Below are 288,358 nucleotides of genomic sequence, written 5' to 3' on the forward strand. Positions count from 1 at the left end.
AACTTCCTACCACCTTGCAGCACTTGAGTGGCACACCCAAGACTTGATTCCCACCTGCCTGCCTCCCAGGTCCTTATTCTAACCCTCCCACTAAGTCCAACTCACTTTGTATTTTGATACCTGGACTGGGGTCTGTACTCAGGATCTTTAGCTTAAAATGTCCCTTCTTCCTCTTTCTGTGAAGAGGAAGAAGTGTCCTTCTTGCAGTTCCAGCTTTTCCTTGTAGACCCAGCTCCCTTCTTCAATGAGTCACTTTTTCTTCTGCAACTTCAAATGTATTCTAACTAGCCGGTAATTCCAGCTACCTGGGAGGCTGAGGCAGGAGGATCACAAGCTTGAGGAAAGCCTGGGCCACTTAGTGAAATCCTGTCTCAAAATCAATATTAAATGGCTGAAGATGGAGTTCAGGGTTAAAGAGATTCCCTAGCATATGCAAGGTCCTGGGTTCAATCCCCAATAGAGCAAAAGCAAACTTCAAATGTATTCTGATTTAAAGAGGCTCGCCTTGGAAGATGGTTGTCCATGCAGCTTGGTGATCTCTTTCCAAGCAAGAACTCTGATCTATTCATTTTTAAAATCAGCATCTAAGTCGGGAGTATTGATTGGTATCCAGTAGATCTTTCTTGGAATCTAGTGATGAAGTCATTATTAGCAAGGAAATAACCACAAGGGGGCAGCACTACAGCTCTCCTAAGGGGTTGCCCTCATGGTTCCCTCTGGGAGACAGGTGTGGCAGGCTGGTCACCTTTTTTTGGCTGAAACAACTATCCTAAAGGGACAGATGAACCAAGGTAGAATAATAGAAATATGTTTAGTAAAAATAAATAAATAAGCAACAATGTGAAGCATAGGAGGAAAATTAAAAGAAAGTTATAGAAAGAACAATTTGGGGGAAACTTGAAGTTCTAAACAAGTTTGGAAAACAGGAAATATTTTCCTGCTGCATATTATTTATTCTTCTTTATAAAACGTTTACATCTTTAGTTTTCAAAGCATAATTTTATTAGACAGCCAAGAAACACATAACATTTTATAATATAATATGTTATATATAAATAGCTGTGTTATTAAGGAAAATGTACATTTATGTCTATTAAGAGGGTTAAAAATAATTCATGCTATTTTCTACTACTCTCTCCCCAAATTGGTTGCCTGTTTTCCTCCTTCATCCCCCTAACTGATGTTTATGGGTTTAAAATGTTCAGGTCTAGAATTATGGGTCAGGGCCTTGAATTGTAGCTCAGTGGTACAGCACTTGCCTCCCATGTGTGAGGCACTGGGTTCTATCCTCAGCACCACATAAATAAACAAAATAAAGGTTTTGTTTATTTTGTTTATAATCTTAAGGAAAGGAAAACAAGCTAAAAGTCCATCTACAGCTAAAAAATTTAAAAACAAAAAAAGAATTATGGTTCATTTTTTTTACTCATTTATTGTTGTTTTGTCATGACTCCCTCTAGTTAAAAATAAATAGAAGGCCATAGAATTTCAAGCTATTATATTTTCCTTTAGCTATTGAAGTTCAGAGGAAATTCACAGATAAACCTGGAGAGAGATGGAGCAGGGCTGAATGGACGATGATGGAGAAGGGCCATAGAACATAGGGTAGAGGCATCATGGACCTACACTCAAGGGTCTCACCTATATCAAGGCTCAGACAAGAAGATTTCAGAGGTGATTTGATTTTTGTGGAGGAAGACGTGTTAATGGACTTTTTGGAGGGATTGGATTACCTTCACAAGCCAAGAGAGGGACTTCAGTTAGATTTCATGTAGGGCTTTGCATGTGTCCTGAAGTTTGATTGACACAGAGGGTGGCTATGTGACTCTCACCTGGAAAATTCCAAGACTGGAGAGGTGTGTCTCCTGCTGCCTCAGACTTGAGAGTGAAGGGCAGCTTGCTGCTGCTCTGGGCTCAGTCTTCATTCCTGGAGACTGTGGGAGCCAAGCTTTTCTGCATGTCCCAGGGACTTTGTGTGGGCCATTTATGAGAGAAAGGGGGATTGAGACCCTCTTCAGTACCTGCCTAGAGAGGTAGCTGGATGTGCAAAGAGAAGCTGCAGGCACACTCCTGGCTTTCTAAGGGGCTGGGAAAGGAGTAGGCAAAAGCCCCCATGGGAGATGAACACATGAGGTCTGGTGTTACAGCCATCAAGTCTCCAGAGATGCAGGGTTTCTGGAAAATCTAAAACAGCTCCTAAGAAGAGAGAGTCATTTTAAGTCATTTAGTTGGCCCAGAAAACACAAAGCCATCTTATCACAGGCTCCCTCAGGTAAGAACTTCTGTACTCACCTTTCCTCCTGGCCTCCCTTCTGCAGCCCCGTAGAACAGACACAGTATTCAGGAGGTTGGAAGGAGGTGATTGAGCAAGAAATAAGAGAACAGCCATGACCTTCCTTTCATCCCTGCTGGAGTGGAGAGGGAAAATATCTTACCTTTGAATGAAGACCCAAGTATAGATTATTCTGTGACCTAGATTTATAATTTCTAAATTGCCACTGTGTTTTGCAACTTGAAATGACCCTATGTCTTTGCAATTAGCTACGAGTGTCCAGATTATTCTTGAGAATCCCCAAGCTTTCATTCTGAGACACTAAGTTGACTGAGCAAATTTAAAAGGAGTCATGAGAGAGAAGCTTTTTATTGCTTTGCAATAAAATCCCTCAGCTGTGCTTGGTCTACATACTAAATTTGTTTGATACATGACAGACTGAAGGGAAACAGTAACATTTTAGCAGCACTCTTGGCTAGTGGGATTATAAGTGATGAGATTATTTTTAAATTTATGGTTGTTTCAGTCAGCCTTCTGTTGCTGTGACAAAGTACCTGAAGTCAATCAGTTTAAAGGAGAAAAGGTTTATTTTGATTGACAATTTCAGAGGTTTAAGTCCATGGTTGCTTGGCCCCATTGCTTTTGGTACTGTGGTGAAGCAGAAAATCATGATGGAAGCACATGGAAGCAGAGGAGTTCTGATTCACTTCATGGTAGCAGAAAGCAAAGTTAGAGAGACAGGGAAAGGGCCAGGGCCAGTTACCCATTTCCAGGGCATGTCCCAGCGACCTAACTTCCATGAGGCCCCACTCCTAAAGGTTCTACCACCTCCCAATAGTACCACAGATCAAGGACCAAGCCTTCAATACAGGGGCTTTTGGGGGACATTTAAGATGCAAATCATAACACTGGGGTTTCTATATCTTCTGCCGTGAACATGTTTTAATTTTATAATCTTAAGGAAAGGAAAACAAACAGCATTCTTTGACAGTGGAATGATGACATTGAAATTACAGGTAAGAGTAATACCAGCTAAAGTTCTGAAGAGACGTTCTACTTGCCTGGGATGGAGGTGGGACAGGTGGAGAACATGGCTCTGATGGTGAGGAAGAAGAGGGAGAGCCTGGTGGGGTGTCAGCCTCGCTTCCTTTCTCCCCAGTCACTGCTGCTCCACTGGCTCTTATGATTTCTCACCTTCCTACTCGGTGTTCTGGACAGATCTCGATAACCCTCTGCATCATCACGTTTCTAGCAGGACTTTAGGGGACTGGAGTTTCAGAGGAAGCATTGACGGTGTCATCTGAAGATTCTCTCCCCGGCTTTTACTTCCCTGCCTGGGGCTTCAACGAGAAGTTCTTCCATCCAAGAATTTCAGTCCAAATCAGGTGGGTGCTCTCCCAGAGCAGGATTTCTCAACCTTGGCATCATTGGTATTTAGGGCCAAATAACTCTTTATGCTAGAGGATGGTCAGCCATACCCCTAGCTGATCCCCACTAAATGCCATTAGCCCCCCACACTCCTTATCCCTGCCATGATGACGAAAAAACCCTTTAGACATAGACAAATGTCCCTTAGATGGTCACATCAACCAGGTGACTCGCGTACTCAAAAGAATAGAGCCTCCAATTTAGGGCTTCTTGTGAAGATTTGATAAATGTGTCCACTACTGGTTCAGGCTTCCCCTGAGGGCAGTGGGTCACTGTTCTGGATGGAATGTTTATATCCCCCACTCCCAGATTCATATGTGGAAGCCTTCACCCCTCATGCAACGGGAAATGGAAACAGGCTTTTATGGAGGAGATTAAGGTTAAAGGAGGCCATTAGGTCATGATAGGATCATGACCTTAGAAGGCAAGGAAGAGACACCACAGCATATGCCCTCTCTCTTTTGCACACAGAGGAAAGACTGTTAAGGACATAGGGAGATTGTGGCTGTCTTCAAGCCAGCACAAGAGGCCTCACCCGAAACCCACCCTACGGGTCTTGATCTTAGCTGCCCAGCCTCCAAGAACTACAAGAAAATCAGTATCTGTTGTTCATCTCCCCAGCCCTGTTCCTTGTTCCAGCAGCCCAAACTCCTTCTGGGAGAGGCAGCCGCCTGTGGCCCCTGAAAACAACAAGTACTCTTGCTTCAGGGGATATTTGTCAGGCCTGTTGGATGGAGGGTGTCCCCCAGAACCAGAAGGCAGGGCTGGTATTGAAAATAACAATGATTAATTATTGAGATTTACAATGCACACTTCAGGTGGCTAGCCTCCAGAACCCTCTGCCCACAGAGCTGGGCCTCCCAAATGGCCATGGTCATCAACTTCCTTCCTCTCTTTCAGGGAAACCTCCATAATAATGTTCAACAAATGAAATATTTTGTTATTTGATTCTTAAAAAACTAAGCACTACCTGGCATGCGCGGGGCGCTGGGTTCAATCCTCAGCACCACATACAAATAAAATAAAGATGTTGTGTCCACCGAAAACTGAAAAATAAATATTAAAAAATTCTCTCTCCCTCTCTTCTCTCTCCTCTCTCTCTCTCTCTCTCTGTCTCTCTCTTAAAAAAAAAACAACAAAAAAAAAACACTAAGCACTAAACTCTTCTTTTTTTGGGGGGGGGGGAGTTCCGAAGTTTTATGTTGCAATATCTTTTAAAAATAAGCCCTATTTCTTAATGAACACCTTGTCAATTGGGGGTTCTGTAGGTTGTTATGGTTTGAACCTGGAATGTCCCCCACAGTTTCATGTGATGAAGGCTTTGTCCCCAGTGCAGCAATGTTCATTGATGAGAATTTGGGGAAGTGATTGGATTTTGATGGCTCTGACCTCATCAAAGGATCCATCTATTGGTAGATGAATCATTTGAATGGACTGTTGGGAGATGGTGTAACTAAAGGAGGTGGGGCCTGGTTGTAGGAAGTGGGTCACTGGGGGCATGCCCTTGGGGACTATAGCTTGTCCTGGGCTCCTTTTCCCCTCTCTCTGCTTCCTGGTCACCATCAGCTGAGCAGCTTTCCTCTGCCACCTCTTCCACCATGATGTTCTGTCTCACCTCTGATTCAGAAAAATGAGCCAAATGACCAAGAACTGGAACCATCAGCTAAAATAAACTTTTCCTCCTTTAGGTTGTTTATGTCAGGTATTTGGTTACAGCAATGAAAAGCTGAATAATATAGAGGTGTTTGAGTTTTCATTCTGAGAATGGATTCCTGTTGCATTCTATGGCAGGATAATACAGTGTGACCACTCAGGCTTCTCTCCACTCTTCTGTCATTACTCTATCCAGTTGCCATCTTACCCAGCCTGGAACATACCAATGGAAACTGCCCGATTGTCCTGCCTGCCCACAGGCTCATCCCTCCAGGTTATTTAGCGTGGGACAGTTCCAATGGCCTTTCTAAAACTCCTGTCTGGTCCTGTTAACTTCTTAAACTCACCAGGGACCTCTCATTGTTCTTAGATTAAAATTCAAGCTCCTCAGAAAAAGAAAATAGGCACAAGACATCACATATTATATGATGCTTTTTTATGAAATACCTGGAAAAAGGTAAAATGGGGAGATAGAAAGTAGATTGGTGGTTGCTTGGGGCAAACAAGGGGAGGTGGGGGATTAAGATTAAATGTGCATGAAGGATCATGGTGGAGTAATAAAAATGTTTGTGATGGTTTACACAACTTAGTAATTTAGTAATTTTACTCAGAACATTTGATAAAGTTTATGAGATGGGATATTTTTTAACTCAAGCACCTTAACTTCACTTACCAGATGCTCCATGGCAGTTGCTCACCACCCATCTCAAGCCCCATCTTGCCCAGCTCTCTGCACCCTGTACCTGCAATAATGGCCCCGATTTAGATCCTTGAAGGTACCATGTTCTTCCCCCTCCCTTCAGCAACACCTTCAAACACCTGCTGTGTTCCTCTCTCAGAGCATTCCCCCTCCCCTCCCTCAGCCTTAACTTACTACCCCAAACCTGCCTGACACCCTTCAGAGCTCAGTTTTCTCTGGGATGGAGTCTCTTACCCACCTAGATAAGGTTAGGACCCTGTTCTTGAGCTTCCTCTTTGATGCCATTCACCACACTTTGCTGTAATTATCTATCTTCCTTGTCAGACTATGAGGTCATATATCATTTGTCACAGTGATATTCCAAGGGCTCAGCATGGTTGCTGGCACACTGGAGGAGTTTAGAAATACAAATTGCATGAATAAATACAGGAATGAGATGCAGAGGCCAAAGGACCAGGCAGCTCTTCCAAGAGCACATAGATTTATTCAGAACCCATTTTGCTCAGCTCAAGGCACATGTTCATCTACCCCAGAAGTGGCAGGAGGAGGCAGAGAGGTATGTAGAAATAGGACTGGCCAGAGCAGGAACATGGCAGAGAGGTCACAGGTCTGATGACCGGAGGTTCAAGAAGCGATATGTAAAGGGAGGGGGAGTTACTTAAGTTCCTTGATCTTCTTCTTCATTTAACCTGTGAAAAGATTTTATAATTTATAAAGGCTCTCCTAGCTCAAGTGCTCTCTATTTCCAGGCTTCCCACTAGATGATGCTTTTCACGGTCAGAATTGCTGAGTGTGCATGTTATTCATGGGGACTCCTGGGCCCCACATATGATCAATCCAAGGCCTCTGGAGTGGGCCTTAGAAATCTTCTGATAACATGCTCTTGGTGATTTTTTTAAGAGGGTGGAGACTGTGTCTACTTTGTTCAGTCATGTATCCCCCAAACCTAGCCAAATTTGGGAATGAGGGGATCAGAGTATTTCTCAAAGGATGAATGAACAAATGAATGATGAATTCTATTGGTAAAGAAATACATATTTCTGACTCTTAACAAGGCAGAGGGGCAGAGGGATTCGGCCTCCCTGGGGCCTTGAGTTGCTTCCTTCCCCCTTCTCTGCCAGATTCCCCACTTGTAAGATAGGACTGGTGGTCTAAGTGAACCCTGCAACTTCTGCCTGCCTTCATAATCAACACCACTAGGGGTCTGTGCTTTCTGTTTTCCCTGTCCATGCCTCCTCAAGATAGGGAAGAGAATTAAGATAAAAGTCAATCACAATCCAGAAATTTGTTGTCAGTTTTAATAGGAGGGGTGGAGTGAAACAATTTAGAGAAACGTATAAAAAGACCTTTTACTTTTTTGCTGGAACATGATATGGTTTGTGCATAGCACATACATATTAAAAAATAGAAGCATCACATTTCACAAGCACATGACTGAACAGCTTCTGGGTTTTCCTATCCGCTGTACCCAAGTTTAAGGACAGCTTTGCACCGGGACCCAGCCTGAGGTACTTAACGATGTACAGAAAGAGAAAAACCACATCAAAACACAGCTGTTTGGGGCTGGAATTTCAGTAGTTCAATGAGGTATACAAGAATGGTTCTATGTTGGCTATCCATATGCTGCACTAGATTCAGGATCCAACTGGGGCATACTCACGTCCTTCTCCAGCTCTGGGAAGAGGAATCGTCCACTCAGGTGTAAGCACATAGTATTTGTATATGTCCTTTGGGCCTTGTCCTGAACCTCCCTATCTTTGGGGCCTTTGGGGGCAGTGACAAAGGGGTGGCTGGTTCCTGTAGGTAAGAGGAAGGAGCAACTACCACAGACCCACTGGGCAGACTGAGAGTGGCAAGTGGCAGAGAAAACCTTCTCAGTGACAGCTGGCCCAGAGTCTTTGGGGAAAAGCAGAGGGATAGAAAGATGTAGGAGTTTTCTAGTTTGTGTCCACATAAAAAGTAGAAGAGAATAAAGGGAAGAGGGGACATTTGGTGTTTTGGGGGCCAACAACTCATGTGGTAGCTACATTTGCCCCAGTGACTGTGGCACAATGCAGCAAAGGCCATGAATATCAGACACTGGGAGAAAGAGAAATGACAGCTCATAAGCTCTTCCATGTCCTCCTTCCCTCAGGACTTACATAGAGCGAGCACTTGAAGGATCTGAGGTCTTAGCATAGAAAAGGGCCCAAAGCCTGCAAGGAAAGAGAATTACAAAATGTTCAGGATAGTACTCGGGAAAGGAGAGAATTTCAAGCCTGGATTGTTGGTGTGGGGAGAAGACTATATGTCTAAAAAGGAGAAATGTTTTTATCCTGAATCAGATAATAAGAGAAAATGTTCTTTGTCTTTGTTAAGCCATTAGAATATCCCTGACCAAGGACTTGAATATATGTGTGAGTGTGTGTGTGTGTGTGTGTGTGTGTTGGAGGTATTGTGGGACATGGTGGTAGAGGGGAAAGCTGTGGAAGATAATGATAAGGTATTAATTTCAAAATCATATGCGGTTTTTCAAGGGAGTTCCAAAAATGTTTAGAAAGTGGAAAAAAGAAAAGATATTAAAAGGCTTTGAATGATTACACAGACCTAATCAACAACTTCAACATTTAGAATTTTCTGGTTTCCTAGGAGGTCCATCCATTGCCCTGGAGAGGATGGAGATTTTATAAGGGTCCTGTGACTCCCTACTTGCTTCGGAGCTAACCTTCTCCTAGCTGAGAAGTCCATCTTCAAGTGTATGTAGATATGCTCTTCTCTTCATTATCATTTGCTCTTGGAGAGGGTATAAGTCAGCCTCTTGGCTCATGGAACCCAAAGTTTGCATGGAGCTGCCAGAGAAGGTTCAGAATAGAAGAGCGTCCAATTAGCTACAAAACTCTATAAACCAGGTCCATTTGCTCAGGATTTGGGGGAGGGATGACCCAAATCATTCTTAGAACATCCTCAGTGAGAAAGTTGGGCTCACTCTATTCCCCTGCCTATGGTAACATCTGCCACAGTCTTTTGAATCCAATGGGGCTGACAGCTGAGTCTGGGACTCAGTGGACATTTGACCAGGTACAAACCAACTCTCCACACTTTGTGCACAGTAGCAGGGGAAAAGGGATTGAAATGCCCCTTTGATATCTTTTCATCAATTTTTGTGGGTGGGACTTTTCTTAAGCCTAAGTCCCTTATAAGTAAAAGAGAAAGCCCTTAAGTGAATTATTTTGCATGAGAAAAATCTAAAAGCATCAACCATACATCTGTACATTCAGAGATAATATTCAAAATACTTAAAAACTAGTATGATGCACGTCATACTGGTTACCAGTTGGACCGGATGCCCAGCTTCTCATAATTGGTGTCAGTCACAGAAAATCAGTGTGCTGGTATGACTACATAGTGGCTGGACCTATATTTCATGGCCTCTCCTCACACCTAGCATGGAAAATGGGTATAGACATGCATCCAGCCATCCTCCATTCCCAGTTCCATCAGGAATACAGATGCACCTTAGGTCCTTAGTGCCTTCATTTCTGATGTGCTCTGTTAAAGAGACTGATTACACTGGACAAGATCTCTTAAAAAGTAACCAACTTGGTCTCCTGCCTCCAAGCAGACCTGCGTTTCAAAATTATGACAGTCAAGATGGACTAATTTCCTCTCCCTTCCACTCGATCCAAGATCCAGCTCCTTCTAGTTTCTATCCAAGGCTTGGTTACATGCACACATGCTGCTTAGCCGCTACTGTCTGTTAATCTTAGCTCACCTTGCCATGGCCTTTACCACTTTACCCAGTACACGTCCACCCTGATCCTTTCAGAGTAGAGGAGGCAGCCAGCACAGTGTCTCTCCCTGGGATTGCCAACCTCCATCTTCAACTCAGAATCCCTCGCCCTGATCTATCTATAGATGCACGCATCTACGAATAGAGAGGTATGTTGAAGATGAAGGTATTTGCAACAGATGAGGGATTGTCTTGCAGGCCGGGGCCCCTGAGAGTAGCAAAGGGTGTCAGGTCATTTTGTAACTCGATGGTTCACATATGCCGAAAATATTTGCACTCTGATACGGCTCTCTCTGGTTTCAGATTTAGGAACATTCCAATGGTTCAGGAATCTGAAGGCTCCAGGCAGACCACATTTATAGTCACTCGGGGAACCTCTGCTTTAAATACTCTCAAAGGACAGGAGGCAAGAAGGCATGGTACAGCGAGGAGCCACTTCAGCTTGGCTGCTTGATCTCCTAGGATTAGCACTCCTCTTCTACTGTAGGGAGTCAGGGGGCAAACTCTGGAGGTCATGGGGCCCATTCTATTGCATCCAGGGTGCTGCGTGTATGCGAGATGAGGACGACTGAGAAGGAAGTGAGAGTATCAGATGAGAACTTGGGTGAGTTTCCTGGACATGGTTGGAGAGGAATTATCATCTGTAGTCCAAAGCCTCTCTACTTCCTTCATGCCCTATTTTGCATCCCCTTCCTTGCCAAAGAGGTTGCCATTATTAGGATCCTTGTCATCTGAGGTTAAAATAAGACCTGGTTCAAAGTGAGGAAAAGTCACGGGCAGGCAGCCTGGCCCTTACTTGTTCTTGGAGCACACACAGCATGAAGTCCTCCAGGCAGAACAGCTCTCCACAGAACACCCAGTTCCTCCTGATGCCTCCAGTGGACCTTGTTCAATTGCCCTGGGCACTGCTCTGACATTTTCTTCCAACAAGGTGACCCCCTTCTACCCCGTTGCTTTGATGATGCATCCCAGTTTCCCTAGAACCCCCACAGGCATGAAGCTCGGGGCATCTGATCACTCTTTTCCTAGTTGGCATTGAAAGTTTACACCCTCTTGTCCTGCCCTCTTTGCACTCAGAGGACAGCTGCTCCCATCCACCAGTGTCGTCTGTGCAGTCAGCGGCCTCTGAATGAAAAGATGATTGGAAAGAGGCAGAATGGGGGCAGATCAATCCTTCTGGCTTGACAGGTGACATTCTTGCAGGCAGATTCCTGCAGCGATGAGGCCAGGGGAAAGAAACTCGATGCTTTGAAATACTTTTGCTTTGAGACTATATACAGAGATGTATGGATATACATTGACACACACATACTCCCACCCTGGCCCTTTCCTGTGCACATGGTCACATTCCACAATTGTCATCTATACCTTCTCTTCTCAGGTGAGGTCAAAGCACAGGCTTCATCTCTAGTCTAAGATGCTGGTGGCAACACCTCACTTGGGTGAGTTAAGTGCCATGGGATCAAGTAGCCAAGGAAACAAACCCAGATCTCCCCAGGCACAAGATAAGCCTGATTCAGAAGTCATGGGGAACAAGAGGGAATCATTCACTTGTGCAAAATTCCAATAGAATAGATATATAGCTGTCAACCTATGAGCCCCTGTTCATGGGTCCTTATATCCTGGGAAGAAAGTGAGTGACAGTCATGATTGGAGACACCTTGCTGCCCCGCTTTACACGTCCATATTTGCTCAGGGCGATGTAGGTCCCTCGGTACAAATCTGACTCATATGCGTTGTAGTTGTTGGGCAGGAGGGTTTCTCTGAACTTGCATTCCTCTTGGAAGCTGGGCTGTGGAAGAAATGCACACACAGCAGAGATTCAATAACACATGAGGAGTGCTGCGAATGGCAGCTGAGTCTTGTTGAGTAGTCCCCTGCACCAGTGTGCCCTCCCTTCCCTTTGTAAGACAAGCACCACAGGTCTCAGCCCTCGTGGGAGAACAGAACCTGGGAAGTCTGAACAGGAGAAACTTCAGAGCTCCATGGCTCCCCTTCATGAAGAGGAAGCTAGGGCAGACATGGGTGATCTGTCTGTGGGGTGAGATGCTGCTGAAGCTCTATCAGTCAGGTCTCCTGACTTCTAGGCCAGGACACTTTCTACTCGTCCTTAGATGATAATGCATTCCATTCAGAGAAAGGACCAGAGAAGGCCATAGGAAGCTGCTTTCTCAAGCCCATTGTGAGAGACAGTCTAGTGGAGTAGGATTGAGACCCAGGGTTTTATTTAATGACTTTTCTACTTCCTAGTTGTGTGAGCTCCAGAAGTTTCCTCCCCTCTCAGCCTCAGTCCGTTTTGTGCAAACTGTGTGTGGAGGGAGCTGGTGAGGATGGGGAGTGGAAGGGCAGGGAGAGAGGATGATCTCTTAAGTCCTTCCTAGTACTGTTCTTTCTTCCCATTCATGGTCACTCCACTCCCAAGTTGTTATTTCACAGACAGGCCCATTCTTGATTTTTTATTTTGAACTTGGGAGATGTCTGGTGCCTCTTAGACATTTATTGTTCCCCAGGGCCATGAAGGAAAGGAGACAGTAAGGGATAGAAATTTTTACCTGAAAAAGAACCTGGTTCCCAGTGAGGTAGGTGGTTCCAAGGAGTCTGGGGCCAACAATAAATGGCTCCCTTCAAGGCTAATTTGGTAGAGGTTTGTGTGTGAACCATCAGTTCAGAAGATGAATTTTGAACTTCCTTCCCAATAAATCACCCAAGCCACTCATTCTTCCTAGAAAAAGGGCTTTTTCCTCTCCACTTTCCTGAGTCTCTGATCTGGGGGAGTCCATAGGGATTTCTGTGCTCTTCAGGGGTCTAGAGAGCAAGGTGGGAGCCAGGAGACTTCGAATCTAGACTTTAAAATGAATACAGAATGAAACTGAAAGAAATAGGTAGAGTATAATTTCTCCTCCTTCCTGATGACTGAAGTCATTTGATGTTAGAAACCACCCACTCAATAGCCAATCAGTGGTGCCAGAGGAATCCTCTGACCTTCTCTATAGAAACCCTACTATTAGCATCCTGGCCTCCCTGTTATGAGGGGTGGTAAGGAGCCCGTTCACCAGCATCCCAGACTCTAGAACCCTTTGGGGTTGACCTCCCTGACAGCATATAAACACCATTGGATCGCTATTTTTCTGAATGTTTTTCTTTTCCAATAGATTCCAAGATTCCTGGGTCAAGGACTGGGTCTGCTTTGGGATATGATGCTGAATTGAAGGTTTAATAAGAGAAACACTGAAACACCAGAGGTACTTTCAGGGTGGTAGGAGAGTGAGCCAGGGGCCAGAGGGCCAATGGGAACATTGTGACCAACCTCCCCCATTACATACCCTCACCCTCCCTTGCTCTTATTTACTGTTTACAAAGCCATTTTACATATGTTAATATGCTTGAGATAAACATGAAAGCCTTCCCTAAGCTCATGCATATCCTACCAGGAGATGGGGTTTCTCTTACTATTAGTGCTCAGTACATATTTATGGAATAAGTCCAGGAAGGAAATGCCCACAAGCACAGAATGAACTCATCAAAGTAGATCAAGAGCATATTTGCATCAAAGCTTTGCGCTTCCACTCATGATGATCACCTCTTATTAGTTATGTGAACCTGGACAGATTATTTATCTTCCTAAGCCTTAATTCTATCATCTGCAAAGTGGCACAGTGAGGATAATTATGCCATAGAATTGGAGTGAGCATCAACAGAATCATGCATGGGAAGTCCTGGGTCTAATGCCTGGCCTGTACTCTGACTGAATCACCAATTACTTTACCATAAAACCCTTAAAAAGGATTTTTTGTTGTTGTTATTTTTCCACTTTGAGTCACTAATCCCATAAGATTTGCTGTGGGTTAGTGGACAGTTTACCTTTTAAGCTCTGCAGTTTCTGACTAAGTGACTGGGAGGTGTGAGCTAGCAGGGACAAGCACAGAGGCAGGATGAGGAGGAAGTGATGCCAGCCCAAGTATCTCGATGACCATCAGGAGGCTCTGAATGGTGGATTCTCCACCTGAGCATGGGGTGTAGAGTCAGCCACAGGACTCAAGATCACTGATGAGCAAAGCTTGGGAGATGAAGTACTAGAAGTCGAATTCAGGATTGGTTGTGAAATTTAAATGGGAAATAAATTCCACTAATTAAAAGGTCTAGTGCAGCTCAACAAAAAAACAGTCCAGCAGTCAATCAAACATATAAAAATGAATCTAATACAAATATAAAATAAAAGCATCATTCAAATCACTGGAGAATACATGATGTTGTAATAACTGGATAATATACTACTACTATTACTACTACTACTAATAATAATAATACAGTTTGAACTATATCAAAATAAATTCCAAGCTGGGCATGGTGGCACATGCCTGTAACCCCATCAGCTCACAAGGCTGAGGGAGGAGGATCATGAGTTCAAAGCCAGCCTCAGCAATTTAGCAAGGTGCTAAGCAATTCAGTGAGACCCTGTCTCTATATAAAATACAAATTATGGCTGGGGATGTGGCTCAGTGGTCCAGTGCCCCTGAGTTCAAGTCCCAGTCCCCCCAAAAATGAAAAAAATAAACAAAATTCCAAAGCAGCAAAATTTAAACATAAAAAAGACAATCATTAAACTCTAGAAAAAAAATTTGTTAAATTTTTAATTATATGTGTGTGTATGGGGGGGGCAGGTTCTGGGGATTGAACCCAGGGCCTCACATAGGCTAGGTAAACATTCTAGCTGAGCTACACTTCCCACTTTAAAAAAAAATTATTTTGAGACAGGGTCTCTCTGTGTTGCCCAGGTTGGCTTTGAATTTGTGATCTTGTGGCCCTCCTGCCTCAGTCTCTCAAGTAGGTAGGATTACATGTGTGCACCATCATGCCAGGCCAAAAATATTTTTAACAATCTTAGAAAGATTCTGGAAATGAACATTTATAAAAAACAAAACTCTCAGAAAAGGAGATACATTAGCATTTGAGCATAAGTGCCTAGCTAAGTGCAGTGGCACATGCCTATAATCCCAGTGGCTTGGGAGGCTGAAGCAGGAGGATCTCAAGTTCAAAGTCAGCCTCAGCAACTTAGTGAGGCCCTCCCTAAGCAACTCAGCAAGATCCTGTCTCTAAATAGAATAAAAAATAGCGCTGGGGATGTGGGCTCAGTGGTTGAGTGCCCACCAATCACCAGATCAATCCCCAGTACCCCCCCAAAAAAAGAAAATATGTCTAATAAGAGAAATGTATATCATAATCAAGAGATCATATTTTCAATGATCAGATTGTAAGAGAACAGTGTTTGATACTATTCTGCAGTTGGTGAGCATAGAGAAACAAGGAAAGGTGTGTACATTGTTATATTGTCCATAAAAGCAACTTGACAATATCTACCCCCAAAATGGAGATAGCAAATGATCAGCAATTCCAATTTTAGGAATTTATCATATTGTCATGTGCTTCCATGTGCCCCCAAAGTTACTGCTGCATCATTTTTCACAATAGAAGACCCAAAACAACATACGTATCAATTAAGAGGGGCATGGTTGAACCACTTAGGGTGGATCCATGCCATGTAATACCATTCATGAAAAAATAAGAACCCTCTTGGTGCACTGATACAAAGTGGTCTTCAAAACATACTGCTAAGTGAAGAGTCAAGGTCTGAAAGAGTGTGCAAAGCACGTTCCTGTTCATGTGAGCTTTACAACATGATGTCTATGTGTGGTCCATGAGGATCTGGTAACAGTGGCTGCCTCTGAAGAGACACTCCTGGGCAGAGAGACCTGGGCAGTGGAAGATTCTTTGGCAGATTTATTTCCCCTTAAACCATGCTCATGTGTCATCTGTGCAAATGAGAAAATTGTTTAAAGTGGGAAAATAATTCAGGGTAGAAGATGGACCAGGAAACGTTTTTTATCAGAAGCAGGTGGTCTGTCCTGGTGGTGTCCTGGCCCTCTCCACCCACCTGCCTTCCCCTCTGTTCTAACTTTACATGTCCCTGGAGAGGAACCCGCCCAGTCAGTTTCCAGGAGAATTTATTTCTGATCTGGATGGTGGTTAAGGGGGAGGTTGTGTGTGCTGTTTGCAGACTGGAAAGGAGGAAATCAAATCTTAGGGCAGAGGGAGTGGGGCAGAGGAAGAGGGAGGTGTCAAATGATTCCCTCAAGAAACACAGGATAGTGCTCACATCCCACTGTCTAGAATGTATCCAAGAGCCAGCCTGTCCTAAGACTCTGTGTCTCCTAAAGTGTGAGACACAGTGCATGACTGTGTGCACATGCATAAGTGTGCATGACTGCGGTGGTATACACAGCTAGCCCTACGTGAACATAGATTCTGCATCCCAAAATTCAATCAACTGAGGATTGAAAATATTTGTAAAAAAGATTGCCTCTGTATTGGATGTGTACAGTCTTTTTTCCTTATCATTCTTCCCTAACAATATAGCATGACAGCTATTTATGTAGCATTTACATTATATTTGGTACTAAAAGTAATTTAGAGATGATTTAAAATATCCAAGAGGATGTGAATAGGTTATGGGCCATTATATAAAGACTTGAACAGAATTGGATAAACATGGATACCAGGAACCAATTTCCTAAGGATACCAAGAGATAATGTGTTATACTTAATTCTCTGCTCAACATATTTTTTTTCCCCAGTGCTGTGGACAGAACCCAGGCCTTACACATCCTAGACAAGCACTCTACCACTGAGCTGCATCTAGCCCAGATCAATAGATTTTGACTATTCAACCCCTCCCCCAATACACACCTCTTTGGAAGATCACTACTTTAATTTTTATTCCATTCTTTCTCTCTAGGCCATCTCATACCCTTAGCTTCCTCCAAAACTCTGTACAAACCTAAAGAGCAACAGAGAACTAGGTGAAGTTTCTTTCTTGAGTCCTCTGCTTTCTCCCTGCTGGCTCCTGTCACACCCGCCCTCCAGGGGGTCCAGGTGGCTAGGAAGTCTATGGCACCCGGTGGAGGCAATGCATTTTCCCTGGAGTCTGCTGGAGCCGCATGCTTCAGGTTAATGGGATTTTCCCCAAGGACCAGAGCAGTGCTCAAGACCCAGCCTCTTAATTCATCTCCATCATATCCCAGAGCTTAAGGTTCTCATGGCTCAGGAATGTTGGCTCCTCAGCTCTGGTGAGAAAAGCACTTGGGCCAAGTGAATGCCGTGTTAATAAAAGCAGCTACCGTATATTATTACTTGAACAAATGAAAATAATTCCAGCAGATCACATTTCCTGGGCCTGCCGGGCTCAAGCACCAATGTGACAATGTCTTAAATTCCACATAAGTTTCTAGTCAGACCCATGTGGAACCGAACTTCATGTTAAAAAAAAAAAAAAAGGAAAAGAAATGCATTCATCTTTTACAGTGGAGAAGGGCCCTCTGAGAAGCAGCAGGAGCATGTCTCTGGGTGTTTCAGGTAAGTTGCCTCAGGCAGAAATGCCCTGAAAAGTCTGAGGAGGACAAGATAACCATGCTCTTGTCTTTGGTCAGAGCTACATAACTCCAGTCTTTAAAGATCCTTATCCTCTGCCTGCTGTGTGAGAGGGGAAGAGGCACAGGGATGGGGTGGAGTGGAAGGAGTTGGGAGATGAGGGGAAAAAAAAAAAAAAAAAAAGAAAAAGAAAACCATGTCCTAAGCTGCTTTCCTTTTGTTGTTCTTGATTGCTTCTTCCCCTATTCTTAGTTGAACGTCTTCCAACTCTCAAGATGCTAGCATTTTCTAACCCCTTTTCCTAACATAAAATTGTGAAGGAAAATTGCACTGTCAATTTAGATATGCTGGAAAGTGTTTTCATGAGATCTACCTTTCTTCTCATTCCTGTGGAGCCTTCAAAGCAGTTGGTGTTCTGTCTGCAGGGCTCAGGTCCCTTATTACCACAAAGTCTCGCTTTGTCTTAGGACCATCTCTCGGGCACATCCACTTGGTGGGTGTCCATTGTCATCCCCTCAGGAACCCCATCTTCTACTAGGTGGGAGTGGCAGCTAACAGAAAGAAGGGAGGACTTGGTCCCCATCCCCCAACACAATGCCCCAGGTAATCAGCATGGAGTCTTCTGAGGAAATCTATTTGTGCTTTGCACTTGTCAAACTATTATTAATTAGAAGGGTGTAAAGGCTTTTAGGATTATTAAAACTAAAACTCCTTAACAGCATAACTGAATTACTAGTATCTTCTTGTTAATATGTATTTTTCTTAACAAGTGTCAACAGAACCACCATCAGCTGAAGTTCCTTGCGTTTTTTTTTTTTTTTTTAAGTTTTATTTTATTTTGAGACAAGATCTAAGTCCTAATTGCAATCCTCCTGCCTCAGCCTCCTGAGTTGCTGGGATAACAGGCGACACCGCGCTCAGCTGAGTTTCTTAATTTTAAAAGAAAACAAGAAAGTTGGTGTTCACTGATTTCAGCCTCAGTCTACACCTGAGAGATAGCAGAAGTCTAGGCCCAGAGAGGATCATGGACTTTGCGGGAAATAAGACAATTAGCTAGAAACTGGAACTGCCAAATGCGCTTGCGCGGAACTCATTGTCCGCGGAGCGCTAAGGCGGTGCACATAGGATCCTGGGTGTGAGACCCGGGACACATGTCCCCATCTGCAAAATGACCATGCAGATTGAAAGCACCTCTCAGGGGGCGTTGTGAGATAATGCTTCACAGAAGCCCTCTGCAGCGTGCCTGTCAAACAGTAGGCGCTCAATGCAGGGTAGCTATTTATATTGTTTCGGAAGGGAGGCAAACTACCCTCAGGCTCTGCACCACTCTCTCTGAGAAGCAGACACATGGGAGGCCTTGGCCCTCATTCTCTGACCATGAGTTGCCACCTGGTCCAGTCACCAGCACCCCTCACCTCGTGAGGTTTCCCTTCCCCCCAAGAGAAATTCCATTTAGAGGCAGTAGCAGCTGAGCCACCCCAGCGAGGAGGCAGCGCAGGGGGCTTAAAGGGAGATAGTGTGAATGAAATCATCACTCAGCGGGAGTCTTCCTGGCTCCAGGGATCAGTTGGCAATTGTTTTTTTAGATTGTGATAATGGCCCCTGAAGGGCAGAAGAGGGAACCGGTTTAGGGTTGTTCAAGAGCATCTGGTCTCCAGCCACACAGGTGCCCAGCATCAGGTGCCCAGGCTTGGGCACAGCTGTCCAGCCCTTCTGACCCTGGGGTCCAGGGAGGAGAATCTCCCACCTAGGAGAAGATGCTCTTTGGTCAAATGCTGCTGGGGGTGGCAGAGTGAGAAAGGCGAGACTTCTGGACTCTGCTGGGTTAGTTCATCAACCCTTGACCCCAACTGTAGTCATTTGCCTGATGGGTTGGAGTATCCCACAGTTCAAAGAGATGTCTGCTTACCATTTGCCACTCTGAATGCTTTTACCCCTTTGAGGCGTTTTCTCTGCTAAACCTTATATTCCTAGCCTTTCCCAGCTTTTCCTACCAAGACCAAAAGGTTTACAGTGGAAAGTGCAATAAATTTACCCTAGATTTGTGCTCCTCCCCCCTCTCCACAATGGACTTCCTTTCTGGATAAGGAGAAAGCAATACTAGTTTTACTATTAAGGGTGGTGAGACTAAAAGTTTACGTAATTTGTGCTTCCTTCCAGATTTCCTGTTAAAATCCCAGACTTGTGAGGTAGACAAAGGGGAATGAAGGGAAGAGGGGAGGATGGGATAGGGAAAGACAGTGGAATGAGTCTGATCTAACATTCCTAGTACACATGTGAGTATACCACAGTGAATCTCACCATCATGTACATCCACAAGACACTAATTAAAAAGAATGCTATAATAGCAGAAAGATCAGTAGAGTAGAGGGAAGGGAACTGGGGGTGGGAGGAAGGGAGGGGAGGGGATAAAATTAGAACAAATTATAATTATGTCAACATATGATTATACTTTTATAATCATGTCAAAATGAATTCCATTGTCATGTATAACAATAAAGAACTAATAAGAAATTTAAACAAACAAATAAATAAAATCCCCTGCATAGTCAACAATCCAAATTTCCAGCTCTCCAATTCAGTGGGAATCTGGGCAATATTCAGGCTGGTTAGAAGGTGCTTTTGGGGAGGATTCACCCCATGGAAGGGGTGCCTGCTTCCCTAAAGTCTCTGGTTGTTCCCAGGCTGCTTCCTCTCCTCCCTTTCACTTTTCCAGAGAGTGATAAAGAGGTAAAGAAGGTGTTGGAGAATTCTAAGGCACAGGCTGTTTCATTTCAGGTGCCCTCCAAGTCTCAGGGCTAGTATAACACTGGTGATTCCCTGTCCTCCAGAAGCCCTGTAGCCTGGTGGTCCCTAAGCCTGCCTATGCTCAAAAACACCTGAGAAATTAAAAAACAAACAAACAAAAACAGATTTGCAGCCCTCATCTCAGCCCTGCTGAATAATAATCTATGAAGGAGGTCCCTGCAAGGTGACGCACACTATCCACAGAATCAGGAGGAGACCCTGCTTTTCATCCACGCCATGTGTGTCCATATACCATCCCAGACTGTGAGAGGTTAGTTAACACTAAAGGTTATGAACAGAGGCCATCTGGTCAACCTGCTCCAGTATTTAAAAGGCCTCTTTTGCAGGGATAGCCCCCTATAATCCAGCCCCAGCCCCAGATCTGTATGTTCACTTCCTGATCTTCAGTTTGTCCTCCAAGGGGCAGTAAAACAGCCCTCCATACACTCCCCATAAATAACTCTGGTATTACTTGAAGATTGCTCTGAGGTCTTCCTTTTTAGCTTCCTTTCTGCTGTCAAAAGAACTCAGTTTTGACAACTTCAACAGGATGTTTAAACCCATATTTTAGAATAGGCCAAATCATGGGCTGAAAGTCCCAGGTGGGTTGGAGAGCAGAAATTTTGATTAATGTGCTACATGTTGGCTACTGTGCTGAAATGCCAGCATGTACCCTGCCAGAGACCATCTATGGTGGCAGAGAGAGGGGTGGGACCAGTGCCTGCCAAAGGGGTGCCACAGAGGGGATCCTTCTCTAGTTTGCAGGATCAAAGACCAGAGGACATCAAACCTTGGAATAAAATTTCATCACAGTGCTGAAGATGGGAAACGGCCTCCATCTCCATGCTTCCTGTGGCAGTCTAGCTGGGATGTCATAGGGCAGCATACGCAGGCTGAACTCTCATCTACAGGCCTGCTTCTCTAGACCTCTCTGGTTCAGGGAATCAGACCTGCCCATGAGCCTGGATGGCAGCTGAATACCAGAGTGCAGACTTCTGTGACCCAAGAACTCCCTGTGCTATGGTTTCTTTAAAAGCAAAGGCCCTGGCAAATGGATCAGAAAAATCATAGTCTAATGCAGACATCAATTAATTCTGAAGTTAACAAAGCAGGAGATTCTAGGAGCCCTCACTTGCAAGGGCTGCTTTCATAGCCCCTTCTTTTCTCATTTTGGATAAAGATTCACTTCATTTTGGATTAAGATAAAGATTCACTCTGCTGTATTTGTATTATTTCCTTCAATTGTGTGTCAGGCCTTATGCAACCTGGAGTTTCCCCTGGCCTGATGAACTCACCGTTGTGTACAATCTTCCTTTACTGTTCATGGCAACGAAGAGTGCACTTTTCACTCCAAAGAGACTCACCACACCTCGCTCCACTGTGGAAATTTCCAGCAGGCCTGACAAGGAAATGGGGGTTATATTACCTAAGGCTCATACAAATCAGAGTGGGGACTCAAGCCCCCACCAGGGCATCCAGTCCGTCCACCTCCTCCTAGATAGCCAGACCCTCTATGACCTCTGTACTTGATCTCTCTAATTTTAGGAGATCCCATTGCTAGATTCATCATGTCCAGCCACTATCCTCTGAAACATCAGTTCTGCAAGAAAAGCTTCTACATCAGTGACCACTGATTAGCTTTGAATCTGGACTTTCACTGAATCAATCCCTCCAGATCCTTGGCTTGGGTAAAGCCATGAGTTCTGATTATTATTATTATGATGATTATTTAATATAGGCTCACATGTTTTAACAAATCTCAACCCATCCTATCCAGCAAACATTGCAGCTACACAGAAGCTATTGGCTTGCATGGATCCTGCAGTCCCCATCCTGTCTCAGCTGGGAGACTATTCATGCATAACATGTCAACTTGTAGTATAAGGACCCAGGGATAAAGGGAGCAGGTTGAAGTAAAGGGAAGAATGTGCTTCAGCTGGGGATTTTGCAAACCATATGCCTTTCCTTCTCAGAGAGGGAAACTGAATAAAAATAAATTCATGTCTAATTTGGTCCAAGAATCCTTAGTCTCCCCACTGCTGCCCCATGGTTTTCTAAGCTGATGGTCCCTAGGGGTCTTACAAGGCCTCAGATGGGCCAGTAATGCTGAAGTAATTAGTGCCACAGGGACTGCATAGGATGATGGCAAAGGCCACCAAGATGCTCAGATCTCAGCATATTGAGTTTGCACCCAGGTAGGGTCCAACCAAGTCATCTAAGCAGTGCATAACATTTCTCCCCCTTTATAGTAGGGCTCCATCCACCAGAGCAAGACCCCTTCATATCTTAGTTCTGCTAGAGCCCAAATCCCCAAATGTCCCATCTGGCTGCAGTAGTCACTCACTGTAGGGGTTCTCCTCGTGGGTTCCACTGATTCTGCCGTCGGGGGACACCTGGAGGTGAAAGCCGATGCCCACGTTGCAGTAGAGTCTTCGCTGCCGCTTGATTCCCACCAAATAGCCGCTTTCCCAGTTCACCCCGGCGATCTCTCCAGCAAGCCCAGCTCGAGACCTGGATAGCAGGGTGCCCCAGCCTCTCGAGTCCAGCAGCGTACTGTTGGCGCGGGTGCCTGCAGGCGAGGGCACCACCATGCCCACTAGGACGCCTAGGAAGACGAGAGCCTGCAGCGTGCCCTGAAGACGTCCTGCTCCCCGGGACATAGTGATGAACAGCCTCTGTCCCAGGGCCATCCACCTTGCCTCTCAGGCACGTGGTCAGAATTAATGGCCCTAAAAATACCGCCCTTCTTGTTTTTCTCCCCTCAGCATGGCGGCAGGGGCTTATTTTTGGAAGGCAGATGAGGGCTGCTGACATGAAACCAAAGCCTGCTTCGGGCACTCGGGTTGAGAGCAGAGGGACCCAGGCTGAGCCGCGGCCGGTAGGGACCATGGCTTAGGGACGCTCTCTAGCTTGCCGCTTGCTCCGTCCCGAGGTGATACAATTTGATTTGACCTATCTTTATAGTTCAGCAGCCCGGCCCTCCCCTCCACCCATCATCCCCCTGACGTCAGCTGGCCTAGCTCACTTATCCAGGACTGTAACATTAACCTGCTCCTGAGCCTGGCTGCCTCCCCAGACCCCCATCACCCTCTCCATTCCCCAGGGATTCTGGGAGCCACTGTCATTCCAACTATGAGGCAGGAATGAAGTTAGCAGGGAGCATCTCTGGGGGAGCGGGGAGCTGGCTGGGAGCCCAGGGGAAGAGGGAGGCAGAAGCCACCCAGGACCCATATTGGGCAGCAGTTCTTGGCCTGGCAGTGCTGGCTTCCTTATTTAGAGGGCAAAGGGTAAAGACAGGGATGGGGAAAGGCTTGGTGGCGGGCCATGACAGTTGCCTACAAGTTACTCTCAAGACTTCTTCATGGAAAGAGCTCATGGTAGAGGAGGGTGCTGAAAGGCCAAACCTTTACAGCAAGGGATTGAGGAGGGAGAGAGGGTTTGGCCCCTGCTCACCACCATGGCTGTGGCATTCACTCCGGGTGGAAATTGTGTCTGGCCCTTGCCTAGCCCTCTGTCTGTTCTCCTCATCCCTGGTGGCTGATGGATACTATTCCCATTTTGCAGATGAGAAAGCAAAGGCTTATAGATGTGAAGTGGCTTGCCTGGGTTACCAGAGTCACCAAGTGGCAGAGTCAGAGCTTATCAAGTGTACCTGAGTTCCAAGCCTATCCATGATTTTGCTTGTAAATAGAAGCAGGATTTCCAGGCTTACCCCCTGAGTTTATTTTGCTATATGTACACCAAGAACACATCATGGAATTTTTTCAGTAGCACAAAATGATTCATCTGTTAAATAAATAAATACTTACCAAGTATCTCTGATGTGCATGGGAATTTCTGCATTTGCAGCTAATTTTGGCTAAGCTGGTATTACAACTAGTAAAAATATTTCTGCTAAGAAGTTATTCTCACACTCAATTTTCTCTTCTCCTTCTCCTTCTTCTTTTTGGTACTGGGGCTTGAACTCAGGGGCACCTGACCACTGAGTCATATCCCCAGGCCCTTTTTTGTATTTTATTTAGAGACACTGTTTCACTGAGTTGTTTAGTGCCTCACTTTTGCTGAGGCTGACTTTGAACTCAGGATCCTCCTGCCTCAGCTTCCTGAGCCGCTGGGATTACAGGCATGCGCAACTGTACCCAGCCTCATAGTATTTTTAAGTGTATTGCCTGTTTAATTGAAGTAAAGAAAATCTTTTAAAAAGCCTACAAAACCCCTCACAAATTGCTATGTAAATTTAAGGATAAACTGCATCCCTGAAAATAAAATAAATGAACAAGGGTCATGTGGGGAATGAACTCAAGTTTAAAATCTAGGTTTCTTGTCTTTCAATCCAGGTCTTCATCTATCAGTGGAACATCAGCTCTGATTCTAAAGGAATTGGAAGGGGTGTGTATTGAGGAGGAAGTAGAGGTGGCAGTTTTAGTAGGGATGGGTTTGAACATCCTGGGCAGGTACAAGCTGGTGTCAGGTTCCGCACTGGGCAGGAAGGGGCTGGTGATTACCTTGGCTACACTCCACACCCACACTTCAGTTTGCAGGCAGCTTGGAAAAGCTCCCAGGGTGGGTTCTACTGCTTGCGAACTCTTCTGAGACATGACCACCTCCCTTCTAATTCTAAACCTCCTGCTCTGGCCTAGACCCAGCCTCTGGTCTGTGGCTTCTGCTTGCTGTGTGCCCCTCTAGCTGACTGATTTGGACTGATGCATTTCTGTTGATCTGCCTGCAGCTTTGATTTTGTCCTACATGTCCTCTCTCAGATCCCTTGAAGACTAAATATCTTTTGTCTTTTTTATTCTCTGCTGATAAACTGAAGTGGGAGTGATGTATGTTATTACTGAAGTAGGAGGGACAACATGTACTATTGTCCTCACCATGGGGCCCCCCAGCTTCCCAACCATCTTTCCACTCCCCATCCTCCATTGCTTAATGTCCAACCTTATCATCACCAGCACCATTTCCCACAAGAAGGAAAAATCAGTGCCTGGTGGGCATGGAGTCAGTCTACTGTACAGGACTGAACTGAAAAAAACTTTTTTTTTTTTTTGTTTTGAAGGAGGTTTTAGAAGCATCCTCTGCAGAGTTGGAGGGTCATGAATAAGCCAAAGACAAAACTATCAACAAAAATAATTTCACTTTGGATTTTCAACTTGATTTCATACATTTACATTTTCATAGGTATGACAGCAGCAGGGACACATTTTTTGCTGATGTTTAATTTGAAATCTTGGGTCAACTATGCTTGTTGTTCTGACTTGGGAAGGGACAGCCTAGAAGCATGTTGGATGGTAAGGAGGATGCTACAGTTTGAATCCTGAATGTCTCCCCACCTATGTGTTGAAGGCTTGGTCTCCAAACTGTAGTGCTATCTTGAAGTGGTAGAACCTTTAAGAGGTGGGACTTAATGGAAGGAAATTAGGTCCTTGGGAATGTGCTCTGAAGGGATATGGGCATGTCATTCTCTTCACTTTCCAGCTGCCACATGGTCAAAAGACCTCCTTCATCACATACATGTTCCCACTATGATATACTGTGCTACCACAGGCCCAAAGCAAACAGAGTCAAGTCACCATCCTAAAACTTCTGAAACTGTGAGCTAAACTAAATATTTCCTTTTTAAAAGTTGGTGTGGTCCTAGCGATTTTGTCACAGTAACAGAAAGACTAAGAGAGAAGTTAGTTTTATTCAGGAATTAACACTTACCATAGATGACTAGAGAAGTACTAGTTGGCAAAGGTTAGAATCTCTGTGGAGTATTTTATTGAAACCCATCCATTTTGGGCCTACCCAAAGAGAGATTGAACTATAACAGGGTCCATGCTGCATACCAATAAAGTTGGTAAATCTCTTTAGATTCACCTCATCCCAGATTCCTGTCTGTGCAGAGGTTGTTTCTGGCTGATGTGCTATATAAAGCATGGGTTTCATAATGGGGACACCTGGATTTGAATCTCAACTATACTACTCATTAGCTGTGTGACCTTGGGAGAGTTGTGAACCTCTCTGAAGATTTTTTTTCCCCATCTTCAAAATGAGATCATTACTTCATAGGGTTGTTATAGTGATTAACAATAATATATGCAAAGGTCATTGCATAGTACAATATTACTCTTCCCCAGACAGTTCTCTGAAACTCATTGAAAATCTCTCATGCAATTAAGGAAGGACAACTCTAAGTGAGAAGGACCATCTCTCATCTCCAGGGGTGGGAGAGATACACGGGCTTCCAGTTCCTAACTGCCATTCACCAGAGCATATGTTGTGATGGTTGTTAACATATGCAGAAGCTGGCAGCCCAGATTCCTAAAATATTCTGAAAACCAGTAATAGCCTTGGTGTCGTCCACTGTTAAATATAAAACTTAAGTAATTCATTCTATTAAAAAGCCTGAGTCTTATTTTTATCGGGTGATGTGATGAGGCCCCATTCTAAATGTGCCTCCTGTGCCTATCTCTATAGCAACCCCACTGTGCTCATATATCCATATATTTTCCTGAAGGCTAATTAAGTTGACAACTGCTAGGGCTTCTTGGTTTACCAGATTTGCACTTGACCCTTCTCTTGGGGCTTAGGGACCCCTATGGATGTGAAGTGATAAAGAAAAGAGTAACAGGTGGAGGAGGCCTCTCCTGGACCCCTCTTTCAAATAGTTGCTCAATAGCCTTTGGGGGTTGTCAATCACTCTTGTTGGATGAGCCAAGACTTAGTAGAGGTGAGTGAGAAAAAATGTTAATGTGTCTTCTTCCACAACAGGGTCCTTTTCCCTGAGTGGGGCACCACAAAATTTAGATGGATCAAATTTGGCAGCTTAGCTACACTTACCTTTCATATCAGTTGCATGGTGGAACTGCCTCTGTCACAAACAGGTGGGTTGCCCTCTATGGCTCTTGTTTATTACATAATAAAGATCAAACCCCCCCAGGAATGACCAGGAGGGAGATCTCATGCAACTCAGAAGAGCCGGACAGGATATGTAGATAGCTTCCATCTACTTCTCACATTTGATTTTTGAAAAAGTAACATTTGTCTTTTTTTTTGTAGATAAATTGGAAAATACAAAAGAGAACAGTGGTTTGTGTTTAGTATCTTTGTGTCTTTTGTCTTAAAGTCTGTCTATACTTTGGTACAAGGACCTTGATACCACCCTTCTTCTTTTCTCCTGTCTTGTTTAGATAAGTACCTCGGCACCTGGTACAGGTGGCTCACAGGACTTAAGAGCTTGAGATGGGCATGCATAGAGGAAGGGTCTAGGAAGGATCCTTACCTTAGATCTGATAAAATTTGAGCACTTAGGGCTCATGAAGGAGGGAGCCCCTGGTGCCCAGCTTTGTGATCTGGCTGTCTATATATTTGCAGTCCTGGGGAGGCAGCCATCTCATGAAGAAGCCCTGAGGTATAAGGGAGAATTCAAGAGAAAAAAGTTTCATCCAGATCTGAGGTCTCCAGGTTGAGTTTCTGCAGGGAAGAATTGACTATGAACTTGCCAACTGTTCCATGTAAAACCTGCACTCTACTTTCCTAGTAGACTTCACGTCCTCCCAGGCACTGCCCCTGGGAGTAAAAGCCCATTTAAAGTTATAATCCAAATTTCCCTGCTTCTTACCTCTCTACCAACTCATGTGGAATTTCATCCCAATATACATCATTCCCAAGATATTTCTGGAATTCCAGAGAATACCTCTTGGGACCATTGCAGGGCATCTACATGGACCACCTTGTCCCCCAGCCCTTCACCTCCTGCTGGGCCGTCAGTGGGTGTGATCTTTCTTACCACAGCTCAAACCTAAGCTGAAGGACCCAAAGCTCCTCTGTGTTCTTTTTCAAAGCAAACGAACATACTTTTGGCCCCTTCTTTATGTTATACCTGTGATAGGTTTACTCATTTTAATTTTATTTTCAGATTTCCTGCCTAGCAGAGAACTCAACCTGGTTATGGGCTGAGCTTAACAGGTTGGGTTCCCTTTTCTTTCAGGATACATTCTTTCTCAGGAGATTCCTCAATCCTCAAACAGTCTTCCATGGGGACAGCCCATCTGCTGAATCCCAGGGGAAGTTCAGATTGGAGATCCTGCTCCACTCCCTGCAAGAGGAAGGGAGCCCCCGATGCCCAGCTTTGTGATCTGGCTGCCCACATATTTGCAATCTTTGGGGAGCCAGCCATCTCCTCCACTCCACCCAGAAATTATCTGGATTCATGGGCTACACAGTCTATCCTTTCGCACCCCCACATCTTGCCATGTGTCTCAGTGTGACTTCCCTGATAGTCCCTTCCTTTTCTGACCTTCTCTTTCTGTTCTCCTCTCTTGATCCCCTCCTGTCCTTAATTCCCCAGCCATATATTCACGCTAGAGGGTTCACCAACTGCCAAGGAGGTAGCACCTCAGCTTGGCTCACCATGGCCACAACTCTCAGCTGAATTTGCAAAGGGGCAGAGGAGTCAGATAACTTTTTGGAGCTTTAGAACGCAAGGGACTTTGGCTCTGCTCAGAGTTTTGCGGTTTCTCAGGTTTGACTTTCATGATCATCATCTAATAATACCTACTGCGTGCTGAGGCGGGCATGCCCCCTGCCAGCCGCCATGCAGAGTTATGTAAAGACTCGGCCCTCAGTGGCAGGTTCCCCAGTGTAGCACTAAAAGGCCACTATGTCCTGACCTCTCCAGCTCCATCGCCTGCCTCTCCCTCTCTGGGAATTTTTGCTTCTGCAATTTCAAATGGCTAGTTGCTCTCAGTCATGCTCTGTGCCTCATGTCTTTGCTCAAACTGTCCGATCTTTGTGTGGCAGATTGCTTCCCATCTTGAAAGACAGCTTGGATGTCACCTCTGGAAGCAATCCCTGAAAACCTTCGCCCTGTCTCTAAGCTAGACTGGGTGCCCTGATTCCCCTTCCCCTCACCCCATCTCATAAATGTTTTGCATATATCTCTATCATTGCCCTTTTCTGATTTATAGTAATCAAAGGTGCTCACTTTGATATTGAAATCCTTCAGCCAGCAATGACATTCTCCTTATCTGGCCATGTTCAGATCTGAGAACCATGTCTGCCACACAGTAAAGCCTATGAAATGTTTGAGTAAGTGTTGATGAAGTAAAGACTTTGAATTCATGGATTTCATTAGATGAAGAAACAAGGGTCAAGCCCTCTGTGGAGAGGTGATTGGAACCTTGGTGGGGTGGGGCATATTAATTTGACAGAAGCACTTATCTATTTATTTATTTTCTATACTAGGGACAAATCCAGGGGCCCTCTATACTGAGTTACATTCCCAGCCCTTAATTTTTTTTTTTTTAATTTTGAGACAAGATCTTGCCAAATTACCCAGGCTGACCTCAAACTTGTGAACTTCCTGCCTCAGCCTCCGTAGTAGTTGGAATTATAGGTGTGTGCAGCCATGCCTGGATATGAACTTTTTTTTTCTAGTTGTAGATGGGCAAAATGCCTTTATTTTGTTTATTTTTATAAACATTTAAAAAATTTTAGTTGTAATTGGACACAATACTTTTATTTTATTTATTTATTTTTATGTGGTGCTGAGGATCAAACTCAGCACCTCACATGTGCTAGGCAAGCACTCTACTGCTGAGTCACAACCCTAGCCCTTATTTGTTCACTTATATGTGGTGCTAAGGATGGAACCCAGTGCCTTACACATGTTAGACAAGCACTCTGCCACTGAGTTACAGTCCCAGCCTCTGTACTTTCAATATTAGGATTAGCATTAAAATTAATTGCATTGAAGATTTCTGCAGTGATAGAGCAACTTGTACTGAACTTCTGTTTCCATAATAAACAACATCCTGTTTCACCTAAGGCAGGAAAATTGAGAAGCAGAAAGTTCACATTTCAAAAGGAGCTGGAGGCATAGGCTCACCCAAAGACCTAATCATAGGACTATAGAAGGCTTTCCCTGCCCGAAAGCCTCACTACTATACTACTAAAGGCCTAGTTACTATTGTTCCTTTTACCCAGTATATCATGTCTAATCTCAACAAAAAATTAAAAAGCATGCTAAAAGGCAAAAGAAACAAAGCTTGAAGACACTTAAACAAGCATTGTAATCAGAGACAGATACAATAGGAATGTTGAAATGATCAGATAAGGATTTTTTAAAAATATGATTAATAGTAAAAGTTGACATCATTGAAGAACAGATGGATAACATCACAGAGAGATGAACATTCTAATACAGAATAAAAAACATGCTAGACATCAGAAACATTGTAACAGAAATAAATAATACTTTTGATGAGCTCATTAATAGAATGAATGTCTCTGAGGAAAGAATCTTTGAGCTTGAGGATAAGACAATTGAAATTCTCTGAATTTAAAAGTAAAGAGATTGTGGGTCTGGTGACACTCATCTGTAATCCCAGAGGCTTGGAGGCTGAGGCAGGAAGACCATGAGTTCAAAGCCAGCCTCAGCAACTGAGGTCCTAAGCAACTCAGAGAAACCCTGTCTCTAAATAAAATATAAAAAAGGGCTGGGGACATGGCTCAGCTGTCAAGTGCCCCTGAGTTCAATCCCCAGCAGCCCTCCCACCCCCCCAAAAAAAGTAGAGATAAATATTGGAAAAAGAAAACCTTAACAAAAGAGAATATATAAGAAGTTTAGACCAACCACAGAAGATATAACATGCATAGTGAGAATACTGATGGAGAAGAAAGAGGAAAGAGTTAAAGCAATACTTACATCAATAATGGCTGAGAATTTCTCCAATTAATGTCAGGTACCAAACCACAGATACAGGAAACTCAGAGGACATCAAGCAGGATAAGTGCCAAAGATGCAGGCAATTATATTCAAACTTCAGAAAAATCAAAGACAAAGAAAATTCTTGAAAAAAGGCCAGAAGGAGAAACTACCTTACTTAGAGAGGAGCTTAATTCCTACCTTACCTATATAGGAATTATATCCAACTTACCCTCAGAAACTAAGCAAGCAAAAGGAGAGTAGAGTTAAATATTTAAAGTGTTGAGAGAAAAATATAACCTAGAATTCTGTGCCCTGAGAAGTGATCCTTCAAAAGTGAAGGAAAGAAAGACTTTCTCAAACAAAAATTGAGGAAATTTGTTGCCAGTAAACTTGACTGGAAAGAAATGTTAAAATAAATTCTTCAGAGAGAATGAAAAATGATGTAGGTCAGAAATTTGGATCCACATAAAGAAAGGCAGAATATCAAAGAAGGAATAAATGAAGGTAAAATAAATATTTTTTATTTTCTTGTTCTTATTGATTTACCAGATAATAGTTCGTTCACAATAGTAACAGCAACATATATATTTTATTCTACATAATTAAATTATTTATAATGTGCTTATGTATGCTTTCTTATAAATAAAATAATAAGCAATGATACCAAAAAATGGGAGAGGGAAATGAGGACTATTTGCTAGTATAAGATACTTGCATTGTAAAGTGGTAGAGTATTATTTAAAAGTGGACTAGGATTAGTTGTCAATATATACTGCAAACTCTGGGGCAACCATAAAAAAAATTGAAGAAGAAAAATGGATAGGTAAATATTCTAAGAAAGAAGAGAAATAGGCTCATAAAAATACCCAATTTAAACTATAGATGGCAAAAAAGAACAGAAACAAAGGAAAAGGGTGATGAATGGAAAAATAGTTTAAATGGAGATATTAATCCAATTGTATCACTAATTATTTTAAACAACAATGGTATAAATATACTAACTAAAAGACACATTGCCAAAGTGGATCCAAATGTAAGACCCAACTATGTGTCATTTATTAGAAATTCACTTTGAATAAAAAAACCCATCTAGCTGGGCATGGTGGTACACACTTTTAATCCCAGTAGCTCTGGAAGCTGAGGCAGGAGGATTGCAAGTTCAATGCCAGCCTCAGCAAATTAGCAAGAACCTAAGTAACTTAGCAAGACCCTGTTTCAAAATAAAAAATAAGAAAGGCTGGGAGGTGTAGCTCAGTGGTTTAATGTCCCTGGCTTTAATCCTTGGTACAAAAAACAAACAAACAAACAAACAACAACAACAACAAAAAACCCATATAGGTTAAAAGTCCAGGAATAAAGGAAAATATACCATGTTAACACTAATCAAAATAATATAAATCAGTGCTCCAAGAAGGCATACACATCCTTAATAAATGAATCCACTATTTGTAGTTGGAGACTTCAGCACCCCTCTAATGAGAAATAGATAGATCCTACAGCAGGCAGAAAAATCATTAAGGGTATGGTGGAATCCACCATCAATCAATTAGATTAATTAACATCTATAGACAATGTCATCCAAAAACAGTAGTTCATATATTCTTCTCAATCTTACATGGAACATTCACTAAAATAAACTACATTCTGGACCATAAAACAACTTAATATTTTAAAGAATAGAAATTATACAATGACTGTTCTCAGACTATAATGGAATTACACTAGAGTCTAATGACAGAAATAAAGATGTAAAAAATCATCCAAATACTTGGGGACTAAATAACCCATTTCTAAATAAAACGTGTGTCAAAGGAAACATTTCAAGAGAAATTTGAACTAACTGAAAATGAAAATAAAATGTTTCAAAATTTGTGGGAGGCCTCAAAAGCAGCTTAAAGGGAAGTTTATAGTATGGAATGCATATATTAGAAAGAGAAAAAGATCCAAAATCAATAATCTAAGAACCCTCCTTAAGAAACTAGGAAAAGAAGAGCAAATTAAACCCAAGCAAGCAAGTAAGCAGAAGAAAAGAAATTTAAAAAATTAAAGCAGGAATAAATGAAATTGAAAACAAGATATCAATAAAGATAATCAATGAAACCAAAGATGGATATTTTGAAAAAATTGATAAAATATATAACCTCTTGTCAGGGTAAGTAAGAATTATAGAGAGGACACACATTATGAATAATAGAAATGAAAGAGGGCACATTACTACAGGTTCCAAGGATATAAAAATGATAATAAGGGAATACAATGAATAACTCTATGTCCACAAATTTGACAACCTAGATTAAATCGATCAAGCCCTGACAGATTCAATCTTCCAAAACTCATGCAAGAAAAAATGCAATTTACCAGATAAAGGTGTCTGGTAAATTCTGTGAAACTAAGAAAAAATTATACCAATTTACTACAGTCTCTTCCAGAAAATAGAACCAGAGAAAATAGTTTCTTATTCATTCTATGAGGCCAGGATTACTTACTTTAATACCAAAACCAAAGAAAGATGTTACAGAAAACTATAGATCAGTATCTCTCAGGAAAATAGATGCAAAAATTCTTAGTAAAATATTAACAAAGCCAAATACAACAGGGTATAAAAATTCATCTGATATATAAAAATCTGTTTCAGAATTTAACAAACACAAAAACCAGCCTGGCATTGTAGCATATGCCTACAACCCCAGAAACTTGGGAGGCTGAGGCAGGAGTATCACAAGTTCAAGGCCAGCCTCAGCAATTTATTGAGACTCTGTCTCAAAATAAAAAGGGCTGAGGATGTGGTTCAGTAGTTAAGCAACTCTGGGTTCAATTTCTGGTACCAATAAAAAAATCCCAATTAATGTAATCTATCACATCAAGAAAGCAGATGATGTGCTGCCTCAGGTTGAACCCAGAGCAATGCAGTCAGCTGACCACAGACTGAGACTTTTGAAATCCTGAATCCCAAATAAACTCTTCCTCTTCTAAGTTGTTCTTTTTGACTAAAATAAGTGATAATTATAATATCAGTGAATTTTCATCAGTTGCAGTAAATGTACTTCTCTGGTGCAGGATGTAGATAGTGGGGAGGCTGCATTGGTGTGGGGGATAAGCAGTATATAGGAACTTTGTACTTTTCAGTTGGTTTTGATGTGAACCTAAAATTAAAATTTTTAGCTGGGAGTGGTGGCACATACCTGAAATCCAGTGACTTCGGAGGCTGAGGCAGGAGAATCACAAGTTTGAGGTCATCCTAGGTGATTTAATGAGATCCTGTTTCAAAACTTAAAAAAAAAAAAAAAGGATTGGGATGTATCTCAGTGATTATGTTAGCTTTTTGAATCCTTTGCATTTCCCTATATATCTTAGATTGTCCTTTTCTTGGGGGGGATTTGGAGTGGAACAGCTGAAATTTTCATAGGAATTATGAATTCATTTGGGGGAGAATAATGTTGAGTCTTATAATTAATGAACAAGAATATTGTATTAGTCATAGTTCTCTAGAGAAACAAAACCAATAGAGGGGAGCTGGGGTTGTAGCTCAGTGGTAGAGCACTTGCCTAGCATGTGTAAGGCACTGGGTTCAGTTCTCAGCACCACATATAAATAAATAAATAAACAAACAAACAGATAAATAAATAAATGCCCATTGACAACTTAAAAAATATTTTTAAAAAACTATAAAGGGCGTGGGCAGCGGGAGAAATTATGGAGACAGGCAGTTGGATGGTGTCTGGAGAACCTCGCATGCCAGGCAAGTGCGCCACCACTTGAGCCACATCCCCAGCCCCAATTATTTTCAAGGGCACATGGAACATTTACCAAACTAGATCATGGCTTCACTGGCTTCAATTATATCAAACATTTAATGAAGAAATACCATCGAGGGCTGGGGTCATGGCTCAGTTGTAGAGTGCTTGCTTAGCATGTGTGAGGCACTGGGTTGGATCCTCAGCACCACATAAATAAAATAAAGTTATTTTGTCCATCTACAATTAAAAATATTTATTAAAAAAGAAATACTATCTATCCTGTACAAACTTGTTGTTTTAGTCAGCTTTTTTCACTGAGGTGACTAAAAGACCTACCAGAACAATTGTAGAGGAAGAAAAGTTTATTTGGGGGCTCATGATTTCAGAGGTCTCAGTTCATAGACAGCTAGCTCCATTCCTCAGGGCTGGAGGAATCAATCAGAACATCATGGCAGAAGAGAGTAGATTAGGGAAGCAGCTCACTTGATGATCAGGAAGCAGAGAGAGACTACACTGCCAGATACAAAATATATACCCCAAAGCCACACCCTCAATGCCCACCTCCTCCACTACACCCTACCTGCCTCAGTTACCATTCAGTTATTAATTCAATGATTGGGTTAAGGCTCTCATAACCCAATCATTTCTCCTCTAAAACTCCTTGTATTGTCTCACACATGAGATTTTGGAGGATACCTCATAACCAAATAATAACAAAACCCTTCAGGAAATTGATGGAGAGGAACCACTCTCAGTTTGTTCTATGTGGCCAGCATTATCATTTATTGAAACCAGAGAAAGACATTAGAATTTTAAAAATAACGACATCAATAACTGAAATTATAGATCAATATTCCTCATAATCATAGATGTAATCATTCTTAACAATATTTTAGCAACTTAATTACAATAATATAAAAGAAGCATAATGCATCATGATTGTGGGAGTCTTCCTAGCAATGCAGTCTGAGTTTAACAGTCAAAAACCAATCAATAAAACCATTAAACATTATTCTGGAAGTTTCTGTGAGGGCATTTTGAGATGGGATTAACATTTAAATGGGTAAACTTTGAGTAAAGTTCCCATCTCCATAACATGGGTGGGCCTCAATCAGTTGAAGGCCAGTCTGTCCTGAGCAAGATGGAATTCTGCAGCAAACAGGCTTCATATTTGAATGATAACATTTGTTCCTTTCTGAGTTCCCATTCTGACAGCTATTAGACAGCAGCAGTAGCTCTTTTCTGGGTCTCCAGACACCCTCTAGATGTTGGAATTGCCAGTCTCCATAATTTCTCCCGCTGCCCACACCCTTTATAGTTTTTTTTTCTGTTTTTTTTTTAATTAATTTTTATTGTAGGTTGTTCAAAACATTACATAGTTCTTGATATATCATATTTCACACATTGATTCAAGTGGAATATGAACTCCCATTTTTACCCCATATACAGATTGCAAAATCACATCAGTTGCACAACCATTGATTTACATATTGCCATTCTGGTGTCTGTTGTATTCTGCTGCCTTTCCTATCCTCTCCTTTATAGTTTTTTAAAAATATTTTTTAAGTTGTCAATGGGTATTTATTTATTTATTTATTTATACGTGGTGCTGAGAACTGAACCCAGTGCCTTACACATGCTGGGCAAGTGCTCTACCACTGAGCTACAACCCAAGCTCCCCTCTATTGGTTTTGTTTCTCTAGAGAACTATGACTAATACAATATTCTTGTTCATTAATTATAAGACTCAATATTATTCTCCCCCAAATGAATTCATAATTCCTATGAAAATTTCAGCTGTTCCACTCCAAATCCCCCCCAAGAAAAGGACAATCTAAGATATATAGGGAAATGCAAAGGATTCAAAAAGCTAACATAATCTTGAAAAGATTAAAATCAGATGACATCTAATTTCAAAACTTACATCTTAATTGTAGTAGCTTTGTAGCAAGTTTTAAAATCCTTTGCATAAGGACAGACATACAGATCAATAAAACAGAATTGAAAGTCCAAAAATAAAGTCATATATTTATGGCCAATTGATTTTAGACAAAGGAACCAAAGAAATTCAATAAGGGAAAAGACAGTCTTTGCAACAAATGGTTTTAAGATGCGTGGAAGTCCACCTGCAAGCATTTGGATTTAGTCCCTTAATTCACACCATGCACCAAAATTAACTTTAAAATGTTGATAAATTGGACTTCATCACAAGTAAAACTTCTGTGTTTCAAAAGATATCATTAAGAAAGTAAAAGGAGTCACAGATTAGGAGAAAATGTTTGCAAATCATATAGTTAATGAAGGATTTATATTTAGAATATATAAAGAATTCTTACAACTCAATAATAAAAATTCCCAATTATAAAATTTGGACAAAAGACTTTATCAGATGTTTTACCAAAGGAGATATATGAATGACTAAAAAGGAAATGGAAGATGCTCAAAATCACTAGTTGTTAGAGAAATGAGAATTAAAACTACAGTGAGGTGCCCATTCACACCCATTAAGATGGCTCTTATAAGACAGTCACAAGATTTTGTGAGATTATGGAAAAATTGGAACTCTCTTATACTGCTGGCGGGAATGTAAAATGCTACAGCCTTGAAAAATACTTTAGTTTTTTAATGGTTTCTTTAAAATGTTAAAGATAAATTTACCATATGTCCCAGAAATATCACTCCTATATCTACCTAATAGAAATTAAGATAAATGTCCACACAAACACTTGTGTCTGAGGTGTTCATAGCAGCATCAGTGAGAGTGACCTAAAAGTAGAAATAATAATATGTCCATTAACTGGTAAATGGGTAAACAGAACATTGAATATTATGATAGAATATTATTTGGCAATAAACTGTTACAAAGTACGGATACATCTTTTATTATGAAAATAGTTCAAAAATATTATGCTAAAGGAAAGAAGCCATATCACTTCCCAAAATCATGTTATATGATTCTATTTACATAAAATATCCCTAAAAGACAAATCAATGGAGACAGAAAGTAGATAAGGGTTAGCTGATGACTTGAGGTAAGAAGGGGCAGTTACTGCAAATGGTTATGAAGAATCTTTTGGAGATGATAAAATGTTTTAAAATTGAACCCAGGGCTTCCCAAGTGCTAGGTAGCGCTCTACCACTGAGCCACAACCCCAGCTCTAGCTAAGACTCTTAAGTGAAATAAGTACTACTGTTTAAGCAATTTTAAGTTGAGTGTTCAACCAAATGCATTCTTTTTTTGTTTGTTTGTTCATTTGTTTTTTTGTGAGTACTGAGGACTGAAGGGTGCTTTACCACTGAGTTATACCTACCCAACCCTTTTTATTTTTTATTTTGAGACAGGGTCTTGCTAAATTGCTAAGGGTCTCACTAAATTGCTCTGGTTGCCCTTGAATTTGGGATCCTCCTGCCTCAACCTCCTGAGTTACTGGGATTTAGGCATATGGCCACTGTGCTCAGCCAGCCAAAATTTTTCTAACACATTTCTCAGGCCATACTAATATAGTTTTGAAACAAGAATTACATATTTTAACACTCTTTATCATCAGAGTGATAAGCAGCTATCCTCTGAGCCACACCTTTACCTCTTTTTATTATTAAGGCAGTAGGCGGCCAGCTTTATACTATGGCTACCCCATCCCCCATTCAGATTCAGGGCTGGAGTTTGTGACCAGTAGAATTTGGTGAAAATGATGATGTATGACTTCCAAGGGAAGTTCATGGAGGGTGCTGAAACTTCTACCTTGCTCTTGTGGATTACTTCTCTGGAGGAAGCCAGCAGCCATGTTATGGAGACAATGAAGCAGCTTGTACAGATGCCCACGTGGAGAGGCACCAGTAGCCACCAACAACTTATTAGTTAGGTGACACAGATCCTCCAGGTCCAAGCCAGGACTTCTGACCAAGTCATTCTTTCTGACCCACAGCTATTAGAGATAAAAAAAAAACATTTATTTTTGTTTTAAGTCACTGAGTTTTGGCTTAATTTGTTAAACGAAATAGAAAACTAATATAGGTAGCAGTTCTTTTTTTGCATTAGGACAAAAATTTTACTCATTTAGTTCTTGATCACAACTACTTTTCTTCTGAATAATCAAGATCCCTCTTGAGGTGTCCAAATTCATGCTTGAGTTACCCAAACAGGATTCTTATTCCTTGTGAACTGGGGCCGTAAACCCAGATGTTCCAAGTTGTCCTTAGTCTGAAAATAACTATACTCCTTCTTCATCTCCTTCTTCTCTTTATTCTCCATCCTTTATTTTGCACTTACTCAAAAAGTCTCAAGATTTTTCAAAACTAGGTCCTCATTATATTACACCACTTATAGTAGGGGTCAGTAAACTCTGGCCTGCCAGCCAAATCCAACTTTCTAATTTTGTAAATAAAGTCTTATTGGAACATAGTCAAGTCTGTTTGTTTACAAATTGTCTACATCTGCTTTTGCTATATAATGGCAGGGTTGAGTGGCAGTAATAGAAACAATAGGGATCACAAAACTTAAGTATGGCCCTATTTGGCCCTTTATAGAAACAGTTTGTAATCCCAGACTTAGGGTTCCTAATATTCCATGTGAAGCCCTAGATATATCCATGTGGCCTTATTCACCTTTAGAATCTAGGGAGTCTGTTATTTCAAGTTCTTATCTCCTGGCCTATGAGAACCATCAGTACATCACAGTACAACTCACTTCATTTTTTTTTTCTGATTTGTTCACACTGAAGTTTTAAAATCACATCTGAAGTTGTAGGATGGGGAACATAGTTTTTTATTTTTTCTTTCTTTCTTTTTTCTTTCCTTCATTTCTTCAAAAACAAAACAATAACAACAACAGAAGGTTGGTGAAATGAAAAAACCATTTAAATTCATTACTTGTGAGTTGCAAAAGAGATGGGAACGTTTTGGTTCTGGAAGCAGATACACATACACACTCATGTTTACAACACAAAACCAGAGCTAGGCAAGTTTGGCATGGAGATGTCACCCCCTGACACATAATCACAGAGTACTTCTCAGCTCTGGCCCTTCAAAGAGGAAGAGGAACAAGGGTAATTCCAGCTATTACAGGTTCTTGGGCACCAAATGAAACACTCTGCTGCAAATTGTATATAATTAGTGAGGAAGAATTTTATTTCTCTGTGGTTAAGAATGGGGCTTTTCCTTCCTCTTGTCTAGGAGGAAAAGAACTGGTTTAGATCAGTCTGGGGGAGTTTCATTTGGCTGAGATGACCAGAAGTCTCTCTATATCCTAACAAAGCCCTTGTCCTATAATCAGGATCTGTGTAATGGAAATTCTATGTCTTTTTTCTTATAATAAAATCTCCAGTTTCCCTACCACACAACTTTTGTCCTTAAGACCATGCGCATCAACTACAAGATGGTAGAAGTTTTCAGATGGTTGGTAATGATGAATACAGAATACAAACTCCTGTTCATTCTACAGCATTTTCACAACTCTACCCACATAGTCTCGGCCCTCTGGGAGTTTGTAATTTTTTAGGGGAGATCAATTATTTATAGAAAAATGCAGAATTAGGAGGGTCTGGACCCCAAAGAAGCACAGAGTGGGAGGGATCACCAGATATTGTGTGTGTGTATATATATATATATATACACACACATATATATATATATTTTTTTTAATATTTCATTTTATTTTTTTAGTTTTCTGTGGACACAACATCTTTGTTTTTTTTTTTTAATTAATTTTTATTGTAGGTTGTTCAAAACATAGTTCTTGATATATCATATTTCACACTTTGATTCAAGTGGGATATGAACTCCCATTTTTACCCCGTAACATCTTTGTTTGTATGTGGTGCTGAGGATCAAACCCCGGCCACATGCATGCCAGGCGAGCACGCTACCGCTTGAGCCACATCCCCAGCCCTATATATTTTTTGTGTGTGTGTGCCAAAGCAAGTTGGACAAGTTCTTTCTAAGTTATACTTTTGGAAATGACAACCCTAAGAGTGATTGGTGGTGTCCTACTGGGAGGTGACAATAGTAGTTGGAGATTGAAGTGTTCCTGCTAGTCCAGTCTCTATGCCATATGTTTTTCAACACATTTTCTTAGTTCTGCACTGGGTGCGATACTAAGAATAGAGTAATAGACCCACTTTCACCAGGGACAGAGTCTTCTGAAATGGAGACAAGAATTTCACACACAAAACAATGAGAAAACCAGACAGAAGAAAATAGATTTCAAAACTGTTGGAACAGAGAACAGGGAGTTCCTAAGTGGAGGAAGAGAGAAACTTGGTCTGGAGGTCAGAGAAGACAGAGTTGAGGTGTGGGGAATAGCATGGAAAGAGAGAAGGGGCAGGGCTAGTATAGCAGTCCCCACACCCCCTTTCACCCCAACCAAGACTGAAACCCATTTATTCCATCTGTTAGTTTTCCATTTCAGTGATGGAGAAAATCGACCATGCCTTAGGAAATCAACTTGAAGGAGGAAAAGATTTATTTTGGCTTACAGTTTCAGAGGTTTTAGCATGTGATCTGCTGGCTCCATCGCTTTTAACCCTGTGACAAAGCAGAACATAATGGCAGGGAGCACACAGTGGGAGAAAACCTGCTCAGTTTACCACAGCCAGGAAGGAGAGAGGGGGAGAGAAGAGACAAAAAGAGAGAGAAAGACAGAGAGAAAGGAATTGGGGACAAGATATTGCCTTCCAGGGCATGCCCCCTGGTACCTACTTCCTCCAACTAAGCTCCTCCTAAGTTTATACTACTTCCCAATTGGCCACTGAATTATGGATCCATCAATAAATTATTCCACTTATGAGGTTAGAGTCCTCATGATCCAATCAGCCTCCAAAGGCTCTGCCTCTAAACACTACTGTCTTTGGGGACCAAGCCTCCAAGATGGGAACTTCTGTAGGACATTTCAGATCCAAATCATAATACCATCCCTCCTGACCTAGTTCTCATCACCTCACTACCCTCTGTCTTTCCTTTACGCTTTTTTCCCATTTAGCATCTAATGCCAATTTTTTATATTTCATTCTGAGTTTATCATCTATCTCTATTAGTTGATCCCTCTCACATAATTCTATTAATTTGTCATTATATTTCTATCTCTATAATGTTTTCAGTATGTGATCTAATTCTCAATCTCTTTTTACTATCTCTCTCTCCATCTGTCTGCCAATTTCCTAAAATCTATTTTGATCCCTATTTATCATCATTTATGTTTTTACTTCCCTTTTTATATCTACTCTTTTCTTCTTTTATGTCCAAATGATATTTACCTTAAATTTTCTCTATTTGCAGATGACATGTTCTTATATAGGAAAACCTTAACAATTCTATAAAAAAATTATTAGAACAAATGAATTCAGTAAAGTTGTAGGGTACAAAATCAATAACAAAAATCAGTAGCATTTCTATATACTCATTATGAACTATCCAATAAAAGTAATAAAGAAAATAATCCCACTAATAATAGCATAAAAATTAAATATTTAGGAATAAATTTATCCAAATAATTGAAAGATCTGAACACTAAAAACTATAAAACATTGAAAAGAACCTGAAGAACACAAATAAATGGAAGATATCCTGTGTTTATGAATTGTAAGAATATCATTAAAATGTTTGCACTACACAAAGTGATCTACAGATCCAACAATTTCAATCCAATCCCTATTGAATTCCAATGGCACTTTCTACAGATAAAAAAGAATTCTAAATTCACTTGGAACTATAGAAATCCTAAATAGCCAAAGCCATTTTGAGCAAAAAGAACAAAGCTGGAGGTATCATAATTCTTGATCACAAAGTCTAATAATATAAAGTCATAGTAATGAAAACAGCATGGTATTAACATTTACATGTGCAAATGCACACACATACACACACACACACACGTAGACATAAAAACCAATGGAATACAATAGCCCAGAAATAAATCCACTTGTCTATTATGAATTGTTCTTCAACAGAGGTGCTATGAACATACAACAGGGAAAGGGCAGTCTTTTTAATAAACGGAGTTGTGAAAACAGGATTTTCATATGTGAAAGAATGAAATTGGACCCTTACCCCACCTAATATTCAAACATCAACTGAAAACAGATTAGAGACTTACATAAATGTAAGACCTGAAAGTAAAAATAATAGAAGAAAGCAAGGCAAAGTTTTTTGTTTTTTTTTTTTTTGTGATGGTGGTGGTGAACTTCTAAAATTGGTTCAGGCAAAGATTTGTTTGGCTATGACCCCACAGCAAAAATGACAAAAGCAAATATAGACAAATGTGATCATATCAAATTATAAAGCTTATGTATAGCATAGGAAACATCCTACAGAGTGAAGATGCAACCTAAAGAACAAGAGAACATATATGGAAACTATCTATCTGACAAGGGTAGGTTAATAACCCTGAAACATAAGGAACTCAACTCCATAGCAAGAAAACAAATAAACTGATTTAAAAATGGGCCAAGTAACTGAAGAGACATTTCTCAAAAAAAGACATACAAATGATCAACAAGTATATTTTAAAATGCTCAACATCATTAATAATTAGAGAAATGCAAATTAAAAACCACAATGAGATGTTACCTCACACCTTTTAAAATGGCTATTATTAAATAAGGTGACTGATTCATATTTGGGTAGGGAGAAGGAGCATGGGAGGAATTGACGAAGTCTAGATAGGGCAGAGTGGGGGGAGGGAAAGGAATGGGGCAGGGGGTTAGCAATGTTGGAGGAATGTGATGGACATCATTATCCAAAGTACATGTGTGAAGACATGAATTGATGTGAACATACTTTATATACAGAGTATGAGAAATTGTTCTATATGTGTAATAAGAATTGTGATGCATTCCACTGTCATGTATTTAAAAAATAAAACCAATAAAAATAAATAATAAAAAAATAAAATGGTTATTATCAGAAAGACAAATAAAAACAAGTGCTGGTGAAGATGCAGAGAAAAGACAACCCTTGCACGTAGTGGGTGGAAATGTTAATTATTAAAGCCATATGGAAAATAAGATGGAGGTTCCTAAAAAAAAAAATAGAACTATCATATGACAAACAATTCTGTTTCTGGGTATAGATCCAAATAATATCAGTATTGTGAAGAGATCTACACTATTAAGTTCATTGTAGCATTTTTCACAATAGCTGAAATATGGAATCAACCTAAGTGTCCATCTATGATACATGGATATAAAAATATGATATGGATATACACATATATGCATATATACACACACATACACTGAGATGTGTGTGTGTGTGTGTGTGTATGTATCTAAGAAAGAAGATATTCCTGTATTTTGTGTGTGAGTCTGGAAGGCATCATAAAAGTGAAATAAACTAGAAAGACAAATACTGCAAGATCCCATTTATATATGTAATCTAAAAACATGTTGCATTCATAGAAACGGCAAAATGGTGGTTTTCAGGGTCTAAAGGTGAAGGAAGGATTAGGGAGATGCTGAAGAAAGGAGACAAATTTCGAGTTAGAAGTAATAAGATCAGGAGATCTGATGATTATAATTAATAAAAATGCATTTTGGGGCTTGGGATGTAGCTCAATGGTAGAGCTCATACCTAGCATGCACAAGTCCGTGGCACAGTTTAAAAAAAAAAAAAAGAAAGCATTGTATACTTGAAATTTGCTTAGAAAGTAGATTTTAAATGTTCTCATCACAAAAAAAGGAGAATATGTGAAGTAACAGATAAGTAAATTAGCTTGATTTAGTCTTTCCATATGTATGCATATATCAAACCATCATGTTGTACACCATAAATGTACAAAATTTTGTCAATAAAAACAATTTTTAAAGTTTTTCATCCTTAATATTCCCCCTGTTATTCTACTTTTTCTTCTTCATTCCTCCTTATACATTTTCTCACCCTTATTTCCATCCAATAATTGTCCTGCTTTTTAGAATGACACTCTAACACCCCAATTTAATGAATTATTTTCCCCTCTCTAATTAATAATAATAATAAGCAAGCATTTATATAGCCCTTTTGTGATGGCAGTGTTGTTTGTTTTGTTTTTTTTTTTCTACACATGCTCATTAATTTAATCCTTGGAACAACACTAGGAGATAGCTGATTCTCATTATTACCATTTGGAGAAAACTCAGGTACAGACAGGTTAAGTAACATGCCCAAGGACCTACAGCTAAGAAATAGTAGAGTCAAGGCTCAATTATAGGCAATCAGGAGCCAGAATCCATCTACTAACCATTAATGTTCAGTGACCTCTCAAGAAACACTTAATAGTTCAACTTCTTTAAATGTAACATTATGCCCTATTTTGCCCAGCTGGAGGTTTAATGTAATTGCATTATTATCGGGGCTCCTCACCCCCTAGGACAGGGCAAAACTCTCCAGGTTTCATTCTTAGGACAGCCTCTTCTGAGCTTCAGTCCACTTAGAATTAATATGTGCACTCTCCAATGCCTGCGTTTGTTTGGGACTATAAGAAGAATTTTCTGCCTTATGTGGATGCAAAAGTTCTATTTAAGGTTTAGAGGCTAGAGTTCTGGGGTCTAGGTTCAAGCTTCTGAGGGGTAGCATGCTATCACTCCTTCTGAGGTCTCTGCTACTCTCCAAATCAGAAAGTACTGGTTCTTCAAAGTGTGGGCAAGTCTCCCTCTGCCCGGTCATCTGTTCTCTCAGCTTCAGTTCCTACTGCTCCCACATCATCCCTTTTCTCCTATCCCCCATTATAATTCCAGTGTTTAGTTCAGAATTCCTAAAACAGAAGTCAGGACTGTCCACAGGTGACTTGGTTTTAGCCAAGCTTCCAGTCCTGCTTAGGCTAGAGAACACAAATATCTGGCCATGTTCTCCGAATGGGGGAGGGAAAATCAAGGAGAAAACATACAGATTATTATCTCAATAAGTTATTCCACTATAAATTCCACTGTCGTGGATGGAGGGGAAGATGATAGAAAGCAGATGGCACTGTAACCCATTTTGGTCCAGGTCTTCAAGCCTCTGAGATGGTTAGCTTGCCTCCATGTCCAATTCTTTGTCCTCATAATCATTCCAGTTCTTGTCACTTAAGGTAATCTGCTTGAAATACAACTTTATAATATGAATTCCCTGGTCAGCAATATTCAGAAGTATGTTATTTGTGCTGGAGTTAAATTGTGGTGATGGTTACATAAGTTTGTGGATATATTAAAAACCATTGAATTCTTTAAAATTAGAAGTTTTATTTTTGTGAATTATAGCTCAACTTGAAAAAAAGAAAAAAGATATTATCATCCTTCCTCTTGGAGTTAAATTCTGGATCCTCAAGGTCTTCCATAGTATGATCTTTCGTTATCTTTCCAGCCTATCTCCCACTACTCAGCTCTCCACCCTTCACACCTCCAGTCATGTCATCTTATAACTGAAATTTTTTTCTCCTTCCATTCATCTCTGTCCCATACTTGCCTCGAGGCAGTTCAAGCCTCCTGCTCTATGAAAACTCTAGCCTTTATCAGCTTCATCAGACTCTAAACCCTTTTTGCATTTATAATATTCCTAATTTGGTATAACTTGAGTAGACACAGTCCCTTGAATGAAAGGACCCTCTTTTTAATCTATGTAACTCAGCATCCTGTACAGTGCCTGGCTCTGAATAGACCCTTAAATAAGAGAAAGAGTATCTGAATAAATTACAATTTATGGGGCTGGGGATGTGGCTCAAGTGGTGGCACGCTCGCCTGGCATGCGTGCGGCCCGGGTTCGATTCTCAGCACCACATACCAACAGGGATGTTGTGTCCGCCGAGAACTAAAAAATAAATATTAAAAAAAAATTCCCTCTCTCTCTCTCTCCTTCCTCGCTCACTCTCTCTTTAAAAAATAAAATAAAATAAATAAATTACAATTTTATTAACCTCTAAATAGTTCACATGTGCCTGTCTTGCTTTTTTCAACTAGATTGTAATGTCCTGAGGGAAGGGTCTAGGGCTTCAACTGAGGTTCAGCACTAGATCAGAAAAGGATGCATAGCTGATCCTTCAGCTGCTTGATTACCTAATGGCTTGGCCAAGAAATTTGTCCCTTGTACCCTTCATTGGTGATGGGCTGGAAAGGGAAGATGCCAAACAGGAGGGAGAGTCCCCAGGATGCTCGGCTGAATGGTGGTTGCTCCACCCTTAACCACAGCGGTTCAGTGTCCACCACTTTTGGCATTCACAACAGCATTTGGAAAAAGATATAGCAATTTCCCCCTTGGGGCTTATTTTTAAAGTTGGTGGCTGAGAGTGCTTGCCGGAAGTGGGGTCAGAGCTGAGCTGAGCTCTGTTGCTTGGTGGGTGAGATGGGTGCTACCCAAGAAGAGACACAGCAATTGGCCCTTAATTTGGACCTCTACTTCCTTGGGAGAAGAAGCCAGAGTGAAGGAAAGGGATGGGTCACTCAAAAACAGATCACAGCTTCTGCTAGACAGTAGGGATTAAAGTATGACTATGACAATTTCTGCCCTCCAAAAGCTTACAAATGGGGGTGGGGGCGTGGAGAGACAGACAAGTCAAATAGGTAAATACATTAGTGTGGTAAGGACAACATTGATGATAGACCAGTAGGGAGCACAGGGAAAAAGCTCTTGAAGACTCAGCATCCAAACTGAGACCTGGTCACGAATTGAAGGTAGCCAGATAAAATGAGGCAGGCACTGTAGAGTAGATAGTGCAGTAAGTACTCAAGAGATGAGGAAAGAGGCCATGTTCGTATGTTTGTAGTTAGGTCAGTTGTCTAAAGCACAGGTCACCAAATAATAAACTTTGAATTAAATCTAGCCAGCCACCTACTTTTGTAATTAAAGTTTTATTTGAACACAGTTCCACCTATCCATTTTCAACGTTGTCTACAGCTGTTTTTACACTAAGCTGCAGAACTGGGCAGTAGCAATGAGAACATTGGGACCTCAAAGCCTGAAATATTTCCTACGCTGATGTACTGAATATAGTTTGGGAAGAGAGGTTGGAGAATGACAAGAAATAAGGCCAGGGAACTAAGCAGGAGATAGATTAGAAAAGACTTTGTAAAAAGCTCACTTCATTTTAGAAGCAATAAAGGAATAATTGACATGTTTAAAGTAGGAACACAACATAAAATTTTTGTTAATTAAGGTGAGATTAAGAAAGGAGAAGAGGCAAAACTGGAGTTGGAAAGACCAATTGGGAGAAAGGTATATAAGCAAGAAATTAGGGCCTTGATTAGGAAGCAGTAGCAGAAGGGAAAGAAATAGATGTAAAAGATACTGAGGAGGATTTGATGAATGTTGAGGTAATGGAGTACGTGAGAGGGATGCTCATTTGAATTTTTCTAAGCTGAAGAAGCAGCAATAGTGACCTAATAGTCCTTCAGTACTGACTTCTTTAATTTCCTTGAGTACACTAGAGTCTCTTCATTCCTGCAGAATATTTCCATTGAGTATACAATTCTGGTTGACAGTCTTTAGTATTTTTAAAATGTTGTTTTTTTCTCTGGCTTCCATGGTTTCTGATGAGAAACCTGTGCTCATTCAAATTGGTGTTCTCCTATAAGCAATTCATTGGTTTTCTCTTGCTGTGCTTGAGATTTTTTCTTTGTCTTTAGCTTTCAACAATTTGATATGATGTTTATAGGTGTATCTGTCACTAAGTTTGTCTTGTTTAGGATCTGCTAAACTTAACTCTATAGGTTTATATCATTCACTAAATTTGTGAAGTTTTCAACTAGTAATACTTCAAAAGGATTTTAGCACCATGTTTTCTGTCCTTTTAGGTCTCTAAGTGACATGAATTTAGATTTTTTTGGTATTGTCCCACAGAAACCTGAGGCTTAAATCATTTTTCCCCCCAACCTTTTTTCTCTCTGCTGTTCAGCATGGAAAATTTCTATAGATCCATCTTCAAGTTCATTGACCACTGACTCTTTTACCATTTTAATTCTGCTTCTGATCTTATGGAGTGAGTTTTTAAAATTTTTTTTTATTTCAGGAATTCTGTTTTTTAGCTCTAATATTTTCATTAGGTCCTTTTTATCCATATTTATTTTTACTCATTTCAAATGTATTTGTACTTAAATAAATATTTTTGTAGTATCTGTTTTAAATCCTTGATTGTATAATTCCAACATCTCTGTCGTCTGAGAATTGGCATCTATTGGGTTTTTTTTTTTTTTTTGAGTTGAGATTTTTCTGGTTCTTTGTATGCAAGTGTTATGGTTTAGATATGAGGTGTCCGCCTAAAGCTCATATGTGAGACAAAACAAGAAGGTTTAGAGGGGAAATGATTGGGTTATGAGAGCCTTAACCCAGTCAGTGAATTAATCTTCTGATAGGGATTGATTGAGTGGTAATCTAAAGCAAGTAGGGTGTGGCTGGAGGAGGTGGATTATTGGGGGTGTGCCTTTGGGGTATATATGTTGTCCTTGTTGAGTTTCTCTCTCTCTCTCTCTGCTTCCTGGTGTGATGTCTTGAGACCCTTCCTCCACCACACCCTTCCACCATGATGTTCTACCTCACTTTGGCCCCTGAGGAATGGAGATGGTCATCTATGGACTGAGATCTCTGAAACTGTGAGCCCCCAAATAAACTTTTCCTCCATAATTGTTCTTATCAGGTCTTTTAGTCACAGCAGCAAAAAAGCTGACTAACACAGCATTAGATTATATCTAGGACACTTTTACTATTATGTTATCAGACTTCAGTAGTTTTGTTTCAATCCTATGGAGAATATTGATCTTTTTCTACTAATAGGCAATCAACTTAGTTTATGTCAGGCCACACATGCAGATCACCCTTTGGGGGATTATTGTTTCAATGTTAGTTCCATTTTCAAAGACTTGCAGTGCTACATGAATTGTTCTCACCTAAGTGCCACTCAGTGGAGTAGGCAGTCTAGGTGATGGTCTGTCCCATAGTTTAATTCTCAAAGTCTTTGGCAGGGTTTAGGATCAGACCACCCTGGCACACTTCTGGGGTGAGCACAGGAGTTCATAAACAACTTTAGGGGACAGCTTTCAAGATTTCCCCTGCTGATTCCTCTTGCCACTTTCCTTGGGTCTCTATTTTAGTTTTCTTGCCAAAAATATGGATCTTCAGCTTCTCCCACTCATTCATGTACATCCTATGGCTGTTATTGGTTTCGGTTTTGTTTATTGTTTTTGTTTTATTTTGTTTCCTCAGCCTGGGAAAGCATCTTTCTCTGCTAGTTGGCTAGTTACTACCAATTTTTCAGGTCTTAGATTAAATGTCATTCCTCCTAAATATTTTATTTTTATATCAGTTATATTCACTTGTTATTTTCCAATAGGACCCATCATAATTTACAACCACTTACTATCTTTTTGTTGATTTAATATATATCTCTCCTACTAAACAGAGGATGGGATCATATCTGTCAATGCTTTTAGTATCTGCTGCATTCATCATCACACAGTGTTTCTAGCATGGCACACAACAGATACTCAATGAATATTAATTTAATTCATAATATTATTCCTTCCTTCATCCATACATTTATTCATCCATGCCCTGTTTTAACCTCCCCCACCAAAATATGAATATTTTAGTACTCAACTATAATGTCATTCTCAAGAATCAAATTCAATCTTATCTTTTTGTAATATATTTATATTTTGTAAAACATTCTCACATGTTTTCCTTGTGTGATTCTATGAAGTAGAACATTAATCATTCTATGAAAAGAACATTAATCATACTTTATAGAAAAGTAAACTAAGATTCAAACAGTTAAATAATTTGTCCAAGGTCATAGTTAATGAGTCGATGGGTAGGAATCAAGAGACTCTTCAGCTGGGTAAAAATATGTTCGATTGACAGTTATTCTCCCTCAGCACTGACCTTTTTCTGTGTCTGTTGAGAAGAAATTGTTGCTTTTGAGACACCTATAGTCTTTGGAACTGTCATTCAAATCTCTTTCTTTGATCTAATAAAGAATTTTAGAGACTTTAAAGAATTTTTTGCTTTAGATTTTTTGTAGTTTTATCATAAAGGATCTATGTGTAGCTTTACTTTTCCTTTCCTGCTCAGATCTCAACTTACCTCCTTTATTTGAAGATTCATGTTCATTGGTTCCAGAAAATTTTTAGCTATAATGTCTTATTGTTTTCTCCCTGTTTCTCCCTGTTTCTATATCCAGGTAAAATGGGAGCTACTTCACAATACACAAAAGTGAATACCAGATGGATTAAGTCTAAATAATAATAAAAAAAGCATTAAAACTCTTAGGAGAAAACAGATGAGTATATAGTTATAGCTATGATCCTGAGAGTAAGAAAGGATATCTGAAATGAGATACAAAAAGTTAAAACTATAAAGGAAAAGAGTAATAAATTATATTACATTAAAATCTCAAACCTCTGTAAAAAATAAAATATAAGAAAAAGTGAAAAGATGGACTTAGAGGATAGTTCAGTGATAGTTTGTCTTGCATATGTGAGACCCTGGGTTTGATCCCCACCACAATATAGACAAAAAACAAAAACAAAAACAAAAACAAATGAAACACCCTAATTTAAAAAAAGAAAAATAAGCCATAAACTGTGAAAAAAATTGCAAGAAAAACTAGTAAAACTTTAATATTCAGAATACAGAAAAAAATCTGCACAACCCATATGAAACAGAAACAACTTAAGGAAAAAAAAATGGACCAAGAATTTAAACAGGATGCTCACAAATAAGGAAATCTAAATGGCCTATAAACAAATGTTATGCTAGCTGGGTGTGGTGGTGCACACCTGTTCTCCCACTTTGTTCTTTGATAAGTGTCAAAAGGCTGGAGCAGGAGGATCACAAGTTCAAAGCCAGCCTCAGTAACTTAGTGAGGCCTTAAGCAACAAGAACCTGTCTCAAAAAAAAAAAAAAAAAAAAAAAAAAAAAAGGGCTGGGTTCAGACAATACTGGAAAAAAAAAAAAGAACAAAACTACACATAAGCTGCTTGACATCACCAAAACCCAGGGAAATACAAAGCAATAATGATATACTGTAGAAGGGAAGTCTGGTATAACCACTTTGGGGCTACATTTAGAACATATCTATTAAATTTGAAGATGTCCATATTTCACATCCAGAAAACCAAGTCATACGCTCTAGAGAAGTTTGAACAAATATGCACAGTAATACATGTATAAGAATGTGGCTATTGCAGCATGGGACCAAATGATACAAAGGTGGAAGCCACCTCATTGTCAATAAATAGAATGGATAAATAAACAATTTGGGCTATATGCATATAATACAGAGTATTAAAAAATAACATGCTACAACCAAGATTAATAAAATTGCTATAAGTCTATCAGTATGGTTAAATCCCCAAAGCATGGTATTGGATTTTATAAAAGGAAGTTATTGAATGATATATAGAAAATATTTTTTTGATATAATACTTTATATATTTCATAGTTACACTATATAGATATGCATTAAAACTATGAATAAACCCATAAAACGAATAACAACAACATCAAGATAATGATTACTGGGCTGGGGATGTGGCTCAAGCGGTAGCGCGCTCGCCTGCCATGCGTGCGGCCCGGGTTCGATTCTCAGCACCACATACAAACAAAGATGTTGTGTCCGCCAAAAACTAAAAAATAAATATTAAAATATTAAAAAAAAAAAAGATAATGATTACTGCTAAGGAGAGAAAGACAGACACATGGATGGCATAAATATTCTCAATTCTTTTCTCTATCCTGTGCTCTTTGCAAAGTGACTCATGTAAGCACCTCTCATCAAAATGTGAAGTCTATTACCCTAACTCTTGATTCTTGGATGGTTTTCATATTTGCTTTAATCAACAGAATGTGGTAAAAATGATGTTAATTCTCTCTTTTTCAAACTGACTACCATTATGTGAAAAATTATGGGCTAGCATCCTGGGGGATAAGGCCCAGTGAAGGAAAGTCCAATTGTCCCAGCTGAGGTCATCTATTCCAGCCTGCAGCCAGCCAATGCTCAAACTTATGAGAGGATCTAGCCAAGATCACCAGAACTGCTTACCTGACCTTCAGCTGGCTGAAGACTCATGAATAATCCCAGGTGAAGAATTGTTGAGGTGACCCATAGAATCATGAAGAATGAAGGCTTATTTTCTCAGCCACTAAGTTTTAGAGTGGTTTGTTATTTGAAAAGCTCATACAAGGAAGAATAATAGATCTGGAGAGCATCAAAAGTAGAGCACTTCAACCTATAACTGTGATGTTTTATGTGTTAAAAATAAGAGACCCCTAAAGCAAATATGGCAAAATGTTAACAAATACAGGTAGCAAATATATGGATATGTATTACATATATAATTATCCTAACTTTTCTGTATATTTGAAATATTTCACAATAAAAGAAAATTCAGATAGGATAGAAAACGGGCTACACTAGTCATGACAGATGATTTTTTAAAAAGCAAAGAAAAGTATTGTCTCATTGCCCTACCCTGCTCGCCATCACCATGCACACAAAGTAGACTAAGTAGACTAGTCATTTCTGCATCCTAATCCTCTCCTCTCATCCAGGACATTTTCTCTATTTCTTCCTAGCATTTAATCTCTTGCTTCAGTTGGTCACCTGTAAGATAGGAAACATCTGATCAGCTCACTGACAAGAGAGTCATAAGAGGTGATACCAGGGAAGCACTATAGGGGCAATTGTAGGAGACCTTAAATCTTATAACTACTTCATACTATTGTTATGTCTAAAATCTAGGCTCACCTGACAAAAATGTTAGTCCTTCCTGTCCCACTCAAATATAAAGTTAGTCACCTACCCTGTGACTTCCTCCTGACATTCTTAACCTGCCTAGTCCTTTGTATTTGAAGCTGTTTCCATTACTGGCACAGGTGGCATTCTTTCTGACTGCCAGGAGGATTTGTGCTTGACCCACTGAGAGTGACAAGGGCTCTTAGAGGATACCCACTCAATGTCAGAGAAAGGCAGGGTTAAGCAGGCTGCTCTCAATGGACTTCGCATCTCTTTTGTTCTCACACATTTCTGGTGTGTCTATTTTGACTTCTATAGCACTTTGTTTATGCTTTATTCTGCACAGATTGTCTACTCTTAGTATATGTTGGCTGGTATTGTGAGTTACCATGTGTTCTCTTACCAATTCAATTAGGCCATAAACTCCTTGAGGACATGATGTTTTCAGTGACTTAGTATCCCTACTATCTACTGAGAGGAAGGAAGAAAAGGAGAAAGGTCAGACAGGAAGGAAGAAAGGAAGGAAGGGGAGACAGGAAGGAATGAAGTAAGAAGGATAATAGCAGCAAATATTTATAGAATGACTATATGCCAGGTAGTGTGTACTTTCTTATTTAATCCTTCCAACTACCCAGTGAGGTAGATCCTATTATTAATTTTTCCTAGCTTACGAATCAAAAAACATGCTTAGGAGGGTTAGGTAATATGCCTGATGTAACAAGTCACAGTGAATAAATTGGAGAGCCAGCATGTAAACCAGGCTTGTTGAATTCTAGGGACTATGCTCCTGACTGTTGCTGCTATATTATTGCTTAGAGGTAAGACATTTGAGCACAGATGAGCTGACAATAGGAAGCCAGGATTCAACACAAAGAAAGAAAAAAAGGAAAGAAAACTAGAAAGCAGGGAAGAAAGAGGGAGGGAGGGAGAGACCCACTACCACATTTCCTTCCTGTTAGCATCACACCTAACCTGTGACAGACAGCACAGTTTCTGTTTCATTCCTAATCATCTCCAGAAAGGATCTACTTGCTTTTTTGGGTAATGTGTTCCAGGTTCCAGTCTCCATGTGCTAAAGATATCCACAGACAGTTCTTACGCTCTCCTGCCTGTGAGAGAAGACACATACAGATGATTCTCATTTTTAATAGTAGTTATGTTCTAAAAAGTTGCTTTGAACACTGAATTAGTGAATTCTAAACTTCTGGGACAATACAGAGAGTTAGATTTCTACAATCCTCTGGCTGTATTTTCATTAGCTGGTGATCACATAACCTTATGCATGTTTCAAGACACCTTGTTTAATATATATTTTGATTCATTAACATTAAACTCTTGACTGACATCATTATATTGATATCCAGATGACATGTATTTCCTTCATAATGTACATCAGACCCTTGTTGCACTTAGGAACAGTAAGATAGCACTTCAGCACTATGCTGGGGGGCGGGGCACTTTACATAGACAATACCAACAAAAAGTACAAAAATGCAAAAAACATGGCACTAAATAGACCATAGAAAGAACATTTGTTTAACATTATGAGAGCTGAAGCAAGATGGCATAAGTGTCACTTTTCCCCATATGAACTGGGAAAGTGTGTATTGAACAACTTAAATTTTCTGCCACTGTATGAATATTCACTAATGATCCTGAAAATACTGTCCAAGGCCCTGCATTTCATTCCACTGATAATTTACAACACATATCTGACTTGGATTTGATGAAAATATTGCTTTTGTAAATGCCTCTATTAAGTGGAGTTAAAAATAGATTGTAGAAAGCAGGTGAATTAGAAAATGTGGAATCTGTGATATAATGAGAATTGACTGTGTGGCAAGAAGTTCAGTCAAGTCTTAATTTTGATGTATCAGGAACCATTACCCTGTGAGAAAACAGGAAAAATGGATCTTCAGTGTGTTGTAATAATCTTCATTGTTTATAGTTGAATAGGATGTCACAAGCACATGTTGGTCCTGCAGGGAATCTCAAAATTCATTCATTCATTCCCTAGTTTTAGGTGAGTTTTTATCTTGATCATTAGATTGTCAGCATCACAGATGCTGCCTGACAAGTCTTCTTGCTTTACAAGTCCCATGGCTTTTGCATAACCCTCTAGAGGCCAACTCTTACTTAAGCATTGTGTTCTTCTACTTGGAAGATTCTATTTACATTTGCTATTGTTGAATGTTATCCTTAGGGTGAACCAGTTACTCATATTGTCTTTATCTCTGCCTTTGGGTTGTAATAAACTCTCATGCACATACTTCTGTCTAAAGTTGTGATTCCCAACTTGGGGTTCTTGGAATTAGTGGTGCTTTAAGAGGTCATTGAGTTTTTAAACAATCTTTCAAAAAATACATGTCCCTTGGTTGAAGTCCCACAGGTCAGAATCAATTGTCAAGCTTTTGTTTCCATTTTTGCAAATCTGCATGGAATTATACAATAATTCTATGTGATAACACTACGTATCACTTGCCAATCAGCTTACTCCACAGACTTGTCTTTAATTAACAAAGGCCAGATTGCTCAAATAATTTAAATTGCTTGCTAAGTTTTCAAAAAACTTCAGAGAAATATGGGGAAGCTAATAAAAGATTTCTGGGTGGCAAAAGGACAAAAACACCACTAGTTTAAATGGTTCTGAAGACATGGTACTTTTTGTACAGATTGTAAAATAGTTTATTATTTCAAATTTAGGATAATTATTTTTACACTGCTGTTAGTCCTGTTGAGCAAGGCAGTCCTATTTTATCTCAATGAGAAAATGAAGTCACAAAAAAACCAACTATTTTCAACAAGAAACTGACACATATCTAGTCTCTAAGCTTTGTCCATTCTTTCTACACAGCTCTGTAGATTCTCTTTAGGGTCTCTAAAATAGGAATGTGTCTGTGAATTCATCTTTCCTTAGTGAAACATTTTTTCTTCTTATGAGAATTTGCCAGGCTCCAACTGATATGACATAAATAATGGCATGTGCTGTGTCAAGAGATCTGCCAGTTCACAGGCAAGTAATTTCTTTTCGTTGAAATTCTTTTTCATGCACGTCTCCAATTTTGGTCACACATGTTGGTGCCATACTTCCAGATCGATGGTGAGGTTATAGTCTAACTTGGTCTGGTGCTTTGACAGAAGACACAGAGGAGGAAAGAAAAGAACAGTACAGAATGGGGGCCAGTGAATACTTTTAAGGCCTTGAGGACCACATTGTCATCTGTCTTGGGAACAAGCAACTGTTTATACAAATGGAAAACTATGCTCATTGAGATACTTGTGCCTGCCCCGCCCCCCACCCCTCAAAGACGCTTGAGGTCAGCTTCTCTCAATATACTGCCCATTGGTCACAGTTCTTATCCGTACCTATACCTAGAATGCTTGAAAGCTTTTTCTATTCTCAGCCTGCTAAGGTTCCTTCTTCAGATCTATCGATCGATGGTAAATGTCTTTCAAAGACCATGTGCTAAATGTCTGGCTTGTGGTGCTATAATAGGGAGGTGGTAGAATCCTCAGAAGGTGGGTCCTAGAAGGAAGTAAGTCACTGGGGACATGCCCTTGAAGGATATATTGGGACTCCAGACCATTCATGTCTGCTTTCTTCCAACTATGAGGTGAAGAGGACTGTTTGACCACACATTCTTACCATGATGTCCTGTGCTGCCACAAGCAACAAGGCCAACAACCATGGACTTAGATCTCTATATCCATGAGCCAAAATAAATCTTTCCTATTGTTGATTATTTCAGGTATTCTGTCATAGTGACAGAAAGAGGACTAGCACATCTTCACACAGTGCCTGAAACTACTTCCCTTTAAGAAGCCCTTCAGAACACTTAGATCATAATCTTACCCTTCTTAGCCTAAATACAAAATTCTAGCCTTAATTACTGTCTAATTAAATCCCCACAATTTAAATGCATATACTTAAATTATTTATTTATTTATTTATTTATTTATTTATTTATTTATTTATTTATTGTGGTGCTGAGGATCAAACCTAGTGCTTCACACATGCTAGGGAAGTGCTCTACCACTGAGCCACAACCACAGCCCCTGGTATTTTAAATTATATATTTGCTAATAGCTTGGTATTTCCATCAGTAGTATGTAATACCATAGGCATGATTTTCCCTAGCTTACTGCTTATGTATCTTATAATACAGTTCCAATTGAAAAATGGACTTAGAAAAAAATATCTTGATTTTATTAATAAAACAGTACTTTTAAACCTTCTTCAGTTGAAAGCCCCAGTTTAAAAGTAACTTAATAAAATATCCCAGAGGTGACAGAGTTGGTTAGTAACATTTACCAAATTTCCATGATTGAATCTTTCCTCCTGTACCTGGAAGTAACCTTCAAGCTGTTGGTTGTACCCTTAGATGACAGAATTCTGTGGAAAGATTATTAAGGTCTATTTTTCAATGTCTTTTATTGATCCCACTATAACCACTTCCATTTCAATTTAAGAACTAAAGTCTCTGACATTCATCTATTCACTCCTAGTTATAATGCTTCTTTTTCTTATATTCAAGATATAACACTTTCTGAGGACATCAAAGACCCTCCATTTCATTCGATTGGTCAGTTGCAACATTCACACAACTTGGGATGAAAACTATTGCTTTTGTAAATGTCTGCATGCTTTTGTTTAATGTAGTTATGGCAAAAATGTTATAGATGAGATAAATGACTCACAGTGTGGGAGAAAGACAATGGAAGAGGAGGGGATACAGTAAGACAGAAATGGGGACACTGTTATCTGCAAAGAAAATAAGGGATAGAGGAATGGGTAAGAAAGCTGAGAAATGTAGGAGGAAGAATAGAAAAATAAAAATGATCCTCATTTTCTGATTGTCACATCATTGTCACAATGTTGCTGAGCACTAAAATCGCACCAGGTGCTGGTTTGGACTAACTTTACATCAGGCTGGCAAAAAAGAACACTATTTTCTCAGCCCATGAAATGTTATTTATAGACAAGGGCAAGGTCACAGAGGGAAGATGAGACAGAAGTAAAGAATTCAAAGCCTTTTTTGACTCTTAACTTATACAAGCTTAGAAAGAGTAGATTAAAAGCAAGGCTTTGAAGGAAGAAACTTAAAAGAATAAGCACATATTTCTCATGTATTTGTATTTCTATAGAAAGATTTTCACAAGAAACCCATACTTGTAATGCATATTTCAGTGCTTTTTAATTTCGATTTGGCAAATAAAGTAATTATGGCTTGTACCTGGTAAGTAATTCAAGCCTTTTGGGAAAGTCAAAAGTGACCACAAAAATGTACTCAAGAGATTCCTATAGCAAATGTGTGATAAAAAGGAAGTATTAACTTACTAACATTCACTTTAGGACATAAAAGTAGAAAAAGGGAGATATTCTTTTATAAAAAGACTTTAAGAATGAATGTTTCATTTAGGGGCTGATCACTAGTTTGTTCAGTATAGAAATTTTTGGAATGTTTCACAGACATATATCATGATTTCACTTGTGGCTTAGGTTGCAGGTTCTCTTTCTGGACATCTTTTGCTTGACAGGATTCCAGCATAGCTCAAGTTCCTGGAGAGTTTAACAATCCGGTTCTGCCAGTGTGTCCATCTATAAGGGTTTAGTGCTTGGATGTCAGAGTGAGTGTTGATGAGACTCGGAAGATCTGGGGGAGCATGTTACTAAGTTGATAAAACATTTCTTCAGAAATACTCTGTAAAAGGTAAAAAAAAAAAAAAAGTTTGTGCTTGTTAAAGCATGGATAATTTAAATCTTTAGAAGTATTTTAAAATATGATCTTTTTCTAGAAACGGACTGCAAAACAGAAAAATTATCTTTCCTGACTGATTTAACTATATGGACTGGGCTGGTTTTCTGACTGTTCTCTGAGAACCTGTGTTGTTTCTATCAAATAATAAGTCTGATCACCAGAAACCCCCTATGTAACACCAATATAATCCATAATAAAATGCCACTAATTTTGGTAAGTTCTATTCAGAATCATTCATTCTCCGCTCATGCCCTTTTTTACAAACCCTTCATAGTCTGTATAACATAAATGTGGAAAAAAAACAGAGGACAGATAAGTCAAGTTTGGTTTTAGGGGTAAATAAAAGATCTCTTGAGTGGTAGAGGTTGACATCTTTGACAATAAGTGCCTTTATGGCATCCAAACTCTTCTCCCCTAAAAAAATTGGAAACTGTTAGCATTTTATTATATTTAGGAGTTTAAGGCCACATATCATATGTGTGAGGAATATTATAAAATAGATTAAACTGGAGTGAAATCTATTCAGATAACATACCTGTGGCACTAGAAATTGTACAGTCCTAGAAATTCCTCCATCCCATGAAGCCATTTCCATCATAAAACCTAAAATAGAACAACAGTCTTTGCTGTGTTATGAGTTTTGGCCTTCCAGTCTCCCAGTCACTTGTTGAGATAAACTGATTTTCACTGTATGGTTCCTGTCTTGACTTTGTAGGTAGACACTTGCCTATGGGAAATGCTAAGCCTAAAAGATGAACTTCTGCTATCCCTAATTCTCCATGCCAGAGAGGTTTAACACAGTTTTGTTAACACACTTGGACTTATTTTTTCTCAAGTCCTAGTTGGCCTCCATACAAGGAAGCTAAAACAGACTATTAAAGGTTAAACATATGGCTCTATTTTTTTTTTAAGGCAGTAGAGAACAAGTTAGAATTGAAGCAAAAATGTAAATAACATCCAAATGTCCTTGTATTCCAGGAGATTTTTTTTTTTTTGTGACTGGAAAAAGATAAATTACAAGTCTCTTAAGAAATATTTGATTAACTACATAACAAAGTCATCAAACAACAGAGGTAACTTTCATATCCTTTCTTCTGGGTTGCTCTGCTTTCAACATTTGGGAGGACATATGGTTGGTTGTTAAATGTGAGGTTCTGCTCACCTTTGACACACTTAAACACAAGTTCTGCTCTCCTTAAGCACCAGGGTATAGTCATTTCCTAAAAACAGAAACAAAACAAATCATTTGCTTTTAACAGAAGTTTGTAAAATAAAAAATACAGTCAGATCCTTATTTGTTTATAATGTTGAATGTCCATATTGTGAATAAATTCAGACAATTATTTGCTAATCCCAACTGGATTTCTTTTATTTTTTAGGAATAGAGCTTCTAGTCGTTAGACAATACTTGAGAAAGGCAAATTAATTTAAAAAGCCTAGCAAACATGATTTATAAAATGCGTAGATCCTTAACATATTCATGATAATTTTTTTTAAAATTTTTTTTCAGGTGTTGTTAGACCTTTATTTATTTATACATGGTGCTGAGAATCGAACCCAGTGCCTCACACATGCCAGGCAAGTGTGCTACCACTGAGCCACAGCCCCTATTCATGATAATTTTAAAGATAACTATGATGCAGAAATTCCACAACTACTGTCAATGTCTGCATGAATAATTATTATTGATCAAATGAATAATTATTATTAAATTGTATATTTACATAAGCAATAAAATTAAAACATTTTTATTATATAACATTATATTATTGCAAAAATAATGGAATAAACAAAGAGTGTATCCCAGCTACCTAATGAACCAAATCCATTCATTTTCTATTTTGCTTTCTAATTGCTGTCCAAATGCACATCTGAATCCCAGGTCTACAACTAATACATTTTACAATTTTTCACCATGGACTCAGTGAGCATGCCATTTTAAATTCTATTTCTTTTTACCAGAATTATTTTCTCATGTTGCAAGTCTTCATAACTACAAAACAAGTTTATTATTTAATTATGGTGATTCTAAAACTTTTTGGGTTTCAGGATCTTTAACACTCTGAAAAATACTAACTCCAATATGCCTTTGTTTATGTGGATTATTCATTGCATTAGAAATTAAAACTGATAAATATAAAAATATTTATTTAGTTTAAAAATAACAATGATAAGTCCATTTAATGTTAGCATAAATAACATTTTTAATGGAAAACCATTATATTTTCCAAAACAAAAAAAGATTTAGTGAAAAAAGTAGTAACGTATTCTTTAGACACAATGACCAACTATTTCATGATCCAAGTCTCATAATTCCTATGCCTCAAGGCTTTATGTATCAGTTTTTATGTTTCGTTGTTTCTGCTGATTCTCACTCATAGTGTCTTATTTTCCTTAAGAGCCTACTTATGTTAAACATTTTATTCAAGAATTATACGTAGAAATAAATACTAAAATATAACCAAGTATTAGCATTACTTTAAAACATTACTCTAAAATATAATGTTTTGAAATACCATAGTAATAATCAGAATCAAGGAATTAACTATTATTCATTTAGTTTTAATGACATATTCATTATATATATGAAACATATACATATATATATATACACACACATATAAAGCATTACTGACAGTAACTTATCTTATAATTTACTATTAGCTTTTTGACACCTTTGAATTATTTCAATAATTACTTGATTAGGATTGGGGTTGTAGCCCAGTGTTAAAGCGCTCGCCTCAAATGTGGAAGGCACTGGGTTTGATACTCAGCACCACATAAAAATAAAGGTATCATGTCTATCTACAATTAAAAATTTTAAAAAAATTACTTGATTAAGGCTAAGTCAAAGTACCACTACTCATATGAAGACAGTTAATGTGAATTTTAAACACAGAGCTTTGAAAACCAACATATAAAATTGATATTATCCAAATGCAGAAACTCAGGACAATATAGTGATGAAAGATTGCAGCACAAATTAGAAAAGGGATGGTAGATTGAGAAGAAAATAACCAAGTCCTCATTTGTCCAAAGATCATCCAATTTTATCCATTAATAACATGCTTTCTTGTTTTCTATATTTATGTGATTAATAGCATGGTCTATAACAAATATCTATGAGATAAATAAAGAACTTCACACTCTTGAAATGATATGAATTAACTACAAAGTTTTATAAACACTATTTGGAGAACATGACAAAATACAATAATGGCAAGACACTAGAGTAGCTTTGAAGTGACAGATATATTATAAAATCAATTTAATTTTCAGATGACATATGCCTTCATATGTGCTTTACTTTAATTTAATGCTGATTAGCAGTGTTAGGAATCTGAAGAAAATGCTATATGGCAGCATGTACATGCATGTGAAAACACATTCATTCACTTGAGTTGTTTTCAAATATTTCATATGCCTACAGAGACTCTACCCCAAGCTTAAGGTAGATGTTTGACTGTTTTTTTATCCTTTTTGTCTCTGATTAAAATCAGCATCTAAAAACAATGGCTTTGGATATCTGGAAAAGGCTAAATGGTAAGCTTTAGAAGACAATAAGATCAAGACAGGGCATGAATTATTGGATGTCATCATAGGATGTGGCCAGCAGTTTTATAAGGAGCTCACTTTTTGAAACAAAGCTTAGCATATATTGCACAGTAGGTACGATATGGAACCTGATGGATCAGCTAATGGCACATGAAGTTTTTGTTCATGAACTCTAGGTAATGGCAAAGTGACTAAATCTTGGTGACATGTCTGAGAGAATGCACTGTGAAAAAAATCTACTGAAGAAGCTGGGTGGGTAATGTGAAATACTTTAGAGTTTGGAACTAGGGCAGAAATTTGGTCCCAACAGTTATACTTTAGATGGTATGTGGAAATTGCACATAGAATAAATTTTAAATCTGTGAAACAAATTAAAATCTCAGTTTTAACTGAGACAATACCTTCTATCTATCTGAGGTTAATGGCCATATGTTGATTCTCAACTTGAATCCTTGGTTTAGGGTAAGGCTGAACTGTGGAGTTAGTATGTATTTTAAGGTCTTCATTGTACATCTTGGGAAATCAGATATAAGAATTACTTTCTGAGTTTATTCTAATGGGAAAGATTCCAGGATTTTTCTTTCCTTCTCAGGAATATGCTTATGAGGTACCTGAAACACTTGTATTAATCAGCTTCATAGCCATTATCAAAAGGTGAAAGTCTGGCTTTATTTTTTATTTTCTACATTAAAAAAACACCAGTGTAGGTATACTCCACTTTAGAAAACAATTTTGCTATTTTTATCAAAGAAAAACACATAGATTGCCTGAGAGTTAATAATTCCATAATTCCACCTTAAATGCCATTCCCAAGAGAAGTGTCAAAACATATGTACTAGATAGAATGTTTATAACAGTATCAGTCACAACAACCAAAATCTAGAAATTACCCAAATGTTCATAAATATTAGAAGGGCTAATAATTTTGGCCTAGTCACACACTGGAATAATATATAACATCAAAAAAGAGTAGGGGATAGGAAAGGTAGCAGAATACAACAATCACTAAAATGCCATTATGTAAAAAGGTGAGTGTGTAATCGATGTGATTCTGCAATATGTATTTGGGGTAAAAATGGGAGTTCATAATCCAATTGAGTCAAATGTATGAAAGATGGTTTATCATGAGCTTTGTAATGTTTTGAACAACCAATAAAAAAAAAGAACAATCCATAATCATACATAATAATCTGGATATCTCATAAACATAATATTGAATGAAAGAAGTCAGATATAAGATAAACCACAAAACAACTAACTCATCCATAATTTTTGAGGTGAAAATAGTGGTTGTCCTGTAGAGGGAGTGTTTTAAGTAATTTTAAGTAACTGTAAGGGAACATGAGGGTGGTTTCTGGGTTCTGGTAATGTTCTGGGTATATGCTTGCTCAGTTTGTGAAAATTTGAGGCGAGCACTTATGTATTATAAGTATTCCAATAAAAACAAACAAAATCTTCATTGACAAAAAATTAACAAAACTAAAATCCTTAAACCCCAAATTATTTCACAATTTATTAGTATACCCAAAATAGCCAGGAACTCAGGATTTCTGACTTGTAGACTCATTCCACATCTGTTAGGTTACATTGATCTTAATACGACAGTATTTTCTGATTACAAATACTTATAGAGATGAAACTGGTTTGTTCTTCTTCTTTTTAAACTGCAAGTAATTTTTATTGCCACTTTATAAATCATAGGACATGGACTATTTCAGACCTTATCATTACCTTGCACACACTAATATATAGTAACTGGGTGTCTAGCGGCTAATTTTGGGAAATAGCACCTGAAAATGCTTTGGGATCCTTGTACAAAAGCTAAAGTACATATTACTCCTATATCTTGTGAAGTGTTGTCTGAGTTTATAGGATAAACTTCTTGACCTTGAATGGATATTTAAATACAACAAATGAGAAGATCATGGCTCAATATACTTTTGTGAATTAAATTGGACACTTTGGAAACAAACTTAATGTTCTGCAGCTGGCTGTCCCAATTTAAAACATGTAACTTTTGTGACATTGTGGGAGAGGGCATGCTAGCAGTATCAAATGTCGGGAAGTAAATCTGAACTTAGTGACTTTTGGAAACACTGTTTTTGAGGTTGTTTCCCACCTACATACAACCATTTTTATAAACTGGTTAACCAGGAGTCCAGCTGCAGGAATATTTGGATGTTTCCTTGTGGCAGAAATTCATCATAAAGTTTGTTATTCCCCAAAGACTCTTTTATAGATGGGCTTGTTAGTGATGACAATTTAACAATAGCTAAAAAATCATGATGGAAGTAAAACTTTATAAAGCTACAGTGAAAACAGAAAAACATGTTTGTCCATCTCTCCTGATGCCATATTAGGTATGAGTGAGGCTACGGAAGTGGAATGAGAAGTGAGGAAGTCTACTGCAGCCTCCACAGGATGGTGCCAGTATCCTTTTCACCAAAAAAAAAAAAAAAAAAAAAAAAAGTATATTGTGAAGATCTACCAGACTAGACTATAAATGGGAAATAATTCAAAACATCCTGTCCTAGATGGAACCGGTTATCTTTAAATTATATTAAATTACAGCAGTTAATATAGAATTTAAAATGAAGTAAATTCATGAATGTAATATAATGAGTCTAAGTGGGACCTTAAACTAAAATGTAAAAAATTACATCTTTTATACTATCTTCTAAAATATAGCATTTCCACATTATTTACTTACTAGTAACATTCAGCAATCAAGATCAAATTTCCTTCTTGAAATTCACAGTCTGCACTTAGTAGTCATCAATTTTGCTTTTAAAAAATCTCTTCTTAAAATAAGCAAGCACAGAATTGCTGATATGAGCCTTTATCACCAGGTTGACAGCTAGCTTTCCTAGGACTCATAGCATCCTTTGGGCTTGAGGTTCCTTTCTTCCTCCAGACAATCTAAAGTTAAATTTTAGTCTTCGCATTATTTTTAACTTAGCCCTCTAACTATTTTTTTTTTTTTAATGTGGGTAAAGGAAGAAGGCAGAAGAGAAACAGAATGAGAATTTTTAAAACAGAAAGAGATTTTTAAAATTAAAAATGTCTCCCAGTGCAGTGGTGCACACCTTTAATCTGAGCTTGAGAGACTGAGGCAGGGGGACTACAAGTTCATCCTGGAAGAAATGTTAAACTGAGGCTGACTTCTTCCTGTCATCTAGCATCTCTTTCCATTACTTTTTAATGTCTTCTCAGAGAGTTCAAACTCAATGTAATTCTGGCATAAGCCAAACATTAATATGGAAGTAAATCTACTGCTAATTAAGACAAAAATGGAGGAGAAAGAGGAAATGAAGTAGGGGAAGAAAAGGAGAATAGGAAAATGTTATAATTTTCTGAACATAAATGGTGAAGTATTATTTACTGTTTTATATGTCAGTCAATTCTATTAACCTGATAGAAAATGTAAAGGTCTATTAGTTAAAAAAAAGGGGGGAGGGGGCTTTTAAAATGTAGATTATTAAATAATATGAATATGTATCATATTCATTGAAAAGATTTTTCTATCTGCTTACCTCTGACATATCATGAACCAGCAACAGAGGAATGCTTATTGTTGTGATGTCATGGGTGCAGCAAACCTTGAGTATATTTCTAAGTCCCATAATGGCAGGATCACGAGCAGTGATATTTCCTGATTTCACATTGTCATCCACACAAAGATGGAAAGCAACATGAATTTCTGAGAGATTAGAATGTCGTGTTATGTAAAATTCCCCTGTGAACAACAGATATAATCATGATTTTCAAATACATAAATCACATTCATCAATGGGCATTATAAATAATTGCAATGAGCAGTCAATATGTTGAGTTAGTTTGGATCAGGAATCTATGTGGGGCTCATGAAACTCCTTAATTCTTTTCTTTTTAGCAATGAAATTCTTTTATTTACACATATTATCATATATTATTTTTAAGAGACTATAGCTTATAGTCTATGACTATAGGATTTTGTCCACCTCATTTAATATTCTGTTTCTAGTACATAGATGGTCCTCAGTAAGTACTTGTTGAGTGAATCAATGAATGTTTCAGACTACATGCCGGAGCAGTAACATCTCTGCTCTCTACAATCATTTCTTTTCCTATGTAGCCACAATAGCAAAACAAAACAACAACAACAGAAGAAAACCTCATCAGCTTTTATTTTCTATGCATTCTGTCATTATAAAAAAATAAAATATAAAACATAAAAATGAGTTTTTACAAATGTATGTACCTGGAAGTCCTGATATGTCCTTCAAGGAAAGATTTGATCATGTCTATCCTTTTACATTAACCCTTGACCTCACAAATTTCACTTGTGCTTGTATTAAAGTAATTATCCAAGGGTTTTACTTTTAAAGATATAGTATATTTATATTTAAAAGTACTTAATATACTTTGGCATTATGTTCAATATTACTAGTTACTAGCATATATAAGCTGTACTCATAGATGTCTTTCATAGTCCTCAGGCAAAGGTCTTTTTCTTTTTCTTTTAACTTGAACAAGATATTAGAACAAGAAAAAAGAAATTAAAGAAGGGAATTTTAGAGACACCAAAATAAAATGGACAAAGAGAAAGTAAAAAGGAAATTGGTGAGGAATAAAGTAGTTATGATTTCCCAGAAAGGCACTGAAAGACATGGTCTGCTTATCAGAAATCTGGTGGACTATATGAGACAATATTGTTCTGGGCCCAATGAAGTGTGTAACCTCCTTAACTCTTACTATGAATTCAGATGATGGAAGTTACAGCATTAAATATGGGCTGTGGTCCAGCAGTGAGGTAGGATGACTTAGTGGACAAGTCAGGTGCTCCTAATCCCCAATCTGGCACTGCTTTATTCGACCTTAAATGACTTCCCTCTTGGTCTCATTTTACCCATTAATAAAATGGAGGCCAGTCCTAAAGCTGGCAATACTAACCAAATGAATATAATATAGGGGAAAAAACACTAGATTGGATGTTAAGGAGATTTGTTTTTAAGGACTTTTTGGGTGAGTGATCTTGGGAAAATCAATTCAATTTATTGATTATCATAAATCCTGTGTATGAAATATGAAAAGTAATGCCTTGCTGCTTTCCTTACAAGGTTGTTGTGAGAATTAATGATTTAAAATATAAAGACTTAGATCTTGATAAAGTAAGTAAGTTACTACTGACTTACAAATATATAAATACAACTGCTTTCCCTCACAATTTAAAAATCTTAAATGACTTGTGATTTAGCTCTTTTTTTTTTTTCCATCTGAAAATATCTTGGTTGTGTAGTCATCCTTTACCTCAATGGAAACTCCAGTGCTCCAGTGCTATTAGGACATCTAACTCAATAATTTAGTAGGATATTTTTTACATATATATATATATATATATATATATATATAAATTAATAATAATTCGGAGGATATACCATAAATCTGAGTTATCCTTTTCTAAATCAGACTTATGGTATATCCTCTTAATTTGGCAATAATATACCAATAAAGAATTGAGTTTAAAAAGTTAGAGATACTGATACCTCTGAACTAGTAATAAAATTGATAATATTTTAAGAAAACCAGAGAATATGAATGATTTAAATTATTATCTATGAGAAGGAATATGATAAATCTTCATGGGTTTTTTTCACCTGGAGAGAAGACTGGTTTCCTGTTCCATGAAGTGGAAGAAGCAGAATGTGGTGATTCTAACATTATCTATAGAGGTAGGATATCTGAAAGTGGAAGGAAACTCAGAGACTGATAACCACAAACTGACTGGACCTGACAAGATGAATACACAAAATGGGTATATTTCCTTAAAATAAATGTAATGTGACCCACATGTCAAAGATCTGGGGAAGGAAATGTAGGAAATGTAATACTACCTTAAAGAAGAATAGAATACTATCGTGAGATGGCTATTTCTGAAACTGTAAAATTTATCACTTAGTTTAAAAGACTTTTTGCTTATGAAGTACACAAATAGGACTTCTTTATTACACCCTGTCTTAAAAATGCCATTAAGCATATCAGAGTGAACTCAATCAGAAAGAGGAGGAGAGACTGAATTCCTGTTGTTAAAAAACAAAATTCAAGAACAACAAAGGAAACAAAAGAAGTGAAAAGCAGGAAAAGGTAAGGGGAAACGGAAATAAGATTCTACAGATGACCCATGTTCTCTCTACTAGCTCAACTATTTATATTTCTATGTATTATTATTTATACTTAACAGCAAAAATAATCTATTGGTTTATTTCTTAAGAAACAAAGACACAACATATAAATTTAAAATAGCAAATAATAATAAAATTATGGAACTTCTTGAACAATTTTTCTTGTACAAATTAAAAGTCATTACTAGTATAAAAAAGATTTACATTGGATAACATCTGAGAAAGTATGTAATATAGATAAAATAACATTTTAAAGTGATATACTGGAAAATGCTTTATAATGTATACCATGAGAACTTATTCTTCAGATCTATAATTTTAATGTATATGATTATAAGAAAATAGTAATTTAACACAAAATTATACTTACCAGGTAAAATATTTAAATAATTTCTCTCAGTATTTTTATTCTTATCATCACTTCCTCCATTTTGGTTTCCAGAATCTATTCATAAGATGATGCAACATGAGAGAACATAATAACATAGGAAACATGTTACCACCACTATTTTCACAAGCACAATAACAACAAAAATTTACTAAGCATCTCTATGTGCCAGGCATTCTATTACAAGTTTTACATGGATGGCCTCATTTAATTCTTACAAAATCCTTATAATCAGAAACCCTAAGATGGTGGTAAGATTACTATTTTCATTTCTTTCCTTTTGGTGCTGAGGATTGAACTCAGAGTCTTGTGAGTGCTAAGCATCTACCATTGTATTGAACTCCCGGATCAATCTTTATTCTATACCTGAGGAAATAGGCTTAGATTAAGTTAAGTACCTTAATCAAATATGCATAGATAAGAGGTAAAATTGGATCTTAACCCCTGCCATACTCATATCCTAAATCCTATAGTCTTAACCACATCAGACTTTCCAAAAGTTTATTTTTCATTTGGAAGGTTCAAGGCACTAGGTTAACTACACATAAAATAACTTCATTAGATAGCTGTGGAGTGGCCATCTGTATTTTTAGAACATGAGTCACTGTTGTTGGTATAACTTGTTCAGGACTACAAATAAATGGCTTGTAGCACCAGGAATCACTTTTACTCAGCCCATTCCTGAAATTTATTTTTATTTGACACTACACACAATTAACTTAAAAGAAATATGTGAGACTCTATTTCAAACAGAACTTCTTTTTTCAGACATTTAGTAGGTTTTTTGAAAGCCTGATACCAACAAAACTCCTATTAGGTAAATATGAAAACACTTCATACTCCAATCCCCTTTTCCTGTTTTAATGGGTAATATTTTGTTTAGTAATACTGAGAAGACGGCTATTTTTATTTTTTAAAATGCATATAAAATGTACATAAAAGAATTTTACCTATCATGGACTGTAGAATTATAAGGTTGATAATATATAATAACTACAGTAAGAAAAACAATGGAATGCCTTAGAATAAACAAGTATTTGTGTTATCAGGATGTAAACTTTTTTTTTCAATACTTTTTAAAATTGAGTTAAAAAAAATAAATGACAGCGGAATGCATTACAATTCTTATTACATGTATACAGCACAATTTTTCATATCTCTGGTTGTATATAAAGTATGTTGACACCAATTCGTGTCTTTATACATGTTCTTTGGATAATGATGTCTGTTGCATTCCACCACAGGATATAGGTAGGCATGGTCAGAAGAGTCAGAGGAAGTATTTTCACAAAGCTCTTCTATAACATGCAGGTTCCTTTAAGAAAGTTGTCTTTTATAAACCTACTTGCTTCACTGACTCACTTAAACCACAAAGTAGTTGCTTGAACAAGAACAAAATAATACCATGATATACATGCACTGCCTTAACCATAGGTGGTTTAAAAACTTCCTGTCATTTACTGCATATTTTCTATCTCTCATACTTAGAATCTTCCTCCTTTTCCCATACCTATCATGATCTCAATCTTTATGTTTTTAGTTTTACTAAGAATAATATTAAAATGTTTCCGATCACATCATTTCTGATTTGAATGAGACGGAGGAAGAAGATGACAGAAGAACCAGAAGACATTTTCTGAAAGGTCCTGTTTTAGGATACACTTCTATACTGACTTCCTAATATTTAGCCTGGCTTTGACACATAAAACACATATTGCTACAGCAAAGCCACAGTTACCATTAGTGGGAATATAAACTGATAGAGTTGCTATGGGGATTGCCAATGCTGTAAAAATTATGATTATATGTGCACTTTAACTCAAAAATTTTTCTTTAGGTATCTATTCTATAGATGTGCTTACTGCTTATACACATCATAATGATTCATATGCACAGTTATTTGTGCATTACTACTTACAATTTAAAAAGTAGGAATAAATGAAATGTCTACCAATAAGGGACTGGTTAATAATAGGATATCCTGCAATGGAATACTATGAAATAGCAAAAAGACATGAGAATAATCTTTATGGACTAATATGAATGAGCTCCAAAATTATTTAATACAAAAAGCAAATAACAGAATAGTGTGCATATAAAGCTACCATTTGTGTAAAAGAGGAAATTATTTAAATTATATAAAGCACACATACATGTGCTTATATATACATAAACATTAAGTCTGTATGTTACAAATAAGCTAGCCCTGGCTGCTTCTGGAGAGGGAAACTGGATGGCCGGGGGACAGAGTTAGGAAGACTTTCACTGCTCGCTCTCTCGCACAGTTTGAAATGTGAATCTTGTGAATGTTTATCTATTTAAAAAATGACTAAAACACTGCATAAGTATATTGAATAGATAAGGAAACTATAGTGAATGCAGATCAAGTTAAGACTAGATGCCCTATTCTAGCTTTAGGAGAAAAGAAGGAATTCCACATTTATAGGAAAGAAACAAAGACACCAAGCAAAGATATAATATACCTCTCTGCTTACTACAAAAATGCAAAATGTATGTACTTTAAGTATTGTAAGGGTTTCTTTTAAACACTTGAGGGACAAAAAAAAAAAAAAAATAACCAAAGTATCAGCAGGAGATTTAAAGGTTTGAGCAACCCCAACTTTAAAACTTACCATATTTTATTTCCTGAGCACCAATAATGAATTTTTATAAGAGATAATAAAATGTTGTACATGCAATAGAGTCAGAATGGAGTATGTGTTATAATTTTATGTGTGTGATATCATATGAAATGTCAGAGAAATAAGATAAACACACCTTACAAGTATTTTGAAATGACTATTATGTTAATATTCAGCTCCTAACAAAACAAACTTATGGCACCAATTTGTAAAAAAACTACTTTTTAAATTTTAATATTTCAATCAAAGAACAGCTGAACTGCTTTAATACCACTATATGAATTAATTCTTTGTAACTTAAGAGTTTTTTCCTTTAAGTATAACTATAGTACTGAAATTTAAAAAATGGTTTTCACTAAAGAAAATCATTTTTAAAAAAGAGAAAACTAAGAACAGAATTCAAACTTTTGAAGATCTTAAATTTGTTCTTAATTTTCTTCCTCCAACTTCTACCAATATCATTTTCTATATGATTTTACTGATAACCCCTGTGCCATTACAGTGACAAGGGACAAAGCACACTATGATCACTACTATCCAAAGTATATGTATGAAGACAGACACACACACACACACACACACACACACACACACACACACACACACACACAGTGAGTTCTAAAGATTTGAGTTCTACTGACCATGTGCTTCTTTCAACTTGCTCCTGCGCTGTGTTCTAGCATAAAGTGCCACCTGCTGGACAACTTCCAGTTGCTCTTCAATTCGGGGAAAATGGAAGTCGGTGCACTCTTGGCAAACTGTGGCAAAATCTAAAGGACCCCAAACATTGACAAACTTCTAAATGTGAACTATTAAATATTTAATATTTACTTATAGACAATTAGATCTAAGAAAAATAGAAAATAAAATTGCTGAGTATGATTTTTTGTAATTTCTTATTATAACCATAAAGTTATGGTATAGCAACTTTGTTTTAATCAGAAACTTAACCTCTCAGTCAAAAGAGTAAACAATTAGTAGATAAAGAAATTTTAATATAATTGCAAGTCTTCTTTAAATAACAGATACGTTGATCACAATCTACTCCAAAATGCTACAAAAATACAAGCAGGTTCTTCCATTTATGAACAATAAATTCTATTCAAGCCTCTTCCAAAAACAACTGTAAAATTCCATATATTTTATATATTCAAAAGTTTAGAAATAATTATAGAAGTGAGGTATACTACTAGGAAGAATTTCACATAGTACATTTAAGAGGTAGAATATTAAAAAGAGAAAGAAATGGATGAACTAAATTCCCTAAATATCTGCTTCTAAATTGAAAAATACATTTGTATCTTGATTATTATTCTTGTTTTACCCTGAAATAAGAATTCTAAAAGAGTATCATATACAGTAATAGAACTGTAAGAAAGAATAAATGTCAGGAGGCATTCCACCAGTGCTGGGTATGAAACAAATCTAAAATAGTTATGACTAGTTATGTTTATTGTTTGGTCTATTTGATTGTTGGGATTATTAAAAAGATACAGTTTTTCCAAAATTCCTTTCTTTATAAGAATTGTATTTAATGAAATAAATATGAAAATAATGTCAACTTACCTCTCTTAATACCACTATATGAATTAATTCGATTATCTACTAGTAAAACCAGACCACAGAGAGATGTAGAATAAAGTGACAGTGCTGTTTGGAGCCGATGGAGTTTCACACCACTTCGATGGTTTCTTTTATGCTTACAGAAGTCCAGCATGTCTGCTCTCAACAATCTCAAATTATGCATGGTCTTCAACTGGGCTCCTGGGGGTAGGCAACAGTCTCAGAAAGAAACTTAAATAACTACAGAAATTTAGTATAACAGGATGCAAATCTCTATGGCAAAAATAAGTCTTTGCTACAAATAATGATTAAAAATGGGCTTTGCAACTTCTCATTTTAATAACTACTGTAATTTAATCTATCTGAAAAAAATGTCTAGACTAAAACAAAAATCCTACAGCCAACAAACTACAGGCTTTCTTAGAGCAGGATACGATTTGGAATTGAAGATAGCATAGGTACACTAAGGATTTTTCTTTTAGAGTATAAGTAAAATTCAGAAGTATTAATAAATAATAACTGCAACGAATTTAAAATACTTACCTAAGTGAATAGTAAAACTTTCTTCTAACTTTCTCTGTTCCTCATAAATCCTTCCAACTGCTTCCACAGATTCTCTGAATTGATTTGGCTGAACTTTAATTTCCTCACTGAAATTAATAAAATTATTGATTTTCTTTCTTTAGGTATTTGTAAAAACTTTTCTTGAACTTTATGAGAAAAAAAGTGAACTGCTGAAAGTAGTGCTTAATTATTTCTCAACCATCTTTAACCAATGATGACAAGTAAGACTCTAAGAACTAACTGGTTCCAAAATTTCCACTTGTTCTTTCATTTCCTCACAGTAAGTAATTTAGAAAATTCTTATCAATCATTAAAATATCAACTGAACATATTACCACTTAAAATTTCTTAAGTGATTAGCTTATTAACATTCAAATCACATTATGCCTATTTTAAAATCCATGATATAACTTATACCAAGGTTAACTGTAGGCAAAATTAGAAAACAGGTGAAAGCTGGTTACAGTGGTGCACACCTGTAACCCCAGCTACTTTGGGAGACTGAGGCAGGAGGATCACAGGTTTGAGGTCAGCCTGGGAAACTTAGGGAGATCCTGTCTCAAAATAAAATACAAAGGGCTGGGGATGTAGCTCAGTGGTAGTGCCCTGGGTTTAATATTCAGTACTGCTGAAAAAAAAAAAAGGTGTTGGGAGGGGCAATGAAACATTGTGATGGCAATAAAAATTATAACACAGATAAGTAATAAAAAAGATGAAGCTTATTTTAATGTATCTGCATCCTCTATTTTTTAAATCATTTCCTGCCTTTTTTTAACCTCCAACATTTTATTCCCACAAAATGCTCTCTTTAGTCTGCTGTGTTCTTTATATTTCCTGAAAAGGTTTCCAAAAAGAAGTTAAACTTGTATAACTATTCAATTCAAATTTCAAGGGTAAATTATACATGAGTCATCTGCTCTACCGACTAAAATTTGGGGTTAATCCAAACTGCCTCATTAATCTTACTGACTGATTTCATTAATAAATACAGTAAAAACTAAGAAATAAATTTATATTAATAAATATTCCCATCTTAGAAGGTAGAAAGTCATAAGAAAATATTATCCCCACTGTAATATCAACAAAAAGTCAGATAATTTATGAAGCTTATCAGAGATTGGAAGTAACAACACATCCAAGAAAACTTAATTCCAAAATGTGACATGCCCCTCCAATGAGAGATGGGATACAGTTTCATCTTTGTCAGGACATGGTTGGAATAGGTTGCTGTCATACAAGGAAGTAAACAGAAATCAATAAAATTTTATAGCTTCTTAAAAGCCAACATGTTGATTTGTAATAGTTAGGAGCCACAGGCTTATGTATTTGCAAAAATTTTCCATCAAGTGCTTCCACAAAAAGACTTGCAGCAGGAGATAAGAGAACACTCCTGGGGGTAGAGTCAGAGTCATTAGAACATCCCATATCTAAGGCTGAAATATATATAATTTGCTCAAGACTAGAACTGGACAAAGATAACAGAATTGGACAACAAATGGACAAAGTGACTGCCCCTGTCCCCGAATTATGAGCCCAGTGCCAAGTAACAAGCAAAAACAATACATTGCTGAGAGGAAGAGCAATGGTACAGAGAAGGACTCCATTCTGTGGCACAGGCATGCAGACTGAGGATGGATCAGAATCACAGAAAAAATCTTCTAGAACCCCAACTTCCAATCCAAGCATAAAATAGCTTTAGACTATTACTATAGAAAAAGAAGCCCTTTGGGTATTAAAGGTACTGAGACACAATAAAACCCAAAATCTGTTCAACTGCTGATAAGATCTGTACAACCTTCATATTCATGGCCTGTTCATTTCTAAATGTAATACTATTTGCCTAGGTCTTACCCACATATCTAGCATTCAGAAAAAAAGGAAAAGGAAGAGAGAGTTAAGAAGAGGAGGAAGAAGATGTTGAAGAGGAGGAGGTGGACTAGCAGGAGGAGGAAAGACACCCTGAAAAGCAAGGGGGAAAAGAAACTCCCTGTCAAGAAATAAAGCAATCAACAGAAACAAATTTAGAGATAACACAGATATTGAGTTTAAAAGAAAGAGATTTTCAAATACCTATGATTAATTTGTTAAAAGATCTAGTGGAAGAAGTAGATGAAATATAAGGACAGACAGGGTATTTTAGCAAAAAAGAGAAAACTTGAAAATACTTGAAATAACATATTTGATTATCACAGATAACTCATTTTATAATTCCATCATTACTCTGAAAACAACATCAAATGAAGATATTATAATAAAAAACTATAGACCAATATACATACATACAGATACATATATACTGGTGGATATATGTCATACATGTATATAACATATATAATGAAATAATGTATCATGACCTATATGTAAATCCTAAATCTACAAAACTGCTAGAAGAAAACATAGGAAAAAATCTTTGTGATCTTGGATTAGGCAAAAATATCTTAGATAAGACAAATTACTTAAAAACTGATAAATTGGCAGAGTACAAAAGATTCTGATACTGCCATGTGGCTTGAGGTCACTATACATTTGTCGAAATGCATTGAATATACAACAGGAATGTTCATTGTTTACAAATGTAAATGATGAACTTTGGTTGATTATGATATGTCAAAATAGGTTCTCAATTACAACAAGCACACCACTCTTCTGGGGAATATTGACATGAAGAAAGATACATATATGTGGATTGGGGATAAATCTCTGTGCCTTCCTCTTAATTTTGTTGTTCCTTAGTATTACCCTGAAAAACTAAAGTGTTTAATTTAAAATAAAAGTGATAAACTGCACTGATAAACTGTAAAATGAAAAACGTTGGCTGAGGAAATGGCTCAGAAGCAGAGTGCTTGCTTAGCATGCAAAAGGCTCTAGATTTGATCCCCAGCACTGCAAAAAAGATAAATAAATAAAAAATGTAAATTTTTTTTAAATGTGCTCAAGAAAATGAAAAAAAGACAAGCCATAGAATAGGAGAGAATATTTATAAAATATCTGTTTGAAGATAGACTTGTATCCAGAATATTTAAAGAACTCTTAGACTCAATAAGAAAACAAAAAGGAGATTGAAAAAATGTTCAACAACATTAGCCACCAGGAATATGCAAGTAAAATTATAATGAGATACAACTACTAGAATGGTGAATAGTAATTCCAAGTATTGACAAATATGTGGAGTATCTAGAATGCTCATTCATTAGTGGGAGAAATGCACAACCACACAAACACTTTGGAAAACAGTCTGGCAGTTGTTTATGAAGATAAACAAACACCATATGACCTAGAAATCACACTCCTAGATAGTTATGTAAGGGAAATAAAAACATATGTCTATACAAAGACCTGTACATGACTGGTTTTAGTGGCTTTATTTTATAATTGCCCCAACCTATGCCCTAAATGTCTACCACAGAGTAAATACATAAATAAATGAACAGAAGACTAAAAGATAATAAAAAGTAAAGAACTGGTTGTGGTTCAGAGGTAGAATGCTCACCTTGAATGTGTGAGGCACTGGGTTCGATCCTCAGCACCACATAAAAATAAAATAAAAGTATTTGTCTATATACAATTAAAAATATTTTTTTAAAAGGAAAGAAACACTAATACCCAGAACGACATAAATGAATCCCCAAAATACTATGCCAAATGAAAGAAGCAAGGTAAAAATGGCTACATACAGTTTGATTCCATTTATATGACATGCTGGAAAAAAAAAAAACCTATAAGGGCAGAAATCTAACAGGTTGACAGGGGCTGGGATGAGGAAAGGGGGTTGTCAATGAAGGTGTAAAAGAAAAATGAAGGTGCAAAAGCAACAGTTAGAGGCTAATACACAATGAAATTGATCCTATGCATTGAATTTCAGAAACTACAGTAGCTAAGTAAGGGATAACTTGTAGCAAGGGGCTTTTTTGGCTTCCTTAAATCAGTTGCTTTCAACTTCTTTGTCTATAATATACTGTATAGGTTTTATATTTTAGCTCAATATATACATTCATTTACATAAAGTTTCATGCATATGCACTCTGGCATTTTTTCCTTTCTCAACTCTATTCTAGTCTATTTAATTGTTGTTTTTAAAAGGTTGGTTGGAGAGTGAGGATCTAGGATTGTTCCTAGAAGACTGCAACCAAGAGTTTGGGAAAAACAATAAAGCAAATGAGAGTATAACATAGTTTTAGTACGTAAGAAGTGATATAGGGACCAGGGAAGAGTTCATTGATAATCTATCCATCTGTCAATTTATACATTCCATAAATATTTACTGAGCATGTCCTATGTGCTAGTGCCAAAAAGCTAAATACTTGGCAAGGGGTTGGTATATAGTGGTTTAACAAACAGTCAAACAAAACAGACATAATTCTTGCTTTCAAGCCAAGTGTTTTAGTTAGTTCCTGTTACCAAAGTACCTGACAAGAACAACTTACAGGAGGAAGTTAGTTTGGGGCTCAGGGTTTCAGAGGTCTGAGTCCATACATAGTCAACTCCATTGCTCTAGGTCCAAGTAAGGCAACATATCATGGGGGAAAGGCACACTGAAGGAAAGCTGCTCAGCTCATAGTAGTGTCAGGAAGTAGACTGGGGAAGAAGGGGGCCACAGGGAAGATGCACCCTTCCAGGGCACATACCCAATGACATACCTCTTCTAGCCATGCCCCACATTCCTAGAATTTCCATCCAGACAGTCCATTCAAATTAGGATAGACTAATTAGTCTCAGATCTCACAATCCAATCATTTTACTTCTGAATATTCCTGCATTAACAGGAGCTTTCAGGTGACACTCATTACCAAACCATAACAGCAAAACTAGTGGGAGACTGACATCACATAAATAAAATGCTATTTTTAAATGTTTACAACATATACTAGCATGTTCTGTAAATAGGTTTATTGTATTTTTCTTAATGTATTTCTAGCTTAATGTACTTTAGGATTTCAAAGAATAAAGAAATTTTCAAAAATACGTACATACAACTAGTAAGTAATTTAGGCATGGTTAAGTTCTAGGGCAATACGTGATACAGTTTATTTAGGCCACATGAGACATACAAGATATAAATTATGAAAAACCCCCCTAACATCTCTGTACCTTGTACGTGCTTCTATTTCTGCACATCTTAATCTACATGGTGTTGTTTAATTTACAGGTCAGTCTCTCTTTTTAGAATATAAGTGAAACATAGGCAAGCTAATTGCACTGAGCAAAACCAATTTAAAAAAAATAAAAGATAGTAGTATTTAGGTATACACAATTAAAAGGTTTAGAAGGCTAAAGTTCTAGAGGTGAAATCACTATTTTAGACCAATTAGTTACCACTCACCTGGCTCCAAAATAATCTACATTTAGTGTCTATATAAAAGATGGAGAATAACAGCATAAAATTATCTTGAATGTGGTTAACTTAAAATATATACAAGTAACAAGGCTCAACTTTATAGTAAATATAAACTATTACTAACAATAGACTTTTATATGAATAAGAACAACACATGACTAATACCTGAGTGAACTGTTGTTGGGGTTTTTTAGATCTTGATGAAGTTTTATTACCCATTCCTGATATTCTTGCTTTTGGATGGCCGTTGATTGTTTTAATTCATTTGACCATTTATTTTCTAAGTCCTAAAAGAGAAAATGTGCCAACTGGTTAATTTTTTTATGTAAAAAATAAATAGGGGGCAGGGGATAAGCAAGGATGGTGGAATGTGATGGCCATCATTATCCAAAGTACATGTATGAATACAAGAATTGGGTGTTAATATACTTTATATACAAACAGAGATATGAAAAATTGTGGTATATATTTGTAATAAGAATTGTAATACAAAAAAAGAATGGGAAGTTATACTCCATGTATGTATAATATTTCAAAATGCATTCTATTTTTATGTATAACTAAAAAGAACAAATAAAAAATTTAAAAAAATAAAATTGCTATACTACAGTGACTAAATAAATAAATAAAAAGTAAGCTGGGCACAGTGATGCATGCCTGTAATCCTAGTGGCTTGTGAAGCTAAGGCAGGAGGATCATGAATTCAAAGCTGGCTATAGAAATTTAGCGAAGTGAAGTCAGCCAATCCCAAAAAACCAAATGCCCAATGTTTTCTTTGATATAAGGAGGCTGATCCATAGTGGGATAGGGAGCAGGAGCATGGGAGGAATAGACAAACTCTAGATAGGGCAAGGGGTTGGAGGGGAAGGGAGGGAGAATGGGATTAGAAATGATGGTGGAATGTGATGATCCTTATTATTCAAAGTACATGTATGAAGACATGAATTGGTGTGAATATACTTTGTATACAACCAGAGATATGAAAAATTGTGCTCTATATGTGTAATATGAATTGTAATGTATTCCACTGTCATATATAAATAAAAAAAAGAAAAAAAAAGAATTTGTGGAAAAACCTTAACAAAGTAGAACACTGTCGGAAGCCATTCTCACACGTGACTGGGTGACTCCCGGTTAGGGTCTGAGGCGCTCTGGCTGTGTCGGAGCTTTCCCGGCCCTCTCCAGATGAGAGAACCTGTCCGTGTGGGGGTGTAACTGACCACTGACCCCGGAGGCCCAATCACTGACCCTGACCTTGGAGTGCGGCCCCCCCTTCAACCTTCATTGGATGGAATTATCCCCTGAATTTCTTGCTCCCCAATAAAAGGCTACTCCCTGGGGTGCTCTCTCTCTCTCTCTCCTGCTAGCCCTGAGTAATCCTTGCTGCCCTGCCGGGCGGTTAGAGGAGGGAACCAGAGAGGGGAGCCGTCTCGGACCTGGTCATAGAAAAAGGTAACTGAGTCTGTGTGTTTATTTCGATCTCGCTAGCTAACTTTTATGCCAAGAACCTCATTAATGAAACCATTGCGCTGGCCGCATGGTAGAATTGGCGCCCACGAGGGGGGCATTCTAGATTAGCTAGATTGAGTGGAAGAGCGTGCTATAAAGATAAAGAAAAAAGTAAAAGATAAAGGAAGTGGTGACAATTTGGGTCACAAAAGGAAGTGGTGACAATTTGGGTCACAAAAGTACCTTAAGATATTGAAGGAAAGAGACGTTAAATTAATTAAAATAAAAATTTCAACTTCTACCTATAAGGAAATGTAACTATTTTAGACAGTATAATTAATCAGAAAGGAAAACAGATAAAGAAAGCTCAGTTATTACAATTCTTAGAGATTGTAGGTAAATATTGTCCTTGGTTTTGTGAACAAGAATCTCCAAATTTACTTACTTGGGAGAAATTAGGAAGAAAGTTACAAAAGGTCTGTCTTTCAAATGAATTACCTGGAGGCATAGATAATATTCAGAGAACCTGGACAGCTTTGGAAGTTTGTCTTTTTAAATATACGGGCCAGAATTCGTGGCCCCCTGAGGACCTGCTAAAAGACATTCAATGGGCCATCAAGTCTATTCAAATGGAAAATCCGCCTGAGGCTAAGTTAATTCCTTTTCCCTTAAGCCACTTAAAAACAAAGGCGCTAGGAGCCAGGCCCAAAGTTAAAAATGTAAATTTACACTTGCAAAATCAGGCTACTCCGCAGGGAGAGTATGGAGAGCAATATCAGAAAGGAGATACCTCCGAGGTCCTAGAGAGTCCTCCAGAGGAGGTAAACGATCTTCCTGGAGAGGAAAATGTGGAAGAGGTTCCTAGAGGGGCTCAGAGTTCTTCTCAGCCACGTGACTTAAAAGCCCAATTTCAAAATGGCGATAACACAGAACCTTTACCAGCTAATCTATGGGGAAGAGATATTTTTACCAAAATGGGATTATTATTAGTTACTCCTAACTCTATGAGATCAGTTGAGGAAGTTAGTCAGAGGTATTTTCCTGGAGATGATAAGGAGACCCTTCAGGAAGAGTATCTGTTTACACACCAGTCTCCACGACAAAGATTAGTAAATGCTCCAAGCCAAAATTTTTATTAGGGGCCCTGAGTACTTCCCCGATCCCTAAGACAGCTGAAAAAATCACTTGGCTCACAGAGGAGCCTATATGGATTTCTCAGTGGCCCATCTCAGGGGAAAAGCTTAAAATAATTCATAGGTTAGTTGAGGAACAACTTCAGGCTGGTCATATAGAGCCAACGCTTAGTCCTTGGAACACACCTATTTTTGTTATTAAGAAAAAGTCAGGAAATTGGAGATTGCTACAGGATTTAAGGGCAATAAATCATGCAATTCAGCCTATGGGATCCTTACAGCTAGGACTTCCCTCTCCCACAGCCATTCCTTTAGATTATAGCTTGATGATAATAGATTTAAAAGACTGTTTTTTCTCTATAAGGTTACATCCTGGAGATTGTGAGAGATTTGCTTTCACTGTCCCAACAATTAATTTTAAGGAACCTGTTAAAAGATATTGCTGGAAAGTACTTCCACAGGGAATGCGTAATAGTCCTACTCTGTGCCAAAAATACGTAGACCAGGCGATAGATCCCATAAGAAGTAGCTTTCCTGATGCATATATTATTCATTTTATGGATGATATATTATTGGCTCATGCTAATCCGGAGGTACTTTCAGAAATTTTTACTCAGTTAGAGACTTCGCTTACAGCAGTGGGTTTATGCATAGCTCCTCAAAAAATTCAAAAAGTGTCTCCTTTTCAATATCTAGGTCAGATAATTCAAGGACATACAATCCGTCCTCAAAATCTTCAGATAAGAATTAAGAAGTTACATACCCTTAATGATTTTCAAAAGCTATTAGGAGATATTAATTGGCTGAGGCCATTCTTAAAACTAACTACTTCTGAGTTAAGTCCTTTATTTCAGATATTACAAGGAAATCCTTCTCCAACCTCTCCACGTCAGCTAACTTTAGAGGCTAAAACAGCTTTAAGGAAAGTTGAAAATGCAATTAAAAAAACACAGCTTACTAGAGTTGATCCTAAGGAAATGGTGTATTTATTAATATTTCCAACTGAGCATACACCAACAGGAGCTATATGGCAAAAATTAGGAGTTATTGAGTGGATTTATTTATCCCACTCCCCTCAAAAAACATTAATTCCTTTTCATGATTCTACAGCTCAATTAGTAATTAAGGGTAGAACTAGGATTTTACAATTAATTGGATCTGAACCTGATATCATAATTATTCCATTTTCTGTTCAACAGATTAATTGGCTTTTTCAAACTTGTAGCTCATGGCAAATAGCTTTTGCTGATTTTCCTGGCCAGATAGATAGTCACTATCCTCGTGATTATACAATTTGCATCATTAACGTCACTTATTTTTCCAAAGATTGTACGTGCCCATCCTATAGATGAAGCCTTATCAGTGTTCACTGATGGATCAAGTTCAGGTAAAACAGGTTTTCATAGTCGTGTTCACACAGAGGTAATACAAACTTCTTATACTTCTGCCCAAAGAGCAGAGCTTCAAGCTCTGATTTGTGCCTTAACTTACTTTACAAATGAACCTATTAATATTTATTCTGACAGCTTATATGCAGTTGGAGTTACTAAAAATATTGAAACTTCAGTTATTGGGTATACTTCATCACAAGAGTTATTTAAATTATTTCATAATTTACAAAAGGCAGTGCTAATGCGAAAATATCCATGTTTCATAGGACATATACAAGCTCATACTAATCTTCCAGGACCTTTAGCCTCAGGTAATAACAAAATTGACAGACTCGTAGCTTTTTGTCAACAGATGTCTTCATATGACTGTGCACTAGCTTCCCATTCCTTGCATCATCAAAATGCTTCTAACTTACGTAAAAAATTTAATATTACTAGAGAACAAGCTCGTCAGATTGTAAGCCAATGCCCTAAGTGTGTTATTCACACTCCATCTCTGCCATCAGGGGTAAATCCCCGTGGATTAAAACCAAATCAAATCTGGCAAATGGACTTAACTCATATTCCTCAATTTGGTAAGCAGTGTTATGTGCATGTCATAGTGGACACTTATTCTAGATTTATTTTTGCCACAGCACGTACTAAGAAAAATTCTCAAAATGTAATTTCTCATTGCCTAGCAGCTTTTTCTGTTTTAGGATGCCCTATGCAGATTAAAACAGATAATGCTCCAGCTTATGTGAGCTCTTCTTTTCAACAATTTTGTCAAGAGTTTAAAATTAATCATAAAACAGAAATTCCTTATAACCCCCAAGGTCAAGCCATTGTAAAACGAGCTCATTTATCTATTAAACTTCAATTACAAAAATTAAAAAGGGGGGATAGGCTTATGACTCCCCAAAATAGCCTTAATCATGCTATTTTTGTTCTAAATTTTTTAAACTGACGCAGAAGGTCACACTGCTGCTGAGAGACAAATGTCTCCCTCAGTAACAGGCCCTTTAGGCAGAATTTTGTGGAAAGATTTACAAACCGGTCAGTGGAAGGGCCCAGACCCGGTGCTTATATGGGGCAGAGGGCATGCTTGTATTTTCCCAGAAAATTCTTCTCGTCCTATTTGGGTGCCTGAACGTACTATCAGACATGGAAGAGATAGAACCCAGATTCAAGTGACTGAGGATCAACCCAGAGGAGCCCCCATCCAGAAGGAGGAGATATCGGAAAAGGATGAAGAAAGACCAGATTGACCCAGCCAAAAAGCTGATTTCATGGAAAGACGTAAAGAAGCTAACAACCCAGGCTTCCCGAATACTTCGAGACCTGGGAGAAAACAGGACCCCAATGATGATGGTAGCAACAGTAATTGCCCTACTGGGCTGTCAGGTAAAGGGGGATCAAGTAGACACTGGACATATTTCCCAGATCCACCCCTGGTACACCCAGCTGTGTGGACTGGAGAATCTATTCCAGTATTTACTAATGACTCATTCATGATGGGAGGATTTACAGATACTCATATTACTCCCAATCATGTGACTAGATTTAATTATTCTGGCTATAGTGCCCAATTACCCTTGTGTTGGTCCCACGATAAACATGCTGGCTGTCTGAAAGTATCATTCGAAGAAAAGACAGCAATTGGTAGACCTAGACTGACAAATAATTCTATTTATGGAGATTTAAAACCTAATACTAGATCAGTAATTAAGATGGGACTTTCCCATAATAAGCCAGTCATTTCTGCAAAACCTCCACAGATACACCACTGTCCAAATAGTTCTACAATTGAGATTGGCACCTTTCCTAAATGGATGGATTGTATAAATCCCTTTCCTGTACAACATAAGGTGTCTAAAAATAGTGGGTATATTTTAGACTGGTCTCCAAAAATTGATAAGAGACAATTACGAAGAAATTCTGCTATGACACCTGCAGGATTTGTTAGTAATATTTTGACTTATAGTAAAGGTGGTGTTCAAAAGGATATTTGGCGTTTAATTGCTGCCTCAGAATTCTTACATTTTACAGACAAACCCTTACCAAGATTTATTGGCAAGAACTGTAAAGAGGGATCTTGCTATGGCTTACGAGCTTGTGTCCAATCTCCTTATGTTTTAATTATTGGAAATGTAAAAGTTAAATGGATAGATGACAGATACATTGTTACTTGTAAAAAATGTAACCTAACCAATTGTATTACTAGGTATAATGGAGGAAAAGGAGTGCTGATACTTCATCAGCCCTCTTTTGTTTTATTACCTGCTAATATTTCAGAGCCATGGTATGCTGATGCTGGTTTACAAGTCTTACAGCAAATTCATGCCCAGCTGGCAAGACCTAAACGTGCTATTGGAGTTATAATTGTTGGTGTTTTGGCGCTAGTCTCTTTTATTGCATCAACTGTCTCTGCGTCTCTGACATTGTCTCAGAATATTCAGCATGCAAAATTTCTTAATAATTTAGCTCAAAATACTTCCAAGGCTCTGCGTAATCAAGTAAATATTGATGAAAAGATTGAAACTAAATTAAACGCCTTAGAGGCAACTGTTATTGACATAGGTAATAAACTTTCAGCCTTAAAATTTAAAGAAAGGCTTAAATGCCATGCTAATTATAAGTATGTGTGTGTTACAGCTGCCAAGTACAATGCTTCTCTCTGGGATTGGGAGAAGGTTAAAAACCATTTGTTAGGTATTTGGCAAAATAGTAATAATAGCTTGGATATTCTGGAACTTCATCACCATATCCAAGATATTCAAAATAATAGAGCTGATTTTTCAGATCCTTCTTCTTTGGCTAACCAAATATTAAAGGAGTTAAATGGATTCAACCCTGGAAATATTCTTAAACACTCGGCCTGGTACATTATTGGATTATTCTCTTTGCTGCTAATTCTTTATTGCGTTGTAATTGTAGGATGGAGAGTCTTCAGAACAAGAATGCAGAAACTCCAGAGAGTGAACCGCCGCCTCATTTTTGCAAAAAGAAAGGGGGAATATGTCGGAAGCCATTCTCACACGTGACTGGGTGACTCCCGGTTAGGGTCTGAGGCGCTCTGGCTGTGTCGGAGCTTTCCCGGCCCTCTCCTGATGAGAGAACCTGTCCGTGTGGGGGTGTAACTGACCACTGACCCCGGAGGCCCAATCACTGACCCTGACCTTGGAGTGCGGCCCCCCCTTCAACCTTCATTGGATGGAATTATCCCCTGAATTTCTTGCTCCCCAATAAAAGGCTACTCCCTGGGGTGCTCTCTCTCTCTCTCTCCTGCTAGCCCTGAGTAATCCTTGCTGCCCTGCCGGGCGGTTAGTGGAGGGAACCAGAGAGGGGAGCCGTCTTGGACCTGGTCATAGAAAAAGGTAACTGAGTCTGTGTGTTTATTTCGATCTCGCTAGCTAACTTTTATGCCAAGAACCTCATTAATGAAACCATTGCGCTGGCCGCATGGTAGAGAACATGAATAAGAAAATTGCCTTTCTGTGTTAATAAAATAATTCAACTCTTAAAAAAATAAAATGTTAAAAAAAAAGAAATTTAGTGAGGCACTAAGCAATTCAGCAAAACCCTGTCTCTAAATAAAATATAAAAAAGGGCTGGAAATGTGATTAAATGGTTAAGTTCCTCTGGGTTCAATCCCTGGAAGGAAGGAAGGAAGGAAGGAAAAAAAATACAACTACATATCTAAAAGCTCTTATATTTCACTCACCTGCTGGGATTCAAAATGCTGAGCAGCCAGTGAATTTACATCCTGATCTGTCAGTGATTTTCCCAATTCCTGCATTACTTTTTCCATTTCAATACCTTGTCTAAAACATAAATTAGCAAATCAGGTAAGTATATTCATCAAATTTCAAGACCACTCCTGATTCACAAAGTGAAAATAAAACTTTTATTTTATAGGATTATGTCCAAGAATGGGAATTATAATACCTGAAAGTGCCCTGAATGCTTGGAAATCCTCAAAGAAATAGTATGCAATTCTAGCTTAAATAGATTTTCTTTTTATTTGTTTATGAACTAAAATGACTTCAAGTTCTGAAAGTTTGCCTATATTATATCCAGAAACTGCCAATTAGGTTCTAAGAGTCAAACTGTTAAGTCACAAAATTACCTTTAAAAAGGCATGTAATGTAGTTATCTAATGATAATTTAAGAATGTAGAAATTAAGATTGATTTTTCTTAGAGGAAAAGTTAATCAATGGTTTAAGTAAACTGATTTAATTTAAATAAACTGTGATAAATTACATTCAACCATATTATATATTTATATAAAAATATGTATTTCTATCTATACCTTCTAGAATTTAATGTCACTCAATATTATCATTAGATTATTAGGTTTAATATTGGTGACCCTACTATGTTTTTAATAATTATTATAGATGAGGTAAAGATCATGCTTGCAAGTGAGATTTTTATTTAAAAACAGAAATAACTGCTAAATGGTTTATAAACACAAACTGATAGGTTTTACATTAATATTTTACCACTACACATGTTCCCTCTAGTGGATAAAATATATCACTACTATTTTTTTTTTAAGTTGAAAGACGTATCTAGAATTTGGTTTGCTGAAAGAAAAAAAAAAGCAAATTTCTTGTAAGAAAAAAAGTTAAGAATTATTCAACAAATAAAATGTCATGAATATTTATTTCATCCTAAGTGTGTTCAAACTTCAAGTAGCTAATAATGTAGTAAATGATACAAATATATATCTATATTCTATGATAAAAACCAAAGGAAATTTTATTGTATTTCAGATAAAATACTAAATATAGATTGGTTTAGTATATCAGATGTGACAACTCGGCGACCTGCACATTATTTGAAAGGCATTTAAGAAAAAAACTCCTTAAAATTCTAATGAGGTTATACTGAGAAAAGATCTTTTAAATATTGAAAGTGCATTAAAATTAAAGGACAAATAAGAAAACATGTCACTTCTGCTCATGAACAGGATAATAAATGACTTAAGTACCAAAATTCTGGGTGAGCCTCCATAGCCTCCATAATGAACTTCAATTTGCCTTAAGTCATACTGTTCACCTTTGCAATAAATATTACTGTTCTAGCAGAAGATAACTTATTTTTCTTTGTCAAGCTAACAGTTTGGACATATGAAAATAAACTACAAAATTGCTTTTAAAATAGATGCATCCCAAAATGGGATGGGGAGGAAGAGCATGAGAAGAAGACTACCACTAAATAGGGAAAAGAGGTGGGAGGGAAAAAGAGGGAGAAGGGGAGTTGCACGGAAGATAGAGATTGAAAGCCTAGATTCATATTCTGATATATTATGTGGAAGTTATGATCTCTTAAGCCATTAATCACATGATGATCATCATCCATAGCTTCTAAATGACTTCTCTATGGGCTAAAATTTTCTATCACAATATGAAAAATCCCAAGGATCCTGGGTACCAGACAGAGATTATACAGGGAGGACAGGAGAAAGCAAGAACAAATCTAGACTTATATGCAGGAAATGCACAAAGTGATCGTAACATAAGACACTTCTTGTTAAAAAGTTATTATTAAATTGTAGTATAAAGGTGTATTAAGAATTGTAATGCAAAAAATTATGAATGTAATGCACTCCACTATTGTCATGTATGTAAGAAGTAATAAAAAATAAAATAAAATAGATGCATCTAAATATTATTTATATGTTTAAAATAAAAGTAAAAGGCAAAGCCCCACCAAAAAGTCTCTTCAAAGGACAGTCAAACAATAAAATAAAACAAATTCCTGCTTAAAAAACTTCCATTATAGAAAAAGTATAAAGTTTTGATAAAGGAAAATAATTAGTAGGTTAATTCAGCTTCCCAAAATGTGAAGAATCATGTGGGGTAGGAATAGTCTTCTGATTTAGATTATAAGAATAATTATAAACTGTGGATGGCCAGATACAGAGTTTTCTGGGACGTGTGGTGAGTAGGCAGCAAAGTGTGTTGCAATTTAGGGTAATTTACCAGCTGAAAGAAAGTACTAGTAATAGGTAGCCAAGACAGAGTTTGCCAATATTTAGTTATCCCCTGAGGTCCAGGGGAGATTAGTTCCAGATACCAAAATGTTCAAGACCCTTATATATATAAAATGGTGTAGTATTTGTACGTAAGCTATGTACATCCTCCAGTATACTTTAAATTATCTCTAGAAAACTTGTACCTACTATAAAGTAAGGCTATGCAAATAGTTGTCATACTCAATTGTTTATAGAATCATGACAAAATATAAAAGACTGTTCATGTTCAGTATGGGTGCAATTTTTTCCTCTGAATATTTTTGATCAACTGTTGGCTGAAACCATAGACACAGAGGGCCAACTAAAATATGTAGAATGAGTGCTGTCTCAGAAAACCTGAGATCTAAGAACCATTTCAAAATGAACTGAAGGTTATATTGTTTGAAGGCCTTAGTAGAAAAATTCAAACATGAATGTCACATGGACATCAACAATGGGATTGATATTTGATAATTTTTATATGTTCAAAAATTTAGTTCTAGATGGGTACAGTGGCACATACCTATAATCCCAGGGACTTGGGAGACTGAGGCAGGAGGATAAAGTTTAAGGGTAACTTTAGCAACTGTGAGAGGCCCTAAGCAACTTAGCTAAACCTTGTCTCAAGATAAAAAATACAAAAAACTGTGGATGTAGCTCAGTGGTAAATCACCCCTGGATTTAATACCCACTACCAAAAAATATATTCACAAATTTTATTGGCTACATAATAAGAAACTAGAAAAAAATAAAATTTTTGTCTTCCCCAGGGACAAAGCTTCAACTGCTTACCGGACAGCAACTACCCATACTGCAGCTATACCATCTAGAAAGGAATAAACTGCCTTGACCTAGCTAGTCAACAAACTGAAACCCATAAAGGAGTACAAATATCTCAAAATATCATGTTGTTCTCAAAAAAGAGATCATTCTAATATTTTATGGTATAGGAAAATAAATAGTTCACAGAAACAGAACTGCCATAAAAACTTACAAATCTATGCAAGAAAATAAAATTGCCAATCTGGAATCCAGAAGAGAGTATCCCCTGTGATCAATATTAAATCCATTTGCCTAATATGTTTTTTGCATTTCAAATGTTCTTACTTATGATAACCTTCAAAATAAAAGATTATTCTATTCCTCATTTTAATGCTTTTTAGTGGGAAGCTAATGGGAAACAGAAGCAAATCAGCACATAATTTTAAATTTACTTCTTCGGGATTAATTATTATATCAGTCACAAAAAATAAATGTGATTTTTGTCCTAACATGCTTTCATAACCAAAGACATTTTACCTCAGTAACATTAAAAATTTATCCAATGTCTGAAATAAATGTTTTAAGGTAATGCTATTAGTCTGCTAAATTAAAATGATTATCTAGGAAGAGTGTGTCCTGACTCATATCACAATATATAGAATTATGAGGAGGTAGTCTGGAAAGCCATGATTTAAAATTAATAATACTAGCAGGTTTATACTCACTCTGAAGAAACAGTGGTCCATAAAGGCATCATTTCCTACTGTATTAAGTATCCCTACAGAATGGATTCAAGTCTGACTAAAATTTCTTTGAATAACGTGAGAATTATTTTTTTCTTCTTAATGTAAATAAGATTATAAAGTGAACTAAAAGACCATGCACTTAGATCAGGGCAATGAAGAGAAAGTTCTGACTAGGATACAAGGTACAGTGATTACTAGCTTTGGAGTTAAAGATTCCTTGGTTTAAAATTCTATCCTGTCCTTGGACAAGTTACTTACTGCATTTAAGCCAAGATTTTTCTCATCTTTAACAATAGGGTTGAGGTAAAGATAAAGGTAAAGACAGGGCACAGTGCTCAGAGTAAAGCAAGCCTTCACTAGCGAGCCTTCAATCTATTCCTCTTGTTGCAAATAAGAATATATAATGCCAGCACATTTTATTTATATAAATCACTTGAGAAGTTCTCTAAGTCTATAAGGATAGTCCCAATTGAAATTACACATTTAAATATACAAGAAAATTGATTTCTAATATTAAAGCATTTTTCTACTTTATCCTTTAATTTTATAAAATATGAAAACAAGTTGTTCTGTAGGTCATCATATATGACATTATAATATTCAATTATGATAATGCAAGAAATGTGAAATACCTTTCTCTTAATTTTTTCAGCTCCACATCTCTTTCACCAATCAGTTCTGAGATACTAACAAAGTAATTATGTTCCAGATTTAGAAGAGTTTCAGAAGCAGGAGAATGTATTAGATCATGATATACATCTGCAAAATCTTCATCCCAGCTGGGCTCTTCAGGTCTTGCATGCTCTAATGTACTCTAAAGATGATAAACAGACATTCCTCAATCATGACTCAGAATTTTTATTTAACACAGTTCTACAAAGTATGTATATTACAGCTCCATTTTTGTATATCAGACAAGAACAGAAAGACCCTCTATTTATATATGTGTAGATATATAAATAGACTGAGAACAGAAAGAACATGGAGAAATTTAAACTAAGTTGAGCTATCTGGGAACAGAAATGAGGCACTAAAAGGGAGGAAGGTACACAAGTTTCCAAAATTGTATGCTATAATCCCATTTCTATGAAATCACAAACACATACACACACACACACACATACACACACACACACACATCAAAGAGATGACCAACAAAATGATAATAGTGACTATTTCAGGACAGTGGGACTTTTGGTGACCTTTATTTTATTTTTTATGATATAATAATTTTCATGTACTAATCATATAGTGAGAAAAGCTTTTTATTATTAAAAAATGTGCTCTACAGGGCTGGGATTGTGGCTCAGTGGTAGAGCACTTGTCTCACACAGGTGAGACCCTTAGTTTGATTCTCAGCTCCACATATAAATAAATGAATAAAATAAAGGTCCATCAACAACTAAAAAAATTTTTTTAAAATGTGCTCTACAAAGTATTTACAGGTTGTATATTTAGAAAATGAAGTTACCTATGTAGTCAGCTGTGATACATTAACCTTTAGTAACCTTCAATACCTAATTCACCCATGCCTATGTAAAGATAAAGGTCTTGTTTTGATCTTTTCATTTATGTTCATTTTAAAAACAGTAATATGCTTTCTTTTATATACTTAAAATGATGCCCATCACAAAAAGACAGTCACCTCAATACATGCAAGACACAATGCAGAAGCTTATAGGTTGAGAAGTACCTTGTCAAATACCATACAATTTAATGGCAAAGTAAGAATAAAACAGTTTGGTGTTTTTTCCATCATTGATCTGTGCAAACAGATATCTGTTTTTAAAAAATCAAAATTCTTCCCTTTTCTTATCAATGAATATACTAAAACTGAAATGTAAGATGACTGAGAATCATAACTTAACTTAAAGCAAATGAATAGATCATAGAAATAGGTATAGAAATAGGTATCTTGAACTTTGCCAATTAATGGGTAAACTTTATCCTTTGTTCTCATTCACTTATCCCTCAGACAAAGGCCTCAGCAGACAGGAGGAGTTCAAGAGGATTAGCTGAACCTAGAACTCAGATTTCATCTCCTCTATGCCTCTTTCCACCAGGCTCTGATCTAGGAATTATAACCAGCCCATGTGACTCATCCTCTGGTCAAAATTCACTTCAGGCTCAGGCTGAAACTGTACAGGAAGGAGCCAGTGCAAGATCATTGGGATCTGACTGGCCACACATAACACCAGATATTTGGTGATTCTATTAACCCAGTCATCTAACTACAAAAAACTGCAATACCTATTTTAAACCCGGCCTAGCACAAGCCTGAATCAGAAGTTGCCTACACATGAAACACTACACAGTCTTTCCTTGATCTAATTTATGGCCTTCCCTCAAGAGAGGTGATACCAGGAATTGGAATGTGATTGCTGAGAGGAATGAAGCACTGAGTACCTGCAGAAAGAAAACTATTCACTGCCAATCTCAACCTCCACCCTCAGGCACAAAACCTGGCTTCTTTGAGGTTTACACCATTCAGCACTGATTAACTTTCTTGGTCATTATTATAAAAACAATCCACCTGTCTCTTATTAATTTACTCTTATTAATTTAAAGCTTTGGCACTAAGTTCATAGTCTTCCTCTCTGTCTCAAATCCTGTATCAACCTGGCCCACTTGGATGTCCTTATGGACAACCTACTCAATGTTCCATCTTCTTATACCCTGAACTCTTATCTTTCTTAAGTTCTCCACTCCACCTCAGCCACCCTTCAGTAACTGCTTTAGTTTGAATCTTGAGCATCCTCCAAAAGCCCACATGTTAAAGGCTTGACTCAAGGTGGTGCTATGGGAAGGGGGTGGAACTTTTAATAGGTGGGCCCTAATGGGAGGTCCTGGGGTCATTTGGAGTATTCTTGAAGGGGACTGTGGAATACCTATCTCTTCCTCTTCCTTTTCTATTTTGCCTCTTCCTTTTCTTCCTTGCCATGAGGTGAGGAGATTTGCTCTACCATATTCTCTTGCCTTGGTATGCTGCTTCATCACAGGCCCAAAGCAATGGGGCCAACAATCTTGGACTGGAACCTCTAAAACTGTGAGCACAAACTTTTTCTCTTCATAAGTTGATTATCTCAGAAATTTGTTAATAGTAATGGAAAGCTGACTAACATAGTCTTCTCATCAATAATAGATTAACTTTAAAAATTCAAACACTCAAGTCTCTGATTATATGCTCTGACCAAGATTTTTCACTCAATTATTCCCAAGTAATTGAATATTAAACCTCATCAGGACCTTTACTCCATAAACTCTCCTACCAGCTCATTTTATCAGTCATCAGTTCTCATTTAGATTCTCTTCATTCTCTATATAGCTTACATTCTGTGCTCAGCATTTAACCACTGTCTTACCAATATCCTCAACTCTCTTCATTGATATTGTCTTTCTTACCCATCTAATAAAACCCTAATCTTCTTCTTCTCTCTGCATGCAACAAGGCTTAGAAAGCCACAGCAGAAAAATCATGAAACTCCAAAGTTCATGTTGGCAAACAGACTACTCTAACTTGCCCTTCAATTATTCTTGACAATTCCACCATTCCTTGGAGAAATCTGTCTCAAAAACCCAATTCTCTCATTACTCCCTACCTCATCTAAACAAATGATCTGTCTTTTCTATTTCTCAGATAAAGTTGAAGCAGTCAGAAGAGACTATCATCAACTTCCTATTACAATTAGTAAAATTTTCGGAATTTATATCTTTCCTGCTTCACATCTGCATTAATGAAAGATATATATTTCTTCTCAGTTAAGGTTAATTCTCCATTTGAGTTCTGGATTCTATTTTCTAGACTTCAACTCTACCATCTTAAAAACAAAACAAAAACAACAAACCTCTGACTCTGTATTCCCATTTAGCAAGTGCCTCAAACAGCCAAACTTCTAGAGCTATTGATTCCTATTCTTCCTTCTTTCTACTTCCTTATTCTTAAAGTCACTGAAATCTAGTTCCTGCTCTCACCAATTCACTGAAATGACCTTTCCATTGACAAGATTACTTGATAAATCTAATGTTATATTTGAGTCTTTTCTTTACATCATATTCAGTGGCATCTTGGCTTTTTATCATAGTTTAACTGATAGTGGTTTCTTTCTAAGTAAATAAAATAATGACGTGTTTGGCATCTTAGACTTTATGAAATGGTGTATGTTAATTAAATAGAAAAGCAATGGCATTATATAGCTACACAACAACAATAAAGTAAGAAGACAAAAGTAAATCAAAGTGAACCACTACTGTTTTAGAGTCAGATGAAAGCCAAGATATACAGTTAATTAACCCACTTGAATCAAATGTATGAAATATGATATGTCAAGAGCTATGTAATGTTTTGAACAACAAATAATAAAAATTAAAAAAAAGGAAAAAAATTTAGAATTTCAGATAAAGAGTAAATCATTTTTCAGTATAAATATGCTCCATGTAATATTTGGGATAGTTATACTAAAATTATTCATTGATCTGAAATTCTGTCTTCAATAGGTATTTCATATCTTTAATTACTAAACCTGGTGACCCCACATTGGCTGGATATGGAAAAGTAGCTTCTATTTTACAAAAGTATTCTACAAAACATATTTTTTTATGTGCTCATACTGATAAATGAAGGAGCACAAAAGCAGCAACATATACTGAATATTATTGGTATTCAGATAAAAAAGGATTCCACAAACTGTTTAAGTATTATGTTAGCAATTTAAAAATTCTCACTGAATCCCAGAATATCCTTGAAATATACAATTTGACTTATTTTCTTACCTCAGCATATGCTTTGGCCCATGTATTTGCCAGCTGATGTAGATCTACTTCACCTGATTTCACAGCCTCCAAGCATGCTTCAGCATCTCTATCATAATCCCTGAGGGATTCTTCCTCTATAAAGCAGCTCAGAGCTTCTTTTAAGTCTGAAAGAGGAACAATAAATGCCATCATCAGCAAAATCCATATACAGAAAGGGAATATTTTACTTGGCCAAGCATTCCAGTGCAAAATTTTTATTTTATCAAACATGCTTAATATCATCTTCAATTAAAATAAAATCAGTAGTAGAGTGCTTGTATCACAAGCACAAGGCCCTGGTTCAATCCCCAGCATAGAAAAAAAAATTAGTTTAGGGAATTATTTCACAACAATTTTTTTATTATATTCTGTCCTCAAAAACTCAACTCTCTCATTACTCCTTACCTCATCTAAACAAATGATGTGTGTGGCATCTTAGACTTTGTTGCAGAAAAGTCAAAATTCTTAGTTTTTCTGTATCCTTGATACTAACTAAATAATGTTAATTTCTTTTTTTTAAAGCGAGAGAGGAGAGAGAGAGAGAATTTTTAAATATTTATTTTTTTAATTTTCGGCGGACACAACATCTTTATTTGTACGTGGTGCTGAGGATCGAACCCAGCGCCGTGCGCATGACAGACGAGCACGCTAACACTTGAGCCACATCGCCAGCCCTAAATAATGTTAATTTCTTAAACCAATAATTCAGTTTGAAGCAGAACAGGTATATGCATATAAAGAAAGATCCACAGATTTTGAGAGTCTAAAGTCACTGTATATAAGTGAAAAACAGTTTCTTATATCAGTTTAAAGAGTATATTAGAGCTTTTGAATCTGCAAAAAGAAACTGATTATATTAAAACCAGTTTAATGCAGATACGCTAAGGTTTCAATTTGAGAAACACTATTGAGGGACTGCCATAATGGAAAGAGTAGTGGAATAGGAGTTAGAACACATGGATTCTGGCCTTGGTTTTGTCACTATGTTGGTGACTTTAGACCAGGATACACAATCTTGAATCCCTCAGAGGACTAGCTGAAACCAACTGCTTCAGGGCTACCCCTAGAGTTTCTGATTCAGCAGGAATAGCATAGAGCCAAGATTTTACATTTGTAACAAGTTCCCAGGTTGTTGCTGATTAGGTACCACACTTTGAGAATTACTGCCTGAGGTAAATTATTTATTTATTTATTTATTCATGTTGTTTCTTTATTTATATGATATGATTGTGCTAGAAAGTTTCTAGGTTGCCTTATAATTCTAGCATTCTGTGATTCAATATATTTTTAATTTGAAAATTTTTCTTAGTCTGTGAAATAGAAAAGAGAGACCTTTTTAAATGGCTTAATACAGATCACTTTATGAAACAAATTTAGGTAAAAGATTAGAACTTCTGTTCCATGGAATCTTAATAATTGATTATCAGATTATTAAAAGGCCAACCAATTTACCAATATAATTCTATAATCATAATATTGTAATTAATGATGGATGAAATACCATATGAATCAACTCAACTAAATTTAAATGTGAAAGTTTTCATTAAGACCTCTTTTCATGATGTAATTTTTTAATTAAATTTCTTTATAACAGTTACACAGGTAATAGGGGAAACACTTAATAAAGCAAAGATGTGAGGAATCTTTTATTCTTGGAAGCAGTTAATTCATATTTTATTTCCATTGCTTCTTAGGTTTATGCTTTCTAGCATGAAACTTCTAATGAGAGAGTCCATAAGAAAATAATTAAGTGGCATTACTTTAAAAAAATCAGTCCTTACCATTTTCTATAAAGCATGGCAAGCTGTGAAGTAGCATCAGACGTCCATGCAAATGACTGGCATCTTCCTGAACAGGAAATTTGAGGGGTACTCTCAATTCTAAGCACTCAGTTCCTATTTTGAATTTATACACAAACTCCCTTTCTTTGTTGCAGAATCTTTCTAGGTTTTTCTTCATATTCTTTGACAGGCTCTCTGTAGAATAACAACAAAAAAGCAACAAGTTATATTATAAAACCATAATGTTTCATTATTGCTGTAGCACTTCTAAATATATTCCATCACTCAAAAGTTTTTATTTGTGTGACTCTGAGCCAACTATTCCAGTTTTTTTTCAAGTGTTTATCCCTGCCCATTTTTTGTTTTCATGATGAAAATGAAGTTCTTCCTCTATTTTTTAAAATGAAAACAGTTTCTTTTAAACTTCATAAAGGAAAAAATTATACTTATACATTGTATTTTTAGACAGGGTTCTCAATACTAGGTAAAGGATTCTTAGGAAGGGATACCTAGATGTGTAGATGAAGAGCTAGTAAACAGTTGGTGAAAACAAAGTGAAACAGATCAGGGACCAAGTAGTGATCCAGGTGACCTTAGAGGTTGTAATTTTTGAGATCTGATAGGAGAAAGGGATAAGAAAGTATTAGATCTCCATGTGGCAAGTCTATTGCTCTCTTGATAATATTCAAACCCTTTATTTCAGTTTACACCTCTAGACTCTTCTCTAGGATGCACCTACACCCTTACTCATCAATAAGCCAATTTGCAAATTTGTTTTCCTATCATTCTGAACTTCTGTTAATATCAAATTTCTCTTTCCACTCCTAAGCTTTCTGAATTAAGTTTTCCTGAGGGTAGTCTCACTAGTTTAAATTTTCTTGGATAATAACTACTCATTCTTTGGGTCGTAGTTCAGCTAGCCCCCAGAAGCCTAAACCAACTCCCCCAAAGTATACTGGGTCCCTATTACAAGCTCTCATACTACTAGTCTGTACTTATCTGAATCATGCTATTTTCTTATTCTCACTAGAATAGTTTACTTCAAGTGAGAGAAAATGTATTCCATGTACCAGGTAGAATGCTGGGAACATAATAGCAAGGCTAACAATTGTTAAATTATATGGTATTTTTATTATATGGTGCTCTCTGCAAAAATAAAGAAGACAACAAATAGTTACTCGTATTGTGCTTTAAAAAGAGGTCACCTGCTTGAAAGTAGAACGATTACTAGGGACTAGGAAGGATGCAAGGGACAAGGTGGGGGTAAGGGTGAAAGAAGGATGGCTGGATATGATCAACACATGCTATATGCATGTCTGGAAAACACTATGATTCCATTAATATGCACAATTAGCATGTTAATAAAAGAGTCACTTGACATTTAAAAATAATTCAAAGGACTTTTTTGGTGTTTGTGTGTGGGTGTGCTGATGACTTGAATTATCCAGCCTATATTTTCAAATCTGTATGAAGGGTGTATATAAAAATTTCAGTCTATTTCATCCTAATGCAAAGAAAGAGGATACTGGGCTGGGGGTACAGCTCAGTGGTAGGGTGCTTGCCTAGAATGTGCAAGGTCCTGGATTTGATTCCAGCACTGCCAGAAAAGGAAAAGAGAGAGAGAGGGAGGGAGGAAAGGGGGGGGGGAGAGAGAACAAAAACCTATGTTTACTCATGGAATTGAATGACTAATATTCATTAAGTGTAAATTAATGTAAATTTGTACAACAGTTTTAGAAAACTGGCAATAATTACCAAAACTACAAAAAGGTCTGTTCTATGATGCAGAAATTCCATTCCTAAGAATATATTCAAATACACACACATACACACATGCATGCACATGCACATATATTCACTAAAAGACATCCAGAAGACTTTGTGTATGGTATCATCATCTCTGGATAATTGATGGTTTCCTTGCCACCAATGGACCACCCCTTCTCACTCTTCTACATTTTAGGCTCCCTTCACTTAAACTTCCCACTACATCTTTCCAAAACTTTTTAGCATGGCATTCAAGGACCTTCATAATCTAAACTCTATTTACATCTCCAACTTCACCTCTACTGTGAGTATCCTGAAGGTCGTATCTTATCTATAGTTGAATGATAGCTCCTAACATGACATACAGACCTTTCACCAATATTTGCATTAAGAAAGTGGTACGGTAATAAGAGAATTCCCCCTTTGATTTTGTCACTCAAATGGTTCAAATTCTGGTTGTGCAATTTAATTGCTACCTGAACAATTGGGGATAGTGCCATTTAACAGTGAGTCATAAGGATTAATCAAAAATAAATAGGAGGGCTGGAGTTGTGGCTCAGAAGTACAGGCCTCTCCTAGCACGTGAGAGGCCCTGGGTTCGAACCACAGCACCATATAAAATAAATAAAATAAAGGTATTGTGTCCAACTACAACTAAAAAATAAATATTTTTTTGAAAAATAAATATGAAACATCTGACAAACATAAGATGATCAATAAAAGGAAGCCAGAAATAAAATATCCAAGAATATATCAACATAGAAATCATATGCTACTGAGAAGACACGATAAAATCAGAGGCAGTAAATGTGTTAACATCGTAGCAAGGAATTGAACGTTGCAGAAATACGAGTTATACGGTCTAATCAGTTGTTAAATTATATGGTATTTTTATTTATTCCGTAATAAAATTATCAGCTCTGGTTTCAATCGGTTCAACATCTTAGATATGTTTCAATACACTAATAATTTAGTTCCATTTCCTTCCACTTTTTTTTTTTTAAATAATAGATTTGCTTCAGTTTTACTGTCTGTGAAATCAAACATGGGATGGGAAAAGGACTGGACTGAACTCACAGAACCAACAGCGGAGGCTCTGGGGCTCACATTAGGGAAAGGGCGGGGAACTGCGGGGCCAAGAAGCTCCAGCCGAGCGACAGGACCAACCCCTTCATTAGGAGATTTCAATTTTAAGTGGTTTCCTTAAGTGGTTCAGAGCTCACCTCGCTTGGTCCCGAAGCAGCCAGCACCCTGGAAGCTGTCAAGGAGCCGGGGCACCGGGATTATCAGCTGACTTGCCGGCTTGTTTTTACCGCCAGCAGATCCCTCACGGCAGATTCACCCACCTTTTCCTGTTTTCTGTCACTTCATAGAAAACTATTTGATTAAGATAACACCTTCTCAAGTATATATTAATCTCATAATTTAAAAAGCGCAACATGGTGTGTTTCTAAGCAGTTATTAAGTATTTCAGAGACGAAGCTATAACCTCTGTCGTGACGAAAGCGCAGCGAAAGAGCACAAACTGAGTTCTGGCCGACCGGATGCGGAAAGGCGTACCTTGAGACCCGCGTCAGCAAGCCAGCTCTTGAAGCGCAGGCTCCGCCGCAGGCTGGCTGCTCATGATTGGAGGACCCGGAGGCAGCGGAGGCGGAGAGCGCGATGTCCGGTTTTTGGGCGGGAATTGAAACCGCCACTGCTACCAGCTGAAACTTGAGCGCTGCAATTTTCCAGCCTTGACCGCGAACATGGTGCGGCCTGTTAGGTAAGTAGTTCGTTGGATTCGGCAGTAGTAGGGATAAAGAGCAGGAGAACACCGTAGGCAACTTGTATGCAGGATTGAGGGAAAAGAGCGTTTAAGACAGACAACTGTGGGAGGGGTGGGATGAACAGTTACCGGGAAACATTCCAGTCAGCAATGAGAGACACCCGTCGCTAAGAGGTGTCCCAGGTTCTTAGCTCTCACCCACTCCTTACTTTGCTTCTCAGCTGTTGCCGTTTCTTTTACCTCGACTCCATTCAAGTAAGATCTTGTTGTATGTTGCATTTAAACGACGTTTTGCACTTCAGCGAGCACGTACTTATTTGTCGTTTTCGTTTGTTCACCGCTAATCCTTTGGTATAGAAAAAGAAGGCATTCCTGTTTATGGATTTAAAGCTTCTAGACATAAAAGCCGATTTTCTTGAGTCACTCAGCTAGAAAATCGCAGGACAATACTCACCCTAGATCCTTTACTTTCCATTAATACCACCAGAAATTATTCCTCAACTTAATCACAGTTGAATATCATCGTAAGCCTAGGATAAGTCATTCATATAGTACAGTCATCGAATATATTTATTTCTGTACTATATTAAGTACTGGAGGTTACATTCTAGTATAAGGTGAGTATAGGGTCCCCAAAATAAACATGACAATGTCATACAGTAGAAAGGAAACCCTTAACTGTAAGGAAGGAAGGATGGACTTTTCTGATGTATGTCCGGAGATATGAATTATGAGAAGTTAGCCAGGCAAAAATATGGGGCAATCCAGGTAGCCGGAATAAGAGTCAAGGCCATCAGCTTGACCGTATTAAGGGATAGATTGAAGCTGTAGCATTAGCAAGCAGTGGGGAGAATTGTTGGGGATTAGGTCAGACAAGTAGGGCCAAAGAGGGGCTGGGGATGTGGCTCAAGCGGTGGCGCGCTCGCCTGGCATGCGTGCGGCCCAGGTTCGATCCTCAGCACCACATACAAACAAAGATGTTGTGTCTGCCGAAAACTGAAAAATAAATATTAAAAAAAAATTCTCTCTCTCTTTCTCTCTCTCTCTCTCTCTCTTTAAAAAAAAAAGTAGGGCCAAAGAAGGTAGGGCCTTTTAGGCCATCTAAAGGAATTTGGATTTTATTCTAAGTACAATGGGAAACCAATGGTAGAGTTTAAATATGGGAGAGAAATCTAATTTTGCTTTTATAAAGGTCACAAGTGGAGATTGAATGGGGGATGGTGCTATAATGGAAACAGGAAAATCACTCTATTATATCATTGGGTAGTGGTTTGGAGTAGGATGTTATTAGGGGACATGGAATAGATCAGATGAATTTGGGATAGATATAGATATATTAGAACTATAGAAGTGGATGTGGAAATAAGAGAAAAAGGGAATCAAGAATGACTAATATTTTTGATCTGAACTACTAAATGGACAATCTTGCATTAACTGAGATGAGGAAATCATCAGGAAGGCAGGGAAGAAGCGTCACAAGAAAGCAAGGGAGCTAAAATGCCAAACTCCCTTATGTTCTGACTAAAGAAAATTTAAAGTCAGACACCAAAAGTCATGCAAGAGCAATTTACTATAAGTGAAAGTAAAGTCAAAGCAAAGTGAGACTAAAGCAGTGAACACGACACACACATACAAACACACACACAGAGGATATGATGGCATCTCCAAATTTGTCGTTTGATGTTTACCAGGAGAACTGGGGACCTACACTCTTTGCCAAACAGGTGTTCAACTCCTCCTTCACTTTGGGCAAGGGAGTATTTGATTTTAGTCTGTCCTCTTTGTAACTGTCATGGTGTCCATCCTATTTAGGGGCTTCATTTACAAGTCAATCCCATGTTCATGTGGGCCCTGGGTTCATAGCTGGTAAGCAGTTAACCTTAGTGCCCTGTGCTGCTAAAGGAATCCTCCTTCCCAGACAGATGGAGACACCTATACCCATAATTTCTAGCTTTACATCAACCTTTGTGGATCCTGTCAAAAGTTAGTCCCATTGATCCTTTTCTTTTGAGGTGTTTTCCAAATAGCTCCCTTGCTTCTGTTTATTTTCTATAGATTAACTGCCACCACTTGATTTTTCATCTGCTCTGGTGATAGTTTAAAGAAAACCCTAAAGTAATTTAAAGAACACTTGTGATCTTACCTTGCTTTTCACCACTCATTGCTAGCTACTTGCAAACATTGGGAAAGGAACTGGGGAGTCAAGATTTCTGTTTTCAACATGTTAAATTTGAAATGGATTTTAAACATCCAAGTAGTGAAGATGTAATCAGTTTGTTAGGAATAGCTCTAAGGATAGACTGCAAACCTCTGTAGGGTCTCTAAAACCTTCTCAGGAGGTCCATGAGGTCAGTACTGTTTTGATAATAATATTTACTATTATTATTTACTTTTTTCACTCCTTTGTCATTTGTACTACAGTGATGATTTGGCACAAATCAATGCAGTGGCACCAGACTTTTAGAAGTCATTGCATTCTTAACTGCTGTGTACTCAGTGAAAAACAAAATCCAAGTTTCACTTAAAAATGTGCTTGAAATAAGACATATTATATTTATTATAGCTCAACCCTTGGGTGTACTTCTCTTTTTAATAGTCTTTTGGTTTTATTTTACTATTTTTCAACCTCAGAATTTCTTTTTTATTGGTTGTTCAAAATATTACAAAGCTCTTGACATATCATATTTCATATATTAGATTCAAGTGGATTATGAACTCCCATTTTTACCCCAAATACAGATTGCAGAATCACATCGGCTACAGATCCACATTTTTACATAATGCCCTATTAGTAACTGTTGTATTCTGCTACCTTTCCTATCCTCTACTATCCTCCCTCCCCTCCCCTCCCCTCCCCTCCCTTCTTCTCTCTCTACCCCATCTACTGTAATTCATTTCCCTCCTTGTTTATTTTCCCCTTCCCCTCACAACTTCTTATATGTAATTTTGTATAACATTGAGGGTCTCCCTCCATTTCCATGCAATTTCCCTTTTCTCTCCCTTTCCCTCCCACCTCATGTCTCTGTTTAATGTTAATCTTTTCTTCCTGCTCTTTCTCCCTGCTCTGTTCTTAGTTGCTCTCATTATATCAAAGAAGACATTTGGTATTTGTTTTTTAGGGATTGGCTAGCTTCACTAAGCATAATCTGCTCTAGTGCCATCCATTTCCCTGCAAATTCCATGATTTTGTCATTTTTTAGTGCTGTGTAATACTCCATGGTGTATAAATGCCACTTTTTTTTTTTTTTTATCCATTCATCTATTGAAGGGCATCTGGGTTGGTTCCACAGTCTAGCAATTGTGAATTGTGCTGCTATGAACATCGATGTGGCAGTATCTCTGTAGTACGCTCTTTTAAGGTCTTCAGGGAATAGTCCGAGAAGGGCAATAGCTGGGTCAAATGGTGGTTCCATTCCCAGCTTTCCCAGGAATCTCCATACTGCTTTCCAAAGTGGCCGCACCAGTTTGCAGTCCCACCAGCAATGTACAAGAGTACCCTTTTCCCCACATCCTCGCCAGCACTTGTTGTTGTTTGACTTCAGAAAGGCTGCCAATCTTACTGGAGTGGGATGGTATCTTAGGGTGGTTTTGATTTGCATTTCTCTGACTGCTAGAGATGGTGAGCATTTTTTCATTGAACTTGTTGATTGATTGTATGTCCTCCTCTGAGAAGTGTCTGTTCAGGTCCTTGGCCCATTTGTTGATTGGGTTATTTGTTATCTTATTGTCTAATTTTTTGAGTTCTTTGTATATTCTGAATATTAGGGTTCTATCTGAAGTGTGAAGAGTAAATATTTGTTCCCATGATGTAGGCTCCCTATTTACCTCTCTTATTGTTTCTCTTGCTGAGAAAAAACTTTTCAGTTTAAGTAAGTCCCATTTGTTGATTCTTGTTATTAACTCTTGTGCTATGGGTGTCCTATTAAGGAATTTGGAGCCTGACCCCACAGTATGTAGATCGTAGCCAACTTTTTCTTCTATCAGACGCAGTGTCTCTGATTTGATATCTAGCTCCTTGATCCACTTTGAGTTAACTTTTGTGCATGGCGAAAGGAGGGGATTCAGTTTCATTTTGTTGCATATGGATTTCCAGTTTTCCCAACACCATTTGTTGAAGATGCTATCCTTCCTCCATTGCATGCTTTTAGCTCCTTTATCAAATATAAGATAGTTGTAGCTTTGTGGATTAGTCTCTGTGTCCTCTATTCTGTACCATTGGTCCACCCGCCTGTTTTGGTACCAGTACCATGCTGTTTTTGTTACTATTGCTCTGTAATATAGTTTGAAATGTGGTATCGCTATACCGCCTGATTCACACTTCCTGCTTAGAATTGCTTTTGCTATTCTGGGTCTTTTATTTTTCCATATGAATTTCATGATTGCTTTATCTATTTCTACAAGAAATGCCTTTGGGATTTTGATTGGCATTGCATTAAACCTATAGAGAACTTTTGGTAATATCGCCATTTTGATGATGTTAGTTCTGCCTATCCATGAACAGGGTATATTTTTCCATCTTCTAAGATCTTGCTTCTACTTCTCTTTTTAAGGTTCTGTAGTTTTCATTGTATAAATCTTTCACCTCTTTTGTTAGGTTGATTCCCAAGTATTTTATTTTTTTTTTTGAGGATATTGTGAATGGAGTGTTTTTCCTCATTTCCGTTTCAGAAGTTTTGTCGCTGATATACACAAATGCCTTTGATTTATGCGTGTTGATTTTATATCCTGCCACTTTGCTGAATTCATTTATTAGTTCTAGTAGTTTTTGTAGACCCTTTTGGGTCTTCTAGGTATAAAATCATGTCATCCGCAAACAGTGATAATTTAAGTTCTTCTTTTCCTATTTTTATGCCTTTAATTTCTTTCGTCTGTCTAATTGCTCTGGCCAGTGTTTTGAGAACTATATTGAATAGAAGTGGTGATAGAGGGCATCCCTGTCTTGTTCCAGATTTTAGAGGGAATGCCTTCAATTTTTCTCCATTCAGAATGATGCTAGCCTGAGGCTTAGCATAGATAGCTTTTACAATGTCGAGGAAAGTTCCTGTTATCCCTAGTTTTTCTAATGTTTTGAACATAAAGGGATGCTGTACTTTGTCGAATGCTTTTTCTGCGTCTATCGAGATGATCATATGGTTCTTATCTTTAAGCCTATTTATGTGGTGAATAACATTTATTGATTTCCGTATATTGAACCATCCTTGCATCCCAGGGATGAATCCTACTTGATCATGGTGCACAATTTTTTTGATGTGCCTTTGTATCCGATTCGCCAGAATTTTATTGAGGATTTTTGCATCTAGGTTCATCAGAGATATTGGTCTGTAGTTTTCTTTCTTTGAGGGGTCTTTGTCTGGTTTCGGAATCAGGGTGATGTTGGCCTCATAGAATGAATTTGGCAGAGCTCCGTCTTTTTCTATTTCCTGAAATAACTTGAAAAGTATTGGTATTAATTCTTCTTTAAAGGTTTTGTAAAACTCCGCTGTATACCCATCCGGTCCTGGGCTTTTCTTGGTTGGTAGTCTTTTGATTGCTTCTTCTATTTCATCCATTGAAATTGGTCTGTTTAAATTGTGTGTATCCTCCTGACCCTCAGAATTTCTAAAGAGCTTTCCATAATTTTATCAGCTCTCAAATTCTTTAACTCTGAAGGAGAGTAACATAAGTATTCTTCTTTTTAATATTGTATGTGAGGATATGGGAAGTATACATAAAGTACTTTACCTACTGAAGAATATTGGTTTTCTGAAGGAATAGCACTTGTGGGATTATAAGATGAACTAACCTTTTTTTATTCCTCTTTTTATTTTAAAGAAAACCAATTGGTTAACTAGATTTCCACACTTGGGCATTTGGCAGAAGACAAAGATTTGGAGACATTTCAGTTAGTACAAAGAGGAGGAAAGAAGGAAGTGACTTTTTTCCACTTTGAATATAATTTTCTTCTAATGCTTTCTGAAGTAGTTAAAGATTCATTTCAGATCACAGGAACAAAGTCACCATTTTTGTAAGAGTCCCTTGCATAAAAAATATTATGAGATATTTTATAAAGAATGACTTTTGGTGTTGTTTATAGTGTAATAAGGAAGATGTAATGCACATGAAAAACAATAAAACACCTACAAAAGGAATTTATAAATGCCCAGTAACAACTAAACAGTATATAAATTGTAACTGTTAATTACATAGATTGTCTTTATTTTGTGAGCTATGTAGATTAATTTCTATATCAGGTATAGTTTTAACTATATCAGCTAAGTCCCTACTTTAAAGTGCAAATCATGTTTTAGTTAAGAATTTAAAAAAATATAAACACAGTTTCCTTTATTCAAGACTATTAATAGCCTTTGTGAGTGAAGGTAAGAAATTAATATTTGTATTAATGAAAAATTTCTGTCTTGGCCATAGACATAAGAAACCAGTCAATTACTCACAGTTTGAGGACTCTGATAGTGATGGTAAGTAGAATTTCTTATTTTTGCTTAAAAGATTTGGACATTTATTTCATCAGTATTATATAATACATATAGCTCAAATATTAAATATTCCCCAATTGTCTTATGAGGTAGGTCTGAAAAAAATAAGGCCTTTAAGAAAGGTTAGGCTTGAACTCTGCTGTATTTATTATATGTTTACTTGTCCCTGCCTTAAGAGAACTTTGATTCAAAAGTTTGAGAAACATTAGAGTATAGTATACTTTGAAGTAGGCTTTGCCCCTCTTTTTCTTTTCATGGTGCTTGGTCTCAAACATAGGACCTCACAGATGCCAGGTAGGTGCTATACCACTGAGCTGTATCCCAAGTCTAGAAATAGATTTTATATTTCTTTCCCAAACCATCCAAGTTTTCTGTAAATATTTTAGTAATTCCAAGGTTTGATGGGAACTGTTTGGCTTTGGGCATAGCCTTCAGTGCTTACAACTTGAGAAAAAAATAGTATAGAATATAACTTTGAGATTTTTGTTACAGTCATTGGTCAGCAGATATTTATAAATTGCCAGTCGTGTTCTGCATACTGGGTGGGGTGGAGGTACCAAAAGTTGTAAATTACTGTATTCCTATGTAGGGAAGCATAAACAAGACAGCATATGTTAATAATTGCTAAAGTATGTGATTAAGACTGCATGGACCCTGAAGGTACACATACATGTGTTTAAAAGCCACAGTAGCAGTTTTATAAGTGTCAAGAGAAGAACAACAGTTCTGAGGTGTGACTGGACAGAAAAATCTGAGAAACAATATTGGATTGGAAAAGAACATTCCTTTTGTAGGAATTATGAAGTTACTTTGGTAGGCTCATAGGAAGCTTATTATGGTAATGGAAAGAAAACTAAACAAAACAAAAAACTGCTACTTCTAGAAAAATTCTCTTCCCTTGTGATACTTCTTACTTTCCTTAGCTTGGTTAATGTACTAGGAATAGGTAATGTGTCTTTGGAAAAATATTTGCCTACCTTGTGAAGTTTCATTAAAAATCATTAATAACCCCAAGCTACTTGGAAAACTGAGATGGGGGATCACAAGTTTGAGTCCAGCCTGGACAACTTAGTGAGTCCTTGTCTCAAAATTAAATAAAAAAGCCTGAGGATATAACTTAGCATTGTGGTAGACTTCTTTCCTATTATGTGCAACGACCTGGGTTTAATCCTTAGTATGACATAAAAATACATTTCCACTTTTCAATGTAATAAAAGTTTACAGTTTTTCTAATGGTCTTACAGGTTTTTAATTAATAATTTTTTCCTTGAAACCCTTTGCAATTTATTTATTTTTTAGTGAACTGGTTTTTTATAGATTAATATTTTAAAAAATAAAGGCCACCTAAACAATAGGAGTTGGGTGAGAATAAAGACAAACAATATCAATGAAGATTTTTTAAAAATTTTTATACCTTTATTTTATTCATTTATTTTTATGTGGTGTTGAGGATCGAACCCAAGGCCTTGCATGTGCTAGGTGAGTGTTCTACCACTGAGCTACAACCCTAGCCCCACCAATGAAGATTTTTAAACTATAGAAATTAAATAACTTGCTTACCTATAAAACTTGAATTCCAACTAAAAAATAATTTTATTTCTTTTCTTTTTCATTTACACATAAATAGATGATTTTGTTTCTGCAACTATACCTTTAAACAAGAAATCCAGAACAACATCAAATGAGTCAAAACAAGATAAACCAAAACCTATGAAGAATCCCCAGAAAGAAAACATTCAACTACAAGACAAGACCCCTAAAAAAAGGTGAGAGGTAAGACAGAAAATATATGACATTAGATGTGTTTATTTAAGAGACACAGTTTCAAATTCTCAGTTTAAATTAGAATTTGAGCAGAGTTATAGATCTTCTTTAGTGACTGTCAGAGGATAGGGACATTAAAGACTATTAAACTCTCTTCTTATTTTAAAAAGGAATTCATAAACATGTGTCCTGTTAAATATTGAGACAATAATAATTATGGACCTGTGCCTGCGTCTGGAGTCCTCAGATCTTACAAGACTACTTTTTAAAAAGTTACACTTTTACAAAAAGTTGAAAAATTTTTAAACCATGTATTTTTCTGCAGATAAATGATACTTTTCCTTTCCTGTGACTTGTCCAACAGTGAAGAGATCTTATAATTCCTAGACTAAATCTGGAATTCCATTAATTGGTATCAAGAGGGAAGGGAGAGTGCTGGAAAGAAGTTCTGAGAGACCCAAAACTTGTCATATGGGGAGGAGATGGGGCAAAGAGAACTATTAACTGGTACTGAGGATATTTTACTGCTAGAAGTTTCTCTATGAAAAGTTAGTTAGCATAGACAAATTCATCCCATGTCACGATCTACATTTTTCATTCATTATTCGTTTTTGAGTTTCTCGTATATTAAACATAGTGAAACAATAGCCCATAGATGGGAGAGAATATTTGCAAATGTATAACTTAGAGACACTTGCATCCAAAGTACATTAAGAACTCAAACTCAATAGTAAAAAAGCCAGTAACCCAATTAAAATGTGCAAAAATTTGAATAAGCATTTCTCTAAGGAAGATACACAAATAACCAATAAACACATAAAAAGATGCTTAACATCATTAACTGTCAGGGAAATACAAATGAAAACCATAGTATGATACTACTTCATACCCTCTAAATAACACTATTATTCGTAATAGCCAATAAATAGAAGCAATCCAAATGACTATCAATTACTTAGTGGAGAAATAGGACATATCTAGACAATGTGTTATTTGGCCATAAAAATAAATAAACTATTGATATATGCTGCAACATGAATGAACCTTGAAAACATTATGAATGAAAAAAAAAACAGACACAAAAGATCACATATTATATGATTCCATTTATATAAAATGCCTAGAATAAGTAAATACATGGAAATAAAGTAGATTTGAGGTTGCCAGCGACTAGGGGAGGGATAAGTGGATATGGGGTTTCTTTTTCAGGTTCTGAAACTATTCTAAAATTAGGTAGTGATGATGGTTTCACAACTTTGATTATACTAAAATTTGCTGAATTGGATACTTTAGGAGGGTGAATTTTATGGTATGTGAATTATGTCTCAATAATATTTATTGTAAAAATAATAATCCTTCAAGGTAAACTTTAGTACTTCTTTCTTTTTATAATCTTTCCTCATCTGTCTCTGATTTTTCTTCCTCTTGTGCTTCATAGCACTTTTGACCAACTTGAATAGGAGACTTACTGCTTTATATGAGATAATAAGTTGTATGTCTTCTGTCCCCACCTTTCTCATTACCATTACAGACTCTTGAGGGTACTTTTAGTATTCTCGGTAATGCAGTGTCTATTTAAGTCTAGATTGGGAGGAACATATGTAAAAACAATTTTTTTTTTAAATATAAGAACTGTAATGTCTATTAAAGGGGTGTGGATGAGGTCAAGGAAGCTATCTAAGTGGAAGTGACCTTGAAACTAAGTCTGTCTTAGGTTGCGCAGGTGCTTCCTGGATAGAGCTTATGTTAAAGAGAGACATTACAATTATAAGGAACAGTAAGTTCAAAGGCACACAATGTTCCTTCAAACCTGTTAGGATATATATATGTATGTATGTATGTATATATATATATATATATATATATGTATATATATATATATATATATATATATATGTATATATATATATATATATAGTTATACTTAGGTTATATATGTTATATTATGTAACAAACAGGTTTGAAGGAACTCTGTGTGTGTGTGTTTATGCATAAAACATTTTAGAAGTCTTATCTTCCAAGGTCAATTGATGATGGTTATTACTTAAAAACATTTTTGTTAGGTTAGGAGCTCTTAAATAGTAATGTAAGAAAATCTCAAACTTTGCTCTTTTGTTGAGATTGATACTTTTAGAAACTCTTTATTTGCTTGTCTATTTCAGGATGACCTTAGATGACAAGCTCTTCCAGAGAGGCTTAGAAGTGGCTCTAGCTTTGTCAGTGAAGGAACTTGCAACAGTCCCCAATGATGTACAGAAGTCTCAAAATAAAAGTAACTTTGTTTTTTGTATATTTATTATTAAAAGCTTATTGTTTTAATAATCATTACTTGGGGTGGGCCTTCATAGTTGAAAGAATAAAATTTGAATACTTTGAACTATAGATAGAACAAAATACAGAGGGTATAATTAGATTCATTTCTTGATTCAGCAGTGTCAATTTCATACAAATGTATACATCTCTGCCTAGAACCCAAGGTAAGATTGGAGACATACACTATGAACCTGGAAGGTCAATTACAACTTGATATACAATGAAAATTTAATTTCTTGATCAAACGACCTATATACTTCTAGTAGTCTACCCCTCTTTCTCCCAACCCAAATTAGTTAAACATGACCTAATCATGGTAATTTTTATTATTGCCAAAGGTTTAAAGGTACTAATTTGGTTTGCGGGTTCCATAGATTTAAGAGAATGACTTCTGAATCTCTCTGTGGGTTTTCTTCATTGATTTTTTTTTTTTCCTGGTAATATTGACATTCTAGAGAGATGGAAAAGATACTTGAATTCCTAAAATGCTTTTTGGGTTAAATTGTTTTGGATTAAATTCTTTTATTTAGGGGGATAAGTGAAGTGTTTTTTAAATCAGTATTGCCTCTTATTTAAACAAAGCAGTTTGATTAGGGAGATTTTTAGGAATTAGAAATCAAAAAACTTCAAAAGAGAATTGTTATGTATTATATCTAAAATGGAGAAAATGAAATTTATCTCTTAAAAGACATTATAGAATGCGGTAGGAGTTTCTTACAATTACCACTTCCATTGAATGATACAATTTTTAGCATTGGGATTTAAAAGTACCTGTTATGACTTAAAAGCCTCTTAAAATGTTTCATTTAAAGGTTATTGTAATGATTGGAGAGAATGAAAGTTAGTAAAAGCGTGTCTTTGCCTACACAGAAGTGATAGTTAATATTTATTGACTATTTCCTATGTGTTGTGCAACATAAATTTACATCTAATCTCCCATACTAATCCTATGATACACAATTTTTATCTTCCTGTTATCGATGAGGAAATTAAGTCTAAGGATAAGCCCATTAATGAGCCTGAATTTGAACCTAAGTCTTTTTGATTTCAGAGCCCAAACTCCTAACTATATGCTAGCCTCTCCAAGTAAAATCATTGTGCTAGTTTGGGTTTCAGATCATTTATCAGTATCTAGATGCTATTACATTTTAGCACTAATCTTCCTGTAGATATCAGTTTATTAAGATGCATCTGAATTTTTTCTTATTCCTAATATTTAGGCATTGAAAAACACGGCAACAGTGAAATAGAAATAATGAATAAATCTCATATATCTAATTGTAGTGTAACCAGTGATTATTTAGGTAAGTTTTTGATGGTACATTTTTTTCATCCGCAATGCTATTTTTCTAACGTTTATTTAAATTCCTGAAACTGTGACTAGAATCAGATCTTTAAATGGTCAAGACTCTCTTATCTCTTGATTTTTGTTTCTCTAAGTTTTAGTCTTGTCCTCTTAACTACTACATACCCACTTTCTTCTCTGTTGGAGTGTCATGACTACCCATAGCTTTTAGTCCTCAGCAGTTGACCACTGAAGATAGGGACTGTATCTTCTCAGTTCCATTTTGAAAATTCTTGGGGAAAGACTATTGAATTCATCTTTAAAACTGGAGTCTGTTGCCAGTGTACTGATGTGCTGTGAGTGACCCATCTTGGATGATGTAGTCTATTACTAGGAACAGGGGAGGGATGAACCTGAGCAAGTAAGACGGTTGTCAAGTCTACTTTGCTGTTCTTGAAATATTAGCTACAACAAAGTTTTCCATTGATGTTTATGCCTCTCCTGAAGATTTGGACAAGATCACAGAGGAAGATGATGCTCGTGATATTCAAGGGAAAAGAAAAGCAGCATCTAAAGCTGTGGCTCAGCAGAGGAAGATGCTTTTGGAAGGCAGTGATGGTGATAGTGCTGATGACACTGAGCCAGACATTGCAACTGGTAAGTTACACTTTGCTTCAAAATTAACTCTTCTGAAATTCAGTAAAAGTTCTTGGAGGCCATTAATGTGTGCAGAACACTGTGCTAAATATTTAGGGTATGCAAACTTGAGGAACAAATAGGACAGCTAAATGCAGTTGTGGCATTTTGGGGAAAAGCTTTGGATAAGAGATCATCTTTTAGCCATGCCTTGAAAAATGAGGATCTTTTAGACCAACTAAAGGGATAAAATTGTATTTCTGAATAATGAAAAAGCATGCAGAATGGAGTAGACAAGTGTACATACCAGAGTTTAGGCAGTGCTTTTTTTCTAGAACCACTACCGTACTTTCCATATTACATCACTGGCTTATATTATCTCATGCAGTACAGGAAAGAGCATGTGGGAAATGAGGGTTAATAAGATTGTTGTAGTATAGTCTCTTCTCTATTCCAGAATGTTGAAGCATATGTAATTAAGTGAAGGTATTTTGTTACTTTCATTAATGTCATGATTTTGAAAAACTAGCTTTTATACTCTACCCTTCTTTTTAAAAATTATTGAGAATTGGATGGAAGTGGTGGTGCGTGCTGAGGCAGGAAGATTGTAAGTTTGAGGCAGCCTCAGTAACTTAGCAAGAACCTCTCTCCAAATAAATAATAAAAAGGGTTGAGACTGTGGCTCATCCCCTAGTCCAATCCCTAGGATCAAACAAAAAGTTAGTGAGTTAAACTAGTAAAATCTGAAGTAAAAATTCCTGATGGAAAATTATAGTGATAATGGTAATAGATAACAGTTGTGTTTGATATATGTCAGAAGTTGTTGTCATAAAATTGGCACAATGTCCCCATTTTCAAGAAGAGGAATCTGTAGCGCTGTAAAGTTAGTAACCTGTCTGAGTCAGACGACATGTATAAGGGGTTGGGGGAAAAGGATTCCAAGCCGCCTGTTTCTCAGTTTCAACACTGCAGTGTTCTGCTGCTGGAAATAGTAGAGCACAGCGGTGCCCAGGAATCTGATGCAAAAGCTGCAAATAAAGTGGATTCACCAGAAGCTTCATTTTTTTTAGAACAAAGTATATATAATTTTCTGTTATATATTTTACATATATAATCTTCTGTTTTAGGTGATGATTCTGAGGAGGATTCTGATTTTGATGAGAGTGAAGATAATGATGAAGACTTTACTGTGAGAAAAAGTAAAGTTAAAGAAATTAAAAAGAAAGAAGTGAAGGTAAAATCCCCAGTAGAAAAGAAAGAGAAGAAATCTAAATCCAAATGTAATACTTTGGGTAAGCTTGGTCCCAAATACTTAATTTTATAAAGGAATGTATTGGGTTTGATTGCTGCAAATTTCTTGTCTTTGCCTTTGCTCACCTTAATATTTTATTTTTAGTTAAAATATAAAAGAAAGCAGCGTAAGAGGAGGTGGGAGAAAAGCAGATGATGATTCTGAGTCCCCCCTAACTGTGCTAGCACTAAATATGTATTTTCATGCTTTAGTACAGCCACCTGCTGTGAACTCCATCATCACCTGTATCTTATGATGAGAAGACTGAGGATCAGAGGTTAAATATTCTTTGAAAGTCTTTTTTTTTTAGAGAGAGAGAATTTTTTAATATTTATTTTTCAGTTTTCGGTGGACACAACATCTTTATTTTATTTTATATGGTGCTGAGGATCGAACCCAGTGCCTCGTGCATGCCAGGCGAGCGGGCTACCGCTTGAGCCACATCCCCAGCCCCTCTTTGAAAGTCTTACATCTAATAAGTGAGGGGCTGGAATTTGAATGTAGTTTGTCAGTTCAGAAGTTGAACTCATCTCCTAGATCACATTTTCTCTGGGCAATTAAGCGGGGCAGCTTGAATGGTTCTAATTTCTTGCTTTTGTGCTTGGCCTACTCTTCTATTTGAGAGATCTTTGTCCAGATGTTTAGGGCACTTTTGATTTTTGTTTTCCCAAAACAAATCCACTTAGAAACCATTTTTATAGTGAAACTTGGAATTTGTGATGACTTGAACATGGAATACCTGTTTCTTGTGTTAAAAAAGTTAGGATGTTTTTTAATTCATCATGTTATAATAATTATTGTAAAAGATAACATTCTTTAAGTAAATTTGTTTTATTATTGCTATCAACTTTTCTGCCTTAGTTTTTGTATGCATATCTATATTTATTATTTGAAACTACAGTTTCTACTGGTCAGACTTTAGGAGTTGCTCTCACATTAAATAGCATGGTGCTAAGTACTTACTAAGAATTAAATAAAAATTAAATACCAGTTGAGTCATATTCTTCCCTCTGTTCTATTTTGAATTAGTAACCTTTAGATTAGAATGTTTTTTAAATTGACAAATTCATCTGGTTTCCACATGTTAAAATTTAAATGTAGGAGCTTTTAGAGATAAAACTGTTAGTTTCCTAATACTGTTATAACAGATTACCCCAAACTTCCTTGCTTCAAACAACACAGTAATTATTTTACAGTTCAGAAGTCCAAAGTGTTCCTCAGAGGGCTAGAATCAAGCTGTCAGCAGGACTGTGTTCCTTTGTGGAACTCTAGGGGAGAATATACCTTTTGCCTTTTCCAGCTTCTGGAGGGTCTGTGATCCTTGGCTTGTAGCTCTGTTCCATCTGGACTTTCTCACATCATGTCAATCTAATGTTGACTCTCTTAAGGACCCTAGTGATTACACTGTCCAGATTCAAGATAATATCCTCCACGGGTCCTAACTTAATCACATGTGTACATAAGGTAGCATATTCACATGTTCTGGAACTTAGAATATAGTCATCTTTGAGGGGCCATTATTTTGTGTACTACTAGCTATAGTAAGAAAAAATGATTAGGTATTTGTGCTTTTTCACCAACCCACACTAAAAACTAAAATTTCAGTTTTCCTTGGGATTTACCATTTAAAGTCTTTTCTGTATATCTTGTAGCAAGTTACTTTGCAAGGGACATTAGTATATAATGTTGAAAATAAATTGTATTTGTTAAGTAAGAATGAGGAAAAGTGGATTATATTTCTAGTCCTATTAATGCATTGCTTAATTTTTGAGAAATTTTTATTGATTTTTTAAAAAAATGAATGACAGCGGAATGCATTACAATTCTTATGACATATATACAGCACAATTTTTCATATCTCTGGTTTTATATAAAGTATATTGACACCAATTTGTACTTTGGATAATGATGTCTATCACATTCCACCATCCTTGCTAATCCCCTGCCCCCTCCTTTTCCTTCCCACCCCTCTGCCCTATCTAGAATTCATATATTCCTCCCATGCTCCCCCTCCCTATCCCACTATGAGTCAGCCTCCTTAAAATCAGAGAAAACATTGGGCATTTGTTTTTTTGGGATTGGCTAACTTCACTTAGCATTATCTTCTCCAATGCCATCCATTTACTGCAAATGCCATGATTTTATTCTCTTTTGTTGCTGAGTAAAATTCCATTTTGTATATATGCCACATTATTTTTTATCCAATTATCTATTGAAGGGCATCTAGGTTGGTTCCACAGTTTAGCTATTGTGAATTGTGCTGCTATAAACATTGATGTGGCTATGTCCTATAGTATGCTGTTTTTAAGTCTTTTGCGTATAGACCGAGGAGAGGGATAGCTAGGTCAAATGGTGGTTCCATTCCCAGATTTCCATACTGCTTTCCATTAATGGCTGCGCCAATTTGCAGTCCCACCAGCAATGTATGAGTGTGCCTTTCTCCCCACATCCTCGCCAACACTTATTGTTGTTTGTCTTCATAATAGCTGCCATTCTGACTGGAGTGAGATGATATCTTAAGAGTATTTTGATTTGCATTTCTCTAATTGCTAGAGATGATGAACATTTTTTCATATATTTGAACATATTCATATATTCTCTTCTGAGAAGTGCCTGTTCAGGTCCTTGGCCCATTTGTAGATTGGGTTATTTGGTTTTTTTGGTGCTTAGCTTTTTGAGTTCTTTATATTTGCTAGAGATTAGTGCTTTATCTGATGTGTGAGGGGTAAAAATTTGCTCCCAGGATGTAGGCTCTCTGTTCACCTCAGATTGTTTCTTTTGCTGAGAAAAAACTTTTTAGTTTGATTCCATCCCATTTATTGATTCTTGGTTTTAATTCTTGTGCTATAGGAGTCTTATTAAGGAAGTTGGGACCTAATCCCACATGATGAAGATTAGGGCCTATTTTTTCTTCTATTAGACGCAGAGTCTCTGGTTTAATTCCTAGCTCCTTGATCCACTTTGAGTTGAGTTTTGTGCATGGTGAGAGTAGGGGTTTAATTTCATTTTGTTGCATATGGATTTCCAGCACCATTTGTTGAAGATGCTATCTTTTCTCCAATACATGTTTTTGGCACCTTTGTCTAACATAAGTTAGCCACTAGCTACATGTAGGGTTATATTATATTTAAGTTAATTAAAATTAAATAACATTTGAAAGCCAATTTCTCAGTTTTGCTAGCCACATTTCAAGTATTCAAAAATAGTATGTGGCTAGCAGTTATCATCTCTGATAACACAAAATATAGAAAATTTCTACCATAGAAACTTATGCTGGACAGTCAGGGGTTATGGATGTAACATTGGGAAGAATATGTAGTGAATGTGTTCATATTTGTATACATTTAGAAACCCCTTAGGTATCTTAAAGCAAGCATTGTCTCAAAGTGAGATTCTGTTCTACTTCTCTTTTTTTCCTCCTCCCTCACCTCCCACCCCAGCAAAAAGAACACAAACCTGCTCCCATTCTTACATTCATTCTCAAAGTAAACAATGGCCTCAAAGCCGTTCCCCATGAAAGGAATTTGCAAGTTATAGATTATTCTTCATCTCCATCACCACCTCCCCACATCTAATTACTAAAACATGTTTAATTGCTACTATCCCCTCCCTTCTCCACCTTAGCTCAGGCTCTCATCACTTCTGGATTACCATAATAGCTTGTTGAGTGGTCTATTTGCCTTACATTACCACCAGGAAGATGCTTTCAAAATGCAAGTTACTCCTCAGAAAATTTAATACATGATTGTGGACCAATCAGACTCCTTTATATGGCTTGTAAAGCTCTTCATAAGTGATTGTACCTTGATTGTGTCTCTCACCTTTCCTATTCTTAAGATTCCTGCTCCAGACATACTGAACCAGTACTGGTCCTGGAACTTGTTATACTTTACAGCTTTGCATTATGCTGTACTCCCTCTGCCTAGAAAATTTCCCTCAATTCATCTTTACCCTTTAGCCTTTAGTTCAGCCCAGCCTCATCCCCCTCCTGTGACTTCTAAACACATACCAGGTTGTAAGTTCCCTTCCTACTGGGCATTCTTCTAGAGAGTGACATGTTCCTTTGCACACTGCATTAGACACAGCTCTTTCCTGTCTTTCCTAGGCCAGTGACAGAACCACAAATTCCTTGGGAGTAGGATTCATGAGTTATATAAACTTTTTGTAATCCTAGAGCCTATTGACTCCCTGACACAAACTGATGAGACACTATTATATAATGGTTACAAGAATGAACTTCTGGTTCAAACCTGGTTTCTAATCCCAATTCAGCATGTAGTAGGTGTCAAACTACAAGCAAATTGCTTAACCTCTGTTTCCTTTTCTGTATTATAGTTGCTGTAAAAACTGAAGGGTAGTGTGTATGAGACCACATTGCCTGGCATAAAAATTTTCTTAGAAGATGCCAGTCCTAGCCAGGAGTGGTGGCTCACACCTGGCATCCCAGCAACTCGGGAAGCTGAAACAGGAAGATTGCAAATTTGAGTTCAGTCTCAGCAATTCATCGAGGCCCTAAGCAAGTTAACTAGACTATCTCAAAATAAAAAAGGCAAAGGCTGGGGATGTGGCTCAGTAGTAAAGTGCCTCTGAGTTTAATCCCCCGTACCAAAAAAAAAAAAAGAAGGCAATCTTGAAGCTTTCAGTAAAAATTTCTTGACTTGTTTTTCGAATTTGATATTGCCTTTTTAATTTTATATGGTTATGAAACTTATAATTTTTATGCATACATGCTAGACTTGAACTATCTTCCCATATGACAAGCTTCTTTGTGTGTATTTTTCAAATAAGTGACTTCAGTAGACTCTGCTGGAGCTGCTATCAAATCAGAATCTCAGACTTCACCCAAGGAGGCTTATCATTCTTTGGAGGTCACTAGGAAACCATTGCAAATACACAGTCCTTCAGCTGAAGTCAAGAGACCGAAGTGGGTCCCACCAGGTATGGTATATTTGCAATCAAGGGCAAGGGGTTTAGAAAATTGCCAGTGGTAGATTCTTTTCTCCCTAGTTCTAAATGTTATATGTGAGCTTTTTCCCATATTACTGTATAGTCTTCAAAACCATTGTTTTTAATTACTGCATTTTTATATCTATTAGGCATCCAGGTCATATATGATTTTTTTTTCATTGTTATAAATAAGTTTGCCATAAGCACAGACATTCTTATTGTAGAAATCTGGCACATCCCTGATTATTTTCTTAGGGTAAAAGTTCCACTAGTAGAATTATAGGGTCAGCAAGTGTAAACATTTGAGATTCCTGATATTTATATTTCTGATAACAAAAGTCTTTTGTGCTCAGTACCTGCTGACCTCTGCATTCTTATCAAAGCTTTGGGGTTTGTAAATGGGAATTCCAGCATTTAACAAATGCCTTAGTAAACTCAGCCTCTGGCTCTTACAAATTTGACTTCTCTTTGTTTTCTTTTGCTATCCAGCCAAATCTTACTGATCCTTTAAGAATTTCCTGGACCTAGCTGGGTGTGGTGGTGCACACCTGTGATCCCAGTGGCTCTTGAGGCTGAGGCAGGAGGATCACAAGTTCAAAGCCAGTCTCAGCAAAAGTGAGGTGCTAAGCAACTCAGTGAGATCTGGTCTCTAAGTAAAATACAAAACAGGGCTGGGGATGTGACTCAGTGGTTGAGTGCCCCTGAGTTCAGTCCCCAGTACAAAAAAAAAAAAAAGAATTCCCTGGACTGGACTTCAACTTCATCTAGGTGGAAAATATTGCTGTGGCCCAACCAGTCCTGTGTCCACTTTCATCCAATTACATGAACCTTCTACTTTAGTCAAATTGATCCATTTTCTATCCCTTAAACACATTGTATGTATTCTTCTACTGAGGTCTCTATCATATTCCTGTCCCCTCTCCCTTTTCGAGTCCTTCCAAACCTACTCAAGGTTCACATCTTTTGAATGATCTTTTTTGATTGGCCCATGCTGGTCTCTTTCTGAATGATGGCTAGGTATTAACATACAGAGTTAGGGCTCAACTATGAGGCTGCATGATTACTTGGTTTACCTGAGACTTCATTTTATTATCAGAATTATCAAGAACTAATATAATTTTTAAAGTTCTTTCTGGTTAAGATTTTCAATGAGGACTTCAAAGTTTTTAGAGAAGGAAAGGTGGGAAAGTTAGTTACTGAAATAATGATACCATATCATTCAAAAAGTAATACTAAATATATTTTTTTTTCTGTAAATAATTAGTGATTCCTCAATGGAAGAAATTTTTTTAATGGTATGACTATATAAATTAAAAAGTAGCATGATCAAAAAAATTAAAAGGAGATAGTGAAATGATGGGTAAAGAGTTAATATCATATAGCACACAGTGCTGACAGATTGAGTATGTGATAGGGCAGACAAATGATAATGGGTGAACAGGACCCCTTGGACTTGAGAGCTTCTGCCCCTCTTGAAGGAAGCAGAGCTACTCAGCTCCATCAGATTGTTTTTATGCAGGGAGATAGGTTGGTACATACAGATCTGATATTTTCAAGAGAAGCCAGAAATTCAGATTTTAATATGAAATCTCCTCATTTTTAAATATGACCTTTTAAAAAACCATTTAGACCAAAAAGCATTTTTTTTTTTTTTTTTTGTACTGAGATTGAACCCAGGGGTGCTCAACCACTGAGCCACATCCTCAGCTCTTTTTGTTTTATTTAGAGACAGGGTCTCACTGAGTTGCTAAGTACCTCACTAGATTGCTAAAGCTGGCTTTGAACTCTTCAATCCTCCTGGCTCAGTCTCCCTGAAATAGCGTATCTGAAAGCTAGATTTGGCCCTAGGTTGCCAATTTGTTGCCTGTCTTATTCAATTTGAGAAAACCATCTAGAACCCAAAGGAAAAATGAGACAGGTATATAAAAATCCCAGTTCTTCCAAGAAATACAACAATGAAAAAATGAAGAGTTTTACTCATTAGTAATTAAAGAAGATCTATTTACGATTTTAAAACTTGTTTAATACTTGAAAAATAGATTCTTTTCAAGTAGTACTTATAAAAATTGTAAACTTTAAAAATACATGAGTTTTTTTTCATTACTTTAGAAATTATAGTTGTTTCTATTTCTTTATGCCTTTACAACCGAATTATTTTTCATTTCAGTTTTGGTGGTTTCAGTTTTGGTTCATTACCTTGCCTTCTGAGGATAATTGAAAATGGGCAATACATTGAATTTCTCTTATCCGAGGTGCTTGGACCAGATTGTTTCAGATTTTGAAGTTTTTCAAAGTTTGGATTTTCACATTAGGGGTGCTCTCCCTATACTCTATTCTTTTTGTCATTTAGTACTTGCCATTATTTTGAATGTTTATTTTATTGCTTGATAGACCGTGGAAAGCAGAACAATGCTTAATTATTTTTTTATTTTGTTTTGTTTTAAGAATTAATCTTTGTTAAGAGATTTCTGACATGATTTGTGTTACATCTTGTGTTTTCTTTTAGCTGCATCCGGAAGTAGCAGCAACAGCAACAGTCCAATGACTGGAGTTTCCATTAGGTCCCCAAATCAGAGTCTCCGCCTTGGCTTATCCAGATTAGCAAGAGTTAAGCCTTTGCATCCGAATGCCACTAGTAGCCGAGTGTGGTAGCAAAGAAATGTTTGATAGAATACAGTTTAAAAGTGTGTTTATATTTGACTTGTGTTTAAGATTAAGGAGGGTATTGTAATATAGAAGAATCCTTTAACATGTCACATAAATGATCTTTATCTGTTTTGTGATTATGTGCTCTAAAGAGCTCTTCAAGACTTCAAAAAGAGGTTTGTTCATAAGAAATACCTTCTCATGTCATTCCTTCTGAAGAGCTGTTCTGTTTTCTTATGTATCGTAAGTCATTGTCTTTTTTAGTGGTTGTCAGTTTAATGTGGAGGAAGTGTATATCATGCGCTGTACTTTTCTAGTCACATGATGTTCCTTTGTGACACTTAAACTATTCAGAGTATATCTGACAAAGGGAAACATTCGCATTTCTTTCAAGAGATAGTTTGAAATCTTATAAGCTACTTACTTTATATTATCAGTTTTACTGCAAGGATGTTTGGTATTTTAACCAAATCTTATTAATAGTAAGAATAAAGAATCATTTTACATATTACAATGGATACTGTACTATGGCATATGACTCCTACTTGGAATTTGATGATTATTGTATAGCAAATATAATGACATTTTATGAACTCTTCATTGTCAAAACCTTAAATAAAAGTGAAAAAGTTTTGAAGTGCTCTTTTCTTGATACCATTGCATTTATCGGTCTCTAATTATCTACATTTCTTAATAAAATAAAATAAAAATAAGCTCTGTTGAAAACACAAAAAAGGGGAAGCTGTTTCTTAATCACTTTATATGAAGCTAGTACTTTAAGGAGTAGCTGTCAAGTTCTTAATCATCCCTATTTTGATATTAGAGCTTTTCAGGAACTTAGGTTTGAGTTTATTGTGAATAAAAATGGTGATGATGCGGGCTGGGGTTGCAGCTCAGTGGCAGAATGCTTTCCTAGCATATGTGAGGCACTGGGTTCAATTCTCAGCACCACATACAAATAAATAAATGAAATAAAGGTCCATAGACAACTAAAAATAATTTTTAAGAATAGTAATGATTATATTTTATGGTGAGAATTTCAACCTACTCCTGTTCACTGTTTAATAATAATTTTCAATCATGTTAAACATTAAAAAAGTGTGTAATACCTATCAGTTCACATGGAACTTTCTATATTAACATGAAAAGAAGTAATTTTGAATTTATGATTAAAGTGAGCATTCGCCCTGTTGTACATTTTTTCTTACCTAGTATATTTTTTTTTTACTATCTATACCACCTCACCTATCCTATCCCACTTTTTAAACATTATTTTCCAGTTAACATAATATTGAGTTATTCTATAGTGCATGCACTTCAACAGTAAACATTAAGGGCCTGCTCTGGTTTAGGTATTGATATCATTGATTACTCATCGCCCCTAGCTTGAGATCTACTTTGTTTTGTTATTCATATTAATAGTTTCTATTTGAAATTTACCCTAAAGTATGTGAAAACACTTGCCTGGCTGAAAACACTACTAACCTTTAGTTGCCAAATCCAATGTACATTTTTTCTCACCTTGTCTTATATACACTATTTAACACACCCCAATCAAAATATTTTATGCCATTAGTTCATGTGACACCTTTCTTTTGTCATTTTCTCCCCACCTCCCGCTTACTCTTCATTATTTTGTAGCTTTCTAATCCTTTGTGTCACCTATACCGTCTCTCACCACACTTCACCACACTATCATGTTCTGTGCAATTCCACTACACCCTCCCCGCTCTTCAAGTTTAGATGTTTTCAGACTCCAGTGATCACTACTTGTGACAGTGACTTCCAAATTACGATCATTATTCTACATCTTGATCTTGACACCAGACCTGCTGCTTGATGTTTGGAAACTGGCCGTGAGTCAATCTGGATCCATCCCTCAACAACTTCCTTTCTGTAGAATTTTCTGTTGATACATGACACCACTATCAAGGCTGTCTAAGGTGTAATCCTGGGATTCAGTCTTATATTTTGCATCTGGCTACCAAGCTTTATTTCATTTTCTAAATTTCTTGAAACTGCTTTTCCATTTGCTCTTACCCTGAAATAAAATCACTTATTAATTCTAAGCAGCATCCTTGCCTTGATTTTTTTTGGGGGGCTGGGGGTGGACACTGAGGATACATCCCCAGCCCCCACCCTACCCTTTTTATTTTAAAATTTAATACAGGGTCTAAGTTGCTTAGGGGGTCTGGCCATGTGGCTGAGGCTGAGGCCTCGAACTCTAGATCCCCCTGCTGTGGTCTCCAGAGTCGCTGGGATTACAGCGTGCCCCATCGCACTCAGCATCTTGATTCTCAATCTACTTTCCCTAACTTCCATAATGTGACTGGGGAATTTCCTAAAATCTGAACATGCACCTTTCTGCTTTACAGTCCTCACACTCCTTAGCCCACCTAATTCCAAGCCACTGGAATATGACTGGTTGCCATCTGCCTTTTCAATCTTGTTTCATTTGCCCCTGTATACCTTTGACCCTGCCTCACAAAACTGAGTGCTGGTACCCAGAACCAAGCTTCCACATGGGTTTGGACCTTCAGACTTGTGGGGACTTACTTGCCTTCTTTACAGGGCTATATAATATTTGTTCTTAAAGCTCAAGTTCAACTTAGCTTTCATTTGCATGTCTATTTTCTCCATGCACCAGACATTGTACTCCAGCATAAACTTCTGTCATTCAACTATAACTTTCCTTTTCATGCGTTCCTAAAACCTGGTGTAGACTAAATGCTCAAGAAAGTGTTCATTTGATGAGTACATAGAACTTTTGCTATGTACTTCCACATGCTTTTTTTGAAGAAGGCGAGGAAAGGGTTACTTTCACGTGTCTGGTGTGCTTAACCTACTTTAATCTCTCTACCCTGGATTTTGTTCAAATGTTGCCTGGTCCGTTAAAAAAAAAAAAAAAAAAAAACTGGGGCAAAAGAAGGGGAGGAGGGGAAAGATGTGTTCTTTAGGTTGATGTAAAAGGTGATTTGGGACTGGACCAGAGAGCCTAAGCTCATTCAGCTGGAGTCACAAAAAGGGCAGATGTCGTTCCTATAGCGACGGAAGGAGGGTGTGGTCCTCCCCTTCACTCTGCAGGCCACTCACCCGATCCTCTGCAGCCCCCAGGGCAGTCTGCGCCAGCCGGATGCAGCTCCTCCCACCTCTTACCCTCACCCGGACCAAGAAAGGGCCGAGGAGGCAGAAAGGCGCGAGCCTGAGCCCCCTAGGGTCGGCTAAGTCTTTCCAGGGAAGAAGATCCGCGGCGGGAGCGGGTGGACGAAAGGTGTACCGAATGCAAAAAAGTAGACCGGCAAGTGTGGTCCGAGGAGACAGTGGGGCGGGTGTGGGTGTGCGGAGAAGGAAAATGCCTTTTTAGACCTTGCTCGCGGCAGCCTTGTCCTCAGGACGCTACTTCTGTATATTTTGCTGTTAACAGAACTTTGCAACACCAACTCCAGCGGAGTGCGGGAAAGGGAGCGGGAGATTCTAGGGAATTTATAAGACCTACCCTGAAACTGCTTCCAACACTCACCCCAACAACTAGGCATTGAAATTTTCTTCCTCTTCACGGCAGTTTCGCTCGGAAGTAATTAGGAGTCTGCAACCACACGACTTGCATTGATGAGGCTGTGGCTGGCATTAGCATATTCCAGCCCGCCCCTTATTCCTGGTCGCCCCTGTGCTCAGCTGGAGCTCAACCCCTTGACACTAGAGTGTGTTATTGTACTCTAGAGTGTGTTATTCATACATCTGAAGCAAGCTTTGCTTCTGAGTGGTGCTTGCTTCGGCTCTTAGGAGGTCCCCAATATTAGCAAGTTTTTCCTTTAAAAAGATGATGAACTATGCAAACAGAATTTCAAAGTCTAGTTATTTTGTGACATTTGCTATGTTTGAAATATCCACAAGCCCGTCAGGGCTTGAGAAACTGACCCCTCTAACATGTTTTAAATAACTGCCAGCATCATTAATCATAATTCAAATTTCACTGTTCAGCTTATATTGATATAGAAAAATTCAAACCGCCTGAGAAACAACTAATATAAATGTCTTTTGTCTTGTTTGAATGATTTCATCACCTGTATGTGGTAGGTGTGTAAATCTAGGGGTTCTAAGAAATTCTTCAAATACGGATGATACCTAATTGGTTCAGAGATTTAAACCTTCTCTGCTTTAGTCCTTATTCATGGGGGAAAAGCTAAACCTGAAGGGGATCTCTAGCAGTGCCAGCCACTGAACTTGACCCTCTCCAACTCCATGTTGCTGTCTACAACTTGGCTAGAATGCATGCTTCTCAAACTTGTGGAGGACCAGGAGCTGAAAGTTGTGGCTTTAGGTGACTCCAACCCCCATGTGAGTGTGGCATGACAGCTACATTAATAAAAATACAACAACCACATCAAGGGATGTAATGGTTTCCCTTCCTGATTTAGTAATGACTAGAACACACATTAGGCTCCAGAAAACTGTAGCCACTTTAAGAGATCATAAAAAACTAGAAAATAGAGGGGGAACAATCACAATGCAGGCTCTGTCAGGCTTAGATCATGCTCTATCATAGGAAAAGGCATTTAAGACAACCCCCTACAATGCCAGGAGATGGGTAAAGTGCACAGGAGAGTAAAAAATAATAATAATAATAATAATAATAATAATAATAATAATAATATTTTTCTATTTAAGGTTTGAACACTTGAGAACTCTTGAGTAGGAAGGAAGGCAGATTTGTTCTTTGTTGCTTCACAGAGAATAGCAAAGGATCAGTAGAAGATATTTTGCTCAATATCAATTATTCTTCCCACAGATTTTTATTGAGCCAACCATATGTAAATTAACAGCTAAATGTGAAATGAGTTTCCTGGAAAAACAGTGGGCTGTGTCTGAGGAATGTTCCAGTACAGACACATGATTGTCAAGGAAACCATAGAGAGGATTCCTGCCCAGGCAGGAAAAATGAACAGGATGGTTTTTAAAGTCTGTTACACCTCTTAAGAGTCTGGGGTCACTGAACCATGAAGAATTTCAAGGACAATGCAGAGGGGCAGAAGTGAGTGACACTTAAATACATTAAACACATTGTTTCCATTTCAAAGAGATGCAAAGGGGCGGGGTCACTCCTACCCCTTCACTGCCACAATTTATTTTTCTTTTTTTTCCCAGTTTTTGGGAGTAGTCAGGTTTTTTAAAATTATAATTATTGGCAAATATTGTACAAATTGAAGGATTCACTGCAATATTTCCATGCCTATATACATGCTGCATTATTTATGTCCAGCCGCCCTTCTTCCATTCAAGCCCCCCTCCCTTACCCCTTCCTTTTAGCACCCTTCCCAGTACCTAAAAGTCCCTCTTAATTCCTCAGTGTTCCCACTCCCTGTTGTCCTTCCCCATCTCTAGTGACCACTATTCTGTTCTGTACTTCTACAAGGCTGAATTTTTGGTCTCCTTAAATGAATGAGAACATGTGGTATTTATCTTTTCAGTGTCTGGGTTATTTCACTCCAAAATAATGTTACCCAGATGCATCCATTTTTACTACAAATAACAGGAATTTCATTTGTGTGTGTGTGTGTGTGTGGCTGAGTAGTAATCCAATATGTAAATATACCATATTTTCTTTATCCATTCATCTGCTAAGGGCATATTTTGGCTATTGTGAATGGTGCTGCAACAAACATGGGGGTGAAAGTATCTTTGGTACCAAGATTTCAACTCCTCTGGGTATATGCCCAGTCGTGGCATTGCTGGGTCCTATGGTAATTTTATTTTTAGTTTTTTGAAGCATCTTTTATTGTGTTCCACAATGACTGTATTAATTTACATTCCCATAAGCACACTGCCACATTTTTTTGCCCCAGGGAATAAAGATTAAGCCACTAACAATGGCTATGGAAATACTGAAATCATAAATCATAACAGGTAAATCTCAGAAGACATTTTCTTTGTGGACATTGAAATACTCTACACACAGATAATACATATGTATAAGATGCTGTGCAATGTTGCTTGTATCCTTGTTTGTGGGGCAGTCTTGCTCTACAGACTCCCAAATCCTTGAAAACAGGATTCTGTTTTCTTTATCTTTAATTCCCCACGCTTAACATAGTTGCTGACCCACAGTTGATGCTCTGAACATTTTTGATGAATTATCTAAACTATTTCAAATTTCTATTCTTCCAGAAAATTGGCACTAAGAATTTTCAATGGACAAGCCACTGATCTCGCTTGTTCCTATGAGGAATTGAAGTAAATAAAAACAAGCTCATCATCCATGCCCCCAAGAGGCACACAATGGAGATGAGATAAAAAACAAATATACATCTAAGATAATTAAGTAGTAACATTAAAACTATTGATCAGGTGACAAAATGAGAAAAAAAAAATACTGTTGAATTCCAGAAGAAAGAGAGTGGTGTGGAGAGGTAGGGAAATTCCAATCTACATATAAGAAAATAACAAATTTTTTTGATTCATTTTTTTTAGATCATTTCTCAAAAGAACATTCACTCCAAGCCAGGTGCTGTGGCGCAAGCCTATAATCCCAGTGGTTTGGGAGGCAGGAGAACCATGAGTTCAAAGCCAGCCTCAGCAATTTAGTGAGGCCCTAAGCAATTCAGTGAGACCCTGTCTCTAAATAAATACAACAGGGGCTGGGGATGTGGCTCAGTGGTTAGGTGCCCCTGGGTTCAATACCTGGCTCCAAAAAAAAAAGGAACATTGTTTACTCTAGCTCTGAACTAAATAAGTTTGTTTTCTTCAATCCTTCATGCAACAAGATACAAACAAATATAGACATTTTAATTCTTTTTCTTCATCATTTGCCATATATTTTGAGGATTTAAAAAGTGGCATTTTCAAAGTTTTGAGTAGGGAGCAAGTGTTATTTTTGGAAGTCAGATTGAATGCATAGAAAGGCACAAAATAGTCTGTGATAACTACAGAATCATGAAAGGGAGGGAAATAATGGGATAAGTCATAAAAGTGTGTGTCAGGAAGGGGCAAAATTGTGACGTATGCAGTCAAGGGGAGAAATAAAAAAATGTCCATGCATTTCTGCCCCTTTCAATACTTTATTCACACAAATTACTCAATACAGTTTCACTCTATAGGTTCTTAATCAAGAAAACGACAATCCTTAATGCTAGACTCTGCAATAGACATAATCAATTCACAGCAAACGATTCTAGATTAATTGACTCACAGCACACAATTCTAGATGAATTCTAAGCACTGCAAAACACATTTAATCATGATAGGCTAATGACAGACATTTCCTCTGCAGGCTAAGTTCAAAAGTCTTAAGCCTTAGGCTTTATGTCCAGCAGATGCACACTCACTCAGACCACAGTGATCAGGTCTGGAACCAAGGAAGGCTTTTCCTGGCGTGGAGTGGACAACCGGTTGAGGAGTGGGGAGGAGGGAGAAGTTTCGGCTCTCACCAAGGTCCAGATGAGGCGGTAGAGTTTGAGAGCAGTGAGGATCACACAGAGGATCAGGAAACGATGACAAGTGATGGGATGTCCGATTCTCATCAGGCTCTCCAGCTCAAGTGCATCCTTGTTTCGGCTGGCTGAATCCCTGTTCATTTGCTCTATCTTTTATACTAAATTTTGAGGCTTTTAATCCCCCTTTCAATCCTTATCAGCTACCACCGGATTTCTCAGTGACATCATTTACCTTGGGGTCAGAAACATCTAGTCTGGTGGTCTCCACCCTGATCTTCTCGCCTTTTCCTTTATCAGGGGAGGACAGCCTGCCAGGGACTTCACTCTGTTTAATCAGGGTGAGGGGAAGAAACTTGTTTGTGACCATACTGGAGGGCTCTGTGGGTGTGCCTAGTGAGACTGCAGGTTTCAAACTGGAGTTTTTAAAATGGAGTTGCTGAAGTTTAGGACTAAGGCCATCCTAACTGTGTGTGTGTGTGTGTGTGTGTGAGAGAGAGAGAGAGAGAGAGAGAGAGAGAGAATCTGACAGTGTTTTTATATAATTAGAATTTTAGGAGATTATCTGGTTCATCTGGTCATCTTGTTTCCTTGTTTTAGACAAGGAAAGTGAAAATCTAGAGAAGACATAGGGCTCATTCAGAATCATGGCAGCATCAAGGCTAGACTCCAAGTCACCACGTTGTCTTTAGGGCTTTCTTCTCTTTATGTATAGAGCTGCCACAGCTGGACAGAGAAAAGAGCTTCAGTTGTTTGGAAAGATGAACATTTACTTCCACAGTCTCCATTCCCCTGGGAAGCAGATGAAGGGAAGACTGATGAAGAGCCTTAGCAATGAAAAAGTGTTGTATTCGTTTTTCTCCAGTATTGGGACTTTACGAATCCTATGTCCAGTTGAAGGTGAAAATTGACCTGTTCAGTCTCCCAAATTATCCCCAAGATCATACTTGTTCTCTGTCCTTTCCATCACTGCTTTGGCTGAGGCCCTCATCATTTCTCACCTATGCACCCCAAATGGCTAACTGAGCTCCTTGGAATCATGTTCCGTGCTATTGTCAGAGAGATGTTTCCAAAACACAAATCTGATCTTGTCAGCTCAGATTTAGCACAATCACATAGCCCTCAAGATTTTAACTTGGACTATATGATTCGTATGACACTATATGACAATCTAACCCTCCTTTCTGACCCTCTGCCAGCGATGTCTGATTCCTGTGATTGCAGTTTCTAGAAATTCCACATTTTATTCTCTGTGCAGTCTAATCCATCTTACCTTGGCTCTGTGCCCATCCTGCTCATCCTTCAAGAACAGGCTGCTTTTCTCAGATGTGAGGGTTAACCCAACTCTCCCAGCAGGGTCAGCCAGAATCTCAAAGTGTGCTCCATGCACTCTTTAGATATGTCTGTTAGTGTGTTGATCACATGCTCTGTAACGGTCTGCTTCCATGGGTCTCCTCTCCTGGAGAGCAAATTCTCCTTTAGAGCACAGTCTGTATCTGGTGGAATTGACTCAACAAACGTTTGCAGAAAGAGAGGAAGGAAGGAAGGGAAGGAAGAAGTCAAACTGATCATCAGTAGAGAAGAGACTAACACTTTTTTGTTTACTTTTCAAAGATTTATTTTCGTGTGTGTGTGTGTGTGTGTGTGTGTGTGAAAATAAATGTTCCCCTAGCCAGGTATGGTGACACCAGCCTTGGGAGGCTGAAGTGGGAGTACCACTTGGGCCTAGAAGTTCAAGGCCAGCCTGGGCAACATGACAAGATCCTATATCTTAAAAAAACAAAAAAAACTTGATTTTCTTACCTTCCCCAGTCCTACTCCTCAGAAGTAATTTTTTTTATAGTTCCTTTCTTCCAAATCCTTCATTATACCTGTATAAAAAGGTATGCAAACATCTTTTAAAAAATAAATATAGAATCATATTATATACGTTCTCTTACTGGTTTTGCTCAATATGTTACAAGCATACATAAAGATCAACCACTTTTTTTGAGATCCAATCATAGCCATTTTTTTTTCAGGTTTCTTTTCTTTATTTTTAAAAATATTCAATCCTAGGTATATACAGATTTAAAAGACAAGATATGAATTCAAAATTTCCTTAGTAATATTCACTCATACTCACAGTTCCTTAGAGGTGATTCTTTTCCCCAACATTGAGTTGCTAGTGATTACTAACTGGTTATAGATTAAATAAACAATATCAAATAAACCTATCATATTCCTTGAGTCTCACTTTTCCTTAAGCCTATGCCATATCATTTTTTTTGAGAGAGAGAGAGAATTTTAATATTTATTTTTTAGTTTTCGGTGGAAACAATTGTTTGTATGTGGTGCCGAGGATCGAACCCAGGCCGCACTCATGCCAGGCAAGCGCGCTACCGCTTGAGCCACATCCCCAGCCCTGCCATATCATTTTGATTAATGTTTACTTTAAGATAGCTATAAAGTGATTCTTCTATTTTTATTTTTAAAAGTTTTTTTTGTATTTTTAATTATTTTTTTAATTATAATGACAGTAGGATGTATTTTGACATATCATACCTCCATGGAGTGTAACTTCCCATTCTTGTGGTTGAACATGATGTGGAGTTTCACTGGTCATGTGTTCATATATGAACAGAGGAAAGTTAAGTCTGATTCATTCTACTGTCTTTCCTATTCCCGTCTCCTACCCTTCCCTTCATTCCCCTTTGTCTATTCTTCCCTTCCCTTCTTCCTTATCGTGTGTTAGCATTACTTATCAGCGAGAACATTGTGCCTTTGGTTTTGGGGGGCTGGCTTATTTGATCTACCTCATTTTAAAAATTGATTGCATCACATCCCATAAAATATATGTGTGCCATATTTTAAATTTCCCATCATTTAGAGAAAGTTCTAATTTTTAAATATTTATGCTGCAATAAATATACTGATTTGTCTTTAGTCTTTGAATAGTTTCAAAATGGTGATGCCACCATGCTGATTATAGTGTCTGCAAGAGCTTCCCAGTGTGGAGTGAGTGATGTGCAGAAGCTGGGATGACGTTTGCATTGGTCCCTGTTCTGCCCCTATTTCTTATATATTTTATTCCCTTAGCTCTTGATAGAGTTAGAGACTGTAAAGGGACTTCCAAGGGACACAGAGTGGAGATTCCACAATGTTTTGCTAATGTATAAGTGTCCCAGGAAACTTCGAAGGCTCACCATCCAGTTATATGAATCACTACTCTAATTAGATTCCATGGTATTATACAAATTTTTCTATCTGTTTCTTTCTGTGACATTTTTATTGGTGCCTTATAGTTTTACATAATGATGGGATCTGTTGTACATATTTATACATGCACACACTATAACTCTATAATTTGGCCAATATCACTCCCCTAGCACTTCCCCCATCCTGCCCCCATCTCCAAGTCTTTCCATCTTGCAGTCAGTTAATTAGTCATAGAATTGTGCTCTGAATGAAGAAGGTACAAAATGGCTGAATAAGATCCAGAAAAAAAGTTTCTACCAACCTTCCCCCTTTCTTTTTCTGTAGGCATTAATCTAACCCAGTAGCCCACTAGTCTATGCATATTGTAGGGGGGAATATTGTATTGGTGGCAATAGAATGGAGTTTCTTTTGCAGTTAACTAGGGGAAATGGTGTTTGTTGGGGGCTTAAATTGCTAACCACGTGCTTTACTCCTCCTCCTTCCCTCTGCCCTCCAAACCCTATCAGACCACTAGAAGGGAGGCAAGAGGAAAAGCAGAGAGTCCAGTCCGCCCTTGCTTTTGTGTCTGCCCCCTTCTTTCCTTCAGGCCCACCCTTCTTTCTTCTCTCTGGAGTGTGTGGACCATTACTTATATTTTATTCCTACTGCCAATTAATTTTTTCTGCTCTCCTTCCTGCAAGACTCAGATGGAGGATAAAAAGCCAAGGAAACCGAGTTTGACTTCCTTCCCAATTTTGAAAGCAAAAAAGAAGCAAAATTTCACCTCTGTGAAGGTAAGGATTCATGAATTTCAACTAGTGACAAGAAATATCATTGTGAAATCTTGGGACCTGGCAGTTGTTATGCCCAAGCACCTTTGAGGATAGTATAAGGGGAAGATATGAAGGCCCCAGCTGATTGGAGGAGTCCTGGGTGGGCTTGGAGGGAAAAGCAGTCAGACAGGGAAGATTTCATCTAACAGGCAGCTTGCATTTGGGAGCCTCTGGATTAGTGATTTATCCACAGTACCTTTTATTCTCTTCCTCATACCTGCAACCATACCAGCAATGTCCTGCAATAATTCTGAACAAGTATTCAAGAACATTTCCAGAAAATGTGTTTCCCCTAACACAGAGACCATCTCTTTTTACTCTGCCTCAACTAACTGAAGGCAGAGCACTGAAGGTAAGATCCTATGATGTAGTGAGAGTGATTATGGTCTATGAGATCAACATCTGTATTATATGTATTTTTTAATCTCACTCAGTCTGAATTCCTCAGGGTATTAAAAATCTCCTTTTGTCTAGGATCTTTGTTCAGAATGTTTTGCAGCAAACTTTAGCCCAAAGCGTCCAGCCTGCATTACTAACTGGGCCTCCGTCAGCCTTCAGCTGCCTACTGGGGCCTTCCCTAGATCCTCTCACAGATCACAGACCATCTCCTTGAAATTATAACCCCAGGTCACTTTCTCCAGGTAGTGTTCCTGATTTAGTCATAGCTTTCTGTGCCTCAGAATTACAACTCCCAAGAATGGACCAATGCCAAGCCTATCATTCTACACCCCACCTCTGCCTTTACCACATGCAATAGTAAGAGTTTATTTTGCAATTTGTACGTACAAATATTATTAGTATCTAAAACATATTTCTTTTGATGAAAATTACCTTAAAGTATTTGACACGGTAAATCTAAAGCAAAACATGATAATATAACAAATACAACATTCTATTAAATTTTAGAGTTTTACAACCTCAGAATGAAGAGGTCATGATTTTACTTTAGCAAAATCTTCATGAGTTTTGCAACTTGCGGTTTTTCTTTTTTCATTTTCTTCTTCTTTTGTCTTAAAATCTGCTTGAACTCATTTATTGAGTGGTCAAATGACTCTCACTGAACTCTTAGAGACAGGTGCTTTTATTCTAATTTTGCAGGTAGGGAAACTGAGCAAGGTTAACTAGATCACTAAGTCTAGGGGACAGAATTCAAATCCATATATGTACCCACTCTATTCTGTGCCTCTGATGAGTAGTATCAACTCTGATAAATGTTGTTCTAAAAAGTTCTTTATGCATTTAAGTTAATTTTAAGAAAAGGAAATTTTCTGTAGCTATATGACAGGAATAAAAAAATAAAAATACCACATGCACATCAACTCATTTATGTTGTATTTTACAATAACTATCAGCAAGTTCATAGTATCTTTTTTTTTCCTTTTTGGTACTAGGGATTGAACCCAGGAGGGCTCAACCACTGAACCACACCACCATCCCTTTATTTAATTATGAGACAAATTCTCACTAAATTGCTTAGGGCCTCACTAAATAAATTGCTGAGGCTGGCTTTTAACTTGTGATCTTCCTGCCCCAGCCTCCTAAACCACTGGGATTACAGGCATATGCCACCATGCCCAGCTCACAGTATCATTTTAAACTAGTATTTAAACTTGTAACTATGGTCTTTACATTGCTAAATATTCTGGTGGGATTTAAATAATTACCTTTTCACCATCAATTGGCATTCCCCAACGGATTTGTTATCCCTTTTTATTTAATAGGATTGAGTAAGGAAGTACAAACACATCAATAACTGTCCTCTGCATGTGAAATTTTAAGTTTCAGTGGACATAATGACATTAATTGGTGGATAAAAGTGAATCATATGAATTATAATCCCTTCATTTACGATAACACTGGAAATGAAGGGCTGTGAATCTTAGCATATCAATTGCCCCAACCACGTGTTTAAAAAGCATTTTGAATATTTAAGCACATTAACCATAATTTCCATTTTCAGTGTTTAATAGTATATATTATAAACAAAAATTATATTAATAATCAAATATTTAATTATTATTATTTTTTGCTATGCTAGGGGTTGAACCCAGGACCTTGTTCTGGGTGAGTACTGTACACTGAGCTACATCCCAGATTAAAATATTTTAAATATGTAACTTGGTAATAATTTAGCCAAGGGATTTTTAAAAAAATTTGATTTCATTTGTCCTGAAGACAATGGTGCAGTCCTCCATCTAGTTATAAAGGATTCGTTTCACAGTGCCCCATTGATTTGACTGAAATGTGTAACATGGACCACTAGAGAGCCATCTTCCCTTTGGCTTCAGCACTGGTAGAGATTTTCCATCTTTTCTGCTTAGCTGATGAGGATCAAAGAACTCTCACAGTGGTCCTCAATGCACTTTAGGATATGCTCTGTGTTATAGTTTATCCTAACTTCTGGGAGAAGCAGCAGATACTCCCTCTGGACCTCGGGCATCTCAGCTAGTAAGCTGGAGGACACTGACTTTCCTGCTTCTCTCTTCAAAGACAACAACATTGGCTTGCAGATGATTTCTGGGATTTGAGGAGCTGTCAGGACTCCAAATATCAGGTTGGGTCATGCCAGGAGGAGAACCTGGGAAAAGGCCATGGGGAAGAGAGTGCTGTTAATTTAGGAGATGACTCTTCAGCATCCCTGACAATTAAATAGGTGCAACAAAGTACATCCAGAAATGTGCGAAAGACACAATTTCTCTTTTCTGCATTGTGAGTGCAGGTACCTACTAAAGTATCTACTTTATTTCTTATTTTTCTTAAATCCTTTAAATCATTCAATTGCTGCCTTCACTTCTTTACACAGGCTTTCCTTGCCTACCCTTTTCAGTTACATGTTTATTGCTTGTCTCACCCTCCACAATAGGACTGCCCAACATGGTAGCCACTGGCCATATGAGGCTATGGAGCCCTTGGTGTGTGGCGGGTCCAGATGGAGATGTTCTGTGAATGTGAAATATACAGCAGATCTTAAAGACTTGGATGAGTGTAAAATAACTTATTAAGTGTTATTTAAGAATTGGGTGAATTTTATAACATATCAATTAATACCTTAAGGAATTTGTAAAAATAATTTTGGATCAATTCATATTAAACTAGTATCCTGAATATGTTAAGTAAAATATATTGTTAATTGCACCTGTCTCTTTTTACTTTTTAACGTGGCTATTAGAAAAGTTGTGTTAGGTAGCCTGCATTATATTTATAGTGGAACACATGCTGTAAAAGGGACATTCCCTAACAGCAAAGGTATCCTTAGACTGGATCAGTACCGAATCCCCATAACTAGGATAGTACTGGCACAGACTAGCACTTGAAGTGTCCTTGTGGAATAAAACCCAGGAGTGTTTATTTATTTGCCCCTTTAAATACTTAGTGTCTACTTGTTTCAGACACTGTTTTAGGTGTTGGAGATACAGTCAAAAAGAAAACAGGTTAACAAATTATTATGGGGCTTAAAATTGAGATTCTTCGTAGGAAGGCCAGATATTTTGGTGAAAATGTTGAGAATGGTAATGACTAGCTCTCATTTTCCTTTGTGGTTAGGGTTGCAGTTGACAGTGTTTTTTTCCACCTTGGTTATATATTTAGAATCTCCCAATCAATTAAAGACTACTGAAATCAGAATTTCTAGGGATTATAGACATTTGTTAGTTATTTTCTATCATGTGTGGACAGATGTTCATTTTAATTCTAGCTGTGAGATCTCGATTAGGTCATTAAGTCTCTGACCATTTGTGAAACTGGAGTAATTAGTCTTACATTCCCCGACTGCAGTGGTATTAATGAGGTAAGAGAACATGAACTCTCTGGCTGGCAGATTTTAGAATATGCTTTCACTTTTCCTTCTCTCTCCATTTAACAGAACAGGGTTTTATGAGACAGGCTCCTAACTGAGTCTCACACAGTAGAAGAAGGTATCTGAGGGTCCTTCCCTCTGTCTCATTTCTGTCTCTTATCAGCAGTCCTTTTACAAAAAGCAGAACCAAAATGAAACAAAGAAACCCAGTCCAACCATTTGGTATTACTAAGGAAAGAATGGAAATTACACTCAAAACTGAAGAGAGAAAAGAACATGTTCCAGTTGCCAGACATGTTTAGGTCTCTTTTTTTTTTGGGGGGGGGGGCACACTAGCACACTATTATCTATGGTAATGAATTCACCTTTCATTGCAAATGAAAGGTTCAGACTAGAAGAACTTGTAATGCTCATAAACTAAATCGTCAAACCATTCAAACTATAACCACATACAACCAATCTAGAGTTGGCAGCTCAATGAAAGTTAGGCATGTACTATTATGTAATGTAATTTGGAATGGATTTGGAGCCTTGAAGGAGCACAATTATGCAGTTTCTTTCCATTCTCTCCCAGGGTCCCACTTTTCCTCCTGAGATCTACGCGGTAAGTACCAGTTTCTTTGTTTTGCATTCCCATTGCTGCTCTAATTTGGAGAGAGAAGAGAACAAATATTGGAGATTGCATTACTTATTGTGGAAAGGATGCTTAAGTGAGCGGCTTAGGAGGGAGTTTCTGACTGATAAAATGAATCAGAAAAAATAGCTACTTTTCACTCTAGAGTCCGTGAAAAATGGAGTATCTGTCCAACATGGGTGTTTAAGGAGATACTAGAAGAAAATCCCCACTCTACCCATATGGGTTTAGTTTTGTATATTTGCTCCTTTCAAAAATCTTGAGGTAGTTATCACCCCCGTTTTACAGAGAAAAGCAAGACCTCAAAGTCATCCTGGTAATAAAACCTGAAATCAGGATTCAGGTTTTCTTTTGTAATTAATGAATGCTTTTAAAAAATTGCTTCTCATTATAATATATATAAAAGGACATTTAAGAAATATATGTAAGTTATAAAGAATAATAATACCATGGACACCCTTGTGTGTGCCCAACATGGAGTTGAAGAAGTCCCCTGAATGTTCTTCCCCATTGAATCTCATCCTGATCCCTCTGAGCTAACCTCTATCTTGAATTTTACAGCTATTATTCTGTTGCTTTCCTGTGTATATTTCCAAGCCTTGCACAGCATATGTTGGTTAATTTTGCATGTTCTCATTTTTGATATACAGGAGTCATACTGTTAAGTGTTCTGCTATGTGATTTTCATGCTCAGTCCTACACCAGCCTACCTGCCACTGCATGTGGCTGTCCTTGGATTTTCCAGGGCTCTATTGAGATGGATCATTACCTGTGCTTTGAATCTCAGATATTGTGAATAAATATCACCTTTGTTCTTGGGAACCTGATTATCTATTAGTTTAACTGCTCTGCCCTATTGCTTGGGCATGCTTATCTCATCAGTCATTGGACATTCTGTTTCTTCTTGTGTTTCTATTATTATAAATAATTTTGCCATGAATGTTCTTGTGCATGTCTGCTAGTGCAAATGGGTAGCCATTTCTGGGTATTTACCTAGGCAGGGACTTGCTAGGTAATGAATATGTGAATGCTTGACTTTACCAGGTAATGCCAAACTGTTTTCCAAAGCATTGGCACCAGTGCACTTTGTCACCAGCAGGGTACACAAGTTTCAGTTGTCCCACATCCATTTTATCACTCTTCACTATGTGACTTTTTATCTTGCCAATTTTGTAGGTAAGTAACAATTTTTTATTGTATCTTTACTTGCATTTGGATGATTGTTATTAACGAGACTAAACCCCCTTTCATATATTCACAGGCCATTTATATTTCCTCTTCTTTAAACTCCCTGTTTTTGTCTTTATTGTGTAAATATCTTTCTATGGTGTTGTCTTTTTCCTATTAATCTGTAGAATATTTAATATATTCTCTCTATTAATCCTTACCAATATCATATGCTGCAAATACCTTCATCTGGTTTATTAGCTTGTCTGTTTTTATGTTCTTAATTTTTTAGAGTAGTTTTGGATTTATAGAAAAATTGAATAGAAGAGAGGAGAGTTCCCAAACACTTCATCACCTTCCACATTTCATCTTATTATTAATATTTTGCATTACTGGAAAGTTGTTACAACTTATCAACCTATATTGATGCATTATTAACTAATAATGATTGTTATGGTTTGGATGTGAGGTGTTCCCCAGAACTCACCTGTGATACAATGCAAGAAGGCTCAAAGGAGAAAAGATTGGGTTGTGAGATTCTTCACCCAATCAGTGATTTAATCTGCTGATAGGGATTAACTGGGTGGTAACTGAAGTGGTAGGGTGTGGCTAAAGGAGGCCAGGAATGAGGGTGTGGCCTTGGGTATGTATTTGTACCTGGAAGTGGAGTCTGTGCTTCTTGATCACCTTGATGTGAGCTGCTTCCCTCTGCCACACACTCCACCATGATGTTCAGCCTCACCTCAAGCCCAGAGAAATGGAGCCAGCCTTCTATGGACTAAGACTTCTGAAATCATGAGCCCTCAAATAAATTCTTCCTCCTCTATAATTGTGCTGGTCGGGTCCTTTAGTCACAGCCGTTAAAAAGCTGACTAAAACGATGATTTACTTTTGGTTGCATCCTTTGTGTTGCACATTCTATGGGTTTTGAAAAATATATATTATTAGGTACAAACCATCACAGCATGATACGGGATAATTTTACTGACCTAAAAATACCACATTCTCCACCTGGTCAATCTTGACCCCACCTACCACCAAAATCCTAGCAATCTCTCGTTTTGCTAACTCTATGATTTTGCCTTTTCCAGAGTATTCTGTAGTTGAAATCATACAGTACTGCACCTTTTCAGATTGGCTTCTTTCATTTGGCAATATGTCAGGAAGGCTCCTCAATGTCTTTTTTTTTTCCACGTTAATTTTTTTATTAGTTGTTCAAAACATTACAAAGCTCTTGACATATCATATTTCATACATTTGATTCAAGTGGATTATAAACTCCCAATTTTACCCCATATACAGATTGCAGAATCACATTGGTTACACATCCACTTTTTTACATACTGCCAAACTAGTGTATGTTGTATTCTTCTGCCCTTCCTATCCTCTACTATGCCCCCTCCCCTCCCCTCTCCTCCCATCTTCTCTCTCTACCCCATCTGCTGTAATTCATTTCTCTCTCTTATTTTTTTCCCTTTCCCCTCACTTCCTCTTATATGTAATTTTGTATAACAATGAGGGTCTCCTTCCATTTCCATGCAATTTCCCTTCTCTCTCCCTTTCCCTTCCCCCTCTCGTTCCTATTTAATGGTGATCTTCTTCTCATGATCTTCCTCCCTGTTCTGTTCTTTGTTGCCCTCCTTATATCAAAGAAGACATTTGGCATTTGTTTTTTAGGGATTGGCTAGCTTCATTTAGCATAATCTACTCTAATGCTATCCATTTCCCTGCAAATGCCATGATTTTGTCATTTTTTAGTACTGAGTAATACTCCATTGTGTATAAATGCCACATTTTTTTTTTTTATCCATTCATCTATTGAAGGGCATCTAGGTTGGTTCTACAGTCTAGCTATTGTGAATTGTGCTGCTATGAACATCGATGTAACTGTATCCCTATAATATGCTCTTGTAAGGTCTTTGGGGAATAGACCGAGAAGGGGGATAGCTGAGTCAAATGGTGGTTCCATTCCCAGCTTTCCGAGGTATCTCCATACTGCTTTCCAAATTGGCCGCACCAATTTGCAGTCTCACCAGCAATGTACAAATGTACCCTTTCCCCCACATTCTCGACAGCACTTGTTATTGTTTGACTTCATAATGGCTGCCAATCTTACTGGAGTGAGATGGTATCTTAGGGTGGTTTTGATTTGCATTTCTCTGACTGCTAGGGATGGTGAGCATTTTTTCGCATTCTTGTTAATTGATTGTATGTCCTCCTCTGAGAAGTATCTGTTCAGGTCCTTTGCCCATTTGTTGATTGGGTTGTTTGTTTTCTTATTGTTTAATTTTTTGAGTTCTTTGTATACTCTGGATATTAGGGCTCTATCTGAAGTATGAGGAGTAAAAATTTGTTCCCAGAATGTAGGCTCCCTATTTACCTCTCTTATTGTTTCTCTTGCTGAGAAAAAACTTTTTAGTTTGAGTAAGTCCCATTTGTTGATTCTTGTTTTTAACTCTGTGCTATGGGTGTCCTATTAAGGAATTTGGAGCCCGACCCCACAATATGTAGATTAGAGGTTCGATAGTTCATTTCCTTTTTTCAGTGAATAATACAGCATTGCATTGGTATACCTGTTTATCCATTTACCTGTTAAAGAACATTATGGTTGCTTCCTATTTAGGGGGAAGTTATGAATAAAGTCGCTATGAACATTCAAGTGCAGGTTTTTATGTGAACAAGTTTTCAATTCATTTGGGCAAATATCAAGGAGCATGGTTGCTGGATCACCGTACTAAGATATATTTGGCTTTGTAAGAAACTGTCAGACTGTCTTCCAAAATGACTGTACCATTTTTCCATCCCATCATCAGTGAATGAGAATTGCTCTTACACCTTCTTGCCAGCATTTGGTATTGTCAATGTTTTGGATTTTCAATATTGTTGTAGTTTGATTCTGAAATGTACTCCAGTGCCATCTGCATCCAGCACAGCCGGCTAACTCAAGGTCACTCAGGGGAAATTCCCAAGGCATTAGAAATAAAACACAGACACACAATTTGCCTTTAAACCAAGCTCCAAGACGGGAGAACGAGGAACTACAGGAGAGGCAAGGCGAGAGAGCAAGCACACGTTTATTAGAGAAACCTAAATTCTTAGGAAATCCTATCCAATGAAAGTCAAGGGGGGCAGGGTTACAAGGACAGGTGAGGTGATTGGTTCCCTGGATATGTGGAGAGACACGCCCCTGCACGAAGACAGTCTCTAGAACCCTAGAAGACCCAGGGTAACCAGCAGCGTGACCTCCACCGGATGCCACACCGCTCAGCAGGGGAGTCAGACCTAGTCATGTGCTAGATTGGTCTCCCACACCCCAGAAGTTTGCGTGTTGAAGGCTTGGTCCCTAACTGGTGGCGCAGCTGGGAGGTGGTGGAGACTTGGGGAGGTGGAGCCTAGATGGAGGAGGTGGATCACTGGGGCTTATCCTAGACCAGTGTATCTTGTCCCAGTCCCCATCCCCCCCGCCCCTTTCCTGGCTGCTAAGAAGTAAGTGGCTTTGCTCTGCTACATCCTCCCCACCAGCCATGATATTCTACTTTATCACAGGCCCAGAAACAATGGAGTTGCTCAAAGAAGCTGTGAGCTAGGGGCACTTTGAGCAGAAAAAATAACACCTGCATAGGATGGAATAAATCTCAATGAAATGGAAACAGCCTCAGAAATCGTCCTCTTTTTTTTTTTTTTTTTTTTTGCCAGAGAGAGAGAGAGAGAGAGAGAGAGAATTTTTTAATATTTATTTTTTAGTTTTTGGTGGACACAACATCTTTATTTATGTTTTTTTTTTTTTTTAAATTTTATGTGATGCTGGGGATGGAACCCAGCGACCCACACATGCTAGGCAAGCGCACTACCGCCTGAGCCACATCCCCAGCCCCAGAAATCATCTTCTTTAACCTGCCTGCATGATGCACAAATCTACTTTATATTATAGGAAATTTAGTGTCTAATTTGTAGAAAAATGCTTCTTTCTAAGTGTTTCTGTTGTATTCTATATTCAGGTACTACTGGAATAAAAGCATGAACTTATTTTGAGACTTTTGGAGTGGAAGTAGTTTACAATCTCTTGTCCCCATGTTTCATGGTAGAATACAAAAGAGATCAGAAAAGATCACTGGATGGCAGTATGACACAGTAAAAAGACACTTGAGGGCTTAGGCCGTACATAGACTTAAGTTTGCTACCATTAGTTGTGTAATCTTGGACAAGTCATTTGGTTGACTTTAGCCTCTCTTTCTCCATCTGTAAAATGAGGTCATCATATTATATATTCCAAAAGTTTGCTACCAGAATCATGGTTTTTCAAGTTCCATTAGTGGACTCCTGAATCATCAGGTTGCACTAAGTGCATTCGAAAATGACTCCTGGTTTCTGGATTTCCAGGCTTGTCTCATGCCCATAACTCAAGGATAGCCAGGGTCTCCTCCTTCCATCCCCACCAGGGTCAGAGGCTGGTAGGTGGGCCTCCACAGAGGATATGGCATCAGTGAGATAAGAATCTGGTCCTCCCAAGTGGCAAGTCATGTTCACTGTGCTAATGGGTCTCCAGAGTCCAGCCTTGGCTGAGAGTATAATGAGGAGGCAGCTCCTTCCTGTCTAGGCATCCTGGGCTTCCTTGTGCACCACAAAGGGGCTTTAAGGGTAGACTCTTGGCTAGAAGTAGCAGAGAGGGAGAAACTGTGATTTGCCGAAGGTCTGTGTTGGTAGTAACAGTTAAATCCCTTGGCTGGAGATTTTCTTCTTCCAGCTCTTTGCAAGGTCTGCTGGGCTAATCCTCTAACCTGTTTGCTCTGTAGAGAATCCCTAAAGGTTTTCTCTCCTGAACACCCGGCTCTCTCTGTTGATACATTTGTTTTAAACAATACATTTGAATACATTTGTTCTGACCTCTAGGAAAGGATTACAGAGGCTGTAAGGAGGAAGCTGTGAGTTGATATCACCGAACTTGAGCTTCACCTGTCCATCTAGCCACAACCAGGTACTAGGGATTTTTTTTTTTCTTTCTTTTAAATGAAGAGGAGGAAGAAACAAGGAGGAGCCAACTGAAAAAATAACCAGAAAAATAGCTTGTGAGGTTCGACTGAGGCTGGATTCTTCTATGGAGGTGTGCCTTTCTGAAAAGGCTGGGTGGTCTAGGGACAGGGGACCAGAGTGGCCTGATGCCTGCTAAGTATTCCTCTGCTTTCTCCCCCGAACTTTGCAGATGAGGACATCCAGGTCTCTGTCTAAGGTAATAAGATGAGGCAGTGAATCTTGAAATTCTGCTCTAACTAGCCCTAAATGGGGGACCAGATCTGGTCATATTTAGCTTTCAAAGTGAAGAGGCAGGTTGTACCCTGGAGCATGTGCATGTTGGGGTCCGGCCTACTGCAATGAGAATGCAAATCAGGGAAGGGGGAAAGCAGAATGCCCAGGCAGAGGACATGGATGTGGGACAGGCAGTTGGAGATTCCACCCTTCTGTGTTCCTCTTTCCTTCACCCTGATGTAGAGGTTACATGATCAGGTCAGTGTGACCCATAATGGGAATGTGCTCCTGCCTGGCTGGGTTCATGAACCATCTCTTTACTTCCCCAGCACCTAAAATATCATCCTTGAGTAGAGATTCATTTATTTGGACAGATAATTCCTTTTCCTGGCATTCTTTTTGAAAACTTAGTGGCATTTGAGATGGGATTATTGTGTGTGAATTAAGCAATTAGGAAGCTTTCCTTCTGAAAATAAGTGCCAGGGTGCAGGAGAGCTCTAGTGGGAATGAAAGCCACTAGGAGAGCGAATGAAGCCACACTGGGAAACAGTGGGTGACCAACCCAGAGAGAGTGGAAGTCAAAGCTCTGTTGACTCCTAGACTCCTTGGAGTTGTCTCAAGTCTTTCAGGACAAATACTAGGATGTCCGGCTCCTCCTCTTCTTTCTTTCCTTCTCCCCTTCTTTCTTTCCTTCAGGAAATATTTAAGTGCCTACAAGCATGAGATACTGTGTTAGGCTTTGAGATCCTAAGCTGAGACCCAGGTCTTTTAGTAAAGAGTCCAGCAGAAGAAGAGCTCAAGTGTGGCTAAATTCACCAAGTGAATGAAGGTGGCATGAAGTGGAGGAAGCTCTACTCCATTCCCAGTAGAAATGGAGCAGGCGCAAACGTGTTGAGATGTGAAACAGCATGACGTTTGGAAACTGCAGAAAGGGTAGGGCGAGGTCATGACAAGGGATGAGGCTGGGAGTATTTTGTTTCAGGATTCTGCACCCTGAGAAGTCACAGGGAAATGCAGGTGAGGTAGTAACGTGGCCAATGCTCACATTTATTCCTAAGGCCACTCTGGCAGCTGCATAGAGGAAGGGCAGGAAAGGAGACCATGGAAATAGGGCACTGGTGGATACTAAGTCTCAAAGTGGTATCTTTATTCTCACACGATTATTCTATTCATAGCAAGAGAATCATAAGTGATAATTACAAGTTTGATAGAACATTCTCACGCTTGTTCCTGCAAGGGAGAGGCTCATGATTATTGCAGTCAGCTTATGTTGATTAATGTGGATTTGCTGTGGAGGCCCTTCCCTGTGATATCTTACAAAGAGGCAGTCTACAGCAGACCCTGCTCCCCAAGCAAGGAAAATGACACATAAAAATCCTACCCCGACAGGCACCGTGGTGCATGCCTGAAATCCCAGAGGCTGGGAAGGCTGAGATAGGAGGATTGCAAGTTCAAAGCCATTCTCAGCAATGTCTAGGTGCTAAAGTGACTCAGTGAGATCTTCTCTCTAAATAAAATACAAAATAGGGCTGGGATGTGGCTCAGTGGTTGAATGCCCTTGAATTCAATCACTGATACCAAAAAAAAAAAAAAAAAAAAAAAAAAAAAGACCCTACCCCCGTTGTGAGATGCTCAGCAAATCCAAATTGGTCTGAGGTGAGGCCTCAGCTCAATCCTGGCTTTTGTCATGATGGTATGGATACTTACACACAAGGTGACACCTGGGGGACCCCCATGTGAGCCATCCAGAGGGACTGACTGCTTTTGATGTTCCAGGATTGGCACATCATGTAGGGCCTAATGTTCATTGCCATAGAATCTTGTGGGAGGAGATAAAAATAATTCATAAAAAGAATGGCAGCTATTAAGAATACAAACAACAATAAGTGTTGGTGAGGATGTGGGGGAAAAGGTACACTCATACATTGCTGGTGGGACTGCAGATTGATTCAGCCATTATGGAAAGCAGTATGGAGATTTCTTGGAAAATTAGGAATGGAACCACCATTTGACCTTGCTATCCCTCTCCTCGGCCTACACCCAAAGGACTTAAAACAGCATATTACAGGGACACAGCCTGTAATGTTTATAGCAGAACAATTCACAATACCTAAACTGTGGAACCAACCTAGATGCCCTTCAATAGACGAATGGATAAAATGTGGCATATATACACACTGGAATTTAACTCAGCAATAAAAAGAATAAAATCATGGCATTTGTAGGTAAATGGATGGAGTTAGAGAAGATAATGCTGAGTGAAGTTAACCAATCCCCAAAAACCAAATACTGAATGTTTTCTCTGATATAAGGAGGCTGATTCATAGTGGAGTAGGGAGGGGGAACATGGGAGGATTAGACAAACTCTAGATAGGGCAGAGGGGTGGGAGGACAAGGGAGTGGGCATGGGGTTAGAAATGATGGTGGAATGTGATGGATATTATCCAAAGTACATGTATGAAGACACAAATTGGTGTGAACATACTTTGTGTACAACCAGAGAAATGAAAAATTGTGATCTATATGTGTAATAAGAATTGTAATGCAATCTACTGTCATATATAAATTAAAAAAATTAAAAAATAATTAGAAAGGCTACATAAACATCAATGGCATAACAGAAAACAAAGGGGATTCCATTAGAATGTGCTTCCCAAATCTGGCTGCATAGAACTCACTTGGGGAGCCTCTGGTCTCCACCACTATTGGGTCAGGTCCTTGTAATTTCTGTGCTTAACCTAGTGACTGACTGGCACATGGGCAAGCTCAGTGAGTATGTTGAGAATGAATGCATCCCCAAGGTCCATCCTAACCCTGCGATTCCATGCATCCTTCTGGCTCAGAGAGATAGAAGGGAGGTGTTTGCTGGAAAAATCCTTGAGGTAGGAAGAAGGATTCTTGATCACAGGAGCTGGTAACTAGATCAGTTTGGCAACTTTGCAGCTATTTTACATAAATGACAGGTGAGGGGTGGGGGTGGGGGAGCTGGTTTCAATTTCCCACCTTTCTCTTAATTAGCTTTTAAATTGAACGCAGCTTCTATTTGAGAAAGGTGAGCTGGCTTTTATAAAGCAGCAGATAGAATCTGCCACCTGCCACGGTTTAAGGTTTTGTCTGAGAAAACAAAATAAGTGTGAGAACCTAAGTGCCTGGCCTAGTGAGAACTAGCCAGCTAGCTCAGAAAACAGACAGGAGAGAGGCGAGGAGGGGCCCTGGGTCAGGACAAGAAACTCTAGGCTCGGATCAGCCCCTTACTTGCATTTTTGTGTGGTGTCCAGTCCCTGTGGGTCCATGACCTGGCTATGGGAAGCACAGATAGAGACAACAGAGGAGCCCTCAAATTTAAATGAGGGCCTCTAGTGGGGAGAATCTTAACAACCCCAGCCAGCATCTCCTGTTCTATCCTCCCAGGTTCTCCCAGCCCAGGTCCTCTCTGTCCTCTTCTATAATCTAATCCACTCTATCTAGGCTCTCAGTTGCCCTGAGTACCTCCTGCCCCATCATTGATTTGAACCTTTGATGATTACCTGTTGTTTGTTTTTATTTTTATTTTTCGGTACTGGGGATTGAACTCAGAGGAGTTTTATCACTGAGCCACATGACCCAGTCATTTTTTTTTTTTATCTTTTATTTTGAAACACGGTCTTGCTGTATTGCTGGGGTTGGCCTCGAACTTGGGATCCTCCTGCCTCAGCCTCCAGAGTCCTGTGCCACCATATTTGGCCCTTTTGTTTTTAAATAATAGGATTTTTAAATTATAAAAGCAGTGCATATTTATATAAAAGGTTTGGGAAATCAAGGAGCTTTATAGTTGACTTCTGGCTGTTTTGGAAACTTCTAAGAACAGCAATGCACACACAGAAGTGGAAAGGGCTCTATTAGCTCCCTAGTGCCCTTTCTTATTTCCCAGAATCCAGCCACAGTTCATGGGCTGCATTGGAAGCCCCAACTTTGCCATGTGCCCCTGTGAATAAAGTCTTTTTTACACAGGAGAGTTCAAATGTAGATACAGAGACTATTAAAGAGACTCCTGTTGCATTGACTTAGAAATCAGTGCAGGACCAAAGGACAATGACACCAAAATTCACTGTCTGAAAGAAAGGTGGCATTTTGCTATGAATATGGGAGATCACACCCTCTTCCTCCTGCCATGGTAGAATGTAGTGTTGTGATGGGACACTGTGTGTCTCTTGGAGAAACTGCAGGAAACAGAGTCACCAAGCTCATAATCTTGCACAACAACATATTGTTATCTGAGTATGGGAGATGGGGTGCAGAGATGTAGAAGCCACCCATCCTGGGGGTGGCTTGGTTAGACCTGGGGCAGCTGGAACCCCTGGCTGTGAATTGCCTCCTGTCTTGACCCTCGTTGCTGTACAAGTATTAAATTATTTTCTGTATGTGTCATGATGTGACAAAGGTTGGGAAGCACAGCTCTGTTCAATAGATTGCAGTTTCGGTTCTACGAGAGGAAAGATAAAGTTTGTGTTGGCAAGCTTTCTGTTATTATGACAAAACACCTGAGATAATCATATAAGGAGGAAAAGATTGATTTTGGCCTCAGAATTTTAGAGGATTTCAGCCCATGGTAGCTTGTCCCTCTTGCTTTGGGCCTGTGGCAAGGCAGAACATCATAGTGGGGAGCATGTGTTAGAACAAAGCTTCTCGTCTCATGGCAGCTGGAAGGAACATTAAAGAGAGAAACAGAAGGAGGCCAGGTTCTGAAAGGTTCCATCTCCCAGGATGCCTTAGGCTAGAGACTAAACCTTCAACACATGGGCCTTTGGAGGACACTGAAAATCCAAACCGAAGAGAGCTCTTAAGACACACGTCCGGAAGTCACTTGAATAAATCTTACAAACTGATAGGACTTTGTAGATTACATCTTGCCCAGCCTCCCATTCCATGCACATTTTGCACAGATGATCTTCAGGTGGATTCCACCTGATGGGAAAGTCAATGCTTCAGAGAGACTCCTACCTTTTATGTGCAACTCTAAATTTTATAAAATTCTTCATTTTATTGAACCAGACATTTCTCCAATTATAGTTCATTATAACATGATGGTAGTATTGATTTGACTTTTCTGATCCATACATTTCCATTTACTTCCCTGTAATTCCCACACTTTGACCTGATTCTGTCCTTTGAACCACGTAGAAGGAATTTGTACTATATCATAAGTGGCAGCCCTTCTGACATTGCCCTTCCTATAGGAGTTTTGTTTTAATAAAAGACTAATTTTTAGAATAGTCTTAGACTTACCAAAAAAAAAAGAGAGAGAGAGATACAAAAGTTTCCACACACTACTCCCCACCATGTACCCAGTTTCCTTTATTATCTATATCTCATAGTGCATTTGTTATAAATAATGAACCAATATTGATATGTTATCATTAGCCAAACTCTATATTTCATGCAGGTTTCCTTAATTTTTACCAATGTCCTTTGTCTGTTCCAGGATCCCGTATTACATTTAGTTGACATGTCTCTTTCGTCTCCTCTTGGCTCTGACATTTTCTTAAACTTTTCTTGACAGGGCTTTATCCCAAGCCACCTGGACTTGTGCACACACATGCACACATATACATAAATATTTCTACATGTAGCCATCTGTATCTATATTAACTTAAACATGAGCTACATCTCCAATTATGGTCCATTATAACATGATGGTAATATTGATTAGACTTTTCTGATCCATAAATTTCCATTCCAACAAAGAGAAACCTGGTTTCTACCATCTGCCTTTGACTTTTTGTGGGGATGCGCACCAGGGATTGAACTCAGGGGCCCTCAGCCACTGAGCCACATCCCCAGCTCTGTTTTATATTTTATTTAGAGACAGAGTCTCACTGAGTTGCTTGGTGCCTTGATATTGCTGAGGCTGGCTTTAAACTCGAGATTCTCTTGCCTCAGCCTGAGATTACAGGCATTTGCCACCGTGCCCAGCTGCTGTCTACTTCTTAATTGTCCATTTCCAATATATGTATATGACAGTTACCATAATGTTAATCTATGAGAATTTCTCTTTTGTTTTATTCTTTTGTCAAGTTAAGCATCATAGCTCCTTTAGCCATCTTGTTCAACCTCCATATATTTCATGGGAAATGAGCACAGATCACTTTCGGCATTTTGCAAATGAGGAAAATTGAACTCTATCACTCTTAACACATTCGAGGCACTAGTTGAAAGTGTTGTGCACACATTAAGTCATTCTTCCTCACAACAACCTTATGAGCTTGTTAATGATAATATCCTCCAGTAATAGAAGTTAATGACTCGCCCAAATTCAAATAATTAATGAGCTGTGGAACTGGATTCAAAATGAAAGAGTGTGACTTCCAAGTTCATGCCCTTGAGTATTGTCATGCCACACAGCTGCTGAAGGAATCTTTCTGAAGGACGGCTTTGCTTTGCACATACCGTACAAGCCTTCAGTGGTTCATATTTGCCCATAGGATAAGACCAAGTTTCTTAGCCTAGCTTTCAATGCTTCTGCAACCCACAGCCAACCCTGTGCTCCAGCTTATCCTTTCTGAGCAGTGGAGACCCTGGAGCATGCCTGGATACTGTTGCTTCACCTAATGAGCATGTTGTCTTCCCTTCCTCTCAGTCCAAACCAAACCCCATGCATTCCAGAAGCCCCTTTCCCCTCCTCCTGGGCTCATTGCATTTATGGTGGTATCTTCCTTTTTTTTTTTTTTTTTATCGACACTTGACACTCACTGATGTCCTTTGTCTGATATTTAGTCTGGGCTGGGCTGTATTTTGTTGATGTACTTTCCATTCATCTGTTGGTCTCTTCATTGCATCCTCAATGCCAGCTTGTTGTTACTGCTGATACCTCTGAGTTTTAATATTCATAAACCTATTTAATGAGAAGTTGGATTCACAATTGCAATATTTCCTCAGATATCATCACAGTCTATTCATAGATAACCACATCTGCATGTAGTGCACATTAGCAAATTAACCAATGTGGTCTGAGACCATGGCCCGTGCTCTGTGAACTCTTCTCTCCCTCAGATTACCTTCATATTCCAGGAGGTCAAGACGGAATATTCTAAATGCCCCCATCAGTACCGCTCTGTGGAGGACTCAGCTGTGCTAAAGGACAATAAATGTGTTGTACCTCAGTTGCCAAATGTAAAAGGGTATGGCCCCCTGTATCTCAGCTTTAGATGTGCTTCCTTCAGGTCTCTAGGGAAAGTCTGGAAGAAAGAGAATTCTAAGTTTTGTTTCAAAGAACAGAATTTGTTTTCAAGCTGAAGGCTGTTTGCTAAACTTTACTTATTTCAGTGCTGCCTTCATAATTTTTTGCCATATCTCATGCTCCCTTTTATTTTTTTACTTAAATTTTGATTTCATCCTAAGTAATAACAACTGCAAAATCACATGCTTAAAGTGCTTCTTATAGTTTTTCAAATGGATAGCAAAATAAATGCATAGCCATTAGGTGATGGTCTATTTGCATCCTGCACAGAATTATGTCACCTACCCCTGTGGTGTGCTTACTACCTTGTAAAAAAAATTGTTCTAAGATTGTGGTCTTTTCCTCTCCACCCCTTTCTAGATGTGAAGCCTTTCTGATGAGAGCACTGGTGTTCCGGCTGGGCACCTGTATCCTGGCAGGTTCCACTAAGGCATCTTTGGGCATTTTGAGTTCTGGGCAAGACTAAAAGCATTTTCTTTCCTAAAGAGCAAGATAACATTAGCTCCACTTCTATTCCTTAGCATCTACCAGGATGCTGGTTAAGACTGTGTTGGAAGAAAGCATATATTGATTTTTTAAGGTGTAAAAATCATAAGACAAGTGGATCCATCATTAGCACTTCTGGAAAGATTATTTGTGGGTAGTAATTCATTTCATGCATTGAGTACTTCTTTGCGCCTCTTTGAACTCTTCCTAGCTTGGGATCAGGAAAGCTGGCTTCAAGTATATCTTGCTTATTGTAAGGAAATGAAATAAAGGTCCAGGTGGCTTGGGATGAAGCCCTGTCAAGCCTTACTACACTTTTCTTCTACTTGACTCAGGTTGAAAATAAGCCTTTGGCTCAAGTCCAGAAGCCACCCTCCAAGATCAAGAACCTCAAAATGACCCGACTTTTGCATAAGGTAGGAAGTCCTTGGTTAGTGACTTTAGGAAAGGACGAGGGCAGTGGATGGAAGAAATAGCTTTTTACAGGCACTTTTGGCCAACTCAGCATAACAATGAGAGCCCTCTATCCATAAGACCATGCTTCTCTCCACACAGTTTTAAACATGGCTATTTGTTGATAGTTAGATTATCTCTTTCCCAATCAGTTAATCAATCAATGTAGGAGGGCAGTGATCCAAGTGAGAAGGTCAAGTCTATAAAGTAGCGGTAGAGGAAATGGGAGTTTTTGTTGCATCAAGAAAGATTTGCATTGTATAGCAGAAAGGCCTTCCCCATGTTTGGAAGGTAAAATATTGGAATGAGAATAATAATGGCTATCACTTATGGAATACTCTACATAGTTTCACAAAAGCTATGAGGTAGATCCCATTTTTGAGAGTGATGAAATAATTAAGGCTGAGAGAAAGAATCAATGTGACCCATTCAGTGTCTACAGCTAGAGAGTGGTGGAATGGGAGAATCAACCTCGGATCCTGTCTGCTAGATTACTCTGCTCCCTGGAATCTTCTTTTTTTTTCCCTCCAAGAATCTGGGTTTAGGCTCATCCTTGTTGTGGGGAGGAGTCTAGAAGAAATGACCTCTGGATAATTTTCTTATCTGAGGTTTCTATACTTTATCCAATTTCTCCTTCTATAGGGTACAAACACCAACATTACTTCACTCCCTTTTATGGATACCAAGGAGAAGAAGAATGTGATCAACCTCCCACACATCAGCAACAAAATTCTGCTGAAGCCAGGTGTGCTGTCCCGGGTGAGTACAGGGCAGTGGACATGCTCCTGAGCAGACAGGTGAAAGACCTAGCTTCAGTTCAGAACCGCATCTAGAAAAGTCCAGGAAGGTGGGGGAAAGGAGTAGCAGCTAAAGAGTTGGGTTCAAGTCCTTTTCTCACTCTTTATACTGAATATGAACTTGGGTAAATATGCCTTTTACTTTCTCTTACCTACAAAGTGGGCCTTTATGGAGTCGTCAGGGGTGATTCATTGAGGTAAGGAAAAATGAAGTTATGGTGTATAAATGATAGAAGAAAACAAAATCTTGTTTTCCTTTCATGTCATCTACCATTTTTGTACAAGGACCCAATAAGATACTATGTAGGAAAGTCGTAAGAGGTGTTATATAAATTCAAATTTACATGTCCTTAAGCAAGTTACTTTATCTAGTTAGGAACTGGCCTCCTCAAGAGCAATGATAAAAACTGTTCTCATCTCTTTCTACAGTGACACACCCCTGGGGTTGTCAACTGTATGCTCTAATGTGCATGTCTCCTGGGGCATGAGATGAGAATTAGATACTTCCTTTGGGAGAAAGGTGGAGAAAACCTACTGTCTCTTAACTACTGTTTTCTCCCTGGGAAGGTAGGACAAATCCTGTCTGGATGTAAGTGTTTGGGGGCATACAAATAGTTTACATCCCCCAGAAGAAGTTGAAGTAGTTCTTTATTACCAATTTCTTTCCTTGGACAGGAAATTCAAACGCACAGTCGTAAGCTGGCCTCTGAGTACAAGGCTTTAGAAGCACCTTTCCAACCTAGCATGAAGACTCATGAACACAAGGTAGAAGAGAAACCACCAAAGAAGCACAAGGTGCCTCTGACGGCAGCAGGTATGACACTGGTGGGGTGGGCAGTAGCAGCATAGGTGGTGGTTGGGGGGGTCACTATTAAGAGCTGAGCTGACCTGGAGAGGGCTTAGCTGCCATATGTTGGAGTAGTCAACTAAGGCTACAAATCAAAATGAAAGAATTTAAGCCTTTACCCTCTTACTGAAACAGTATAAACAAGAGGCTGGGTAAGAGGAAGTACCAGCATCACACTGTTCTATTACCTACCTTGGAACTATTCCAGGTAAGCGTCAGATGCATTAGTGCAGACAGAGGGCACTGTCTCACTGCCTGGGGAGCCCCAACAAAAGACTTCTGTCATTTTATGGACTTAGGAACAGAGGAAAGTGAGTAGGGAGGAGCTAGGAGTGGACAAGTCCAGAATACTGAAAGTAAAGTGTCCTGAAAGTTCTGCCTTTCTCTTGACAAGGGGGTCTTGGCAGAGGTGCTTGAGGCAGGCCTCAGCTGGGTCTCCAATAGAGGGCTCTGAGTGGGGGCTTCTGGGTTAGACAGGCTCATATGCCTTAGAGAGTCAGGTGCCTCCCAGGAGAATTTGATCCTCAGCTGCAGCTCTGGTCAGAGACTACAAGCTCGGGCTATGGACCAAGTCTGGTGTGGGAAGACAGCCGCCCCTGTGGAGCCTTCCAGATTAAGCCGGGTAATTGTCTATCGTGAGGTCTGAAAGATCACACACAGTGTTCTGGCAGGAGCTAGCTACACTCCTCACGAGGTTCAGAGATTTCATGACCTCTTAGGATTCAAAGGTAGAGAACCAAAGTCTACTTAGCACTTACATATGCCAACACTGTCCACTGCTCACAGCTCTTCTGCCACAGTGCTGAAGTTGAAATTGTTGTCCTTCTTAAATGATCTCAGGAGTGACCCTCCTGTCAGGAGATGATTTCAGTTCTGAGTTCATTCTGCCTTTACAGAGATGGTATCTGCCTCTTTCTATCTTGGGTCCTGATTCTGTCCTTTGGGCAAGGAACATACCTTATTTAGCTTTGACATGACTGCTCTTCGGGTATATGAAGACAGTGGTCTTGTGCTCTATGTCTTTTTTTCTTTCTTTCTCCTCACAGTTCAACTTTTCAGCAGTTTGTCAAATAACATGGTGCCTCCCTGGTCCTGGCTTCCTGTCTCTGAGTATTCTTCATTTTATTCAAGCGTGAATCTCACTCCCTACCTCGTCCCCCTTGCCCTAACACAAATGCTCATGTGATCTGTCTCATGTAGCTTAGAGAGGCACTAACAAGCATTCCCTCTGTGGTTTGAGGTATTAGCTGGCTCCCCTGCAGGCCGGAGTGGGAGTAACCACAACACTTTTTTCTTTTTTCTTTTTTTTTTTAGTTTTTTGATTTTATTTTTTTTAAATACACGATAGAGAAATGCATTACATATAGAGCACAATGTTTCATATCTTTGTATATAGAGTATGTTCATGTCAATTCATTCTTTTATACATGTACTTTTTTGCATTACAATTCTTATATACCACAATTTTTTATATCTGTTTATATATAAATTATTTTAACACCCAATTTGAGTCTTCATACATGTACTTTGGATAATGATATCCATCATGTTCCACCACCTTGCTAATCCCCTGCCCTCTCCCTTTCCCTCCCACCCCTCTCCCCTATCTAGAATTCATCTAATCCTCCCATGCTCCCCCTCCTTACCCGACTATGAGTCAGCCTCCTTATATCAGAGAAAACATTCAGCATTTGTTTTTTGGGGATTGGCCAACTTCATTTAGCATTATCTTCTCCAGCGCCATCCATTTACTTACAAATGCCATGATTTTATTCTCTTTTAATGCTGAGTAAAATTCCATTGTGTATATATGCCACATTTTTTTTTATCCATTCATCCACTGAAGAGCATCTAGGTTGACTCCACAGTTTAACTATTGTGAATTGTGCTGCTATAAACATTGATGTTGCTGTGTTCCTATAGTATGCAGTTTTTTTTAAAAAAAAGGTACACTCATACATTGCTGGCAGGACTGCAAATTGGTACAGCCAATTTAGAAAGCAGTATGGAGATTCCTTGGAAATCTGGGACTAGAACCACTGTTAGTTTGACCCAGCTATCCTTCTCCTTGGACTATACCACTGGACTTTTAAAGTTGCTTTTATGTCACCTGCCTGGTCCAGAAAACTTGTAGTTTTCAAACCTTCTCAAAATAAACTATTTGTCTGACCTGATTCCACATGAACTTGGACAAATATCACCTTAATGGTACACTATTGTTGTTATGGGCTTTACTTCTGGACTTATTATTTTAAATATTTATAATAATAATGATAATAATAATAATTCCTATTTTGCAGCAACCCATAGCTCTTGGGGCACTAAATGCTCTTTTCCCTTATGTTTGTGTTGTCATATTAAATTTTTTTGAAATAGTTCCAAAACCTTGGCATTTATCCTTGTTATATTTCCTCGTGGGAATATTCTCCATGCATGATCTTTAAGAAACCACTTATTTGAGGAAAAGGCTCTGAACTAGAAAAGACATCACATCATCTGCACTTTTGGTAAATACCCTTGTTGCCTCAACTTAACTAATAATCATCCTGTTTTTTCACATAGAAGCCCTAAAGAATTTTAAGAGTAAGCTGTCTCCTTATGAGCAAAATGAAATCCTGGGCTACACAGAGCTATGGTTCCTGGGGCTTGATGCTGAGAAACTCAATGTGGCTCCAGAGAAATTCAGCAAGACAAGTTTTGATGATGAACATGGCTCCTATCTGAAGGTGATGAGGGAGGAGGTCATGGTGACCTCAGGTGGCTTGGGTGCAATAGAGAGTATGGAAAGGAAAGCAAAAGGGGATATTTTATAATGTTTTGTGTTGAGATGACAGGAACTAGACATTCCAACAGATGCTAATAGGTGCTAAACCAAATAAACACCTTGTTTAAACATGAAATTTAGTATTCAAAATCTGCTAACAGAATGGTGATTTTCTTCGAGGGTATTTGGGATAACTCAGGTTCATCCTGAGTGAACTCTCACAGGCTATTCTCTTGCACCGTCCTGGACCCCTTGGAAAAGATCAGACTGGAGTAAGATGCACTTGCCCCTCAGTCTCCCTTTTTGTCTCCTCCACACAAGCCCATTCATGGCTCCTTTTGTGTTTTATAGCAGATGTCATTCCCTCCACAGATAAGAATAGTTTTGTCACTGTAGTGTCCCTCATGCACAGTGCTTTACTTCATTCCGTTTTTCAAAAATTGATTGCGAAGACTCCTCCTTTTCTGACTGTACCTCTGGGGATCCCAGGGTAATGCCTCTTTCTAGCCTGAGGATGAAATCTGGACAGTGACCCCCTCTTCTGAGGATGCCTGCATGAGTGACACTTAGTCTACCAGGCTGTGAGCTGTCTACACTTTCCTACTTCTGGAAATTTCATCACAACTTGGTTTTAGGATATGAATCTTTGAGGGATTCATAGAAGAGATAAATTTTCTTAACATCATGTTTCTCAAGTTTGACTATGCACACAAATCACTTTGGGTTCCTGTTCAAGTGCCGATTTGTGTTTAGCGGTCTCGGGTGGGACCTGAGATTTTATATTTCTGAAAAGCATCTTGGTGAAGCCTATACCACAGGTCCTTAGGTAACACTTTTAAGAAGCAAGGATGTGATTTTATCACTCACTCTTCATCTAGAACCCTGGTTTTTAACAATTTTGGGTCAAGGATCCTTTTGAGTATCCTCATCCCAGAAACATTAAGCTGTGCATGTGCAATGCTTTGGGGGGCATTAATGGGTCCTTGGTTAAGAATCTTCAATATAAACATTTTCTCCACATTCAACCACATGTCCACAACCTCTCACTCCTTGCTCCTTCCTTTGCTTTGCCCTACCTGAGTCTAGAGTCTCTAAGAAATTACCTAGGGTGTCAGTACTACCTTTATGGGAATTCACTGGAACTCAGTTCTTCAGTCTCAAATCTTAGAGAAGTATGATTTTCATGGGGAGAGAGGGATAATGTGCATTCTCTGTAAGCTCCAATTTTTATTCCTATTTTATTCCAGCAATACACAAATATATAATTCCTAAACAAATGAAAACCACATTCTCACAACAAATGTTACTTGTAAAATTATTTACTGAGCACCTGTCATAAGCTTGGCATCTATTAGACTCTGAAAATACAAAGGGAACTATCATGAGTCAAGTAAGCACAACCAAAGTCCAAGTTGACATGTAAGCCAATGAGGCAACCAAACTGATGAAGAAGATAAATGTAAATGCTTGAAAAATATATGCCAAATTTGTGCAGATTCTGTCCCATTTTCATGAAAGATCTTTAGTCTAGACTAACCCTCTCTGATGTATCAGTAAAAAGTTTTACATGCTCAAATTTATGGTGTTGATTCTTCTTTGTGAATAATCCTTTATCCTCAAACACACAGCCACAAACCAACCTGAAAACTTGTACACGCTTATCCCTCACCTCTTTCAAATTCATGTGTAATTGTAGAAAGCTGAGATCAAGAGCCTGATGACCTTAGAAATCATCTTATCCAGATTCTCATCTTCATCTTCACAGATGAGGTCACTGTAGCTCAGAGTACATAAGTGACTTATTTGAAGCCACCTAGCTCAAGTCTTTAATGGAAAATTTCCTGTGGTTTTAACTAAACACCTGGTTTCTTGCACAAGGATAGTCATGGGTGATTCTGGCTCTTAGAAAATATTACTCTCACCAAGAAAGGCTGTATTAACTTCAGAAGGGGACTAAATATGAGTAAGTCTAAGAGAGGAACAAATCTGGTCAGGAAGTAACAGAACAGGCATAAAGCCTTCTCTGATTGATAGAGGCACATCAAGGGTCAGAGATAGAACTCCCCCAAAAGGGAGCTGATGTTGAACTTGAAGAATCATGAAATGTCCGAAATAGAAAGGACTTTCAGTTTTGCCAAGCCCCCTTACTTTTTAGGTCCTAAGAAAGACATGCAGGAAACCAAAGGGTTGGGAGTAGCAACCAACATTTCCAAAGACTAACTAATGTTCTTTTCACTGCTTGACATGGATGGAGCCTGTGGAACTAACTGCCCCTGGCACCACATGGGTGGTCTTGGATCCAGGAGATCACCTAACCACTACAGTAACAGAGAGAAGGGTGGGAGTTCAGAACCACTCCCCTCCAAGGAGTGGCCCATGATCTAGGGATGGGGATCCAAGGGCCCTAGGGTCTGGCTCTTTTCCTCACCTCTGGCCCGGCTTCTGCAGGTCCTGCATGACCACATTGCCTACCGCTACGAGGTTCTGGAGATGATTGGAAAAGGGTCCTTTGGACAGGTGGCCAAGTGCTTGGATCACAAAAACAATGAGTTGGTGGCCCTGAAAATCATCAGGAACAAAAAGAGGTGTGGCTCCATGGATGACATAGGCCATAGAAGATGGATTGCCTGGCTTCTAGCTGCTTCAGGACTCCAAACCTTTCTGCCTCTGCCTCTTCCTCTTATATTTCTCTTTATTCTCCCTTTCCTATTTCTCTCTCTTCATGTCTGAGTCCATGAAGGGGCAAAGCGGAAGTAAGAGTGTGGAGTTATTAGTGCTTCCTGCGGTGTTAGACATTTCTGTTGGGGTTGTGGTAGGGTCTGAGAAAATGGGCCAACTGCTGCACTATGACATGATACCTGTGTTTTCTGTCCTCATTCCTCACCCTCCCTGCCACTCCCCAATCACCTCAGATTTCACCACCAGGCCCTGGTGGAGCTGAGGATCCTGGAAGCCCTCAGAAGGAAGGATAAAGACAACAAGTACAATGTGGTACACATGAAGGACTTTTTCTACTTCCGGAATCACCTCTGCATCACCTTTGAACTTTTGGGGTCAGTCTTTTTGATTCATTTTCTTTTGAAAAGTTACTTAAGGGAACTTGAAGAAAAACTTTGAAGTCATAAAACTAGATTTTTCTGGGCGTGAATATCTAGTGACTAGTGTAGACATAGCAGTCACACAGTTATCTAGAAGGTCCAGGAGTGAGGAGAATGAGACCCAAAACTGAGATCTCACCCCATTCCTCAGCAAACCTGTTATCTGCCAGCATACTCATGTTGTGCCTCCCTGGTGCTGAGGACTAAGTACTGAGTAGGTGGAAAATCCAAAACAAGGCCTCTGCCCTCAAGAGCTAAATTAAAACATGTTTAAAAGGACTTTCTTTGCTATCATGTTCCCCACACACTGGCTTCCCATCTCTACAGTATAGAGGCTGAAACCTAAAAGAACAGGGAGCTGGATGATCTGAGTGGGAAAAGGACTTTAATTCTGAGTAAAGAAGGAGAAGGGCAGATATTTTGGGTAAGAGAGCAGAGTCTTGATTTAAATAGATTGAAATCATTTGGGTAAATATTGGAACTGAAAAAGCATTCTAAATGGGAAAAGGCATGCTAATTTGATTATTCTTCTCTCTGAGAAGTCAATATGATGCAATTTAAACAAGCCCAGAAGACATTTAGCAAAGGAGAAAAATCAGGGTGAACCCTTAGAAGACATATGTTTCTGGATTCCCCGAGTTAGTACTTGGTGCTCCCACGACACCATCATTGATGGTGAGGTTCTAGGAACAGACTATATTTGAGAGGGAGCATGGGCACTCCCCTCACCATCTCTGATAATTACAAAATGTGTTCTATCCTACCATATGCAACAGTGGATCGTCTTCTGTGGAGCAAAACAGACAGTCCAGGCTGCCTTTCTTGCCCATTAATCACAATGCCCAGTTAGGACATCATTGTACTTTAAAAGGGCTCTGTGAGGTCAAGAGAGGCCAGTGTGTAGAAGGAGAATCCTAAGCCCATTAAGGATGGCATTTATCTCTGTTGTACCTTTCAAGAATGAATGGCTTGCCAGGCACAATGGTGCACACCTGTAATCCCAGCAGCTCAAGAGACTGAGAAAGGAGGGTTGCAAGTTCAAAGCCAGCCTCAGCCATTAGCAAGGCCCTAAGCAACTTATTGAGACCCTATCTCTAAATAAAATATAAAAAGTGTTGGGGATGTGGCTCAGTGGTTAAGTGTTCCTGGGTTCAATTCCTGGTACAAAAAATATGGCTTTCTAAATACCACAAAGGCTAGAAAATCTTAGAAATGGAAGATCAGGAAGAGCCTGCAGAGTCATTTCTAGGTCCTTCTCTTTCCTTCCTATCTTTGTCTCACAGTTTGCACAGAGATCACAAACTGGCAATTTACAAACAAGTTTTTCTTTTTAAAATGCTTGGCATTAGTTTCCAAGACTTGTAAGTTAGCAGATTTCATATAATTGAATATGCTTTTATATAACATTTCAGGATTCTGCCTCTCTAGAGAACTGAGGATTATCTGGCAAGAGCCAGCCTTCATTATAGCAAAGCCACAGTTAGATGGGACCAAACAGCCACACTTGTCTTTAATAGAGTAGGAGTCCCTCATTTACCTTAGCTCTCTCGTCAGCACACTCCCTTTCTCCTTTACCTACAATATTTAGATAATCTTGTTAGGTCAGGGTAGGAATGACTTGGTTGAGTGACTGGTGGGCTTTCGGGGGCCCTTCCAAGGGCCTGAGAACTATGACTATTATAGAAATTTGATCCAATCTCTGAACCCACACATGTAAATAAAGTACTTAAGTGGTTTTGTCATGTAAGAAATCAGGGTACATTGGAGAATCCAGCATGGTTGAGTGCCAATCTGGGTCTACCCTGAGTCACTGAGAAGGCTCAGTTTATCAGAAAGAAAAACCTTGCCTACTGATTTGAGATTTACTTGTTTCTAGAAGGGAATCCAGATAACACAGGATTGTTTATAGGTTCAAACTTGGATACTTTTTATACTCATCACTTTTTCTGTTTTTCCCAGAATCAACTTGTACGAGTTGATGAAGAGTAATAGCTTTCAAGGTTTCAGTCTATCAGTAGTTCGGCGCTTCACCCTCTCTGTCTTGAAGTGCTTGCAAATGCTTTACGTAGAGAAAATCATCCACTGTGATCTCAAGCCTGTGAGTATAACCTCTGTCCTGCCAGGAGAGCAGGTTCTCTTTAGTGGCAGTTAGGGCAGCCAGCATGGCCAGGGCTTCCAGAGTGGCAGCCCTAAAGTCCCTGCTTATAGGCTAAGTGAGATGCAGTGAAGCCTAAGGCACACATATTGGAAGGACTAAGAGAGATGTAGTGTACTTGAGGCAGCTAAGAACCAGAGGGGTTTCCCACAGAAGTGATAGGGGTGGGTGGTGGCTGTCTTGAGCATCAAGATGTTTTACAAGTAGTTTTGGGGGTCTGGGTTTACCCACTTTTGCCCTTTCAATCATTAGTCACTTATAGTTCTTAAGAATTCTTGCTGGATTCTAGAGTTTTCCCTTATCTGTTCTGCAGAGGCTTGTGCCATTCACGTAGATGGATCATTCTACTACTCTGCTAAGTCCTTACTAGATCCACTGTACTCTGAGTTGCTCCTCAGGTATGGCACACCTCAGACCACTTCCTCTCCTTCAGTGGCTGTGCCCTTCTTACTTGTCATGCTAGTATTGTATTCTTAGTTCATTCTGTGTCTCCCACTGGACTGCAAGCTCTCCCAAGGTCAGACTATTATGTCCCCAGGACCTAACATGGTGCCTGTAAGAGTAATGGAAGGCAACAAATAAATGCTTGTTAAATGAGCCAAATGATTGCAAATGTAAAGAAGTAATACTGTAGAGGTAGCTAAGGACAAAATGTGAGGAACACTCGTTCCAAAAATATCCCTTAAGTTCCTTACTCCCTTCTCTGCACCCCCAAACATGATTTAATTTTTTTAAACTGTAACTCATAAATAAAATTGAGGATATTTTTGTAACTTAATATTGTAAAGATATGGAAGGACATTGCTTTGTTCTCCATTTCTAAATTCCTAACCTTTAGCTTTGCAATTCCAAAGATTCACAATGCCCATGGTTCTTGGGCTTAGGGAAGTGACTTTCACCAAGGAAATCTGTAAGACACTTAATGGCTAAAATATCAAGTAACAGATTTCCTTGACAAGTAGATCAAGTAGACCAAATATGTGCATCCCTTTGGAAAACATGCACACAACCAGCAGGGTATTTTGTGAGTATTTATTAAAGAATCAGGGAATTATTCTTATGAACTTCATGGTTAGTATGGATGAGCTATGATAGCTCATTGCATTTGTCCCTTCCCTGGACTTCTTTCTACCAAAAAGGTGGGAGATGAGAGGGTATGGTAGTCAGCTTTTGGTCCCTGTGACAAAATACCTGAGATAAACTACTTACAAAGAGGAAAGGTTTGTTTTGGATCACAGTTTCAGAGGTTTCACTCCATGGTTGAATGGCTTCAACCATGTGATGAGGCAGAACATGACATTAGGAGTTCATGGCAGAGCAAAGCTGTTACCTCATGCATCTAGGAACCAAAGAGAGAGACAGGGTCCCTGCCCCAATATCCCCTTCAAAGCACAACCTCAGTGACCTAACTTCCTCCAACTAGTTCCAGCTCTTAAAGGACCTACCACCTCTCCACAGTGCCATAGGCTGATGACTAAGCCTTCCACACAGCAAACTTTGGGCTTTTATCATAACAAAGGGCCAGCCCCATCTAGTGAAGGGGTCTTTTTTCCATTGGGCTAGAGACACACTAGAAATTCTTTTGAGATTTCTGCTAATTATCCTCCTTGCATTAACACAAACATTCTTTAGAAAAGATACTGTGGAGTAAATTTGGATTTTTAGTTTTGGCACCAGAGGCTTCGTATGTGCCATGTTATGTACTCAGCAAGCAATCACATGATCCATTCATCTGACAGTGAGATCCTTGAGGCACAAAGTAGGACTTTAATCTTCCAACCTCAGCCAGTGCTGAAAGGAGAGCCCAGAAGCTCAACCTTGTCATTTTATGGGTTCCCCAAAGTCAGTGTGAGACACACACAAACCTCAATCTAACTTATTTATTTATTTACTTATTTATTTGTTTGTTTGTTTGTTTGTTTGTTTGTTTATGTTCTTTATTATCATAATGGTAGGTCTACAGGGGCATTAAACCAATTCAGTGACATTTGTAAGGCAAGTAAGGCACAGAACTGGGTGTGGTAGAAGATATTAATAAACCCACCATCTTCAGGAGTTACATAATCAATATGGGGAAAGGTACATGCAAAACAGTGAATAATGAATCCAAAGAAGATGTAGACTACAAGTCAATGGGAAATAAGAGCAGGAGAGTACAATGGAATGTGGAGAAGATGCCAGAGGAGGAGTTCAAAGGTGGTCAGATTTGAACTAGGCCCTGTAGGGGTGAGCATTTAAGTAAGTGGAGCACCTTGGACAGCATTAATTTTTATAAACTTGACCTGTCTTTTTTCTCTTTGTGCTAGGAAAATATAGTGCTATACCAAAAGGGCCAAATTGCAGTTAAAGTTATTGACTTTGGGTCCAGTTGTTATGAGCACCAGAAAGGTAGGTTCCCCACTGAGTTCTCCCATTGCAATTTCTCTCCATTTACACACAAGACTACCTGGGTTCCAATCTAGGATCAGCCATCCAGGGTTACTAGTATGATTTTGAACAAGGTGTTTCACTTCTCTGAGCCTAAGTTTCCATGTCTATAAAATGAGAAATTAGATTCATATACCATAGAGGCTCTTTAAAGATCTTATATTCTGTGGACACGAAGTTACAAATAAACATTGGGTCACAAAACTCACTACATGTGTATCAGAAACACCTTGGGGCTTTGAAAAATTATAGTTTCCAAGGCCTCACCCTATTAAATTTCTGGAGAGTGCACAGGAGTTTGCACTTTAGAAAACAGCCATTCTAATGTTTGGGATTTACTGTCCTAGATTCTCTAGGCTTTGTACTTTTTTTCCAAACTAGAATGCAGGAAGTAGCCCTGGAGCACATTTGCATCAACCTTTATTGGATTTGATTTAAGTTCAATTAACTTGACTTCTGTCAAGACTGATGTAGAAAACATGTACCATTCAACAAATGTCTATTTTCTGGTATATATCATTTGCTGGTTTGGGTACCAAAACCAAAACATGAAATATTACCTGTCCTGGGTTGCTTATGTATAATGTAAGAGACAGAAATATTAAAAAAAAGTAAAATAAAATAGGTAGAATGATTAGGAAGATACACAGGCTCTATTAAGGGCACACACACAAAAAGACTTTGGGACCAGCCTTCCTGGTGTCAGAATGTGTCAGAGGGAACCCTCTGAGGCTGCAGAAAGGACTATGGGATAGGTATTCCCAAATAGTCTGCAGAACCACTTTGGAGGACCTATCTCCTTAATATATTTTTCCATATGGATCCTATAAGAATTCCATCCAGAAAACAATGCTCCCCAAAAAGAACTTGTATGTTTACTCTTTTTAGATATTGACAACTGTATTAACCTATTAGTTGCTATTTATCTTGGGCTGCCAGGATGCTCAGAACTGAGTTTGCAATTACTGTATTCTTGCTTTCTGACAGTAACTTCCTCCTTTATATTTCTCCTGACTTTCCTTTTATCTTTGACTATAAGGCAGTATGGAGTATGGATACTGGAATTAGACTTCCTGGTTTCAATTCCCAGCTTTGTTCACTGGAAGCTGAATGACCTTGACAATTCATTTAACCTCAGTTTTCTTATCTTTAAAATTGAGACAAAAATAGTACCTGCTTCATAGGGCTTTTGTAAGGATTGAAAGAATTCATCTACATAAAGCACTTGGGATAGTGCCTGGCACATGCTAAGCACCACACAAGTGCCATTAAATTCATGATTTAAAGTACCCTATATATATGAACTTGGCATAGTACTCAAATTCATTTTGGAAAAGGCATGGTATAAAAGTTGTTTTTAATCAAACATTTATTTTAAGTTAAAGAATTATTACATTCTTATAACCAATCTAAACATTAAAGAAGTGATTATAGCCCCTCTCAATCCAGGAGATCACAACATAGGAAAAATCAAAATGTTCCATTTCCCTGGCTTTAGATTCCTTATCTATAAAATTTAGGCCCCCTACAATATAATCTTCTTTCTATCTTTATTTGCTGAGATTTTTGTTGAGCTTTTCTTTTAGTACTTCATTATACAATATATATATAATATATTGAATAGACATTGAATTTAAATTTTGCATTTTGTACACTTCCAATTCTGATATGTTTCCCCCAGTGCCAAATCACAATACTGTCAGAAATTATCTTTCCAAAGCTCACCTGACAGTTTGAAAACTTAGTTTATATTAGTTTTATGGTTTGTTTCTTTAAAAACTTGTCTAACATAAAATGTTTTAAAGTACCCTGCTTTAATTTGCTCAGAATAATGCCTACTTTGGAGTTCCTTATCAATAAAGTGGGGATAATAGCACCTTCATTTATCATCAGGTTGTTGTGAGGATTTGTTGATGTTTTGTTTTTGATGTTACTTTCATCTTGCAGGGCTCAATAGGATAAGAAGGTGGGGATAGGGGGATTCTAAATTATCTGCCATCTTCAATTGCCAAACTATCCTGGAGAGGGGGCCCTGGAGAGAAAGCCAGCTTTCCCACATCAGATTTCTCTTTTTGCCCTAATAGTATACACCTATATCCAAAGCCGGTTCTACCGATCCCCTGAAGTGATTCTGGGTCACCCCTACGATATGGCCATTGATATGTGGAGCTTGGGCTGCATCTTGGCAGAGCTGTATACGGGTTACCCTCTGTTCCCAGGGGAGAATGAGGTGGAGCAGCTGGCCTGCATCATGGAGGTGAGGAGGAAGGCCTGCTTGCTTGATGTCCTTGGATGGCTTCAGTCCTGACATGGGGCTACATCAGACTCATCAAGGGCAGTGGCCTGCATACTATTTTTTTTACCTTTGGTCAAAGTTTCCCTAAAAGTGTTTTTGAAGTTACATACTTCTTGTACATTTTTGAGAACTAACATTTTTTATTATAAATTTACATAGTTTCAAAGGATGCCATTTCCCCCTTAATGTAAATTGTGACATTTAAAAATAAAACTGTTAAAGCAATCTTTCAAATATATCCAAAAGAATTTTAAAAAAAAGAGTGACCTAATACCCACCAAAATCTACCTTTAAGAGGACATGAATAAGTTCTTTAACAGTTGTACCTTTCTTTAACTCTTTTTCCTCCTTGAATGAACTTTTTAAATTCTACCTCATATATAGAATTTTATTCTAATTTAATATAGCTTTATTTTTAAATATATCAATCACTATAACTTCAAATTTTTATTATCATAAGCTCCATGTGTAGAATTTTTTTCTCAAGAGATCACTAAAATAGAACTAGTGCATAAATTAAGATAATTAGTAGGCATAAAATGTGAAATTTTACTTCACATTGTATACACCTCTTAGAAGAATGAATGGAGCTGAGTTTTCTCTTTTTCCCATTAATTTTTATACCTGTAAGCGAACATTACTTCTTTTTTTTTAAAAAAAAATTTTAGTTGTTGATAGACCTATATTTTATTTATTTATATGTGGTGCTGAGAATTGAACTCAGTGCCTCACACATGCTAGGCAAGTGCTCTACCACTGAGCTACAAACCCAGCCCCAACATTACTTCTTGCTACAATGAACAAGCTCAGGACCAGGCCATTACAATACATTGATTCCAAATATGTGAGCCCAAGAAGGAAACCTGTTCTAGTTATGTTGCCTCATTCTGTGACTTTTTTTGAATTCTGTTTAACAATTGAACAATTGAACAATCTATCATCAGAAATTATTTTTATCAACCTATCAGCTGAAACAAATAATTGGAAATTATCTGACAAAAAATAGGTAGCGTTCAGTAATGACTTTTGCTCTTTTAACCTGGGAGGACTATTTCCCAGTAAAAAGGCTTTACTAAGACTCATCACAGGATTATTAATCACATCTCATTTTTTTCAATGAAGTTTTCTTGTAGAGCTAAATTAGACAAAATGGAGAAAATAACTAAAAATTTGAAAAATTCAAATTTAAGGATTTTCCTAGTAAATTGATAAAAGTTTGACTGTGAATCTCTCTAAATCAAAAGCTAAATTTCTGTCTTCTAGATTGTCTCAAAGTTAATCAGTGACACATGCCTTTGAGAAGTATTAAATATAGATGGTTTCATTTGTTGTTTGAAACTAAAAATAAAATATTAAAATAATTTAGATGAAAATATCTAGAAATTATAACTATGGTGGAATCAATACTGGCCTGGGAGTTAGTAAATTTGGGGTCTAGCCCTTGTTCTGACTTTTTGGCAAGTCATTTCCCACTCTGGACTGGAAAATGAGAGGGTCAGACCAGATGACTTCTAAGGTTAGTAATGATTTTATGAAATATCCCTGAACCATTCCTGCTTCTAATACCAAGGTGAACGGGGCATCTGGCTTGAGCTTCCCACTGCCCCAGGACTGACTCAGTTTCCCCTTGATATCTGTAGGGTTGAGGAGCAGGAAGGCAGGATTGTGCATGGATTATGGCCAGAAACCTAGGGCTGAGAGCAACCCATAAATTTCTTTATCTGTACACCCCTATAAGGTTCAGTAGAGAAAGTGAATAAGTAGGCCTATACTTTTCTTTTCAAGAAGGAATTTATCTTACAAGAAATGCCTTCTCTGTTGATTTGTATCTCTTTTCCCTCCCTTCTCTTCCCAGTGTTCCATGCTGGGGTGTGTCATTCCTAATTCAATGTGATCAGCATGTACTGACATTGAGATCTGGCTGCTATCGAGGTGGCTTGCCTTGTTGGTGCTGATGTCTGTTTAGAATAGCATGTGAATCTTAAGATACTGAGACAGCCCTGGAGACATGAGCTCTGGGTCTGCCATGCTACTGACTTGATGTCATCACTTAATATCCTCAAGTTTTTATCTGTAAAAGGCAAAGTGTGGCCAAAGTCCCACCTAGCTCTTAACAGTCTTTGAATCTGTGACTTCACCAAGAGTGAACCAACTACACTGTGCTTGTTGAAGGTGCTGGGTCTGCCGCCAGCCCGCTTCATTCAGACGGCCTCCAGGAGACAGACGTTCTTTGGTAAGTCCCCAGGTCTAATCTCTTTATCTCATTGTGTCTAATGAGGTGTCACAGGTCTTGAAGGTACTTCCCATACCCTAAATCTCATATTTTGCTTTTCTCCTGTCCCCATACCAAAGGGCAGGATGTGGTTTAGGAGCTTACAGACAATGAAAAGTGGTCCCAGATGGCATGCTGGAGATGAGATGGGTGAAATCACAAGGGGAATGGGTTCTTGGTAATACAAATGCATTGGAGCAGGAGAATGATCAGGTTCCCACTCAGAAGACCTATCAGCAAGTGTTAGAACCTCAGAAGATAATGATCTCCACTCCTAGTTCTCCCTACCTTCCCAAGCAATTTGCTCTCTCAAGCCATGCACTGTGCAGAAATATTGGAGCAGACTTCTCTTAGAGAGTAGTGGGGAATTTCATTGCTATGTTTTATCATTAATGGAACATTATTTTTTATTGCCCCAAATCTTCTAATCCCCAAGACCCTTACTGCCCCAGGTTCACTGTTACTCTGTCATAAAATGGGTAATTAAGGCCTGTCAGAACAATTTTGGTGTAGATGTATTGTTTCTGGTCAATTATGATTGGGTCATGTGTCTGAGTTTTGGGATTCAGTGTTATCTGCAGCCCTGTGCTGCCCCTCTCATCGCAATTCCCAGGCCCTGAATTCTATGATCCTCTGTCTTTCTATGTGAGTGGTGCTGTACACGTTGAACAGATGGAACAACAAGATACCAACTGAGGTAGGGCTTCCAGGACACTGACAAGATAAAGTAAATTCCAGATCTAAATTCTCTCTGAAGAACCACAAAAAGCTTAAGGGGTTCTGAGGCAGAAAAATTCATCTTGGGGTTGTGGCTCAGTGGTAGAGAGCTTGCCTCTAACACATGAGGCACTGGGTTTGATCCCCAGCACCTCATTTAAGGAAAAAAAAAAAAACTAAATAAAGGCATTGTTTCCATTTATAACTAAATATTTTTTAAAAGTCATATTGGCTTTAATGTTATCAACGTGGAGCAAAATCAGACATGAGGGAGAGAAGACTCTACAGACAGGGCCTTCCTGCCATCTGGAATGACATTTTTTAAAAAATATAAATATTGTTTTATTGATTCAATTTTTTAAAATACATGACTGTAGAATTCACTACAATTTTTATTACACATAGAGCACAAGTTTTCATATCTTTGTATATAAAGTATGTTTATGCCAATTCATGTCTTTATACATGTACTTTTTTGTTGTTTGTTTTTTGTTTTGTTTTGATTTTTTGCATGACAATTCTTTTTTTTTCTTTTGCATTTTCTTTTTAAAATTTGTTTTAATTAGTTACACATGACAGTATAATGATCTTGACATATCATACATTTGAATCAGATGGGGTATAATCTCTCATTTTTCTGAGTGTACAGGTTGCAGAATCACATTGACCATGCAGTCACGTATATACCCACAGCAATAATAATGTCTATTTTATTCTGCTGTCCTTCCATTCCCCCTTCCCCTCCCCTCCCCTCCCATCACTTCTCTCTACCCAATCTAATGTGACACACTTCTTTTTTTTTTTTCCCCTCACATTGTCATACATGTATTCTGTATAACGAAGAGGGTCTCTTTCTGGAATGACATTTTTGAAGCTATTGTTGTCAGGTTAGTTCATGGGCTCACACAGGCTATGCCATTCCAGTTTTCCTAGCCCTCCCACTCCCATTTGCACCTGAGAGTGGCCTCAGAATGGGTATGTAAGTCACACATTTCACTTCACAACTTGCCCCATCAATAGGAGAGTCAAAATATTCTCATAGGGGAGCCACGGATAGTTTCATTTATGCTGTCCAGTGTGTACTGATTCAGTATGTGGGGATTATACTGTAGTCTCCTTCTATACCATTTGGTAAAACATCCCAGGCCTGAACCCTATATAGGATTCCTGACCCTTTTTCCTGTTCTCCATGGACTCCCCATGATCCCCAAACTGAAAGCTGAAGGCTCAGCAAGCAGAGATGTTCCATGATCCTTCTTTGTTCAGTAGTGAGGTATCATCCATTCTTAGTTAGTCCCATGCTATTCCAGTGATTAAATCTCTTAAAATATCATCTTTCAATTGTGGATAGAGCTTTGAAGACCTTGCCTCTCTGATCAAGAGTGTGTCCTGGTTGCCACAAAATGGTGTCCACATACTCACCTTTCTTCAGAGCTGTTAGATGGTAGGCAGAAGCTCTAGCTGACTTACTGATAAACATTAAGCAATAAGATTGGTCTTTTGACCCTGTATTATTTTATTGATTCAATTTTTAAAAATACTGTATATACTTTCCCCATCCACCACTTACATTATTCAGTCTTTTGGATTTTTGAAGGATTTGGAGGAAGAACAGTGGGGATATTAATGTTTCTTCCTGCTAGACAAAGTCGTTGGAGAAGAGTCACATCCTAAGCCTTAACACTGACCTCACTGAGATAGCATCATGGTGGTGACTAGAAGGAAGGGACCACAGGGCATCTTGGTGGGGAGATACCAAAAGACGTATGCATGTCCACTTCACAGACTACTTAATCTCTACCGTCAGCACTAGGCTATAGGATGGCAATAGGGTTTTGGTAGCAACATTCACACAGTTTCACTTCCTGTGCAAGAAGAGTCTTTACTCTCCAGTGTTTCCCAAACTTTTCAAATTACAAGAATCATTTGGGCACTTGGCAAAAATGCTAATTCCCAGGATCATTCTCAATGATCTATGAGATAGTAAGTTTGAAGCAGGATCCAAGATTCTGTTTTTGACAACAGCTCCTTATGAGTCTTCTGACAAGGTGCCTATGGTAAATGCTGTGTTCATGTTGGTTCTTGATTTTCCTTTTCTTAGGTTTGGACTGCCAGCAGTTTCTCAGCTCCTAGCCACTCCTAGTTAATACTCCTCATAAGCAGCGAAGTGATGTTGCCTCAAGGATAGCGAGACACTTAGGTGCCCGAGGCAGCAGCAGGAAGAAGATGGAGAGAATGATTAGATATTGGGGAGGCCCAGAGGTGTGAGGAAGACTTTGATGAGAAAAACAATTACTTAAATGTCACTTTAGGAGCTAAGTTGTTTAGAGAACTGGGAGCACAATTCTTCTTTGGTGAACATAATTCTTTGGTCAACAAAAAAGAGCAACATATTTCCCCCAGTCACTTTTATGCATATCAATACAGAGATATCTGTGTGTGTATGTACACACACGCTCATGTACACATTTATGGGAGTTTCCTAGGAATTCAGTAAGAGTGGTTGTCTTTTGGAGGACCTGAAAATTACACTGGTTACAAAAGTAGTAGAACTTTATTATTTACCCTCTAGAATGTGCAAAACATGAACTCCACTGAGTTCTGTGAGAATTCAATAGTGCATATACACATGTGTGTTTGTGCATATACACATTTACCACTTAGGTGCAGACTTACAGGGTATAAGCAATAAGTGGTCAAATTTTCTAAGTATGCACACAAGGATCTGAATGTCAAGGTGAATGATCTTACCTTCATAGCATTGCACAAAATATCCTTGGAAACCTTTGGAGCTATTTTGGGGTCTTCTTTTCAGGGATGACAAACCATACATTGGTGGTTTGTCTCCATTGTAAACTGTGTCTTCAGCAACCAACCAAGTTGGAATATTCCAATTATGGTCAAAATTTTGGTATAAGTGTAAAGGTGTAATGAGGATGATTTGCTTGTATGGTTTGAAAATGGGCCCTGAGAGCATTCTCCTAAAATAGCTTTCTTTGTTGTACCTGTGGATATCCCAAATTTTCACATACTTGGGCTAGTGGGGAAGAAGTGAGGACACAGATAATTTAGAAAGGGACTATATCCTTTTTGTTCAAAGCCATTTTTGACACTTCAGATTATCACTGCCATCACCATTATCATTCATCATCATTATTATCTTGCCTTTGTTTATATTCAACTAAACTATCATTTGATTTGGGGAGAAGTTATGTGAAAGAGGCTCAGAACCTACTAAATAGTAGGAAAAATTGTTTTTAATGTTAATTGCATTCATGGAATAATCGACCTGGGTTATTTCAAAGTGACTGAGTGTGTGTGTGTGTGTGTGTGTGTGTGTGTGTGTATGGGGATGGGTGGGCTAGGGTATGTGTTAAGACAGAAAGTAGAAGAGCTGCAAAGATGACTTCAGGAAGCAGTGTGGTTGAGTGGACAGCTGTGATGTGACCAGTGAATATTTACACCTGGAACTAAATACAGAATATTGTATCTCTAAAGATTCCAAAGGTTTTCCTAAAACTATAACCAACAACAGGGGGAAAAAAAGATACCCGGATTCCAAGGATCTCACGATGGTGCTGAAAACCTATGACACCAGCTTCCTGGACTTTCTCAGAAGGTGTTTGGTGTGAGTTTGTTGGGGTGTCTCTTAAGTACTGGGTTTCCTCTTAAGTACTTGTACTTTTGCATGTGTTTGCTGGTGAAAGTCTAAGACTGGGAGATGGTTATAAAAACATCAATGGTAGAGTTTTGCAGTCTCCAAATTGCTTTCATGTCTGCCTCATGAAACAGTGCTCTCCCCCTACTGTGTGATGATCAGGGCAGATATCTGCTGTATTTTGCAGATATGCAGCTGGGTTCCAAGAGAGATTTGGATTACAGTGTGTGTTAGGATTTGTCATCTTCTTGACCTGAAGCTGCATGCCAGTGAGATTGTAAGCAAATCCTAATGACTTCTGTTTCTTGAATGGAAGGCAACCTCTTCAGTGAGCCTATTATAACCAGTATATACTAGGTTCAGAGCCCCTCTCCATTCCCCTAGGATTCAGTGCCCAAATCCTCTTGCATTAGGGAATTAGAGGACAGGTGAGTTGTAAAACATTTATTATGTACAACTTTTTACAATCTATATGCATATTTTGAATCTTAAAAATTAGGTTTTGTACTTTGATCAAATCACAATGAAAAAGGAGTCACCACACGAAGCACCCAACACAGTGTACAGTTTGTAAGGTTCTTGGAAAATGTTGGCTATTGCTTCTATTTTACTATTAAAGAAGTTTCTCAAGTCCGTCTCCACTGAGTGCAAGTATTAGCTGAGTGCTATTCGACAAGTTATCATTTCTCTCTGGGCCTCAGTTTCCTTTTCTATAAAGTGGGGGCATTCCTAAAGTACCTTCCATCTCTATCAGTTCTACAGTTGTTTAGTTTTAGAAGACCATATCTTTATTATTCTCTCATTATTCCAGTAGAGTAATTTTAGCAAAATACTTCTTTGGCATTTGTGCATTCTGTAATTTAGGTTCTAGCTTAGAGGGAAAACCATTAGATACCACTGAAAATATTTTCATCTATGGGAGTTATACTATTTACTTCTCTGAATAATTGAGATAAGGATTCTGTACCCTATTTTTACCAACATATCCCCCAGCTCCATGCTCGGGCCAGAAACTGCCCAGTGAGACAGGTGAGTTGTCTAGAAACCCAGCCATCCTGAACACAGCTTAGCACAAGAAAAATATTATTTTCTTTTTTAGTGTAAAACATCAATTGCTCACAACTTGTAAGAGATGATTCAAGTTGATGAGGGTCTACTCCCTAATCTATATATTGCTAATCAGCAATTTATGGAGTGAGAGACTAAATTTTTTTAGCTAAAGTCAAATAGGATTAGTAAACATCTAGCTTTATGTGCAGGTTTTATTGGCAGGCTCCAGAAGTCCAGAAGAGGGGAGATGAAGTTTAAGAAGCAGTTCATTTGACAAAAAACTGGGACCTTGAATTGCTCATGCCTTTGAGTCTGGACTAGTAATACCATCTCCCTGCAGTTGGCAGCTATTCATTCCCAGCATGATGGACAATAGCTAGAATTTCCTACCTTGGAAGGTGGCTAGATGGTGGAAAATACTAACTATGACTAATAGTAGTGATGTGTTTTCTGGTAGTTGAGGGACTCTGACATGTAAGATTATTTTATTCTGTAAAATGCTAATGGGTAGAATTAGGACCTGGGTAAAATTCACTGAAAAGTGAGCCAATTTTGGTCCAATAAAAATCAAGAACTTTTAAAGAATCAGAGTTTTTAAAAATTGGAATAGGAGGATCTGTGACTTTACTGCCAAGTTACTGATATTACTTGAGAATGGCTAGGTAATTCTATGTTGGGAATTCTGTCAAATGCATTTTATTACTTTGTTGGAAGTTTGCCTGTATCATATCCAAGTCGCATTATAAATATTAATATTCTAAAATTCTATAATTTCCTTTATGATATATATGGAGGTCCAAATCCCACATCTTGGGAATTGAAATTAAATATCTGTTTCTAATCTTTTTAGCTTATGAAATCCTAATTCCAAATAGGTAAGGTTTTTAAATGATACTTCTTGTAAGAAAATTTCTAGAAATCAAGAAAATTTGAAATTTAATATATTCCCCAGCTCACATACAATTTTTTTTAAAAAAATTTGTTTCTAGTAGTTGTTCTCAGATACTTTTAAATTATTTGATATAATCTTTGTTCTGTGATAATATATTTGAGATTAGGACATATCTCAATGAAAAATATCTTTATTGGGTTCTTAAAATTATTTTAATATTAAGAGAAAATAAAAGAGTAATCCATGCCAGGCTTTGTTGATGTGCAGATGGGAACCTTCTCTTCGTATGACCCCTGATCAGGCCCTCAAGCATGCTTGGATTCATGAGCCACGGAACCTCAAACCACGGCCCAGGCCCCAGTCCCTGAGGAAACCCAATGTCTCTCTTCCTTCTGAGATAAGCAAGAACAAGGTTCAAGAGTATCATCACTCAACCAAAACAGGTATAGCCCTCAGCCAGACAGTCCTCTTCCCATAGTTCAGGGAGTCAGGTTCTTCCAGAGGAAGGTCAATTTCTTTGAACTTAGTCTTGGATAATTTATTTCTGGCTATGACATTATTAGTCTGCCCTTTCTTATTTTGAGAATTTTTCTTTTTCGAGAAACTTGGCTTTTAGCCATAGCCACCCACCCGCCTTATGAGGGATTTTCCATTTTTCTCCCATATTCAATCCCTTTTCTATTCCTTCCCTTTTCTTTCACTGTGTCTGCCTCTTTATGCCCTATAATTACCTTTTGAATTTTTATCAGTGACAAATTCTAGGATTATGCAAATCTTTTATATGTAATATAGCTTAGTGGTTAAGCATAGGCCACTGGTATCAAAGTACTTGGGATGAAATTCTGGCTCTATCACTTACCAGGTGTGGGCTCCTGGATAATTTACTTAACCATGATGCAGATCCATTTGCCTATTTATGAGAATGAGAATAATGCTTATTCTGTAGTGCTGCTGAAAAGATCAAATGAATCAGTAAATGTGAAGTGCTTAGAATGATGCCTGGCACATTAGAATGTGCTTTACAAATGAACTATTTTTATATCATTATAACCACAATTTTCCCCAAATGATTTACAACCTAACAGAAAGTTAGAATATGCAGTCATTCATATTTGAACATCATTCCGTCTTTTCCCTCCTTTGGCAGATGAGACCACCAAAGAGACTGCAGACAAAATAAAAGATGGTGCCACTAAGAATGTTCAGAATTCAGCTGATCAGCAGGGCTCTGAACAGCACACTACTGAGACTGTCCAGCTGCCTCCTCTAGTAGAAGCTCCCAGAAAGCCAGAGGCTGTTACTGAACCAGAGGTGGCCAAACCCTCCACAGAACAAAGTGGCCCAAGCTCCTCCTCTAGTAATACAAACATTTTACCACGTATTGTATGACCCTTGCTGAAGGTTCCTGTGTCCCATTCCTTTCCAGTGATTTGTATTCAAGACAGCACTTATATTGTACAATACTTCAGATTGTTGTTTTTCAATGCATAAAGGTTTGTTTTTAAAAAATCAACTCTCTCTTCACATAGACAATTGGCCCGATTCCTCTTATGAATGATGTGGGTGGATGTCCTTATACCTGAACTCACTCTTTAGCTACGTGTGTGTGTGTGTGTGTGTGTGTGTGTGTGTGTGTGTGTTTTGGGGGGTAGTTTTAGTATCATTAATGGTACTTTAAATAAAATTTTTTTCTTTTTGCCCATGATTGTCAACCTATATCTATCAGAATTTTTGTTTGGAAATAATAAAAACTAAGTTCAAATTAGTTTAAGTAATAAGGGACATTTGTTGTCTTATGTCACTGGGGAATCAGGTGGGGTAGATGCAGTTTCAGGCACAGCTGTATCTAGGAATTCAAATAAGGTCATCAGAGCTCAGATTAACCTTGCTTCTTTTTCCTCTTCTTTCTCTTTCCTTCTTCCTGTTCTTTTTCTCTTCTGCCTTGATTTTCCTATATTTAGCTTCATCCTGATGACTGAAGGCTCATCCCAGAAGTTAAGATGACTACCAACATCCAGTCAAAAGATAGTCTTCCTTGCTGGCAGGGAAGTCTCAAAAATGACTGTATCTCAACTGTATCTGAGAGACTGTGGTCCTCTGTGGTTCTCACCTGGATTATAAGCCCACCTTGTAGTTGTGTTGAAAATGCCATGACTGTTGCTTCTCTAGGAAGGAGTAGGGGGATAAAGTGCTTCCCAAAGGAGGGAAGTTGATTTCATAAGCAGGATATTTTCATTCATCCACCACTCCTCAAATCCAATAAAGTCCACTTATTTCTCTTCTCAGTTCTATCTACATAAACCACAATTTCTGTATGGTTGTATCCCAGGACAAACAAAATATGACATGAAACTTAAGATCATAAACAACATGGAAAATATACCTGGCTTTATAGTTTCCTTTAAAAATACTACATAATATTCCAAAAATGGTGATATCAAGTAGTCGAAGCCATGGATTTGGAAAAGATCACCTAGGGAAGAGGACACAGGATAGCAAAGAGTCAAGAGAAAGTCTGGTAGGATAAAATTACAACATGACAGAGTAGAGCCCCTAAGAGACCTAGAGAAATACGAGGAAAATTAGAAGACAAAGAGGAAAAGGTTTCTAGGAGGGGAAAAAAGGTCAAAAACATTTCTAGGGAGGTGGGTAAGAATGGAAAATGTTTTAAGTGGGGTGTCACGAGCATTTAGTCAGAGCAGTGCTATAACTTGTCCTCGGTTCTATGGCCAGAAGGTTACAGAACTGGCCAGAGAACTCAGGTCTTGGGAACATTTTTCCCCAGTGCTGGAGACTGAACCTAGGCCTCTCTTTCATATGCAACAAGTACTAAGCTACACCCTCAGCCTTGAGGAACCTCTTTGGACACCATCTTCAATCATGGATAAAGTTGGAGGTTGACAGAGGTTCTGCCGCTCAGCAGACCCATAACAAGAAGTAAAGTCTAGAACACATAACTAGACTGATTTTGTTTGGATATTAGAAACTTTTTTCTCATTTTCATGATTATAAAAGGTAAAAATGAATTCTTGACAAATTGTGGCTTATTTTAAGGCAAGATTTAAAATGAGGGGAGTTGTAAATTGAGGCACACAGACAGGAGATATATAGCAAACAGCAACCTTTGTCGGTGTCTCTCGGTTCAGCATAATTCTGCTTGCCTCTGCCATTCGTCTCTTTTTTTCACTTCTAAGACTTCTGGACCTTATTGAATCTTTACCCTTTAGATGCCAAGAAAACCAAATACTCGGAGCTCTTTAATTTTTTTAATTTTATGTCCTTGCTCGCATGGACAGGAAAATGTGCAAAATCCAGTGACTAGCATTAGATGACATGTCTTTCATGTGAGTGGTATGAAGATAATGTTAGGGCTCTGTGAGGATAAGGACAAGGGAGCTGTGGGAATGAGGGGAGAGTGGGTGGGGCAAGGGCTGGGCCCACTGCTGGAAGAGGGGATGCAGAGAGTGGGCACGATCACAGGTTCACCATCAGCCAGTCCAGCAGCTGCAGCCGTGTGACATTTCCCACCGCCTCATCCAGCTGTCGCTCCTTCTCATAGCGCAGCACTGACTGCAGAACCTCCCCTACGCTGCGTCCCTTGTCTACAGCAGCAGCCGAGAGCTGAAGTAGCTGTGGAAAGCAGAGAAAACAGCAGTGGAGGGGCCAAGGGTCCCCAGGCAGTCCAGAAACAACATGATACAGTTAGAACCAGGAGGCCAGGTTGACTTTGGGAAAGTACAGCAGCAGGGACACAAGTTAAATGTTGAGAAGACTTCCTTAAGAGCAGTTTGTCAGTCTGTTTGGCAGAAGGAAGTTGGTGTTATCACTCTTAATTCAAAGAAAGGTGTTAATATCTACTGTCCATGACATATAAAATGCGATTTCTCATTAAGACAAAAATTTTCCCTTTATTCCTCTCTGAAGAAATGCTTACAGTAAATGTTCATTAATAGTGTTCTGCCCTCTAGGAATTCTAAAAAGTTTTAAACCCTAATATCATAAAATAGTCTCTATTAACATCCTAAGACCAACAAGAGTGAGAGAAACATATCCAACAGACAAACGTGGATACTGCTTTCCATGCCTCATAGACCAGAGAACTCTATAATGGTATTTCAGGAAAGCACCTCTGAGATCAATATGACCTCAGCAAGATGTGACTGAGAGAGGGAAGAGACTTATCAGAGTGACATTGCTAGCACTTCACAGAACCAAAATTCACACTTAAACCTTAAGTTTATTACTCTTTCTGAACACAAATTGAGGAAACCTAGTTGAGACAAGCATTCTAATATGAATACAGTAAAGGCAACAAATTATTTCAAGTAGTAGGATTTTTGTGCATTCTGCTCCTGGTTCTTTATAAGACATGCCTATAATCCCAGCTACTCAAGAGGCTGAGACAAGAGGGTCACAAGTTCGAGGCCAGCCTGGGTAACTTAGCAAGACCTTGACTCAAAATAAAAAGGGCTGGGGATGTAGCTCAGTATAGAGCAACTTGCCTAATACAAGTGAAGCTCTGAGTTCAGTTCCCAAATTCCCTTCCCCCCTTTAAAAAAAAACAAGGAAAAGGAAGAATTAGTCTAAGGTTAAAATACATGGGGCAAATATCACGAGCACTTTCAGAAGGAGATATTTTTATGTGAGAAACTAATGTGGATATTCTGGAAATAAGTGGAAACAGTCATAACAAAGAAATAAAAGATATGAAAAGGGCTGAATGAAATTTAAAACAAAAACATTCACAAAATGTATTAGATGAGCTAAATGGCAAAACAAAGATGACAGAATAAAATCAATTAACTTGAAGGTAGATCAAGAGAAATCACCCCTGCTGAAAGACATAAAAAATTGAAGACTGAAAAAATAAGCAGTGCTTCAGGGCCTGCAGACATTTATATCATTAGCATCCCAAAGAGGAGGAGAAAAAGGATGATGCAGAAAAATTATTTAAAGAAATGTGGAAAGCTTTCAAGTTCACCAAAAGAACTGAGCTTGTAAAGAAGTTTAGTATACCTAAAATAAAACAAACACAAGGAAATTCACTATAACATCTATAATAATCAAATTGCTGAAAACTAAAGAAAAAGAAAAAAAAATCTTCAAAACAGCCTGAGAAATCAGAGGAGGAACACACAATTCAAATGACAGCAGATTTCTCCTCTGGAACTAAGGAGGTCAGAAAAAAGTGGCACATTTTGAACCGCTAACAGAAAAACTTCCAAACTCGAATTCTATATCCAGAAGAAAATCAGAAATGAAGGGTTAATAAAGACATTTTTGAATTAAAGAAACTAAATATAAATTATTTCCAGAAAATGTGTTCCAAAAGAATTCCTTAAGGAAGTTCATTAGAGAGTGGGACAGTGATATCAGAAGGAAATTAGGAATACCAGGAATGCATAAAGAGCAATAGAAATAGTAAAATTCTCAGTATAAATAAGGGATTGTCCCTTTAGTTCTTTAAAATGTGTTTTATGGTTGAAAGCAAGAGTAACATCATCTTAGGATTTTTCAATGTATTTAATAGATTAAACACAGAAGACAACTGGAATATAAAGAGTAAGGAAAAGGACCCCCCATAATAGTAATATTTCTACATTTTAGTCTAAGTGGCAAACTACTGATTCTACCTAGACTCTATATATTATAATCCATAGAGAATCACTAAAAATCTACACAAAGATAAAGTAAAAAACACAAAAGATAAGATGGGATATTAAAAATGTTCAAACAATGGATGGCAAAAGAAAAATAGAGAAAAGAAACAGAAATAAATAATAAACTAGTATACTTAAATCTAAACATAAGAAATTAGTGAACCTACAGTTGGACATGTTTTTGTCTACATGAACATGAACAGGACCCAACTGCATGCTCCTACAAAAAAAAACAGCACTTCAAATATAATGATGTGAGTAGGTTAAAAGTAAAATCATAGAAAAAAAAAACGTGCCATGCAAACATTAATTACAATAAATTTTGAATTTAATGTTTATGGTCATTTGAGTTTTTGAAAAGGGGATGGATAATTCAGAGGAGTCAGAAAAGCCATTGGGATCATTTCAACAAATTGTGCCAAGACACCAGTATAGCCTCATGCAAAAGAATAAATTTGGACCCCTCCTTTACATCATACACAAAAATTAAATCAAAGTAGATCAATAGACATAAGAGCTAAAAATTAACAAAAATTTAGAAGAAAACAAAGAGAAAATCTTTGTGACTTTGGGATAGAGGTCAGGGTTTTTAATTGTTGGTGCTATTGACCTTCAGGCCAGATAATTCCATTGAAGAACTGTTTTGTGCAATGTAAGATGTTTAATAATATTCTTGGCCTTCCTATCCATTAGACTCCACTAGCAACCCTCTTTTGTGTTGTGACAGCCATATATGTCTCTAGATACTGCCAAATGTCCCTTGGGGGTCAAAATTTTCCCTTGTCACGAACAACTGGTTAGGCAAGGATTTATTAGTTTCTACACCAAAAGCACACAGCAATAAAAGCCAAAAATGATAAATTAGTCTTTATCATTAAAAATTTTTCTCTTTGAAAGACTTCCATTAAGTAAAAACACAAATCACAGTTGAGAGAAAACACTTGTAAATCATATATCAGAAAAAGATCTTGTTTCCAGAATATATAAAGATATCTTACAACTTGAAACAAGAAGTTAACAACCCAATCAAAGTATGGGCTAAGGGTTTGTATAGATATTTTCCCAAAGAACAGATATTAATGTAATGAGTACATAAAATATGCAGAATATCCTTATAATCATTCTAATTTTCATATGCCTGATTAATCTATCATGAGGCACCACTATAATGGCTATAATAAATGAAAGATTACTTTTAACATAAATGTGGAGAAACTGAAACCCACGTAAATGGTTGGTGAGAAGGAAAAATGATACAACCACTTTAGAAAACAGTTTGACAATTTCTTAAGAAATTACACTTACAAGTTTGTAGCAATCCCATTCCTCAGTATCCACTCAAGGGAAATGAAAACCTATATCCATGCAAAGACTTTCATGTAAGTGCTCATAGTAGCATTATTCATAATAACAAAATCCAGAAATAATCCAAATTCCATTAACTGATGAATGAACACAAAAATGTATATCCATAAAGTAAAATATTATTCACTAATAAAAATTGAACTACTGATAACATGCAACATGGATGAGCCTCAAAGACATGGTAAGTATAAAAAGTCAAATATAAAAGACTCTTATTTTATGGCTCCATTAGATTAAATGTCAAAGAAAGGCAAAACTAAAATATAGATAACAGATCAGTGGTTGCCTGTAGATGGAGTGGAAACTTGGAAATGAAAACAGGTAAGAACCTAGAAAATTGGCATAGTTAAGGAGTTCCAGTCCTATCAGTTATTGTAAAATGTTGTAGAATTACAGTGAATAAAATAGTATGTGATGGGTCCAAGAAGAGACAGCTAATTTAATAGAACAATAGAAAATTCAGAAAAAAGAATCAAAGACAGGTAGCCGGTTTGCATTCCTATTTCATCTCTTATATAAAAAAAGTATTAAAAATGGATTAAAATCTTAAATAAAAGCATCAAAAGAAAACAGAAAAGTTTGTTAATATGGAATAGCAAAGAATTCTTTACAAAAATCTGACAAAACCCAGCAAATATAAAAGAAAAACTATCTTAGATTTGACTAAATTCTGTATGACAACACCAACCTAAAACAGAAAACATCAATAAAAAGACCAATGCCAAAGGAAAGATTAGTATTTAATATCACAATGGCTGATTCCTTATAACATATAAAATTCTTAAAAATCAAGAAAGAGACCTGCAACCCAATGAAAAATTGGCAGAGGTTATGAACAAAAAATTCATCCCCCAAATAGGAAATTCAAATGATTTTTAAACATATACAATGATATTCATCCTAATTTCTAGTAAAACAAATGTAAAGTAAAGCAACATTTGGCAAAGATCCAAAGTTTAGTGCACTCTTTTGGTTCAAACCTGGGGAAATAGGCACTCTCAAAAATTTTTAATAGAAGTGCAAATTGGTCAAGCCCTATGGAAGGCAACATGGTAATATATGTCAAATACACATAATCATATACAAAGTAACCTTAAAATTCCTTTCCTAGGTATTTAGCACATATGGGTACATTTGAACTTGTGCAAAATTATATATAGTCAAGGCTATATTTCCATTGATTATAATAGCAAGATATTGTCAATTGAAATATCTAAACATAGGGGAGAGTTAAGTTACAAAACCTTCAAACTATGAAGTAATATAAAGCTATTAAAATGTGGCAGCTCTATATGTTGCAGAAGGTATATCCATATACTGATGAATCTTACATCATATATATGTGAGTATATATATCTCTATATACATTTGTGACTATTTAGAAAATAATATGTACATTTACTTGTGTATGAATATACACTTCTGTTAATGAACAAGAAATTGATCAGAAAAGTTTTTTTCTTCAGGGAGGGTACTAGGATAAAGAAACACCCTTAATTTTCACTGTGCATCCTTTTGTGTTTTTGGATTCTGCATTATGCAAACACAATATCTATTTAAAAATAAATACAAATTTATTTAAGGGAACTGTGTTCATATGCACCCCATTTTTATTAGATTCCATCACCTGGATCAACATGAGAATATTTGCATTAATAATCACTTAGCAAAAAAATATCACCTTTAGGTAATTTCTTTGGTGTATTTGTCATCCAACTGTTATTAAAATATGCTAATGTTTAATGCAAATCTCATTAGTTGAAATTTGCAATGCTGTCCATTCTTTTACTCTTTTCTTTTAAGAATAGATGAATGTATATTTAGAGTGGACAAAAGTGTGTGTGTGTGTGTGTGTGTGTGTTTGTGTGCGCACGCACGCGTGTGTGTAAGGAGGGACCACAAATCTATTGTTCCTATTTTAGATGAATATATTACAGACATTCTGATTCAGAATTATCTAAAACTGGAATGTGTTATGTATAAGTTCAGCTTAAAAGCTGGCTATAGCCGGGCATGATGGCACATGTCTGTAATCCCAGCAGCTCAGGAGGCCAAGGCAGGAGGATTGGAAGTTCAAAGCCACCTTCAGAGGATTACAAAACAAATGCCTTTTTCACACACTGTACACTATGTTTGTTTTTAGATTTTTTTCTTCAGTCTAAAGTTTTTGCCTGAATATAGCCTCATCTTCTTTCTTCCCGCTCCTGCACAGCTAATTGCCATGTACCAAAATAGTTGTCTTATGTACACTGAAAATCCTATAAGGGAGACAGAGCTTGCCAAGAAGCCTTAGGGATATATCTAGTATTGGAACTTCATATTCTGTCCTCTAACCCAAACTTGAACCATACATACAAATCACCTGGGTATTTGCCAAAATGAAGCTTTCAATTCAGTAGATCTAGAGTAAAGCTTGAGATTTTGCACTTCTAACAATTTCCCAAAGGATGCCAATGTTGATAGTCCACAGATAATACTTGGAATAGCAAACACAGTCTGGCTAAGAGTAAAAGTGTTGCTAAGGCTAAAGTTAAGATCATACAATTTCTTGTATAGGCTTGATTTAGCCTATTCTGGGCGCTGTCTAATCTTGTCTTCCCAAGTTATCCAGTGAACCCAGTAACCCAGTTACAAGAGTTACTAACATTACTTACTAAAAAAAAAAAAAAAGAAAAGAAAAAAGAAAGACTTTCTCTACATCTTAAGTTTTCTCTTAGGATATTCTTTTCTTTTCTTTTACCTTCTTTCTTTTCTTTTTCCTTCTTTCTTTCCTTTCCTTTTTCCCCGCTGGTGCCGTGGATTGAACCCAGGGCCTTGTGCATGCTTGGCAAGTACTCTACTGAGCTACATGCCCAGCCCTGAAGATAAATTGTTCTAAAAAACCCTAGCCTCTTGTGCCACCCCTTAGTACTTGACTGATAACAGCCATTGTTCCACTTTTCTCAATCAAGAGATAATCCAAAGGGGAGAGAAGCTGAGAGGGAGAGAAAGAGAAAAAGGGGTAGTTGTAGGGAGGGTCTCTCAGTTCCCTCACTCCAGGATACAGCAGCAACATGTAAAGTATGCATATTCTCCAGACTCAAACTGTCCCTTAGGTGAGCAGTTCCAAGGCTCATTGGAAGTCTGGTGAAGGAGCAAGAGCTTGGAAGAACACTTTCTTATCTTTATCTTTAACAATGATAGATGGATTTTCCATAATCCTTATTGTTTAGTTTTACTTCTCAACTGATTCAGGACTCAGGGTGAAGAGTCATTATTTATTGAATCCCTCCAGATCCCCAAGACTACAAGACAACAAGCTAAGATTAGTGACAGATTTGAAAAGGTCAAATATCCAAGCCCTCTGTCTCCATCCTTAACATATCCCAGGGATGCTTTCCAAAAGTTCTGCCTTATTCTTTGGCAATTCTGTCCTATCTGAATTCAGTCAGCCTCAGGCCCAGACTTTGATCTGACTCCTTCATTAAGTCTTTAGAGGTTCTTCATCTGTGTACTCCCATCAATAAATGCAGAAAACAGAGAAAAATATCATTTATATTTCCCTACTTTTAGATGCCTCTGATTGGGCAAAATTTAATTTTACTTCATTCATTATCTCCGCCGAGAGGCACATTCTTAAAATTCTTACTGTTTCCATTCTACCCCTCCTGTGGCTATATTTCCATTCAGAAAGCAAAAAAGAACCTAAAACTCCAATTAACCCGTAGTATATCTTCCCCAAATCCTCTGACCTTTCTTCCTTACCTTCTCTTGGATCCCTTCATCATCACCAGCAAAGTACAAAATCGGGACATTGAGCTCAGAAGCAGCTACCCATTGAAGAACAGCTTGGAGTTGCTTGTTCTGAACTGTGTCAGATAGGTTGTGATTACTGACAATCACTTTGGGTGCTGTACATCCTTCAGGGGGCTGTCCTGATGCACATCTCAGTTCATTATGGATTGCTTGATAGGCATTTTGAAGGAGAGCCTCTGCTGTTCCTGTGCCTTTGACTGGTAAACACTCGTACAAACTCTCTGGGAAGGCTGAATTTGGCCGGCTGGCATCCCCACTTTTCTCATCTCCCAGCTCTGCCAAGGGAGAGTCACAGGACTTGGCAATAATGAGACACAACTTCATCACTGAGTCCACCAGATGATCTACCATTTGCCCATTCATGTTGCCATCCAGCTGGTTGGCAACCATCTTGGTCAGCCCAGAAAAGGCACCAGCCTCATCACCTTCAGATAATTTGGGGGAAGGGGTCGCAGATCTTTCACCCTGGTTGCAATCTTTTTCCTTATCTGACTTTTCTGGAGCCTTGGATTCACAGCTATTGTCACCCTTGAAAATAGTTTCACCAAGTAAGTTCCGGATAAAATTGAAGAAAACACTCATTAGATCCTTCTTTTCTGATTGTTCTTGGTCACATACCACGTGAGGGGTCTTAAGGCTGGATTCATCTAAAACTACAGGGGTCTTGGTGATGGGAAAGTTGGAGGAGCCAGCAGCTTCAAGGAAGCTCTGTGCATCCATCCTTCCTCCTTGAGCCAGGTGGTACTGAATCAGAAGCAGGGCAGACACAATCAGGTCCTTGGCCCAGGAGTCTGAATCACACATAAAATTCTCTGGTATCTCTGGGAAATGCAGAGAAGGGCTGAAACTGCAAGGATCCAGACACTCAAAGGGAATGTCTGGTGCAGGACTTTTCTGTTTGTTGGTAGCTGCAGGGTCGAAATCTGGAGATTTACACTCTTTCTTTTGAGTTTTATGCCACATGGTCAACCCCTCTTTGATAATATGCTCACCCAGGGTTTCAGCGCAAGTCTTCTCCTTCTCTGGTTTGCCTGACGAATATGTCTTTTCTTTCACTTTAGCTTCAGATTTCATTGTAAAGTTCACATTTCGGTCTATTCCTTTCATGGAGAGGAGGGAATAACTCTCTGACTTATCCTTGGTTTTCCGGAGATTATCAGGGAATTTTTTGGCAAACATCACAGTGTATAGTTTACCTAGCATGGCGTCCATGATATCTGTAGCCTTTTGGCTTCCTTGAGAGAAGAGACTTCTTTTTACGGCTGAGATAAAGTCTGTATCAGTCATAAGGGTCCCGGTGACATTGTGGAGATTCTTCATGAAGGAATCAATGAGATCTGAAACGACTTCTTTTGCATGTTTGATCAGTACCTTCTTTAGTAAGATGGTGGCGATGGTTGTGTCCTTCACTTGGATCCTCAGTGTCTTCATGATGGAGACCATCATATCTGATACCACACTATTGGCATAGGTCATGATCCCTTGACTAACGGAAGCTGTAAAGTCACTAGGCCTTTCCTGCCCACTGAACAGCTTTTTCTCCCCAGGTAGGGACTTTCCACCCTCTTTGGCATCACCTGCATTCCGAGATTCAAACACTTCCTTATAGAAGAAAGACTTCTTAGAAGCGGACTTGTCATCTGGACACTTGCTTTCCTTGGTACACTCCTTGATTTTCAAAGTGCTCTTGTACTTCAAATTTGGGGGACTCTGTGATAATCCGGAGGCTCTGTCTCCAGAGCCAGGAGCCTTGTCTGGGGAAGTTGTATTGGCACATGCAGAGACAGTTTCATTCACCAACTCTGATGCTACTGTACTCAGGCTCTTTTTGGGTACAGGTTCATCCCCTACATACAATGACTGATGGACACATTTGTTTTCAGAGCCGTCGATCTTCTCATTGATCTCCTTGCGGGCCATAGCTATGACTAGATTTGTGAGGCGGTTAGCATAGAAGGAAACTTCATCGACTGAACTCCCTTTACCAGCTTGAGGACAGGGGTCCTGGGAGGGAGTCTCTTTGTGAGTTACCTCAAAATGCAGTCTCCCTGGACTGCCCTTCTGGGGGTTGTTGAAATAGTCTACACAGAAACCTCTGTTTCCTGGGTTGGCAGTTTCCTCACCAAATGACGATTCTCCAGGCTTGAATCTAATATCTTGGAATTCTGCTGTACTTTTTTCCAGGTCTCTGCGGAGCCAGCTGAGCACTCTGACAGGATCTGTTGACGCTTCCTTAAAAACAGACAAGGTTTCATCCGACTATAACAAAGTAAAGATATGGGATATTCAGGAAAACCTCAAAGGCCAGTTACAAAAACTGTCACCCCTCAAGCCAGCTCAGTCATCACAAAAAAACAACATATATTAAGTGCTTACTATGTATCAGGCACTTGTCCGAATATTTTAAGACTATTATTTCACTTAGAATTATCCTCATATTAAATCCAAATGTTAGCTCTTATTATCTTAATTTTACAGAGGAGAAAATGGAAGAAAGAGAGGTTAGGTTAGTTACTCATTTGAAGTTATATAGTTAATTGTTGATAGAGGAGGGATTGCAACACAGGCAGTCTGGTTCCAGAGCCCATGCCCTCAGCTAAATACATTCTGTTGCTTCTAAGAACATATGTCCGTAAGAGCTGATAGTCACAAGCCCCATAGAAGAGTTAGTTAGCATCTGAAGTGAATCAGATTTTCTTTCTTGTATTGATATTAACTGCTATGTGGCTTACACATTTCTATTTAGGTCTCATTGTAAGTATAGTTTTTAAAAAATTGAGAAAATTCAAGGAAAATTGTGCATGATGAATCACTATGCCAGGCTCCATAAGCACAATGTGGATATGCTTAATGGCTTTCCAGTGGTCTAGCCGATACCAATTAAGTTAATAGTCTGATTCAAAATTGAGGAGTTTTTACCTTGGGCAATTTATTAGTTCTGTGTGCATACAGACTGATGGACACTAGCTATGATAATTAAATGCATATAGTGTATGTAATCTGTATAATGAAAAACTCTTCACTTGAATATAGAATAAAATAATGTTTGTGGAAGTGGCTTATGTATTATCAAATGTAAAGGATCCTTGTAGTTCATATGCTTATCTAGAATAACCACATGTATGGTTCATCTTGAAAGAACAAATTAGTATTTTTATTACTGAATTACTAGTATTTCACTAAATTGACAGTTTATTACTAAATTAAAAGTTACTAGCTACCATTTGTTAAATACTTGTAGTGTCTACCAGGGACCGTGCTAAATGGTTTTTATATATTATTTAATCCTCATACTCACCCTATAACAAGGTTTCACTCTTCCAGCTTCACAGGTAATGGAACAAAGACAGAGAAGCTGAATGATTTGGCTAGCATCTCACATAAAATACCTGATGGGGCTCTTGTTCAAATCTAGTTCTTCCTCTAAAACTGGACTCTTCCCCCAGGGCTCCCTATTGTGTCCTGGAAAGGAGAGGAGCAGTTGCACTAACCCTTCTGCTGAGCTGCTTTAAGCTCCCTGTTTTCATGTTTGGGCTAATAGCTAATAGTTAATAGCTTGGTTCAAAAATCTTCCCAATGGTTCTCTTGATTAGGATAAGAAATATGTTGTGCTTCAGTGGAAAACTATACATTGTCTACAGTACATCCTTCCACATTATCTGACTCTTATTTTCTTGGAGCTATTTTATAACACTGTAAACTGTACATAACTGACAGCAAGAAAATATAATTCTTGCTATAGACAAGAAGAGGTATGACTGATTGTTTTCCTCTTCACAGTTTTGCCTCCCCTACATATAATTTAATTTTTCTTATCTACATGTATTTCTTGAACCTTATCAGTTTCTTTTTAAAAAAATCTTTAACATCTGTTCATATATTTATATATATATATATATATATATATATATATATATATATGCCATTATTTTACCCTTCTCTAAAAATTATTGTTTGGTGATTTTGGGTCTCCCACCAACATACCCAGTAGATTCAATGAATGGATTTTAATGTATTCTAATATTTTACCTATGCTAGAGGGAAAAAAGTATTTTTATAGAGCCTAACCTCAGAAACATTTTAGGAACTCAAGTTCACATAAGTTAGGTAAACCTTTGGCAAATGAGAAAGGGTTAAAAATTTTGGTTTAATAAAAACACTGTCTTTTCTGATTTATCAGTATTAAGTAAAATACAAGTCCACATTTTTATTTTACTTCACTTGTTCTTTATAAATTCATACAAAGTTATACATATCCAATAATCTAGCATTACTTCTATTTAATATTTAAGCTGATGAAAATTTGTGTTTCACTTCACCAGTTACTGTGTTTTACAGTGTGTTGGCTTGGTGATAGCTTTTCAATAAATATTTTACATAATACTGAATTATAATTCCAATACTGAAGCACTTAAGGCTAAGCATAAAGTTTATATGCTTTTTTCTTACTTTAGGGAGGTTATTAATAAATAACCTTTAGGGAGGTTGTTAATAAATATGTTCATTTTTATCACTTGGAGGTGTTGCAGCAGGAATGTGTGGCTGCAGGAAGCTGACTTCACGAGTGTCCCTGAATTCTGCTCATCTGCACTTCAGCTGGTGGGAGGGTTCAGTTATATACTTCTACCCCTCACTCATTCTCTTTGTGAAGTATAAAGAATACAAAGTACTCTGGTTAAAAGTTCTGATTAAAACAGGTGGTAGAGACTATCAGAAACAATAGTTTTAGAGAAAGCAAACTATGCACAGGTCTGTTTTTCTAAGATTGCGGATGAAACCGGGTGGAGTCTGTTTTCTTGGGCTTGACTTTCTGTTCTCACCATAGAAAAAAAACAGATGCTTAAAAAAAAATCCAATCTGAGATTTCTCCTGAAAACTTCCAGAAAAACAACCTTAAGGTGGTCAACCTAGTTGACTATTGCATCTATGTAATCAGACCAAATCTGATGAGAACAGCCTTATTTTGTGATTAAGAAAAAACTTACATTGCAATTATTTTTATCAAGATGGAGGAGAGACTTGGGAAAAAAATTTGTGCTTCAATAGAAAATTAGGTATCATCTATAGACTACTATCCATAGACCAAGCTTTGTCTCCAGCCTTACACATTATCTGATTCTGATTCAGTGGGAGCTATTTTACATTCTGTAAGCTCTAAATAATGAAAAACAATGCAAAATAATTTTTGTCTGCAGACATGCAAATTCTGCCCAATGGAGGTTTAGCTGACCCCCCTTTCTCATATTGGAAGAGGCCAGTTTTGCCTCTGTTCATTCATTTCAATATTTCTGATATACAAATATTTTTTTCCAATTCTCCTTTGAACTGATTATAATACCTCACCAATATCCTCACTAATGAGCTAAAGAAAATCTTTAATGTATATTCATTTTCATATCTGTATGAGGGTGTTGATTTTGGCCCTTAGTAGAAAATTACCTTTTAATATTACTTAGTTATTTACAGATAGGACACATACACAAATATGCATGTTTCCACAATTAGGCTGAACTATTTACAGTGAAGCTCTATAATGCAGATGTGGGGTTTATTCTTTAATTTTTGTCAATTTTTTTTTCATAGAACACTAAACCACAATAAACCTACAGCCTAGTATAGAGCTTTATAATGGTGTGCATAGAATTGTGTCAGCTTGCTGTGTTTATAGGTTTTCATTTTCTGTTTGCTAAAATCTAAAATGTGTACAACCTATATCAATTATTTCACCAAATTCATGAGAAATTTGCAAAAGTGGTTGATCAAGCCAAAGTGACTGAGTGGAAAACTAAGTACCTATATTTCCTTTTCTGTAAATACATCTACCACCCATCCTTCAGTCTCCTTTGGCTTCCTGCAGCCATCCTCCTCTTACACAATAGTATTCTGGGAAGGAGGATGCCAAATCTTTTCAGTCTTTCTTAAGGACAAGCAAAATTTCATGTCCATGAAGGAGAATACAGAAAAGGGTTGATGGGTTTAATTTTTCTCTGCTCAGCCATCTTCTGCTTCAGCAACTTAGTTTAAGCCAACTGTAAACTTCCCTGTCCTGTTTTTCTTCTCCATATCTAAATCAATCAAATATACCCCATACAATTTTCTCTGGCCAACTCCCATTTTGAAATGATCCATTCTTAAAACACCTAGAGTAATTACTGTCTAGAAAATCCACATGGCAAAAATCATGAACTGTCTTTTATTAATATGCAGCAGTTATTTAGAGCCTTTAAATTACATTTACATTTTCACATGTGAATGGAAAAGCTCACAGGGACAGAAATTGTTCTGTTCTTTTTTGCATTCCTCAGAGTGCTTCTTGCTTCATGAAAACATCAAGGAATCTTGGTTCACTTGATTTAACACTGAAACTGATCTGCCTTTTAATTCTCTACATAGAAAGGCAGGGGTCAATAAAAGATTAAACAGAAGCATTTTGGGGTTGACCCATATACTTCGAAATTCAGTATTTATTGTCCATAAGTTTTAAAGCCTTTTGTAGATTTGTTAATGTTTTCTTTTTTAGGTTCTTATGGATGAGAAAATAGATTTGGGACAAATAGAAGATGGGTCATATAATATTGTATGCAAAAAAAGTGTCTGATAGGGGCTGGGGTTGTGGCTCAGAGGTAGAGCGCTCGCCTACCATGAGTGAGGCAATGGGTTCAATCCTCAGCATCACAAAAATAAAAGATATTGTGTCTACCTATATCTAAAAAATAAATATAAAAAAGTGTATGCTAAATGTTAATGCCAAAGGCAAGGATTGCAATAGTGATTGCATTAGATTTACAAAATCCTTAAAGACAGAGAATTCTGATTTATTTTTGTCTCTGACCCTAACATCCCACTGTGTCTATGCCAGTTATTTATTGTCTCTAACTCCATATCCACCCCACTTTGCCTTGCTTTGTGATGCTTGGGCTGGGTACTTCAAATGTTTCTCTTTTGGCAGCTGTCTTTATCAATAGAAGACACTGGAAGGGCACTGCATGGTCATGGCAGAAGGAAAGGGCTACCCTTCTGGCCCCTCTGCAGCCTCTGCCAAGCTTCCTGTGGTAGCCTCACTCCCTTCACCTGAAGCAGCCTTGGTTGAGAGGGAGGGAGTTTGTTGAGTTCTTAGTTTCCTCCTTATTCACTCTTTCTCAGTCTGTGGGTAGTACCTGCTTTCTGCATTTGTTATTTCTCAGTTCCTAAACTTCTTTTATGCGTTTTAGCAGTTAATTATCTTTTACTAGTAAACACTTTTTAAATATTAAATTTCTAGCGTGGTTTCTTTTTTTGTGAGGGAGGGATATGGGGATTGAACTCAGAGGCACTTGACCATTGAGCCACATCCCCAGCCCTATTTTATATTTTATTTAGAGACAGGGTTTCACTGAGTTGCTAAATTCCTTGCTTTTTGTTGAGGCTGGCTTTGAACTTGAAATCCTCCTGTCTTGGCCTCCGGAGCCTCTTGCACCCAGCCTACTAGTGTGCTCTATTCTCTGATTGGATCCTGACTAATACAGTGCCTGATAGTAAGTAAACATTTAAAAAATGTTTGTCGAATAGTAAAGGTAGACTGAAAGTGCTCCTGAGATGAAAGTTTAAAGTTCTCAGAATTTTAAGGCATCCCACACATTTCAGAAAACATTTTCTATGAGACCTGGAGAAACGTCCAATCTTTATCTGTCTGAAAACTAAACAAAATTCCACATTCCTTTTTTTTCTATTAGTTATAGCATATATAACTAATGGAAAAGCTATATGATGGATACTTTTTCCAATACAAAACTACAGAATTTTTTGGGAAAAAATGGAAAATTTTTATTCCAAAAGAGCTCATTTTTTTCTTAAGAATCAAGCCATAGTGACTGACTGGAAAACTAAGTACCCACATTTCTTCTGTCAATACAGTCTACATCCATCCCTTCAAACTCCAAAAATAGAAAGAGGTGGTGATGGTGGTAGAATGAATAAGGCTACTCTCGATGAGCCCACATATCCCTAGTGTTCATGAAGAGGTTGATGCTTACCATTTTCCAGTCCTGGGGTTGGCTGTCTCCAGGAGAATAGACATCGACTTTGCATACTCCATTTTGGCTTTGTAACCAGTCAACCCTTTCTGACATCTCGAAGTAGAAAGAAATGAAAATAGTCATCAAAAGGAAAGGTTATATCAAAATAAGGAGAAGAAAGGTGAATGGCTGAGGTATAAAAAATAGGAGCAATGATTTCAATAGAGACCAATTTCAAGAGCTGCTTCAGACCCACCTTACTCTGGGTATCTTCATCCCCGGTTCTCAACTGCAGAAAGAGTTCTTAATCTCTCTAGTGATGAGGCTGATGCCTGATATACACTATAGGTGCTTAACACATATTTGTTAAATGAATAAACCTGTCCTGCTCTTTAAGTCTTTAACTTGTCTGTTCTTATTTTTAAATAAAAGATGCTCTACTTCTATTAATTTCTAGAGCACTATCTTACTTATACTAGCAGTAAGTTTAGTAGCTCTTAAAACTAGTTTCCCCCTCCAATTTGATAAGGATCCTGGGCTAAAGCAGAGATATCATATGCACAAGCCAGTGTCCACAGATGCAGCAATATCCTTGCTAATGACAATTTGTTCACAGGCCTCATAATACTTTGCTCTATTTTCAAATCTAAGTAATAACTCAGTCATCTTTCTGGTCTTTTGAGCCAGAAAGCTGAGATTCATTTGAGTTGTCTTCTTCTATCCTAAGCCTCCCTCTAGCTACTACATTTATGGTCTTCAATTTGTAGTTATTTTTCTTAAATCACTTATACTTGCTGCTTTCATCACCTCACCTCACAAGTGAGCACCACAGTCCTTATTCCATATACTCTTTTCACCTTTGTCTTTAGTCTTTTCTACACGCCACAACATTTCAACTTGACAGTTTTTGAAAACATGGTCAGCTATCATGATGACTTGCACTACAAACTGATAATCTAAAACTTCTCTTTGCCCTCATTTTCCGTCAGACTTTCACTTCTAGGCATCTGCACTGAAATTTCCCTTTTTTATTATCAATGATTGAGATGGAATAAAACATCCACTATTTTTCTTCCTAATGTCTTTAACATCTTCATGAAACAGACATACACTTTTACATGAGTTTAAAAATCTGTTACAATGAAGCCCAACACATATTCTAATTTTTAAAGCATTTTTATACCTTTATTTTATTTATTTATTTTTATGTGGTGCTGAGAATCTAACCCAGGGCCTCACACATGCGAGGCAAGTGTTCTACCACTGAGCCACAACCCCAGCCCACATATTCTAATTTTTAATAGTGAAATTGTTTTATAAAGAATTGCTTGAAATAAGTGAAACATTATTAGGGAGTATTTATCTGGTTAACTAGAAATATTTGTTTTAAAAGACTTTGGACTGTGGTGGGATAGACATCGTCCCTCATTATAAAGTCAAAAAGATAGGCAGACTACACACATGGTTAAGCACACCTGCTAATATATTACTTTTGTTATAGAGAATATTACAGATAATTATTGTAAAGAAAATATAAGATCATCTAGAGCTATTATTCTTTGTCGCCAAAAGGCTTTGTACCCGTTTCACAGCTTAGTCATGGATTCAGATTATTTGGCTAGCAAGACAGCTTTTCATTACTCTGATTAACCTTTAGAATCACTCAGAGAACCACGTAAATATTGAATCTGATTTACCACTTCCAGAAAATTTATTTCAATGGTTTTGGTTTGGGGAAACTTAACATTAAATTTCTTAAAAGCTCTCAGGGTGATTCTAATGTGTATACAGAATTAATTCCTGGGCTAGAGCTTCTCTGGAGAGACCCTCTCTGAAAAAGATTGATCAGCTTCATAAAGATAATTATTTGCTTTTTTTCCTTAATTTTTTTCCTGAGATAGACTTCCCAACCATCTTTAGTGTCCTCTTTTAATGTTTTGTTACCTTAACAAGGAAATTGTTAATGTTTATGAAATAAACCCTGTATTGTTCTTAGCAGCTCACTACTATATAAATATTCTTATGCTTACATCATGACCATGAAGAAAGGAATTAATGGCACTAATATTTGGCCAAAGAATGGGTTGACCTGAAAGCAGATTGTCCTAGATCATTAACAGTGCAAGTGAGAGCCAAGAATGTGTCTCTTAATTTCCCTCTTATATTTCATCCTAATGAGTTGCTTCTAATAGAAAACAAAATCAATAGGATCTTCTGACTTATTTAAGCAATTGACTACAATTTAAAAAGAAGAAAATTAAGAAATCATGTGATTACTTACTTTTCCTGAGAACAGATTCTGAGATAAGAGGAAAGCTCTTGATTAATTTGTTGTCTTCTCTATCCCTAAGTTTACCCACCCCTCCTGCCATGTAATATATAAGGAATCTGCAATGGAAAGACAAAGATAAAAATGACTAATTTTACGTATGAGCCCAATTGCTCTTATTAACAAATAACTTTGATTTGTTCAATTTTTTCACATGTGCACATAAGTGATGGGTACAAAATCACATTGAAATCTCATAGAAAGAATCCACATCTTATTCCTGGCACATTTCGAGAGTTCCCAGATGACAAAAAAGGTTCCATTTCCTGACCAATAGTTTCTTAATGACAGCTGTTGTTCTCCACCTGCAATCACTGGTATATAGGCTTATTTAACAATGAGGACACTACAGAATTTTCAGCTTCGTTTAAAAACTGCTTGAATAGAAAGTTGGGAAATAGATGAGATGGTGAATAATAAGTGCCCTGAATTCATGGGTTTCAAAATAGAAAGTATTCCTTTAAAGACTTGAAATATACATCCTCAGAGTATACACGGAGGTCACAGGTAATGTCTTTCAATTCAATCAACTTCCTTCTACTATCTCTACCAAGACGTTACAACAGAAGGCACTGTGCTTTCTCCTTGGAATATCCACCCAGCATCCTCTCAGCCCAATAATGTCTCTCTAAACCCCAGGACAAAAGATTCCCTATCCATGAAATATTTCTTAAATGCCTAATTGAATATGATGACCACTGCTTCATTGAAGTTTCCATCTTATTTTGTTTCAACCTTTGCATCTTATCTAATACTTTAATTGCTCACATATATTTTATCTCCTTTATTAGATGGCTCCATGGGAACAGAGGCACTCATCTCAGTGTCTCTAATAATAGCTAGTACCTTAAAGTTGTTGCTTAATAATTACTGCTGAAAGAATGAATATACAAATTCTTCCCATTTCTAATTCCAGATAGCTCATTTTCTTTCTTTCTCAAATTGGAGAATCTGAGAACAAAAAAGAAATGGTTTGCTGAAACTTGTGATCATGGTAAATTATATATTTCAGTCTTCTTAAAGTTGACTCCTTTTGGGAATAAGTTCTCCCCAAAGGCTTACCCAGTGATTTCCTAACAGATCTTACAATTCCAAATCAAATATATCAACATCCCCAAAGGGCTCTTATCTTTTTACAGAAAGTACACTTACTAATAAAATATACTCAGCACTTAACCCACACATTTTTATGCTATTTCTTTTGTCTTTTGTGTGTTTATTTGCATCCATGAAACTTGTTACTGACTTGTCCTGGATGATAGCATATTTAAAGAGGTACTTAAATTCTTTTTGATAAGACCTTCAGATTTCCAAATCAATGCATACATTTCCAAAAATGAAGTGGAAATGAAGAAGAGTTTAAAAGCTAAGTGGATTCAATGAGTGAATTCATAAAGTTCTTTATAAGTTCAAAACTTGGTAATAATACCCTGGAAATAATATCCCTATGGTGGGAAATAGAAGAGCAAATGATACTTCATGTTATCTATTAAAGGAGAGAAAATCACCTATATACAAAATTTCAGGTGTTTACCTTAAACTAATCTTAGAAAGCATTTATTCTTATGCCCCTGTCTTAAAATTTAGGAAACTGATGCCCAGAAAGGGAATATTAGAGCCAGTGGATATATCCCTTAGATATTCTAACTCTGCAGTTCAAAAATCACAGGAGCTAAGATATATTCTTACGTCCAATAGGGGGATTTTTATGGCCACAGGGACTGACCTAAAACTTTCCTTGAAAACATCAGTAAGATTATTACAACTTGAAAAATGCAAATCATGAATGGCAGTGGGGAAGACATAACCTAATGCAGGAGTGTGCTTATGGTTGTTGTATCCTAGATCACAGCTCCTTCTCAAGACATTTTTCTCCAGTGTCAATCTTAAAATCCTCTCATGGTTACTAAACTCATGAAAAAACTAAATTATAGGCAGCAAAATGGAACTCTTATAAGGTTGCTACATACCTGATTAAGTTTTGAGGTTTATGCAACCAGGTTTTATGACTAGTTTTAAGGATGAATATATTTATTATGTCCTTTCTCTTTTTCTTCCTCCCTCTCTGTAAGTGCCTGGTACATTATAGAAGCTGAATAAATTTGGTTGTTGCTGAAATGAAAGGTTCAATAGATTTTGTTTAAAGATTAGAAGAGAGTGTGTGTCTGACCATTAATAATGATTAAATTTTCTTATAGAACTTTTATTTTTGCTTTTCCTCACTAAAAGCATCTTTCTCTAGAGCCTTGTTAGTACAGATATTCTCTCTCTCTCATCCACAGTACACATATATATATCCTGCACATTCTCAGTACTCTGTAGTATAACTAAGGCTTCAGAAATAACAATGAGAAGATTCAAATGTTTGAGAATGGGACTCAGAACTATACTGATGTTACTCTCAGAGGACTGGAAAGAACTTCTGAAATAGCCAGAAAAAGAAGAGGAAAAGTCAATAGGTAATAAACTTCCACTATCAGTGTCACATTGAGAAGCAGGGAATAAGAACCCTCATGGTCCCAGGGGAATGGCCAGGAATATCTGATCAAATCTGTAATAAAATCAAAATGTTAGCAGTAAAGATGATGAGTGTAATGCTGTTAAAGGAGGAACTCATTTATTTTCAGAAGATTCAAAGGAAAAGTAAAACTGGCTGGGCAGAACAAGACTGGGTTGAATATAATAGTTGCCCATCATTTGTCACTGAATTCTCCCTTCTAACCAGAAAGGATCAAAATGAGCCATTTTACCAATCCAGAGGGATTTCCTACCTCTGTAGCTCTGGAATAGTGAACCACAGAAGACGCCAGAATATACTTTTAAAGTCAATGAAGATGCTGGGATGTTCTTGCTCAGCTCAAGATCTTGTTTTCTCCCCCAGATTTCCATGTACCTCCCCCTTGTTGGGACTGGGGAGTGACATCAGAATCACAACTGGTGATATCACCATCTCTATAGCAACAGTGTGAAGCTGCTAGACATTTTTGCATAGTGCAAAGGATGAGAGGAGTGGTGAATACATATTCTAGGCTCTATGTTTCCTTTGACAGGACTAGGAGTGTTTTCTTCGGATTATTTCTCTCCTTTAAGCATTTAATTGGGGGTGTATGGGAAGGATAATTTTTGTCAATGGATTCCATTTAAAACAGGAGAATAAGTATTATTTATTAAATCCAGATGGCTTCGGAAGAGTAATATCAGAATTCTGAGTCAACTATTTTTCTTATGCAAAGCCAAGGAATCACCTCATTTTGTAAGATTCAGGCTGGACTCTTTTTACTTGACCATTTCTGGGTTATAATTTTCTTAGATGAGCAAAGGTAGTACTAATCCATCCTTTATAAAGTGACCTAGGAGGTGTACTGGGATAAATCAGATCAAGAGATATGTGGATGGTGATCCCTTCTAGACTTGATGAAGACTTCACAGTATATTTTCTTTTGAAAATGTTACCATAGATAGTGTGTATTTAATGGTAAAGTATAACATATAGTTTTCATGACAAAGAATTTTCAATCAAGGTTATTAAATGAGATTCAAACTGTAGATTGGTTTATTATAGGCTTCCTTCTACAGAGGTATTTATCTATTGATTATCTTTTATATTAGGTCTGTTTCTTTATCTTTCAAATAAAGTACCTGAGCTCTTTTAGGTTCTTTCCAGCTCTAGCTTCTATGATTTGGATATTTCAGTGTATTTGAATAGAACTACAATGTCCCTAAACATAGTACTTTGCAGTTGATAAAGCTGCTTCATATCCATGTCATCTGATCCTCATCCTCACAATTTTTGAGGTTAACATAGCAGGTATTATTTTCTATGTCAGATAGGCATAGAAGCTTGTTCAGGTCACAACTAATAACTGATAGAACTAGGATTGGATCTATATATTGGATGTTAAAATTAGTGCTGTTTCAATAATATCATGATACCTTGGAACTAGCATTGAGAACATGAAACAATATTCGAGTTAGAGGTGTTAAAAAGCATACTTGTTACATGGGGGTGGTGGTGGTGTATGTAACTACTGATGGTAGAAGGGGGGGTCTCTCAATATTATCAGAACCAGAAAAGTATGTTAACATTCATATTGACCCCTGAATCAAGTATGTTTTAGCAAATTGTAAATGCAAATGAACATAGGATAAAGCTAACAAATAAAAGAAGCTGTAATATTGCTAAGCTTCTCATATGAAATTCAAGGATTTCTTTCCATTTCCTATTCGACGTGGCAGGTGACACTTCGGTAAAAGGTAGGGATGACATAGAGTGGAAATAACCACCTTAATAGCCTAGCAAAAGTCAACCCTACTCACTGTTGGCTTATTGTTTATCCCAGCAACAGTCTTTCTTCCTGAAAAATCCAAGCACTAAAAGGGTAGAAAGATCCTCCCAAACTAGGCTGTTTTCTGATAAGCCTGAAGTATGTTCCCAGGATCACTGGTTATCTTCTACTTAGGGATCTCCAGAGGTTACCACATGAAAGTATTTTTAAAATACAAACGGTTCATCTTTCTGGATTTCCTTCAGCACCAAGTGGTTCTTTCTAGAACTATGCAGATTTTCTAAGGGACCCATACTTAAAAAAAAAATTACAAACCATCGGTTTTTTTTAAATTTTTTTCATCTTTCATACATTTGATTCAAGTGAGTTATGCACTTCCATTTTTACCCCAAATACAAATTGCAGAATCACATCAGTTACACATTCACAATGTTTACATAATGCCATATTAGTGACTGTTGTATTCTGCTGCCTTTCCTATCCCCTACTATCCCCCCTCCCCTCCCCTCCCTTCTTCCCTCTCTACCTCATCTGTTGTTGTTCAGTTCTTCCCCCCCCCCCACCTTTCCCCTCACAACCTCATATATGTGATTTCATATAACGATGAGGGTTTCCTTCCGTTTCCATGCAATTTCCCTTCTCTCTCCCTTTCCCTCCCATCACTCATCTCAGTTTACTGTTAATCTTTTCCTCATGCTCTTTCCCCCTGCTCAGTTCTTAGTTGCTCTCCTTAAATCAAAGAGGACATTTGGCATTTGTTTTTTAAGGCTTGGCTAGCTTCACTTAGCATAATCTGCTCTAATGCCATCCATTTCCCTGCAAATTCCATGATTTTGTCATTTTTTAGTGCTGCATAATACTCCATTGTGTATAGATGCCACATTTTTTTAATCCATTCATCTATTGAAGGGCATCTAGGTTGGTTCCACAGTCTAGCTATTGTGAATTGTACTGCTATGATCATTGATGTGGCAGTATCCCTATAGTATGCTCTTTTAAGGTCCTCAGGGAATAGTCCGAGGAGGCCGATAGCTGGGTCAAATGGTGGTTCCATTCCCAGCTTTCCCAGGAATCTGCATACTGCTTTCCATATTGGCCGCACCAATTTGCAGTCCCACCAGCAATGTACAAGTGTACCCTTTTCCCCACATCCTGGCCAGCACTTATTGTTGTTTGACTTCCTAATGGCTGCCAATCTTACTGGAGTGAGATGGTATCTTAGGGTGGGTTTGATTTGCATTTCTCTGACTGCTAGAGATGGTGAGCATTTTTTCATGTACTTATTGATTGTATGTGCTCTGTTTTAGAGAGAGCCATCCGCCATTTCTCTGTAGAAAAATGGTTAGATGGCATTTTTTGACAGATTTTCTTAGGTTTGCTCACGAATTTCCCTCCAAGATAAAGACTCTTGGATTCACAAGTTAGGTGGTAAGTGCTTTGATAAAGAAAACCAAAACCCAAACAAAACATGATAGGTGGAATGACCACCACCTTGGATCCCTGCGGTAACAGTCTCCGAAGGGGTCACCTATGAGCAGAGACTTGAACTGGTTACATTCATTGCAGTGAGCGTTCCAAAAGTGGGCACAGCAAGCAAAAAGGCCAGGAGGAGAAAACGTGCTTGGACGACTCGAGGTGTATTTATTCACTGGAGGCCCATCCTCATTTCTATTTTTCTTCCCCACTTGTCCTTTCCATGGCGCCCCACGATCCTGCTTTAACATCCTTTCTCTTTCCTGGGTCCAGGAACTTCGAGAACGCGGAGCCACGCCTCCTCCTCACCCCAGCCTCAACAGGGTTGCCCCTTCATTTCGGGTAACAGTGAACTCAAAAGTTGAGCTCCTCTATCTCGGTTCTGCCATTTTGTATGCCCTTGGATCAGTCCCTGGTTGACTCTGAACTTCAGGATCCTAGCAATGAGATTATCTTTACGGTCCAGTCTGGATCTGCCACTATTTTTTTTCCTTTTTTCCCCCTTGTCTTCACCCTTTCTCATTTTTGAGCTTCTCTCTTTTTCCCGCTCCCTTCTCAACCGCACTCTGTTGCAACCTGTGACCCGCCCGGTCCTTTTTCCGGTTAGCGCCTGCGCATACAGGAGAGGAAGAGAAAGTTTGAGCCAGATCAGCAGCCGTAGTCGGTCGGAGCGCCGGCCGTGGGGGATTGTGGGAGAAGATGGCGGCCGCCGTACACCCCCGGTTCGTCCGGGCTCTGCCAATGTCACGTAAGTGTCACTGGGAACTGCTGTCCGTGATCGGGTCCCTAAGCCGGAATTTAAGGTGAAGGGAGTGGAGCCCTGTGGAGGACTCCTTCGGCACCCTCGTTTGTCTAGGTTGAACGCTGCCTGTGTTCAGTTTCTCCTTCCCTTTTTCTCCACCGCTTACATATTAAATCATGCACTTGGGAAGGCAAACCGAGAACTGAGCAGAGGGGAAGGGAAAAGGAAAAAATAGGGGACACTAAAGAGTTTGGATAGAGTTGAAAGGGTTTGGGTTTGTGAGAAACACTTGAATGGAGTGGGGGGAGGAATCTTAAAAGGAGAGGAAACGAGGGTACTGGAGAGATTTCTTATGGATTGGCTTTATGACCTTGTGCAAACCCTTCATCAGTCTTAACTTCAGATTCTTCATGTCACAATATAATGGATAATCACACAACGTCAGGGAGTCTCTGAGAAAGATTAAATGAAGTAATATTTATAAAAGTGTCTTCCTAACCAAAAGTGCCTCTATAAACGTTAGGTCAAGGTTGTGTGGTTTGTGGGTAGAGAAGGATGTTGGTGGAGAAATAATAAGGAGATTGGTGGAAAGAAGTGTGAAGAATGAAGGATATCTTAGGCTTTGTCACCTTGTTTATTTTCTCTTCTATTTTCATTGGATCTGTTTTCAGTTCTCAAATTGAAAACATACGTTTGCTCTTCCAGTCATTACAAGGCAAGAAAGCAATGACATTAGGAATTCAGTTACACTCCATTATCACCCTTTCACTCTCCACTCCCCCATAAACATGCCAATCACCCAAAGTTATATTTTTTTCCACCGTGTATTTTAGTTATTACAGAAAGTCATTTTTTCTCAAAATTGCCTCGTGTCAGAATTACTATTGGAATTTTATGAAGAATATAATTGGGGACTCCCTGTGGAGCTGTCAAATCAGAATTTTCGAGATTAGCTCCTTGCACTTCAAAATTTTAAAAGCATTGCAGGTAGTTTTAATGTTCACCTGAGGTAAGAATCAGGAGTGTTCAGGATTTTTTTGCCTTGTTTCCATCTTGGTTAGAATTCCTGTAAACTGCTGGAATGTGGCTTTGCACATCAGTTACAGTGGATGGTTTTTTAAATATGACTTCTTTGCAAAGGCATTAAATTATATTAGCGAGACATAACGAAGAATGTAAATGAGAACTGATTTATATTGAGTGCTTGCTGTCTGCTTAACAAAGTTCTAGATATTTTCTGATTAAAAAAATTTTTTTTTAGTATTTATTTTTTAGTTGTAGTTGAACACAATACCTTTATTTTATTTATTTATTTTTATGTGGTGCTGAGGATGAACCCAGGGCCTCAAATGTGCTGGGTGAGTGTTCTACTGCTGAGACACAACCCCTGCCCCTGGATTTTTTTTTTTTTTTAACTGACTTTTCCTTAGTAGACATTGTAGCTTATGCTCTTAACTACGCTGCTTTATTGTCTCTGGTAAAGTGAGTGAGTAAACTCTGAAGAGGCAAATTTAGTATGTGGTATAATCCAAACATTGTAGAATAGTACTATGTAAAACAGTTGTATATACTTATACATGGAAGACTAGTAAATAAAATATCAAATCAAAAAGGGAAAGATTAATATTATTTGAGGTAGCCAGGGTACATTTGCACACCAGTGGAGAATTGTAGCCCCTCTACCAAACAGTCATTTCCTCCTTCTACTGGGTCATTTTCCTCAGCATATAAATATAATACTTCATATTATAAAAAATAACAATCTTTCCTGGTCCTCATGTCTTCTAGTCTCATTACTGTTTCCCCCTTACATTTCTTCCCAGAATTATCTGTGTTTCTCTTACTACTACTTGTCTCACATTCTCTCTTTTGCTTGCTCTACTTTTCCTTGCATTCCCACTAATAGAACAGAATTGCTTGTTAAGGTCGTGTCACCAACATCTTCTAGATTCTGTGATCTTCTGGTATTTCTTCACTTTTCAGCAGCATTTGATAGAGCTAATTGTTCTCTCATTGAAACACTTTATTTGGTTTCTGGATACCATTTCCTTTTATTTTTTCTCGTATCTCATTGGTCTGTTTTAATGGCTTTTGGGCTGGTCACTAACCTCTTCGAACCTTAGTTTCCTCATATATAAAGTGGTCATAAAGATAACATTTACTAAGATAATATCTGTTAAGCACTTAGAATGATGCTGGACACCTGGTAAGATTTCTATAAGTTTAGCTGTTGTTATGTTATTATTATGGGTCTGATCTGTGTTTGATTTTAATTTCTGTAGTTTCAACTATTGTTCTGAAAGCCAGGCTATTTCTCTAATTTCATACTTTGATTTCTGATTTTGTTTTTATTTTTTCGCAACACAGCAGCAGTGAAGCCTTAATATGTTGCCCAGGCTGGCCTTGCACTCCTGGGATCGAGGGATCCTGCTTGTGCCTCCTGAGTAACTAGAACTACAAGTATGCACCATCATGCCAGGCCTCGATTCCATACTTTTTGATAGGGAAAAACAGTTTTGTGCAGAGTGCCACTGGGAAGTTATTCCCAGAAAACAAACACAAATTTTCTAAAGAAATTACCATTTATGTCTTTCATTTTCTTCCAAGCATACACAGTGCCAGTGCTGAACTCCAAAATTTGCTGACAGGAATGGAAGCTCTTCAGCATTTTAAACATTTTTACTTATTTCTACTTATGTGAAAGTTGGGTAACCTGCTCTAAAATTCTCCTTTAAGAAGTTATAAGGGACTGAGAAATTGGAACATATCCAAAGGGAATTTACATTTCTGCCATAGGAGGGGAAGTTGATGGAAGTGGAGGTGTTTAACCTGCAGAAGAGAATATTTAGTGGGAATATAATTGCTGCAGTTAGATGTGAAGAGGAATTAGACTTGTTCTTTGTTATTCCAGAGAAAGATGAGGAATAAAAGTACTAAGAATCACTCTCATGATTAGAATGACTCAAATCAGAGTGAGCTACTGTAGGAAATAGTGAATTTCCCAACCCTGCAGATGCACCTGCTAAGGCCAGATGGTCTCTTTGCGCACATACTACACGGAGCTGTAAGTACTGATGCACTGATTTTGAGGATTTCTTCTAGTACCAAGAAACCAAGTCCATAAAAGAGAAATTGTGGGAGGTATGACAAATCACTTGCTGTTAACCTTTATAAAAATCAGAAAATGTTTTTGCAAGTACTTTGCTCACTAAGTCATCATTTTGATGTTTTCCAGTGGTTTTATATTAAGTCTGAATTGCATCTTTTTTTTCCCTAATGCTCTGTACTAACAATTCTCTGCCTTCAGTCCATATCATCAACTTTATTTTTCATTAGTCATCATTTTAGAATGTGTTCCAGATAGGTCTTTTAATGTTAACTTGTGCTAGTCTTATACTTTCTGACCTCTACATTGTTGTATGTGATGTGTTTCTCTTGGAGTTCTATTTTTTTCTGCTATTCCACTTTAAGACCTTTCTTAATACATTTTATTCAGGAGTTCTTCCTCATGGCAGTATGACTTAATGTGATTTGTCTTCCTGGGTATATTATATCCTGTGGGGCAAGGAGTTTACTTCTTGATTTTTCTATATTTCCTCATGTCCTAGGGATTTTGTATTGCAATAATTTGCTGTTTATTATTACTATTGCTAATTTATTACTAAATTATTGAGGTGTTGATTACAAAACAATATTTCCAGGGAAAGAAGCTTTGTGTCTTCACAGATAGTTTTATATTATCATATGGTGTTTTATATATCGTGTTTTTTTTTCCCCCAAAGGTTCTGCTATTTCTGCAGTAGCCACATCTGTGGTTTATGGTCTACCCTGTCGCCAGCTTCATCATGCTCTCATTCCTCATGGAAAAGGTGGGCGTTCTTCTGTCAGTGGGGTCGTGGCTACTGTGTTTGGAGCAACAGGCTTCCTGGGCCGATATGTTGTCAACCATCTTGGTAAGTAAATTCCTGGAGTTCAGACTGCTCCCTTGCCATTGGTTAGGATTGCCCAATGAGAGGCCATCAGCTATGTTTCTTTTCATTTAACAGTATCCAAGTTCCTTCTATGTTGGATATATGTAATTTTTATCTACTGTACATTAAGAATATAGTCATGCTTCCTACTTAAGACATTAAGATGGGAATAATGAACTGAAAAGTTATAACATCGTTAGCATGACAAAATATGCTTTTTATCAATTCATATATCATACTAGAATTTATATATTTATATATACAAATCATTATTGTATAACATGTGTATATTATATTGATGTTGATCCTTGTTTGAATTCATTTTTTAGGACGGATGGGGTCACAGGTGATCATACCCTATCGGTGTGATACTTATGACATTATGCATCTTCGGCCCATGGGTGATCTGGGTCAGATTATCTTTCTGGTAAGACCTATATGACTAATAATTGGAGTTGATGAATGTAAATTAAAAGAAAGGTCATTTTTAAGAGAAAGAGGAAGGATAATTTTATCCCAGAATGGACCAGGAGTATCCTTTATTTGTAAGTTCCTTCAATTAGGTTTCTGTATCTCTTGTTTTGGTATGTAAGTGTTACAGCATTAGATGGCAGGGTTTTTATGTGAGGGCTAGATAATAAATATTTCAGACTTTTTAGGCCGGCCGTCAGTAGGTGGCTGTTTTCCATTAAAACTTTGTTTATAACATCAGGCTGCAGGCCAGATTTGGCCTATGGATTATAGTTTGCTAATTCCTACTCTAGGCCTGTTCTGTCCAATGTGATAGCCACCAGCCACATGGTAGCTCTCAAGCACTTGAAATGTAAGATGTGTGCTGTAAGTATAAAATGCAAATTTCAACAACTTAGTATGGAAAAAATAATATTCAATGTATCAGTGATTTTTGTAGTTATTACATATTGAAATAGTGAATCGATATATCAGGTTAAATAAAGTATATACTAAAATGAGTTTCTTTTATTTTACTCTTTTAAATGTGGCTATTAGAAAATTTAGAAAGTAGAAAATTCAGAAAGTAGTAAATTCAGAATTACATATATACTTAATTTATATTTCTATGGAATGGTACTTTTATAATAAGAAAACTATCTCCAATGGGATATTTTATAACTTAGTTCACTTAGCATGGATTTAACTTCCCAAGCATTCCCTGTTGACATTCTTTTTTTGGGGTGGGGAGTACTAGGGATTGAACTCAGGGACACTTAACCACTGAGCCACATCTCCAACCCTTTTTTGTATTTATTTAGAGACAGGGTCTCACTGAGTTGCTTAGTGCCTCTGCTGTTGCTGAGGCTGACTTTGAACTCGTGATCCTCCTGTCTCAGACTCCTGAGCCGATGGGATTACTGTGTTCACCACCATGCCCGGCCCTGTTGTTGTTCTTTAATCTATAGGGTCTTCCTTTAGGTCAGAGTTGCCAATGGGGCAAGGCAAGGAGGATGGGAAGAACCTTGAAGGGAGTGATTAAAAATGCCTAAGTTGTACAGTAATTATAGAGCCATATTGGCTTATCAGATAGAGACTAAGGATGCTCAGTATCCTACAGTGCTCAGAATAGATCCTTTCCATAAAGAATTATACTGCCCAGAATGCCTATAGCTGTCTTATTGATTGCTGCCCTCTCTGGGCCTTGATGTTTGGCTTAAATATGCTTTTAGCCAACTTTCTACTTTTGTCATACTCTATGAAAACTGAACTCTTTGCCTTTAAAAAATACTGGTAAATATCTTAACATCTCTGACATGATATTCATACAGATGATTTGAAATCCCCTTAAATTTTGATTTTTTTTAACTTGTTTGTAATGACATTTTCATTTGTTTCTCCTTAAATACTCAAGCTAAGTGTAATAGTTATGTTGGACATTTCTTGTTTCTCAAATATTTTTCTTTTCCAATAGTTTATTATCGAATATCTTCTTGACATTATAAGTGCAGAAGCTTAGCTTTTCACCAATTTGTCTTTTTTCTTTTTTTTTCTTCTCCCTTACACTAGGGATTCTACTACTGAGCTACATCCCTAGACCTTTTTATTTTTTATTTTCATATAAAGTCTCCTCAAATTGTGGAGACTGGTCTCCAACTTGTGATTTGCCTATCTCATTGAAAATACAGGTGTGTGCCACTGCACCCAACTTTCTCTAGTTCTTTGTAACTTAATTTTATTGATCACTTTGTTAGTGCCTCTGAATTAAAGTATTTCACCACAGATCGGTGAGACCCTTGACTAGCTTGCAAACATGGAATCACTAGAATTGAGCCATATGACATTTACTTTATTCTTCCTACTGGTAGTAATTTACTCAGTACCTAGTATTGAGATGTGCTTTAAGCATGTCTTAATGAGTAAGACTTAAGGCAACTGAGAATCCAGTGTGTTGAGTGTTTTTTTAATGTGCTTATTTTTGAGACAGGCCATATTGAGTAGGGGGTATGATTTCCCCACTTTAATCCATTTGAAAGTGTTATATAAATGGTATTTAGTTTACCAGCCTCCTTATGCCTCTTGGGCCTTATTCTTGAGAATTTGGTTTCCTTTTGATTTCTCCTATGCTGTTAGTTCACACAGTTATGCCTCAAGCTCTTCTATTCTGAGTCATCTAGCATACTTTTCTAATCCTTGGCATCTTTTCTGATAACACCTTTTTTATCTTTATGTACAGAGCTAGTTTTTTGTTAAGTATATCATTCATTGTGCAGAAGATTTGATGTATATGTAGTCTTCAGAGAGCACCCTCACAAGGTAGACTGTATTTCTTCCCTCCCTACCTCTCTCTTTCTTTCTTTTGCTGGGGATTGAGCCCAGAGGTACTCTATTACTGAGCTATACCCCCAGCTCATTTTATTTTTTATTTTGAAATGGGTCTTACTATGTTGCCTAGGCTGACCTTGAACTTGCATTCCCCCTGCCTCAGCCTCCCTAATAACTGGAATTAAAGGTATGGGCCATTGCACCAAATTTTAGTATTTTCTAATTTTACCTGGGGTTTGGAGAAATAACTTATTCAAAGTTAGTAAATGGCAAACTGGGTCTGCATGCCTCTGTTTGACTCCAACACTACCATTTTATACTGTTTGCCCCACACTCCATCATCAGTTCCAACTGGTTTTTGCTGGGGCTTCATATTTTTGTTCTTGATTTTGATTTTCCTTTTTTTTCTAGTACATTTAAGTCCATTCTCTTTCTCTCCCACTGCTCCCCACCCCCTGTTTTTCCCTCTCCCTGTGTCATTGCACTGACATACACACACACACACACACACACACACACACACACACACTCTTAGTATTTGGGCCTAGAATTATTACTTATCTTTCATTGAAGTGCTTACAGAGTTCAATTTTCATTTAATATAGGAAATTTTTTTGTCTTTATCTGGGTTATTTAATTCTCAGACATTATTTTGGACAAATTCATCATCGACTTAAGTCCTAAATGACTAATAAACTGTTCAAAAGTGTAGTTTTATGCCAAAACCTGAGGTTTTAGTCAGTTCATTTCTTTAGTTTTTGTGTCTTTAAGGTAGCAATTATTAGATCTGAAATTATAAAAAGGGAAGAAATTACAAAGAAATAAAGAAATAGTCATGAATGTCCCCCACCCCATTTAGCTAGACTTTAAAAGCCCTTCTTTTATCTTCAGTCTGTAAATGGTGGATAAACAGGGGATGTGTCTGTATCTCCCAAATGATCCTTTGTTCTTTGGCTGTTTCAGGAAGGGAAATTTGATTACTGAATTCCTTTATAAACTGGGTAGTTGGGTGGACAAAAATTAATATCTAAAATATGAACTGCCTCTTAGGTTCTGTTATTTGATTGCCTGAGTAAAATATTTTTTTAACCTGTTTGTCCCAGAAGAGTCAAGAGAATCAGCACTGAGCCTGAGACCTCCGTCTCATTTCCGTTGTAATCAATGGAACCTGTTTAAATGCCATCATATTGAGACTAGAGTATATGGTCCATTTTAAAACTTGCCTAGGAGGCTATGGAAGCATTAGGTGCCAGGGTGGGCCCCTTATGTTTTCATCTGATTGGCTCTTACTGCTATAGGAATGGAATGGGAGAGACAAAGATTCTATCCGAAGAGCGGTGGAGCACAGCAATGTAGTCATTAATCTTGTTGGACGAGACTGGGAAACCAGGTAATCTCAGTCTCTTATTTCTTTCTTGTGTAAGTCTAAGGATTCAGTAGACTTTTATTGGACACCTTCTATATGCCAGGCATGGTAGTAACATTTTCACTTAGCCCATCAATAAGAATTGATTAAATGATCCACGTGTATATGTCTAGTGACACTCATTAGATTCACTTGGGAGTATGTCTGGTGTAAGTCAGCAGTGTGATATGATGCCCTTAAAATCCAATGTGGGGTGTGTCAGTGTGATTGATAATATCAACTAGACAGTGACTGATGTTGGGTCTGTGCTTGTGTGAACAAAGTTCTAGACTGCTTCTCTGTATTTTTAATTGAAGATGGCATAAGTACTGCCATGAATAGTTCTGTTTGGCTTTTGTATAAGTTATTAAAAAGTAACGTTTTAATCTTATAGTTCTATAATAATACTTTATTCACATCCTTTTCTTTAAGTGTTTACTAAAGTTGGACTTGGATTTCTTTGTATATGTCTGTTTCATCAAATATTTTAAGTTCTTTGATTATTTCCAGGGTCATACTCAACTTTATGACTCTCATAACAACCAACATAGTGATTTGTACCAAGCAAGCATTTAGTTAATGTTGTACATTGAATTGGTGACTGAGGGTTTTTTTTTTTAATATTTATTTTTTAGTTTTAGGTGGATACAATATCTTTATTTTCCATTTATGTGGTCCTGAGGATCAAACCTAGTGCTTCATGCGTGCTAGGCGAGCACTCTACCATTGAACCACAATCCCAGCCCCAGGGGCTGAGTTTTTAGTTTCTTTTTTTTCCCTTGAGAGAAACAAGTCCCAGAAATAAAAAGTGATTTCCTTTCAAGCCCGTACACTTTCCTCCACTCACTAACCAGAATAGTCAGGTTTTCTTATAGGGCCACAACCTTGTGATTCTTTGAGAACACAGAATATTTTTTTGGATTTGCAACTCAGAATAAGTCTCAACTGTATAGTATTGACAGCAATCAGGCCTATAAGCTCTATAAAAGCATTAATCTTGGCTTATAGTTAAATCATTACTGTTTTAAAGTTTAACTTCTGTGAAAACCAGCTTATCACAAAAAGCTTTGAAATCCTGTCTGAGTTCTGAACTAATCCCTTTTGTTTTCTTCTAGAAACTTTGATTTTGAGGATGTCTTTGTGAAGATTCCCCAAACAATAGCTCAAATTTCTAAGGAAGCTGGAGTTGAAAAATTCATCCATGTTTCCCATCTGAATGCAAATATTAGAAGCTCTTCTAGATATCTGAGAAGTAAGGTAAGTAACAAGTTGATTTGGAGCTTCACAGAGCTAGAGTTTCTTAGTTCCTTTGAAACATGGTGTAAATGAGAATGATTTCTCATCAATGTTTTGAGAATTAAAAGGGTTTCTAGTTCTCTGTATCCAGAATTAGATGTGCATGTGTGTTGTGTTTTGACATTTTGATTGAGTGCCTTCTGTTTGAATGCTAAGGGGTTTCAAAGAGTGTATTATTACCTGCTCTTAGATGCTTTAAAGTTTCTTTGATTACACAGAAAAGATCAGAAAAGGTAGAGTATGATTTTTGCTAAAGGAGGCATACCTGTGTTACCTACTGTGGGAAAGAATCATCTGTTTCCCTCAAATATCTTGCATAGTCATGGGTTTGTGCCATTCTTTCATGGGTGATATGAAGGTTGAGAATGACAAGGACAAACACTTGCCAGGGAAAAGGGCTCTTCACATAGGGCTTAGTCTTTTTTTATTCCCAGAAACTACATGTAGTCCAGATGATACTGAGCTTGATTACTCTGGTTTGAAGTCAGACTATAACCTGAAATGTCTTCATAAGGGATGTTGCTGTCCGATTGCTCTTAGCATTTGGTTTTTACCATAATGATTCTGTCTTGAGTCATACTGTTGAGGGAAACAAGCCTTGACACTGGCTCTAAATTTTTGACTCATGGCATTTACTTATTGAATAAATTGTTTACTAATCACTGACTGCGTGCCACATGTTGTTAGGCACTCTGCATAAAAGTAGTGAATAAGAGGCAGGATCCCTATTTTGCAAAGTAGCAAAATGTACTACAGGAATGTATAATGGGGAGAAAGTGCACATATTAGTTAGGAGCATTTAATTACTAGCATTAGAAAATCCAGTGTAAACTGGGTTACCACAAAGACAATTTATAGGCTCATGTATCTGAAAAATCCAGCAATAGAGAACTCTCACCACAGATTGTTACCAAAGATTTTCTGGCCTCCAGCTTTGCTTCTCTGCTTCTCTGCTTCTCTTTGACTTTCCTTGTGTGAGCTTTGTCTCTCACAGTCACAAAACTGGCTCACAGCACATCCAGACCTTACACTTCTATGCTCTGCTGAAGAAAGAAGAAATGAGTATGAAGTCACTTGTGCTTACCTCTGCCCTACTGTTCCTGAAATGATTCTCATATCACGGTTGTTTGAGGGGGATGGGAGTGTTGGTGGTAAGAAAGAGAAGAGTCAAAACCTTGTAGCCCTCTGGATTAGCCACTGGGATGATGGTAGCAGTGTTGAATAAGAAATACTTGAGAGTTACTAGGATTTCCGGCAGTGCTTCTTCACCCTGGTTGCACATTAGAATCCACTGAGAGAACTCTTAAAATTCTCAATGTCCAGGTTGCACTACAGTCACAAATAAAAACAGAATCTACAGGGATTGTGGAATGTGCAGCAAAGATTGAGAAGCACTGTTTACTTGAGAGAATGGAAGGTGATTTGGTTTTGGACTTGGGTTTCAGTTGTGTTCTACATATGTCTCAGTCATTCAGGTAACATTGGTAAAAGGACTTTATGAAAAGTTCAGAAGAAAGGTTTGTTTTGTAGATAGAAATTGGGAGTCACCAGCATTTGTCATTAATTAGAGTAGTGAGAGGGCATAAGATGGCCTAGTGAATAAATGTAGGTTCAGAAGAGAATTTTGAACAGAGACTAGAGGAAAACTAGTGATTAGTGATCTGAGAGAGGAATAGGTACCTGCAAAAATCAAATCAAAACTAAGAAAAAGACTGAAGAGATGAGGACAAGGTAAGGTAGAAGGGAAATAGAAGACTACAATGTTATGAAAGCCAAGAGAATTCAGTGGAGGAAGAAGGGTTACTTATGAGCGCCATTGATGAGAACTGTAATGTCTTGAATTGTGGACATTTTAGGAAAAATTGTTTCAGTGCAAGTGTTGAAGTGAAAACCGAGTACAGGTGAGTGAAGGGTGAGTTGCCAGAGGAGAAAACGGTTGTTTGGTGAGACCTTGAGGTGGTTTTCTTTTGCTCTTATATTTTCTCTTCAATTTAGAAGATGAAGTTATTTGGAAAGAAGAGGAAAGAAAGGGGAATCTGAGATTTGAATAGAAAAAGCTTGAAATGCTCAAAGGGAAAAGTCAGTTAATTAGAAGAAAACACTATTGTTGGGAAATGTGAGGGCCCACTTAAGTTGATGGCATAGATTTATAATGGTTCTAATTTATGATTTTTATTTATTTATTTTTCTTTTAGCTGCTAAAAGCAGCAGGAGTACATGACTCAAAGGATGCTAATGGCATTCCTCCATAAGGATTTTGCCTGGTGGATGGAGTAAAGGACACAGGGACAAAGTTTTTACAATAATGATAAGAGAGTGATTGAAAAGATGAGCCTTGGAATATAATATGTGATGGGCGGCCAGGAAAGGTAGGCAGGGTTGATATAGGGGAAACAGAATTAGTGGACTAGAGTCTCTGAGAAGGTTGAGGAACAGGTGTTCCAGCAGTAGATGAACCAAAATAAACAGGATGGATGTGTAGGAGATTCTCATCTAAGCATAGCATATTTTCATTTAATGTTTCAGAAGAAGGTCACTTTCCAACATTGATTAAGCCTGTGATGTAACTAAGTTGAGAGTGATAGAAGTGGAGTGAAGAGATTGTAAGACTGGAGAAACTCAAGAATCTGAGAGGTCCAAATCCACATGGGCATTGATGTCATCTACATTGGTGCTATAGGTTGAAAAGGAAGATCTAGGGGCCAGTGCATTCATGGAACAAAAGAGCTTGAGTAGGAGGTTAGTAGTGGGTAACAAGTAGTTGAGATTAGGAAGGTTAAGGACCTTCTGTGGACATAGGTATGCACTGCTACCACTTCCTTTACTTTGGCCCACTGCCACCATGCTCTTCTTTCTCTGTCAGACTGCTAGGTTTTTGACACAAACCACAGAATTTTGAAGTAAGAGGAAAAATGGAGGCTGAAAAATTCTACTCTGGCTTTTCTCCTTTCTTTTTTCAATGCCAGTTCCTACAATATGAAAATGTGAAAAAAACCCAAAAGAATGTTAGAAGAGACAGAGTGTGTGTGTGTGTGTTTACCATTCTGTGTGATTGAGTTTTGTGAATAATGTTATTCCTTCACCTCAAGGGAAATATGACCTTTGAAATACAAGTAGTGTCCTGATAATGAAAAGAATGGAAGCTTTGTTCACTCGTCTCAGAATTTAGAACAATTTTGTCTCTGGCTGTTTGTTTAGGCTGTTGGAGAGAATGAAGTGAGAAATGCATTTCCAGAAGCTACAATCATAAAACCTTCAGACATCTTCGGAAGAGAAGATAGATTTCTCAACCATTTTGCAAGTATGTATTCTTTCTTAATAGTAGAAGAGAGGGATATAGGTTAACAAAGTTCAAGAAGAGCACAAGTAACAGTGTTCTCTGGCTTGACGGACTAGGTTGTATTTTTCTTCCCCAGTTGTCTTTTTTTTCTTTTTAATATTTGTTTTTTAGTTGTAGTTGGACACATATTTATTTTTATGTGGTGCTGAACCCAGGTCCTTGAACGTGCTAGGTGAGTGCTTTACCTCTGAGCCATAACCCCCAGCCTCCCCAGTTGTCTTTTTATCTCCTAAAGTTAAATTTTTATTGTTAATATGATCCTTCCTATTTCTGGGAAATGTTGAAGGCTCAGTTAAAATTGGGGGTGCCAATGGAATTATAGTGGTACCAATTTATTTTCCATCAGTTGCTGAGGCAGTAGGTAAGTATGGCCCAAGGAGCAACATAGATGAGTAGAAAGAGCATGGACTTTGGAGTCAGAGGCTTGAGTTTAAATCTTGGCCTTACTAGCTCTGTGACCTTGGCAGGATACTAGAATATCACACAGAATAATTTCACTGCCTTAATATCCCTTGGGTTCTATATATGTATCCCAACCCCTAATTCCCACCCCCAGACACCTGGCAACCAGTGATCTTTTTACTGTCTTTGTAATTTTGCCAGTTTCAAAAAATTATATAGTTGGAATCATACAACATGTAGCTTTTTCAAATTGGCTTCTTTTACTTAGCAGTGTGGATTTAAGGCCTCTCCATGTTTGTTTGTTTGTTTAAAGTATGTGTATGTGTCTGTCCGTGGCTTGATACCTCATTTCTTTGTTTAGCTGGATAGTATTCTCTTTATGGATATATCTGTTCCTTTGTCAAGTTTTTATGTTTTTGTCATGTGTTTTCTCCTGATTGTTTATGTCTTCTGACATTCTGTATTCATTTCCAGTTTTTTTTTTTAGGATTGTGGTACAATATACATAATATAAAATTTACTACTCACTATAAATTTAAATTATGTCCCCCCTAAATTTCATATGTTGGTTGAAGCCTCAACTCCTGATGTGACTTTATTTGGAGTTAGGGCTTTGGGGGATCATTAAGGTTAAATGAGGTTACACGGGTCCTAATTTGATAGGATTGGTGGTTTTATAAGAGGAAAAGAGAGCTATCTCTCCTTCCATGCACACACTGAAGAAAGGCCATGTGAGGACACAGTGAGAAATTAGCCCCACAAGTCAGGAAGAGGGCCCTCACCAGGAATCAAATTGTCCTGACATCTTGGTTTTAGACTTTCCGGCTTCAGACCTGTGAAAAAATAAACTTCTGTTGTTTAAACGAGCCAGTCTCTGGTATTTTATTATGACAGCCTGACCAGGCAAAGACAGATTTTGGCACTGAGAAGCAAAGCACTGATATAATAAATACCTAAAAACATAGCATGCCTTTCAGAGTAATAGATATGGACTAGAAGAGTTTGAGGTACATACTAGAAATGTGGGTGGTAAGGGAAATTTTCATTAGCTCTCAGGTAGAAATGGAGAACATGTTTTTGGGAAATAGAGGCAATATCATCCATGTTATGAAGTAAATTTGATCTGCGTTCGAATGTTTGGTGGGAGAACTTGGAAGTGATGAATTTGGTTATGTAGGTGAGAAGATCTCTAAGCTAAATGTCAAAATTGTGCCTTGGTTCTTCCTAACTACTTATAGTAAAATGTAAAAGGAAAGACATGATTTGAGGAAGTAATTGTAAGCATAAAGGAACTAGAACCTGAAGATTTGAAAAACTCTCAGCTGATTTTATTGCAGAAAATAAGAAAGATTGTTTTGAAAGGAACACTAAGGATGTGGTTGTACAGCCATTTGCTAAAGAAGTCGTGGGTGTGACACCTTAGCAGAAGCCAGGAACAGAGATGGGATTATATCAACTAAGCCACTGCCAGTTTGAACTGGAGGAGACAAAGAAATTTGGGATAGAACCAGGAAAGGCTGCCAAACTTCTTAGAACCTGTAGGACTGGATCCTAGAGCTATTCTTCAAAAAAAAAAAAAAAAAAAGAAAAAAAGGGAAGAATGGCCCCTAAAGATATTCTAGAAATGTTCAGGGCTGCTCTGAGTTTCTAAGGGTGGGACCATTGCCATGATTTCTTTCTTTCTTTCTTTCTTCTTTTTTTTTTTTAGAAAGAGAGAGAGAGAGAGAACTTTTAATATTTTGTATGTGGTGCTAAGGATTGAACCCGGGCCGCACACATGCCAGGCGAGCGCGCTACCACTTGAGCCACATCCCCAGCCCCCATTGCCATAATTTCAAGGAGTCAGATGACTTCTGCCAGAGGCCTTGGGGGGTAGGGCCCCCTAGAATCTTGGAGGTGAGGATGCCTAGAACTTTTGAGGGCAGGCCCCTCTGGAGCCTTTGGATCTCGCAGAGTAGGTTGCTGACCCAGTGGGTCATAAGGATGAGACCACCATCACAGTGAGGCTGGAAGGCAGGACACTAAGGCAAAAAGGATTATTCTTGAGATTTCAGATCTAATACAATTTACCTTGTTAAGTTTTGGATTTGCTTGGGTCTGGTCACCTTTTATTCTGTGCTATTTCTCCTGTTTGGAATAGGAATATCTTTCCTAAGGTAGCAAATAATTTTGTTTTGGAAGCACATGATATATATGGTTTCACAGCTGGGCAGGTATTTTGCCTCAGGATGACTCATACTTTTGAGTCTTGCCCACATCTGAGTTAGATGATATTTGGATGAGACTTTGGACATTGGAGTTCATGCTGGAGTTAAGACTTCTAGGGCTTAAGACTAAGACATCTTCTTAACCATTTCTGAGTATGGTTCAGGAGTACTACTCTAGTCTATTTTCTGTTGCTAATAGCACTCTACCACAGACTGGGTGAGTGATAAAGAAAGACGTTTATTTTGACTCATGGTTTTGGTCCAAGGGCAAGGGGTCTTGGTGATGTTTCTTGCTGGCAGGGTCCCCAGGCTGTGCAGAGCACTACATAATAAGAAACCAGAACGGCCACTGAGAGACCTAGCCAAACCATCTCCTACAGAAGATCCACTCTTTATCTTTTTTAAAATTTTTATTTGTTTATTTTAGTTATACATGACAATAGAATCTATTTTGATATATTTTTATAAGCATGGAATAAATCTTATTCTAATTAGGATTCAAATCTTGTGGTCTTGTGGATATACACAATGTGTACATATATGTGGTGTATTCATATATGTACATAGGAAAGTTATGTCAGATTCGTTCCACTGTATTTCCTATTCCTATGCACCCTGCTTCCCTTCATTTCCCTTTTCTACTCCACTGAACTTCTTCTATCCCCCTCGACTGTGCTGCATTGTGAGTTAGTATCCACATGTCAGAGAACATTAGACCTTTGGTTTTTTGGGATTAGCTAATTTCACTTAGCGTGAGAGTCTCCAGATCCATCCATTCACTGGCAAATGTCAAAAGTTATTTTCCTTATCCATTCTTTTGTTAATGGGTATCTAGGTTGGTTCCATAGCTTGATTATTGTGAATTTTGCTGCTATAAACATTGTTGTAGCTGCATTACTTTAGTATGCTGATTTTAATTCCTTTGGATATATACCAAGGGGTGGGATAAACTGGGTCAAATGGTGGTTTTATTCCTAGTGTTTTGAGAAATCTCCATACTGCTTTCCAGAGTGGTGGTAATTTGCAGTCCCACCAACAATATATGAGTATCCTGTTCCTTACATCCTTGCCAACATTTATTGTTACTTGTATTCTTGATAATTGCCATTCTGGGTAGAATGAGGTGAAATCTCAGTGTAGTTTTAATTTGCATTTCTCTTATTGCTAGAGATGTTGAACATTTTTTCCTACATTTATTGATTGTGTTACTTTTGAGAAGTGGCTGTGTAGTTCCTTTGCCGTTTATTGATAGGGTTATTTTTTTGTGTGTGTGTTAAGCTTTTTTGTGTTCTTTCTATATTCTGGAAATAACACTTTATCTGAGGTGTGGATGGCAAAGCTTTTCTCCCATTTTGTAGGCACTCTTTTTATGCTCTTGATTGTTTCCTTTGCTGTGCAGAAGCTTTTTAGTTTGATATCATCCCATTGATTGATTTTATGTTTTACTTCTTGTGCTTTAGGAGTCTTCTTAAGGAAGTCACTTCCTAAACTGACACATTGGAGTTTTGAACTATATTTTAGAACATACACTTATGAGATAACTCATTAATTACATGAGTGGATTAATTCATTTATGAGAGCAGAACCCTAGTCAATTCTTTAAAGTATTATTCGTTCCTACCTTTTTTGGGGTGGAGGGGATGGGAGATGGTTACTGGACCTTTAACCCAGAGGGGCTTTACCACTAAGCTACCTCCCCCATCCCTTTTTTAGTTTTTATTTTGAGACAGGGTCTCACTGAGTTGCTTAGGGCCTCACCAAATTGCTGACACTAGCCTTGAACTTGTGATCTTTTTGTCTCAGCCTCCTGAATTGCTGGGATTACAGGCAAGCACCACTGTGTCCAGTGGTACTTCCTTTTAATATGCCATTTTGGGTATTAAATCTCAATGTGAATTTTGGAAGGGTCAAAACATACCCAAATCACAGCACTCATGTAAGTACAACCAATAGAGTATTAGTCCTTTTGTGACTGACTTATTTTACTTTACCTAATGTCCTCAAAGTTCATCCTCGCTTTCCTTTCATTGAATATATATATACTACATTTTGTTTCCTGATCTAACCATTAGTGGATACTTGGGTTGCTTCTACTTTTTGACTATTGTGAATAAGGTTGCTATTAAAATGGCTGTACAAATATTTCTCTGAGACCCAGCTTTCAGATCTTTTGGGTATATACTGAGAAGTAGAATTCTGGGCCATATGTTATTCTATTTTTATTTTCTTGACAAGCCGTTGTAATGTTTTTCATAGTGGCTGCACCATTTTACGTTCCTACCAGCAGTGCACAAGGGTTCTAATTGTTCCATATTGTTGCCAACACTTTTATTTATTTATTTTAATAGTAGCCATCCTCATGGGTGTGAAGTAGTATCTCATTGTAATTTTGATTTACATTTGCTTGATTAGGGATGTTGGTTAGTGATGCTGAACATTTTTTTCATGTGCTTGTTGGGCACTTGAATGTCTGATTTGGAGAAATCTCTGTTCATGTTCTTTGCCCATTTTTAAAATTGGATTGTTTATTTTTTGTTCTTGAGTATAGTACTTTATGTGTTTTGGATATTAAACTCTTTATCAGATATGATTTGCAAAGATTTTCTTTTATTCTGTGGGTTGCTTCTTCATTCTGTTAACTATGTCCTTTGAGGAACAGAAGATCTTAATTTTGATGTACTCCAGTTTATCCATTTTTCTTTTGCTGTCTGTGCTTTTGGTATCATGTCCAAGAAATCATTACCAAGTCCAATATCATGAAGCTTTTTCACTATGTTTTCTACCAAGAGTTTTATGATTTTGGCAGTTAGGTTTGGATTTTGATCCATTTTGAGTTAACTTTAATATATGGCATAAAGTGTGGTCCAACTTGATTCTTTTGCATATGAATAGCCAGTTTTCTCAGTGTTGTTGAAAAGACTGTCCTTTCTTCTTTAAGTGGTCTTGTCACCCTTGTTCAAATCATTAAACTGTGTATACAAGTTTTATTTTTCTGTATTCTATTCCATTAACATATGTGTCTGTTTTCATGCCACTGTTTTGATAATTGTACACTCTTTTGATTATTGTGGCTTTTAATGAGTTTCAAATCAGGAAGTGTAAGGCCTTTAGCTATGTTCATTTTTAAGATGAATTTGGCTATTCAGGGTCCTATGAGATTCTATATGAATTTCAGGATGGATTTTTCTATATTTCTGCAAAAACCATCCTTGTAGTTTTGATAGGGATTGCATTAAGTCAGGAGATTCTTTGGATAGTTTTGATATCTGTCTGTTTTGAACTGCTACAGCAAAATGCCTGAAGTAATTTCTTAAAAAAAGAAATTATATTTCTAATTACTGGAAGCTGGTAAGTCTGAGATTGAGGTGTCCAGCATCTGGTGATGCCGTATCATCACATGATGGAAGGAGGAATGGTAAAAGAGACCACACATATGACAGAAGGGCATGCCAGCTGAATGCTGTGTAAAGACCATTTTATAAAGACCTTAATCCTATTTATGAGAGAGGAACCTCTTTGATCTTCCCCTCTTAAACCCCCACTACCTCATTAATATCACATTGGCAATACCTGAATTTTGGAGGGGACACATTCAAATCATAGTTGTATCTTAACAACTTTAAGTCTTCTCTGAACTTTAGATGTCTTTCCATTTGCTTGTTTCTTTTATTTCTTTGAACAATATTTTATAGTTTTCAGCATGAAAATCTTTTGCCTCCTTGGCTAAATTTATTTCTAAGTATTTTGATATTATTGTAAGTAATTTCTACTTTTAAATGTTCTAAAAACTATTTTTTACCTTTACATTTAATTCATTTGGGATTTTAGTTTATAGTGAGAAGTATACATTATCTTAAAAATTGTTTTTTCAAATAGAACAATTGCCTCAGTACCATATATTCATTAACATTTTCATTTCCCACAGATTTGTGATACTATATTCATCATATTACATTTTCCTTTTCTAAGTTACCTATACTGTATCACTCATCTGTTGATTCCTGTGTTTCTCCTTAGAATATAGAGTCTAGTCTGGGAGTGGACATGCATTTAGCACTATAGGAGAGTGGTTGCCCAGCCACTTGACTGCTCTTCATGTTCTTAAATGTTTGCTATTTCCACTTCCCATGTTTATTATCTGAAAAACACATGATTGCTTCTTATTAGAATCATTAGCTTTCTTAGAATCAGCTACATTTATTATATGATTTCTGTTACATAAAGCAATTGTTAACCTAGAGATTGGTGAGTTTTATAGTAGCTTAGGTCTTCTAAGGATAGTTTTCATTTCTTTTGTCAGATATTCGTTGGTTTGGTGGTGTACCTCTTATTTCCTTGGGCAGGAAGACCGAGAAACAACCAGTATATGTAAGTACACTGGGTGAAGGGGCTTAGAAGTGGACATTAGCTGACTTCAAGTTTATATGATCAGTTTTCTAATCCAGTAAATTCATCGTTTTCTTTTTGTTTGCTTCAACTGGTTGCCTCTCAGTTTACCTAAGTGGTGCATGTCTTCTCCATATCTTCACTTATTCATTTATTCAAAAAGGTTTGATTAAATCCTCTGCTGAATCCACCGGACATGTCACTGGAAATACAGAAGTATTAACTAGGCAGACACAAATTGCTATACTCAAATTGCTCACAGCACCCTACCTCTAGTTATGACAACTAAAAATGTCTCCAGACAGTGTCAAATGTTCTCCGGGGACTAGAATCATCCCAGGGGCCTAAAACCACCTAAGATTACTTTTTAGAAAGTAAAAAGATAGAACATTAACATTATTGAAAATTAACATATTATTTCATGTGGTTTAGGTTTGCTGTTCCACTTCCCATGTGTATTATGGCTTACTAACAGTTGGGGGTTGTGGTGAGAGATGAGTTTGATGAGATAGTGGGCAAATACTAATCAGAAAGACCTGAGCCATCTGAAGATAAATGCTTGTAGAGAAATTACTTAGGTGAGCCTCACATGAGGAGATTATTTGAGCTCTTGTGAAGGTGGGTTATTTAAGAAGCTTTCTGAAAATATATAGTGCCTTTATTTTAATTTGTCAGATTTTTGTTGTGATTGGTGTCATCTCTTTACTTCTCCTTTGTTATTTCATCCCTCCCTTTCTCCTTTCTTCCTATCTCTCCATTTCCTTTTTGTTCTCTTTCAATGGTTACTTAAACATATTAAATTTCTGTAGGTTGTAGATGTATCCAAAGGAATTATTAATACAATTAAAGACCCAGATGCCAGAGGAAAAACCTTTGCCTTTGTTGGGTAAGTACCTAGAGTTTGACTTCAGTGAAAGAATCATGATTGTTTTAATAATGGAATCATAATGGTTTATAATGACCATCTTTCTAAACAACTCATTAATAATTTATTTGTTACAGTTTTACAGTATCAGAATCTTTTGTAGGCTTACATTGAGAATTTGAGAGAATCTAAGAATCTTTTTTAATAAATGCTTCTTCTGTCATTAAACCTGAGGCAACTACCCCAGACTATTACCTTAGTAACCCTTTGGATCTATAGGTCCCTCATCTATCTGTTCAACATTTTTCAGGTCAGAAATATTCAGGGGAAAAAAATCATGTCTGTACTAAACATGTACCCTGTTTTTCCTTGTCATTATTCCCCAACCATTTACATAGCATTTGCATTGTTTTGGATATTATAAGTAGTCTAGAGATGATTTAAAGTACACAGATGATCAGTGCATAGGTTGTATGCAAATACTATGTCATGTCATGTAAGGGACTTGAGCATTCATAGATTTTGGTGTCAATTCGAGGGTCCTGGAACCAGTCCCCTGATTGTACTTTGGTCAGTGATCCTTAAAGTTGGCTTTGTTACTACTACCGTGATTTTTTTGTTTTTTAATATATAAAATGGTTTTGCCCATGAATTCTAAAACACAAGACATTTTTAGAGAGTGTCTATAGTTGTAAAACCAAATTAGTTTTGATAGATACAGTTAGTAGAGTGATCATTTGTTCTGCTAGAGTGATCATTTGTTCTATGCTCTTTTTGTTAAAATTTGCTCTTAGAAATAACTGGGCACAGTTAAGCTATGTGACTTATCTGAAACAGCTAGACCGCTTTCCTGAATTAACTAAAAGTTGAAAACTAAAAATCAGTCTACCAAGTTGAGACACAACTAAGTGGTCTATAAATTAATGATACCTGATATTCTATGAAAGGTTGGAATCTTATTCAATAATTAAATGCAGCCTGATTCCTAGAAATAGTTGCTTCTAAAGAAAAATGACACTTTTTTCTCTAAGCTAGGAAGTGATAATATATATTCCCAGTATTCTGAATATATACACTGATAGATTTTACCATCATTATATTTTAGATTAGTAAAATTTTTTTTCTCTTTGCATGTATTATTTTTCCATGCCAACTAGCTGCTGCAAAATGTATATTTTTAATTCCCCATTTGGTATATTACCATGTAACTATCCATATACTCTAGGAAAATTATTTAGAGAAAAATATATTTATCCCAGGTTTCATAGAACACTAGACTCAGAAGACATCAGGCTTTCTTGAAGAGGGGTTAGGCTATGATTCCTAGCAACAAATGAACAGAAATGGTTCTGTGATCTTTTCTTGCTTACTGCTCAGTGGAAATAACTATGGATAAGTGGATATTTTTTCTCTTTATCTTTGCCCAGTCATTCTGCTGTCTTTGCTAAGCTCCAGTATTTTATTTTTGTTTGGCATGATGTTGGAATACTAGACATGTCAGTGTAGGATTTTTTTCCTTAGGAATTTGTAGATATGCAGCATACATTCTTTTTTTCGGCCCCAGGCAAACACTATTTCTCTGATATTTTGAGGCCAAGAGAGAGGCATAAAACTTTACTTTTGCTCCTAAGTTTTTATATTATATTATATTATAATCATATATCATATCATTGGTTCATTTATAATTCATTCATTAAATACCTATAGATACACGCACATATACAGTGATAACTAATAAACAATAAAATCTCAAAGTACAAGATCAATATAGAAACGTAAATTTATGTATGTTAGCAAATGAACTACTACAAATAAAGAAAGAAAATTTTATTCATAACAACATCAAAAAGAATAAAATACTTAGGTATAAATTTAGCAAGAGACATACAAGACCTGTACACTGAAAAGTACAAAACTCTGCTGAAAGAAATTAAAGAAAAACTTAATATGTTATAAGGCAACCCATATTCTTGGATTGGAAGAGTCAAAATTGTTTAGTGGCAGTTTTCCCCAAATTGTTCCATAGATTCAATTCAGTGCTTTCCTAATTCCAGCAGACTCTTTTTCTCCTAACTTTTTTGCCTGGATTATAGATTAGGGAAGGCAGATAATTTGGTTTAAGTAAAATAAGGACTTTGCTTGGTGGGTGTAGTGGAGAAGAGGCTGGGGGACAGGGTTTACTGAGGATATTTGCAGAAAAATGGCTATGATGCTGAACCATGTAAGCTAAGCCTGGAAGGACATAGGCTTCCTTTTTCTGAGAGCAAGAACACTTAAACTGGTTTCCTAGTTAATGGAATGCAAGCTACTTTAGAACAGCTGAAGAAGAAACATATTACCTATAGTTAGTTTACCCTTGATACCAGTTTTGTTTGCATCATAAAAGTTAGAAGTTGTTCTTGGTGTGATATGTGTTATGTGTCCTGCAGTGATCCTTGCAAATCTTTCTGGAATTTGAGGGAAGCTAGTTAAGGGCTTTTTGTATACTTCTCTTAGCTGATGCCAACATTTTCATGTTTTTTTCTTTTGTAGGATATGTCATAATGATGAAGTTCTTTAAATTATCTTCATTTGTCTCATAGTTATCATAGGCTTTTCGAGGCAAAAGGGATTAAAAAATGAGTGAAGAGATTAAAATGTACAGTTATGATAATTATTGAAGTTAGGTTTTACTAGTACAAAACGATTCAGATCAGTGGAATAGAACAGAAAGTCCAGAAATAATCCCAAATATATGTAAAAATGTAATGTGTGAGAAGGGTTACATTTCAATATATGATGTATTAGTCAGCTTTCTTTTGCTCTGACAGAAATATCTGACAAGAACAACTTAGAGGAAGCAAAGTTTATTTTGGCTCATGGTTTCAAAGGTTCAGTCCATGGTCAACTGTCTCCATTGCTGTGGGCCTGAGGTGAGGCAGAGCATTACGGCAAGAGGTCTTGGTGGAGGACAGCAGCTCAGTTCAGGGCCCTCAGAAAGCAGAGAGAAAGCAGAAGTGCCAAAATAATAACACCCAAAGCCTGCCCCTGGTGACTTGCTTTCTCCAGCCACACCCTACCTGCCTATAGTTACCACTCAGTTCATTCAAATTATTAATCCAGCAAATGGACTAATTCATGGATTATGTTACAGCTCTCATGATCCAATCTTTAGCATTCAGAAGCACCTCAAATCCAAATCATAACATATGGAGAAAGGGTCAATTTAGTAAATGATTCAGTAAGTGTTGTTGAAGCAATTGCCTAACATCTTGGGGAAGATTTAATTACATCTTTACCTTATGTCATGTACAAAAATATGTCACAGAAGGAACTTAATTTATGGCTTAAAAAAACCCAAACGCATTAGACAAAATATGTGGAAATTTGTGTTGCTATAGAGGGATTTCTAAATGTGAAACGAAATCATAGAGGAAAAAAAAAATCAGTAAATTTTGATTAAATAAAATTTAATCAAATTTATCAAAATTTAATCAATTTTATATGATACAAAGTACCAAAAACAATATTAAAAGGCATTAATACACACAATAAAAGGTATTTCCAGCTGGGCAAGGTGACACATGCTCGTAATCACAGCTACTTGGGAGGCTGAGGCAGGAGGATCACAAGTTCAAAGCCAGCCTGGGCAACTTACAGAAACCCAGTCTCAAAATAAAATTTAAAGTAAAGGGCTTAGGATATAGTTTGGTGGCATTCTTGCCTAGCATGTGTAGTACCCTGGATCCAATCCCAAATAACACATATACACAGAACCACGAAAATGTATTTCCAGCTTTATCACTGGAACATAAAAAATTCTTATAAATCATTATTAGCAAAAAAAGATATATGTGTAAATGGCCAAAAATAGATGAAGAAATCAAATCTTGTGTATTAACTGCCAATTAAAACACTGAAGTATCTTACATAAGCAATAATATATATTTTTTTTATGATTAAACTCATGTTTTTGAAGGGCAGCCTTATTATCACTTTATATAAATTGATAGGGCAGTTTAGAAATAATCAATAAAAGCCTTAAGATTTCAAAATATGGTTTGACCCTGTTCCACATTAGAAATGTATTCTAAATATATAATATGGATTCAGACAAATGTTTACTATAAAAATGTTTATTGAAACATTATTTTATAAAAAAGATTTTTATTAGCCTAAATAGTCCCCAAATGGGAATTGGTAAAATAGATTATATGCAATGAAATATGTGTCATCATTAAAGATGCACTAGAATAGTTAATAACACAGAAAGAAGATTGTGGTGTAATGTTTAAAACACAGGATGTATTGTATAATCTTACATTATACAATACATCTTCATTGTGAAAGGAGGTGATATGTATATGTGTAAGAGAATGAAAAGGTTGTCTATATCAAATACATTAACTTTATCTTTGGCAATGGGATTATGGATGATTTTTCTTTGTGTTAATCTGTATTGGCTATAGTGCTTATGTTTTTTTGTTTTGTTTTATTTTTGGTACCAGGAGTTGAACTCAGGGGCACTCAACCACTGAGCAACATCCCCAGCCCTGTTTTGTATTTTATTTAGAGACAGGGTCTCACTGAGTTGCTTAGCGCCTCGCTTTTGCTGAGGCTGGCTTTGAACTCATGATCCTCCTGTCTTAGTCTCCTGAGCTGCTAGGATTACAGGTGTGCCTCACTGTGCCTGGCTATGCTGTTTTAAGAAAAATGTTTTTTGTTAAATTAAAAAACTTGTGAAAGCAAATAATTTGAAGAACTGTGTTTGCTTTTTCTAGGCCCAATCGGTACCTCCTCTTTGACCTGGTGCAGTATGTCTTTGCTGTGGCTCACAGACCCTTTCTCCCCTATCCCTTGCCACGTTTTGCCTATCGGTAAGTAAAGTGCTTTTAGGCACCATCTGAAAAAGCTAACTCCATACACTTATTCCTAACTGCCACCCTAGGGTAATAGGGAGTGTGTTCCATACAGTGAAGGGTCAGTCTCTGAACTTCACAGGAAGTACTTCTGGTGTTATGACTTTAGCCTAGGGAAGAATCAAGGTGTTTAAGAAACAGAAACATAGATTAGCATAGATGAAATAAACAGTGTTTGTTGGGATGTTCTTCATAGTCTTCATTTAAAAAACCACTGAGTTTTAATTTGGGGAAGTGTCCTTGACAGACTGTAAGGGAGCAATCACATTTCTCTCTCATACTGCTCTCCCAGAGGTGGGAAAAGTCCCTCTTTTCCTTAAACTCTTTTGATCAAATTTTTGGGGGAGAGGAGCCAAGCTGATTCACAGTTGGTTCTGTGGTTGCCTTCTCTTCTTTTCCTGCTTCTTAGTTCAGTTCTTCCCTTTGTGTGTTTAAAGTCTTGCACTCCTCATGTCACACCATAGTGGTCAGATCAAAGAGATTTTCACATCTAGTTTGCCAGAGGTTGATTAATAAGCCAACTTGTCAATTTACTCTTTCATTCCTTTGTTCAACATATTTATTCATTCAACATATATTTAATGAATTCCTACTGTCTTAAGCAGTGTACTAGTTACTCAGATGTTACAGTCAACCCTCACAAAGCTTATGGTCTACAGGGTTATTAGAAAAATAGACAAGGAGACTAGTGGTGCAGCTCAGTGGAGATGCATGATGAGGTCCTAGGTTTCATCCCCAGTACTGTCCCACTGCACCCCCAAAAGAAAAGAAAAAAGAGTGCAGTATTTGTCAAGAGTGTTCTGTTTCCTGGTTGTTTTCTTCATCTAATAATACTCTTAATGACTCTATAAAATAGGTGGGGGAAATGTGTAGAGGGAGTGAAGGAGGAGTCCGCAGAAGCCTGGAGAATATTCCCATTAAAGAACCTTCAGAGTATGAGAAACTTACCCAGCAGCTCAAAGAGAGGGATCAGTTAAGTGGCAAGTGAAAAGAATTTGGAAGCCTAGATACCAAAGGGAAGGGAGGTTTTAAGAAGATGAATGCTCCAAGAAAAAGGACATTGTTGTTTTGTTTACATCTGTATCTCCAGCACCAGGAACTGTGCCTAGCATACAGAAGGTACTCTGTTAATATTTGCTCACTGAAATGCTCCAGAAAATTCAAATATGATAAAGGACCAAAAGATACCCATGGCAGCATCAGTGTGATGGAGGGGCTAAAACCAGATTATAGCAAGGTACTTTCGTGGTTGTACATAAAATTGAGAGTTAAAGACAGAAATTGCATGTGCATGTGATATGACCCACTGAGGACACCAAAATAGAGACTAGAGGAGATATTAGCATAGAACCAGTGCATAGGGAGTTGGAAGCTTATAAGGGGTTTAATTTTTATTTAAGTTACATTAGCCTAGTAAAGAATTTTTTCTGCCATTGGGACAGGTAGGCTGGAATCTGAGATTTTTATATGTTGCCAAAGAAATTCTGAGCAACCTTCAACTTCCTTTTTTACTTCTTATTCCATCCATGGAAATGGTGTTTTGCAATCTCTTAAAAGCCCTGGAGCTGTGAGGTGTGGTGTGGTATTATACACCTGTAATCCCAGCAGTTCAGGAGACTGAGGCATGAGGTTTGGGCCTAGCTTTGGCAGTGTAGCAAAGCCCTAAGGGACTAACTGAGACTCTTGTCTCGAAATTTAAGAATTTAAAAAAAAATGGGTTGGAGATGTAGCTCAGTAGTGGAGTGCCCCTGAGGTCAGTCTCCAGTACCAAGCAAACAGAAAATTTGTGGGGCCTCATTGGCTTCTGTTGGGGGCCCAAAGAATTCCTAGGGTTCCTCCTGTGCTAGTTGAAACTGCACTGTCCTGAAGATGCCACTGATGGGAACTTCAATGGGAGGTTAGGAGAACCCTCAGTGTCATTAGCGCTGCAGAGCCAGGAGCTCTCTTGTCCTGGTTTTTATATCCTTTCTTGAATTTGAGTTATAGACCTTAGGCTTCTCTTCTAAATTTTTTGTTTCCAGGGCCTCTCCTTTTAGGAATTAAGTTTTATATTTTATATACTACGTCCTTAACAGTAGCATATTTGAATGAGAATTAGATTAGATTGAATTTCACAGACTTGATTGAATGCTGTATCTTTTTTGTTTTCTTTGTTGTTCATTGGTAATATGTTATTTTAGTTTTCAGTTGTTAAAATCTATTGTCTTTTTGGAGAATAGGGTGTGCCCTCAGTTCCAGCAGTCAGCTGGGTTTTCTTGAAAGGCAATAGGGACTCAAAAGCAGAGTTAGCCTTATAAGTGGTAGAGCCAGGAGTGTTCTTTATTTTCTTAAATTAAAAAAAAAAAAAATCAATGAATTTCTTCTTCTCCAGAAGCCCCTCTTCCTGTAGGTCTTACAGGGTAGCTTAAATATTGGGCATAGAAATGTTTATCACATGTTATTTCTTTTTCCAGATGGATAGCAAGACTCTTTGAAATAAGCCCATTTGAGCCTTGGACAACGAGAGATAAAGTGGAACGGGTGAGTGTGCCCAGGCACATGCTGGGCTGAGAGCTGCAGATGGGGAAGTGAGAATTTACTTTTATTGGCCCACTGGGAACATTGCTATACTTCTGTCTGATACTCTTTCTGGCTGAGCTCAGCCCCTCTATTCATGCATGAAAATTCATTCATTCTCATCCTGCTCCATTGTCTTCACTCTGATACTATCAGTTTTTCTTTCTCACTGGATCATTTCCATCAGCATATGGACATGTCTAATACCCCACTCCTTATTAAAGGCCAGCTCCTCTCTTCCTCACATGTCTTTTTTAGCTACTTTCCTGTTTGCCTTTTTACCTCTTAAACTCAAAGAGCACTCTTTACCTTCTTTTCACAGCTTCTTAATCATTCTTTAAGCCTTTTCAGGCTTTTATTCTCTTCTCTGCCCTAAACCTGCTCTTTCCAAGGGCACCTATGATGTCCACACCACCAAATCCAATAGTCAGTTCTCTGACCTCATCTTACTCCATCTGTGAACAGCGTTTATCAGAGGGGACCCTTCCCTCCATTTGGAAACTCTTACATGCATTCTGGCCCAGTTCATGTTCTCTTGCTTTTTGTTCTCTTACTGAGTTGTGCTTTCAGGGCTGCCTTTCTGCCTCACCTGCCCTCACCTGCTTCTTCCTGATTTCTGTGTGATGGGGGATCTACAGGCTCTGTCCTTGGGCCTTTCTTTTCTATCTTTACTCATTTTGTAGATGTTGCTCACCTCATCTCAAGCTCCAGTTGCTGGCTGTTAAGATCATGGCTGCAATTTTATCTCTAGTCCTGAATTTCCCCCTGAACTTTTTAGAATCTTAAATAGTTAGATATAAAACTATTTATATTAAATTTTCTGAAACATAACTCCATAAATATAACTGCAAACCTGCTTCTTTCCTAGGTTTCTCATGTCAATAATAGTACTACTCTCCATTGCTTATGCCAAAAATCTAGTAACCCCCTTGAGTCCTTTCCCAAGTTCTAGATTTAAATGAGCACTATCAATAGAACTTGCTGCATGATGGAAATGTTCTGTTTGTAGTAATATGTAGCCACTGGCCATATGTGGCTATTGAGCACCTAATAATGCTGCTGCTATGACCACAGGAATAAAATTTGAATTTTAATTAATTTAAATTTAAAGCACCACATTTGGCAAGTGGCTTACTGTACTGGATCTCAGAACTCAGCAACCCTCAGCAACTCTCAAAAGTAGATGCCAGATCTAGCGCTCTTCCCTAGTCCCCCTGCCTTTTCTTATGAAAATGTTTACAATAATATTGGAAGCTTTTAATTTATAAAAAAGCAGATTGTATAATTATCTCTACCCACTCTAATCCATCAGATATCATTTCTTCCTCTCTTAGCTAGCTTCTTGCTACTATTGCCACCACATTTGTCCTGCAGTGTGCTAAATTCCAAAGCCCTGGCTCTTCTGTCTCCTGCACTCATCTAACTCATTGATCACTTGCCCACTGTGTGTACAAGTGCTTATAGGGAGAATGCCAAGTAAAATAAAAATCCTATAGACTAGTTCTACCCCAGAAATGCTGCAGACCTTGCACTGATGAGAAGCAGCTAAATTGTTGCCTGAATGTTTACCTACAAGCTAAAATGTACAGCAGATGAGAAAATAATCATCAGGGAACACATGTGAATGGGTAACTCATTCTCCCTTTTGAGGGCTATGTCTAGAGGCTGAGATCATTTCCGGGATGTCCCTTCTATGTTGACACACTGGGCAAGAGACCTGATTGACACTAATATCCCTCTTACATTGACAGTTGAGAAGATGTAGTTACAGTGGACAGAAGGGATTTTGGATTTGGTTTGGAGACTACCTTACAGCACTTAGTAAAATAATTTTACTTTTGGGGGTGGTTAGGATGAGGGATTGATGTTGACCTAGATGAAGACTGGTTCAATTTCAGGGCCTTGGGATGAGCTGGGACTTTCCATTTCATTCTCCTTTCCTAAACAGGATGGGTTTGGTTTTTAACTTTACAGTGAGCATTAAACAACCAGGTGAGTATAGTTGGAGCAAAAAAGTTTAATGAGTTAATCTCTTACTGGGCAAGGAATAAATTCTACGTGATCTCCTTGATTAGAAAGTTCTGAGACCTCGCTCAGAACTTGCACAAGAGAGAACTGGGGGGTGGATGTGTTCTTTTATTTTTTAATTTTTATTAGTTGCTCAGGACAATACAGTGATCTTTACATATCATACATTTGATTCAAATGGGGTATGAATTCTCATTTTTCCACCTCCAATTTTATTCCTGAGCCTTCCTGTTAAACCACCTCGACTAACGTGATGATTGGTGCTTCCATACACTAGATTTAGTTCTGTTTACATCTGTATGTAGACCAGGTCCAATGCTAATGTCCTATGCTTGTGCATAGTGCTGGGTACTTTTATCTGATATTTGGTGATCTTCCCTTTTTCACCCCATAAGCCCTCTTTCTGTGTTCTGTATTTTAGTGAGTTCCAATAATCAAAAATTACCACATTCTTTGAAAATACTCTCAGTAATGAGACTCAGGCCAGCTTAAGTATTCAAATGTTTGCTGGGGTAGCACTTTGTGTTCTTGGCCACTTTTCAGCATTCTCTATGGTCCTTTGTTTATTCAAAGATACACATCACAGACATGACATTGCCTCATCTGCCTGGCTTAGAAGACCTTGGTATTCAGGCATCTCCGCTGGAACTCAAGGCCATTGAAGTGCTGCGGCGTCATCGCACTTATCGCTGGCTGTCTTCTGAAATTGAAGATGTGAAACCTGCCAAGACTGTCAACGTTTAGTGCCCCTTGAACAGCCTTGATTTCTGGTGTCGTTTGGATCACCTGGCTAGTAAGCTACTTACATTCTTTAGAGGATCCTGTACATAGTGAATAAGATCCTTCTATTAAACATCCAGAAGTAAATTCTGCAGTGTTTTCTGTCTTGATTTATACAATAAGAAATCCCAGCCATTTAAAACTTGAGTATAGTTTTCTTTAAATATATATAACAGTGACATTGTGTATCATTTATCCTCTGAAATGTTGGAGGATTTGAATTCCCTCCTGTTGAACCACTTCTAGCATATGTTTTAGAAGACTTAGTTTCCCTCTTCATTGCCAAAATATTGATGATCCCAGAGGATATATGACTGACTTTTAGTTTCCAAATTAAATGGGGTATATGCAATGTCCCTTAAGGAATCTGAATTTATTCATGCTAAGATATTTTTAAATTTTATTTTAAAGGTGTTTATACATTTAGGGGGGCAAAAAACCAGTATGTGTATTTAACAACCTTGTCTGTAAACATGGATTCTTAAACTCTTAAGAGTAGATCTTGGTTGGATCTATGCTATCTGAGGCCCCCACCCACGCTGTTAGGAACACTTTCAGATTATTTCAGACACTTGGGTATAGACAGATTCCTTTTCAATGCAAAGAGATGCTTCATCCTGTTGTTAGTGATGCTGACTCATATAAAATAGAACTTTTTGCATAATTTGTTAATATTGCAGCCAAGATCCAAGTGATTGATTGGTTTAGCATTGGCAAATCCCTCAGCATATTATGGTTAAAAACTTCCATGATTTGTGGCAAAGTCTGTACATCATCCTAAGGGACCCAAGGTTTGTCACTGTTCACTGGATTTCAGTTCCTTGATCTGTATGCCAGGAAGCTTCGGTAAAAACCCTGTCCAGTTATAGTAATTTACAGAGGAAGGTACGTGAATGTTGAAGGGGAGTTTTCCATCTGTCCTCTCTGCATGTTCCAGAATCGTTTTGTCCTTAAGTGAGCAAGAGTGTGCTCCTTGGATCAGCAGCATCAGTATCACCTGGGAAGTCATTAAAAGTGAAGACTCCTAGGCCTTATCCCAGACCTATTGAATCTGAACGTGTATTTTAACCAGGCTCCTGGAAGGTCTGTGTGCATATTAAAATGTGAACAGCACTGCTGTCCAGCAGAGGTCCTACAGAGATCAGTGTGCTTCCTGTTACTAATCCAGGTTGATTTTCAGCTCCACCCCAGGCCCACTGAGTCAGAACCTTGGGAAGGAGGGCCCTGGAATTTTATTTTTATTGTCATGCACACTAATATGTGAGAATCAGCATATTAGGGAAAGGAGACCAACTCCAGCTTTATATATTTTTCTTCAGAATAGATATTTCTTTTTATTTTGGATAATTCTCCTGTTGGCCATAAGCTGATCAGTAGGCACAAATAGGCAGATTTGATTTGAAAGAACTTCTGCAATAGTAAATAGTAATTCTGTAATGTACAAAATACTTACTTTTTTCTAGCAATGCTATTTCTCATTTATTTTTATCATAATTTATGATGCTACTTATTTTTTTTCTCTAAGACTGTAATTCAACCAGGATATTTTTTCTTAGGTCATGGTTACTGTAATCTCTCTGCACATGTAATCAAAATATAATATAATGCCTTATCTTATAAAAGAAAGGAAAAATACACAATTAATATAGTAAGGGTTTTTGTTTTGTTTTGGTGGTGCTGGGGATCGAACCGAGGGCCTTGTGCATGCAAGGCAAGCACGCTACCAATTGAGCTATGTCCCCAACCTAAGACAGTAAGTTAAACAAAACATTAAAGGAAAGTAATATACAGCCTGATAAAAGATGTGTGAGCACAGTGACATTGACAGCGAAATGAAGTTGCCAGTGGCTTGCATCCATCTGGGAACCACCATGGATGCTACACCAACAGATACAGACTGATTTGATGTAGGAGTTGGTGTGATCAGTCACTTTATACTGTGAGCTGCATTTTTTGTTTTTTCCTTGTATTGGCACTTTACTACCGAGACTTTGACTATTTTTTTATTTTGAGGCAGGGTTTAAGTTGCTGAAGATAGCCTCAAACTTGTGATCCTCTTGCCTCAACCTCCCAAGTTGCTGGGATTATAGGCATGTACCACTGTCTGTAATAGCCCACATTGCTATTTGAAAGTAATGTGAATTTCTGCAATAGTAAATGACTTCTTGTAAAGTTCAGAACAAAATATAATCCTTCCTAGATTTACACTCTTAGAAAACAAAGAATATATTAAGCCCATACCAAAAGATCTTTTATATCTGTAAAACAGATTTTAAGTTGGGATGATTGTCAGTTGGTTTTTGAAAACCATGTAACATGTGTTTCAGTTTTTTATTTTCATATTGTGATACCATGGTATTTTCACTCTTTCCAGTTCCCTCCCGTGGAATGCCTATAGTGTTCTTCAATCATTGTGATAATCAAATATTACACTCACAGATTTCCAAGGAGCTTATACCATTCCTTTTGGTTGGTAGGGCTATGATCTATGCCATGGAAATCTTTGAAAGGCATTATGCTATACTCTTTTTTTTTTTAAATGAAAATATAGAAAGTTTAATAGAATGTTACTAATTTGGTTTAATAGCTTCTATATATGAAGGTGGATTGATTCATGCTGTACTCTTGTCTTGAGACTTGATTGGGTTTAGGCAAGGCAACCATGGTTTAAAAGTCTAAAGCCATTTCACCAGAGGATAGTAGTTCCCTGCCTATCTGCCTGTTATCCAGCACAGCACATAAATTCCTCTTTGGCTTTGCTGTCAGGTAGGCCAAGGGCACACTATGCCTTCCCACTTTATTTCTGATTCTCTTCCCTCATTTTTCAGTCATTACACATTTGAAGTTCAGAATACAAAAAACTACCATAGCATCTTTGTATCTGGATGCTAACTACAGATTGAAAGCATAAACTTGCTGTGCATAATTTGCCAGAAGTTAATACAATAACCAAATTTTAATGGGTGGTTTTGCTTGGTTTCACTTCAAGGCCAGTTAGTCCCTCTTATACTGTTCCTTGATCTGGGTTGTCCAGCCTTACTTATCCTCTCATACTTCTTCCTTAGACCAATGCTAAAGATTTCTCTTTCATTTCCTTTGTCCCTGAGAAATCATTTTGGTTAGTTTGGGCTATCCATTGTTAGACCTCAGCTCCAAATCAAAATGCCACACAGCTAACAGACACTGAAGGAAATATTCCCTGGACCTCCATAAATAAAATGTGAACCAGGCTTTCCTAATCATTTCAATTGAAGCCAAACCCCCTTCTCCTTCACTCCTTATCTCCTTTCTTCCGGAATCTTTATGTTTTCTATCTTTTAAGGAATACCTGGCTTTTTAATTTTTCCTCACATGTCCAGGAATCTCCACCTGCATCTTGGATCCAGTATCCTGGATCCTTAAGCTGGTTACCTATCCACTTGGAACAATTCACATCCATGTCTCTAGCATTGCATGTTGTCATTTCGGATCAAATGATGCTGTCATAAGCCCCACTACTAAGGGATTTCATCTATTCAATCAACAAGGTAAGGGTTAAGGGAAGGAGTAACCCTGGAATCAGAGAACCTGGAATTAAGCCCAGTGCTCCAACACTTTTTTTTTTTTTTTTTAAGAGAGAGTGAGAGAGAGAGAAGGAATTTTTTTAATATTTATTTTTTAGTTATCGGCGGACACAACATCTATGTTTGTATGTGGTGCTGAGGATTGAACCCGGGCCGCACGCATGCCAGGCGAGCGCGCTACCGCTTGAGCCACATCCCCAACCCAAGTGCTCCAACACTTGTCTGTGTGAACTTGGGAATTTTTGAAACTTTCTGGGTCATTGCTGTTCCTTCCCTCAACTATAAATGGGTTGTGAGGATTCCTTGAGATTATAAAGTCCTATCACAGTGCCTGATCCATAATACTCAATAAATATTAGCTGCTGATATCATGAGTGACCTGCCTACTCTTCTGGCCATTCTTGTACTAGGTAATAAGGAAGAAGATAGCACTTCTGTTGCTCAAGAAATTTTTAGTTTATTTGGCAGAAAAGTGAAATCAAGTCATTGTATCTCATACAGAATTTTAGAATTCCAGAAGGGCAATTACTTTAATAAATTACATAATTTTCAAATTATGTAATTTATTAAAGTAATAAAACTAATTTTTTGTTTTGTTTGGTTTGGTTTGGTTCTGAGCATTGAACTCAGGGGCACTTTACCACTGAGCCACATCCCCAGCCCTTTTTTACATTTTATTTTGAGACAGGGTCTCACTAAGTTGCTTAGGTCCTCACTAAATTGAGGCTGGCTTTGAACTTGCAGTCCTCCTGCCTCAGCCTTCCTAGCTGCTGGTATGGCAGGCAGGCAACACTGCACCTAGCAATAAAACTAATTTTTAAGCTTTTAAATTCAACCCACAATTTAATTATGTATAAATCTAGTGGATTCAGCAATTGCTTTTAAGGGGTTCTTTTGTAATTGAACTACTTAAATTTCTTTGAATGTTTTAAACTGCACTTTTAAATTTAATTCTTTTTTAAGCTTTGCAGTTGTCTAATATACAAAACTTTGTTAAGCACTTAAAAATTCTAATAAGATTGATAAAATAGCTGTATAGGTAGTGATTGTAAAGTCTGGCAATCATGATGCTATTTATAAACTTACAATAATTCCCACACATTTCAACTTAAAAATCAAAGTCTAAGTTAAAAGTACATATATTAGAATCACTAAATGAATTTGTTAGACTCTAAAATGCAAAATTCTTAATTATTACAAATACTTTAAATGCCAGTTTTCACAGTTTATCCCCAGATTTTACATAAAATATTAAAAAAAAGTTTGAATTACTACATTCTCTATACTTACATTTTAAGACTTTCTGAGGTTGGAGACCTTTATTAACTATTTTAGTCCATTCCTATTGCTATAACAAAATGTTAGGAAGGAAATAAGGGACACCAAGATTGCAGAGACGGGGTATTAAAAAGAAGTTGTTGGAGAGCAAGACAGAGAGGAGTTCTCTCCCTGTTTACAACAAATCCCATTACCACGACAACTCCTGCCTCAGGTTTAAATTTTAAAATGACCAATAGAAGTAAAGTGGGCAGTATTCTAATTAGGTTTTCTAAAGTAACCAATGGGGGATGGGAGGTAGAAAAATATTCTAATTGGGTATCATAAGATAACCAAAGGGAGAAAATGGCATAAGGTTCAATCAGGTTCTTGTAGGGAAGAGAACGCCCCACAGTTCAGGTTATAGGACCCTGATTTCCAGACATTGCGGCCCTTGAGAGCGCACCCCTTGCGCATGCCCGCCTTTCTCTCTCTCTCTCTCTCTCTCTCTCACACACACACACACACACACACACACACACACCCATATCATTCTGTTTTACCTAATGGAGTGCTATCTTCACCTTCAGTAAATCTGTACTCTGTTACTTCCATGTGTCTCATTCAGTTCTTTTTTTGAAACATCAAGGACCTAGACTTCTACTGCACATTCCAATGGTAACCAAAATACTTTAGACTGGTAATTTATGAGTAGTAGAAATTTATTTTTTATCGTTCTGGAGATTGGAAAATCTGAGATAAAGTTGCCAGCAGATTTAATATTGGTGAAGATTGCTCTGCTTCAGTGGCACTTTCTTGCTGTGTCTTCACATAGAGAAAGAGGGGCAGAAGGGCAAATTGTGCCCGGGTTTGCCCTTCCACCTCTTTTATAAGGATACTAATCTCAGTCTTGAAGGCAGAGTTCTTAGGACCTAATAACCTCCTAAGGCCCAAAGCCCCATAGAACTCTTGTCGTTATTGCCTTAGAGATTAAGTTTTGATGTAAATTTTCGAGGGGCACAAATATTCAATTATAGCACACACACACACACAAAAAAAAAAAAAAAAAAAAAGAAAGAAAAAGTAAAGAAAAAAATTACCATCCCAAATGAGTTGGGATTCTTTTCCCAGTGAAGGGGAATTACATACACAGGTTACTGTTAGCCAGTACATATCCAGGGTGATTCTCTTAATCATAAAGAATGTGAACTGATTTTCCAATTATAGGTGCCATTCCTGTAGGGATTTCAAGCTATGCACTCCTAGAGGTATGTTTGGAACCCATATCCTCTGGATTCAGATTCCACATCACCTGATTCTCAAGGCTGCTTTGAGCCTGCAGGACTGTGAACTACCAGATTATTCCATTTCCTTTGATCATTGCCGAACACTCGTTATTAAACCTAGATAATTCCACAAATCATTTACCTTCTGATTCTACTCTTAAATTCCTGTCATGTTCTCTTTATCTCAAATTCACCTCACACACTCTCCAACCTAATGGCAAATGTAAGTTTGATTATGGGAGCTTACATGGAAATAAATACAATTTCATTCTGAGAATATAAGGAAAAGTGCATCTCTCAAAGGGTCAGGGGAAATGCCACATTAGATGGATTTTTAAAGCTGAGTCTTGAGGCTAACCAGGGGAAGCGTATCTGTGTGTGTGTGTGTGTGTGTGTATACATATGAAAGACCCATCTTTGAACAAGAAAGGAGAACAAAATGAACAAATGCTCTGAGGAATGACTGAATATGTGATTATCAGTGGGAGGCAGTCTGTGTGCTGGGAGAGGACAGGATTAAGGGGTATAACCCTTATCTTGTAGATAATGCAGTGTGATTAAGCTGGTGAACTGCACAGATTTGGCTTCTAATGTGAGCTCTTACTTCCTAGATGTGAGAGCTGTCAATTCACCTAACCTTTCTTTCTCAGCCTCAATTTCCTTGTCTAAAATGGGGATGATAATAACTATATCATAGGATTGTGGTGAGGAATTAAATGAGATAAGGCATGTAAAATGTTGAGCCTGGCACATGGTCAGCACCAAGTCCATGTGAGCTTCTATTCTGTTTGAGTCCATATATTTCCCCCCCAGATTTAATAATAACGAAACAGTTGCCATCCTTGAGGGAGGACCCCTATTTCCTAAAGGATGAAAACAGAACTTAGGGAAAGTAAATTACCTACCCAACAATAAATACCTGAGTGAGTTTTCTGACCTTTATCTATCTGATGGCTTGCCACGCATGGTGGCACACACCTGTAATCGCAGCAACTCAGGAGGCTGAAGCAAGAGGATCACAAGTTCAAAGCCAGCCTCAGCAACTTAATTAGGCCCTAAGCAAGTTAGCAAGACCCTGTCTCAAAAAAGGAATGGGGGATGTGTCTCAGTAGTCAAGAGCTCTTGAGTTCAAACTCCAATACCAAAAAACCAAACCAAAAGAAAGGCTTGTTCCAGGAAGGAGTTAAGGATTTAGCTCAGGAGAAAGACATGGTCAGATTTACATTTTAGAAGGTCATGGAGTGAAGGAGCAGTGGAGTGGAGTTAAAGACATGTTTGAAGAAACCTTTGGTGTGAAGGAAAGACCAGAGAGAGAAAATGAAAATAAGAGCTCTCAGTCATAAAGTCTGAGGATGTCAAAAGTAAAACAAACCCAGACTTTGTGGGAAGAGACTTATTTGAAAAGATATTGCAAGGAAGAAAATGGGACTATTATAGTAGAAGAGAAAGACCAAGAAGTCAGAATGCAACTCTGCTGAAGCAAAGGGTAGTAGGCTGTTAAAGGATGGGTGAACAAACGGGAAAGGCCTGGAAGACGTGAGGTCACATGAATTCTGTAATGGTAAAGGGAGGTGACAGGCCATATGAATGACTTTATCCTAAGGAAAAATAAACTGCTCTTTATAATAAGTTGTTCTGCAGATGGGAGCAAAGTGTGCACCAGAGTTAGGGGTGAAGTTGGGAGATAAGGGTGCTGTTCCTTTTGATGATTACACTATGAAAGAGGAGTCCCAGGTTCTTGAGAGAGTCATTGTTGGGTTGTAAAAGTGTCAAAAAGCTGGGAGAAGGCTGAGGTTGCAGCTCAGTGGTAGAGCGCTTGCCTGGCATGTGTGAGGCACTGAGTTTGATTCACAGCATCACATATAAATAAGTAAATAAAATAAAAGTCCATCAACAACTAAAAAATATTTTAAAAAAAGAAGGTGGGAGAAGATTTATATCTCAAAGAAGCAAAGAAAGAATGTTTAGTTACTGATTTTCCGAAGAAAATGATATATAAAAAATGGGAAGTTGGGGTCTAATGTCAGGAAGAACTTTAGACAATTTGATTAGGTTGAAGGAATGTTAAGGCTTATGGCTGTCTTGGTTAGGAGGACTCGAAGTTTTAAGTTCCTTGATGTGAGCAGGAAGTGATGCTGATAGAGAGGGAGGGCCACTGCTGGGGTGCCTGTCTCTGGAGCAAGTGTAAGGAATAAAATCCCAACACAGATGGGCAATTAGCCTCAAACACCAGGATAGTGTGGGAAGATGGTAATAGTAATATGACAACATATTAAACAAAACCTCCCCTGAGTATTTAAAATACAACTTTATTTTTTGCTACTGTTTTCCTTTAAAATCTCTAAATGAGCCAGGCATTATGGAGACACCTGTAATCCCAGCTGCTTGGGAGGCTGAGGCAGAAGGATCTCAAGTTCAAAGCCAACCTCAGCAATTTAGCAAGACCTTAAGCAATTTAGTAAGACCTTGATTCAAAATTATAAATTTGAAAAGGGCTAGGGATGTGGCTCAGTGGTTAAGCACCCTTGGGTTCAATACCTGGCACCAAAAACAAAAGCAAAAAAAAAACAAATTTCTATATGAGAATGTGAGGCACATGGGAGCAGGACTTTATACTTGTTACATTCACTGCTGTGTCTCCAGACCCTAGAACAGTGCCAGGCATCTGTTGAATAAAGGAATGAACAAGGTGGTTGTAAGGAGCATCTGCCATAGATATGCTGGAACATGCTGCAATTCACTAAGTTGGTGGCCATAAGGAACAGCAGCCATTGAACTGCTTAGTCATGTCTGCTTGCAATTGATAAAGAGCTATAAGGGACACTAGCCATAGGCATGCTTAGCAATGACTGGTTACAATTGATAAGGGAGCACAGTTCCATGGACATGTGCAAAGAACATACCCAGTTGCAATTACATCACCTCACTGGACATAACCAATGGACATTAACTTTCACTCACCAATCACCAACGTACTCCACCAACTTGGAACTGTATTTAAATTGCTGGTTCTGCCACATTGAAGAGTTTTGCTCCAAGGACATCAGTGAGACTGGGCTGCCTTGCTGTCTGTCCCTGTACTGATTCCACCATTCCCTGACATTCAGCCATCAGCTGGAGAAAAGCACCAAAGACAACGTCTGCTCTTTGGCTATGAGAAGTCACATAGCATCAGAGATATTTAGGGGCTCACGGTTGCCCTAGGATTGTGTGATTTGCTTATAGTGTTTAATTAGTGTGCATTGAATGCTAGTTGGGGTGCTCCAGCACACCCAACACTTTTGCATTGATTGTTTATATTTGATGATTGGTGTGATCGAATATACGCTTCCATTTAAAGACGATCCGACTCCAAGTAATTATTAATAGCACTGCTTGTGACAGTGAGAAGATTCTTTGGATGCATCAAGGAAGAAAATAAAAATGGAGTAGCATTGGTTTGAGGCACTTAAAATGGATCCAGGAGCCACTATTTTAGACACACCCACACCTTTGACCTTGGCTGCAGACATGTGGCCCACCTCATATGCTCACAGGAAACCAAAGTTTTCTGAAAAAAATTTTGTGTTTGTGCTGGGTATTAGACCCAGCACTCTCACACTCTCTTAGAGTCCTTTTTACTATTGGTATTTTTAATTTGAAGATAAGCTCTTGCCAATTTGCTGAGACTGACCTCAAACTTGCTATCCTCCTGTCTCAGCCTCAAGCCCCTGAGATTAATCACCATGCCTAACTCCTGAAATAATGTTGACTTGCTGACTTACAAGGAACTCCATTTCCCCAACTACTCAGAAGCCAAGGCTGTACCCATCCCCTTTCTGACAAGGCAGCTTAACTTTTGCCAGCACCAATTATAATTTCTGACTAACAAGTGATGTAATTTCCAACTACCCTTATAGCTTAAAGCTATAAATACAGTTGCCTTTTTGTAAAAACCTCAGAACACAATCCAAGGCCACCTAAATTTGCATTTCTCAGATTGCAATCCTAATTAGCCCCAAATAAATGTAAATTTTCTTTGTTCTCAATCAGATTAAATTTTATTCTTTTCAATAGATGAACACTTCATCTGACTCTAAATTGTTTTGGCCTTGTTCAAGTAATAACAATTTCAATTCTATAAAAAATAGTTATATAGACTCAATTTGATAATCAGGATGTCAATCTCATGTTAATAATGAAAACTTTAGCTTGGTAGCCTTAAATCTCCTCTGTGCCCCCATCTGGGCTCCAAGAAAACCATGTGTTTGGCTACTTTTCTGGGTTTTCATTTATTTTCCTTCCCTGCTTCCCAACTGAGATTCTCCTCTCTCCAACAGAAATGGGGCTAAGGGTGAGAAGAAGTTAAGGTGGAAAAGGACAGTCTTATGGGGCAAGAGTCTTGGTGTACAGCAGACTGCCTTTTAGCAAGAGGTGTTTAAAGCTGATCTTCTGGGAGAAAGTGATGATGATTGGGAAGGTAATTGAAGCTATAGAAGTAGATCAGTGTCATCTTAATAAATTGATAATATTGATGATATCAGTGTAATAATGATATTATCATTGATAATATCAGTGATAATAATCAGTGTCATATTAATAAATTGATAATAAATCGAGAAAGTGTCATATTAATAAAACATCATCCATTAACATTTCAGCATGAATGTAAGTAGCTATGTCACAGGAGAGTGGGAACTGAAACTCCCAACTGTGGTTCTTGTGTTCCAACAAAAGAAAATTTAAAGTCAGACACCAAAAATCATGCAGGAGAACTTTATTAGGAGTGAAAGTAAAGTAAAAGCAAAGTGAGTCTCAAGCACAGAGCATTCTCAAGAGAGAGTGGGCTGGGTGCGGTGGGGCAGGCCTGTAATCTCAGCGGCTCAGGAGGCTGAGGCAGGAGGATCGTGAGTTCAAAGCCAGCCTCAGCAAACGTGAGGCACTAAGCAATTCAGTGAGACCCTGTCTTTAAAATAAAATACAAAATAGGGCTGAGGATGTGACTCAGTGGTTGCATGTTCTGAATTCAATCCTGTTACCCCCCCAAAAAAAGTGTGAGCCATCTCACGAACAGAGAATGACGGAGATAACGCTGCCTCCAAATTTATTACTGTTTCATGTTTACCAGGGGAACTGGGGACCACTTTCAGCAATCTTCACCAACCAGGTGTTCAATTCCTCTTTCTCATATGGGATGATGTACTTTTTGACCTTAGTTGGTCCTCTCTGGAACTGTCATGGTGGCCACATGTATAGGGAGCTTCATCTGTAAGTCAATCTCATGTCAATGTGGGCACCAGGGTCAGTAGCCTGTCGGAAGTTATCTTAGTGTGCCTCCACTACCAAAGGGATCTTCCTTCCCAGACAAGTGGAGACAACCATAGCCATAATTCCTAGGTTCACACCAACCTCCATGTACCCTGTCGAGAGTTCATTAATCTTTTAAACATATTTCCCAGTTAGCTCCCTTTGCTTCTGTTTATTTTCTACAAATTAACTACCCCTTTTCTACAAATTAAATTTGTTTTCTCATCCACTTTGAAAGTAGTTTTAAGAAGACCCTAAAATAACTAAAGGACCTTTATGACCTTACCATGCATTTCACTGTTCATTGCTAGCTACTTCCTAACAGTCACACCTCACTGATAAGGACCTGAATGACCAAATAGGGATTGGTTTATGGAGGTAGCTTGGGTGGGGAATTGAATGGAGGCAGTTGTAAGAAACTAGAACCGAAAGAGGACAGACAGATGGGAGTGTTGAGAACAGGAAGTTAGGGGGATATTTTTATAAGATGGATCCACTGTGCTGACCCCCACATGCTTTCTTTTCCAAGAAGCAATTTACCTGCAGTCCTGCCTGACCACAGTGGACAGGATATATCACTTTCCTCAACAAACTACTGGTTATCTAAAGGAGAAATGCAAGCCTGAAATAAAGTTGTCAACAGGAACCCAAGTTACTCTGAACGGGGGAGGCTTTTTGTGACCCTTTTCACAGACCAGCTCTCAGAACTCAGGGAGATGAAGATAATTGAAATTAGAACTGGTCGACATGGGCCAAAATGACCTACAGTTCTCTTGGCAGTTGGGGACTTGAAAGTCTGATGTAATCCTGCTGTTAGTCAAAACTTAAGAAGTGGACATAGGTTGGATTCTCTGGAAATTTCTCTGGGATGCTCAATAAAACTGGAAGGAAGGACAGGTTTTGTCCTGTTATGCTCGAATTCGGGATCCTCAAGAGACCACCAGAGACCAAGATGGACGTAAGCAGCAAAGAGGTGTTTATTGCGAGCTAGCTCGGTCCTCCACGTGCACACAGCAACAGGTGACGCTGAGAGGCCCTGAGCCCAGGCTTTGCAGCAGTTTTATACACTGTTTGGGGAAGGCAAGGACTTCACATACATCATAGCGTCTCTTAGCAAATCATCACACACTGCAGGAAAATCATAAAACAACTCTAAAACATGATTAGCACATTCACTGGCGGGAACAAGTTGGGCAGGGGTGACTGGTTACTACAAGAGGGGGATTCATTTGAACTGATTGGTTTAAGCCATGAGGGGAGTATGAGCTGAACTACATGGTCTCCTAACATATTATCAACCACCATAAACTACTGGGAGCATCATCCCAGGTATTTTCCCTGTCTCATGCTTATTGGTGGTTGCTAGGGGATTGCTATGGGTCCTCACCTAGCCTGACTGAGTCAGGGACATCTGCCTCTCAGATCTCTCCCCTTATTTACAGACAAAACAACTCAGCAGGGTGGCTATCTGCCAAGGAGTGCTCTGTGGGTCTTTCCAAGGACAAGGGTCACATCCCCTTCCTTGGACAGGCTTTGCTCTGAGGTAGAGGCTGGGTTTTCAGTCCCTCTCCTCTCTGAGACGATCCTTTCCATCCCCCCCCCCTTGAAAGTATCCCCTTTCTCAGAAAGGGGAACTCATTCCTGTTACTCTGAGCAACATGTCCCAAGAATCAGGCTTTGGAGGATGGGTCTTTGTGCTACCTCAGTTTCCCAGAAGCCCCCCGTCCTGTAACAGGATAAAGAAGTTGTAAAAGAATTTAGATGATCTAGTTCAACCTCCACATCTTATAATTGAAGAAACTTAAGAAAAACAAGATAAATGAAAGCCTTCTAGCATCCAGATGGGGAGAGCAAATCCATTCAGAGATCAAGGAAGTTCATAACTAGGACAATAGAAAATAAAGTGTAGGGGGAAAACTGTGCATTGCTGGGAGTCTAGACTCCATATGAAAACACAATCTTCCTAGTGGAGATTTGGCTAATTTCCCAGTTCTACCTCCCTGGGCACATTTATTTAGATGTTGCTGATCTTTGGATTTTTTTTTTTTTTTTTTTTACAATTGTAAATGCTCACCTTGATCCTCATTAAAGAGTTGCATAATATCTTTGTTGTGTGTTTCTTTTTATGTCTATTTGAGACTCCCAATTTTTACCTCCATTTCAGAATTACTCTAACAATAGGGATGACAGTGAATAAGGCGACCCACACCTGCTTGCTATAGGGGAAGTTGATCAATGTTACCAGATCGCCAATTGTTCAACAGAAGCTGAAAATCTAACTTACTCCTTTTTATAAAATAGCAGTTTGCCTTGAGTTCCTACATTCTGAGTTTAAGTGCCAAGGTAGAACAATTCTGCATCTTTGATGTACAAGTAAACAGTCACCATCTGCCTATCCAACCATAAGGCACAAATTTATTTATTTATTTATTTATTCATTCATTCATTCATTCATTCATTAATTTTAATAAATAAATTAATAAATCTAATAAATAATGACCACCTGTGAACTTACCAAATTAAATTAGAAGCACATGAATGCATGAGCATATCAACCCCATATTTGGAAAATCCAGGCCCATGAGATCATCAAACACACTACAATGAAGAACTCCAATGAATCAACCCTCTCACCCAAGACCCATAAAAAGAAGAGTAGCCCCAGACTGGTTGTGGCAGCACGTACCAACCCATCATCAGACTGACTGGGAACAGGTCTGTCCCTGAACTTCAGCTCAGCTCTATCCTCCTGCTTGATGTTGCCCACCTTGAAACTGTCTGCTGAGGGGGTTTTGGCCTAGAGTAAGTTCTGTACTCTGATAGCTCTGCACTCTGAACAAGTTCAGAGTTCATAATGTTATTTTATCACTTGGTTTATGATCTTAATACCTGCAGTTGTCACCAGAGGAGGTCCTGGAAAGGGGAACTTTGACTTAGGGCAAGTGGAGCCTGTGATATTTGTGATGAAATGGAGTTTCAGCCTGTGTCAGGAGAGGCACAAATATTGATTTAGGAAAGTGAGGAATATACATTCAAGGGAGAAAGTAGGTCATCTTGAGAGTGAGAGACAGCAACCTCTTGGTCTGGGAGTTAATATGTTCAGGGACAGTAGCTAGAGGCTGGACTAGAGGTGAAATTGAGGTTGAGTTAACACAATTTCATGCCAGTTTTTCTAACACTTGCACATTGCTTTTGTATCATGTTACTTTGAATCATGTTTTTTTTTCGGGCAAGGACATGGACCAAGGGCATGAGTTAGGTTGCTTATGAATTGCTTGTTTTGCTTTCCAAATATTTAGTGGGTGTTTCCTACATTCCAACAGCTCATGGGTGCTCCTTTTTTGAGACTCAGTATGTCTTTCTTTGAATTTCCACTTTCCTATCTCAGGGTGACTGTTTTGCTTTTGTATCTGCCTTCTGCTTTGCTCACAGTGTAGCCTCCTAAAACCATATGGCCACCTTAACTCTTTCTTAGCCTTTCTGTAGCAAGTATAGAACACTGTGTAAACTGTGATGTGTGGTTTGAGTATTATAGATATTAATAATTGAGATTGGAATAAAAGAACCTGTGACTGTCTGGCTTATGACTACCAAGTGAACAATGAGTACTCGTGAACTGAAACCAATGAAAGTAATGTAATTTGTGAATTTATTGATAACCAATAAATTCAGACATTATTGTCAAGTAGTAGTTAGAAATGAATAGTGGAATGAGAGCCGATAATGTAGCAGGGTCAAGGGGTTTCTTTAAATTGCCTTTAATGAACAATCAGGTCACTTGCAGAAAAGTAACAGGTATACTAACTCTGAGAATAAGCAGATAAAAACAAAAGGAGCCATTTAAGAAATGCATAAAAAGCAAAAATCAATGGGGTTAACTCCTGACAGGGTCTCCTGAGGTCATTGTAAAGTTAAGATTTATGGTCATAGGTTTCTCAGTGTATTTCAGCAAATGTATTAAGAAGAAGCCTTCCTGGTCATTGACCCCAGCACCTGCATTAACATAGAATTGACTTGTAGATGAAGCTCCTTGAATAGGAGAGTCACCCTGAAAGTTCTGGAAAGAACCAAGGAGGGTCAAAAATCCCCCACTCTACATGAACGAGGAGAAAAACGTCTGATTGGTGAAGACTGCTGAAGGTAGAACCCAGTTCTCCAGATAAACATCCAACAGTAATATATTTGGAAGTAGAATTACTTTTCCTTTGTTATTTTCTGCTCAGAGACAATCCGCTTTCTCTCTTGAGAGTGTTCTTTGCTTAAGACTTACTTTACTTTTACTCAAAATGAAACTATCTTGCTTGACTTTTTGTGTCTGACTCTAAATTTCCTTTCATGGGGACACAAGAATTGAGGTTTGGAGCTTCAGCTCCCCACTCTTCTGTGACATGTGCGACATGCTGGCCTAAATTCCGCTGAGTGCTCCTTATATATCTTCTTATTTTCACTGCACCTTGTGAAGTAAATATCATCACTTGATTTTACAGGACAGTGGTCAGTGTGCCAAGTGTCAGAGAGTAAATGGCAGCCGCAGGACCTCTCCCAGGTTTTCTGTCCAGCACTGTTTTCTCATGAGCAGTTGGAGATGGAGGAGGACATGACATGCTTTATGGTTGTGTCTGGGCCCACCTAAGTCTGAGAGTCATGTGAGACAGACTGATGCTAGAGAGGGGAACCAGTAGAATTGGAGTCTGCGTTCAACAGAGACAATATACAGGCGAAGGTCTAATCAGAGAAAGAGAAGCAGGGAGGAGGCTTCACCTTGAGCAGAAGGGGAACAACATGGATTGAGAAATTTAAGCAGGCCAGAGACCCTCATCTAGACCCTCATCTTGCCATAATTAAGCTTCTCCACTTGTCAGATCAGTAGAATATCTGCAGAAGGGTACTGTGGTTTGAAGCTTTCTCTTTGTTTATAAATACCAGGTTTGCAAAAAAAAAAAAAAAATCAAACAAACAAAACTTGCAAAATCCTGTCTGTCTAGAGAATGGAACAAAACACGCTTATCATATGAACCTCCTAGCCCCTTTTCCCCCACACTTGGTATAAAGTTAAAAGAATTTCTATACTGGTGGTTCCAGAGGAAGAACTCTTCAGCGAGAGCCACCCTTGAACCCTGCAGTCAATAAACCTGCTTCCTGGAAATTCCTCAGGTGTCCAGCCTCTTCCATCCTTCAAAATCAGTGTTGTCTCTCTGCCCAAGGAAGAAAAAAATGAGCCAGCTTTTTATCAAGTGCCTGGGAGTGGGAAAGGGTCTCGTATTCTATGATAATTTCTTTGACTTTCTGGTGGGAGATTCTGTTAATATTAATTAACACCATCCCACACCTTTGGTTTGACTAGGAGGTAAGAGGCACATTTCATACATTGTGAAAGTTGGGGAGTAAGAAAAGACTTTTAGCAGATAAAGATTGTAAATTAAAGCTTGCGAGTGAAAGATTTCAGTGAGTGACAGATGATGAGTTAAGACCCAAGAGTGAAAAAACATTAGTGGTGTAAGGAAAGAACTGAATGAAGGCAATAAAGAGAGGAGAGGCAGCTCAACAGTGACTCAAGGTTATTTGGAACAGACCTGCGCTGGGGGACCAAGTGGAGACTGGACCTTCTCTTCTGCTTACAGCCTAGGATAGATATAAGAGCATGAAGGAATGTGGGGATTTTTGTGATTAGGCTGTTGCAAGGGGCTTGTCAGGGATGGGTCCTTGTGGTGTCATTTCCATTCTTTGAGGTGGTCACTGTTCTATGCCAAAGTAGGTGTTTTCAGGATTCTAGTTCCAGATAGCAATTTCCTTTTTTTGTATGATCATGAAGTATTGTCTGGGATTTAGGTCAGGCTGAGTCAGAGTGACTGTGAGGTGACTCTTGTTCTAAGATAGAGGATGATTCAAAATGGCACTGCCTGTGTCATGTTCTTTCTAACAAGTGGCTAACAAATTATGAGTAAGGCCCAAGAGCTTGTGATAATGTCCTGAAGTCACCTACACTTGGTGTCTATGGTTGATTTGATTAACACTAGGAGAGAAAGAAAAGGCACATTGCATACATTGTAAGAGTAAGGATGTAGGAAGACTTTAAGCAATAGATTATGATTTAAGGCTCTAAAGTTTGCCATTTTGTCCCTGGTTCTTGTTCCTGTCTGTCTCATTCCCCTGTGAAAGATTTTATCCTCCTTATTCTTTAGAGGAAAAGAGGAGGCGGTCTCTGTTTTCTTGTGGCCGCTTGAGGCTGACTTATGGATGGTGATCCAACCTACCATGGATGTTATAAAGTCTCTTACTGCCTGATCTACAGGGCAAGATTGGCAGTACAGGCTCTTGGTCTGGGATTGGTAGTGAGAAAAACAAGCCCATTGTTATGGGATTCTCACACAGAGAGACAGGGCACTGGGGCATTCTGCAGGAAGCAGTGTTTTATGAGTGCTGGCACTGGCTCAGCGGATTGTCATCCAAAGACTGAGCACTGAGTGAAGTGGGTATTGTTTAATAGCCCCCCTACCCCCGCCCACATATACATTTTCTTCATCTTCCCTATATGGTCACATACTATTTTGTTTTGTTTTGTTTTGTTTTGTTTGGTACCAGGAATTTAACCCACAGGCCCACAGGTGCTTAACCACCGAGCCACGTCCCAGCCAATTTTTGGATTTTATTTAGAGACAGGGTCTCCTGAGTTGCTTAGGGCCTCACTAAGTTACGAAGGCTGGCTTTGAACTTGTGATCCTCTTGCCTCAGACCCCCAAGACACTGGGATTACAGGCATGCTCCATGCCCTGGAGCCCCAGTGGTAACATACATTTTAACTGAATATTCTATACTATAAAATTGTTACAGAGTTGTGATATTGTTGCACACAACAAGATTATAGTGGATTGTTGCAGATTTATGCAGAGTTGCACTTGTGCACCAAGTGTGCCATGCCACCTGCTCTTTGTTTTAGGGGTGAGTGTGCACATGGTTACTGATGATTGGTGTGTGTGTGTAATTATTCATGGCGCACGCATATGTCACTTATCTCTTCATTTTGGAAAAGATCTTACCACATATCCCCCTTTGATGCTTGGATCCCTTCAGCATCAAATAGCATCATCCTGATTTAATGGCTTAGATTTCCATAACATCATAACATGCACAACCATTTTAATTTCAACCATAGCCTCCATTAGAGTGGAGACATCTTATAACCAGGGGTGGCAGGCAGAGTAGGAGTAGGCAGGCCCCCAGCATTAAAACAACAACACTTAGGAGAGTTTTAAATTCCCCTAAAGTTGAAAACCATCTTCCACATAATTTCCTGGGGTTCTAGCCTTTTCAGGTCTGGACCAGGATGTGGGTGATCTTTTTCATACAATCTGTAAAATTTCTTCTATGACCTTGCCTTCATCATTGATTTGTAAGCAACATTTGCTCAGGTTAAATTTCCCACATACCCCACTTTTAGGAACAAGCCAAGTGGTTTTGCTAGATAGCATTATGCATTTGAGTATTTTGTTTGGCTAAATAAATTGAGGGCTTGTGTAATCTCATTAGTTATAATTTCAACAGGAGGTTGTAGCCTATCACGTAGATGGGAGTTCAGTATCCAAGGACCCATCCTCTTCCCAGATGGCTGGACTGTAATAGTAAATTATCTGCTCAGGGGGCCATTCATCATCTTTCCAGGCACAAAGTGCCAGGGCTCACTGCTCTCTTTGGGCCCCTTGGTCTTTATATACTGGGACTCTCAATTGCTCCCCACTGGCTAATGGAAGAAGAAAAAATCAGTGGTGAATTGTCCCCAGTACACAAGATCTGGATTGGAATCCAGACAGGTTAGCCTAGGCAGCCCTTCCACATATCCAGAAGAGTCTGCCTTGGGCTTGCTGTTTGATTTCTATGGCAGCAGTAGATCAGGCTTGTTTGAGGTTAGGGAATTGACGGGGGTGGGGATTTGGTTCTGTGCCATTTAAGAATCTCCATTGCTGGGGAAGTTTTGGCCCAGATAATTAGAGTTCTATCTATGATGGTAACCAGTTTTCTCTCTTGGGCAAGATATATTTTCCAATAATTGAGGTTTTGAGGAACCAAACCCAGTAATTAAACAGGGAAATGTTTCAATATAGACCTTCTGGGGGAAGTCTAGCTCTTTAGTCTCCCATAGCCATTGATCCCCCATATAGGTTTCTCCACATACATAGCAAGAAGAGACGTTCAGAGATTGAACTACTATCTACCAAGACTAGGAATAGGTTTCTGGTTGTGATGGAGATAGGAGGTGGGCTTTTTCTCCATTTCCTCATAAAAGGAATGAAAGAACTGGTGGGAGGAAGACTTAAGTGAAGTTGTGACTTAAGTGAAGTATAGTGATTTCTGAGTCAGTGCCCCATCCAACTATGTATATGCCAACTCCGTGGCTGGTTTTCCAACCTGAGTCTTTAGGGTCAAGTATAGTGAAATTAATAGGGTCAGGCTCCCACTTTACAGTTGGGTATAGCAATACTCTTTTTAAGAGAGCAGTTTTGCTATTATTCTCCCATGTTGTCCATGTGATATACTCCAGGAGGGACAAAAAGAGCTTGGTATAATCAGTGCATAGGGACCACATGCCATTTGCAGGCTATTGGCATATATACTTGTCATTGAACCTGTACCTCTTTTCCCCAGATAAGCCTTCACATGAGGTGATGGATATATGGTGGGTCACAGCAAGTGCCCACATCTTATTCATGACCCTACATGGTTGCTTTAGATTAGTAAGCTCAACTTTGTAAATTAATGGGCCCTATTACAATCACCTTCCCTCAAGCTTCAGACTTCCAGCCAATCCTTAGCTGGGGAATTTTGTGAATTGAAACAAGTCTATTGATCCTCATGTTGGCAGATAGAATAGATGATCTTATTACGATTGCAGGTCCCTAAGACTGTTCCCTGGCAAGAGAAATGGATATGATAAAGTAGGATTCCAATGATACCTCAGCTTGATCCAGTCATGTGAAAGCATGGGTCACAGGATGAGGGGCTTAAGTCTATCTAAAAACGGGAGCCAGATCAGACACAGCCAATAGCAATGACACATCCTACCAAAAGGAGGTAAAAGACTGCTAACCCAGTGCCAGTTGGCCAGAATAGTTTCTGCTAATTCTATGGTGAAAATTAAGGCTAAGATTGTGGCAACGGGGAGGAGTACTTGGTGACTCTGCCAAAGTTTTACAGAGAAAAGACTAATACAGAAAATAAGAATAGTCCATTCATCCCAGCAGACTGTAGATTCCAGAAGCTTCTTCCATGTATAAATTAGTCAGCTTTGGAGGTGACTAAAGCAGGTCTATTATCCTTGGGGGTCTCTCAGAGTGCAGCTTGCTTGTTTCAGATGATCAGCTTGCACAGTGCAGCTGGATTGGAAATGCACTCCCAGTCATAAGAAGCTAGTTTCACTCTGCTCTGATGAATCCAGGGGATCCACCTTGGCTACCTTCATTGCAGTAGGGGTAGATAAAATGACAGTAAAAGGACCCCTCCAAAGAGGTTTTGGGGGTTGTACACTCCATGCTTTTACCCAAACAGCAAAGGGGTGGGCATCAATGGTCAGGTTCACAGGTAGCATTCCCTAACCCAATGGGGTATAATGGGGCCAGGTTGAGCCAAGAGCCTGCATCTGTTGCCTCAGTGTAATATTGCCAAATTCCTTTAGATCTCCTCAGATACCTTTTATAATGGGAGAAGGAGATCTATAGAAAATCTCATAATGGGGGAACCCTGTCTGACTAGTAGAGCTAGACCTAATTCTTAACAAAGCGATTGGCAACACCTGGCTCCAGTGTGGGTGGGTTTCCTGACAAGGTTGACTTAATTGTAAATTTATTTTTAAATTTTAATTGATTGTTCAAAACATTACAAAACTCTTGACATATCATATTTCATACATTAGATTCAAGTGGGTTATGAACTCCCATTTTCACCCCAAATACAGATTGCAGAATCACATCGGTTACACATCCACATTTTTACATAATGCCCTATTAGTAACTGTTTTATTCTGCTACCTTTCCTATCCTCTACTATCCCCCCTCCCCTCCCCTCCCATCTTCTCCCTCTACCCCATCTACTGTAATTCATTTCTCTCCTTGTTTATTTTCCCATTCCCCTCACAACCTCTTATATGTAATTTTGTATAACAATGAGGGTCTCCTTCCTTTACCATGCAATTTCCAACAATATGCTGCCTCCAGGAGACACATCTGATTGGAAAAGACATACACAGGCTGAAGGTGAAAGGTTGGGAAAAAAATATACCACTCACATGGTCCTCGTAAGCAAGCAGGGGTGGCCATCCCCCTTAATTGTAAGTTTAAAGTTCAGTTCTTTTGTTCCACCTTCCTGGACCTCTGGGGACAGTATGCAGTATATAACTTCCAGGTGATCTTCAACCCCTCTGCCACCAATTGCACCAACCCAGTCACAAATTGTACTTCTACCCAGCCTGAGAAAGTACACACAAAAACTAGCAAATATTTATAGCCCTAGACCTAGGGGAGCTCAGTGAAGTCCACAACTATATTTTCAAATGGGGCCCCTCCAACACTTTGTACCCCAGGGGAGGCCTTAGTGGCATGACTTGGATTATTCTGAGTACATGTTTCACATTGTTCACACATTGCTCAGGCTATGCTGGAGAGCCAGGGAATGTAGAAATATTGACCCAGTGTGGCCTCGAGAGCTGTCCAGCCAATGCGGGTTTCCTAGAAGAACTGCTTGACAAAGACTGGGGCTAGAGCCTCAGGAATTGCTATTTACCAATTTACCACCCAGGAGGTAACTAATTTCCATTTTCAGTTTTAAACCAGGTGTTCTCATGTTGTGAGTAATTGGCATCCCATTTTGCCAGTGGACTAAGAAATAGGATGGCCATTAGGGCCATTGGTTCTATTGTCCCCTTGGGGGCCGTGAACTTTGCCTCTCAGTCTGCTTTATGATTTCCCCCAGCAACTGTGGCATTTCCCCTTTGATGTCCCTGACAATTTATGACTGCCACCTTTTTAGGAGCCCATACAGCATCTAAGAGTTCAAGAATTTCTTTGCCATACTTTGTCTTTCCCTCCTGAGTTTATTGGGCCCTTTTCTTTATACAAAGTTCCATGTATATGGAGAGTGGTGAAGGCTTAGAGTCTGTGTATATATTGACATATAGCCCTAATGTCAGTTGAAGGAATCCTGTCAGCACAATGAGTTCTGCCTTTTGTGCTGAGTTCATTTTGGCAAAGGTTTCACTTCACTGGTGGAATTTAGAGTCACCACAGAATACCCAGTAAGGCATTCTCCCCCTTCCACAAAACTTCTATCATTGGTGAAGTACTCAGCATCAGGATATTTGAGAGGCTGCTCTGTTTAATCTGGTCAGCTGGAAAACACCTCATCCATAACTTCAATGCCGTCATGATCTGGTGGACCTGTGCCTGACAGGCAGTAGGGTCAAGGAGTTTAAAGTCCTCACTACTTCTAGGTGGGTGCATGGATTTTCACACAGCATTCCTTGATATCTGACCACCTGCACATTATTCAGCCAATATTGTCACTCATACACCATTAATGTCAGCATTGAGTGTGGCACTTGGACCATTAATTCTTGTCTCATAGAGAGTTTGTCACATCAGATACCAAGAGGGTCACAGCCACAAGTGCTCATAGGCAGGGTGGCTGGCCTTGAACAAGACGGTCAAGTTGCTTGGAAAGTTATACCACTGAACGTTGCCATGACCCCAACATCTGGGTTAGGACTCTCACTGCAACACCAGTAGACTTGTGTACATTCAGGAGAAAGGTGTGGACATGTCTGGGAACCCCAGCCAGGTGCTTAGGTGAAAGCTTGCTTGATTTCCTCAAAGCCCTTTCATTGAGCTTGTACCCATAACAATTCCTGGGAGATTCCAAAATTGAGAAGTCTCTCCACATGCCTTTGGATTCCAATCTGTACCTTGCAAGGAATGAAATATTGTTTTTGGTGGGCAGGCTCAGCCCCTGGCTTTAGTTCTACTACTTATTGAAGGTATGTTTGGGGTCAGTTCAGGAGGATTGACTTCAGCCCGCACCTCAGTCAACTTGAAAGGAAGATCAAGTCCTCATTGTGGCCTCTCCATGAGCCTCTCCACTCTTCAGTGGCCTCTCCACTCTTCTCCTTGGGGGACTGTGAGAGTCAGGATTTTCACTTCTGGCTTTCCTAAGGTCAGGGTGGCTTAACTGTGAGAATTGAAGATTACCTGGGCCTGCAGGTTTCCCAATAGGCCCTGATACATTAAAGCTACAGGGCAGATGGGGAGGTATAGCGATTTGTGAATACCTTTAGGGCCACTAAAATTGCATTGTTGAGGCAGTAAGAAGAGGGTAACAAACTTGACTACCTGTGGCTCCCGCAATAGTGGCTTGTCTCTGCAAGAGGGGACCCATAGTTTGAGTTATCACAGATATTCTACAGGGGTATTGCCTAGACCATGAAGCTCATGGGTGGGCCCCAATGGTGATTTGGACCATAGGTTCCCAGGAGCCTAACAAAATGTAGCCTGGTCTATCCTAGTCTTCCTCATTGTTTCCCATGGTGGCCAACCCAACAAAATTGTCCTCAGGGGCTTTGTCACTGTGGTGGTTGGTAATATCCTTGAATCACTCAGCCTCTCCCCTTCATCCAGGGACTGGGTGATAATCCTCTGACTGTGAGGGGAACTCATTCTTCAATGACTTTCTTGGTGGCAATGAGAATACTGGTTCCATCTTAATCTCACCTTTGGGTGAGGTAGTTCTTCTTGTGGTCTCTGACTTTGGCCTCAGCTCTGGACCAACCAGATGTCTCTCTAGCAGTGCCCCAATTTTTCCACTAGGGAGGTGGCAAGCAGATCTAACTTCATCTTCATTCTCTGGTCTGCCTCATGCTAGGCCTCTTGATTTCAGTTGACAAATCCTTTTGTCTCAATATCCAATAGTTGGCTTGCATTCTTTTCAGTGAAGCCCTCTAAGTTTTGTATTTATGCCAGAGGTCTCCCTGGGCCTAACTGGCAAAGGCTGCATTAACCAACCATTCACTGATTTTCCTTTGCTTCTGGGTCCAGGAAGGTGTAAAGATGGAAGGCTTTGCATAGCTATCTCTCATAGAATTGACTTGGACTCTCTTTAGGTGACAGAAGAATATCTGAAATCACTATTAGGGTCCCATCAGGGATCTTTCTTGGGAATTGGGCATAAGCCTTGGCATTTATTGTTCCTGCCTGTGGGTTTTCCACCAACCACTTTTAAAAAAGCCTGATAATTTGGTGGCATTCTTCAGTGTTAAACAGAGTCAGAAGTAGCTGGCAGCAATCAGTCCAAGTGGACTTGTGGGTCTGAGTAATGAATTTCATTAATCAATCATACCGTGAGACTTCTCAGGAGGGGGTATGGCTTCTTGTTGTCCATTTGCACCAGACCATCTTAATCACAGTAGATGGGCTCCTGGGTTTCTCTCCATGGCACTTGCAGGGCACCTCAGCATCTATTGACAGGGGGGCTGCCAGTAAGGTACTTCCCAGGGGGAGTATATGGGGTTAAAACTGGTGGCTTTTGGATGGCTATGGTCAGGGGAGTTTTGGGTGGCTTTGTGGCAGGAGTGGCCTCAGGGATGTGAGCAACCTCTGGCAGGTTCCAGCTGCAGTAGGTGTAGGGCATGCAGACAGCAGCAGGGGATACAGGGGTTCATACGGTGAAGGAATCTCCTCTGGCACCCCAGATGGAATGGGATTTGGGGATTCTGGTTGGCATTGGAGAGAGCCATCACACAAGCTATCATAATTTTACAGTTCTCTTCCAGATAAGCCTTCCGCCAATGTGGCTGAGAGAGGACCATGTCTGGCCAACAGTTAATGTAGGGAACTGGTGAGGGTGCCTGGGGTCCCCTATAATAACCCTAAACACCTTAACTTGTTTTTTATCTAGTGACCCCTTTGCAGGCCAACCTACTATGAACTAGGGCCAATATTTTTCCAGAAGGTCTTGAGTTTAATGGGAGTCAACTTAAGTCCAAAGTCTCTAGAATGTCTCTTTTTGAAATTTTTTATTATACAATCTGGAGGTGGGGAGTTTACTCTGTTTGCCACCCATTTCCTTCTCCTAAAAGTCAGCAATCACATATTAGGAGGGGGTAGAAAAAGGGAGGGAGTGAGCAATCACTTCGTCCCTCTCTGGCTGGACCCTTGTGGAAATTTTTCAGGCACCTCTTAACATTGGCAGGCCGGTAAAAACCCTGACCCAGACCAGGTTCACAGACCTTGTGGAGAGCCTGGTGCTGCTATAAATCATATGAAATTACCATGGATTCACAGATCAGGACTCCACAGTCATTCCAGGCCTAACCTATCTCAGCCACCACTGATTGGCATTCAAAGTCTCCAACATACCACTCAGTACCTTAGAATTGTAGTTTCATCTCATGCAATCTAGACTACTGGGGCAACTCTGGAAGTTGATCAGGCTTCCCTTCTGTCTCTTAGAACAGGTCTAGCTCTTTGACAAAGGTTCCTATGGGTCCAACAGGTAGAACTCTCTGAGCTGGTTCCTGGGGCCCTACCAGATTCCTTTGTGCTCTGGGAGTCCTTGCTGCTGGCAAGCTGAGAGGATTAATCCCCTGTGGATCAATCAGTCTGCTAGTGCTAGGTGAGATCACCTTCTCTGGCGTCCTGGGATCCACACCCTGGTGACAAAGGAAGTATAATTACAGCCTCTGACTCAGACATGAGCCCCCAAGAAATGTTGCAGGATTCTCACAAAGAGAAACAGGGAACTGGGTTGTTCAGCAGGAAGCTGTATTTTGTTAGTGGCTGAGCACTGACCTCAGCAAGCATTGTCTTATATAAGTTGTCTTTGTCTTCCCTATATGGTAACATATTTTGATTAGGCATTCTATACTATAAAATTGTAACAGAGTTGTGACATTGTCACACACAACAGGATTATGGTGGAGTTGTGGCAGATTTATGGCAGAATTGCTCCTGCACACTGTGCCACTCCGTCTTCTCTTGGTTTTGGGGTGCAAGTGCAGATCGTTACTGATGGTGAATGCACATGGTTATTGATGGTGCATGTGCTCATCAGTTTTCTCTCTGTTCCAGGAGAGGTCTTACCACACCATCAGTCTTTTCTGTCAAACCAGAGAAACTCTGTTTTAAACTGCACCACCTCCCTCCACCTTCAGTGCCTCAGTAGTTGTTTGAACTCAATCCAGGGGAACTTTGCTGCCACAAGAAAACAAAGGGAAGCGGGAACAACTAAAAGATACATTTCTTTAAATAACCCAATAGAAGGTAGTAAAGTTGGCCCCGGCCAATGAGTAATGATTAAGTATCCTCTTTCCCCAATAGTTGTTTGCATTAAAGATTGTGAGATCAACCCTTATCAAATGGGTAATGATCCAGTATACTTGTGTCAGAGATACAGGCTGAGCAAACTGCCTGTTCAGTATTCCTGCTTTAGGTTTTGATAGCTATGTGCCTTTTTGCACTTGGAAGTAAACTTCTTGCCTTGTGGATGGAGCTGATTAGTCTCTGAAGTGTTTATTTTGGCTCCTGGGGTCCATGACCCCCAATATTTCCAACAACTCTGGGATCATATTCTCCAGGATAGGGCCCATTCCTTGTCCCAAGGAGATGCATCCTATTGCCTCATTGCAATGTCCTTCAGGACTTGGAATTTTGTCCTGCCTGAGCAGAGAATGGACTTGAGATGGTGAAATAAATCTCTTTCAGCATGGCAAGGGAAAAGGGCCCAAGGAAAGAAGCTTCCCCATGATCAGGCAACCCTGTGCACAGGCCAAGGTGGGACAACACCTTGGTGGTCAGGACCGGGTTAAGTAAATTATCAAGTGACAACTCAATAATAGACATGTTGGGTGACTCCAAGCAAGTGTGGAGTCTTCTGTGTCTCCATGGTGGCCTTGTATAACTCAAGGCAGAATCAATCGGGTGATTGATTCCTAGTTGGGGCTATATATTTACCCACCAATGTCAAGAGACACCCAACTTTTCCCTGAGGGAAGCAGCCAGAGATAGGCAAGGCTCAAGAAATCAGGAGTGAATGATTTCCTCCATCATTTGTGGGGGGAATGACTTTCCATTTGGGTTATATCTGGTTATCTTTGTTACAACTTGAAAAAGGGAAAGAGCCAGAAAAAAGGGAATTTTCCTGAACAGGAGAAACCAAAGAAGCCTATACCCCCAGACAGTTCCACTGGGATTCATGCTTCCTTAATGGGCTGAGAATCCATGGACTAAAGCCAAAGCAGTTAATTATTAGATATTATTGTTTTATCAGGACTCAGGAACCCATCTTAAAGAAAAAATTTTCATCTTTTGGCCAAAGTTCGGCTCAGATCAAGATTAGATCTGTCAATTATTGATAGAATTTATAAATGATAAGAACCCAGGGAGCCAAGAGGAAAGAGATAATGTTCTTTGTTGGTGCTAGGGACCCATCCTTCTCTATCAATTACACACTCCCCCAAACCCCATTTCAAAATCAAAAGTCAAGATGGAGGGGGAAAATGGTCAAAAGTGCCCTATGTATGAGTTTTTGCCTCCTATGCTAAAAATGGCAGTTTTCTGTATTCTTTAACTGCCTACTGATTCACATCTAAAATGTGAGCTATATGAGCAGGTGCCCAAATTAGTTTAAGACCAGAAAAGTATCACTTTTAAATCCAAGCTTCTGTGGGACATAAAAGACTCTTTTTTCTTTTCTTATACTCTGAGATTCTGCTCTCAGTAAGCTCCTCCCTAATGTTAGATAGAAGGAGAGAATTGAGGGGATCTGGAAAAGCTGGCTAGATCACGTCCAGGACCTTTTAAGGATGCTTAAGAGGTCTACATTCTGTCTTGGGACAATGCAGGCATTCCCCCAAGCTGTAGGAGTCAGCTCTGTAAGGGAGCCTGATGGACCAGGGGGATGCCCTATATCCTGTGACTTTCCTCTTCTCTCCAATTGGGCAAAGGAAGGAAAATAGAAAGATCCCATATATACAAGTCTACTACACCTTGAGAATCTTTAACTGAGGATTTCATGAGCTCTCCCGTTCTTTAAATACCTGGACTGGACTGACTCTAATCTGTTGCAAAAGTGTTCTCAGGTCTAACAAAGATGTTCCACGTGCTTGTTTACTAGAGTAAGTATGGCTATGTTTTTTTTTTTTTTTTTTTTTTTACCAGGGATTTAACCCAGGGGCACTCAACCACTGAGCCACATTCTGGCCCTTTTTATATTTTATTTTGAGACAGGGTCTTGCCAAGTTGCCCAAGACCTCACTAAATTGCTAAGGTTAGCTTTGAATTCAAGATTCTCCTGTCTCAGCCTCCTGAGCTGCTGGGATTACAGGCGTGTTTCACCATGCCTGACATGTTTTGTTTTAGAACATTTTTTTTTTTTTTGAGCTCATGCTTTTTGTTGTAAATTCAAGCTTCATCTTGGATGCTTAAATTAGTATTCTTCTTTCCAATCAGTTTTGTTTTATCTAACCATAGAGTTGTTGTTTTTTTTAAGTCATCTATCTACTTTTCCTGCTATCTTTATTCAGAGGTCAATTACTTGAGGGAAGCTCAAAAAATCTGTGTTGTTGATTTTTATGTATGTTTGTGCACACCTGTGTATTGCATATTTTGTCTACATATGTGTTTTTGTCTACATATTGTTTACATGGTGCCAAATTGGCATAAAGATAAATGAGCACTCCTAAATTAAATTTAAATTAAGAAATGGATTCAAATGCCTTTTATTTCATGTGACTTAAAAACCTTTAAGGGTGTTTATGTATCCTGGAGATTAATGTTCTATCTGAGGTGCAGGGGGCAAAAATTTCTCCCATTCTTAGGTAGGCACTCTCTTCATGCTTTTGATTGCTTCCTTTTGTGTGTAGAAGCTTTTTAGTTTGATACCATCCCATTTATTGATTCTTGATTTTATTTCTTATGCTTTAGGCATCTTGTTGAGGAAGTCATTTCTCAAGCTGACATGATGGAGTGTAGGGCCTGCATTTTCTTCTAGTAGATGCACAGTCTCTGATCTAATGCTTAGGTATTTGATCCACTTTGAGTTGAGTTTTGTGCAGGGTGAGAGATGGGGATAAATTTCACCCCACCCATTATTGTAATAATGGTCCACTTTACCTTTTGACTATAGCCCTCATTCCTCTGAGGCTTATTTTTAAAAGGACCTGTTTCTTTCTCTCTTCTCCCTTCTTCCCTTCCCTAACAAGATTAGGTAGACAATCTATTTTTCCCCTAGTTAATTGCCCTTGAACACCCCCATCACAGGAAGGAGATATCTGCCAGAGGATCAAGTGAATATCTAACACAGTATCAGGGTGCTCTGGGACCCTCTTACCAGAGCACACCTGGAATGCAACCCTTGAAGAGTTCCTTTAAATACCCTGAAAGTTTCTCCTGATAGGCAGAATCACAGCCTCAGGGACAGGAGTCCCCTGTGTTTTTCCTTTGCTACCAAAGTAATAAAACTTTCTTTTTCTCAAAACCATTTCCTTATTATTAAGTTGGCATAAATTGGCTTGGAGATAGGGACTGAGCTTTTGGTAACAGGATGTTTTTTTATAAATTGGTAAATGAAAAAAAAAAGAGTTTAAGTTTTGTTTTGGGGTCTTCATTAAAAGCAAGGTTCCTAAGAGTTAAAATTCTAACAGGTGTAATTTTATATGCAAAGTTACAAAAAAGTTTCAGCTGTGGTTCAATTAAAGTACTTTAAATAGCAAAGCATTTTATCTTATTAAGAGGAGTAATTGGGAAAAAATCCTGAAATTTCATAAGGATATTTCAAAATATAAATTTGACAAAAGAGCCAGCACCTAGAAAAGAGAGATATAAGGAAGTTATAGGTATGGAAATATATTTTAGTATGGAAAATTAGAATCAACCCCACCTCAGCTTAAACTCCTAAGCAGTTTATGAGATTCCTCTTGCAGGTTATAAAGCTGCTCTGTAAGCACAAGCTGCTACTCTTCTCGGAGGGACTGCCTTGTCTGGATATCTCATGTTACAGGCAATAAATCTCTTGCATGACGTTCTGGTGTGTGGCTTGGTCCTTGGACTTCACATGGACTCTACAAGTTCTTTTCATATGCCATCTTTTCCTGCTGAAGAAAAATCCTAGAAGCAATGGATATTACACTTCAAACATTTTCTAGAAATCAACACTCTATAGATGGCTTAACCACCTAAAAAATGTGGTTTCATAATTTTAAGGACATATTTATTCTTTTTTGTTTAACCAATTTAAATTGAACTTTTTCTTAAAGGATTTTTCTAAAGATTTTTCTATGCAGTTTTCTTTTGCGTTTCTCCTCCAGTAGCATTGTTACAAAACTAGATTTTGTTGATCTCACTGAGAATAAATGTATCTGTATATATAAATAGAACAATCACTTAAATGGTTTTTGCAAATGGTAAAGCACTACATTGGCATCTTTTTATGAAAGGATGTTGCAGTGCTCAGAGCAGCTGAAATAGTCTTGGACTGCCCACCAAGTTCCTTCTGTGCATAAGCACATCAGTAAAACTGCCATTTTTAAAGATGGTTCAAGATACTGCTATGACTTACAAAATACAATATATCATTTTAAAGATAATATGAAAGACTTCTTATTGTTTTAAATTAAAAGCATTTTTAATTTGTTCTTTTTAGTTACACATGAGAGTACATTTTGACATATTAAAAAATCACTGAAGCAAAAGTTGTTTCTTTAAAAATATATGTATATAATTGATAAACCCTTAGCCATGTTAACCAAGAGAAAGAGGGAAAAACTCAAATTTCTAAAATTTGTGATGAAAAAGGAAATATCACCATGGGCACCACTAAACTACAGAGGATAATCAGAAGTTATTTTGAAAACTTTTACTCCAAAAACAAAAATCTTGACGATATCAACAAATTTCTAGAGACAAATTGAACCAGGAAGACATAGAAAATTTATACAGATCAATTGAAGATACCATCAAAATCTACCAACAAAGGAAAGCCCAGGATCAAATGGATTCATTCTATGAAACTAGTATCACTCTAATACCAAAAACCAGACCAAGACACATCAAGGAAAGGATAAGTCAGACCAATACCCCATATGAGCATAGATGTAAAAATTCTTAATAAAATACTGGCAAATTACATACAAAGACACATTTAAAAAGATAGTGTACCGCGATCAAGTGGGTTTCATTCCAGGTATGCAAAGTTGGTTCAACATACAGAAATCAATAAATATAATTCATATCATTAGACTTAAAGAAAAGAATCACATGATTATCTCAATAGATGCAGGAAAAGCATTTGAAAAAATACAGGACCAATTCATGTTTAAAACATTAGATAGTTTTTCTAATAGGGGCTGAGGTTGTGGCTCAGTGGTAGAGTGCTTGTCTAACATGCATGAGGCATTAGGTTCTATCACCAGCACCACATAAACAAACTAAATAAAAGTATTTTAAAAAGGAAAAGTAGAAATATGCCTCAACATCGTAAAAGCTGTATCCATTAAACCCAAGGCCAACATCATTCTAGACAGAGATAATTGTATTTATGTGGGTTTGTGGCTGTGTCTTCTATTCTGAAAGCATTCCCTTTAAAAACAAACAGGATAAAGATGCCCTCTTTTACCATTTCTATTCAAAATAGTCCTTGAAACGTTAGCCAAAGAAATTGGCAAAAGAAAGAAATTAAAGGGATACAAATAGGAAAAGAAGAGCTCAAAATATCTCTATTTGCCAATGACACGATCCTATATTTAAAAGACCCAAAAAAAACTCCACCAGAAAACCTCTGGTACTCATAAACAAATTCAGTAAAGTAGCAGGATATGAAATTAACAGCCATAAATCAATAGAGTTCCTATATACCAAGGATGAATCAGCTGAAAGAGAAATTAGGAAAACTATCACATTCACAATAGCAAAAAAAAGAAAGAAACAAACACATACACACACACACACACACACACACACACCAAAAAAAAAAAAAAAAAAAAAAAAAACCACCTAGGAATCAAAGTAACAAAAGAGATGAAAGACCTCTACAAAGAAAACTACAGAACACTAAAGAAAGAAATTGAAGAAGAACTTAGAAGATGGAAAGATCTCCCATGTTCTTGGATAGGCAGAATTAATATTATCAAAATTACCATACTACCAAAAGCGCTATACAGATTTAATGCAATTCCTATCAAAATTCCAATGGCATGGGCAGGGGCAGTAGCACATGCCTATAATCCTAGCAGCTCAGAAGGTAGAGGCAGGAGGATCCCAAGTTCAAAGCCAGTCTCAGCATAAAGGAGGCACTAAGCAACGCAGAGAGACCCTGTTTCTAAATAAAATACAAACTAGGCTCAGTAGTCGAGTGCCTCTGAATTCAATCCTCAGTACCCAAAACACAACAACAACAACAAAAATTCCAATGACATTCTTCATACAAATAGAAAAAGTGATCATTAAACTCATTTGGAAAAATAAGAGGCCCAGAATAAACAAAGCAATCCTTGGTGAGAAACGGGAAGCTGGAGGTATCACAGTACCAGATCTTAAATTATACTATAGAACTATAGTAACAAAAACAGCATGGTATTGGTAACAAAAAAGGCAGGAACACCAATGGAACAGAATAGAAGACACAGCCACAAACCCACGTAAATACAATTATCTCATACTAAACAAAGGCTCCATAAATATACACAGAAAAAAAGATAGACTCTTCAACAGATAGTGCTGGAAATCCACATGTAGCACAGTGAAAAAATATTCTTTTTGTACCTTAAACAAAAATGACAGTTATGCTTGCCCAAATTGTTCCGTTCTGACTAGGATAGTTGTCTGCTCCTTCAGGAACACGCTGTATGTTGCCCTGTTTTAAGATGCCACAGCTTGGGAGAATAAGTCATGCATGACTTTGTCACTACTGTTTTCTGCAAGTCCTGTGGGTCAGCCCCTAAGACCATATGACCTCCAGATAAGGATGCCAATTTCACCTTGTGTTTCACCAGGTTTGGGGAAAGACTGATGTCCATGGAAAGGTGACAGGATGCAGTGAAAGCCAATCCTTCAGAAGTTTGGGCAACAGTAGTGCTTTGACAACCCCAAGAGCAGACGCTCAGTGGTACAGTGGAGGGTCATTACCAAGGGCCTTGCTGGGAAATTGGAATGAGACATGTACATTGGTTCAATTGGCAATCCCCTTCACCCTGGAATTTTTAGTTCCATCTAAAAGCACATGAGCTGCTTGATGCAGGTCAGATTTAAAATCACCTCAAGGTTCCAGTTACCACCATTTAATAGATGTTATAGGGATCCTCTGTGGAGCCAATGAGTTTAAAGCTAGAAACCAAATGGCTTCAAGGTTTGAGTCAGTACTATTCTGGTGGTCAACTATAAATAAAAATGGGCACTTGATTAATTATATGTACAAAAATCAAAATACATTTGTCAATTACACTAGGGATGCTATTAAGGGAATTGCAGAACAACTAGACGCACCTCTAAAATGACTTGGGAAAATTGATTAGCAATAGACATGATGTTGGCAAAGAAAGGAGGTGCCTATGTCATGATAGAGGTTTGATGTTGCACCTTTCTTTCTAATACCACAGCTCCAGATGACATCATTCCCAAAGCTTTATAGGAACTGACCACTCCAGCTAATGAATGTGCAGAAAATTTTGGAATCAATGACCTTCCTTTTTTTTTTTGTACCAGAGATTGAATTCAGGAGAACTTAACCACTGAGCCTCATCCCCAGCTCTCTTTTGTATTTTATATAGAGACAGGGTCTTGCTGAGTTGCTTATGACCTTGCTAAGTTACTGAAGCTGACTTTGAATTTACACACAATCCTCCTGCTTCGGCCTCCTGAACTCAATGGCCCCTTTTCAAGCCTGACAGAACAGTGGTTTGGGAAATAGAATGACTTCTATTTTTACCTCTTTTATCATCACTGTTGGAGCTTTAATTCTTGTAGGTTGCTGTGCCATTCCATGTGTCAGAGGATTTCCCAGAAACAGACTGAAACAGGACCCATCACCATATAATAAAATATTCTTAACAAAAGATCCAGAATATCAAAGTTAGAAAATGCTACAAGAATTTGAAGAAAAGATGGTGTAATAAAACACGAGGGGGAAATGGAGAAAAAGAAGCCCATCGGTCTTTTCTGTCAAACCAGAGAAACTTGTTTTAAACCCCCTCACTTCCTGACTGCCATCTTCTTCCAATGACTGCCTATCTTTCTAGAATCTGCTCCCTCCCACCTTCACTTCCTCAGTAGTTATACATGTGTCAAAAGGCATTCAACCCAGGGGACTTTCCCACCATAAGAGAACAAAGGGAAGTGGGGACACCTAAAAGACACATTTCTTTAAATAATACAATAGGAGATTGTATAGTTGGCCCCATCAATGAGTAGAGGTTAAGTACCCTCTTTCCCCAATAGCTCTTTGCACCGAAGATTGTGTCACCCCCGACCAATGGGCAAAGACCCAGTACCCTTGGTCAGGGTAAAGGCCAAACAGAATGCCTGTTTGGCGCACCTGCTTTAGTTTTTTATTGCTATATGCCCTTTTGTGTGTGTAAATAAAATTCTTGCCTTGCCAACAGAGCAGATTAGTTTCTGAGAGTTTGTTTTGGCTCCTAGGATGCTCAGGACCCCCAATATTTCCAACAGTCAGAGACAGACATGAGTGACAGGACCATGAGGTTAAGGGAATAGTTCTGTAAGGTGGGCCCACTGTGCCAACTCCCACATGCTTTCTTTTCTATGAAGCAGTTTACCTGCAGCCCTGCTTGGCTTAAGTCTATTTCTCAGCAAACTACCAGCTACCTACAGGAGAAACACAGGCCCTAAATACTGTTAAGAATACAAGTTACCTGAAGCGGGAGTAGGGGTGGGGCCCTCTGTGACCCTTAACACAGACCAGATCCCAGAACTCAGGGAGATAAGGATAATTCCCTCTGACCATAAAATCTGTAAGACCAGACTCCAATTAGAACTATTCAGCATGGGCCAAATCACGTTGACAACCTAGAGTTGTCATGGCACTGGGGACTTGAAAGTCAAGAGATGGACTTGGGTGGGACTCTCTGGAAATTTCCCTGGGACCCTTAATAAAACAGGAGGGCAGAAGAGGCACACTGTTCCTGTCCTCTCTGAGAGGACCTGCTCTCTTCCTTTGAAGTGTCCATTTTCCCTTTCTCATCTCTTCTAATAAACTCATGTCTCTTATTCTGAGCAACATATCTGAAGTCTTTCTGACTTGATTGAAAGAATTGGAGTTTGAAGAAGGCGCCCTCATGCTGCCTAGTTACCCAGAAGGCCCCAGCTGTATAACAGGAAGGGTTGAAAACCCTAGGTGAACATTGGCATGTCTTGGAACTGGTGAAGTCTGGTAGGGGCAAATCTTACAATTATGTTATTTATAGAAGTCCCCAAAATTGGAAGTAGAATGGTGGAGATTAATAGCTCCAAAAGAGGTTGTATCCAAGTGAGATTAGATGATATTTGGTACATGCCTTCCATAGATCCTCTTTGGTTATACTTATGTAGCTGTCGCAACACACGACTAAACCAGTCAGGGTCACTCCAGGTGAACTGGGCTGTCATGAAGTAATCACACAGAGATTTTACTTTGGGTTCTGTGACTCCTATGACCCAGCTCCCACAAAGGAGGCAAGGCAGGCAAAGAAGAGAAAGAGCACCCGGTTTTATTGGGGAGAAAGAGCACCTTGAACCCGGTTTTATTGGGGAGAAGCCATTCAAACGAGGCAAGGGGTCAGGTTTCAGGGGGTTGAGTCTAGCTTCATGATGTCTTGCAAGTCAGCAGGTTGACTGACATCTTGGAAGGCAATGCCCATCTATGCGCTGTGTGATGATCAAAGGGAGAGCAAACGAAAGGGATGCATACATGCACAGTCCAGTCAGAGCTGCGTCGTCAGTCCAGTCTGCTTTGTGTGCTCAGATCACAGATCACCCACACAGCCCATGGCTGGCTTGCCACATCTTCAGATTACCATTGCTCAAGGCTAGGGGGCACTGAGCTCCTATGTGGCAGCTCCCGACATGTAGCCATTTGGCTTCCGTGTTTATCTTCTTACTGTTAACCTCCACGTGCTCTGAGTGTTTACTCAAGTACAACAGGTAAAGTTTAAAAGTGCATAAACTCCTCCCTGTTCTGCTAATAAGAAATCTAACATCCTATTTTCAAAGAAATTTTTAGCCAAGGAATTAAGTGAGAGGGGTAGGCCAGCCTGTACATCTGTCACATTTTTTCCTGTTTTAAAGGGCCTCAGTTAAAGCATTTTGTGTTAATGGAAGTGAAGCTGCCCCGGGGAGCAAGAGATGTGACTGTCCCCATGGCCCCTGTGAGAAACAGTCCTTATAGCATGCTTATACCAGTGTGTACCGAGACCTGTAGTTTTATAATTGCTTGCTATTTATGCAGAGACAACATGTCCATACATTAGTTCCCCTACAAAGTGTTGCTAAACTTAGGAGACCATCCGAAGTCCTATTTGAATATCTGGGAGGAATCCAGTGGTTGATGCACACACACATATCCATCTATTGCTCTGGGGAGGATGTACTGATTGAGCTTGGGTAGAATCTAAATCTCCTAGGTTAAGCAGTACATGCCTATAATCTCAGTACTCAGGAGGGTGAACCTGGAGGGTTGAAAATTCAAGGCCAGCCTCAGCAATTTAGTGAAATCCTGTCTAAAAAGAAGCAGCAGCAGCAGCAGCAGCAGCAGCAGCAGCAGCAGCAGCTGGGCACAGTGGCACATGCCTGTAATTCCAAAGGCTCAGGAGGCTGAGGCAGTAGGATTGGGAGTTCAAAGCCAACCTCAGCTACAGCGAGATGCTAACCAGCTCAGTGAGACCCTGTGTCTAAAAAAAAAAAAAAAAAAAAAAAAGGGCTGGGGATGTGGCTTGGTTGTTGAGTGCCCCTGAGTTCAATCCCTGGTACCAAAAAAAAAAAAAAAAAAAAAAAAAAGTACTAGGGGATATAGCTCAGTGCTAAAACTCCCTTGGGTTTGATCCTCAGTATCCAAAATAAACAAACAAGCAAACCCCAAAGTGTCACCAGAAGAGGTCTGGGGAGCTCACAGAGAGAGGATCCTCATCTCAGGATGAGAGGGGTCCTTGATGTATGTGAAGGAAAAGAATTTCACTACATGTCAGAGACAAAGACAGTGATTTATTTAGGAAAGCAGAGACATATTCAAGGGAGAATTCAGGCCATTTTGAGAGTGAGAGATGCTTTTGGGTTCATTTCAAGGAGACTTGGTGACGTATTTTGAGATAACTTCTGTATGGTGAGCACAAAGCAGTCTGCAGTGCTCTGATCCTCTCAGGGTCCTCGGCTGATATAGTCTCCACTATTTGATCTATGGATTGTGCTGGAAAGTTCCCTAAATCACACATTTCTTAAAATATCATAGCACTCTTTTCTCAAACTATTTATTGCATTGGATAATTAACAAAATAACTATCATCAGCGAATGCATTGATAGTAACTTTAAGATTTCTAGATTTCCCAGAAATCTAGGAGTGACAGACAGCCCTGGAAGAATTAACTTGAGGAGTGACGGGCTTAGAAAGGTATGTGGAAATTAAAATTATATTTTCTTCCTTTTGTCCTCTTTCTACCTATCATATTTCTTCTAACCTAGGATAATGGACAAGGAAGACCAGTTTGGTGACATGGTACTGAGGATGAAGGACAATGTTATTAGAATATACTCAGGGTGGAGAGAAGCTGGGAAGAAATCCAACCATTGACTCTAGTTTCCAGGCAAGGAGTAACCCATGCTAGCATAGTTATCGCCTAGGGAGTTAATCTTATCTATACATGCATGGGTGTGATTGGGGGGTACAGTTTGTCTAAGAGGCAAGATGGGGGAAAGGCTATGATGTTTGTCTAGTTTTAATGTGATAAGTTATGTTAATATTCTGTCCTGAGGCAAGTCTATCAAGGCGAGTCCAAACATCCTCTCCTTTCACCTTAGGGTGGTGGGTATTACTCCTGCGGGGGGATAGCCCTGCAGACTGGAGAGGCACCAAAGGAATCAAGAGGGGCCTGAGTGAGAAGCATCTGGTGAAAGCTAAGGGTGGAGATTGGCTGGGATTGTGCCAGGAAAAAGCCACTGGTTTCTGGGTGACAGGAGAAATTATGGATGGCAATTGAAACCAAGATATTATTAACTCATTCTGGGTTTGGGGAAAAGTCTAATATCTGGGAGTCCCCTTAGTCAGGGTGACTTGTGCAACCTTTAGACATGTGATTTGTCTGCCACTATATGAGAAATGTCAACTGGGAAAGTATCATTCAATTTTTTTAGTCACAGAACCAGGCAGGAAAAAGGGAAGAAAGGAAAGCATGTCTGTTGTTTCATCTTAGACCCAGAAGAAGCAGAAAAAGTGTTTCCCTAGAGGCAGGGTTGGCTCACAGTGGTACAGAAATGGGAACACAATAACAATAACCACAGCTGGGTGCAGTGGTGCACACCTGTGATCCCAGTGGCTCAGGAGGCTGAGGCAGGAGGATCCCAAGTTCAAAGCCAGCCTCAGCAAATTAGCAAGGCCCTAAGCAACTTAATGAGACCCTGTCTCAAAATGTAAAACTAAAAGGGCTGGGGATGTGGCTCAGTGGTTGTGCACCCCTGGTTTCAATCCTTGGTACCAAAACCAAACCAACCAAACAAAAAAACCCGATAACCAGGTCCCACAAGGTGCCACCACTTTCCTTATCGAGTCAGCAGTCTAGCCTTTTGAATAGGTGCTGAGGTTCTCTACAATCGCACAGTGTATTCATATGATTCTGAGGAATCCTGCGGGAGATCAGGTGGGACAGGTTTTATCCTTGTTAAAGGAACCCAGCTAGGGATCCCTTGCTGCTTCACTGCAGTAGAAGTGGCTACCATTACCCGGAGAGGTCCTTTCCACCAGGCCTCTGGTGGTCCCTCCCTCCATGTTGTGAGCATAACTTTATCTCCTGGCTACACCTTTAGAAGTGGAGCAAGATCCTGTGTCAAATCAGGCAAAATTTTATTCCTATAGTCTAAATGAGCCTGCTGGATTTTTCCTAGATTAATAATATATTGTAAAGTGTGGTTTGTGTCCTAATCAAACCAAGAAGTAGCAGTGAAGAAGGGGCCTGTCACATGGCATCTCAAGAGGGCTTAGTTCCTTTAGGGCGGTTTGGATTCTTCCTTCTCCTCCCTTGCCCCCCACCCTTTTTTCTTCTTGGAATAGACAGAGGTTTATTTAGGAAAGCAGATAAATATTCAGGGGAAAATCAGGCAATCACGAGAGAGAGAGAGAGAGAGAGAGAGAGAGAGAGAGAGAGAGAGAGAGAGAGAAAATGCATTTAAGGGAGAATATAGGCTAACTCCAGAGGGAGAGAGAAAGAACCTGGGCAGCTCCAACTATTGAGGGCAATGGGAAGCAGATTAACCCAGGGCTCCTGGATCTCTTGATACAGCTTGGCAATGTCTGTTTAAAAGTATGTTTGGCCTTTTCTGTCTTTCCTGCAGCTTGAGTGTGCCAGGCTGACCCAATGCATCTTATAATTAATTCCAAGAGCTGTGGAATGGTTTTGGATTCTCTTTAAAACAAAAGAAGGCCCATTATCACTTTGGAGGGAATTTGAGAGGTCAAATTGAAGGATAATTTCCTTTAAAATGCATTTGCCTACTTCTATGGCTTTTTCTGTTCCAGTTGGTATCTTTTCATTTTTCTTGGGTACTGGCGAATCCAACTCAGGGCCCCAGGCAAGCCAGACAAGCACTCCACCATGAAGCCACACCTCCAACTTCCTTTTCTAGCTGGGAAGGCTTCTATCCACCCTTATAAGAGTGTCTACTGATACTTGTAAATATTTTTACCCAGCGTTAGAGGGCATTTGGGTAAAGTCTAATTGTCAATCTTTCCCTGGGTAGGTACCCTAATGCTGGTTTTAGAAGTGGGGGAAGCACAGCATGGGTCTGAGTATCATTTTGTATGCAAATTCAAAAACTTTGAGCAACCTGTTTGAGATCTGATGAAACTCCTTTCTGCAAAGACTAATTACAGAAAGTATCCATTCATAATGAGTGGAATAGCTAGCATTGTGGCTAAATTCAGGACTGGATGTGCAGATATGGGAACCATCAATGCTGAAGGAAAGTGCATGGGAGCCAACAGTCCTTGAATTAGGATGCACTTGGAAATATGCCAAAGATGCTAGGAGATTATCTTTGACTCTCTCCAGGTTCTGGGGTCTCAGCATGGTCACCTCAAGTCTTTTCTATACAAGATTGTGGGTTCTTTTGTTCTTGAAGGACATGGCAAAGCTAATTTTGCAAACAGGTCCCTGAGAACAAAACTCTAGAATATAAGTTGAAATGTAAATTACTTCCACTCCTGAATAAAAATTGTTTCAGGAAAGCAGGTAAGTTACCATAATATGAATTACGTTTGCCCAGTTTGGAGATGAGGGCCAGAACAGTATAACAAAAATGTTATGTTATATGTGGCCTCAACACTATAAGTAATTCTGCAAAAATATCCTTGTATGCTTCACCCACATTTCTGATTATTTCCTCAGGAAATTGAGTTACTGAGCTAAATTGAAGTGAACATTTTAATAATCATCGAGAAACAGGCCTCCAGAAAGGTTGCATAATATACCCATTGTTTTTATCAACTTTTTTTGTTGCTGTGACCAAAAGACATGACAAGAACAATGTAGAGGAGGAAGTTTATTTGGGTCCCACAGTTTCAGAGTTCTCGGTTCACAGACAGCCAACTCCATATCTCTGGGCCCAAGGTGAGGCAGAATATTATGCAGAAGGGCATGGTTGAGGAAGCCGTTCAGGACATGGCAATTAGGAAACAGAGAGCCGCTTACCCAGGGACAAAAATAAACCCCAAGTGACTGACCTCCTCCAGCAACACCCTACCTGCCTAGAGTTACCATTACCACCCAGGTAACCAATCCACTGATTACATTACTACTCCCATAATCTATTTGTTTTCTTTCACCTCTGCATTGTCTCACACATAGCTTTTGGGGGACACCACATATCCAAACCATAATACCCATCAATAGTAGCCTGTCAACTAATAATAAAAAAATAATAATAATTAAAAAAAACAAGGGAGAGAAATGAATTACAGTAGATGGGGTAGAGAGAGAAGATGGGAGGGGAGGGGAGGGGGGATAGTAGAGGATAGGAAAGGCAACAGAATACAACAGACACTAGTATGGCAGTATGTAAAAACGTGGATGTGTAACCGATGTGATTCTGCAATCTGTATACGGGGTAAAAATGGGAGTTTATAACCCACTTGAATCAAATGTATGAAATATGATATGTCAAGAGCTATGTAATGTTTTGAACAACTAATAATAAAAAAATAGTAGCCTCTCCTTGCTAATGCTTAATATATAATTTTGTTTTGAAATCTTTGTCTTTTTTTTTGTGGTACTGGATATTGAACCCAGGGTGCTCTACCTCTGAGCTGTATTCTACCCCTTTTAAAATTTTTTTTGATATAGTACTTCACTAAATTGTCCAGGCTGGTCCCAAACTTGCTATCCCCCTATCTCAGTCACTGGGATTACAGGAATCTGCCACCATGCCTGGCTGAAATTTTTGTCTATCTGATAGGATATAAAGTGTATCTGATTGTTCATGTGCATTGCTTTCTCATTCATGATCAGAATTTCTTATGTTTATTGGCCATTGTATTTCTTTTTTGAAGAAAATTTGCATATTTTCTTAATAGATGATTATCATTTTGTAACTGACTGTAACAACATGCTACATGGTAAAGTTATTAAGCATATACCATACCATATATTGCAAATATTTTCCCAGTTGGTTACTATTTAATTAACTTTAATATAGAAATTTAATTTTTATTTGGTCTAACCTATGAAATATTTCATTTGTGGATTCTTCCATTATTCTTCTCTTTTCTAGTATCAAGATACTATCTAATCTGTGAATCAAGTTTTCATTGCCATGACAAAATACCTAAGAAAATAAACTTAGAAGTGGAAAGATTTATTTTGGCTTAAGGTTTTAAAGGTTCAGGTCTATAGTCACTCAGTACCTCTGTTATAGATCTGGAGTGAGGCAGAACATTATGACAGGGAGAGTGTGGTGGACCAGCGCTGCTTACCTTATGGTGGCTGTGAAGTGGAGAGAGAGGTGGGGGTGGGGTGGGGTGGGGTGGGGTGCGGGGTGGGTAGCTGTAGGTAGGTGTGTGAAGGATAAGATATCTAGGGCACACTCTCAGTGACCCACTTCCTTCATGAGGCTCCACCTCCTTCAGGTTTCCACCATGTCCCAATAATGCTTTCAAATTATGAATCGATTAATGGGTTAATTCACGAATGAGTTTAGAGCCCACATGATCTAATAATTTCTTAAAAGTTCTACTTTGAACATTGCTGTACTAGAGACCAAGTCGTCAACACATGAGCCTTTCAGATTCAAACCATAACACCTATATTTTCTTATATTTTTTAACATTTAACTCTAAAACATCTGAATTTCATTCAGGACACAGTATATAGTGAATCTGCGTTTTATATTTCTTTTTCTGTTATTTACTAAATGGTCTTTTCCTTATCCAATAGTGTTTGGTACCATCTATGTCATGGGATAGAGGTTAAATGCAGAGGTGCTGAAAATAGCTTGTTTGGTTTCAAATCCCAACTTTAGTAATTTCTAGGTGAGTGATCTTTTAATTTTCAAAAAAGTATACTTAAAATCCATCTTGGTACTTAATGGGTTATGACTTCAGATGAATGAGAAAAAATAAAATTGGGTTTAGAAAGGAACACATTTGTTCAAGAAACATTTTGAAGAATCACTAGTTCATTATTCTTTTTCATTTATTTATTAATTCTTTTATTCAATGTTTATCAAGGCACTGTTTTGTGTCCAACTCTATGCTAGGTTATGTGAAACAAAGATAAAAAGATGTATTTTCGGGGCTGGGGATGTGGCTCAAGCGGTAGCGCTCTCGCCTGGCATGCGTGCGGCCCGGGTTCAATCCTCAGCACCACATACAGACAAAGATGTTGTGTCCGCCAATAACTAAAAAAAAATAAATATTAAACTTCTCTCTCTCTCTCTCTCTCTCTCTCTCTCTCTCTCTCTCTCTTAAAAAAAAAGATGTATTTTCTTTGTCTTTAAGGAGCCAAAGTCTGGTGGGGAAGACAGGTACATGAACAGATAAAGTACAACCAGACAGTCTGTTTCATAGATACAAAGAAAGCACCATGGAATAGCAGGAGCACCCACTGAACCAGGAATTAGAAAAACCATTACTAGGAAACTGATGTGGAAAATGGACTTTGCAGGATAGGATTTTGACATACCATGGAGTGGGAAGGACATTCTAGGTTGGGGAAACAAAGAGCACTAATGGAGAAACTTGATGGACAAGCATGTGGGCCAGTCATGCAAACCTTGGACCTCTTCAGTGGGAAACAGGAGACACTGAAGGGTTCAAAACAAAACAGCAAGATCAAGATTTGTGTTTTGGAAAGATCACTCTGATTGCACTGTTTGAGGGGTTCAAAAAGAGGCAGAACTAGAGGCAGGAAGACCAGCTGGATTTGGGGAAGTCACTCAAAAAAGACATGACGACAATTTGCAAAAGTGCGAGGGAAGTAGACCAGTTTGAAAGTGATCAAGGAAGTTGAACCAACACGTATTGGTGATAAACTGGATGTGGAATATGAAAGTGAAGAGTTAGGGCTCAAGCTTTGTGGCTTGAGAAATTGGCTGGTGGGTGATATCATTGACCAAGTCAGGGAACCCTGGAAGGGGAACAGGTTTATAACTGGAGGAAGATGAATTAACTTTGGAGGTGCATGTGCAATAGTCAGGGGGAAGCATTTAAAAAGCAGAAAGATATTTGACAAATAAACCTATGAAGAGATCATCCTAATGAGATCACCTAATTAGGTTGTTAATTAGTAATCAAAGAAGTGAAGATTATAATGCAATGAGAGACTTCCCACCTATCTTAGTAAATAATAAAACATTTTGAACATTATAAAATTATTTATTTATTTATTTGGTAACAGCCTAACACTTCTATTATGGTTTAGATGTGGTGTCCCCCAAAAGCTCACATGAGACAATGCAAGAAGGTTTGGAGGAAAAATGATTGGGCTATAGCCTTAACCTAATCAGTGAATTAACCCCTGAGAGGTTAACTGAGTGGTACCTGGAGGTAGGTAGGGTGTGGCTGGAGGAGGTTGGTCATTGTGGGTGTGGCTATGGGGTATATATTTTGCATCTGGAGAGTGGAGTCTGCTTTCTCTGCTTCCTGATCATCATGTGAGCTGCTTCCCTCTGCCACCACTCTTCCTCCATGATGTACAGCCTCACCTTGAGCCCCAAGGAATGGAGTCTGCTATCTATGGACTGAGACTTCTGAAACCGTGAGCTCCCAAATAAACTTTTCCTCCTCTGCAGTTTTTCTGATCAGGTCCTTTAGTCACAGCAGTGAAAAAGCTAACTAAGACAACTTCCTTCAATTGAAATCTTCCTTCTCTAGTAGCTTATGGAGGAACAGAGAAAGATAAGATCCTGTGATGGGATCAGGAAGTGGTGTACAAGATGGAAGCCTTAGTGTTCTCATAGTTCCTTGTTCACCTTCTGACCTTTGCTTCATCTCCAAAGGCATCTTTATGTTGCCCCTGGAGATTCTCGAGAATCATTGGAAAAACCACTGGCCTAGAGCACTAGGGGTAACCACCCACACTTTCTGGAAAGGTAGAACTAGATTTGTAAACTGGTAGGAGAGTGTCCTAATGACACAATGTCCAGGGTAGAGAAGGATGAGCCAGAAAGACTTTGTATCCTACTGCACTGGGATGGAAGAAGGAACACAGGGGAGGAAGGTAGACTCCTTTCCCAGGACCTAACCTAGCCTGAAACACAGAGTCTTTCTTAGAGCCACCCCATTAGTTCAAGTCATGCCATTATTTGTCTGAATAAATGAGCTACATTTAGAATTGTGCGTCCTGTTATGGTTCAGGTACGAGGCGTTCCCCCCAAAAGCTGGTGTTAATGTAGGGATGTTCAAGGTTAAAGGATTAGATTCTGGGAGTTGTAACCTGATTGGTCCATCCTAGTTTGAATGGGCTGACTGGGTGGTAACTGTAGGCAGGTGCTCTGGCTAAAGGAGGTGTGTCACTGGGAGCATGCCCTGGAAAGATGCATCTTCCCTGTGGCCACTTCCCCCAGACCCTCTGCTTCCTGACCCTGCCAGCAGCTGAGCAACTTTTCTCCACTGGGCCCTTCCTATTGGATGTGCTGCCTCATTTTGGGTCCATAAAAATGGAGCTGGTCATCTATGGACTGAGACCTCTGAAACTGTGAGTCCTAAATAAAATTTCCTTCCTCCAAGTTGTTTTTGTCAGTTATTTTGGCCATAGCAACACAAAAGCTGATGAAAACAGGTATCAATCAATATATATGTCTATTTTCTATGTTGGTCCCTCCTGCCTTCCTTGAAAAGTATAAGAAAATTGATAGAATATAGCTCAAGAAGGATAGGTGGGAGACTATTCCTAGAGAGCTACAAATATGAAAAAAATTGCTAAGGTTTTATACCATCCTTCTTTCTCCACTTTCCAAATGATACCATTGTGGCAACATTAAAAATTGATAAGAAAATTCAGAATTGTAGTAATAGATACCCCAGAAGCATTCTACAACCCAGGCTGCCTCCAAACCCTGGTAGAAATAGCAATCTTCACTTAGAGTCCTACAAAGAAACACACATGCCTCTACTACCACCACCACCACCACCATCACCATCACCACCACCATCGCCACTACTGTCGTCACCACCCTGCAAAAGTACGGAGCCCTCTTCTCCCCTGCAGATGCTTCTCTCACCATCTTGCTTCCTGCTCTGACGATGTTGTGCACCATCCGACTTTGGATGGAACTGGAGTCCCGTTATGGCAACTCCTTGTCTAAAGTTTGTTGTTAAGATCTCAGTCCTTGCTACTCTGGAGGCTAAGGCAGGGGGATCTCTTGAGCCTAGGAGTTTGAGATCAGCAACATAGCAACACATCACCTCAAAACAAACAAAACAAAACACACATACAAGTGTTTTGTTAATTCTATGATATGAATATTAATAAATTATACAAATGATCACTTAGAACATCCGTGATTTAAATATGCCTATTAAAAGATGGAGATCATCAGAGTGGACCAAAAAATAAGACCCAACTTTAGGTTGTCTACAAGAAGTCCATCTTTTTTTTTTTTTTTTTTTTTTTTTTGAGAGAGAGAGAGAGAGAGAATTTTTTAATATTTATTTATTTTTATTTTTATGTGGTGCCGAGGATCGAACCCAGCACCCCACACATGCCAGGCGAGTGCACTACCGCTTGAGCCACATCCCCAGCCCAACAAGAAATCCATTTTAAATATAAAGATGCATAAAGGCTGAAAGTACAGGGGTGGAGAAAGATATTCCATGCTGGCACTAATCAAAAGAAAGTGGGAGTTTCAGACAGAACTCCAGAACAAGGAGTATTCTTAGGCATAATGGGAAGTATTGGGTAATGATAAAGGAGCCAATACTCCAAGAAAACACAGTGATGCCTCATATGTTTGTACCTAATAACAGCATCAGAGTATGTGAGACAAAATCTCATAGAACTGCAAGGAGAAACAGATGAGCCAGCTCCTATCATTGAAGACTTTCATCATCCTTCTATCAGTAATGGACGGATTTAGCAGGCAGATCGTCATGAACTCCATCAGTCAACTGATATAATTGGCACATATAGAATACCTCACCTCAAGCTCACATGAGACGTTCACCAAAATTGATCACATCTGAGCAAGAAAAAGCACAACTTCACAAGTTTAAAAGAATAGACACCATATGATGTATGCTCTTGGAACACAAAGGAACTAAACTCGAAAGATATCTGCAAGATTCACAAATGCGTTGAGATGAAATAACGCACTTCTACATAACATATTAGTCAAAGAAGAAATTTTAAGAGAAAATTTTGAACTAAATGAAAATAAAACCATAATTTACCAAAATTTGTGAGACAATGGGATAGCTGTGCTTAGAGGGAAATTTATAGCACTGAATAGTTTTTTATTTTAATTAAATTTTTTTTGTACTTGAAGATGGACAGAATGCCTCTACTTTATTTGTTTATTTCTATGTGGTGCTGAGGATCGAATCCAGTGCTTCACACATGCTAGGCAAGCACTCCACTATTGAGCCACAACCCCAGCCCACATTGAATATTTTTAAAAAATACCTTTTCCCCCCTTAGGATTGGGTAATTTGTTGGTATGTCCTGAAATTCAAGACCTTTGTACCTGCTGTTGTCTACTTGCTGTTAAATCCATCCAGTGAATCCTTAATTTCAAATACTGTCATTTTCAGTTCAAGAATTTTCACTTGGTTCCTTTTTAGAATTTCTAGTTCTTTTTTCTTGAGATTTTCCCATTTATTCATTCATATTATGCCCATTTTATTTTTAGTTAAGTTCTTGGACATTTTTGTAAGAACCATGTGAAGCCCTTCTATTTTAATTACAACATCTGAGCTGTCCTGTGCTTAGCTTAATATTGACTGCTTTTCTTGTTTATGGATCATGGTTTTTTTTTGCAATTTGTGATTATATCCTGAAAATTATAAATGATTTTTTTTGTGTGTGTGGTATTGGGAAGTAAACCCAGGGGAACTCTACTATTGATCTATATCTTTCCCCAACCTCTTTTTAAAATTTTGAGACAGGGTCTTACTAAGTTGCCAGGGCTGGTCTCATAAGTAGCTGGGATTACATGTTAACACATGTCTGACTCAAATAACTTATTATAAAGCATCTGATCTATGTTATACTTCTTTTTTTGTTTTTGGTACAGGAGGAGATTGAATTTAGGGGTGCTTAGTCACTGAACCACATCCCCAGCATTTTTTATTTTTTATTTTGATACAGGGTTTTGTTAAGTTGCTTAGGGCCTTGCTGTGTTGTTGAGACTGGTCTTGAACTTGCAAACCTCCTGCCTCAGCCTCCTAAATTGCTGGGATTACTGTTGTATACCACAGTGCCTGGAAATGTTATCATTCTTAAAGAGTATTGAGTTTTGTTGTGGCTGCCAATCACTGGGTACTCCTTTTGATGCTGTTGAGACTTGCTTGTAGGTTTTGTTAGAATAGGTTAGAGTTTTCTTTATGCTAGGGCATAGGCCTTACTCCCAAGCAGTGGTCTTTTCCGGTGTCTTGGCACAGGGTGTTCATTAAGATCTTCCCATCGTGATCTCTAGCGTCTCTTTCATGTGCTCAGCCCTGTGCAGTGGCTCGAGACCAGACACGGTGTAGCTCCTCCCTAGACCTATTCAGTATATCACTTGTTCAGGCATCCAGAGGGAATCCTCAGACAGACTTCTGGGTCCCTTCCTTCTATGCAGTTTCTTCAACTTTTTATCTTCCACTGCACATTATGAGTGTTTTAGCAACTCCCAAACTGCTCTCTGACCCCTCAGTCAGTGGGACTGTCATACTCTGGTGGAGGTTCACTATTATATGCCACGGTTGTGAAACTGTCCCCAGACTGAGAAATGGGGCCAATACAGAGTTCCCCTCATGCTTCCCATCTCTCAGGGATCACATTTTTTTTTTCCCATTTCTTGAAGTCAGTTCTCTCGTATATTTTATTCACTTTTTTGATGTTTTGGCAGGTGAGCAAATCAAGTCTCAGTTGTTCCATTATGGTTGGAAGCAGAAGTCTATTCAAATAGTTAAATAACACAGTGGTGCTTCTTCATATGCCATCATTCTTCAGTCAATGCAATACAACACAGGGCTGGCCTTCTTGCCAACCTCTCCAACTACCCTCGCTTGCCTGAAGTCCAAGAGTGTCTTTTTCTAAGTGCATCATCCAATTTTTGTACAAACTGATCATTTCACCTTAAATTATTTAAAGTACTAGTGGAATGCCTAAATGAAATGGAAACTAAGCTGTTTGCTGGCAGGTGGCAGCTGGTAGGTAAGGCAGTGCTTCAAATCATCATCCATCAGATAACATTCAGAGAATTAAGTTCAAATGCTCATGAAAGTGAATACATGACTGTATAAAGTTGCATATCCTGGAGTGTAGTTCTGATGGTAGTGGCCAAGTTGCTTGTCACACAAAGCCCACAACCAGAGGTGGGGAACAATAACAAAAGCAAACAACATAGCAGATAAAGAATGAGATGAAAAAACATGTTTTGGTTCTGGTTCAATTCTCATCTTCTGTGGCCTTGTTCTGCAATCCATATTGGTGTCTTTCCCAAGGCCAATCCCTTTCTCTTATAGGCACTCAGGTCTGATGAGTTAATTGCAAAGAATTCTGTTACTCTGCCACGTCTCAAAGTTAAATATTTATCAACCATGTTGACTACACCATCAACTCTTGTACAAATGCACTATGTATAAATACTCTATGTACAAATGCACTAGATTCGAGGATGCTCTCCAATTCTGCAGTATTATTCTTCCTACTCTTTTTGTGATGATGAGAGAGATTTGTCTAAACCTCTTGGTTATTGAAAAAAAAAGACCATTTTTTTTATTCTATTCACTTACAAGTGATTTTATTTTTTTTTATTCTTTTCCAGAGCACAATTTTGTTTTTGTTTGTTTGTTTTTAATGGTGCTGAGTATTAAACCGAGGGCTTGTGCATGCAAGGCAAGCACGCTACCAACTGAGCTATGTCCCCAGCCCATAAAGACCATCTTTAAGCTGAGTTACATCTGCAAGTTTTCTTAACCATCAGTCTTACTTACATATGTTTTTTTTTTCCTGGATCATACCATCTCATGCCTTTCCCTCTGACTGAGAAGATAGGATGGAAACACTTGTCAAATTTGTGGCAAGGGAGAAAAAAAATTATTAAGGGCTGAATTCACCTAGAATTTAGGACACGGTAAACATAAATATTTCTATATTTGTTGGATATTCCATTGTTATGTTTAGTTCCCATACATTTCTATTTTTAAAAACACTATTCATTTTCTCTGAGAGATTTTTTGACCATTGATCTCTCTTCTCAGAGCTTGAGACTCAAATTTTTGTTCGTTTACTGGACATACCTGCTGTTACAAAGGACTTTCAATGAGCCACACCTATGTGACCTCCTGGTCTAGCCCCAAATCTGCTCTTCCCTTTTGTTCTCTCCCTCCATTTTTTGGCGTCACCAACATCAATTTGCTCAGGTAAATAAGTTAGAGTCCCAGGTGTTATGGGTGTTCTGTGGACCTGGGTATCCCACAGAACATAGTAGTGTGGGCCGTGAGGCTGCAGAGTTGGTGGAAAGACCATCCAGGTGGTGTTATGGGAGAGGGAAACTGTAATATGCCACCTGGAGCCTGGCTGGACTATTTTTGAGACCCTTTGGGGGACTTTGAGAAATACTTAAGAAGATTTTACAGAGGCCTGGGATCCTGTAACAGCAGATTTGGTAAGGTTAAATAAATTTAGGCTATTATTGGCACTGTGGCACTATTTGGAACTCCTCTAAGATTCTGTGTAGGAAACTCAGGTGTCCTAAATAATTTTTTAGCTGTTTTTTTCCCACTTAGAATTTTTTACAAGTAGTTCTGCATGTCAAAGTATGACTTTCAAGACATTTTGAAAACAAACTCCACAGCAATGATAATGACTTATTTTATTAAGTATGCCGTGGGCTTCACAAGGGTATGTCATGTCTCATAACGATTCTGCAAAGGGGAGTGTTACATAGTCCTTTTGCAGATAAGAAAAAATTAGGTTCAGAGAGGTGAACTAACTTGCCTGATTTTCCCTAGCTAGTGAGTAGTGCAATCACTATCTCACTCTGAATTCCATATTTTCTCCAGTAGTCTCATTTCAGTGCCCATAGTATTCTAATATTCTATGGAGTGGAGGTACCATAGTTTATTGGCTTTTATGCACCATAAATTATTTAATAGTCCTTCTGTAGTTGGGACGTTTAGGTCAGATGAATAATAATAATAATAATATGCTATTATATATAACAATGAAGTGAATAGTGGTCCACATTGGTGCCCACTACAGGGTGGTAAGCACACTGATTTATGTAGAAAGGTCCAGCTCCCCTGTGGATTTGTGAGCTCCCTGGGGGTGGAAATGTAAAGTGATTGGCAGGAGGCTTTAGTTAAAATGGAGATGTCCAGCTCCCATAAGAGACCTTCAGAGTTAGACTATTTGAGCTTAAATCTGGAAATTGCATTTTTGCCAAGCTACCTAGGTGATTTTTATAAACTGGACATTGGAGGAATAGGACTCTAGGCTTCTGAGCAGTGATGACATAAATTCAATAGCAGTCACCTAGTATTCCCAGAAGGACATTCATAAGTACCCTTTCCTGAAGAGTCTCACCACCTTCTTTGTGGAGAAGGACAGGTGCAAGGAAAATAGAGAAAGGAACTACTACTGGTCTTTCTAGCTGGGTAAATTTCTGTCCTATTCCAGATAGCATTAAAGGGACATAGATTCTGGTATAATTTTAATCATATTTTTAAATTTATTTTTAATAGATAATTGGTGTAGCATGATACAAAATTTAAAAAGTACAAAAAGTTATATAATAAAAAGCAAGTCTTTTCCCCATGTCTATACCTTAGTTCTCCAGTTTCTGCCACCTCTAGAGGTAGCCACTATTTTTTTCTGAATTTTAAATAAAGTGGTTTAATTTCTGAAAGTGATATACATAAGTTGTCAGTTTGTGAAGGGTTGGGACCAGGGTTAAAAAAAAAAAAACTTCTAAATTTGAGATAATTATAGATTCACAAAAATTTGAAAAAAAAATAGTACAAAACAGTTCTACGGAACTTTCATCTAGTTTTTTTCAATGAATATATATGTTTTATAGTAAAAATGCACAGTAAAACAAGAAAATTGACATTGGAATTTTGCATATATATTTCCAGACTGCTTTATAATATATAGATTCTTGCAAGCAACTCCACAATCAAGATACTTCATAACAATTCCATTAGCACTCCACATGCATAACTTATCACGGAATACTAGGGACATAATTTTATCAGTTCAAGTCACATGTAGAAACCTTATTTTAAATTTCGTTACCCATTCCCATATATAAAACAATTGTCTTAATATCTCTTCTATGTATTTTGAGAATGACATCAGTCAACATTATGATTTTTGTCCCATCTACCAAATATAATTTAGAAAACTCAAGAGGAGAAAGGAAGGCCTTTCTATTCATATTTTTACTGTCTTTATTGGTCATCCTTTCCTCCTGATGTTCCAAGTTTCCTTCTTTTTATCATTTCTTCATTTAGAAAAGTTCTGTATTCATTCCTTTATAGTAGGTCCACTGGCTTCAAATCCTCTGAGATTTTTTTTTTCTCTGAGAATGTCTTCTCTTCATCCCTAAAGGATTTTTTTGTTGGACATGGGAGTCTGGGTTGATGGTAGATTTCTTCAGTGCTTGAAAAATGTTCTTTTCTTCTTTTGAGTCTTTGTGATCTCTGATGAGAACTCCTTTGTGGAAACTGTCATGTCTCTTGCTACTTTCAGAGATTTTTCTTTTAGTTTCCAGAAGATTGATTATGATGCTTTTGGGCTTGGATTTCTTTCAGATGATCTATTTGGGGTTTATTTAGCTGCTTCACTGTGTAAGTTTATGTCTTCTGCTAACTTTGGGAAATTTTCAGCCTTTATTGATTAAAATTCCTGTTTAGTTCTACATTTCCCCCCTTTCCTTCTTATGCTCCAATACAATGAAAGTAACAAGGATGTTAAATCTTTTGTTATAGTCTCTGGGATCTCTGAGGCTCTGTTGATATTTTTTTCGGTCATATTTTCTCTCCATTGTTCAGATTGGGTGATTTCTATTGCTTTACCTTCAAATTCACTGATTCTTTTCTCTGTCCTCTTTAACCTGCTGTTGAAGGTTGAAGCTCATCCAGTGACTTAAAAAATTTTGTTTATTGTATTGGATATATTAGGCCAAAAGAAAAAGGATGCCTGTGGAATTGGTATCTGTGTTCTGCCCTGGGTCCCAAGATCTCTAGCTAGCCTGCTTTCTTCTTTCCACATTCCAGAGTCTTCCTGTTTTTTTTTTAATAGATAATATCCAGAATTTTTAGTTGCCTTTAGTGGAAATATCTAAAGACCAATGCATCCTCTCCACATCCTCCCAGGAATGGAAGGGATCATGCATTTATATTGGTTTAGACTCAAATCTAAAATTTTTAAATTTAAAAGAAATTTAAAAAATTTTTTCCTAAATCCATACTTATTAACTTCACATGCCTGCTTCAATTATGTCTGTAGATGCTGAGTTTGGGGTCCTAGTAAGTAGATCCAGGAGCCAGGACAGGGTGACAGCTGTGATTATGGAGGGACCAGACCCAACACTGAGAACTTTAAACTTCTGGCTTTGGGGGAAAAAAGTTGTTAATACACAATGATTATAATTAGGTGATTTTTGTCCAAAACATACAGGAGGTGTGGGGTAGAATAGTAAAGAAGTTACTAGAATGTGCACCCTACCGAGGCAGGGTAAAATTTCAGAGTGCAGAGCTGGGTAGAGGACAAACAGAGGATAGAGACTCGTGAAGTGGGGTCTTCCCTGAGGCTCACCCCTAGGGGTTGCCTCCAGCTCACCCGTACCTGCTGCCAGGCAGGAGGCTCCAGCAACCAGCAGTGAAGTGTCTCTAGTTAGTTGAAGGTGTATTTGCGGCCTGTCTACTATGTTCACAGGCCTGTAGAAAAACCCCTGAGATTTTTTGCTCTCAACTGCAAATTGGCACAGCCAATATGGAAAGCGTTATGGAGATTCCTTGGAAATCTGGGAATGGAACCACCAATTGACCCAGCTATCCCTCTCCTTGGTCTATACCCAAAGGACTTAAAAATCA

At 38.3% G+C, this 288,358-nt stretch overlaps 6 protein-coding genes across 7 annotated transcripts; 3 read left to right on the forward strand and 3 right to left on the reverse strand.

Moving 5' to 3' along the window:
- Positions 1 to 11,150: 11,150 nt before the first annotated feature.
- On the reverse strand, positions 11,151 to 22,724 carry Fgf6 (fibroblast growth factor 6). The gene is made up of 3 exons (XM_076852556.1): positions 22,379 to 22,724; positions 21,330 to 21,433; positions 11,151 to 11,614 (listed from the first exon to the last, which is right to left on the reverse strand). Exons 1-3 carry the CDS (start codon positions 22,722 to 22,724, stop codon positions 11,438 to 11,440), a joined length of 627 nt encoding a protein of 208 aa, XP_076708671.1. The 3' UTR covers positions 11,151 to 11,437.
- Positions 22,725 to 58,312: 35,588 nt separating this feature from the next.
- Ferry3 (FERRY endosomal RAB5 effector complex subunit 3) lies at positions 58,313 to 100,218 on the reverse strand. Of its 2 annotated transcripts, XM_076852557.1 has the most exons (14): positions 100,147 to 100,218; positions 97,157 to 97,351; positions 95,355 to 95,500; positions 91,217 to 91,398; positions 86,778 to 86,877; positions 79,267 to 79,388; positions 73,746 to 73,852; positions 73,206 to 73,403; positions 72,281 to 72,409; positions 68,980 to 69,054; positions 65,982 to 66,184; positions 60,056 to 60,113; positions 59,429 to 59,496; positions 58,313 to 58,836 (listed from the first exon to the last, which is right to left on the reverse strand). In XM_076852557.1, the coding sequence occupies exons 2-14, from the start codon at positions 97,332 to 97,334 to the stop codon at positions 58,744 to 58,746; spliced, it is 1,659 nt and encodes a 552-aa protein (XP_076708672.1). In that variant the 5' UTR covers positions 97,335 to 97,351; positions 100,147 to 100,218; the 3' UTR covers positions 58,313 to 58,743. The 2 variants fall into 2 exon arrangements, with proteins under 2 accessions (XP_076708672.1, XP_076708673.1); XM_076852558.1 differs by lacking the exon at positions 59,429 to 59,496 and having other exon boundaries at positions 58,747 to 58,836.
- A 394-nt stretch (positions 100,219 to 100,612) lies between these two features.
- On the forward strand, positions 100,613 to 122,413 carry Rad51ap1 (RAD51 associated protein 1). Its single transcript, XM_076852559.1, has 9 exons — positions 100,613 to 100,688; positions 107,097 to 107,146; positions 108,792 to 108,930; positions 111,091 to 111,200; positions 112,462 to 112,545; positions 113,034 to 113,183; positions 114,290 to 114,454; positions 119,242 to 119,391; positions 121,907 to 122,413. The coding sequence occupies exons 1-9, from the start codon at positions 100,672 to 100,674 to the stop codon at positions 122,050 to 122,052; spliced, it is 1,011 nt and encodes a 336-aa protein (XP_076708674.1). The 5' UTR covers positions 100,613 to 100,671; the 3' UTR covers positions 122,053 to 122,413.
- Positions 122,414 to 125,179: 2,766 nt separating this feature from the next.
- Positions 125,180 to 176,841, forward strand: Dyrk4 (dual specificity tyrosine phosphorylation regulated kinase 4). Its single transcript, XM_076855287.1, has 16 exons — positions 125,180 to 125,344; positions 133,352 to 133,444; positions 137,854 to 137,883; positions 152,362 to 152,442; positions 153,122 to 153,238; positions 153,952 to 154,090; positions 156,686 to 156,849; positions 159,336 to 159,472; positions 159,800 to 159,940; positions 161,945 to 162,083; positions 164,447 to 164,528; positions 166,652 to 166,824; positions 169,036 to 169,096; positions 173,351 to 173,480; positions 175,720 to 175,895; positions 176,600 to 176,841. Exons 1-16 carry the CDS (start codon positions 125,180 to 125,182, stop codon positions 176,839 to 176,841), a joined length of 2,070 nt encoding a protein of 689 aa, XP_076711402.1.
- Positions 176,842 to 178,926: 2,085 nt separating this feature from the next.
- Positions 178,927 to 194,380, reverse strand: Akap3 (A-kinase anchoring protein 3). Its single transcript, XM_076852562.1, has 3 exons — positions 194,285 to 194,380; positions 186,222 to 188,504; positions 178,927 to 179,082 (listed from the first exon to the last, which is right to left on the reverse strand). The coding sequence occupies exons 1-3, from the start codon at positions 194,378 to 194,380 to the stop codon at positions 178,927 to 178,929; spliced, it is 2,535 nt and encodes an 844-aa protein (XP_076708677.1).
- Positions 194,381 to 203,002: 8,622 nt separating this feature from the next.
- On the forward strand, positions 203,003 to 234,092 carry Ndufa9 (NADH:ubiquinone oxidoreductase subunit A9). The gene is made up of 11 exons (XM_076854039.1): positions 203,003 to 203,102; positions 206,879 to 207,049; positions 207,397 to 207,494; positions 211,141 to 211,232; positions 212,363 to 212,504; positions 215,742 to 215,844; positions 222,793 to 222,860; positions 223,688 to 223,764; positions 228,504 to 228,599; positions 231,095 to 231,161; positions 233,799 to 234,092. Exons 1-11 carry the CDS (start codon positions 203,054 to 203,056, stop codon positions 233,967 to 233,969), a joined length of 1,134 nt encoding a protein of 377 aa, XP_076710154.1. The 5' UTR covers positions 203,003 to 203,053; the 3' UTR covers positions 233,970 to 234,092.
- The last annotated feature ends 54,266 nt before the right edge of the window (positions 234,093 to 288,358 follow it).

Source organism: Callospermophilus lateralis, chromosome 4 (genome assembly GCF_048772815.1).
Source record: "Callospermophilus lateralis isolate mCalLat2 chromosome 4, mCalLat2.hap1, whole genome shotgun sequence".
NCBI classification, from domain to species: Eukaryota; Metazoa; Chordata; class Mammalia; order Rodentia; family Sciuridae; genus Callospermophilus; species Callospermophilus lateralis.

What these genes read in the sequence shown, in the direction of transcription:
- Fgf6 (XM_076852556.1), bottom strand. Translation starts at nt 22,724, where the DNA reads ATGGCCCTGGGACAGAGGCTGTTCATCACTATGTCCCGGGGAGCAGGA. An exon ending in CCACGAGGAGAACCCCTACA is followed by an intron (nt 21,434 to 22,378) that starts GTGAGTGACTAC and finishes TTTCCTTGTCAG; the next exon opens with GCCTGCTGGAAATTTCCACA. An exon ending in AAGGAAGATTGTACACAACG is followed by an intron (nt 11,615 to 21,329) that starts GTGAGTTCATCA and finishes TTTCTTCCACAG; the next exon opens with CCCAGCTTCCAAGAGGAATG.
- Ferry3 (XM_076852557.1), bottom strand. Translation starts at nt 97,334, where the DNA reads ATGAAGAAAAACCTAGAAAGATTCTGCAACAAAGAAAGGGAGTTTGTG. An exon ending in GGGCCAAAGCATATGCTGAG is followed by an intron (nt 91,399 to 95,354) that starts GTAAGAAAATAA and finishes TATCATCTTTAG; the next exon opens with AGTACATTAGAGCATGCAAG. An exon ending in TGTGTTTAAGTGTGTCAAAG is followed by an intron (nt 59,497 to 60,055) that starts GTGAGCAGAACC and finishes GTTCTATTTTAG; the next exon opens with GTTTTATGATGGAAATGGCT.
- Rad51ap1 (XM_076852559.1), top strand. An exon ending in GACAAGACCCCTAAAAAAAG is followed by an intron (nt 108,931 to 111,090) that starts GTGAGAGGTAAG and finishes TGTCTATTTCAG; the next exon opens with GATGACCTTAGATGACAAGC. An exon ending in ACCGAAGTGGGTCCCACCAG is followed by an intron (nt 119,392 to 121,906) that starts GTATGGTATATT and finishes GTTTTCTTTTAG; the next exon opens with CTGCATCCGGAAGTAGCAGC.
- Dyrk4 (XM_076855287.1), top strand. Translation starts at nt 125,180, where the DNA reads ATGCAGCTCCTCCCACCTCTTACCCTCACCCGGACCAAGAAAGGGCCG. An exon ending in ATCATCAGGAACAAAAAGAG is followed by an intron (nt 159,473 to 159,799) that starts GTGTGGCTCCAT and finishes CAATCACCTCAG; the next exon opens with ATTTCACCACCAGGCCCTGG. An exon ending in CAGGAGACAGACGTTCTTTG is followed by an intron (nt 169,097 to 173,350) that starts GTAAGTCCCCAG and finishes GTATCTCTAAAG; the next exon opens with ATTCCAAAGGTTTTCCTAAA.
- Akap3 (XM_076852562.1), bottom strand. Translation starts at nt 194,380, where the DNA reads ATGTCAGAAAGGGTTGACTGGTTACAAAGCCAAAATGGAGTATGCAAA. An exon ending in AACCCCAGGACTGGAAAATG is followed by an intron (nt 188,505 to 194,284) that starts GTAAGCATCAAC and finishes TCTGTTTTTAAG; the next exon opens with GAAGCGTCAACAGATCCTGT. An exon ending in ATGAAGGGATCCAAGAGAAG is followed by an intron (nt 179,083 to 186,221) that starts GTAAGGAAGAAA and finishes TGCTTTCCACAG; the next exon opens with CTACTTCAGCTCTCGGCTGC.
- Ndufa9 (XM_076854039.1), top strand. Translation starts at nt 203,054, where the DNA reads ATGGCGGCCGCCGTACACCCCCGGTTCGTCCGGGCTCTGCCAATGTCA. An exon ending in ATATGTTGTCAACCATCTTG is followed by an intron (nt 207,050 to 207,396) that starts GTAAGTAAATTC and finishes TTCATTTTTTAG; the next exon opens with GACGGATGGGGTCACAGGTG. An exon ending in TGGGTCAGATTATCTTTCTG is followed by an intron (nt 207,495 to 211,140) that starts GTAAGACCTATA and finishes TTACTGCTATAG; the next exon opens with GAATGGAATGGGAGAGACAA.